We start from the raw sequence: 267039 nt of genomic DNA, 5'->3' as shown, positions 1-267039 counted from the left end.
CAAACCTTAAAAGCTGAAATGGGTGATAGAAAGCTTTCTGTAGGTTCTACTTTGTTAGAATATGTAGATGACTTGCTTCTCTGCTCCCTTTCTCAAACCTCTTCACAGGTGACAGCATCCACCTGTTAAAACTTTTGGCTCTAAAGGGACATAAAGTCTCCAAAGAAAAATTGAAGTTTGCTCAAATGCAGCTTCAATACTTAGGGCATCTGATCTGGGACCAAGGATTACATTTGGATTCAGATGAAACCCCTCACGACTGCTTAATGCAGATAGATCAGCATTTGACCCTGTGGCAATTTATAGGAAGCTCTCTAACCGATGCAGATTTTTTGTGGTTTACTGACGTTTTTTTTTTTTTTTTTTTTAATTTATGTATTTATTTGAGAGAGAGAGAGAGCACACAAATGGGGGGTGGGACAGAGGGAGAGGGAGATAAATCCTCAAGCAGACTCCCCACTGAGCACGGAGCCCGACTTGGGGCTCGATCTCATGACCCTGAGGTCATGATCTGAGCTGAAATCAAGAATCGGACACCCAACCAACTGAGCCACCTGGGTGCCCCTACTGATGGTACAAAAATGGTAATTATTGTCCTGGATGCTACTGCATGTCTTTTGAAGTCATTGAGACAGCACCTTAACCGTTAGCTACTTCAGCCTAACAGGCCGAGTTATATGCCCTTACCTAAGCTCGTACCTTAGCCAAGTGTAAAACCACAAACATTTATACTGATAGGCAGTATGCCTTTGGGGTAGCTCATGACTTTGGAATATTATGGAAACAACAAGATATCCTTACCTCCAATGGGGACAAAATTTAAAATGGCTCCTATGTTCAAAATTTATGAGATGCCATACTTTTGCCAGTGGCTCTGGCTATTATTAAGATTCCTGGGCATTCAAGACTTGACTCGCTGCAGGCCAAAGGGACCCACCTTCCTGATACTTCTGCCAAAAAAAAAAACCAAAAAACAAACTGCTCTCAAGGAAACCAGTAGTTAAACCTCTCGTCATGTTCCAAATGGATGTTCTCCCAGAAGATAACGTGGGAAAATTGAACAGAGACACCCAACAACTGGCCCCATAAAATGAAAGACAATATTGGAAGTCTAATAATTGTCGGTTTAATAAAAAGAGAGAACTCTGGTTATCTGGTTTTAGCCTGGTTTAGACCCGTAACAACCTGGCCCTACCAGAAATTCTAAAACTCCCACTACTTACCACCGTATATGCCATAAAGCATTGGTCTACTGACAAAATGTAAGTGTTCATGAACCAGCATGGGTGGGGAAGTAATAATAGGCTGCAAAATCGCTGAACTTGCTTGTCCCGCTTGTCCCGCTTGTCCAAACTATAATCCAGAGAAACCTGTTTACACAGATGGATTTTCCTATAGCTGCCCCATCTCATGAATATACATATATTTTAGTCATGGCTTGTCTATTTTCTCATTGGACCAAAACTTTCTGTAGATAGGCCAAGGCTTCTTCTGTGGTTAAAATTCCATTAGAAAAGATTATCTTCACCTGGGGACCCCTCTTGAGTGAGTGGGGAGCCTACTTTACCAGTCAGGTGCTTCAACAAGTCTGTGTCGTCTGGCTGACTTTACAACATTTTCATTGTGCACATCATCCTCAATCTTCAGGGTTAGTTGAACGCACTAATGGCAGCATCAGGACTTAAAATGGCAAAATTTTGTAGAGATCTGCCAAGGCCCTTGGCCGAAAACATTGCCCTCAGTGCTTCTGAATCTCAGATCTACCCCCTTTGGAACTTCTAGACTGTCAAGCTTTGAGATAGTCACAGGACATTCAATGCACTTGGCCTCTGCCTCCTTTGATCCATAGTTGATAAAAGGAGATCTACTTAATACTGTAAAGGCCTAATTGCTTCGATCAGAAATAACCATGCTTCGGTAGGGCAGTCTCCTCGTATCGCACTCCTGGGAGACAGAGACCCCACGCGTCACACTTTGCACCCTGGAGATATTTTCTATTGCAAAAGACACCTCCAGGGTGCCTGGGTGGCTCAGTTGTTAAGCATCTGCCTTCGGCTCAGGTCATGATCCCGGGGTCCTGGGATCGAGTCCCATGTCATCAGGCTCCCTGATCAGCAAGGAGCCTGCTTCTCCCTCTCCCTCTGCCTGCAGTCCCCCTACTTGTGTTCCCTCTCTCGCTGTGTCTCTCTCTGTCAAATAAATAAATAAAATCTTAAAAAAAAAAGACACCTCCAGAAAGACTCCTTTCAATCTCGCTGGAAAGGCCCTTTTCAAGGACTATAAACCAACCCGTGGGCAGCCAAGCTCCAGGAAAGAGGCTCCTGGCCTCATGTGACCCATCTAAAGCCAGCACCAAAACCAGACTGGACTTGCACACCCATCTGGTGACCTCAAAGATTTCCTGGACTTGAAGCAGGTGACATGCGACAAGACAACTTTCCCAAGATGTCTGGCTGAGGCCTGTCTAAATTTCTCTCACTCTTTGCTTCTTTGATCCCTTTTATGAAAAGAAAATGACCTTGTCTGTACTTCCCAAACCCTTGCAAAAGGGAGGGAAACCCTTATTTGGATTATGGCCTTTTGAAATCAGCATCATCTGGATCCTGTACGCTTTTTGGAGGGATTAGAAGGTTCAGAACTCACAAAAACCTTTCCTTCATCTGAACTCTGAACTGACTTTGGATTCTTATCCACATTCATGGTTTCTGAATTTGCAACCCGAGAGGCGGTATTCTTGCTAACACATTTGGTTCTAAGCAGTTCTTTCAAGGTGACAATACTGTTTTAGAACATCTTTGAAGTTTTGCTGTTTTGCAAAAAGTTCCTCAGCTGTTGCTTCGTGTTTATAACTGCACTGTGTCTTCCCAAATGCAGCTGATTCATTCTCTCAGCGTGCTCCTGCAGTAGTCACTATTCTGCTTCACGGCCCCTCTCAGTGGGGACTTCCAGGAGGCGTGTGTGTCTCTGGATTTGTCCCCATAAGGAGAATTTTCCTCCCAGAAGTCAGACTACATGCCAGGAAATATTTCAGTTGGTTCCTTTAGACCTAGGGTCCTGGTTTAGACCATCATTCAATTTGGAATTGTCAGGTGATTTCTTTTGTCTTGTATAATTATTTTAAGTTTTGCATTTTGTTACCTGTCAAACTTTTATTTTATTTATTTATTTATAATATTTTATTTATTTGACAGAGAAAGAGAGAGAGAGCACAAGCAGGGGGAGCTGCAGGCAGAGGGAGAGGGAGAAGCAGACTCCCCACTGAGCAGGGAGCCGATACAGGGCTTGAACCCAGGACCCTGGGATCATGACCCGAGCCAAAGGCAGACGCTTAACCTCCTGAGCCACCCAGGCATGGCTCCTGTCAAACTTTTATAAAAATGGGGGCGCCTGGGTGGCTCAGGAGGTTAAGCATCTGCCTTTGGCTCAGGTCATGATGCCAGGGTCCTGGGATTGAGCCCTGCATCAGGCTCCATGCTCCACGAGAAGCCTGCTTCTCTCTCTCCCACTCCCCCTGCTTGTGTTCCCTCTCTCGCTGTCTCTCTGTCAAATAAATAAAAATTAAAAAAAAAAAATCTTAAAAAAAAAAAAACTTTTATAAAAATGTTGTACCCAGTAAGGAGATGATCTCCAGTGCTTACCATCTTGATAAATATGGACTACAAATGGGAAGTACCTGAGAGTGCTCCCTCCTAACCTTCTTTGTCACTCAAACGTGGCCTTAAGTGATTTCTAACTGCCATGCACTCGCCCGCCCATGTGGGCCATGACAACCAGGAAAGTCCTGGGACTGAGGGACAAAGCCAGTAAATATGGAAAACCCTCTCTTGATAGTGATGTTTTCAAGGAAATTCATATTTCCCCCTTTTGATCAAGATCTTTCTTTTGAGAATTAATGAAAGGGAACCTCATTTAATGGGGCGCCTGAGTTGCTCAGTTGGTTGAGCATCTGACTCTTGATTTCAGCTCAGGTCATGATCTCAGGGTCCTGGGATTGAGTCCCGCGTTGGGCTCTGCTGAGTGTGCAGCCTGTTTGAGATTCTCTGTCTCTCCCTCTGCCCCTTCCCCCACTCCCTCACTGTTTCTCTCTCTTGCTCTCTCTCAAATAAATAAATAATCTTTAAGCAAATAAAATAAAATAAAATGGAGTCAGGAGGCCAGAAGGGGGAGCTCTCACACCCTACCACTTGTCATCAATTACAGATCCAACAGGAAGAGAGGTGCCTTAAGATAACTACTTAAGATACTACTTGACTGCCCCAGGAGGAGTAAGGAAGGCTTTCCTCCACCCTAGCAACAGCCCAGCCAATGAGAAACTAGTATACTTCAAACTCCCAAGTTACACCAATGGGTCTTTTGTTTACAACAGGCCTGCCAACTTCACTCTTTCCTCCAAGAAAGAGCATTTGTCTCCTTTGTTCTCCGGACTTGCCTATGTCTTAGCTGTAGCTTGCTTGTCCCGAATAGCAATTCTCTGCTATTCCTGTAGAGACCCATTTTGGTGTTAAAAAACTGACAGTTTTTAAGTTTAACAGAATCATTAATATTATTCACATAGCCATAGATTTATGATTAATGTAATTATTTAAAGTTTCACAAATCTGGTGACTGATTCAAGATTAGGAAGTGTTTTCTATGCATTTCTTATATTAAAAACAAGTTTTAATGCAAATACATTTTCTTATTTTTTATTCCGTGGATGTCAGGAGCTTTTAAGAACAGAAAATACAACATATAGCAAAATGCAATCTGATTTGGGATTGTAAATTTTATACTAGTGACTACCTAGCAAAGCATTTTGTTGAAAAGAAACCCAATTTTTTTTTCTTAAGAGGGGAGCTTACATATTTTTTATTATATTTTATTTCTAAAGGGAGGTTTATTTCTGTTTTTTTTTTTGCTTATGTATTTATCATCTATACCAGACAACCCCCAACATTAAAGACTGAGCCAAAACAAGCCAAAGATAGATAGATAGATAGATATAGATATAGATAGATAGATATATAAATACAAAGGAACACCCAGAAAACAAGAAACAGCTCTTGGAAATTTAAAATACAATGGTCAAAATAAATTTAGTAGGAGGGATGGAGCATAAACTCACGAAAATCTCTCGGAAAGGAGAACAAAAAGAGAGATGGAAAATAAGAAGGTCAAATATACTGAAGAAGTTTCAGTGGGAGAGACAAGAGAAAATTGAGAGGATATTATCTATAAACGAACACAGTAATTTTCAGCCCTGAGGCCATAAATTACCAGTTTGAAAGGACCCACAGTGTATCAGAAAGAAGAATGAAAATAAACCTACACCAAGGTACTTAATCTTGGATTGTCAAAATGTCAAGAATAAAGAGATGATATTACCAGTGTGTGCAGCTGAGGAATAAAGTCACATACGAAGATCAGTAATGAGAAGGGGATGAGGTTTCTCACCAGCACCACTGGGAACTCGAAGACAGGAATCATACCTCCAAATTAAGGGTACCTTAATGACTTCCAATATCAAATTCTGTTTCCAGCCAAACTCTTCATCTTGGGAGGACAGACCAAAAGGCATTTTCACAGGCATGCATGACTTCAAAATGATTTATCTTTCACGCTCCATTTTCCTAGGAAGCTACTGGAGCGGGAGCTCCCCACCAAAATGAGGGAGTGAACGGAGAGAGAGAGAAAGATGGGGGATGTAAGGGACCCAGGAGAGAGGGGACAGGAATCTCTGGGCTAAGGGTGCAGGAAGGCCTGGATGAGGGCTCTGAGCTCTCCCAGGCCCAGATAAGAGCGGGAGGCTGAGGGCTGGGGGACCGATGTCTCAGAGGAAAAACAAAAATGGCCCATTACCTGGATCACACACAGAGAGAGGGGTTTTGGAGAAAAATTAGTGATAGGTACGTAGAGAACAGAACCCACAAAACAAGGCAGTTCTTAATGTGGGAGTGGGGCAGAGGTGAGGAAACTGTACAGGGAAGGAAATATTATCTGGTGTCTCCCTGGGAACAGCATGTACCTCGTCATGATGCAAATACTGAACATTGTGTTTTAAATATGGCCGCACGGCTTACCGTGAGGTGGGAGAGGGGGTTGTATGTATGTGTGTGTGGGGGGGGGCATGTGCAAGAGAGACCAATCCTTATCTCTCATGGTGGAAGTCTGTAAAGAATGCCTAACATGATGGTGACAAATCGTCTCATCAATATGGAGGTAAATTTTAAAAAAACAGCTCAAGGAAATAAAGGTGGTTGCCCCTGGGGTTGGGGCTCAGAGGAGGACGGGAGCCTTGAAGTACTATTTCCCTTTGAAAAACATGCACCCTGGATTATGATGCTAAGCACAAAAATGACAGGTCCCCAAAACGCTGCCTGCCGTCATGAGACACTGCTCCCCACCAGGCCCTCTGCCCTGGGAAGCCGGCTCACTGTTCATCTAAGGAAGGGCTCAGAGCCCCCAAAGCCCACCAGGGTTACCTAAAGCAGCAGCTTGGAAGACAGGAAGGCAGCCAACAGCGCCCCAGCGGGTCAAGCTCTGCCCTTCTCCCCCCACCTTCCTTCCAGGCTGCTGGCCTCCCGCCACGACTCCATGCTTTACTAAATCAAAGCTGCAAACCCTAAATCTCCTGCCCCACCCCCACACCAGATCCAGCCAAACTGACTTTGCAGGAGGATTTAAGCTGGAGGAACCTACAGAGGAGGAAAACAGCCCCCCCCACCCCCCCAGCCCCCCATCGAGCCACAAAGCATCTTCAATGGCTCTTGTCCTCCCGAGAGAGCAGAAGGGCTGGGCTGCCCGGGGAGACCCGCAGGCGGGAAACTTGTTACAGATGTGAGCCCCAGAGTCAGAGGGGGCACTGGAGACCTGCACATGTCAGGACTTTGGGGGTGCTTGTGTGTTGCCTGGAAACCAGAGGCCAAATAGGAAACAGGAAGCCCCAGGGGAGAGTCTGAAATATTTCAGCCTCATTTCCAGAGAGGAAGGCTCCTTGCCAAGGCCTGAGAGCTGCTCTGGTCCTTATTTCTCCTCAACCTCAGATCATCCGAGCCCTCTCACCCCCTTGCAGCGCACCCCACCTCTCTCTCACCTCTTGGGGTAGAGTCGCTTCTTAAAGGGTGTTGGAGTCCATGTATACACACACACACACACACACACGCACGCACACAGAGCTGCAAAGCCATTTTCTGGCTCGGATTCCTGATGAAGCTGACAGTTTAACAGAAATACCATCTCACACCTCCCCATTTCCTGCAGCTGCGGCGGCCCCCGGCACCGGGCACTGACTTACTGCTTCCATGTGAATGACCCGGGGTCAGGCTGGGTCTGTCTGCGCCTGTCCTACAATCTGTAGCTGGAGCCGAGGATGACCACGCCGGGACAGTTCCTGGGACGTGAGCCCAGAGCTCGAAACCCGAGTGGCTCCCAGCTTCACACCCCGGCCGTGTCCTTCTCTGCTGCGGACACAGGCCTGGCCAAAGGGGTCCCCTTCACGGGGCCCTGCTGGGGCCTCTGTCACTGAGAACTTTGTCCCTGGGAACCCATGTGCCACCCCCTCCCAACTTCTCACCTGAAGACCCCCCCCCGGAGGGGGGCTCCATGTCTGTGAGCTCACCTCCCTCCACAGCCCGAATCTCTTTGACTGCAATTCCCATTTGGCACTAGCATCTGTGAACTTAAAAGTTTGGGGCATGTGTGTGCTGTGAATTTCAGGATCAGACCGACCTTGCTTTCCACCAGGGCAACCTAGATTTCGGGGAACCTAGCCTCTCTGAGCCTTGGTTTCTTCATCTATAAAAACATGGACGATCCTCTCTTTTCAGTGGTGGGTGAGGATTCGGGGGTCCAAAATATCTGGGTCTTGAATGGGCATTTCTCCAGAGGAGATGTACACACGGTCAATAAGCAATGAAAGCTGCTCCACATCGTTAGTCATGAGGGCAATGCACATTAAAACCTTGGCAAGATGGCAGTCCACACCCACTAGGATGGCTACAGTAAGAACAGAAAAATGAAAAAATAACCAGTGTTGGTGAGCCTGGGGAGAAACCGGAGCCCTCATGCATTGCTGGGGGGAACATGAAACAGTGCGGCTGCTATGAGAGACAGGTGAGCAGTTTCTCAAAAGGTTAAACAGGGGGGCACCTGGGTGGCTCAGGTCATGATCCCGGAGTCCTGGGATCGAATCCTGCATCAGGTTCCCTGCTCCGCGGGGAGCCTGCTTCTCCCTCTCTCACTCCTCCTGCTTGTGCTCTCTCCTGCTCTCTCTCTCAAATAAATAAAATCTTAATAAAAAAAAAAAGGTTAGACATAGAATTACCATATGACCCAGCAGTTCCACTTCTGGATCTATACCCCCAAAGAATCAAAACCAGATATGCAAACAAAGACTTGTACATGAATGCTCACAGCAGCACTCCTCACAATAGCCAGAGGGTAGAAACAACCCGACTGTCCATCAGCTGGTGTGTCCATACAGGGGACTCAGCCGTGAGAGGGGAGGAGGTTCTGATGCCTGCTACAGTGGGACGGACCCACGGTGAGCGAAAGCAGCTGGAAACAAAAGGTCATATAGTTTGTGTGCTTCCATTTATGTGAAATACCCGGAGTGGGTAAATCTACAGATACCAGGCAGATTCGTGGTTGCTAGGGGCTGCTTGCTGTGTACGGGGTTTCCTTTTGGGGTGATGAAAAGGTTTTCAAGCTAGGGGTGTTGGTTGCTCAACATTGCGAATGCACGAGATGCCACTGTACTGTACACTTTAAATTAGCTGATTTTATGTTCTATGAATCTTACAATTAAAAAATGTCTACATCCTTCCTGCAGGCCTGTGTTCGATGATGGCTGGAGATCTTTGGTTCTCAGACTGGGCTGCCTGTAGGAGTCACCAGCCAATACTGAGGCCTGGGGCCCCGCACCCAGAGATTCTGATTTCATTGGCACGAGCAGTGGCCCGAAGGTCGAGATTTGTGGAAGCTCCCCCAAGTGATCCCAGCAGTCCAGGACCTTCCCTCGCATTTCCACCTGGCCGGCCACCTCCTCCTTCCGGCTCTCAGGCTTGCTGAGGGCCCCAGGGCAGCTAGATAGGATTGTCTTTGGCTCACCTTGGTTGTGCTTCATTATAACTGGTGTCAGCAGGGGCTGACTTGTACTTGAGCGTATGAATGTGGAAGAGAGTGAAAAGCCAGATATATATATGTGAACGTGTGAGGAAATCTACCGTATACTCGGGAGTGGGGAGACTGAGTGGTGCCTAGCGCACTCATGGTGGTTCAGGGCTCCCAGAGGCGCCCAAACCAGGAGCTTCCAGGCTCTCAGATGACTCAGACCCAGACCTGGCACAGCATCATTTCTACCACAGGCTCTTGGTTAAAAACAGCTACAGCCCCAGCCTGGATTCAAGGGGAGGAGCACTACAGCAGGCTGTGAAGGCTGGGAGGTATGGGTTGTTGGGGGCCATTTTGGGCCATACCAAGCATTTCCAGAACTGGGGTTAATTACCTCCTCCATTGTCCTCTACTCATGTCTCTGGCTACCCAGTCTGCCTCTCCTTGTGGGTTCCCCATCTTGAGGAGCGGCACAACCATCCAGGCCCCTAACACTGAACCCAGACACTTCCCTGACATTTTCCTCTTCTTTCCCTGCCCCTCCCCCCCACTCTGTCACCATGAAGTCCTGCGTGTTCCACATCCTAAATACCTCCACTCTTCCCCAACCCCCCGTCATAGCCTTCCTCTAGGCCACCGCTGTCTCACACATGGGCTACCGTGAGCACCCCTCCAACTGACTAGTCTCCTGGACTAGCCCTCTCCCGCGGCACCCCGCACACCCTCACTTCCTCCCAGAGTGAGCAAGCCACAAAGTGGGGGCCTGTCCTCCCTGTCTGAAGCCTTCCCCACTCCCTGAGTCTTCCCAGGGCATGGCTCCTGCGTGGGGAGCGTGGGGGCACACCAGTCGCTTTCCCCGACCACCCGATCCCAAGTGGCTCCCAGGTGCTCTCCATGAAGGGGCTCAGTTTTATTTCCTCCACAGCACTTCTTCTTACTCACTATTTTCTTATTTTTTGGTCGCCTCTGCCATGATTTCCTCTTCTTGTTTCTGCTCCCTGTTCTGTATTTCTCACACTTAAGAGTTCTTTACGTTCTCTCTCCTTAGGTTGAACTGTATGGAATTATTACTGATACTTGACTTTTTTAAGATCTAAAAAAAAAAAAAGGCAATTTCGTAGGGTCCGACCCAATAGATCATGATCTCCTTGTAAGCAAGTGGCTTTGTGTCTTGGTGTCCTTGGCACCTGGTACGGGATTTTAACTAGTCGGTCACATGTATGTACATTAGCTTTAGGAAAGAATTTCAGAAAGTCCGGAGGAAGGGCAGGTGTGACTCCAGAGGCATGAAAAAGAAATATGCAAGAGGGACAGGAGGCTCTGGACAAGAAAGTTCTGAGAGCGTAACCAGGGATAACCTCAGTGAAGAAGGGGACGTGTCGAAATAAACAGAAACAGGTGCTCCTTAAAAAGCACTTAACGTAAAGAAACACCCATCAGTTCTGGCGTGAGGGGCAGAGAGACAAGGACAAACTCAAGAACGTTTCCTGAGTAGTGTCAGGAAAGCTAAAGCTTTGCAAAAAACAAGTTTGTTTTTTTTTTAAAGATGTTATTTATTTATTTGACACAGAGAGAGAGAGTGAGCATGAGCAGGGGGGAGGAGCAGAGGGAGAGGGAGAAGCAGGCTCCCCGCCAAGCAGGGAGCCCAATGCGGGACTCGATCCCAGGACCTTGGGATCATGACCTGAGCCGAAGGCAGATGCTTAACCAACTGAGCCACCCAGGCGCCCAAAACAAGTGTTTAATTTTTTGTTCATCATTACTGTTGTTGTTTGTATATTTGATACAGCGACCTAAAACCACACAAACTCATAATTTGACAATTCTGGAGGTCAGAAGTCTGACACCGGTCTCACTGGACTAAAATGGAGGTGTCACAGGTCTGCATTCCCTTCTGGAAGCTCTAGGGGAGAATCGGTTTCCTTGTCCTCACCGTGGCTTCTGGAGGTGGCCCGCATTCCTTGCCTAGTGGCGCCTTCTTCCATCTCCAAGGCCAGGGATGTTCAGCCCTGTCTGCCTCACACTGCCGTCTCTCTGCTTCTCCCTTTCCTGCCTCCCTGTGATGACCTCGGGCCCCCCAGGATAATCTCCCTATTTTAAGAGCCGCTGACTAACAGCCTTAATTCCACCTGCAACCTTACATTCCTTAACCCCCCTCTATTGTCTTAGCCATGGAGCATAACATTCACAGATTCTGAGGTTGAGGGTGTGGACATCTTTGGGGACCATTCTGTTTTATGGGAAGTTTGGGAGTTTTGGGGGGGAAGAGGGTTAATACGAAAGATGGATAAGAAAGGGGCAGAGCCCCAGTGTGGGGCAGGTGGTAGGGGGTAGTGGCTGTCAGAGCCCGTGCAGATGCTGCCTGCCCCCCAAAGGGAGCACGAGCAGTGTTAAGAGGGCACTGCGATCCCACACGGGAGTGAGATAGTGGAGCAGATGAGAATCTTGGCTCACGAATTCAAATGTGCAAGAAAGGCCACATTTAGCTAATTTCTTCAAATTGACTTCAACCTGACTCCAAGTTTCCATCCTGCCAGTTTGGCAGGGAACACAAATTATTACCAAAGCTTCTCTTTACCCCAGAATACAGAGGCCGCCCCTCTGAACGGTTACTCCTCCTCCTCATCACACCACTCTGTGCCTGGCACTGTTCTGAGTACTTACACGTATGAACTCATTACAATCCCGAGACGAGTACTCCTAATATCCCTACTTGACGTGTGAAGAAACGGAGACCCAGAGAGGTTCAGTACCTCGCCGGAGGCCACGCAGCCCCAGGCCATTATGGCTGTGTCGGCATCCTCCCTGTCCTTCCAGGCAGTGACTCCTTGCAGGTCCTCGCTGTCTCAGTGCCATGTGTGGGGTAACCACTGCTAAGATGGGGCACCCTGGCACCTGTGCCCTCCCCAGGGGCACCGTGCAGCGGCCACCCAGGTCCTACCACATGCTCTGCACTGCCCAGACCTGCTCCCTCCTCTACCCTGATTAATGACTTTTTTTTTTGTCTCAAGGAATCAGTTGCCATTAAAAATATTTATCATCTTCTCTTCAGCCAATACCAGGTATACACAGCCAAGTGAATACTTTTGTTTTGGGCCTCAAAATAGAAGGGGGGGTGGAAATACACACAGATCCAGCTACCTTCACCGATCTGGGGACCAGGACATTTAAAGATGAAAATGCCCCCATTAAGACTTCAAGAAATTATCCCATCACACAAGGAAGGGAATGCCCAGCATCTTTGAGCTAGTTCCTTTACATCCCAGAGCATGGTGAGAACCTGAAAAGAATATCCACGCCCCCTGCTTGGGCCTCTTGGAGGAGTCTCTTGGGAAGGCAGAAGGTGCCAGGAGACTAGCAGATTTTTAAACTGGTTTTTTAAAAATGGAAAAAGAGGTAGATTCCAAAACCGACAGATCCGAATGTTGGCAAAAGCGCCTGAAAAGATTATTAAACACATAGTTTGTAAGCCATTAGCAGAGGAAATGGTCTTGTTTCCTTTAATAATGGGGTTCTCCAGACTGGAGGACCACTGGGATGTCATGCTCTGGGTTGAAACATGAACCTTAACAAAGACTCCCATTGAGACCTCTCAAGGCCAGGATGAAGAACTGCCATCTGGATGATAACCTGGTGAGATGGTGTTATGGACTGAATGCTCGCGTCCCTCCCAAATTCACATGTTGAAGCCCTAACCCCCAAGGTCATGGCATTTGAAGGTGGAGACTTTGGGACATACTTAGGCTCCGATGAGGTCCTGAGAATGGGGCCCTCGTGATGGGGTTAGTGCCCTTGTAAGAAAAGGAAGAGACATCCAAGCTCTCTTTCTCCCGCGTGAGGACACAGCAAGAAGGCGGCCAGCCGGGAGCACGGCTCTCGCCAGAACCCAACCATGCCAGCACCCTGGCCTCGCACATGCAGTCTCTAGAACTGCAAGACGATAAATGTCTGTTGGTTTAGCCCCCCAGTCTGTGCTATTCAATTATGGAAGCCTGAGCAGACGAGCACAGATGGGTTTGTAGCTGGCTCAACGAAAGTTCTTAAAAAGTGTTTCTTAATGAAATTCTATCAAGGTGGGGGGTGGCAGGCATGAGGGCAGACCTAAATTGGCCTATACAGGGTGCGTCTTCCCTGGGCCTATGCCATTCAACATCTTCATCATTTGCACAGTGACAGATAAAGCAGTTAACGCAAGTGAAGCCTGCCCCGCCGAGCTGGGGGTGGGGGGACGGATAGCTTACAGGTCAGACAACCAAACCTCAGGACAGAGCCTGGCTTCTAGGAGGAACTCGATGTGCAGACCCCTCACCCTCCCTTTGTGTCCTGCTCTTGTGTCTTGTGTCTCTGAACTCTTTCTTCTGCCTACAATGGCCTTCTGCCTTCGTCTAGTCAAGAAACGTGCAATCATTTTGATAAGGAAAGTCTGTGTCCTAAATGGCCGACCGAGTCAGCGAGAGAGTCCCAGTCCTTGCCCCGGGGCTCTTCCGGGTTCTTCTCCCTGCTCTGCTTCCCGTGCGCACCAATCCAGGTTCTTTTCCCTACCCCGCTTCACACGTGCCCAAAGTGCCAAGTATGCGGAAGTAGAAGTGTATAAATGGCCCCCTTTGTTTGTGCTCAGGGCTCAGATCTTTGGAGACCACTCTCCTCTGAGCCCGCGGCATTAAATAAACCTCTTGTCCTCCAAGATCTCTGAGTGCTGCTTGGTTCTTTCATCGGGTGATCTAGTCCAGGTTCCATAACAATTTCTTTAGATTTCATTCCCATGTCATCTTGGTGAAGTCTTCATGGACGAGTGTTCCTGGGAAGTTGAGCCTGAGTCTGTGCCCTTTCTTTGCTTTGTATTTTGTGCTTTAACATATATGTCTTTCTACACATGGTCTCTCCTACTATCTCCTAGGCTCCTGAAGGGCCATGACTGCCTTGCTCATTTCTGTATCAGCACCTAGCATAATGCCTTGCATGTAGTAGGTACTTGATAAACATTTGCAGAGGGAAGGAGGGAGGGATGGAAGGAGGGGAGAAGGAAGAGAAGGAGAGAGGAATCAAGTTGACTGTTGCTCTTCTCTTGCCATAGGAAGGTGTTTTGATGATCTATCGCTGCACCCCAAACCACTCCCACACTTAGTGTCTTAAAACAGTAACTATTTTATTTGCCCCTGATTCTGTGGGTCAGGAATCCAGGTAGGGCTCTGCTGGGGGCGGGGGGGGGGGGGGCTCTTCTCCTCCATGCATGCTGGCAGAAGCCATCCACTTGGCTGTATTTGACAGGCGGCTTGGAAGGTCAAGAAAACTTCATTCATACATCTGGCATTCCCACACTCCACTGTGCAGCCTCTCTCCCTCCATGAGGCTTGAACTTGCTCAGAGAATGGTGGCCACAGACTAGTTGGACTTCTGACATGGCACCAGATTTTCAAGAGGGGGAGTTCCAAACGGCGAAGACTCACAGAAGCTGTGGATCTTGGGAGGCCCAGCCTCAGAAATTATGCAGTCTCATTTCTGCCACATTTTAGTGGTTAAAACAGGTCACAGGGCCAGGCCAGATTCATAGGGAGGCCTCAACAGTAGTGGCAGAAAGGGGTGCGCTGTGCTCCCAGCAGCCATGTGATATAGTCAAACAATCATACGCTTGGTGTGGGGACCTGGGTTCAGATTTTACCTCTGTCGTACGTAGGTCTCATGTGACTTAGCCTCTCTGGGCTGGTTCCTCTATCTGTAAAATGGCTCAGAGGATAATGGAGGGTTAGGGTGGGTTTCAAATGAGCTCACGCGTTTGAAAGTGCTCCACACAGCTTCACAGACCCAGGTGTGACCAGCGGCAGAGCCAGAAGTGACACCCAGGCCAGGTGGCCGCCCACAGCCCTTCCCAGCGGCCCGCACAGCCCTGGGGCAGACTCAGTGACCACACATTTCCCGAGGGCCAGTGAACACTGGCCACCCGTCTGCTTAGGAACCCTGTCTCATCCTAAATAAGACGCAGGTCATACTACTGCCATTGTGTGACTAAGTAGTTAGGTCCTGTGCGTCTGTTGCTCAGGGGAGAGGGTAGGGCTGCCAGGGAGGATGTTTGCAGGGGTTTGGGGAGGGGGCAGAGGTGGTGCCTAATTTAAATCCATGTGGGAAATAAGAGCAAGAGGATATCCTTTTTTTAACAACGCTTTAAACTAACAATGCTCTCTGCCCTGAACTTCCCCACCCTTGCACGTGAGAAGCGCAGAAGAAACTCTGACCCCACTTGCCCAGGACTGTGAGCCCAGTTTGAAGAGACCAACAGGGCTGAGGAAGTGTCCGTCTTGTCAGGAGGTAACAAGCAGATGTGTCCCGGAGCAGCAGGTCATATGCATTCTTGTCATGGAGGGCGGCTGAGCTGCCATTTCTCTCCGGATTGGTCTCCCAGCTTCCCCATGGTCTACCCTCCAAAGAGCGGCTCTGTATCCTGTTAAATCACGGTTTCTTCACTTGCCAGTTTCCTTCTTTTTTTAAAAAATGTTTTAAATTCCAGTATAATTAACATACAGTGTTATATTAGTTTCAGGTGTCCAAGATAGTGATTCAACAATTCTATAGATGAATGGATGAAGATGTGGTATAATATATATATTGGAATATTACTCAACCACAGGAATGAGATCATACCATTTGCAACAACATGGATGGATCTAGAGCGTATCATGCTAAGTGAAATAAGTCGGAGAAAGACAAATACCATATGATTTCACTCACATGTGGAATTTAAGAAACACAACTGAACAAAGGAAAAAAAGGAGACCAAACACCACTCTTAACTACCCTGTTAAATTTTTAGTCTGACCTCTCCAGCGGTTCCTCACCCCAATGCCCTCCCCTTGCTCACCGCTCACCCCATCCTGGCCCCACGGCCTTCTGCTCTCCCTGAAACACGCCAGGCTCTGAGCTCTGCATGGGCTGTTCCCTCCATCTAGAACACTCTTCCTCCAGATGTCAGGGTGGCTCGCCCCCTCACCTCCTTCAAGTCTTCGCTCAAAGTTCACCTTCCTAATGAGGCCCACCCCGACCATCCTATTTAAAATGCAGCCCTTAGCTTACTATGCTGCTTGTCCTTCTCCCTTCACTAAGCTCCCCGGGGGCAGGCGTTTGGTCTATTTTGTTAACTGCTAGATCTCCAGCCTCCAGGGTAGTTGCTGGACCACAGGTCGCCTTAGCAGTCTCTGCAGCCACTTCCGGTCTGCTCTTTCTGCCCCTTCCGGTTCTGGCCCTTGTGCCATGCGTGCGACTACACTCCCCCAGCCCCTGGGATGGCCTTGTCGTTTGTTTGGGCTCTGAAAGGTGAGTAAAAGGAACGTGTGCTCCTCCCAGAAGGGACCTTTAAGAGCTGGTATGGGACTGGTTGCAATTCCTGGGTCATCCTGGTGCAGGGATCGGCGGTGCCTCCCCAGGCGCTGGTGGTGGCTTTGTTTGCCCTTGTCCCTTGGTCGGAACCAGGCTCAGCTGAGCCCCTGCAGCCTGAGGTGACAGTAGCCCTGTCCTGAGTCACTAGGATATTGGGGAGATTTGTTACTGCAGACGGATACAGTAGGCCCTCCCTAAATACCGATTAAATTAATGAAATGTCAATGAATCTCTTTGTCGTCTCCTTTAAAGTCCTGAATTTAAAAACCCCACTTGATACATATCACATATAATGATAGTTGTAATTTTTTTGAGTGCCAAGCACCTAGAAGTTTGCGAGGCTCAGATCTCAGCATTTCACACGTACTTAACTCATTTTAAATGGGAGGCAAGGGCTATGGTTATTCCCACTTGTCAGAGGAAAACGCAGGACAGAGAGGTGGAGGCCAGACCCGCTGGTCTCTGCTGGACTTTTAGTCACACTGTGGAGCTCGCCCACATTCACTGTGGATGAACCCAGGCAACCAGCCCCCAGGCCGCGGTCAGAGTGTGTGAGCTGCTAATGGGAAGACGTGCAATCAGCATTTCCTTACATACATGCAGTCTCTGGACACGGAGCAAGGCAGGAATGTGTGCTCCAAAACGGGGGGGGGGGCAAGAGGGGGGTGGCAAAGAGCTTGCTAACCTGCTGAGCTGGGTGATGGGTCACCTGGATGATTCTATGTCTGGTTAACATCTCAGGATGTTTTAAGTGGTTTGGCTGCCAGTAAAATTCTCCAATTGTGCTTTTCAGAGGAAAAACACCCAATCATCCAAAAAAAAATCCAAACCCTATCCCTGCCCTTTAATTTTTAAATATATATGTATTTTCCGGGAAAATTCAATCCATATGTTTCTCAACCTTTAATACGCTGAAACGTTTCCTAGGGAGTATTTGACTTGCAAAAACCTCAGACTTCCCCCACCTTCCTCTCCTTCTCTCCTGCAACCCCAACACTTTAGAAACAGGAATTCACATTCCAGCAAAAGCGAACCTGGGGGGAAACCGTAAGCCTATACTCTGAGAAGGCCTAATGGCTCTGGGCCACTGAGATGCCCACAGGGCCCTCCCCCCAGGGCTGTCACCTCCGAGCCTCACACTGAGTCACACTGGCTGTGCTCAGCCGCTCCATGTGTGTCCTGCTCCCTGAGCACTAGTTTGGAAACAGTGGAGGCAGCTTCGGGGAGCTCAGAGTCTCTTTACACCCTTGGAGTCGGGACAACCAGACAGTACAAAGGCTTTCGTGAAACCAGACAGGGATCCAGATTTCTGTGGGGGAGCCTGGAGCCTGGGCCATGAGAGTCTCAGGATAGCTCTACCCATTCCTAACGAACCCGTTAGGGACAGGCCGTGGGGAGGGAGCACGTACAGTGCAGCGGGCCTGAAATGCAGGCTCTACGGGGACGTCAGGCCAAGCGCCATGTGGTGCAAGTGATAATAATTATTAATGCCTGACCTTCGTGTAACACTTCATAGTTTCAAAAATTCTGTCAGCAGTCTGATCTAGCCAGTTTTTTGGAGCCAAAACACTTGGATTCTGATTCTTGGTCCTAGCTGTGCAACCCTGGGTAAATCACCTAACCTCTCTGAGCCTCGATTTACATTATTCGTGAAATGAAGCCAAGAACAACTCCCACCTCCCAGGCTAGTTGGGAAGCTGTGAGAAAATGGCAGTGAACCCACTTTTAAGTTGTGAAGCTCTAACAGAGCTGGCTGTCGTGAGTGGATACCTCATCTCGCTTGGTGCTCAGGTCTCGATGCTCAAGAGCCTGCCCTGCCCCGAGGATGACACACACATTTGCAGTTTTCTATATATTTTTTTTGTACAAAAGAAAGCAGATGTTGTCACTCTGGCTTACCTTCCCATCTTGGGTGCTCTGCATGGCCAACAGCACGTGCGGGTCCCAGGATCCTGGAGGCTGGGGAGCGCTTCTCGGACGGACCACGGAGCCTCCTAGGGGAGAACTCGTCCTCAGGGAAGGAAGGGTCGGGGGCAGGCCTTGGGGTGGCTGTCTGAAGGAGAGGAGTGGCTTCAAGTACCTCTGGGGAGCTCTAGCAGGAAGGTCAATAGACATAAGGGGTGGAGGGATTCCGCTAAGTGCCGTCAGGGGCCCACACGACGAGGTAGCATGCAGGGGTGCTCAGCGGCGAATCCAGGGGCCCAGGGGCCCTTCTTGGGCTCTGGGGAGCACTGGGCAGTGGAAACCTTTCCAGGGGCTGGGAGGAAGGCACGGCAGAGTGGGGCGGGCGCTGCAGGGCTGTCTTGCACGCACTGAGACAGAACTATGGCCCCTTGAAGCAGGGGTCCCACGATGGCAGGTGGCGGTAGAGAGAGCAACACTGTTTGTCTGATGCTATTTGACTCAACTGAGACTCCTGTGCATGAGAAGTGGAGGCCAACAGGAGAAGGCCCGAGCTCCTTCGTGGGCCCCTGCCTGTCCCTCAGGCTGCACCACCCTCATCCCGCCGTGGACAGCCCCCCGCCTCTGCTGGGTCCGCTCCTCTGCCTGCATTGTCTCCTCCCGCGCCTTTCTGCCCGGCGATCACCTACACCACTTCATCCTTCTCATCCGGGTCCAGCAGAACGTTGGATAAATGTTGGTGGAAAACATGTATGAAGAAATGGAGAAGTGAGGGCCCACCCAGGACCCCTTCCTCCCCCCCAGTATTCAAACCAAGTCCCAAACCCGTCTCCAGCGTCAGCTGCATTGGGTTCCCCTGCCCTGGTCTGTCCCGGGGGTCTGTAGGTGCTGCCCGGGGCGGGGGGGTGAGGGCCACAGGCACACGGCCCCACAAAGCCCGTGTCCAGCCAGCACACTCACCTTGCCCGGGGTGGGGAGGGCGCAGGCACCCAATGTGCATCTCTGTAGCCAGGGCCGTGGGCCCATCACTGGGGCCTCAGCTTTGCAAGCTGCGCCGGGCATTGCTGGCCTCTGGGCCTCCAGACTCTCTCTTCAGGCACCTGTCTGAGCACGAATGAAATGCAAGCCTCCTGTGGAGCCGCCTCCAGGTGAGGTGTGTTTCTGCTGCACATTAGGATCACACTGAGCATGCCACCATCCAGGCTTCACGCCACGGCAACGCTGGGGTGGGACCCAAGCATCTGTCCCCTTTAAAATGCCCTAGGTGATTCCAGGGTACAGCCAGGTTTGAAAGAAGGTGATGTAGGGAGCTTTAAAGAAATCCCTGTGCCCTAGCCTCATCCCAAACCAATGAAAATAGGCTCTCTGGGTGCCTGGGCATCCTTTGGTCTGTGTGGTTTTGTTAGGTCTCCAGGTGATCCTAATTTGCATCAGGGGTGAGGTCTGAACAAGCTCAAAGTCCCCATCTTGCCCATGAGGCACCTGCAGCCAGAGGAGTCAAATTACCTCCATGAGGACTTGTCATACACGGTGGGAGCAGGATATGAATCCAGCTCCAGGGTCCTGAACCCCAGGCCAGTGCTCATCCTGTCACGGGGAGACTCCCTCCAGCCAGGCATGTCACAACTCAAGGGTTTGGGTTGGCTGATTTTGTCAAGAGAGATTGTGAGATCCCGCTTGACTTTGATCAGAGAACTTGCATGGGGCAACCGCTCCCCTCCCCTGACTTTTAGCAAACCCAAAGGGCAAAGTCCTTCAGGGAGACATCGCCCAGTTTCTGAGAACAGGTGTAGAGTGTCTTGGTACTGAGGTTGATGGGGATGGTGAAGGTTAAACATAAACTCGCCGGGGGTAAAAATCTGGAAGAAAGAACCACACCCAGTGGGGTGTTTGGGGCCGCACACACCCCACACTCTCTGGGAAGCTGTCTGGGGTCTCTGTGCTCCCGGCCCTGATTCCCAGTGCTCTTTCTGTCCCTCCCAGCATGCGGTTCGGTGGGAGCATCAGGGGTTTGGAGACAGACTGCTCTGCTTCCCCTCCAGCTCCACCAATACGTGTTGGAAACCAACATTTGTTGAGCGCCTGCCATGAGCTGGAATGGTACCTTCTCATCCTTGGCCTCTTCGTACTCAGGTGGGGATCATTAATGCCCATTTCGCAGATGAGAAAACTAAGCCTCAGGGAGGTTAATCACTCACTCCACGTCACCTGGGTAGGAAGCAATGGCACTGGGGTCCAAACTCAGGTTGCAAAGTCCCTGCTTACTCACCTGGAGCACCATGCCTCCCAGCACGGGCCTCACCCTGTTCACTGCAGTCAGCTGAGAGCTCTTCTTCACCTGGCAAGGTCCTCCTCGTCTTTGGAGACCTCAGTGACTTGCTTCCTGCCCTAATAACCCACACCATAGCCTGGTCGGTCTGTCTCCTGCATGGTACCTCTTGACCCCTGCGGACCCGGCCCATGGGAGGAGCCCAGAGGCGTGCTGGGGGGTCTCTGTGGCCACCAGGGTCCTGGAACTCTCCAGCCCCGCGAGGAGACAGCCCACCTGTTGGGGCAGCAGAGCCCTGGCTGCTCTCCATCCCACCCATGGCCTCACCTCCTAGAGACTCCTCTTCAGCTCAGGAGGCGCCCCCCCCCCATCCCAAGAGCCTTCTTTCAGCTCCAAATACACCCACACCGGCCACCACCGCCATGACATGGACGTACTCAGCCTGGGACAGTGGGCTGGCACTTTAATTTTATATGACATTTTTATTATTAACATAACCTTACAATAACATTAAAGGAATTTAAAGAGAAAACCGTGCAATGTATAATCTTAACGACTCCTCTTCCACAGTTGTTTTCTTTCGAGCTACTTTCTAATCTTTAGTCGGAGACATGCACATTTTTTCAAACTTCGTTCTAATCGCAGCACTTTTAAACAATTTTGTGCTCTGCTTATTTTACTTCGAACCAGCTTATAAACATGTTTTCGTAGGCTCACCCTCACGCGGACCCGATCTAGCTTCTGCGGAGTCTTCTGTCGCCCAGCGTGAGCCGTGGTCAAATCGCTCCCCGAGAGCCGAAAATGACGGTTCGTTTTGCACGTACCCGCGGGATGGACGCCTCTGTCCACACGCTCCCCTCGGTGGGGCAGGGAGCCGGGACTGCTGTGTGGGGCCGTGGGGTGAGGCGGCGGGCAGACCCTCTGTCGCCTGGGCTGTGTCTGCCCCAGCCAGGCTCCCGAGGCCGGGCTGCGGCCACCGCCCCGCGCACCCCCGGCAACTTCTGCGCTGTCTCAGGCTCGGGGACCCGCGGCGCTCTCCCTGCTTACGGTTTTGCAAGACCTGACCCACGTCGGAAGGCGAGTGACTAGAGCGGCTGGAGGCAGAACAGTGCGCGGTCCACAGGGTGGGAGGGGGCGCGGAGGGAGAGTGCACCTCGCAGTCGTGCCGCTGGGGTCCCCGCCTGAGTGCCGCGAGCCCCGACACTACGGCTTCATGCCAGTGAGCTTCCCGCATCGTCCCACACGCTGCGGTAGGTGTCTGACGGAGGCGGCCCGGGGCCGGAAGGACCCACCTGTCTCTAGGAGCGGGTAGGTGCTGATCACGGGCTCGAGTCCCAGCGTGGCGGCTTCCCATCACTCCCAAGCCCTAGCGAGTCAGGAAGTCTCAACACAGCAAAAGTTGTCATTTCCAACGACCTCAGGAAGCAGCTGGAACTTTGGAGCCACACCCCACTGGGCAGGAAGAGGGGCTGGGGTGTTGGGGCGGTGGGGGGGTGACAATGAGGTGACAGGCAGAAGCTCCCGGGAGAGCTGAAGAAGGCAAAGGTCTAAGTCCTGCAAATACCCGAGAGGAAGTTCCTATCCCTCTCCATTGTGGTTGTCATTTTTAAGGTACGCGCTGTGCCTCCATCTGTGTGAGAAGCTTCTGGAAGGCAGGGTCTGGGTTACACTCTACTTTGACCTTGAGAATTGATGAGTCCCCACCACGGTGGGGCCAGCCTCCTGAGCTTGGCTGGGAAGGATGGGTGTGATCCCAGTTGGTATAAAGACATGGGAAGGGCAAGCCAGGCTGGGAGATGGGAATGGGCAGGGAGTGTGTGGGGTGAGTGGGGGACCAGTGAGGAAACAGCACTCACTAGGTTGGGTCTGTGTTGGGAAAAGAAATCAGGTTGGAAGCAGGGCCCCTGCACAAGCCGTTAGCCTGGAGAGAGCTCTGACTTTCTCTGGCTCAGAGTGGAGAACAGTGATGAGGGCGAGGGGGTTGATTACATTTGGCACCTTCTTGTAATCAGTCGAGGGGAAAAACATAACCCAACACTAGATTAGGTAAACAACCGAGATCCACGCTGCCAAGCCCAGACCCTGAGTGAAAACAGGCTATCTAGTGCCTGTCTCAATTCAAACAACACTCTCTGATGAGTGCAGTCCTGCAGATGGTCCCAGGAAAGAGCGGCGGTGACTCTGAGGGTGAGGCCTAGCCATGGCCTTGGCCAACGGCTGAGTTCTGGGGGCCGGTGACGCTCAGGCCAGACCCGCTGCACACCACCAACAGGATGGCTCCCTGGAGGGTGGGAGAGGATCCTTTCTCTGCAACGCCCCCTCTGTTCCTCACCTCTGTGGTTCCTCCAGAGGCTCCAGACCTACCAGGAAAACCGGGGGAGGCAGAGACCATCTTCTGGAATGGCCGGGGCTTGCTCCAAAAGCCTCTACACCTCGACTCTGGGGCTCCACCACCTTCACCTTGTTCTCTAGGGTTGGCAATGGGGGAGGTGGTCAGCCCCTTCTCTGGGTCCCAGCCTCTTGGGTTGTTCGCTAATTTTGGTTGGAACTCCGGTGTTAAGTAAAAACATCAGGGATCCCTGGCAAGGACTCAGACTTAGAAAAACAGAAGAGTCTCCAAGTCTTCCCAAGCAGTGTAAGCAAACAACAGCCCAAGCTGTTGACGGCCCCTGGAGAATACCCCTTGGCAACAGCCAGCTCCACACCACCTGCCTTTAACTGGGGAGCTTTTCTCTGCCTGTGGTTCAGGTTAGAAATTCTGACCCATATGTCCAACTGACTCTTGGATATTTCCATCTGAATGGAAACACCTCAAACTCAACAGGTCAAAGCCAAAGTCTCCCCCCACCCTTGACAGCCCTATATGTCCACTTCGTTCTCTCTGTCTCTCTCTCACTCAGCGGTGGGTTCCACCATCCTCCCAGAGACCAGAACCAGGCATGTGGGACACACCCTTGGCTCTTCTATCCAGACAGCAGGCAGTCCCCAGCTCCCCATCTTCCTTCCCATTTCTGCTGCTTCCTTGGTTTAAGGGTCTCATTCTGAACTGTCACAACCGACTCTTTGATGATCATCCTACCTCTGTCCTGTCCGTTCTCAAAATCTTCCTTGACCCAGCTACCAGGGGAATCCACCCAAAATATGAAGCCGATCGAGTGCCCTGCCCCCACTCCCTTGAAATGTAATGAAAACCATTCATTGCAGGGCAGCATCCTTCTAAGGGCGAGGTGGTAGTCCAGTCTCTGTGAGTGGGGATATAGATCTCCATCCAGCTTCCTTCCCCTTGCAGCAAGGAGTGGGGAGAACAGGTGAGAATGGCTGAATTTGTGACTTACTGTTCAGGGCAGCACAGAGAAAGACTTAGTGGTCACTGAAGGTTCATGTTGTAAAAAAAGTAGGTGAAAGGGTCGCCTGGGTAGCTCAGTCGTTAAGCGTCTGCCTTTGGCTCAGGTCATGATCCCAGGGTCCTGGGATCGAGCCCCACATCGGGCTCCCTGCTCCACGGGAAGCCTGCTTCTCCCTCTCCCACTCCCCCTGCTTGTGTTCCCTCTCTCGCTGTGTCACTCTCTGTCAAATAAATAAATAAAATCTTTAAAAAAAAAAAAAGTAGGTGAAAGCTACAAGGCACATTGTGTTAAGTTGGAAAGACGGCTATGAACACCTTATCTTAAAAATAAATATTTTTCAGTGTCTGTTACCACCAAGGCAGCACCCTTGCCCCCGTCCCTCACCTCCCCCGACCCCCATGCTCACGTGCACCCCAAGCTCCCAGACTGTGGTCTCTAATATCATTCTCCACTAACAGGAATGAGGATTCCATAGAGGACAGCTGATTCCATGTCTTTAAGAGGCAGGGAAAAAATCAGGATGGGGTCTGGAATGTCTTGTTGTTGCCAGAAAGCAAGAATGCTTTCAAGAATGTCAAGGGCAGTGCTGCGAGGACCAAGAAGCCAAACCAAGGGGTTCCTGAACCCAGCCTTGACCATTAGGGCATTAATTAGAACAAGTTGAGCCAGAGAAGGAATGTGGATTCATTATAATACTAAAAAAAAAACCTTTAAAGTGTACAGAGAAGTGGTTGGAGATCACAAAGAGGGTGAATATAATGGGCTATGTTAATTTGTATTGACTTTAGTAAGTGGGGCATTTCATAGAAACAGGTCTTTTGTTTCTTCTCTTAATTATAAATCTGTTTATAAAAGATAGATGTGTGCTTGTTTCTAACTGTGAAAGGAAGAAAGAATAAATGCAGGGAACTCTGAGGCAACCAATTTTTTTTTTTTTTTTTTTGGAAGAAGTGGGTACTGTCCCAGGACAGGGCTTCTCAATCCTGAGGTCACGCAGGACAACTGAGCAAAGCAAGGTCCCCCTGTGTTCATAGTGGGCCCAGGGGGGAACAGAACTGCAGAGATTTGGCGCCTCCTTCCTTAGGGGATGAAAGTTCGAGATGGCCCCTCTAGGTGAAAATACACCATTCAGCAAGGAGACGCACATTTTTAATAACGCTAACAGACCAGGGCAATATACCATGACATAAGGCTGGCCAAGCAAGATGCCGATTCATCTCATTTCAGGGGGAAAATGTAATGCTGCAAAACCGAAAACCTTCCTGAAAGGTGTGGACTTGACAAGTCTTAGTGAAGTAACAAAATTTGATTATACAAGGGAAGCTCTCCATATTTGACCTCTTCTCATCAGACTTTGCAGCCCAGGCTCACAGCCTGACCCAGAATCGATTCTTCAACCACTCAGATTTTCACAGACTCCAGTGGTTTGGGATGGTTCTCTTCCTTTTGGTCTGGTAAGATTGTTAAAATCCCTAGGAAGGTAAAAATAGTATTTGGTAAAATCACCGAAATCCTAGGAAGGTGTCAAAATTGGCACCCCAAGAAGGTGTGGAATTTAGGATGAGAAACAGAGTGAAATCCACATTATTAGCACTTTTATAACGGGTTTTGATAATAAAGGTATTAAGCCACTTTGGAATTGCGATGTTTTGTATATTTAATACATTTAGAGCTTTTAAAAGGGTCTGCTGTATTAAATTTGTAAATTTAATTAAATGCTTGGAGGTGTTTCTTTAAGCTGGCAATCAATGTTAAATGTTTGTGAAAATCCAATGTGCTAAATGCATGAATTTTTAAAAAAAAGATTTTATTTTTTTAGAACAGCTTTAGGTTTATAACAAAACTGAGCAGAAAGTGGAGAGTTCCCATATACTCGCCTGCCCCCAATGACACACAGCCTCCCAACACTCCCAACATTCCCCAGAAGAGTGGAACATTTATTACAATCAGTGAACCTACACTGACACATCATCAACCAAAGTCCACAGCTGACAGTAGGGTTCACCCTTGGTGGTGTATAGTCTATGGGTCTTGACAAATGTATACTGACATGTGTCCACCATTATAGTGTCCTACAGAATAGTTTCACTGTCCTAAACGTCCTCTGTGCTCTGTCTACTCATCCTTTCCTTCCCACTAGTCCCTGGCAACCTCTGATCTTTTTACTGCCTCTCCAGTTTTGCCTTTTCCAGGCTGTCCTATACTTAGAGTCATATAGTATGTAGCCTTTACAGCTTGGCTTCTTTCACTCTGTAACATGTGCTTACGTTTCCTGCATGTCTTCATGGCTTGCTAGCTCATTTTTCCCCCTTTAGGGCTGAATAATATTCCATGGTCTAGGTGTGCCACGGTTTGTTCATCTATTCACTTACAAAAGGACATTGCGCGGGGTGCCTGGGTGGCTCAGTCGTTAAGCATCTGCCTTCGGCTCAGGTCGTGATCCTGGGGTCCTGGGATCGAGCCCCGCATGGGGCTCCCTGCTCCGCGGGAAGCCTGCTTCTCCCTCTCCCACTCCCCCTGCTTGTGTTCCCTCTCTCGCTGTGTCTCTCTCTGTCAAATAAATAAATAAAATCTTTAAAAAAAAAAAGGGACATTGCGTTTGCTTGCAGGTTTTGCAAATTATGAATAAAGCTGCTATAAATATCTGTGTATTGGTTTTTGTGTGGACAGAAGTTTTCAACTCCATTGGGTAAAATGCCAAGGAGCACAATTGCTGGATGGTATGAGAGTGTGTTCAATTTTGTAAGAAACTGCCATCTACCTTCCAAAGTGGTGATACCGTTTTGCATGCCCACCCAATCCCCCCAGCAATGCCCCCCAGCGATGAATGAAAGTTCCTGTGGCTCCACATCCTGACCAGCATTTGTTGCTATTACTGTTTGGGGGGTTGGCCATTCTAAGAGGTGGGTAGTGATATCTCATTGTTGCTTACAATGAATTTGATGAGGAAATGAAAAAGCCACAATGAGATATCACCTCACACCAGTTGCATAAAAAAACACAAGAAATAACAAGTGTTGGTGACAGTGTGGAGAAAAGGGAGCCCTTGTGCTCTGTGGGAATGTAAATTGGTGCAGCCACTGTGGGAAACAGTATGGAGGTTACTCAAAAAACTGAAAACAGAAGTACCATACAATCTAGTAATTCCACTTTGGGGTATTTACCCGAAGAAAACAAAACCACTAATTGGAAAAGATATATACACCCTCATGTTCATTGCTCCATTATTTACAGTAGCCAAGATATGGAAGCCAAAGTGCCCATCGATAGATGAATGGATAAAGAAGAGGTGGTGTATATACACAATGGAATATTACTCAGCCATAAAAAGGAATAAAATTTTGCCATTCACAACAATATGAATGGACCTAGAGGGTGTTATACTAAGTGAAATAAGCCAGACAAAGACAAATACCACATGAGCTCATATGTGGAAAAAAACACAGCAAACACACAATAATAACAAAAAAGGGAGAGAAACAAGACTCATAAATATAGAGAACAAACTGGTGGTTGCCAAGGTTGGGGAGAATGGGTGAAGGGGATTAAGAAGTAAATTTCCAGTAGTAAAATAAACAAGTCATGGGGATGAAAAGTACAGCATAGGGAATATAGTCAATAATATTGTAATACACTTACCGTGGTGAGCATTTCCAAATGTATAAAACTGTCGAATCACTGTGTTGTATGCCTGAAACTGATTTAATATTATAGGTTAACTACACTTCAATTAAAAATTTTTTAAAATGGGCATCAAACCATGTGTAAATAGTAGTCAACATTCCTCTCCATTGCCCAGAGGCTCTCCAGACTTGATGAGCCATCAGTGTTCTGAATATGCACCAGAAAGCGTGCCTGAGTGAAGCAGGTGAGGAAGGGCCGAGTTATTCCTGGTTGTAGATAGAAGACTTAGGGAGGAGGAGTGTCAAGGGCAAAGGGAGTTAGTCAAGGATGGAGAGAGGGGGACAAAGAAATATGGTGGGAGAACAAAACTCAGGACGGTGGAAATGACTAAGAAAAATTTTAAGAATGGGCAACTTAGTATTTTTTTTGGCAGATTTAGTGTTGTTGTAATGGGCTCAGTTTCCACAAGTGGGCTGCCCTGCGTGAGTGTGGGGTGTTTTGTGTGGAACTCCAGGAGTAGTGACCGAGCTCCATACCTGTGTCCCTGAGGGGTAGAGAAGGACCAGCTATGGGCAGGGGGAGGTGAGGACACCCACAGCCTGTGGCAGAAACCTGCAGGCTAACTAACTAATGGTGGTCCCTCCCCCCAGGGACATAGGGAAGGGGGAGGGGACTCTATGTGACCCGGGAGGCCGAAGTGTGTTGGAACCGGCCTTTATCAGCTCACAAGCTGATTGTTCCATTTTCAGGAATTTTTGCGAGTTGATTATTAAACTCTCAGTAGATAGAAATCTGCCCGGAGGCATTTACGTCCCGGAAGTTGGCACAAACATTACAAATCAGCAACTTCCCCAACTCCGCTCACAGCTACTGGTTAAACGGTGACGGGCGCACCACGGAAGGCGAGGTCATTTGTGATCAGGCTCCTGGCCTCTCTCCAGGCTCAGCTCCTGTCACATCCTGCTTTTCACACACCAGAAATGCCCGAGGCCTCACAACTCCTGCCTCCTGGCTTTCAGCAAATGCTGTCCCCCTTCCCCTGACCGCGCTCCATTTTTCAAGATTCAGCTCTCGTGTCACCTCCTGGGGAAAGGCTCCCCTCCAGGGCTGCTGTGTGAGTCCACAAGGAAGAAGTGTCTTGACCCTGTGGGGTCCGCCCTCCCATCCCATCCCCTCCAGCTCAAGGCCCTTGAGATGGGCCTGTGGACTCGTCCACATTTCTGAGTCAGGAGAGCCTGTGTGGGGCCAGAACCTCTCCGAACTTCTTCTACAGACTGATCTCCCAGGGTAGGTTAGTCGTGAAGGACAGTCACTGCGGGACCAAGTGGAAGATGAGGCCATCTTTGAATTTAGAGGAAAATTCTCCAGGGCGTCTTGGAGGAAGTGAGCTGAGGGACAGCAAGAGCAGGGCCTGCTGACGATGACAGGGGATGACAGACGAGGCCCCCTGACAAGTGCTGAGGCCTCGTCTGTCATGCTCTCCAGAGGGCAGCAGCGGCCTGGTCCCACCCATCCCGCGGTACCCTGGGCCCCAGGCCTCTGGGACGGCTCCAAGGCGTCGGCGCACCAGGCCCAGGCCTTGGCCGCCTGCTGACCGTGTTGCTTCCAGCCAGAGTCACTTTCCGACCCCGTGGACTTGTCAGCAGGGCTGGAAATGGTGACTTGAATGAAAAATGTAAGCTGCAGGGGAATTTGTCGGGGCTGTAGAGAGAAGAGCTACTCTTGGGGCCTTTACAAGGGTCTCTCTTCTCCGAAACGATCCTGCCTCAAGGGTGCTCAGAACTCACTCCTGCCCTCAAGCTCCAGCGATTCTCGTTGGGGGAAAAGGTGGTAGAAGATGAACAGGAAAATGGAGAGGTGCCAGCTGAACCGGCCTCAGGAACTGCAGGGAGTGGGGCCTCACTGGATGCCCCCTGCACGGCTTTGCCTCCCCTCTGGTCAGGGAGACGGGGGTCCTGGAGGATAGCAGCCGTGAGGGGGAGGGGCAGGCAGAGAACCTTCCCTGACGCTCTTTCCTACTCTCTCAGGGCAGTGCCCCAGCAGAACCACTATTTACTTCAGAATTTTAAACGTCGCCTAGAAATTTTATTGACATTTTTGGTAAGATACACAAGCCAGTCTTCCTGGTGGTGGTAGGACACCGTCTCCATCCCAGCGGGAGATGGCTTAGAATGAAGTAGAAGGCTGGGAGCCAGGACCGGCAAGTCACCCCACGCCGGGGACCGCCAGGAGTCCCGCCCAGGTGCCGCCCCCGCCTGGGCCTCCGGGTTGGGATGTACGCTCAAGCTGCCTCACCTCCCTGCACTTGGCGTTTCCTCAGAGTGGCCAAGGTGGCTTTTCCTGGAAAGCCAGGAGCCTGTTTTTCCTGAACCTCTGGTGCCCACGCAGGCCTGCCCTCGAGGATATCACCGCTGCGCCGGGGCCGGGGTGCGTGCGTGTGTGTGAGTGTGTGTGTGTGTGTGTGTGTGTGAGACTTGGTAGCTTGCAGAAACCCTGTTGCTCAAAAGAACCCATGTCTGAGGCGGGTGTGCCTGCCGGAGAGAGCTGGGAATGTGGAATTTCTCAGCAGGTTGGCTCTGAGGGCTGGAAGCAACCCCATGGTTTGGTAGGATCCTGTGGAGGCCTCGTCATTCTTGTCATTCCGGCCTGAGCAACTCAAGCCTCATATGTCTCCTTGTGCCTTCCTTCCCTCATCTACGGATCACTAGAATAGGTGCTAAAATAGGTCACAGTCCCGCCGCCGCCTCCTGAACAAGCCATGGCCCCAAGGCAAATGACGGAATTCCCTTTATGACTGGTGGACCCGGTGCCTCCCTCCATGCTCCTGTGGCCCCTGACCGGCAAACAGCCACTGGGCACTGGCTGTGGGCCAGTGACCGTGCCAAGCCTTGTTGAGCCACCGTCTCATGTAACGTGTCCGCCATCTTGGGACGAAGCGGAGTTCTCTCATTATCCCCATTTCCCAGGTGAGAAAAGCCAGGCTCCGAAAGTTATGGTAGAGCCAGGATTCAAACTCCCGCATTCGGATTCGGGGGTGCAATACTGCTTTGCAAATTCAGGCGGAGTCTAAAGTTCAAGTCCAGCTTGGACTAGTCTCTGGACAACACACAAAGCTTACAGCGTCCGTCTCCTTTTGAGAAAGCAGGAAAATGCCATCCCTAGAACATTGCTGTCAACTCATTATCTAAAGGTTAAATTCAGTGTAAAGTGTACCAGCTACTGACAAAAACACTGAACTTCTGCCTTGTTTTCTCTCTACGCCCTGTTTTCCCACTGCCACTTCCCTGGTAAGTATTACGTCGCATCGCCCGAAATTGATGTTATTATAGGTAAAACCAGTAAAATATCAGCACTTTCATGTGGTGCAAGCTAGCAGTAGACACTGCAACTTGAAGAGCCTTCACGTGTCTACGGCTCCGTCTCCCTCCAACCCCGCATCAATGCCTCTTGTCCGAACTGTGCCCTCACTTCAGGGTTCAGCTGAAATAATGCCACCTCCACCAAGAAGTCTTTGCTGAATTCCCATCTGGAAATCATCTTTCCTAAACGCCCATGGCACCTTACTTGCATCCCTTGTCACAATTTTCCCGGCATGGTGGCTGTCTACAGGTGTACATGCTTTTTTTCTGATGAAGGTACCATGTCTAATTTGTCCCCATCTGACTGGCTCTTTAGCATAATATCCGGCACTTTGTAGGCGCTTTTTCATAGTTTATGGAAGTCGGTTATATGCCTTCCTGCTCCTTGCGGGGACAGTGTCTGTCCCAGGGCCCCGCACTACAGCCTGTAGGAGCATCTGATTTGGGAGCAGGGGGGAGGCAGTACCTGCCCCTCGAGCCCCCACCCACCCACAACGGAGGAGGGATACACCCCTCCTTTCTCCCAACCTTGCCCAGGGGATAAACTAGAATGCAGACCACGCAGGTGATACTTTTGGGGACAATTTTGGGGCACACAGTCCAACCCCAAACACCTATGAAAGTACTTTGAAAAATCATAAAGAGCTGTATAAATGTAAGGGCTTAATATTATCTATTCCTTCCTTAATTCATTTATCGACAGCCTGGGAACTGTTAGGCAAGGTGAGTGGTGCTGGGGCACAAACTGAGAGGTCTGCATCAGTCAGACAGCGGTGGGGGAGACAGACAGACAGTCAGACAGAAAGAATAACCAGTGCAACCAGGCAAACAGGAGTGTGAAAGAGACTGGGGGTTGAGGAGCCCGTAAAGCGGGGGCTCCTTGGAGAAGGAGGTCCCCACGGAATCTTGCGTAGCAGGAATTTACCACCGCGGAAAGGTTAGGATGGGGAGGCGAGGGCTTTCCAGACAAGAAAGCAGCACCACAAGGGCTCTGAGTCAGGAACTCAGGTGTCCATGGTCAGTGGGAAGGGCGCAGGTGAGGGCTGGGAAGGTGGGCAGGTCAGGGCAGGGAGGGGCCTGTGAGCCACACCAGGACCTGGGACTGTGCTCTGGAAGGAGGAGGTCGCTGAAGTTGTGAGCAGGTGAGGGACAGGAGCAGGTGTGGGTGTCGGGTAGATGGCTGTGTCTGAAGTGAGCATCACAGCCTCCAGGGCAGGGGTGGGGGCGGGGGGAGCCTGCTGAGCAGCCAGCTCCATCAGTATGGAAGCAAGATAACGGGAGGCTCAAAGGAAGGTGGCAGAGGAAGGGAGCCTGTGTGGATGGAAGCAGAGAAATTGAAGCAGTGTGAAGGAAGCTGAGTGTAGAGACTTAGTAAGTCACTGGATGAATGGAGTTAGGGAGGGCAGGACGCCTGGATGGTCACTGGCTAAGGGCAGCAGGTGAGGACCCGGTGCCATTTTCAGAAATGGGGACGCAGGAGGAAATCCAGGCAGGGGAAAAGAAGGGGAGTTCTGCTGTGTGTATCCCGAGTTTCTTTCCTTTCAAGCAGGGAAATCGCTTTTCCCTCCTTTACACCAATTTGTTTCATTGACATTTGTTTTGTTGCCAAAAAAAAAAAAAAAAAAAAAATCAGGACACACAGAAAGGTATCGAAGTGAATAAAGATTCCTCTTAATTCTGCTACTCAGAGATAGTCAACATATGGGTGAATGTTCTTCCAAATCTCTTTCCTGTGATATATAATTTCAAAAACCATAATTGGGAGTAGAGTATAATACTGTTTTTAAGACTTTAGATGCTTAGCTGTACCCCAGATCTGTCCAGTTGGAATCTCCGAGGGCGGGAGGCCAGGCATCGGTGTTGTTTAAAGCTTCCAGAGGATTCTGGTGCGAAGCCAGTGTGAGAACCAGCACCCCAGAGGCAAATTAGTACAAGATAGCACAGCGAAAGCCGCCCCCCGCCAAGTCCGTGCTGTTCCTGAAGGCTCCAGAGAGAATCTGGAAATCTACGTAGCATCAGTGACCGCAAGGCACTTTAGCCTTCTACCCAAGAGAGTCAGACCAAATCATGATTCAAAGCACCGAGGAAAAGCCAGTATTTTCAGGTACTATGCTCAACCCCCCTGGGTGCTTCCCTCTGGCCGATGGATGATGGGGAGCCACTTCGGTGATGGCATTAACACCTTAACATCTCCAGACGCGGGCTCTATAGCTAGTCATTAGTGCCGAGGATGCTGCTACCCACAGAGCGAGGGTGACGTCGGGTCCTAGCAAGAAAAGGGATTATGAACTCCGGGAGCAGGCATTCACCATCTTAGAAAAGAAGGTGAAGAGGGAAAAGAGAGCCTCCGATTCACATAAGAGCGTTGAGTCCAAGAATTGTAAATATGTATAGGCTGCCAAACCTCACTCTAAATATATTCCAATGATCTCATGTTTTCATATGCAGCTCAATAAAAAGAGGCATTTTTATTCATCTTGGATGACAGCGTCTTGAGCTTTTATGAGAGCGTCGTAGAAGTATTAGTTTAAGCAAGCGCTGCAGTCAGTATTTCGACCATTGAAAGTCACCACCACGGGCACAGTAAAGGCACCGAGGGACAGTTATTTATCTTCGTGCAAGCTGGGCCCTCAAATGTATTCCCAGAGAGCGGCGGCGAGCCCCCCACCCCATGGGGAAGCGTCCCCAATCAAAGATCCTCTGAGGAGAGCCAAGAGAGGCTTTGGAGGCCTCAGTGCATATTTGGAGGTGATTAACATTTCGGTTTGGCCTCTTCATCTGCATGGACTTCATCTGTTACTCGTTTTCTCTTTGGCCAAAGAGACCACATCCAATGTCCCAAAGGAGAAGGCTGGAAACTTTTCCGAAAGCCCTTTTAGGTGAAGCCCACTGAGAGGGCAATTGGAGCTTTACTCCTTTTATGGCCATATTGCACAAGAGACAGAGACAGAGAGACAGAGAGAGAGAGAGAGCGCGCGAGCTCATCTCTGTCCCGCCTGACATGCGCGGAGCCTGTGGTTCTCCGCCCTCACGGAGCTGAGCGGTCAGTCTCCAAGCCGGGGACGCTGTCAGTGCCCCCCGGGGTGACGGACCTCCAGCGGCTCTCGACCCGCCCACCCCTCGAGCGAACCCTCACCCTCCTCTGGAGTCTGCGCTCCTGGCCTTTCTGGGCATAAATCAAGCAGCAGGGTAGAGCTCGGAAACATGACGAATCCCTTGGCTGGCTCCGGCTCGAGAAGACAAGGGGGGAGCAGAGGGGACCTTGGCTGGAAGGGCAGCCAGAATCTAGCGTTCCTGGAGCTGGCCCCAGCTGCTGAGATGGGAGCTGCCAGGGGAGTCCTCCCTGGGGGCAGCCCCCGGGCGCCAAGCTCGAGGGGGAGGGAGCTTCGGTGTCTGCGGAGAACACTGTGCACTGCGGGGCGCTGTCCTGGGCACGTGGGGGCAGGGGCTCGGGGGCGCGGCCTCAGCCGGGTCGGCCCCTGCGGCAGCCCCACGTCTGAAGGCTGTGGTTTGCCCGTGGTGTGGGCACGTGTGTGCAAGCACGTGTGCTCACGTCGGGGCCGGTGAGGTGAGAGAGCCCCTGCTGAGGGTGCAGGGGAGGGGCGTCTCCAGCCCTCAGCGTGGGGGTGGCTCAATGCTGCAAGTGTTGCTGTCTCCCCTTCTCTGGTGCCTGGTTTCATAGGGTTAACCAGCTCCCCATGTCTCTGGTCCCCACCGGACATTCTGCGTAGGTGGCGACCCTGCGGCTCTGTCCTCCCCTCCCTCACCGCAGGGACCGCCCAGTAGGAAAAGCTGGGGGTCCTGGGTATCACCCTCCTGCCTTGTCCATCTGCTGGGCCCCGATGCTGGTCACAGGACCCACTGCAAGCAGCCCCTGAGGGACCAGGTTCCTCCGTCATGTATGACAGGGTTGGGGCCTCAGAGCCCTTCCATCTAGAGGTTCTTTTTGTTTTGTTTTGTTCTTGAGAGTCCTGGAGAGATGAATCCAACCGCCACTAGACCAGAGAGTCTAGGCACTTGCATTCAGCCCAGAGGATGCTTCCTTTGAGAAGAGCCTGGGGACGGCTTCGGCCTCAGCTGCAACAGGCTCTGAGCAAACACGCATCAGAAGGGCTGCCTTCCTAAAACCATTCATCACGTTAAAATAGTCACTCCTCTCTCCAAACCTCCTCAACACTCAAAAGCACTTTTTTGTTGCAGTGTTCGGTTTTTTTTTTTAAAGGGGAGGAGCGCTGTGAGACCCTCACGGCAAGAAGACAGACCATTACCATAACCTCTGCTCCCCAAAGCCCTCTCCCGACGGCACTGGGAATCCTCTGCTCTGGCCGGCAGAGCAATTCGCTTCCTCCGGGCAATCACTTCCGTCCAGGGCTTTCCTGTCACCAAAGCCACACGAACGCGAATACATTTTTCATTAGGAGAAAATAAAACTCACAAGTGACATCAACTGAAAAATGTTCTTTGAGAGCAAGTTATTTCCATTTAAAGCTAAGCACATGACAGCTGGTGACTTTTAATGGAAAGTAAAATTTGCTGGGCTGACTTACTATCAAACCACTCGAGAATTTGTGTTTTTAATTTTCCTTTTTGGAGAAAGGCAACGCTTTGGAGTCCAGAAGAGCAGATGAGGAATGGAAAGGTCTGGTCTGGTCTCTAATTATGGCCTTAAAAGACCCTGGACAATCCTCAGCAAAATCATGTTCCAAAACCTAGGCACATTAATTTCCTTTACCCTTTACTTGAAGCTCATTTAATAAGCTGGTTAGAAGACAAACCTCTCTGTTCCACTGTTCATTGGCTCCATACCAATAGTTGCATGAGCACTGAAAACTCTTCACCGTTTCCCCACTTCATAGACAATGCCTGGTACAAAGGGACCGGTGGGTGTCTGTATGGATTATATGTTTGTGTCCTTCCCAAATTCACATTTTGAAACCCTAACTCCCAATGTGATGGTAGTTGGAGGAACCCCCTTTGGGAGGTAACTCGATTTAGATGAGGTCATGAAGGTGGGGCCCCTTAGTGGGATTAGTGCCTTTAAAAAAATAAGATTTATTTATTTTAAAGGGTGGGGAGGGGCAGAGGGAGAGAATCTCAAGCAGACTCCTTGCTAAGTGGGGAGCCTGATGCAGGGCCCGATCTCACAACCCTGAGATCATGACCTGAACCGAAACCAAGAGTCCAACGCTTAACTGACCGAGCCATCCAGGCGCCCTTTTTAAGAAGAGGCAGAGAGACCAGAGCTCTTTCTTGTGGGCACACGGCAAGAATACAGCTGCCTGTGCGGCAGGAATAGAGTTCTCACCAGGAACAGAATTTGCTAGCACCTCCATCTTGGACTTCCCAGCCTTTAGAACTGTGAGAAGTAAATGTCTGTTAAGTCACTCAGTCTACGGTACTTTGTTCCAGCAGCCCAAGCAGACTAAGACAGTATTCTGGTAAGTGAGGAGGTGCTCTGTTACCATGAACTCTAGGGGATGTACTATCCAAACACTTGAGCTGCATTAGACGTGGAAGGAAAACCCTGTGATATCAGACCTCTGTTTCAGGCCAATATGAATTCAGTTCCTCCTTCCCTCCAGAATCCTCTAGCACTTTTAGAATCCGTAACACATCGGTTGTCTGTGTGGGCAGTAGAGAGAATCTCCAGAATCTGGAGACACGATCAGAAGGTGTCAGCTGTTGAAGGGAGAAACTAACAGAATCTTCACAATATCATCTGCAGACGAAACCTGCCCTAAAGGAAGTTTTGCACATGCGCTGCTGAGGATTTCACGGTTTGCTACATTAAGATTAGATTAACCCAACATTTATTGGAAGCTTACATTACGTAAAGTAATGACCAAGTAGGTTGCGATAGTTGATTTGAGGAGAATTAAAAGAGTAGGTATGAAACATCCCATATAGAGCCTGGAAAAAGAGAGCTGACGAGTAAGAATGTAGTTAGTGTTTATCCAGGGGTATCAAGGGAATGGTAGAGAAGGCATTCCAGACTCTACCACAGTCCGCAGTCTGAGCCCCACACCCTTCACCACCTTTTCCCTGATTCCTGCTTCACAAGCAATTATTGTGTAGCTTGCTGCTCTGTTGTTTGGTGCATCATGTTGAGGACTGTTAGGTCTTCTTGGAGGCTGACCCCTTTATCAATACGGTATGCCTTTCTTTATCCTTGATAGCTTTCTTTGCTTTGAAGTCTTTTCTGTCTGAAATCGATGTAACTCTTCCTGCTTTCTTCTGATTAATATTAGCATGGTATATTTTTCTCCATCCATTTATTTTTAATCTATATGTGTCGTTATATTTAAAGTGGGTTTCTTGTAGGCAATGTATAGTTGGGTCTTTTTTTTTTTTTTTTTTTAATCTACTCTGGTGATCTCTCTTTTAGTGTCTTGATGCATTTAGGCCATTGACATTCAAAGTAATTTTGGATCTAGGTTGGATTAACGTCAGCCATAGTTGTTACTGCTTTTTAGTATGTTGCCCTTGTTTGGTCCTATTTTTGTCTTCCACTCTCTTTTGCATTTTATATAATTCCATTTTCTCTCCTTTCTTAGCATATCAATAATACTTTTTTTTTCACTTTTTTTCTGGTGGTTGCCCTAGTGTTTGCAAAATACATTTACAACGAATACAAGTTTACTTTCAAATAACACTATACAACTTCACAGGTCGTGAACAAAATGATCCTAATTTATAGGAGCAAAATGATCCAAATTCTTCCCTTCTGTCCCTGTATCACTGCTGCTGCTCATCTCACTTATATACAAGCATATGTAAGTGTATATATACACAGATACATACATAAGCTAATACGCTGTTGCTATTATTATTTTGAACAAACTGTTATCTGCTAGATTAAGAATAAGAAAAATAAAGTTTTAATTTTACCTTCACTTATCCTTTCTTCAATGCTGTTCCTTTCTCTATGTAGATCTGAGTTTCTGATCTATTTTTCTTCTCTCTAAACAATTCCTTTTAACTTTTCTTTCGAGGCAGGTGTATTGGCAACAAATTCTCTCAATTTTTGTTTGTTTGAGAACACTTTTCTCTCTTGTTCACTTTTGAACAATAATTTCTCAGGATACAGAATTCTAGGTTGGTGGTTTTGATCTTTCAACACTTTTCTCTTCTTGCTTGCATGGTTTCTATGGAGAAGCCAGATGTGATTCTTACTTTTGCTCCTCTTATAGGTAAGGTGTATTTTTCCTCTGGTTCCTCTCAGGATTGCTTCTTTTTGATTTTCAGTAATTCGAAAATGTTGTTTAGGCATAGATTCTTATTGTTGTGTTTGTTTTTGCATTTATCTTGCTTGGTGTCCTCCGAGCTTCCTGGATCTGTGGTTTGGTGTCTAGCATTAATTTGGGCAAAATTCTCAGTCATTATTGTTTCAAATATTTCTTCTGGTCCATTTTTTCTTTTTTCTCCTTCTGGTACTCCTGTTACAAGTATGTTACACTTTTTGCAGTTGTCCCACAAAAGTTGGATGTTCTGGTTTTTGTTTTTGTTTTTGTTTTTTTTTTGGTCTCTGTTGTCTTTGCTCTTCAGTTTTGGAGGTTTTTACTGAGATATCCTCAAGCTCCAAGATTCTCTCCTCAGCTGTGTCCAGGATCCTGCTAAGCCCATCAAAGGCATTCTTCCTGTCTGTTACAGTGTTTTTCATCTCTACCATTTCTTTTTGGTTCTTTCTTTAGGATTTCCATCTCTCTGCTTACATTGCCCATCTGTTCTTACACACTGTCTACTTTATCCGTTGGATCCCTTAGCATATTAATCACAGTTGCTTTAAATTCCAACGTCCCTGCCGTATCTGGTTCTAATGCTTGCTCTGTCTCTTCAAATTGTATTCACTGACTTCTGTGTGTCTTGCAGTTTTTTTCTGGAAAGCTGAACCCAACACACTGGGTAAGAGAAATTTCTCCAAATAGTCCTTTAGTGTTGAGGCGGTGAGGTCTCAGGGGAGGGAAGGCATTCTACAGTCCTATGACTAGGTCTCAGCCTTTTAGTGAGCCTATGCCTCTGGCCCGTGAACTACACAAGTGTTTTGAATTTTCTTTTTCCTTTCCCCTCAGCTGGGGCAAGACAGCGAGAATCGGCCGTAGTGGGGTATTACCCTCCTCCCAAGTCAGTTGGGCCCTGGTAACACCCCAGCAGGCCACGCTCTGGTTAACTGGTTTTCCCTGAGGGCAGGCCTTAAAAAAAAAGAGTGCTCGGTCATATTTCAAAATGGTTCCTTTTCCTCTCCCCATGCTGGCAGCATGAGGGGGCATTTTCCTCCAAGTATTTACTGTGGGAAACTGATGCAGGTAAATTTCTTCGCAGCAGGGCGCCCCTTTCCTCTCCCCTGTGATGAGGTTCCTCCTGGGGTTCTTACCTCTCAGTTGTCCACCCTGAGCCTCCAGCAGATCATCAATTACAGTTCAGGTTTTCCTACCTGGTGCTCTTTCCACTCTTTCCGGGCTGGTTGCCTGCATCTGTCTGGTGAGCCCTGACTCCCTGTATCCACCTGTCTCTCCTGTCTTGAGGGCAGTGCTGTGTCCTAGGTCCTCCTTCTTCTCTTACAGATCCTAAAGGAATTGTTGCTTTTTCAGGTTCTTCAATTTTATTTATCGTTAGGATTGAAGTGATTTCCAAGCCCCTTGCATGCTGAACTAGAAATAAAAAAACAATTTTAAAAATGTTAATTCTGTTTTTCCGGTACACAGCAGACAGGGGTGCTCTGGAGAAGCAATTGGAAAGGTATGTCCTCCATTGTAAGTTGGTTCAACTGGCATTCTGGTTTCTCTATCAGTCCGCTGTGAGTTTGGTTGCCAGGATTTCACCTCTCGGGGACTGGTCAGTCTTGGGGGGACCCATTACATGAGGTTTCTGAAATCTGAAAGCGAAGAGCCAGATCTAGACCCAGCCCTGCCCCAGGACACAGATGCCCTTTGAGGCTCGGCTTGAGCAGGCAGCCGGCCATGGAATATCATAACCTGGCAACTCCACACCCGCAGCTGTCCTGGTTCTCACTTGCTGGTAAGTTACTTTGTACATATTTTGTCTTATGTAACTCCTTCCTCTCCACTTCTTCCTTATAGTGCCACGTTTTCTGTAGCAGGGGCAGGGTCCCTCCTCCTCCAACGTTTATGAAATGTATGGTATCGGGGTGCCTGGGTGGCTCAGTTGGTTAAGCGACTGCCTTTGGCTCAGGTCATGATCCCAGGGTCTGGGATGGAGCCCCACACCGGGCTCTCTGCTCCGTGGGGAGCCTGCTTCTCCCTCTCCTGCTCCCCCTGCTTGTGTTCCCTCTCTCTGTCAAATAAATAAATAAAATCTTTAAAAAAAAAAAAGAAATGTATGGTATCTCCACCATAGGGATACTTGATATATTGACTAGCTTTTTCAGCAAAGACATCTGAAAAGGCAAGTGCAAATATATCCTCTTGGAATCCAACTATAAACAGCATAATTAAAACAAGCTAACACGTTCTGTTGTTGGATCTTCCGTGTGTTTGAATCAACTCTCATGCCACTCTCCTCTCGAGTGATGAGCAAGAAATCCCTTTTACCGCACCTTTCCTTCCATATTTTGTCCTATGGCTTTTGTTTTCGTTCAACCTACCATTTACTTGTCATGAACTACGATGCTATCTGGGGCTGATTAGAGCTTGCAGGGTTTACATTCATTCCCAATTATACAGTTATAGGTCATTCTTACAGCAAATCACCATTATGAAGCTACAAACCTCTTACGACTCCTGCAACAAAAAGTTGCTGAACTTGGATCATAGAAATAGCATTACTGGGCTTACAGTGAGGCCCGAGGACAACTTGGGGGAAGGAGCACCTGCAGGAAGGAAGGGGCTTGAGCCAGATCTACGAGAGGCAGGAGTTCGGTTGAAACAGTGGCTAGATGTGTGAGTTTGGCAAGACCTTTCAACCAATACTCTATTTTCTCCCTTATAACAATGCGGATCACAACTCCAATCTCATAGGACTGATGTGAGGATTGCATAACGTAACATCTGTCAAATGCACAGCACGTCCGGACATACGGAGATGGATAAATGTTAGTTTCTTTGCTCTTCCTGCACATAGGGCATTGGAGAATAGGATGAGTCAAGTCTTACGTGAAAGGTCCGTCTAGTGTTGCTGGGACTTGACCTCTTTGCTTGGGGTCCAAAAGCATCCTGGATTCCCACCCAAGGATCTGTCGCAGCTTGGCTCCAGGGCATCAGAGTATAAACACAAAGGGGAAACCAAGTCTGTCTGTACAACAATAGTGTAAAATAAGGAACTATGAAGTCATGCTTCGCTGTCAGAACGGAACGGTTCTGCCCCTTGTGTGAGACGGTTGCCTCAGTCCAGCTTATCTTACCGGAAGCCCTAGAAAAGGATCATACTTTAAATCTGCTTGATGGCACCTGCCGCTGCCTGCCCGTGTCTCACATTTCCCAGAGAAAGGGTGACACGGCCACTTTCCACAGCAGACTAGTCCTCAAACAGCATGCTCGTCACTCAGGAGGCATTCGTTTCTGCTGACCAAGGGAGCAGAGCCGTCCTACCGGTGGCCCCCATCTGCTCACTGTTCACTAGCGCCAGGCCCTGTGCTTTGCATTTTCCATGCATTCTCTGATTCAGCCGCGCAATAACCTCAGGAACGAGGAACTATTTCGTGCTGGTTTTAAGGCTTGGGAGGTTAAGCACAGTCGACAGAAGGAGTCAAGTGAGGTGGGCATTTGAACAGGGAGGCTACTGGGAGCGGAGGTCCCATGTCGGCCCTAGAAAGGGCATCGTGTGGTCCTCGAGGTGCAGCGTCGCCTGCCGACAGCTCAGGGAGTCATCATTACCAGCTGTACCACTCGGCAGAGTGCAGGGCTCCTGGGGGCATGGGACAGGGGGGCACGCTTCCTTCAAAATGGTTCGCAGTCTTTTTTCCCCCTGTGCTCCCACTTGGGGACAGACCCTCTTTGTCCCTCTCTCGGAGCGTAACTGCTTCCTGCCTGTTCTCCCAGCACCACCGTCCAACTCCTCGTGCCGGCAGTTAAAGCTCTAACTTGGCAGTGTGAACTCTTCCCAGCCTCAGCTGGGTACTTCAGTTCTTGCTTTCACTTCTCTGCCCTAACTCCTGCCCACAGGTAGATCTTGCCCCTTCCTCGCACCCTCCCCTGACTTCCCCTGTCACAGGGCAGGGCCCTCCTCTGCACAAGCAGAGTTACCCCGGTCTCGTATGCACATGTGGCATTTAAGCAATTCAGGATCATTCGTGCTAACTTCTCGGTTTTGCATCTGTAGGGAGGCTGCAAAACTCCAGGGACCCACAGTGCAAGGCCCACGGCGAGGCTCAGGCCCTGCACAGCCACTGGGGAAGAAGAAAAGTTACAGCTGCGTGTTGACACCATACGAATTTCTTCAGAAATGTTATTAGCAAGGATAATTAAAACAGGAAGCTGCTGGGTTCTTCTTTCTTTGAGCCCCGTCGTAAATCACAACATTATCTGCCGAGTGTCTGTGCTGCTAGCAGGGCTGAGAACCAGACCCATCAGAGTCTGAATCCTGGCTCCACAAATCCCTTAGCCTCTGACCTCTGTTGTGATTTGGGCAGAATTAGCCCTGCCTTCCCGGGTTATGAGGAATAAATGAGGTCTCGCGTCTAAGATTATACCCGAGACATCAATGATTATACGACGAATCCCACTGTGCAGTGTTTGTGGACTACATTGGGGACTTTGCCTGGTGACTGCAGGGGTGCGGCGAGGCCACGCAGGGCAGCACCCCAGGAGGCCGACAGGGAGATAGCTGCTGGGGAGGGGTTGGGTGCGCAGTGCAGGGACTGGGTGACGGGGCGGTCGCTGCCCCCAGACGGGGAAGTGTCCCTTCTTCCCAGTGACCTCCCGTGTCTGACCTCAGCTGCGGGCCTCGTGTAGGTGGTGGCTCACCGGGCACGTGGTCATTCCCGGCTCCTTCTTCTCAGCGCTCGGGGTCCCACCCTGACTGTGAGGAAGCCCGGTCACAGGCAGCCTCCCATGCCCCCTGAACCCGGCACATAGTGCGCCCTTAGCACCTACTGCTTTTTGTTGGCCATTCCCAAGTACACCCTTTCCAAGAATAAAAGAAAGACTTCTTCCTAGACCGACTCGCGAACCAACAAACGGATAATTAAGATGTCGCAAGAAAGTCGTCGGTAAAGGTTCAAGAAGCTGCTTTTCTTAAAGCTCTGCACAGAGGTGCTGCAGTTTACACTGTTTTGACAGCAAGTACGGAGCTCGGGGCAGATGGAAGAACAAGGACAAAAGAGAAGGCAGTGGAAGCAAGCCTTTGGCTTTGTTTAGCCACTGTTTACCGGCTACCATAGTAGCACGCCTCGCCCCGGGGTGGTGTGACAGAGGCCGCCTCAGCCCGTAGGGGGCAGGGAAATATTTGAGAGTAAAAGCCTAATTATTTTAAGGCACATCAAAACAAAGGCAATGAGGGAAACAATCTGGCTTTAGCAGTTTGTGAGGATTCGGCATCTCGGAAGAAGCTGGTGCTTTCGCTGAGCAAGGGAGAAGGGGACCCAGAGGCAGCAGGGGGCTGCCCAGGGACACAAACGCTCCCGTTGGGGCAGGCCGGCCGCGGACCGGGCCAGGGCTCGGGGGGCTTCCCAGGGCACCCAGCCCCGCTTTGGGGTTCATGTCCTCACAGCCTGCGGAGGTTGCACTTCCTCCCCACTTGAGTGAAAAACCCCACAAGGAATAGGTGTTTCTCTCCCTTGTTTTGAGATCGTGAATACCACCTGGTTGCACTTCTAAAAATGTAATAGATGGGGAACACAAGCAGAAATCGTGAGACGGTTCTCTAGTATTTTTTCCAGCAGGCGTAAAAGTCTTAGAGGTGGCCTGCCTTTCCCCGTTTTCTTCTTCGTTTTTCCTCCTCTTCCTATCCCTTCTCTTCTCTCCCTTTCCTCCTTGATTGCCTTTTTCTTTCACTTCCTTTTTTTCTCTTCAAAAAAAAGATTATTACTACACAGGAGTCTCAAAGTGAGGCTCTTGTAGGCTTGGATCAATCTAGCAGCACAAGGAAATCATTAAGGACTGAGGTTCTTTCCATCTTCCCTTCTCTTTGAGGACAGCTTTGCTTTCTGGCCAGCTTCCCTCCTGGTCCTAAAGTGGGAGCCTAGTTCCAGGGATCACGTTACAACACCTAGATCGGTAAAGAAAATGCAGAAAATTGGTCACGGGACTATAGGAAGCGATGGGGTCTGCAGCGGTCTGGAGTGAATGGCCCTGCCGAAGGCATTCAAATACAAAAGAATTTTTTTCCCGTTGCTTCAGACTATTTTGTTGTAGTCAGAGGGCAAAAAGGGGATCATGGATGTTCTGCAATAATTCCTTTGAGAGTAAATACACTGTTGCGAGCGGCTGCACGTCACCGATCCACTCCTACAGAAATCAGCCCCAAGCAGCAGAGGACCTGACCTTCCTGAGATCAGATGCAGGTGAAGGTTGCCTCAGCTTCACCCCACGGCTCCCCAGGGGCTGGGGGTAGGGCTGCGGCTCAGTCACGAGCTCTGCCTCCCGGGCAAAATCCCAAGCTTCCACAGAGTGGGGGCCACTTCTTCTCCCTTGGCTCCCCCATCACAGGCTGCCGGTCATGCTCCGGATGGGGCCCCATCACACTCACAGATGGAGCTGTGAACTCACAGTTTAGGATGGACACTCCAAGGCTCCCTTCTAACCCAATTTCTAAGTCCCAGTGGTTCCCGAAGTGTGGACTGTGCGACCCAGCGTCAGCACCACCTGGGACCCTGTTAGAAATGCGCATTGCTAGGCCTTACCCTACACCTGCTGATGCAGAAACTTGGGGGGGCGGGACCCAGAAATCTGTCTTAACAAGTCCTCCGGGGGGATTCTGGTGCCCTCTAAAGCTTGAAAGCTACTGTTCTAAATAAGTCTCTGGAATGTTTAGAGACCAACAACCACAATATTGGTTTTCAAGCCTGGCTAACCCATTCGTGTCATCTGGGGAGCTTTAAAAAAATTATTAATGCATGGATCCTATCCTACCTCCCCCCCATCCCCATTCTTATATACTAATTGGTCTGGTGTGCAGCCTGGGCTTTGGGATTTTTAAAAGTTCCCTGGATGGTTCTAAATTGTAGCCGAGGTTGAGAACTGATCTAAATATGAAGGGAAACAATTATACTATAAATGATTACATAGAAATCCAAAAGTGAGATACTTACACTGAAATAAAATGAAAAAAAAAAAAACAAAACCAAAACGAAACACCAAACCTAACAGACAGGTTAAACTGTAAAAATAGAAGTATAAGGGAGGAGAGATGATTTGGGTTACACACTGTTGGGAGATACTCCACTCTAGGATTTATTTATTGAGAGAGACACACAGAGCATGAGCGCACCTGCAAGCAGAGGGGGTAGGTAGAGGGAGAGAATCCCAAGCAGGCTTCACACCCGGCCTGGAGCCCGACGTGGGGCTCGATCTCACAACCCTGAGATCATGACTTGAGCCAAAACCAAGAGTCAAACGCTTAACTGACCGAGCCATCCAGGTTCCCCATCCACGCCTAGGATTTAAATGAGGCTGGAAAGCTCATTATCTCCTTTGGCAACAAGTATGTATTAATGGTTTTTAAATACTGTGGGTTAGTGTTACTTGAAAAGTCCCTTTCATGGCTTCAAAACACACAGCTCACTATGTTATGAAACACTCAACATTTGATATGTTCCCTTAACTGTCCTTTTCCCTCTTCCGTGAGTTCAGATAGACAGAGCAGATAAAATAAGCTTAAACTGGAACAGAGAGCCTCAAGTCCCCTTCAGGAACAGGAAAGGTCCCTACGAAAGTCCCTTTAATGCAGAAGGCCCTCCTGCCCCCAGTCAGCTCAGAGAACAAAGGGCATCCATGGACTATTTTAACCAATATGAAAATAGAAAATAAGCCTGTTCTTAAAGAAGGAAAACCATGAAACTAGAAACGAGTATTCCTGTAAGAGGGGAATCAGTTTTAATTTAGTAAAACTAAGGAATCGCTACAATTGCTGTAACTCAAGTGCAGTAAATTACCTTGATTTGCAAAGAGCCCTAGAACTTCATTAGCTGTATTATAGCAAGTTAGGCTAGAATCAAAGGTCTCCATGCAAACTGCGCCAGGCCACACCCTGAACTGTTTCTTAGGTCATCTATCCCCAACATCCAGTGAGATACGACCACACTCAAAATATAGTCACTTAAAATAGACGTTCTAATCCTGTATTTGTGTGGTTAAGATTTGTTAATGATTTATGTTATATAAGATCATGAAACATGGCTGCTCCAGGACTTACTGGCTGGCGGAGGTTCATCTAAGGATTCACAGTGAGTCTCCAGGTTTTTCTGCCACAACTAAAGGCACAGGGTTCTGTTTTTATTTTAAAATCTCAGAAGAGTTTCTGGAAATAAAAACAGCAGCTTGCTTGTCTTTCTTCTACAATAGCTTAATATATAGATGCTAATAGTTTCTGAACCTAAACGGGACAAAAACCCTGACAATTAGGCAGTAACACGGCAGATTCAGTGACTGGGCCGTGGGCAGATGAACCCACTTCAAGTTCAAGCTGTAGTGTGTACCAGGTGCCTGCCTCAGATTCTGACTTAACCCATCTGGGGTGGTATTCACAAGTCATGGTTTTAATTTAAATTAAATTTTGTCACTGTAAATAAGCGCTGAGGTGGGTACAATACTGGTCTTAGTAATCAACAATAATCAACGGGGTTCTTTTATGGGTGGCTTTTCTTCATGTTTTTCTCTACTTGCCAGTTTGTCTGTGATGAATACACCTGGCTTATTTATTGGGTTTCAGGTTTACAAGAAGATACTTCTCAGTTCACTATGACTTAACTAAGCAAAGACCCCTCTCTTGTTCTATTTAAAACGTCCCCTTCCTCCCTAATCCCACTCCTTGCACCTGACTCGAGGAGCAGAGCGGCAGGTTACAGACTGTGTGACAGGGACACCAACTCCCAACACTGCCCGTGCTGCCTACGGGCCAGGTAGCCCTGCTCCAGGGGCCTGAGGTGCACCAGTGAAGCTTAGCCTCACAACTCTATGAGTGGGTTCTGCTATTGCGTCCATTTTACACGTGAAGAACTTAAGAAGGTTGAGTCGCTTGCTCAAGGTCATGCAGAGTTGGATTGCTCTATATAAACACAAGTTCCCTAATATTGTCCAGAAGATGGCTGGCATGGTTCCACCAGCTTATACTCTTACCCACATGCCTGACCATTCTGATTTTTCCTGGCCTCACCGTAACTGGCATTATCTGCCTATTTTTCACCAGTTTGACAGATATAACGTGACACCTCCCTGGTGATTTACTTTGCATTTCTCTATTAGTGAGGTTGAACATCTTTTCATAGGTTAGCCACATGGGCTTCCTTCTATAAACTATTCATATCCTTTAGCACATTTTTCTACCAAATACATTTTCTTACCGACTCACAAAAATTCCTTGCATGTTCTTGATATGAATCCTTTGTTTTATAAGCTCCAAATATTTTCTCCCAATCTGTCACCTTATTTACAGCTAATATGACAACAGGATCATACTGGACAAACCATTAGAACAAGATAAGGGAGTTCAATAAGGTAATGGATATAAGTCTTAAAAATGAATGCAGAGCTATTTTGTAAGGCGAATAAATGTTTAAAAACTGTTAATTCTCAAATTAATTCTATAAATTCAAAGCAATTTCAGTAAGAATACCAACAGTGTTTTCACTGATCTTGACATACTGATCCTAGAATTCATAGAGAAGACGAGTTAGGACAGCTAAGGCAAATTTGGAGAACAATATGGCATAGGCACACCTTGGAGATACTGTGGGTTTGATTCCAGACCCCCGCAATAAACAGAGTCAAATGACTTTTTTGGTTTCCCAGTGCATATAGAAATTGTCTACGATATTGTAACATATTAAGTGTGCAACAGCATTATGTCTAAAAAACCAATGTACATATCTTAATTAAAAAATACTTCATGGCTAAAAAATGCTAACCATCATCTGAGCTTTCAGTGAGTTTTTTTTTTTTTTTTTTGCTGGTGGAGATTTTTGCCTCAATGTTGATGGCTGATGACTGATCACGGTGGTGGTTTGCTGAAGGCTGGGGCGACTCTGGCAATTTTTAAGATAGGACAATGAAGTTTGCCACATCAATGGACTCTTTCAATTACTCGGTAGCACGCAATGCTGTTTGGTAGTGTTTTATCCATAGAACTTCTTTCAAAATTAGAGTCAATCCTCTCAAACCTTGCCATTGCTTTGTCAATTAAGTTTATGTCATATTCTAAATTCTTTGTAGTCATTTCAATAATCATCATGGCATCTTCACCAGAAGTAGATCCCATCTCAAGAAACCACTTTCTTCACTTCTAGTTCTTTTGGTATTTCCACCAGCTCAGCAGTCACTTCCTCCCCTGAAATCCTGAACCCTTCAAAGGCATCCATGAGGGTCAGAATCAACTTCTTCCAAACTCCTATTCATGTTGCTATTTGGACTTCTTCCCACGAACCCTGAGTATTCTCAATGACTTCTAGAATGGTGAATCTTTTCCAGAAGGTTTTCAATTTACTTTGCCCAGATCCATCTGAAGAACCACTATGTGTTCTGCTATAGCCTTACGAAATGGATTTTTTTCATTTTTTAAAAAGATTTTATGTTTAAGTAATCTCTAGGCCCAGTGTGGGGCTCGAACTCACAACCCTGGGATCAAGAGTCAGAACCAGCCAGGTGCCCCACAAAATGTATTTCTTAAAAAATAAGACTTAGAAGCCAAAATTACTCCTTGATCCACCGACTACAGAATGAGTGTGGTGTCAGCAGGCATGAAAGCAACATGAATCTTGTTGTCCACCTCCATCAGAGCTCTTGGGTGAGCAGGTGCATTGTCAGTGAGCAGTATCTATCTATATATATATTTTTCTGAGCAGTAGGTCTCAACAGTGGGCTTAAAATATTCAGTAAACAGAGGTGCTGTCATCCAGGTTTTGTCCCATTTCTAGAGCATTAGGGTTTTCGGAATGGGAAATGAGCACTGGCTCCAACTTAGTCACCAGCTGCGTGAGCCCTTGGCCAGAGAGCCAGCCTTCCTCAGAAGTCAGGCATTGACTCCTCTAGCTATTGAAGTCCCAGATGACATCCTCTTCCAATATAAGGCTGTCTTACCTACATTGTGTCTTAGCTCGATCTTCTGGATAACTTGCTGCCTCACCTTGCACTTTTGTGTTATGGAGACAGCTTCTTTCCTTAAACCTCATAAATGAACCTCTGCTAGCTTCCAACTTTTCTTCTGAGGCTTCCCCACCTCTCTGTCTTCATAGAATTGAAGAGAGTTAGGGCCTTGCTCCTCAACAGGCTTTGGTTTAAGGGAATGCTGTGATTGTTTTGTCTTCTTTTCTCCATCTCAGCCATAAGGCTGTTCTGCTTTTTTATCATTTGTGCGTTCACTGAAGTAGCATTTTTAATTTTGAGAACTTCCCTTTCGCATTCACAACTTGGCCAACTGTTTGGTGAAACAGGCCTACCTTTTAGCCTATCTTGGCTTTTTGACTAAGCTCATTTCTAGCTTTTAATTTAAAGTGAGAGACTTACAACTCTTCCCTTCACTTGAACAGAGAGAGGCCACTGTAGGGTTATTAACTGGCTTAATTTCAATATTTGTGTCTCAGGGACAGGGAGGCCCAAGGAGAGGGAGAGATGGAGGAATGGCCAGTTGGTGGAGCGTTCAGAACACACACACATTTGCTGAACTGTCTGTCATCTTATATATGGGCGCAGCTTGTGGCGCCCTCTAACATTACAGTAATAGCAAAGATCACTGATCACGTATCACTACAACAAACATAGTAATAATGAAAAAATCTGAAATACTGAATTACCAAAATGTGACACACACACAAAGTGAGCAAGTACTGTTGCAAAAATGGCGCCGACGGACGTGTGCGAAGCAGGGTTGCCACAAACCTTTGGTTTGTAAAAAATACGGTACCTTTGAAGTGCAAATATGCTTGTCCTGGCTCAAAGACAAACTACTAATGAAAGAGAAAAGGGAACCCAGAAACTGAGCATGCACCTATGGAAAGCTCCCGCCAGACAAAGGTGGTGCTGTGTGAAGTAAAGACAGGTTGACCCCATCGGAGAATTGTCACTCTCTTTTGGTTCCAATATAGGGACACTGAAAATTTTCAAAGGCCGTTAGAGAGGTGAGAAAACTGTTCAAAACCAGTTCTTAGAGGCAAGCTCATGTGGAATTCTTAGGGCATAACCAACACCTCAGCCAACGACTTATAGGAGCAGACTCAACACAGCTATTTCTGTACTTCTTACAATTTAATGTCATGTCTTAGAATCTACGAAATACAGTACATATTAGCAAAGAAGGCCTCTTTGGGGACTGCTCTTATCACACCATATACTTGGGAGTGGGGAGATGAAGTTGGAAATATTGGGCCCATGACCCCTATTCCTCCAGACACCATCAGTCACCATGCCAGAGCACATCCTCGATCCAGGACAGGGAAGAGCAACTGAAGTGTACCCAGAAAGAAGCTTCCTGTGCCAACAAAAACCTTGTCCACTAGTTTAGAATGAGAAAAAGATCAAGTTAGAGCACTTATTTAAAAGTTAATGATAAAAACGTAAATATGGCAACAAATCATCCCCACGCAATCTGTATTGTTAAGTAATTTATTTCAATAGAAATATTTCAGAAAACTGTACTTAAATTCATTTTAAGTTAGCTTATGCAAACACACTGAAGATCTCACACTCACATTTGCATATTACACAGAAATAATAAGTGAGAGAGGAACCAAGCTGCACATCACTCTGGGAGGTCATAGTGCAATTGAGTGCTTCATCACTAGAGTACCTCAAGTCAACTGGGATAAAGAAGAAGAAAAATGGCTTGTGTTTTCCTGTATATTATCATCATTGGGTATTTACCCCCACAGATGTTTATCTCCTTTAGATTACCTTGTGAACGAGTTCCCCACCCCCTCCCCACACATACACACTTCAGTGGGCTGTAAAACAGTAAATTTGTCAGTGATTAAGATATAGAAACTCTTGAGTCTGGTGACATAATAAATCAGCTACTGTGTCAGACCTGATAAGTCAATAGTTATTGGACTATATTTGTGAATAGTCCTAATAGGTGATGTTATCTTTAGGGGAAACTGAATACTTGTTACCTCATATCTAAAAAGCGCAGGTAATACTTATGAAATTTTCAGCTGGTCTATTAAAAAAAAAAGTTCAATCCTTTCAAAGCACTCTATGCATTCCATTCCTTTAATTCCATCACCATTTTGCAGGCCAAATGACTAGAAGCAATATTTAAATTCTGCTAATAACCCTCAAGGATCAGTCAACCCTTCATTTGGCTTTAAAGACTACGTCTACTTCCCTATTCTGGAACATACTGGCCCTTAAAAAATGTGAAAATAGCATCTTGACTCAGTTGAACAATAGTTTCAGATCTTGCAAGGGTCTCAGAGAAGCAAAATGTTTCCAAGTTTTGTTTTGACTAAGAAAGCTAGTGTAGTCTCTTAGCTTCCCTCAAAATTTATATATTGGAGTTGTTTTCACTTTCCTTCCATAATATTTCCAAGGAAACAGTATCTGGCAGGTTAAGTGACTGCCTCTTTGTTCTGAGTCTTACTTAAATATAAGAATGAACCAATCTAAATCTCATTTTTGGTCAAGTCTCATTACAAGATTTCAGCAGCTTTGATAAGACCCCAACAAATCTTTCTGGCTGTAATGTATTCTTTTAGGGATTTTCTGAAAGGCCTTATAATTAAATCGATGCTCAAAACAACAACATCAACAACACAACATAAAAACAAACGCAGCTGGATGGACGCTCTTCAAAACTGTTCTTAAAAATGCTCATCTAAAGGTTGATTTGGGTGGGTTTATTTTTAATCCCCTACCCCGGCAGGAGAGGAGCAGGGAGGGAGCTTGTCTGAAAAGACTCATGACCTGGGAGGGCTGTAACAATGACCTGGAGGCTATCTGTACAGACTCTGCTCTCTTACACTCGCTGGGACAAAGAGTAAGAAAGACTAAGCTGGTGGAGAGAAGGATAGCACACACTCCTGACATAAGAGAAGTAAGAGGGCAAATGATTATCATCATACTCAATGCCCTAAAATTGGTCTTCAAATTGTTAAGGCACTGACCAAATTTTCCCCACACTACAACTTGAGATACTGGTGTAATGAAATTCCTTTCAATAACTGTAAGAGTCTGCACGCACAGATCTTTCATCAGAATCCTCTAAATGGAAAAAAAAAATAATCACTTTAGTTACAAGCCATTTTTAGGGGAGCAAGACCAAAAAGGACTTACTTAGATCATTTTGAAAAGGCTGACTTCACGTGAAAATAATGCTCATCAATGTGATTAAGTAACAGTGTATCTCAAAGCTTAGAAAAAAACAGAATACCACTCTGGCTGTAAAATCATAAATTTACTATGTTTGAAAAAAGTAGTACAAAAGGAGAGAGAAAATGAAAGCAAGCCCTAGAAGGTCACCGAAAAGACCAGGCAAACCTCACCACGTGCTCTGTACTGTCTGCTTGTGCAACAACAGCACCACGGTTCCACTGGGGCCCCGGGCGAGCTCATCTTCACTTTCAAAAAGGGATCCAAGGATTTCAAAAGCCTCTGAAGCAGAGGATTTCTTTTATTAAAGATTATCTCTTGGAAGCAACACTGCTCCCCCTTGTTGGCAGAAGAAGGTAATATGGTGGTTTAAAGACTGGGTGGAAAATTCAGAATGTGCCTCAGAAAACAAGAAAGAAATCAACAGTGGATATATTCTTTTGAAAAGTTAATGGATGAAGTCTACTATTATTATGGATTTCCAATGAATGCCTTATAGTTTTGTTTTCAGTTGGAAAGGTGTATAGCTTACGGGTTTAAGCTCAGAAGACTTCTGAGCTCATGTGGCCAGGTATATTCTAGTAATCCCAAGGCCCCCAGGTTCAGCTAATCCGTGGAGCACGTACACCACAGACTGCGACCATTTGCCCCTCTGTAACCACAGTGCTCCTTGGGCTCTTCTGGAAGGCATTTCTAGAAGAGGAATAAAGCCACTTATAAAAACCTGGGGGCAATGAATCCCCTAACTCTTGACATATGCCATTTTCTACACAGAAAAACAAATTGTCCTTGAAGCACATACCCCGGGAGAAAAAAAAAATAATCAAATTGTTTGGATCCCTTTTTGTAATGTTTATACAAATAATATTTACATAGTGAAGAAAACGCTATAGAAAGGTGTGTTTGATCAGTTCTCTTTCAATTCTTATAGTCTGGAGATTACAGTAAAAACAGTACCTTTGACAAAAATAAAGCAAAGGCCAAACACAGAGGGGGCATGAAACCAAAACTAGTGCTCTGAAGGTCATTATTATGCAGTTCTTTTTATAGGTGTATTTTAAAAACTGATGTTACTTCTGTATGAAAAATAAGCATCCAGGTTCAAATAAACTGAAATAAATGAGATGTGTCTCAAACTGTATTTTGGCTAGTATTATATACTACTACACCAGGCCGTATAAATGCCAATATTTATGCTTCTCATAAACTAGCTTAAATTTAAATTATAATGGCATTGCTAATGAGTTGTTCTTGGCTAGGAGAGAAACAAATGAGCTTAATATTGATAGAAATTTCAAGCTTTTGAGTCACTCATTTACTAATTTATTAAGCATAAGCTTAATAAGAGGAAAAAATTTCATCTTCCTACTAATAAACTACCTAAATATTTAATATATTTTGGTGACCTATTTTCTTTGCTTGAATTATTACATCATTTGGTGAATTATAGATCAAATATTCACCTATGCTATTTCAATTCACTTCTCTCACTGGTTTCCATTTGTTTCAAATGCTAAAATCATCTTCAAAAGCAACATCTAATCTTTTGAATAGACAGATTTGAAGAGAGAACAATGTCTACTTCTACTGTACAGTTGTGTTAAGAGTTTCGCTCAGTCAGAGGCCACAATTCTATATAGGGACTATTCACCAAATTTGAACACTATTCTTTCCCTGTGCATGTATCCCGTAATGTTAGAGCTGAAGTATCAAACACATCTTCCAGTTTAGCTCTCTCTTTGGCAAAACTGATGTCAGGCTCTGACTTCCAGTTGCAAATCTCCTCAAATATGGTACAATGTATCTACTTTAGCTTATTTATGACAAACAAAACAATAATAAAAAATCCACAGGGTTCTCATCCACAGAATTTTTTAAAAAGCACATACACTGTTAAAAACACTTATTTCTGAAGAGAAATACACAAATTAAGGAATTTTAAAAAATGTAAAACAAAAGAAAGATGTGCAAGGTCTATACAGTAATACTGCTGGCGACGCAGGTGGTGTCTATGTACCCAACGTGGGTTAAGCTTGGGAGATCATTAATTGAAAAATCACTCAGCACAGGCAGCATTTGGCCCTCTCCAGCCCATGTCACTTTCCACAAAACCAGAAATAATGGTATTTCTAACTGTGCTATATGAGAAAAATACCTGAACTCTGAACATCCTTTCCAAAAGCTCTTCTATTTTCCTTTGGATAGACTTTTAGCTAATGATTCTGTGAGCAATATTTTCTATTTAAGTTTCAAGGCTTCAAGATGATTAAAAAAAAAGTATGAAATTCTCTAAGAATGCAAATGTAAGAAATTTATGTGAGGCCCAAAGTATTACAAGTTTATTGGAAGAGATCAGTCAAAAAGGGTTTCTTCCTCTGGGCCACTGCTAAAATATAGGATGCCCCATGAGTTTCTAACATCTAACACAGCCTTTGTTCAAGTGCCATTTTTTGTTAAAACTCTAAGGCAGCTCACCTTTAAACCTTTTTTTTTTTTTTCCTTCTTGCAATTCAGCATTTATTCTGGAAATTAAACGCACTGTTGCATGGAAGAGCTCTCCCAAAACAGCTTGGTCTACCACTGACAGAATATGGTTTCATGGCCAGGACCTACAGTACATTTTCAGAAAAGTGTTTTGTAATAAAGGAAAGTTACGTAAGAAGGGAAGTTTTGATACTTAAGATTCCGAGAATCTCAATCTTTCACCCTTTTCCCTTTTAAAATTATTTTCTGTGACTTATAATAAAATACATACACACATACATATGCGGAAGCTCTTTTAAACAAATGTAATCCTGACTCTCATACTTAACAAAAATAACAAAAATGAATAATAAAAAAAATAACTGGCATTGTGTACATGAAACACTGTAAGAGAAAATATCCTGATGAAATATCAGTATATCATCTTGACGACAAAAGTCACCAGAGACTGGTAGAAGGGATAATTCAATTCACTTGAAAAAAAATGTAATTACTGTAAAATCTCAGAAAAGTTTAGGTTGGGATTTTGGTTCTTTCCTAAGCAGATCTGTGGTCCAACAATGAATTCATATAGAAGGCTAAATTTTAAACCCAGTTAAAAACAACCATGCTTTCTGGAGCCCACTTGAAAAGTGTCTGGAATAGGAGCGCTCAGCCTTCATGCCTCCCGCAGAAAATGATGCTCCCCCCCCAGAACTCAATTTCCCAAGTTTAGTGTTTAAGAAAAATCTCCCCTCATTCGAAACAACCCCCGCCCCCAATCCCAAACGAACCCCAACAACTCACATCATGAACATGTCTAATCCCGAAACTCTTGCCGTGGGAGAGCTGGGGAGGCTGCAGATGACCGGGAGCGGAGAAGCCCCCCGGGGCAGGTGGAGCATCTTCACACCTCCTTTCTACACCAGCCCCTCACATAACTCATAAGAAAGATGTTTTCCTTTTTAAAGTGTGTCTAAAAAAAGGAGATTCCCCCCTCCAAAATTAGTACAAAGTTAAAAGAAACGCAAATAGGCTACGATCTATTCCAAGCACAGCACCGCCAGAAGATGCACACACACTATTTGGTGCTTCATGTTGGTTTTCCTTTCGTTCGTTTAAGGCAGTGGTTTCCGCAGGTCAGTTCAGAGAAAAGCAGCGCGGTCCATGGCAGTTTGTTTAGTGACTCCAATGTGTTCTCTGGGAATATCTCACTTCATTCCCTGAAATTAGTGCTTTTTTTGGTTCAGAACTCCAAAGTCTTGAGACGCAGCCTCTGGGCTCCTCCTGGCCCAGAACTGGCTCATAGCTGGCGCTCGCGTCACCTCCTCACTCTCACTTAGGGGTGATAGTTCACCTCGCTTCTTTCTTAGGCTTCTACTCAAAAGTCATCAAGTTTGTAGGAACCTTAAAAATATAAGCAGTACAAAACTGATAGTATTTAAAAGTTGCTTTTCAAAGTACTATTTCTTATCTTTCTTCATCATTTTAAGCCCAGATACTTTTTAAAGAAGTAATTTGACAGAAGGTACTGCAATCATTTATGAATAATGAATAAAATATGCTAGAACATTTTTGAGAAAATCACAGTTAATACTCTCTTTCCAGAAAACTGAAATTGGAATGGGAGAAAGGGCGGAGACGGTATCTTTCTTGTCCAACACAGGGTGCTCAGCAGATGTCCGCTGAGTGAGCAAATGAACAAGAAAAGAAGTGTGTCTCTAGTTAGGGTGACACTCTGACAAACATACTTATCGTCTATTTTCTCAGTCTCTGTTTTACCAGGAATTCCTACATGCACATTTTTAAATCCAGCATGGATAATTTTATAATGAACATTACTAAGAATTTCTTTGTGAAATCATCATGAAAGTAAGTATGAAAGAATAAAACTCATCGTTAGATAAATTCTGATCTGACACTTGGGTGACTGAAAAATCAACAGGTTATATAACAGTTTGAGGCTTATAGACTGGTTCGAGTTTAATTTGATTCCTTATAGAAATCAACAATAAGACATGAAGTCCACATTGTAGTGAGGAGAAATTCCACAAGAATTCTTTGAAATATAAGTATATTTTGTTTTTGAAAATCAGCTGATGAGTCCTCTAGACAAGGACTAAAGAGGGTTTCACTATGTTAAAAAAAAACTCTTAACCCTTACTGTTTTCTGAAGTTGTGCTGGGAGAGATATTCTCACTTCAGTGGTCATTTCTCTGTCCTTTAAAACAGCTTAACAGCTATCACTTTAGTAATCTTTTTCTGAAAACCTAGAATATTCAAGAAAAAGGGGAGGGGGAGTCTCTTACACGTGTCACCCTCTGAATGAAAAGATCTTTAATAATACAATCATAATTGAATCATAAATCAAATACAATACAAATGCTCAAGTGCTTAAAGTATAAATTCTCAGGTCTGGTTATAAGAAACCCATGTTTAAATAAAGTATAAGTTCATTTCCTCCTAAGTTCCTTGAATATGATTTAAGGTATTATACTTGAGTGAATCAGAGGCTTCTACCAAAAATTTTCACATTTCACAGCTTCTATTTATATATTTGCTACTACTCTGATTCTCCCAGTATGGAAAGAAACAAACAAATAAACCCACTTATACACATTTGGTTGACTTGTTCACCTTTATGTTGGTATGTATACACTGTCTAGATTAATCTTGAAATCTGAGATTAAAAAAAAAAAATGACAATACTTTAAGCACACTTAAAGAATGTAAGTTGAGTTGCACATAAGCTTAGTCTATTCACTCTGTCCCAGGCCCTAACTTGACAAAGGCAAGAAAGTAGTCTGTTCAATGGCGTTTCATGCCCTTAGTGGAGGGTGCTAAAAATGATACCAAATACTGCTATCAGTCTTTCATATATATATTTGAAATAAAAATTCTAAGAGAACAAAGCCTATTCTAACAATATTTAAAAAGAATGGACCCAAAGATAAAGACATTTGCTTGTTTGACCCTGTGTAGGTCATTTAGCATTTCTGAGACTAGTTTCTTCCTTTATCAAAAAAGGGGTAAAACTCTGGTCCTGACAGCACAGGGTGAAAAATACTTTTAGTAAGTGATATAAACTTATATGGTGTATTGTATTATTCACAATTAGCTACGGATAACACTTAACTGTACACTTCTGAATTTCAGTACCTGAAATCAATGGTCTTCAAATATATTCAACTAAAAACTGGCCTACAAAAAGTCTACACATATTTCCATAACTGCAGTTACGTTTATTTTACGTCTGTTCTACCAATCCGTGGCTCAACTTTAGATCTGCAACAGGGTTTGGGGAAAACAATACCATGGCTTCATTTCTCCTCTGCAGCTGAAAGCCTTTGAATTAGACCATCTTTGTTTCAGTGAAATAAAAACAAACAGATCCAAATGGCTTTGGGTTTTGCTGCAACCACAGGCACCTACTCAGGTTATTAACAGAATAAAGATGAATCAGAATAATGTTTATTAAAGTGCCATCTAAGTTTTACACCCCTGGAGCTCTATTTCTTTGCCTCTCACTGTTTTCTACCGACATGGGCAACATTTGCCTCTTTTGAACACCTTAAGCTCCTTCCAGCTTCAGGACCTTTGAACTTGCTGTGCCCTCCAGCAGACCTTAATCTTCACATGGCTGTTCCTTCTTGTCACTCACGTCAATGTCTTTGGGGAGATCTCTGCTGCCCACTCTTATTTATTTAAAGTTGTGTCTACTCTCATCACTCTGTATCACATAATTCTATTTTGTTTTCCATATATATATGTATGTATATATAGTTCTGTATATAGTTTTCAGCATTTGAAATTTTATTTGTTCATTATTTTATTGACTATCTCCTCACTAAAATGTGGACTTCATACTTGCCGACCGCTGTAAGAAAAAGAATAAAAACAGTATCATTTTCCTTCTTCATTCATAAAATTAGTCTGTTTACTTCCCTTGGAACTCTTTTAAATACGGTCCCAAGCGACGGACCATCCTGAGGACCGAGAGACACTGCTCACCTGCTGCTTGTTGCTTTGGCAAGCTGCGCTCAAATGCTTGAACCACAGCATCGCGTTCATTCTGTTGCCAGCTTGAAACTTGTATGAGTTTCCTAAAGTTATTAAAAACAAGGGGAAAATGATAAAATTTTAAGGACTCTGACATATAATAATTCAGTCATATATCAAAGAGCAAAATGAAACATGACTAGAATTCTCAGTTTCAGAATTCTCGGTCTCTAGCACCTGATTTTCTAATACAAATAAAAAGAAGAGTTCTCAATGCTATGCTCACATGCTATCATTTATTCAGAAAGTCACCGTTTTGCTGCTTATGAATTGGAAGAGTATTCTTGTCTCCTTAAATATTCTTTAGAGGAAAGTATACCTAAATAAAAGAATCGTTTGGCTCCCCTAGATTTGTATGTGGGACTGAGAGTACAGAATATGTTAATATTAAGTTTTTACAGGCAAAATGCTTTAACACGTTTAACATTTAAACATTAGGTATGTAATATGATTAAGGATCAATATCAACCATGCTTTTAGGTGTTAGTTACGTTTGCTGAAATTATCACAGATTTCTGGGTCTACTGAGGGATTTCTGGGAAAATCTAAAGAGTCACTGATTCCTCTTTTAGAAAATTAGAAATTCATCCGTGTTGTGTATATTTACAACTTATGTTGACTAATTCAAGATTGACACATAATAGATAAATCTTATATGGTTGTATGTATTAAGGTGATAAACTGAAAAAACAAAGGATTCATGTACTGAAGGCTGCCCTAAGTTGAGCTTTATTCCCTTTTTTCATTGACCTAAGTTTTTATTTCCCAATTTGTATCGAATTCTACTCTCTCCTTTATAACTGCATTCAACGGCCCAAGAGTCTGACCTTTCTTTAGGCATGACAGAGCTTTCCTTTGAGACTGGAACACTCAGAGAACTTTTTTACTTTCAGAAGCAACAGTTTCTTCACCAATGTTTCATGTTAAATAATACTGTTTTACTTGCTGAACTCAGATGTGGACATTAGAGCAATCTGAATCGAAGGCGTATCTACAATTAAGCTGGCCATAGCTGCCATTTATCTACTTTCTCCTCCCCCTCCAAAAGACCATTAGTACAAATGTTACAAAAACCTTGGTTACTTGGAAAGAGTCCCATCAAGCTACACTAGGGAAACTGAAAGAAAATAAAGAATTTGTTAACTAAGCCCAATGAAAATGATCTCCTTAAAATGTAATTTTATGAATAATGCCTTTGGGATTTGGGGTTGGGACAGGGACTCTGAATTCAGAATGCTGAGCAGGGAGTTCTTACTCTGTAAGTCAGTCTAGTTCATCTCAAAATGAGACATTTTCCTACTATTATTTTTTTTCCGTATCCAATATATTTGCTTAAGTTTTCACTTAAAATGCTATAATATCCTAAAAGTGGAATATCTGTTGCTATAAAATACATTCTGAATAGAGGTGAAAATATAACTGTACAGTCAATAAACAGAATTTCGGTGGTGAGTTGCTGCAGTGGCAGATTCTGGGCAAAGAGGAAAGAATTTCCCGTCTGGCTCCCTCTGAGGTGCTTATCAACAGCTAGCAGCTGTTATGCAGGAAGAGCAGCAATCACGTCAGGCTGCGTTCCGATGGCCACCTGCGGCCTCCACTAGAGATGCACAGGGTCTGATTCTACACGGCCCACCCTCCAACTTCTCTGATCCACTTAAAAAACTCCACTGGTCAAGAGTCAATCATTTCCTTCATAAGTCTCTCTCAATATTGTAAGCAAAGTATTCATTATGAATTATACTTATTTGGAAAGCAATAGGAGTTAAATAACATATTAACCTCATTAAAAATAATGGACTAAAAATCATTTAGAGGAAAACCTCTGCCACATTCAGAACTTAAGCATTAACAATTTATTTGAGGGTATAGACGAAGGGGTACTACGTATATAGCAGATGTCTGAGGCTTTAAAGTAACTGATTCTCCAGTTCCCTCCTTCCCTCCCTCTCTGCCTGGTTCTTAGCTCCTTAAGGATTACCTGGGCTTTTAATTTCAAGCTTATGCCCATGCAGCAAAGAAAATATGCTTATAACAGATATTGATACCAGAAATATTGATATCATTACTCTACATTATGAGACAGAATTATTTCCCAAGAGACAAAACTACAAAAACATGTTCCTGGTCAAGTATTCTAGTTAAACTATGTGTGGACCAACTGAACATTATGTACTCGCAATACCTTAAACCCTAGATATGCTAATGATTCACCTTTCTCAGAGTCAGTCAGCAAGAAGAGATCTGGGTGTTCTGGGTCATCAGCCATCATCACCATCCATCCTACCACAGATACGTTCTTATTTGATGTTGATTTGAACTGAGAGATAAAAAGATCATTAATGGAAACACAAAATTTATGGCTCATCCTAAGCAAAAATTAAGGATAAGCATATTTTCAGTTTCTCCCGTGAGAGATAATATTTGTGACTTCATGTTGGTTGAGTCTGCTCACAGCCTTTTACTTACTACTAAATTCCATTTAGGCATGCCCTCTTTAGACAGTCTCCTACTCTTCAGATCCTTCCTAGCTTCAACTCTTCATCAAAACCTGTCCAAGTCTTAATTCCCAAAAAAGCATGATCTGTCGTTGGATCTGATAAATTCATCTCTGTGGGTTTTTTCTGTTCCTTACTACGCTGCCCCGAACCCCTCCCTTATTAGGAAACACACCTACATTTTAATAGAGGTGTTATCTTTTTTTACCCAGCTTTATTGAGATATAATTAACATATAACACAGCGTAAGTTTAAAGTATACAATGTAATAGGGGTATTACCTGAAACCTGATGATTTACTAAACCAGCAGTGCTATTTTTTTTTTTTTTTTCAGTAGGCTCCATGCCCAGCATGGAGCCCAACACGGGGCTTGAACTCATGACCCTGAGATCATGAGTGAGCTGAGATCAAGAGCTGGATGCTCAACCGACTGAGTCACCCTGGTGACCCAGACAATTCTTAATAATATATTCTTACTTGTATTTCTCAAAAAAAGGTATTCTTAGTATGCTTGTTACTTTTCTATTCTTTTTTTTTTTTAAGTTAAACTTGAAATAAATGCAATGAAAAAAAGGGCTGTTAGAAAAGAACAGAAAATTAGGTTAATTTCATTCATGACCATAAATGGAAAAATATTAAATAAAATACTGGTGTATAAAAAAGCTGATAGGGGTGTCTGGGTAGTGCAGTTGGTCGAGTGTCTGACTCTTGGTTTCTGCTCAGGTCGTGGTCTCATGGTCGTGAGACAGAGCCCCACGTTGGGCTCCACGCTCAGCATGGAGTCTGCCCGAGATTCTCTCTCTCCCTCTACCCCTCCTGCTCATGCTCTCTCGCTCTCTAAAATAAATAAATCTTAAAAAAAAAAAAGTTGATATGTGATGACCAATCTGGATTTATCCGAGGAATGTGAGGTTGGTTTAATGTTAGAAATCAACCAGTGCAACTAAATTGGGCTTATTTCAAGAAAGCAAGATTAGTTCAATCAAGTTCAAAAATTATTTTTTTAACTTTAGAAAAATTATTAAACTAAATCACCATATTAACAGATTAAGAAAGAAAAAAATACATTCAACTCAGTTTACCCAACAAGCTTTTGCTAAAATATAACGTATATTTGTGACAGACTAGGAATAGAAGGGAACTTCCTAATTCAATAAAGAGTAACCACCAAGCAAACAAAACCTACACAAAAACCAAACCAAAATAACGCAGGAAAGATGACAAAAAAAAAAAAAAAGCCCAAAATCAAAACCCTGCCACACACACTCAAGGGTAAAATGCTAAAAACATTTCAAAATCAGTATCAAGACAAGGATGCCTATCATTGCTACTTCCATTCAACACAGAATTTGAAGAACTAGTCAGCTATTTTAATAGGGTAACAAAAAGGAAATAAAAGGTATAAGAGTAAGGAAGAAATAAAACTGCCATTACTCATGGACAAAGAAAATCCACTCACATCTACCAAATTAATAAGAATGATGAGCAAAGGCACTTGGAAAAGATCAGTATGAAAATCAACTGTAATTCTATCCACGAGAACTGTAAGTCATTTATAAGAGGGGTATCTAGCAATACATGCGACAAAAGATATACAGAAGTAGAACCGATAAAAGGCATCCAAGACATAAAACAATGAAGAAATACCATGAGATGAAGAAAAAGGTTTGATTTGTAAAGATGTCAATTCTCTCTAAATTGATTTATATAGATTCAGTGTCATTTCAATAAAAATTTCAGTAGGATTTTACGGAACTTGAGAAGCTGATTCTAAAATTTATATACGAGAGCGAAGGAGCAGAAATAGGCAATACACTCCTGGGAACAGTTAGTCAGGACCTGCCCTAATACACATCAAGACTCATAGAGCTACAGTAATTGAGACCATGGGCTACAGGACAGGGACAAACAGACAGGGTAATGAAAGTCAAGAGAGCCATCTGGGCGTAGAGATGCAAATTCGTATGACAAGAGTGGACTCTGCAGACTGATGAAGGAAGAATGAACTGTTCAATAAATGATGCCAGGAAAATTGGTTATCCACGCAGAAAAATCAAGAAAACAAATGCCTGACCTTTCTCTATGCATTTACACCAAAGACTTTTTTGATGCTGTTGGTTTTCATATACAGCTGACCCTTGAACAACATGGGTTTTAACTATGCAGGTCTACTTAAAATGCAGATTTTTTTGAATACATTACAGTGTCTTTTTTTTCTTATGCTTTTCTTAACATTTTTTCTAGCTTACTTTATTGTAATAATATATCATACTCTACATATACAAAATGTGTCAACCAACTGTTTATGTTACTGGTAAAGCTTTTGATCAGTAGTAGGCTATTGGTAGTTAAGTTTTTGGGGAGTTCAAAGTTATACACAGATTTTCAACTGCACAGGTGTGGGAGGGAGGTGGCATAGGTACCTCTAACCTAGTTGTTCAAGGGTTCACTGTACTAATGGGGGCGTATTTGTACTCTTATAGTTTTCACTTATCAGTACTTCCTTATTGATAAGTATTTTGAGTCTTTATAGATTTCTATTATAAACACTACAGGAATATTCTTCTACAGGAATTTTTGTGCACTTGTTCAAGGACTTCCACAGGACAGATTCTCAGACAAGGAATCACTGGTAATTATTAGGTTAAATACGGACTAGGACTGCCCACCACAAAAACAATACCAATTTAAATTTCTGCAAATCATGGATAATAGTCTATGTTTCCCTAATGCTCTACTAACAATCTTCAAAATTTTTGCCTAATAGCAAAAAAGGGCATCTTCTTTAACCTGCATTTTTGATACCTAATAAGGTTGATCATCTTTTCATGTTTACTAGCCAATTATATTTCATCTTCTATTTATCTCCTCTTTCCCTTTTTCTAATGTCCTGTTTTATTCTGAGCTGTGGAGAGTTGTTAGTTTTGGTACAGATTTCTTTTCAGGCACAGTCTTGGTCTTTAAAAATTTAACTAATTGAATAGTATTTATTCACTCTTTACCATACAGCGATGGGTTCAAACATACCTGCAGAATTTTTTTTTACAATGAGTAAACTTCCAATAAAAACCATTTTTACAGTGAATGTTTTCATTTTAAAACATCCAAAAAGGGGCTCCTGGGTGGCTCAGTCGGTTAAGTGTCTGCTTTTGGCTCAGGTCAGGATTGAGCCCCATGTCTGGCTCCCTGCTCAGCGGGGGGTCTGCTTCTCCCTCTCTCGCTGCCCCTCCCCACCTTCACCCCGCTTGTGTTCTCCCTCTCAAATAAATAAATAAAATCTTAAAAAAGTCCAAAAATATAGACATAATAGGAGTCCCCCTTCGCTCTCCCCAGTTATTCTACCCTGCCAAGCCTATTCTGTTCCTCACAGGCAAAAAAAATGTATGGAGAGTAATAAAACTTATAGGTTTGTAGGCTTCCAGATTTCTTCCTTCTGCATTTATAGACCTATATGAACAGGTATATTTTCATTAGTAATTTTTTTTCCCTCCAGCTTTCAATTTTGAAAGGTTGAAACTACAAAGTTGAAAGAATGCCACAGTGGTTACCCACGAATCTACATTTTATGCATTTGCTTGATCTTTTTGAACTGCAGACATCATAAAACTGAGTCCTAAATATTTCAGCATGTATAGCCTAAGAATATATTTCTATATAACCACAATATAAGTATCTAAGAAATTTAACAGACACATTTTTTATAAAACCCGTATTAAATTTTTTTCAATTGTCCCAATTATGACCTTTGTAGTTAAAAAAAAAAAAAAAAGAAATTACCTCCAGGATTCAACTGAAGTACACATATTGCATTTACCTCTCAGATTCTTCAGTCTCTTTTAATCTATAACAGTCCTCCTGTCCACCCCCACCCCCCACCCCGCCCCATCTACCAAATTTTGGTCTTAAGAATCCAAGCCAGTTGTCTTGTAGAACGTCCCACAATCTGGATTTGATTGTTTCTTCATGATTAGAGAGTCAGGTTAAACTTTTGGCAAGAACACTACATAGGTGGTGCTCTGTTTAGAGAACACATTTTAATCCTTTATCTGTTGCTTATATATAGCCATTATTTTCTTCTAATAATATAATTTTGTTTGAAAATGATTTAAAAAAGTTTTCCCTTCACTGCTTTTAGTTCTGTGCCACATCTCAAAACTGATTCTATAATATTAACACAAGCCTGCCTCTCTACCCTCTATGTTGTTCTTGTAATTCCTTCTTTAACCCGAACAGTTTTAATTTAAGAAGATTAGGAATATAGTTCATTACCTTGGCACTCAATTTGATTTCCTTACAACCCAGTATGCTCTAGTTTCATCTGGCTTCTTTCTAACTAAAGTTTAGGAAAAAATAAAAAACATTTAATTTTGAATCTACTTCTTTATAATCGTCAACTAAGTGAAATTGAGCCAAGCATCTCAAAGTGGCTATGTGAAAAGTTAACTGTATCTGAAGACAAAGGATTTAATTCAGCTATAGCAATCTTTTTTCCTCCCTTTGAGGATAGCAGTATTAATCAGAGGCAATTACTCTGCAAAATGTTTGGGTGGAACTAGTCTGTATAACTCTGTTGGGTGTGTGAGTATTAGTCACTTTGACCAGAATACAAAAAACAGTCCTTTACCTCAATGTGAGGACTTTATCTAAACAATTGTAAAATAATAGTGGGCAAAAAAGCCAGAACTTCAGGGGCGCCTGAGGGCTCAGCTGGTTAAGTGTCTGACTCTTCATTTCAGCTCAGATCATGATTTCAGGGTCGTGGGATTGAGCCCCAGGTCGGGCCCTGATTCTCCCTCTTCCTCTGCCCCTCCCCCGCCCTTAAAAAAAAAAAAAAAGCCAGAATTTGAGAATTTATATGATTCCATTCAGGTACGGTTCAAAAATGAAGCAATGTGTTGGGCGCCTGGGTGGCTCAGTCGTTAAGCGTCTGCCTTCGGCTCAGGTCATGATCCCAGGGTCCTGGGATCGAGTCCCATATCGGGCTCCCTGCTCCGCGGGAAGCCTGCTTCTCCCTCTCCTACTCCCCCTGCTTGTGTTCCTGCTCTCACTATGTTTCTCTCTGTCAAATAAATAAATAAAATCTTTAAAAAAGAAAAAAAAAATGAAGCAATGTGTTGTTTAAGGAAACATATATGGTAAACTAAATTAGAGAAGAGCAAGGCAATAATTAATGTGAAATTCAGGACAATGACAGGTGTAGGTACGGCAAGGAACGAAGGTTGATACTATTTTATGGCACTTATAACATTCATTTAAACCAACAACATACTCTTCTTAAGAATAAAGAAGAGCTTCTCTGAATTATGCAATGTCACTGGATAATTTATACATAGTAAAAGGACTCAATTTTTTTAGTGGATTACCTTTCCTTGGTATGGTAAACCACTTAATTTCACGGCAAAATACATGACTTAGAAATAAAATTCTTCTCAAGGGGATTTTATTAATGCAACATGGAAAATTTCTTCTTTCAAAGACTGTATCACTAGCATATAAAAACAAAACAGCATGCAAAAGAGATTTATAGAAGATTCTACATTTGGAGAAAAGTGCATTGAGAGGCTTCTTCTAAGTAATATGCAACACAAGAAAGTGGACTAGAGTAAGCATAGTAACTATTATTCCTCTTCACTGTTGAGAAAAACCACTCCTGAGATTGAGGTGGCAAAGAACTTTAGATGATGGTCCCAATTTTTCACATTTTACAGATTATGAACTGAGACTCCAAAGCAGTAATTTCCAACTACTTTCTGAACAAGAAACCCAGGCTTGGGAAGGTTTTGATGCCAAAATAGAGTGGGAATAAGCATTTTTGAGCTTTGATGGAAAAATAGCATTCAAAAAAAGAAACTCTAAATATGGAAGTTATTCCAAGACCTTCCCTGGAATGGTCTTACTAAATAAAAATAATTCTACCACAACACTCACACAAGGAATAGATGTTAAGAACTTCTGGAATAGAATATGGAAATGATCCAAATTGCTGCATTCCATCAGGACTACTTTCTTTACAACCATGAAGAGGCACTGAAACTCTGCTAGCAGTTCAGAGGAGGAATACTTACATGCTTTCTTTCTGTAGCTTTTAGAGATTTGGCAGCATAGTAAAAAAGCTGTGTCCCACACAGAGCTGCCCAATACTTTGTCCACGATGCCACCTGGAAAGACAAACACAGGAACATACTACCACCGGCTTCTCAGTTTCTTTACTTTCTTAGTGCCGATGACCTTTAGCTCCACTCCAGCCACCTTAGTCTAATCTTAGAGTTGAATCACTGCTGAAATCTTTATCTCCCACATTCCTGTCACTTCCACTGAATATGCTCTACTACTACTTTCATTCAGATAACTATTGGTTTTATCAAAACCCATACCCCTTTTTAACATTATCTAGCCTTGCCGCTGCCTCCCCATCCTGTATCCTTCCTCTCCCTTCTTCATATTTAGCCAATACCACATGGTCCAGCACTATGGCCATTCCCTTCCAAATCCTTCAATCTCACTGTCCCTCTCTCCTGATAGAACCCTAGCCCTATTTAAATCTAACCATCTGATTACTTGGCACATTATAATAACCAAATATTGCTGGAGAAATCACACATTTGTGCCAACTGATAAAATTAGAACCAACAATCTCATTTAGAAATCAATAGCACTTCATTTTTACCCCATGAAGTCATTATCCTCTTTCTCTCTGGAGACAACCATTTCATTCCTTTTCAAAAACCCTAGTACTCCATCCCCTTATGATAGCACTGCACACTCCCCAGAGAGAAACAGGTGAAATCTGGTGAGGACTTCCTCATCTTCCCAGACCAATTCCATCTAACTATCTGTAGACCCACCTACTTGGCCTTTCTTCCTGCTGCAAGAGAAGAGTTAATGCTGCTTTTATCAAAGGAGAAACTACCCTCCTTTTTGCTCTAGATTCCTACTATCTCTCACTCCCTCAAGAAATCTGCTTTTGTCATTTACTCCTCTCTCCACTGTCTTGATTTTTCTCCCTCTCCCATCATTACATAAATGAGGCTTCACAGCACTCTCATCTTTGAAAATCCCTCCACCGCCCCGTCCTCTGCCCCATCAGAGAGCATCCAATTTTTCTGCTCCTGTTCACAGCATAACTTCTTGCAAGGTGTCTCTAATCCTTGACTCTACTTCTCTCTTGCCCATTTTCTCAACTTACTTTCAGTTAGGCTGCTGATGTAAAGGTCACTGATCACTGACATATCCCAAAGCCTCTCTTCTTACCACAGTCAACCTCTTAGCAATATCCGACACGGCTGGCCACTCCTTCCTTCTTGAAATACTTTAACCGCTGCGCTTCTCTGGTAACAGTTCCTTCATTTTCCTCTATGCTTCTCATAGCAGACCTTGATGTGCTACATAGTTCTATCCTCGGCCCTCTTTTCTTCCCCAGCTATACTTTCTTCACAGATAATGTCTCACCTGGTCCCATACTTCAAATACCATCTGTATACAAACGACACCCACATCTCCATCTCTGGCCACCACCTCTCTGCTGAACTTCTGACCTGTACTTTTTAGAGCTAAACTGACATCTCCACTTCTATGCCTAAAACGCACATTAAAGTGAAATTAGCTAAGACTTACCGGCCCTTTCTTGAAAAAACTTTCCCTATTTCAGTAAACATTCCCAACATTCATCCAGCTCAGCCCCCAACCCAGGTACCACCTTCACGTCACGCACTCTCAACAACCGCACCTAATACATCACCAAGCAACCCTACCCGTTCTCTCTGACTTCACCTCCTCCACCGGCTGCACCTCAGCTCCACAGGCCTTCTCGCTGCCTGAACTCAGATCCTCACACGGCTAGCTCACCTGCCTCGTTCGGACGGCAGCTCAGATGCCTCGCCATGCTGACACCTCTCCTCATCCTCTCACCTGCCATGCCATTACCTTATTTCAAGGGCTTACTTTCTATTTGTCTCGTGGGAATGTCATTTGCACAAGGCAGGCACTGTGCCTCACCTTGTTTGCTGCTCTGTTTTCAGCATCTGGCACACAAGAGTGTCATAATGCCTCAACTGACACGCGACTCCTAGTTTTTACGAGCTGGCCTCGTGTGGCTTCTCAACTGTGGCTTACTGGAACGTAAGCGGCAAAATCAGACTGCTCAGCTGTAAACCATTTTTACATTTTAAGAAGCTCTCATATCTTCAAAAGTGTTAAGTTTGGATACACACTGAAGTTTTTATTCCAAACTAGATAAATTATACTATTATTTGAGAAAAGAAAAAAACAAAGTCTTCTTTCTTTAGCAGTCAAACTGCTTGCTGGGGAACAAGAAACTTCTATGTTACATACAAAAGGCTTTGTGCTACTAAACTTCTACCACTTAAAAAAATGTAACAATGGTTTGGAGGACATTGAATATCTGGGTTTTATTTCACCAAGGAAAACAAAACTTCATTACAGAGATTTAAATAAACAACTTAGGACTGACAAAACAAAATTGGTTGCATTCCACTTTTTAGGGTTATTACTCTCAATTCTTCATTTTTCCTAAACTTATTACTAGAATATTTCATAATGGCATATACTTTCAAGGTTCTCCGAGAAATGGTTTTGTGTAAGAACTACATTAGGGGACAGAGAGGAGTACAGGAGCACCTTGATGGACACACCCTCAATGTACGATCTAACTGAAGTCTAAATTAAGAAATACGGTGAGGCAAATGTGCATTTTCAATTATTTCAAGTGTACCATACATCTGGTTTTATTTCATTGTTTTCATATTTTTTAGGGTCCTATATGTTTGCTTATTTTTAGAGGTGTGTTAAAATATAATACAATAATATCTTACTGTAGGCTTTTTGCCTTCTTTTAACAAAGTTTTTCTCCTGAGAACACCTTGAATAGTAACAGCTCCTGGATATAAATGTACTGCCAAATCTTCTGATTCTGCAGAACTATAATAATGGAATGAAGAAAAGAACATGTAAGACCTTTCATGTATAGCAGTTACAAAGCAGGTACTTAAATGAAATGTAATTACTCTTAGTTTTAAAACTTTGTTCATGTATTTAGCATTAGAAGACACTGACAATTATAAAGGCTTACTCAGCTGAAATTTATAAGCTGTCATAGAAGTTTAATCAGGAAGTTATTAAAGTCAACAGATGGTTAAAAAACACACACTTTATTACATACTTGAACAAGTATAATTTAGAAAGAATAGAGTAATTCACTTTAGTGAAGATTAAATTAAGGATTTAAGACTTTTCCTTCTTTTTAACATGCCACATTTGCATCACTGCTGTAAACTTTTTTCCCCTTAAGATACTTTAAGTCCTGGTAGGAAAGGTGAGGATTCTTTTTGTTAAAAAGTATTTAAGCATACAAAACTCAAAATAAAAAGAGCAGAAGCTCAAAAAAAGGAACAAAAGAAAAAGAAAACCCATGCTTAATTTAATTCTAAAATAGGTGAGGGAAGTAATATAGGCAATAACAACATATTTAAAAAACTAGTGTACTGCAATAAATTTTAATAACATTTAAAAATATGCTATCAATGCATAAGTGTTTGATTATAACCTAACAGCTCTCCAAGGAAGGAAGAACTCCCAAACTCAAGATTTCCTTTTCATGTATCTTAAGAAAACCACCACAAGATAACCAAACATTTAAATATCTTTCCCCAACTGACTTAAGGTCCTATATTTAAAACAACAATAACTTCTATGAGTCAATTAAAACATACACACTAATAAAATTATCTGCCATTCTTTGGGGATCTGACATGATCTGCAGAATTCCTACAACAGGGAAGAAAACTGAAGTTTGCCAGTTTATCCCTTTATGATTATTTAGGTGTCTTCAAAGTGACTTAAAAACCTAGAGACCACTAGAAATTTCATGCTATTGCTATTTATATTCAGGGTATACACAAAGAGATTAGACACCAAATTGACAAAAAGTTTACTTCAGAAATTGGCTACTGTATGTGTTGTATTATGAAGTGGCTGATTACCCATTACCAGTAACCTCCAGCCCCACATCAATCTAACATTCTCATTTCCTTCCGCAGCTAGTATGGTGCAGAAAGAAACCTGGTTTAACTAATAAACCACTGAACAAAAATGAGTTTAAAAGCACAAACATTATTTACTGAGACTTGTCTACATTCAGGTCCTGCAGTTTATATGAAAAATTCTTAATGAAGATAAATTGAATGGAGCCTTACTAGCAAAGTAAATGCTGTGACAGCAGCCTTTGAATAATGCTTATCCAAGAACCAGCAGCATTACAGAGGCCTGTGCAGTTCTAAGGCCACCAAGTTGGAATTATTCTGCAATTAGCTCAGTGGATCAGAAAGAGAAGTTCAAATTTATCTCTAGATTAAATCTTGGCAAGAAAGCTTTTGTGGGCATTTTTTTAGTTTTTAAACCAATTAGTTGAGAAAGAACAGAGATACTGTGAGATCACACCCATTTAGCCAATCACCAACACCAGAGGGGAGTTCTGTGACCCCTGAATGCAGGGGGATTGTACCTGCTGGCCTTCACGTGGCTTCGATGGCCATTTCGTGCCACTCGTGTCACCGGGCCGAGAGAATGGTATAATCTGTTCCTGTTGGATTCCATTATAAATTGTATATATTACATATGCTTTTATTCACACAATCATCAATACCTAGAACAATGTAATAATTTCTTCCTGTAATACAGCTTTCTAAATCCTACAAAAGGACAGTATGTGGTTGCTCCTCTTTCTTTTAAGCATGCAGCACAGATTTAAAAAAAGATGTTTTCTTCTACTACTGACTCTAGAAATACAGGTGTTAGGATATACCATACATTTTAGATACATTTGCTCTCACAAATCTGCTAAAATAATTAGTTATTTATAACCAGTACTATCAAAACCTGGATAATACTTCAAAAATCCTTTTGTTTCTATTCCAGTTCTTGGATTCCAGTTTAAAAATGATATCTGGATTTATATAAATAACTCATTTTTATTATATGTCCCTATGAAGACACCTAAAAGCAATGTGGGCTGTAAACTTAAAATTAATGTGGCCTAAACACCTATATCTTCCTCTCTATCCTTTTCGTTAAATCCAAGAAAACCAGTAAAAGAGAGAAGCTGAGTAACAAAAGCATTATTTTATTTCCACAACAACTGAAATAAATGATAAAGCCAATGAACGATAAAAATGGTCTGAGATACTATTTATCCAAAATGGCACGTAATACTTAACAAAGGAAATAAACACACACACAAAGAAACACCAACACTTCTTTGCCTGGGAAAAGCCAAAGGTAGCACTGTTGATAAATGTTATTTAAAGCAAAAAAGCATTATTTTAGCAACTTAAGCAGCAACATATTTGATGTCTCTGTAGAAAATAAGGACAGAGGGTGATATGTTTAACATTCAGAGAACTATTTTCAAATTCACTATCTACAAGCAGTACTTTAAAAATCCTAGTTCTTTATTTACTTTTTATTATTCCATGTCTGAATCTTGCTGGGAAGCATTAATTTGCTCTCAAAATGTTCCCAGAGCCACAGATTTAAACTTGGCACAAGTACAGATTTTTTTTAGCTGCAAATGTCTGCAAAGCAAAACATTTGTCGTAAAAGAAATCTATCGTTTTGAGATGTGAAGGTAACACCATTAAATACTGTCTTCAAACGTAACCTGCTGGGATGAGGACAGATTACTGAACACAACACCATTCTGGTTATTCACTTTATAACGCATGCAAACTGAGAAACGATTTTTTTCATCCATGTTTTTTATCTAAAGATTACAATACACTCTATAATCAACATATGATGCTCTTCCTGGAAGGAAAGATCTGAAATCACTTGTACGGACAGCATGCCAGAGGCAACTTGTGTTTTTCTCATTTCAGGCAAACCCTAATAAAGAGAGTGAATATAAAAGTTGGAAGAGAAATGGTATGCAAAAACAAGTTGTTAAGGCCCCCCAAAAACAAAGAATAAGACTTGGGAACTCTGATAACTAGAGTAGAAAGGCTCAAGAGTACTTTGAAATGCTCGGTTTACAAATAAAATCTTAATCACATAACAGAGAGAAATCTTCATGAAGTTTCATTAAGAACAAGAATATTCCAATTAAACAGCATGAAATTAACCAATTCCAATATCATTTACAGATAGTTAATAAAACTGTTTTCTACTAAAAAAGTGATTGATACAGAGTTAGGTAACTATTTTCATTTCCATCAATTTTAATATGGCACTCAAAATTCAATCTAAATGACACTCTGCTGCTTAGAAATTTAGGTTGCTCAGTTTATATACAAAAGGGAGCAATTATTTTGGCAAGAGTCAAGCATCCTGTAAATATGAAAATGGAAGAACTGAAATGGTCGAAGACAATATAAAAGTCCTAATGGATATTTAAGTAAATAAATTATTTGTACTGTTTGGCTACATTTTTAAGAAGATCTTACATTCGAAGATCAATATAGCATGATACCTGCTGTAGGCAGATGACAACTTTTAAAACTTAAAGTAATAAAGAAAGGAGAAGGGAGCATGACTTACAGTATTTCAGTTGACTATGACTGGTTATTATGATTTTAAATTTATAATTTTAAAGGTATTAAAATTCAAATATGTGTCAAGTCACCAAATAAACATGTATTTATTAGCTAAGACTTAAATATCAACTGCTAATTTCTGCCACCAGTTGGAAGCTTATAAATAGTGCCTTAGAGACATGTAACAAATATTACCTGTTAAAATGCATATGATCCTATCTTTTAAGGAAGACAAACTAAACTTGAAGCAGTTCAAATGAACGATTCTTCTTACCTTTCAAAAGCAGGCCATGAGGTCTCTTCACTTAGTTCAGAACCATCACTGCTACCTAAAATCAAAAGTTATTCTATTTTTAAAACATCAGAATTACAGTTTAAATTTCATATTTTAAAAGTAAATTCTTTAGGGCGCCTGGGTGGCTCAGTTGGTTAAGCGACTGCCTTCGGCTCAGGTCATGATCCTGGAGTCCCAGGATCGAGTCCCACATCGGGCTCCCTGCTCAGCGGGGAGTCTGCTTCTCCCTCTGGCCCTCCCCCTCTCATGTGCTCTCTCTCTCTCAAATAAATAAATAAAATCTTTAAAAAAAAAATAAAATAAAATAAAAGTAAATTCTTTAATTGTACTTATAAAATGACAGTCATGTTATCTGTGGGTGAACATCCACATATTAATTCTTCATTCTAGTATTAATGCTGCTAGGCTCATTCGCAGTAATGTTGGAATCTGGTTGACAAGACTATCTAAAATAACAAAATAGCATAAGACATTTTTGTAGAGCTACTTATAGCTCAGATTCATTATGTTAATAAACAATTTTCTACCATCAGAGAATGTACCATAAGCACAAAATTTTTCAAAATTTCAAAATTTTGTCAAAATTTAAGACCAATATAATTGTGAAATTCTTAGAGGTTCATGCTATACTTTCCCTTTTGTATTCCTTTTAAAACCTTTTACTACCCTAAGGATAAAAAGCTTAATGAAATTTAATTTTTGCCTTCAGAGGCAACATAGAACAGGATGGAATCCCTAAATTAAAAAAAAAAAAAATGGTGCTGTAACAATCTAAAAACTTTCTCTTTATAGCCAGAATAGCAGTTAAAATAAAAAGTTTTACATTAGCTAAAGAAAAAACTGAGGGGAATAAATTTGGAAAGTCCAAAACAGCTTACACTGATTTAAAAGTTTAAAGATAATTCTGGCTCTCAACAAAACTGATGATTAATCTGTCCCTTATATATCAAGTTGAATTGTCTATCAGACCTTTCATATCAGTGTTCCATAAGAGACACAAACTCCAATGCTAAAAGGTACGCATTGTATGTGATGGATTAAACCTTGTTTATGTATTTAGAGTGGTACTAGTTATATATATACTATCCTTGGAAAAACTGAGTAACAGTAACAGAAAAAATTTTCTTTGTTGTGTGGTTCAGATGAGAAACGGGAACTATTCTGTTGGTAGTGGTAGGGTCTTATAGATTCTCTTTTGATTTGTAGCATTATGTGGTAAAGACTGAAAATCAATCATAATTAGTATGACTTATTTGTAGAAAATAAAAGTTTTTCTACAAGCATGAAACTCAGAGTGGGTATGCTTCTCTTAGCTAGGCAAGACTTATCTAATAAGAGTTTGTACCACATTAGAAAATGTTAGAGGCCACCATCCCAAGCACCGGTTAATTTCTCTGTAGTACCTTCTCAAAATCTCCATGGTATAGACTGATAGTGTATATTAAAGTTACAGCTAAGGAAAAAACCCTTTTGTGATTATAAACTGTGTGTGTGTGTGTGTGTGTGTGTGTGTGTGTGTGTGTGTAACATCTACCACTTATGGTTATAAATATACTTTCCTTCCAGAATATATAGCTTTAAAACAATAAACCATGCAAGGTAATGTCTATGTCTAATGTTTTAATTTATAAACAAGGATTTAACATTACCCACTTAACAGCCTTAAAATAAAAAATAAATACAAAGGCAAAAATTAGTCTCTTCCTTTTTTTAAAAAGATTTTTTATTCGTAAGTTATCTCTACACCCAATGTGGGGCTTGAACTCGCAACCCCAAGATCAAGAGTTGCATACTCTACCAACTAAGTCAGCCAGGTGTCCCTAAAATAGTTTTTCCTGTTCTAAAAGAAAGGCCTCCATATTGAGACACTAACTGTAACTGAATGAAATAACGAGATAAATAACTATCTTGTGATATCCAAAAGAACATCAGTGGAAAGTAAAAGCCACAAATAAAGAATTATCATTATAAAATTCATGATGGGGAAAAATCAAATATTATATATATTTAATTGAGAGCTGTAATTTAAAAAATTATTATTTTTTGGTTTAAGTGGCATGCCAGATTCCATAGTGTAACAAATTTACTAATTTAATGGGAAGAAAGTTCTTTTTCTCTTTTGCAAAATTACTCTGCGTATTGTTTTCAAGTTGAGGGTGATATTTGCATAATGACAGCTTATAGCATTAATGAAGAGGTATTTGAGGGGCCAACTTGTCTTCTATTTTGTGAATTTTGTCATCATATAATCATTTGCACTTTGGAATTAAAAAACTGCTGAATGGTGCTGGAAAGCTCTAAATCAATTTTGTTTACAGGGTTTGGAACTCTCAAGGGTTAAGGAAGTCAATTTGTTTAAGAAAATGAACTCCTTGAATTTCTTTCTATTGACTATGCATCAATATTGAGATGATCCTATTAATAATAACAGGCTTAGCCCCTGAGCAACCTGGCACTTAACCAGAGAGGAAGATATTTTCTTCCTTTATTCCTTTTTAAAAATAAGAAGGTTTTTCTAATAATCAAAAGAAATAATGCTCATTTAAAATATTCAGAAAATAAAGAAGTTTAGGAAGTAATAACATTTCCTCACAACCTCACATCCCTTTCCAGTATGGTTGCAATTTTCTGGTCCCCTTCATCTCTATTCCCTGGCCTCTCATTCTCCAATCTACTCCAATCAGGGCTCTGACTCCACTATTCTACGAAGCAATTCTTATCAAGGTCACAATGACTTCTATCTTGCCAAATGCACTGGTCAATTCCCATTCTCTTCTTTTCTTTTTCTTGCATTTGATAGTGATACATTAAATACTTCCCTCTTCCTGGAGATACTTCCTCTACTGGGCTTTTGTGAGACCACACCCTGATTTTTATTGCTATTTCACTGATCCCTCCTTCATATTTCCTTTGATGGCTCATCTTCTTTAAAAAAAAATACCAGGGGCACCTAGGTGGTGCAGTAGGTTAAGCATCCAACTCTTGGTTTCAGGTCAGGTTGTGATCTCATGGTCATGAGATCGAGCCCTGTGTCAGGCTCTGCGCTCAGCACGGAGTTTGCTTGAGATTCTCTCTCCTCCCTCTGCCCCTCCTGCTCATGTTCTCTCTCTCTAAAATAAATCAATCTTAAAAAAATAAATAAATAAAAATAATTAAACAGAGCTCTAAATGTTAGCATGTCTTATTTCTTTACATTCTCTTCCTTGGTGACCTCAACCAGTCCCATGGCTTGAAATACTATGCTACATATGCAAACTCCTATGCTTAGTATCTACGGACCTAACCTGACCCCACTGAGCTCAAGTGTCATGTATTTAGTTACCTATCGGACAACTCCATGTGGACCAAACATGTCCAAAACAGAATTCCTAACTCCTCAAACCCAGTCATCCTTCACAAATACCTCACCACCTACAAATGCTTGCTCTTCTGGTCTTTTCTATCATGGCAATAGTACCATCATCCAGAAACTGGGAGTATACCCACTCTACCCCTTTTCTCATTCCTACAACCAAACTGCATGATGTAACCAATTCAAACAGTCCACCTTCTTTTCCCATCATTCCTCAAATGCCTCCCCTTTTGGAGTCAAAAACATTAAGCAGCTTTTAAAACATCATGATTTATTAACTTTAGTAGGTACTAGTAAGATGATCCTATATCTGATTGCTACTTTGCTTTTACCAAATTTTCTCTATGTATATTAGGGTTAATGACTTTTTTCCAGCTGAGTTTTAAATCTCATTTTCATAAATTGAATCCTCTCAGAGAAGTATTTCTCACCTATTGATATTCCACTAGAAAGAGTAGAACTTTCAGCTTGGCCTCGAGATGGTGCATGGGGCTCCATGACGCTGTCATCTAATAGATGCCTTGGCCCTGCATTTGGGAACGTTGCACTCTTAAACTCGGCTGTGTTCATTTTATGAATGAAACTGGAAACAAAGAGAAATATTTTTCATATCTTTTACTATTGTTTTTAATTCAAGATATAAAAGATACTCTTAAAGATGCAAGATACAGAACATTTACCTGCTATCCTAAACTGACTTCTGAATTCTCATACTAATAAAACACACAGATTTTACCATAAAAGCCTCAAATTAACAGTTTAGGGAAAGTATTTTAGGAAACCAGACCAGGCCAGAGATAATATTTTAATTTCATCTTGAGTCTCAGGTCCATTAAAAAACTGTTTCACATTTACTTTTGGAAAATAGCTATTTTAAAAATCATGGCAAAGGTGAACTATGGGCCCCATTTTGAGTAAACGATCTTGCAAAGGTAATGATGTTAAACAAAAAAATCAGCTTCCTTTTCATTATATTTAGGAATAAAAGGAGTAATTTTTTTTTTCCCCAAAAGATTTTATTTGACAGAGAGAGCGAGCACAAGTAGGCAGAGCGGCAGGCAGACGGAGAGGGAGAAGGAGACTCCCGGATGAGCAGGGAGCCTGACAAGGGACTCAATCCCAGCACCCTGGGATCATGACCTGAGCTGAAGGCAGATGCTTAATGACTGAGCCACCCAGGCGCCCTAAAAGGAGTAATTTTTATAGACCTTTATTTATGGTGACTTATTTTGATTAAGACAAGCAATGACTGTTTTGCTGTAAAAGTTGTAATTTAAAAGGAAAATGGGATATTGCTTTCCTGACTTTATGATGATACTCTGTAATATAGTTCATTTATCTCCCCCAAAGGTAAGCAGTGGGAGAAGCTTATTTCCAAATTAAGGTAAAGGAAAAACTAAATGCTTCCAGGCAAACAAAATATTTTACTGAATCAGGAAAAAAACTACTGTTATACAAAGAAAACTACGTTTAACCAATAAAATATATAGAAAATAAATCCAACTGGAAACAACTTAAAAATCTGAAAGATAAAATGAAAAATGCTGACTTATAGCCCAAGCTATGGCACTTCCTGTGTCCATGTGGAATCAAGTTCCGAGGGGACGGCGGTGTCTGTGGTAGCAGGGCTCCTTCAGCTGCCACGCTTTTTCTTCCACTTTGTGGAGATGCTCCTACTTCAGGACCTAGCAGTTAAATGCAAAAAAGAGAGAGAGAAATTTTCATATTGTTTCAAAAGATTGTTTTCTTTTTAATCCCTTGATAAAAAATAGAAAACATGGTTTAAATTTTAAGATAATAATATTGTTAATTCTATTTAACTGACCGAACATTAAAATAGAAGAGATGGGCTCAGGATATCACTTCGCAGATAAAGCCTGGACTAATCGCTCAGAGGAGTCCCAGTTCAGTGCTCATTTAATTTTTTTTTAAATTTTTTAAAAAAGATTTTATTTATTCATTTGAGAGAACGAGTGTGTGCACAAGCAGGGGGAGTGGCAGAGGGAGAGGGAGAAGCAGACTCCCCATTGAGCAGGGAGCCCAACATGGGGCTCGATCCCAGGACCCTGGGATCATGACCTGAGCTGAAGGTAGATGCTTAACCAACTGAGCCACCCAGGCATCCCAGTGCTCATTTAATTTTACACATTGCTTCTCTCTCTTAGTTTCAGCTTCTTCTTGGAGAAAGAGCATGTAGGGCAGGTCAAGCATTCAAATTGAAATTTCAATCTATATTGACACTGTTCAGACTTATGGGAGTTAAAAAACCAGAACTTGAAAAGTACACAGATTTGCAAAATAGCACTTTAACAATGAAAACAAAAGCAAATTTAAGAGATTCAGACTGCCATGTTTTCCACTGCTTATAATACTCTTCCCCTAGATATCATCATGGCTTGTTCCCTTGCTTCCTCCACGTCTTATTGGATGGGCCTCCAAATACTTACAGGGTATGTGATATTATGAAGCTTAGTGCCAAAGTCTGATTTTGAAATTTTAAAAAAGGTACTTATTAATAATTTCTTAAATAATGAACAATTCTCTCCAATTTTATGTTTTTAATTATGTGTGGTATGCATATATTACCCCCATTATAATGTAACAGGTAAATTATGGGACTGTGACTATTTTTTATTATTTTCAGTACTTGGCCCAGTATTAGAGTGAAATTTCTAAAATGTTACTAAAACTGATTTCTATATTCAAATCAGTAAAATTTTCCACTCAGACCACAGAAATTTTAATGTAATCAATCTTCATTGACCAGGACAGTGTATTCTTTTTTTTTTTTTTTTTAAAGATTTTATTTATTTGAGAGAGAGAGAGAGATCACAAGCAGGGGTGGGGGTGGGGGGGGGTAGAAGGAGAAGCAACGCACCACTAAGCAGGGAGCCCAATGTGGGACTCTATCCCAAGACCCTGGGAACATGACCTGAACCGAAGGCAGACATTTAACTGACTGAGCCACCCAGGTGCCCCAGGACAGTGTATTCTTAATAAAAAAAAGAACAGATATTCATAAACATTTATCTATTCTTCGTTTGTTGTATCTATTTTCCTTAATTAGTTTGTACATTACTGCATACTCCAAGTAACAACTTCTTAATTAAAAAACAAATGAAAAAACCCAAAGAAGTGATATATTTTAATACCAAAAATAAATTTTTACATGCATTATAAAATGTGCTAAGTATTTATTTACTTTGGAGCATATTCTTTCTTTTTAGGTTGTCTGATTTATTATTCAGTAGTCAGAAAAAACTATGCACTAACCTACTAAATCTTCTCTCGAAGCAGCAGAGCGTGGTGTGCTTGTCCCTGGTTCTATCTTTAACGAGAGCCTGAATTTTAAAAAGAAACAAAACATATAAAATGATTAATATTTGACAATATTAAAATTATGTATTTCCTCAGGAAAAAATTAAGCATTTTAATAAAATAATGTTATATATATTTTTTCAAGAACAATCTTTAATAATAGTAAATCTCATCTCTTTCATACAAAGCATATCTTACAGTTATTCTAGGAAATATCAGGGAGGGAAAAAACGTTAAAAAGTTATATTTAAAAACAGAAAAATCTCCCTAAACTACCCTAATGTTGTCAAATGGTTCAACACATTTAAAGATATTTGATGGAGGACTAAAAAGTGATTTAACTTGAGGTTATATTGATACCTGACAAATTCAGGAATTTTCACATACATTACTAAATGTATTACACAAATTAGTTCTAGAATCTTTACTGGATGGATAAATGGCTTCTGTAGCACTGAAAATTTCCAAAACATCCCCCAAAACAACAAATTCAACTTCTTAAAAGATCCTGAATAATAAAAAAGTTGTTTGCAAAATTCCTGGTAAATCCCTGTCCTAAGCCTAAGTTTATTAACTGGTACTTAAGTTCCATTTAGGATAATATATCCACTTTTGAGTTCCACAGCAAAGAGAGATTATGACTCCTATCAGTGGAAACTATTTCAGGAAATATGATAGTAAAGCAGTTGTAGAAAATACTTTGGTATAGTCCACAAAGCCTATTATTACTAAGTATTTGTCTAAATATTAGTACTTTTTAAGAAAGCATTCTACCAACTGGAGTTTTTTAATGAAATTGCACAATACAAGTGATACTCATCATGATAAATCTATTATAGGTTCTCAACGTATTTCCTTGATAACCTCATAGGGGATTATATACGATTATATTCCAATTATTTGGCAGTGTAAAATGCAGTACTGAACGGATATATGATGAACTAGAACTCTGCTCTTTTTCTTTCCACAGAGCAGTTTACTTTAGTACTTTGGGCTACAGACCATACTGAATTCATTCATTTGATAAAGAGTTACTGAATACCTGTGTTGTGTTGGGCACTGTGCTCTTTGTACTGTATTCTTTGCATTGGAATAGAACAGAGACTAAGGCAGACATGGTATCCCTGCCCTTCTGAGGCTTACAGTTTAGTATGTGGAAGACACAGAAGTAAACAAAATAACTACAATTTCCTAATGCAGAACTGCAATAGAAAGGAACAGAAAGGAAGCTCTGGGTGAATCACACTGCTGTCAGTGGTATAAAAAGCAGAAGCATCTTAAAGCACAGCAGTGAAGTCAGAGGTCGGTTGCCTATGTCATCATCAAAAGACCATTCAGTAACAGTGATGCTGGTTCAATGAGAAAAAGATTATGTTCAGTATTAAAATGAAGGACCTGTGAAAGATTTTCATCCTGATTAAAAAACACGCATTCATTTGTAGTTTCTATACTGGTTGCCTATATAGATGAAGCTGCCAAAAAAACAGAGACCTTGGGATAAACAGTGTCATTTTTATTTAAATCTCTCTCATCATAAAAACCATTTTTTCTAATCATTTTAATAGCTTTTATCTTAAAATGATGATTCTCAGCACACTGAATTAATAGGTTCATGCAACACAACTGCATTTTTAAAAACTGTCTTCTTCAGTCTCCCATCTGATGTCCCAACACCACCAAATGACTTATGTTCCCCCAAGCAAAAACACTGCTTCCCACCCTAATCCTTTGATCATTCCATCCCCTGGAACACTTTTCCTCACCCTCTATGCGGAGATATCTCCTTGACTCACCTGTTAAGATTAATAAGCTCAGGTGACACTGTCTCCTGAAGCCATTCATGTTTCTTTTTTCCTCATTTTTCCCACTTAAAGCTGAGTTAGGTCTCCCCCCAGATCTACGTTCCTACAGCATCCTGGGCATATCTCATATATCACAGTAATGTTTGAACTGCTTTGTCATCATCTGTTTTGTGGCTGTGTTTTGTATGAGACTGAGCTTCTTAAGGGCAAGAACAAGATTTTGTTTTTGTAATCCTGGCACCTAGCACAATAACTCACCTATGGCAAAAGCTTAGTAAGTATTTGTTAAAATGAATATAATGGGAAGGCTATTCTGGTTCTAGCTACTCATGAAAACAAAAATCAGTACAACAGCATCAGCTTTCCTGCAAAAATGAAGGTATCTTACATCGGTTTACAGACAGTTAAAACGACTTAATGGTTTAATTGGCTACTATATCCTTTTAGCAAAGTAAAAATTAGCTCAAATAAACACTTTTACTTTCACCACAGTCAATAAAAATTTACCATCCTCTATAACTGTGCAACAATTTCTTAGGCTTCACTTCTATTGAATAGTTTAATTTCTTTTAAATCCAACAAGTTTGAGCCAGATATAGAAATTTTTAACTACTCAATCATATTTTAAGTTTTAAGATAATCTTCTGTATCTCACTGGACAAAACATGAGAGTTTTGTGCTATGTCAGTGATTAGAGCTTAGATGTAAGAAATAGTGGTAAATATAAGATACAGACCATCAAACTCAAGAAGCTCATAACCTAGGGCAACAACAGATTTATGAAAAAACTGCAGCCTTAAAAAGCTCATACATTTTCAAATGAACTACTATGTAACAACCTTTTATAAAATAAAAACTGATATAGAAATATAAAGTGGCAATATTATGGTATGGGGAAAAAGATGGAAATAAAGGTGTTTTTTTTTATTTTTAAAAAGATTTTTATTTATCTATTAGAAAGAGAGAGAGAGTGCACACAAGCAGGGGGAGCAGAGGTAGAGGGAGAAGCAGACTCCCCCCTGAGCAGGGAGCCCGATGTGGGACCCAATCCCAGGACCCTGGGATCATGACCTAAGCTGAAGGCAGATGCCTAATGAGCCACCTAGGTGCCCCAATAAAGGTGTTTTTAAACATTAATAAAATTTTAGATACATTTAATATATATTATCTAGAGCTTCAATCTTTGAAGAAAAGTTATTTCTAGTTATTTTCCAGAATTTCTAGCCTTTTACTCGTACTTACTTTATTCTTCAAAAACTGTTGAAACTTAAATGGAACAAGAAAGTTGATGATCACTAGCATACAAGAAAAATTTTATATACTGTATTAATAATGAAAAATAACCTAGTCTCTCACTTTAAGTTTTTTTTAAAGCTTTATTTTTTTAAGATTTTATTTATTTATTTGACAGAGAGAGAGAGAACACAAGCAGGGGGAGAGGCAGAGGGAGAGAAAGAAGCAGGCTTCCCGTTTAGCAGGGAGCCCGATGTGGAACTCGATCCCAGGACCCTGGGATCATGACCAGAGCCAAAGGCAGATGCTCAACCAACTGAGCCACCCAGGCGCCCCTCACTTTGAAAAGTTCTTAACGTTAAGTATGTGTATGTTCCTTTTATTAGAAAAAAATATTCGTGAAAGACACAAAGTTAAATTTGAAAGCTTGGGAATAACTGGCATAATAAAGCTAAGCAAAAATTTTTTTATTGGAAATTAACAAATGAAGTCACAAGAAGCATCAGAAGCCTCAAGAGAAATAAGAGCTTTATCCTCCCATCTTTTGAAAAAAACAAACAAAAAAACCAGAAACAAAACAAAAACAAAAAACAAAAAACACCCCTGCAGTTAAGATGTACAGTATACCACTGAAAATAAAAAGGGTAAAAACTTAAAAGTCCTTCCCACCTTGGGCAGAATTGTGGATGTTAAGGAGAAGGAAATGGGCAGCTGTATTTTAAAAGTGATTTAAATTTTTTTTTTAATTTAAAGTGATTTTTAAAATCTTTAATAAAGGACTTGCTATAATAGAGAAAAGGGTAAGTGTGGTGCTGGACATGTCTCTACCCTAGAGGTAAGAAGGTTCAATATTCTCTCAATCCACAAAACCAATTAAAAACAAATTCAAAGATGTGTCAAAATTACCATTACAAAAGGAGTAATTTCCTATTTGTAGACAGTTTCATTAATTTTTCAATTATAAATTTCCATAAAGATTCAATGTTTGAATATAAAGAAAGGAAGACATTTATACTAGATCTAACATCAGCTCTCAACAACTTGAGAAAAGTGAAATATTTTTAAACAAAAGAACAGATGAGGTATTTGTATATTGTCTCAATCATATCAAGTGATTAAAAAGAAATACATAAAAAAATAAAAAGAAATACAAATACTTTAACCACTGTAAACATATACCTGGATTAGGCATTTGCATGATACGATGTAAAATTCAAATGTTTAAACACATGGGGACAAAAGGGTAGAAGACAGGACAGTTAAACAAACCACTTTTGAAGATCCAACCTACTTGTAATTATCATCTTCCACAAACTTCTGTAGTTCTTCTATATACTGAACAGAGTTCAGATATTTTTGGACATGAGGCAACATGGGGATATCTAGGCAAAATGTGATAAATAATTATCTGACACAGTATATCTTTAACCAGAATTTTAAAGCATGGCACCAAAATTTAAATTAACTCTAGAAGGACACTATTGAGGTAGATTTTATTTAACGTAAAACTGATGGTAATTTAAAAAATTACAGTTGCATGTTGTTTGTATAGATTAAAAAAAAAAAACACCACCACCAAACATACTCTGGTTTCTCTTCAGATTATTTAAAAAAAAAAAAAAATCAAACAGCTCCATTTACAAAATCCCACATATCTGATAAACTTCGTCTCTGCCCACCCCCCCCCCCCACTTTTAGGAAGTTTTTAAGGTTTTCTTAAAAGTACACACGCACATAAAATAGCTTTAAGACAAATCTATTTTTAAAAAATATTTTATTTATTTATTTGACCCAGAGAGAGAGACAGCGAGAGAGGGAACACAAGCAGGGGCAGAGGGAGAGGGAGAAGCAGGCTTCCCGCAGAGCAGGGAGCCCTATGTGGGGCTCGATCCCAGCACCCTGGTATCGTAACCTGAGCCGAAGGCAGACGCTTAACGACTGAGCCACCCAGGCGCCCCAAGACAAATCTATTTTAAATAAATTGGATAATGTAAACTCACTGTTTAAAAGTATATACCAATAAGGGTATCTTTATTCCCTTTCAAACTGAAAGCATTCAAACATTATAAAACATTAAAAAAAAAATGCAACCCCTTTGCTCATCATCTGGGCTTGTGTAAGCACTTTCTATATATGTGTTTCCATAAAATACCCCTTGAACAAAAAATTGTTTATTTATTCAATAATGAACCGAAGAAAGCTAGTCAGTTGTTACAAGGATCACAGGTCTTAGCTCCTTCCCTAACTGAATAATATAAGAACTATTTACATAACCGATCAGGGATATCAAGTGAGATGGAAGATAACAGAAAATAATTTTATAAATTATGTTAGCAAAGTGGCTACAAAAAGAGCAAAAGATAAAACTTAAAATTTTAAATATGACATACTTTAATTCCTTAAAAGCAAGATCTCAAACAGGAGGCTAAATATTAAACAATCATATTTTCCTTTATATTAGGATGATGTTCCCTGCTGTGTGAAAAATGGCTATCAATTCAGGTAAATGAATAAAGAGAATCACAGTGTAATGGTGTAGGATTACTCCCCAGAAACGTACCATAGTCACAGGACTGCTGTAAATCAGAAATTATTCGAAGGATGTTATTCATCAAATTTGATCTTTGCTCATTTTCTAGAATGCTGCCAGTTGATGGGTATGCTGAATCAATGTATGTTAAATCTGACAAATAGATACCTGAAACAAAATGAGATAAATGAGTGTTTTCTTACTTGTAGTTTGAAAGAGTATGATAAAATGAAGAAGAAAAAAAGCTAATTTATAGCTGTATTTTAATATATGCTGTATTTAGGATTTATTGTTATATAATACACCACAGCCTTGTTAAATCATAATCACTGAGGCCTAGAATTCCATGGATCTGGGCTCAGACATGTAAATAATGTTTTTGTAAATGTTCTCTTATGATTCCATTTTGTTTTTATTTATTTATATTTTAAAGTTTATTTATTTATGATCTCTACACCCAACGTGGGGGCTCGAACTCACAACCCCGAGATCAAGAGTCACGTGCTCTACCGACTGATCCAACCAGGCACCTCTGATTAGCTTTAGGACAGTTCACATGGCATTAGATATGAAGTGTTTGTATACTGTCTTGTTTTGAAGATTGACAGGTAAATTTCTGAAACCGTGTATGTGACTACAAATTGAAGTTAACTATTCCCCCCGCCTCGACCCCACTGCCCCATTTCTCTGTACCAACAAAAATAACATAACCTCCAAAATAACTTGGTACTACCAGTTCTAGATATGCAAGGCCACACATGTGAAGTGTATAAGACAACTAACTACAGTTAAAGAGAAAAATATACTTTCTTACTTTTTACCTCATTACCCCACATTCATGAACTCTCAAAAAAAAACAAAACACAACTGATGTACCACATACACTGCCTTCCGCAAAAGCCCTATGTTTTTTTTTCTCATGCCATTTCTTTCATCTTGACTGTTTCTGAGACTCATCTGTCCATCTCAATTATATTTTATATCCAGGTCAGTGTCAACTGTTCTTTAGTTTTCTCATAGATTCCAAGAGAGGAATTTAGAAACTGTCTAGTCTAACCCCCTCTTTTTATAGGTGAAGAATCTGAGGTCCACAGATATTAAAGGATAATGCTATGTGAACTGTTAGTAATAGAGCTGGAGCTCAGAGTATACACCTGTGCCCTCGTTTCTCTACTACATGCTGTTATAAATTCATACAGTATCTATAATACCATTCACTTGGTAATTTTTATGACTTTATAATGTTTAAACTCTCGTATTTATATCTTTTTTTTTTTTTTTTTAAAGATTTTATTTATTTATTTGACAGAGAGACACAGCGAGAGAGGGAACACAAGCAGGGGGAGTGGGAGAGGGAGAAGCAGGCTTCCCGCCGAGCAGGGAGCCCGATGCGGGGCTTGATCCCAGGACCTGGAATCATGACCTGAGCCGAAGGCAGACGCTTAACGACTGAGCCACCCAGGCGCCCCTCGTATTTATATCTTATCTGTTCATGACTATAAACTCATTTAAGGTAGTTGCTCTATTTTGCACTCTAAGAAAATGAAAATCTGTGCAGTATTTTGACAATAGGTGCTTAAAACAACCTAAAAATCCTTTTACTCATCTTATTCATTCCTTTTCCATTCAGGAAATCTTAACGGTATTCTCTAAACCATCTATCATAAATACTTCCTTTTCTTTAAAGACTCTCAACTTCTTTTTTTTAATGACTTCAAATGAACCTTTAGCTTAGCTGCTTTTCCTTCAATCTCAGAGTAGGAAGAATCCCTTTCTCCTCTCCAAATACACACTGTGACTTTGAATGTAATCCCAACAGCCTCCTTTAGAGCCCCTGCTGTTACCCCCACTGTCACTCACCCGCCAGGGGCTCCCCTCCTGGAGCCAATGCAAACATTTACACCTCTTCTGAAGAAAACAAAATCAAGGTAACCCTCTGTTCAAATCTGAATCCCTCCTCCAGAGAGGACCCCTGCCCCTCTCTCTATAACAAACACCTTGATATTGTATGGTGACTAACATAATAAAATAAAATTAAATTAAAAAACCCAAACACCTTGAAAGAGAAACAAGACGAGTCCACTTAACTTATTTTATCCTTCATCTCTTTTTAATGAGATATGACACATATAAAAGTTTACATGTGTCAGGAAAAATTACGATAGACTGAAATAGGCAAAAAAAAATTACCAGGTGTCCTGTCTTCTGGACTTTTTGAGCTATTTGACAACTCAGTAAGTTTTTGAAAACTAGTAATAATACAAATTCCTGTCCATAAAAATGCCAATGCCTTATGTCCAGTAAAATCTAATAATGCTCTATGGAAGGTGACCAGTGTTGCAACTCTGTGTGAATTCATTTTAGCATTCTTTAGTGCCTATCTGGTATGTGTGGTACTTTGAATTCTCTCCTGAAATGGTTGCAGTATCTTCCTGACTCCCTTATAAATTTAATGATTTAAATAAAACCGTGACATGTATTCATTTTGTATTTGTGTAAGAATCATGATTTTACCATTTAAAAAAGTATACTCTAACCCATGTAATATTGGCTGTTATCAAACAATATAATAAATACTGGTGAATGACCAGGTAAGTTAAGAAGTACATCACTAGTACTGTTTGTCCCCTGTATCATCTCCCTGCCTCCCATCCAGAGGTAACTAACCATTATTCCAAAACTTAAGATTATTCCTTTTTTTTTCCAAGACATATGTACAATATATTTACTTTTGCTTATTTTTGAGCTTTAAAAAAATCACATTTTATACATGTGTGATTAAATTCAATGATAACATCAGTAAACATAGGTACACAATAAGTAATTTATAGGTGTTTGTTAAATTTTTAAAAATATGGCCTTCTGTGATTGCTGTGTCTCACCATTTTGTTTCCAGGAGTTATTTGTATTGTTAAATCAGCTGTAATTCCTTATATTGAGAATAACTTAACATGTAACTGTATCACAATTTACTTACTCATTTGACAGACTTTTAAGTTACTTCTTCCCTCCCTCCATGTTGCTATTGACATTCTTACAAATTATCTCCTGGGATACATATAAAAGAATTTCCCTAGGAGATATATATATATATATGGCATTTATATGGTATATTAATGTTCAACTTTACATTGTTTTTTAAAGCTTTATCAACTCACACTGCCACTGATAGCATATAAGTTTCTCCTGATCCACACTTGTGCTACACTTGATATTATCAGTCTTCTTGACTTTTGCCAATCTTGAGGTATAAAATAATATTGTGTTTTAAGTTTCATTTCCTTGACTGGTAATGAGGTTATGCATTTATATTTCTATGAAATGTCTTTTATCCATTTTTTCCTCTGAGTTGTCTCTTTCTTATTGATTTCTAAGTTCTTAATATATTGCAGAAACCCATTCACTTGGCAGTTAAATTTTATCCACTTTTCAACTCACTATATAGTCTGAAATTTGGGGCGCCTGAGTGCCTCAGTCGGTTGAGCGCCTGCCTTCAGCTCAGTTCATGATCCCAGGGTCCTGAGATCGAGTCCCACATCAGGCGATAAATTATCCCTCTGCCTCTGCCCCTCCCCCTGCTTGTGCACTCTCTCTCTCAAATAGATGAATAAAATCTTTAAAAAAAATATATAGTCTGAAATCTGCATCTTGCTGCTGAAACTTATTCTAGCAAAGGTATGAGGGACCTGTTCATTATTAAATCTTATTTATTTTTTAAAGATTTTATTTATTTATTCAACAGAGAGAGAGAATGAGCAGGGAGAGTGGCAGAGAGAGAGGGAAAAGCAAACTCTCCACTAAGCAGGGAGCCTGATGTGGGGCTCTATCCCAGTACCCTGGGATCATGACCTGAGCCAAAGGCAGGTGCTTAACCGACTGAGCCACCCAGGCACCCCGTCCCAATGTCTTAATGACTGAGCCACCCAGGCGTCCCATTATTAAATCTTTGAACATCTCTCTTGGTCTCCTCCTGCTGCTTATTAGTGTCTCAGCAGTATTTTTTATCATTCCCTTTGTTCCTTGGGGCTTTACTAGCTCTATTGGCTTGAACCTTCCTACCTTCCCACACCCCCTCCATTCTCCTTTTTCCTCATGTTCCCTAGAAGTTGGTGTTCTCCATGATTCTACCATTAATCTCACTCTGCATGTACTTTTTCTGGATTATCTTATTTCTGTAGCCTCAACCATCACCTAATTGCCGATGACTTTCCAAGTCTCTCTTTAGAACTGAAATCTTAACTTTAATTTTCAATTTAACATGCCAAACTGATCATTATCAGTCTCAAAACACCTTACATCCCAACTTCTTACCTTGGTTAGTGATATTACTAATTGTTAAAATTAGAAAGTTCAAAACCACTCAAGTAAAAAAGCTTAGGAGAAACCTACTATCTTGTATTTTCCCCCCAGATTAAGCTATTAGTGAATACAAGTGAATACAAGAGTGAATACAAGAGGATCAAGTAATACTAAATGATCAAGTAATGTATTACATAACATATACCAGAGGCCAAAAGCTGGCATTCCATCTGTCCCAATGTTTTTTTTTTTTAAGATTTTATTTATTCATTTGACACAGAGAGAGAACGAGAGAGACAGAGAAGAAGCATAAGCAGGGGTAAAAGCAGGCAAAGGGAGAAGCAGGCTTCCTGCTGAGCAGGGAGCCCTATGTGGGGCTCGATCCCAGGACCCTGGGATCATGACCTGAGCCGAAGGCAGCCGCTTAACCGACTGAGCCACCCAGGCGCCCCTGTCCCAATGTTTTTAAAACCAGGAAATATCATAGGAAATATCTAAGTGACTTTCTCTTCCTAAAAAATGGGGAGATCTGGCAACAATGAAGTACAGCTGAGAAGGGTGCAGATCCCACTGTATTAACCTTAAGGATGCCAGTTTGTCCTAACTCTCATTTTCCTTTGTTATCTTACTTCAGGTTTATTTCACTTACTTACATTACCTCCCTCATTCTTGTGAGCATTTGTCGTTGTAGCCCTTGAGTTTGCAACCCCTGGTATACTTACATATATCACAGAATTTAAAAAAATGATTCTGTGAAAGAGGTTGAAACTGGGCTGACTTTAAATAAAGAATGTCGATCGACAAAGGGACAATGGTAGAATCTATCAGAAAGAAAAAACAGCTCAAGCTAAGGCAACAAGGAGGGGAAAGCACAACGTGAATGAGAAGCTCCCCACATTTCACCTAGAAGCAGCAATCAGTAATTACAGAACCCAAGGAGAGACAGTGGCACAATGCTTTGGAATTAGATTCAAACCCTAGTTCTACTACTTAGTAGTGAAGTATCAAATCAGTTAAGATGCCCCAATTTTTGTTTCATTAGCTATTGAGTTACTTAATCAACATTTCTGGGTTTAATGAAATATAATAGCACAGTTAGTACTGAACAGTTACTAATTCTCTCTCTAGACTTTTCTAAATCCACATAGCCAGTGGGGAGTCAGAACTCTCTTTTTTCAGGCCAGGGTTATGTTTGCTTTTAAATCTCAAAACATCAACTACTAAGAATAACCTTATTCAGACAAGAGGGGTCGTGTTTTTAGAATAGGAGGAAGTGACATTATATAACATCAGAATTTTTTAAAGTATTACATTTCTGAATTTTATATATAGATTTCCATTTATTTTTAGTAATTATATATATGAACAGTTTTATCTTAGACATTACAGAGTAAGATATATCACAACATCAAGTTTCATCTGTTTAAAACCTTCTGAAATGGCAACTTAGTAAAATGTTTAAAAATTCTTCTACACTGGGACGCCTGGGGGGCTCAGTTGGTTAAGCGGCTGCCTTCGGCCTGGGTCATGGTCCCAGGGCCCTGGGATCGAGTCCCGCATCGGGCTCCTCGCTCAGCAGGAAGCCTGCTTCTGCCTCTCTCTCCCTCTGCTTGTGCTCTGTCAAATAAATAAAATCTTTTTTAAAAAAATAAATAAAAATAAAAAAATAAAAATTCTTCTACACTATAAAGAGTATTACATTATTTAGGTGGCTGCCTCCTGACAAAGTCTAACTCTTGTTCTTTGTAACAAAAAAAAACTTATCAGCCTGTTACTATTTCTGAGAAATTGAGTACTATTTTTTTCAGTATTCAAGTTAAAAGATCTCTGGCCAGCAGACTAAAATGTTTGTTTTATAATTGCCCGCTGAACTATGATAGTTTGTTTCCAGATGGTGCCCTTCCTTCAACCTGCACACAGTCTCTCCTTGTTCAGAGCTATTCAGCCTCCTGCTGATCCCACTACCCCCACCCCTATTTAAGGCTACGGAGAGGAAATCCTAAGGAGGAGATTTTCCCCCCTAGTCTCCAGCAATTTTTTGGTGACGTAATATGTGGGCTGAACTTGAGTTTACCGAGAAAGAGGGAATCACTATTCAAGGGTGCTGTATATACAATCTGGGTCAGCTGCAGCTGGTTACTGCACTTCTCCATGTGGCAGTCAGAGCAAAACCACAATGCTTTCTCTGCCGGATTAAAGACAGCCCACAGACCAGAACTTCCACTATACTACTTAAAATTACATAGGTGGCTTGTCAAGTTCAATTGATTAGTGTTGTAAGAAGAAAAAGAAGGTCCTTATTACTGCTTGGATTTGACGGTCCAAAACAAAAATGCAATTGCCATTAAAGTCACAGATGAACAAACTTCTACACTGATTTTTAAAAGCAAGAATAAGAGCAGCAAGTTTCTGGGTCTGCTTTATCAACAGATGCATAAAGGTATTTTAATATTTCTTTTATTTTTCTTTAAAATTCTGTGTATGTTCAAAATTTTACATTTGTAGGAATTTCAAAATCTTTTATTAAACAAAGAATTTTAAAATATACTACAATTTATTTTAGTTGAAAAAGTTTTTTTTTTTTGCACCTCTGTGAAAAACTGATCATTATGTATTTTGTGATGATTAATGCATGATTTGAGGTTCAATTTAGTAATATTTGGTATATATGCTTATACATTGGTACATACATGTTAGGTTTCAGAAAATAAGTGCTTTAGTGACCCTAGAAATTTTAACAAGTAACAGATTAAATGTGTAAGGTTTATAACGCAGTGATTAAAAACAAAGGGATACAAACAAAAGAGCTGTAAACATGAGTTTCTCTCCACACAATTCCAGTGTGTGTGTTGGCAGGTCACGTATACTGTTCGAGATCTTAAAGTACAGCTACAAAACACAGCTAAAAAAGATATAAAATTAACTGAATGGCTTTGCAACAATTCCTCAATTATAGTATAACCAAATGTTAGGCAGAAATTTTTGTAAAGATTTAAGCTATATCTGTGGTATTTCTTGCAAAAACTCAAGATTTTAAATAACTTTCCAGGTTTACATGTAAGTTATTTAACTTGGGTAACAGAAATTAAAACTGCTATACCTAGAATTACTTAAGAAAGCAAAGTTATTGATACATTAAAAAAAAAACCCTAAAACTTTACAGATTAGGGCTAAGGAAAAAAATAAAATGTGACAGAAATATTATGTAAGCAGTCAGCAGTAAAGTAGAAAATAAGAACCCAGGAGATACAATTACTTAAATACATGATTAAAAGACCAAAAATATATATTTTTAGACAGACATAATTTTGGTAATCATACAAGAGGTTTCTTTCACTGCTCTACTTTAACTGTATTATGAAAACTTTTAAAAATAAAATTACTAGTTAAACACCAAAGACACTTAAGTGTTTTATGATTTGGGGATCCTCTGTTCTTTTAAAAACTAAAGACACTGAATGGTAAGAATCTTCAACAAGCAAATAATCGTAGGGCTCAGATTTCTTCAACTTTACATTCATGTCTTTTCCTTAAAGATTCAAACTCTAAATCCTGGGAGGATCTCTGTTAAACATATTTTAAAGAAACTGATAAAATGTCCAAGCAATTCTACCATTTCTCTCTTTTCCGCTGCTGCTTGCTGTGAAAAGTGCAGGACCTCGTTAAACCTCGGTTCTTACTGAAGCCTTAGGCAAGCCCTGAATCTGAAACCCCAAACACACAGATAACTCCTATCCCTTTCTTCAGAGGGGGTGAGACTGTTCTCAAGTCTTTTCCCAGAGCATAATTACAATCTAGAAGTATCTAAGGCATCTTCAATGCTTCATAAATTTAGGGTCATTGCCTCATGCTGTTTTCAGTGCACGACATAGCCAGTTAAATGTCTCTATGCATTTACCATCGGAAAGGAAGTAACTCCTGATTTTTATTTCTTCTCTCTACTAGCTGGCAGTGTTAGCAACTATGAAGAGAAATAGTACCAATAAAATTAACCCAAAGCACGGACAACTTTTTTTCTTTTTTCCTTTTTTTTTCTAAAAACAACCAAGCAAAGGCACAGATTTAAACTTAAGTATACTGTAACTAATTTATAACATTCTCTTGGGACCTAGGAAAGTTTTAACATATACAGGAAGGTTTTATGAGGTAACACAGATTTATAGATCTTACACTTTTAAAACAGAACGTGGTGGGAAAATATTAAATAAGAGAATGTTTTCAGAGAATGTAACAGTAAATGTATTTTTAAAACCAGTTCTTACTCATGACGTAGCTAGTCTACTACTTCAGAAATGTGGCTCCTTATTCTTCTTTAGGTGACAACGAAGTCATTACTTTTATAAGGTCAAAGGAATTATATTAAGAACAAACGTTTAGTTGCCTCCTTTGAATATTTAGGTCAGATTCTCTTATGGTACACAATGATTTATCTTACGATTTAATCGTATAGGAGCCCACAAACAGCCAAGGCAGAACACACCAAAGTGAAGCTATTGCTATTTTAATTTCACATCTCTGTTCTTTCATGACAAACACTGATGTAAAGTCACAATAACAGTCTTGGATTATATGTTCTTAGTTGTCCTATACAAATCTGTGTCTGGTAGGAATACAAGCTATTCCAATCAGAATATTGTTCATGAAATCCTACTTGTTTTGAAGTTTCATGACAGCTGCTGAATTTCCCTTGTTTTGGTAACTTATCTCATAGATTTATATAATTTTATGATCTAAGAATTTCCATTCTATTATTAAAGTGAAATGAGTGAATCTGAGGACTAGTAAGCTCACTAGGTAGGGGAAATACTGTACATTTTACCGTCCCAGTTTTAAAAATAAACCATACCTAAATCCCATGAATCTGCAAATATAACAAGAAATCTTTTATTGGTAACTCTAGTACAATAAGTGCTTTTCTTACAAAATAGATGACCTTAAGGTCTAAATTTTCTCTTGACATCAGAGACAAAATATAAAAACAAAAAACTAAAAGTACTCATCCAAGTGTGCTTTTGTTTATCAGTAAGGAACAGAAGGCCTCTGATATAAATATGGAATACTATTGTGCTCATTCCTCCTATCTTGATTATGTTAGTAAGAGAAAAATAATTTTCCATACCCCATCAACTCTTTGCTTTATTTTCATTATCACTCCACTTTGAAAACACCATTGATTTGAAAACACCAAAGGAGACATGGTTTTAAAAAGTAGCAGTCATCTTTATGACTTGTTAAAGAGTCCATATTTCATGGATCATAAGAACCTTTATTTTTTGGGAGGGTTCCTAATCACAAGTTAGATATGTAGCTATCAACTTATACAATACATACAGGGGGAAAGGAATGACAGCAGAAAAGTTTGGGACTGAAAAATGATGGAAGCAGAGCCTAACAAAAACGATTCACAAATACCTTTTCAAAAATAAGTAATGGGTCCGTGTAAAGACCTACAAACCAGGAAGACTGAAAAACAAGCAGCACAAAGTTAGGGCTCCTCCATAGTTACAGCATGACCAGGATAAAAAAATCACAGGTCTGGAAAAGTTAGGAGTAGAAGAATTGAATCCAATCTCAGTGCTAATTTTGGCTTCTCTGGGGCTTTATTTCTTTGTAAAAAGAGTGTTTTATTTCACAGTGTTGTTGTGAATGCAAATAGTTAACATGCATTAAGCACTACATTCATGTAAGGGATTGTTATGCTATTAGTGATAGAAAATAGGACAGAATATGTTGCCATATGCTGTAGTGGTTAATGAAAAAGAAAAACATCAACTCTGGAGTCTTTTGCCTAGGTTCAAATTCTGGCTCCACCTCTCAGAAGCTGTGTGACTCTCTGGGTAAGGTACTTAATTTCTGGATGCCAGGCCTTCACTGAAAATGAGGACTGTAGTAATCTACCTCAAAGGGCTGTAGTTACAAGCAATTGACTTAATACATGCAAAGGGGCTTAAAACAAGGCCAAGCACCCATTAAGTATGAACTACTGTTATTACTACACAGCTATTATTAGTTGTAGGCATAAACAACTTGGAACCCATCTTCTCAAACCAAAAAAACAAGAACTTGGGTGGAGAGTGGGACAGAAGAGTTCTTAGTGTATCCACTGCCATCCTTCAAAAACAGCAGAACAGGCATGCAGTTTATCAGAGGGGGAAGGTGGGCCACGTGCTCCAGCAGCCTGCTTGTGCAGCTGAGCGAGCGGCACGTCTTACCCGTTTTCTACTGCTACTACTCCTGAGGGAGGTAACTTGTGAGAAAGGAAGCAGCTTTGGTTCTTAGAGCGAGTACTGGTGTCTCTACAGAAATTGTACAGTGAGGGACAGGGGTCTCTCTGTCACAGCAAAAAAACACTCCAAGCGCACATGCCAGCAAGACGTACCACTGCTGTCCACGCTGACTGAGGAGCCAGGGAACCTGAATTCCTGACCTGGTTCTAATCCTGCCGACTTGCGTGGCCCTGGCTTTCAACAGGCACCTGGGTGCAAAGAGGTTCTCTAAGGCACCTTCCAACTCTAACAATCATATTTAATTACAGAGAGTTTCTTTCCTTGGTAATGGTTACAGAAAACTATTGAAATTGTACTACAATACAGTTCGGTAGAATCTCTGTTAGAAGAATGAAACTGCTAAAAAAAAATGAGTGAACCTACTAAATCATACATAAGCTTAGAGCATTTACATGATTATGGTTTAGAAAACACAATTACCCACAAAAATGACTGTAAACATTCTCTCATTCTTAAACTTGTCACTAATCCCAAAAGGACACACTACAAAAACAAAAAATATGATGCCAAAACTTTCTGGTTTGAGATCTAAGAATGTGTCTTTAATTTGATAGATAAAAAAGATATTTATTATAGAGGGCCAATTTAATTAAAAACAGATAATATAAATATAAAATAATAGCTAATAAAGTCACCTCCTATTAACTTTAATACTAGTTAGGGAAGAGGGGCGCCTGGGTGGCTCAGTTGGTTAAGCGTCTGCCTTCGGCTCAGGTCATGAGCCCAGGGTCCTGGGATCGAGTCCCACATCGGGCTCCTTGCTCAGCGGGGAGCCTGCTTCTCCCTCTGCCTGCCTCCCCCTGTTTGTGCTTTCTCTCTTTCTCACTCTTTCTCTCAAATAAATAAATAAAATCTTAAAAATATAAATAGAATATTTAATACTAGTTAGGGAAGAATGTTTTAATCAATGCTTTACAAACACTGTGTATCATTTTCAGAGTCTTAAGACAGTGAGTAAACTTTTCAAGGGTAAGAAAAGTGTCTTATTAGGGTCTCAAAGCACCCAAGAACACTAACCCTTTGCCTTTGCACACAGTGGGCACTGAGCTGAGGAACAAAAAGCATTACAATGAGGTGGTAGTTGGAGAGCTATTCTCTGAAACCTGAATTTTAAACAAATGCAAAGGCATCATGGTGTTGAATTTAACAAATCAGTAATGTTAATTCTGGCCCAATTTAGTAACACCAATAGATAACCAATTCTCCCCCTCCCTTTTTTTAATATATTATTAACTTTAAAAGTAGGTTAAAATTAATTCTTTTTACTTTTTCCCTTCATCAGTTTATTTTTTTACTTAAGAAAAGACATGCACTTGAATGTAGTTTTCCAGTAATACATTTTAAAATTCTAAGAGGAAATAGTATATTTAACAATTTTCGATAAATTAGAAAGTGCAGGCAATGTAATCTGCATGGCTGAGAATTCTGTTGGAGCACATTGGTTTTATTAGTTTTTGTTTATTTTTTAATGGAGCACCTCAAATATAAATAATTATTCCTAACACCAATATAATACAACTAGCTAATAACAATATCATCTTGACTGCAAGATGACACATCCTGGGTTTTGCTCATGTTTATTATTCTACTTTTTAAAATTTATTTGCTTATTTATTTATGTTTTCATTGGTTTGTTTTCCAAAAGACTTCATACAACCTCATTTCAAAATGAAGGCTTTTATCTGGATCCTAAGTGTGCTATTCTTCCTACTAATGGGCACTGGACACTGCAGAGGCAGCCAGTTCAAAATAAAAAAAATAACCCAGAGGAGATACCCTCGTGCCACAGACGGTAAAGAGGAAGTAAAGAAATGTGCATACACATTCCTGGTACCTGAACAAAAAATTACAGGGCCGATTTGTGTCAATACCAAAGGGCAAGATGCAAGTACCATTAAAGACATGATCACCAGGATGGACCTTGAAAACCTGAAGGACGTGCTCTCCAGGCAGAAGCGGGAGATAGACGTCCTGCAGTTGGTGGTGGATGTAGATGGAAACATTGTCAATGAGGTAAAGCTGCTGAGAAAAGAAAGCCGTAACATGAACTCGCGTGTTACTCAACTCTATATGCAACTACTACATGAGATTATCCGTAAGAGGGATAATTCACTTGAACTTTCCCAGCTGGAAAACAAAATCCTCAATGTCACTACAGAAATGTTGAAGATGGCAACAAGGTACAGGGAACTAGAGGTAAAATATGCTTCCTTGACTGATCTCGTCAATAACCAGTCTGTGATGATCACTTCACTGGAAGAACAGTGCTTGAAGATATTTTCCCGACAAGACCCCCATGTGGCTCCCCCTCTCGTCCAGGTAGTGCCGCAGCACATTCCTAACAGTCATCAGTACACTCCCGGACTGCTGGGAGGGAACGAGATACAGAGGGACCCAGGTTATCCCAGAGACTTAATGCCACCACCTGATCTGGGAACTTCTCCCACCAAAAGTCCCTTCAAGATACCACCAGTAACTTTCATCAATGAAGGTAAGTTACCTCTTACTGTTAAAAATGGAAGTATGAGGTTAATATGTTTTATGGTTTATGAAACAATGCACATAATAAGCCCTTATTCTTCATCCTGGTGATGTGATTATACATGGACATTTTTGTTTTCTATTAATCAAGAATTGAACTTAAATACACCTCTCAGCTCTGAGTCTAAGAGTTCCTAAAAACAGTGTATTCTGTGAGGAAAGTACTGCCTTCCAACCAAATTCTTACAATCTAAGTTACCAGCATTAAGACAGGAATGAGTCCACAATCCACTTCTAACCTCTACAACCATCCTATCCGCCTCCAGCTAGGTCCTCTTGCTGCTCAACAATCCTTTTGTTTACCTCTTGCTGCTCTTCTCATTCTCCTCCTTTCAAAGGAACATTTAAAATTTTGCTTTCACTCTCCTTAAGCCTATAATTATACTTCCTCCTTACCTCCACTCTCAGAAATGCACCATCTACTGTTGTACTGAGATGTCTCCTCAGGTCCGAGGTTCCTTGTTCTTTCTTATCTTGAAAACATCTGCACGACACCCATGGCTTCTTGCCCTCAGTCTTGAAGAGGAAAAGGTATCCCTTCTATTTTCCAAGGCTAAACAAACTACAATTTGTATCATATACCCAGTTTTCACTACGGTATCAAAAAACCCTAGAATTGATCTTAATATCCGTTGCTCTATTTCTTAATTCTTTCCTTCCTTCCTCCCTTCTTTCCTTCCTTATTGATCACTGATCTAAGTGCCCAGAATACAAAGATGAATAATCCACCATTGTTTGTTTGGTAAGCTCACTGCTAACTTTCTAAATATTTTAATTTTATTTTACCCCTGCATCCATTTTCTCATAAGGCATTCTCCTGAATTCTTTACAGGTTGATTTGTTTCCTCAGAGTGGAAAGAAAAGCCCAAATGCCCAAAATTAAAAAATAAATCACAGTTCATTCACTTATTGAAAAGGCAGCACATAAAACTGCACAGAGACTATGGAATAATTTTAAACAAGAAACAGAACAAAGACTGGAAATGCATATAGCATAAAATATCTCTCTGCAGCAATGGACACCACTGACCATTCACATCTCTCTTCTTGGGCCTCCACATCATAATATTCCGACTCTTCCCACTTCTCCAGGTCCTTCATTTACATCTTCTTCCTCTTCTACAGCTTAAAAAGTTTTCCTCAAGATTCTCTATTTTACAGGTCTCACACACCTTCAAGGCTCCAAGTATCACCACTGCTCAAATGCCTCCTGCCTGGAGCTCTCCCTCCTGATTCTAACCAATGCTGAATGTTCGCATCTGGATGTTCTACCATCACTTCACACGGCGCTGCTTCCTCCCCTGAAATGCCTTCTTCCAGCTTATCTGTCAACCTGGCAGATTTCAAGGCTTAAGTAAAATATTATCTTAAATGTTACACATTCCTAGATTCAAACAAACAGATCTCGATGGCTCTTTCCCCAAACTGCTACCTATGCCTTGAACACATTTTCTATAACACATTACACCAGGGTTGTTTGCATGTCTTTCTCCTGCTAGACTGTACGCTTCTGGAAGAAAGTGAACTGTGTTTTCATTTTTCTATCTCAAACATCTAGCCAGAATCAAGCTTTGGCACATTGTGCTCAGCGTATTTTAAGCACTACAATAGATATTTGAGGAATGAGTGAATGAATAACTAAAGCCTAAAATAATCTCTTTCCCAATCTAGCATTTTCCTTTTAGAAATAATTATTATAGAGGTAATACATATTTATTGAAGAAAATCTAGAAAATACTAACAAGCTTTTTAAAAAACTTCACTGAGGGGCACCGGGGTGGCTCAGTCGGTTAAGTGGCTGCCTTCAGCTCAGGTCACGATCCCAGGGTCCTGGGATCGAGTTCCGCATTGGGCTCCCTACTCGGGCGGGGAACCTGCTTCTCCCTCTCCCTCTGCCTCTGCCTGCCTCTCTGCCTACTTGTGCTCTCTATCTCTCTTTTAAATAAATAAAAATCTTAAAAAAAAAAAAAAAAAAGCTTCACTGAATATCCAAATAGAAATAAACAAAAGTTAACATTTCAGTAATAACCTTCAAGTCTTTCTTTTTTTCCATTCTTGTTAACATGATAATCACTTTTCTTGCAATTTTAAAAGATAACTTTGTTCTTTTTCTTTCTCTGTGATTATATCCTTAGGATAAACCTCCATTAGTAAGACTGATGGGTCATCTGATTTTGATTTCTCTATTGTGATTTATGCTGCTCCCTATTTCTGAATTTGCTTGGCTCATCTCTGTTACTTCCCTCCTGCCCCCCACACGTAGTCAGCTAAGTTCTATCCATGTTGCTTTTCTGTCTTTCACGGACTTGTCCCTCATTTCTTTCCTTTTTTTTTTTTTTAAATTTTATTTGAGAGAGAGAGAGAGAGAGAGAGGGAGAGACAGCACACACAGGGGGAGGGGCAGAGAGAGAGGGAGAAGCAGGCTCCCTACTGAGCAGGGAGCCTGATGCAGGACTCAATCCCAGGACCCTGGGATCATGGCCTGAGCCGAAGGCAGATGCTTAACCGACTGAGCCACCCAGGTGCCCCTTGTCCCTCATTTCTATTCAGAGCCAGAACTCTAACTTAGATCCAAGTTATCTATGGCAGCAGCTGGAGGATAGAGACTTCTGGATTATTATAGCTCTGTAACCTTGGGGGGGGGGGCTGCTCTGTACCTCAGTTTCCTCATCTGTAAAAAAGAGGATAATAATTGTACTTACCTTACAGAATTTGACACTTGAGGAGTGCTTAGAACAGTGTCTGGCACTCAAAATGTTAACTCTTATTAGGAATGGTATAATAGCTTGTTGACTAGTCTAACTCCATTTTCTCTCTCCATCAAAATATATTCTATATTGCCAACAGATCTATCTTCTTAAACTACTACTCTGATCACATCACACTTCTGCTCAGCGGTTCCCCATTACACATAGGAAATGTGAATTTTGCTTAGCCTGGGTAAGAACAATACCTCCTCAAATGAAACCTACTTCTTTAACTTTCCTTCTATTAATTTCCTTCACAAATACGATCTGCTTCAATAAAATCAATCAACTCATTGTCTTTGAAATATTTATCATGCTTTCTGCCTATCAATTATAAGGCTCAGATAAAATAAAATAAAATAAAATAAAATAAAATAAAAGTAGCAATTCCTCCTTGGAGCCCTTGTTGACTTCCTCAGGCTTAAAGTAATTGCTCCTCTCCATGAATTTCTTTTCTCTGGGACATAAAATATATACAACATTCCTTATATTCCCTGTTGAATTATCAGTTATCTTTACATGTACTTACAGCACTCAAATACACATCTAAGAGTATTATGGTTTAGAAAACCATAATATAACCAACTATAATGTAAGCTTCTTCCTGGTGGATGGATATTGTATCTCATTTGCAGATGCTAAATAAATGTTGGTTAACTTATTACATTTTTATAGAGCTTCCTAAAGTTTTCATTCCACAGACCTTCATGAAAGTACTTTAATACATTCTACTGTACTGGATTAATTCAATTTATACTGTTCTAACTCTCAGTAACAACAGGCTAAAATACCATTATGTTAGGTAAATGATGATCACTATTAACATCCTCACACCCTTTGATTTTCAAAGGAAAGATGTATACACAATGATCCACTGGGTATAGAAAGAAAAAATATGTATTTTTATTGATCTTTTAAAAAGTATGTGTTTTGTGTAAGCTTTTAATGTATACAACTTCTCAGCAAAGTAGTTTATTCATATAACATAAATAAACAACTGAAGTGTGTGGAATTTTTTTTTAACTGATGGAATGTACAATTATGTAGGTATGGAGATGACCACCATGGAGTATTTTCTGTGGGTGCTGAATCTTAAGCGGATGGTATCATCAGTTCTCGAAGAAATTATTATTCACACACTCATACACTGATACATTAAAAAATGCTTATACAAAATGAGCTATATCAGTTCCTAGATTTTATTATACATTGAGCTGTAGTGCAGGAATAATCCTGTATTTCAGAATTAAATCCCATGCTAGGGATTTAGCATATAAAAGTCCCATTAAACAGACTTTTGTTTTAATAAAACAATGGTGTTTATATTCCCATTAACCAATCCTTAATGTAAAAATTAAGGGCAGACATAACTTCTGTTATTCACTATTTATTTGTTGTTATAAGTAAACATTAACTTTTCACTTATTTTATTCTATAAATATTGGTCTTTGATATTCAAGGACATAATTAGCTACATTATAAGAATGGTCATTAGAACACTAGCGAACATAAAAGGGAAAGTGCACAGAATTAAGAAAACCTGTTTCCTTTGTTATTAACCTTGGAGAAGCGACTTTGCCTGTCTGGATCTGTTCTCTCATGTGTATAATGAGTGCTGGTTGGACTGGACAATTCTAACATCATGTCCTAGTTCTAATATTCTATGATTCCTATCAAATATAAATTACTATAAGTAATAATTAAACTTGCCCTTTCTTTTCTTTATATATAATGTGTGAAAATCTGTGTTTATATTATTATCAGACTGGAAAATATGTCTGAGCTGTTTGGGTACTTGCACAAAAGGGGCAAAGATGGATGGTCCTGCTGTGCTTACAGATGCTCTGGCACCAAGAAGTCTGTATTACTGTACGTGTGGGGACGTGGTCTAGAAGTCTAACGTCTCTAAATGTATTTAGCCAGTCAGAAAAAGTCAAATACTGTATGATTCCACTAATATGAGGTATCTAGAGAAGCCAAATTCATAGAGATAGAAAGCTGAATGGCCGCTGGTGACGGTTTCAGTTCTGCAAGATGAAAGGAGTTCTGGAGATTGGTTGTACAATAAAGAGAAGGTACTAATGCCACTGAACTGTACATTTAAAAATGATAAAGTTGGTAAACTTTGTTATATATATCTTACCATCATTTTTCTAAAAGGGTGTTTTAATGACAATTTTATATTTTCTTTTAAAATGGTTATAAGAAAAATGCACCTCAAAAAAACTTATTATGAACTTAAAGCAAATAAAGCAATACTTTTGTTAGATTAAAAATAATTACCTCCAGAAACGTTACCCTCCCTTCTAGCTTAAAAACAAAATGGGAATGTAACTACACGCCTGGCAAATTGCCATCAATAAAATTCTTAACTGTTATTCAGTGGCTGCATTTTGGGTTAGTGTTTTATAAAAAAAAACCAAAACATTACTTTTTTACAAATGGTATATTTATGAAAATAAGTTTATTCCTTATAGGTGGATGGACTTGAGAAAGTTCCTTCACAGTGTGTTAGGGCATAGATCTGAGTATCAGGAAATTTGGATTTTGGCAAGACTTTTTTGTTGCCTCTTTTGTAAGAAAGATTGCTGTAGTGAATAAATGAGGTGACGCACATAAACATGCTTTGTGTATGGTCTGACCACCAATTATTCCATTTCTCTGTGCCCTTCCCTATATGTGCCTTGCTATGCCATGTATGGGGACATAAATTGTAACCTTAAAAAGTTAAACCTGAAAAGCAGTCATTAGAAACTTAATATGCTTTTCAGTGGATAAGCTAATTTTCAAGTATTTATAAGGCTTCTTATTGGTAAATTTTAAAGACACAACTGGTTTCGGTGGAATACTTATATTAACACTTAAAAAAGAAAAACTAAAGACTGCTTAGATAAAAACGGGCTGTTGGAATAGGACTCTTGTTACAGTTATGGGAAACTATTGATAAACTCTTGTAATTAAAAATTAAAGCTTGGGATGCAAACTGCATTTGAAACTTATAGATTAATAAACATAGTAATCCATATTATTAGAAGAATCTATTATTGCTTCAGAAAGTATTTGCCTCAAACTTCCCATTCTGAAATGTTGTCAAATATATTTATCTTATACCCAGCTCACAACCCAATTAAAAAGTTTACCTCTCAGAAAGATTTTACTTGCTGACCAATTATTTGAAAGCTCTAAACTGATTATCTTTTTTGTCCTGTTTCTCCTGTCACAAAAAGCACAGGATGGACAAAGTAAGAAAATAAATGACTTTAAAAAGGGAGGGTTTTACCTTTTAACTTAAGCAATTAAACAGTTGCTTTACAGAAAAAAGACAGGTATGTTAAAGATGGTTCTGAGTAAAGGTATAAAGTATGAAAGAAATTTTGTTAACCCACTGTTCTGGTCAAAATATAGGTTCTTAATGAAAAATACATGTTGGGAAATAATGTGGCATGACTGGTCAATATTTTTCTTTCTATGAATCAGATCTATTAACTGGAGTTTGTTAGTCCTATACCTATACAAACTTAAATCATCAAATAAACTGAGGAAGAGAGACACTGGGCCTTCAAATTCAATGTACAGAATTCCAGTTTCCTGCATTGAAAAGAGTCTAATTGCGTGTCAACAAAGATGAAGACTATTTCAAGATTACTCAATGCAAGAAAAAGGTTAATAAAATTCCTATTTTAAAAGAAAAGTACTTCCAGTCTATACCCTATGTGCACCATTATGAACAAATTTCTGATACATGTCAATTAATTTATTCCTAATAATATGCAAACCTGCAAGTTAAATTTGACCTCTCAAAAACAAAGGTGTTACTTTTCTACTAGTCATTTAAGAATTCCTATTAGGCAATGATTTTTATAGTAGAGAAAAGTAGTAAAACATTTAATATAAGAATGTCTTATAATCTAACTCTGAAGCAGAAAGTAAATAACATATTCAAGTAATAATGAAAAAATATTTCTGCCAAGATCAACAATACACACTGGCTAAGACAGGTTAATGGTTTATTTATAAAAATAAATACAAATACTACATTCTAATATTTATTATCTTTACTGAGGAGGAAAAAGTAGCTAAAAGCACTACTAATTTTATACACATGTTCCGGAAAAGGATTTCAACTAAATATTCCTAAGCCTTTTGATCAACTAAGTCTAACAGGCATCCAAACTGCAAATATGAAGCCCACCACAAACAAGTGGGTTGAAAATTAAAGATCATTTTAAATTTGCCTAAAATGAAGTCTTATCAAACGAAAGCAGGATTTAGAAAGCCCAGCACTTTCCAATTTGCTTAAATATCCAAGGGCCTTTAAATAGCAGAAAACAAATGCTACTTTACAAATTCTTTGTTAACATTCAAAACCTTGATGTTTCTAAACATTTTACAGCAATTCAAATAACCTAATGAAAGTCCAACTGCTGAACATATACTTAAATATAAAATGTAAATTGTCAAAACTATAGTCGAATGAGTGCAGAGCAAACATTTACAAGGGTGACATTCATAAAATAAACAATACAAAGGTGACATTTATAGAATAAGCAAATTTATGAAATGAGAGAAATATTTATGTGGATTCCAACCAGTCTACTTCACGTGTGCATTAACTACAATAGAGTTTAAAATAAGAGCAATGTGCCTCAGATACCCTTGACTATTCTGGAAGTGACAACTTAGAAAAAGTCTGGCTACACTGAAGAAAATCAGCTTGAACTCTACAGCCAACCTCAAGGGCTCCAAGTACCGCCCTTAGCCATTTACATTTCAGATGTACTAGACTTGTAGCTCCTCTGTAACATCAAGCTCTCTTCTGATTCCCTCCCTCAGCTCAGGTGACTCGTGTGTGGCCGTGATCAGACTCCTGACCCCCACTAGCCTAACTCCTCTTCAATCTTCAAGATTCAGCTTACATATAGGTAGACTTTGATCTCTTTTCTGCCAATCTGGGTTAGCTATTTCTGGCCCGTGTTCCCATGTGCCCTGCAGAACTCCATCAAAATACCTGTCATATTGTCATGCAATTCTCTTTACTTGCCACTTCCCCCACTTCCTACTTGACTCTATGGTTGTTTCTTTACCCCTTGAGCCTAAAATTTTCTAGCCTATAGTAGATGCAGAAAAGACACATCTGGAAAAAATAATGTACAACTGAGGAAATTCTGGGAACCACGGTGGCTACCAGGAATCATTTAGTTCAACAAATATTTGAGTGTCTAAGTGGGCCTCACCTGTGTGGATAGACAACCAAAAGATACAGTGTTTGCCAGGAGGAGTTGTATGAGTAAACAAATGACTACATTACCATGCATCACACAAAGTAATCTAAGAATGGACCTGGAAATTAGACTTCACTTTTCCTTCTATTTCACTCCCACGCATAAAATTAAAATTCTATAAATTTCATCCTATCTGAACTACAACCTTTCTATCCTTCTCTGAATTGAATACACTGTACGTTTCTGAAATGTTTAGTAGCTCATAATGGGATTGGTAAAAAAGAAGAGTATCAGTAAAACAAAGAGGTCATACTGGTTCATTTGGAGTTTTTCCAAGCTACATTAATGTTTTGTGCCACAAAGGTCAACAGCCAAATACAAAGTATTTAACAGCTAACATCAGCTGTTATTTTTGGTGCAAGATTTTACAGAACATGAAGGTTTTCAGGAATACGCTATTTTCTACAATAGAAATGACTGTACATTCATCTTTGATTAGCCATATTAAATTTATTAAATAAGCATATATTTACTAAAGGAGCTACTGCTGTGTGTCAGGGACAGCAACAAAGGAGAAAAGAAGGCAACTAAGTTACTGATGATGACTACTCTGCCAAGTACTGTGTTAAAGGTTCTGAATACTTTGTAATTTAGATTCAGTAACTGATAAGGTAGATTAATAAAAAATAATTCACGTTGAATTTTAATGGAATGTGATCTAATTTATGGCCAGTCTGATAAGCTCAAAATGTTATTTTTATATTTATCACAGCTTATTTATAAGCTTTCACAGACTAACCAATATCCTCATGAATACAGAACTATAAATTCTCAACAAAATTTTAGCAAATCTAGCAATACTTAAGAACAATAATACACTATGACCAAGTCAAGGTTATCCCAGGAATACAAGGTTGGTTTAACATCAAAAAATAATCAACAGAATTTACCTATTAACAAACAAAAAAAGAAAACCCTATTAGTTCAGTAGATAAATAAAAAGCTTTTGACAAAATCCAAAGCCCATCATGATAAAAACTCTTAGAAAACTAGAAACAGAAGGGACAAGAATTTTTAAAGTAGTTATTTTAGCTTAAAGGATACGTTCATAACGAACCCAAGACTGGAAACTGCAGAAGAGAAATAAAAACTATTAAAAAAGAATCAAACTGAGGGGCGCCTGGGTGGCTCAGTCAGTTAAGCACCCGACTTGATTTCAGCTCAGGTCTCAATTTCAGGGTTGTGAATTCAAGCCCTGTGTTGGGCTCCATGCTGGGCATGGAGTCTACTTAAAAAAAAAAAAAAAATCAAATTGAAACTCTAGAACTAAAAAATTCAATACCTAAAATAAATGTGACCCAAGAAAGACAGCATTAAGTCTTTACAGTTTCTCAAATTTTTTACTATTGTGTAGTGTTTAGTCATTGTATTATAATTTTAAAAAGTCTGAAACAGAGAAATATCAACAAAACATTAAAATGTGGGCTAGAGAAATAGATCATCTTTTGATTTTGTGTGTGGTTTTCAATTTCCTTGTATTTAAAATATGAAGGCAAGTTAATTAATTCATTTACTTAAAAACTGATTGATAGAAAAAAATGAAATCTTGCCATTTGCAATGATGTAGATGGAACTAGAGGGTATTATGCTAAGCAAAATTAGTCAATCAGAGAAAGACAATTATCTTATGATTTCACTGATATGCAGAATTTAAAAAACAAGGCAAAGGAACAAAGGGGAAAAGAGGAAAAAATGAAACAAGACAAAACCAGAGAGGGAGACAGACCATGAGAGACTAGTAATCTTAGGAAGCAGACTGAGGGTTGCTGGAGGGGAGGCGGGTGGGGGGGATGGGATGGCTGGGTGATGGACACTGGGGTGTTGTGTAAGACTGATGAATCACAGACCTGTACCCCGGAAACAATGCATTATATGATGTTAATTAATTAAATTTAAATTAAAAAAAAATGACTGATAGCCCGCTAACAGTTAAAACACTGATAATGTGAAGTCAGAAGAAAAACAAAAGTAGTCTCCATCCTCAAGGAGCAACCTAGAGGGAAGAGTTCAGTCTCTAAGACCCCCTTCTAATGATGTAATTGTGTAACTATTTATTTAGTGAGATGAATCCTTCCCCAATTACCCCAAAAGGGATCCTGTATATATATTGGCACAGTATAGATAACACATTTCTCAAAATTTCAACAATCCTATTATCAATATAGTGAGATTTTTCTTGAATGAGCTTTACTTGACTAAACTCTATTTTCACATAATTTCTAAAAGTTGCACATGTCAAAATTTAAATATTTCTAGCAAAATATAAAATTTGACAACTGGAATTTCTACACTTTTTTTGTTGTTGTTCTAAAAGATCTGCAGGATAATTCTTATTTCTGAATCACTTAATACTTTCACATGCTTACAAAAAACTAAAGGATCAAAACACTGAAGAATGGTGCAACTAAAGAATGTTCAGTAAAACTTACAAGCAATCTTTCTTTAGATCCAAAAAATGTGGAAATCACAAGTTCAAGAGTCAGATCCTCTACAAAAGATTTCATAAAATGTTTTATCATTTTAAAAGATATGAAGAACTTACTCGTGTATTAAAAAATAGGGAGGGAATCCATAAAACTATGAAACAACGTAAGAGCAAATGTAGCCAGCAGCTCAGAGCATGGACCCTGGGATTAGAAAGAAATGGATTTAAGTCTAGGGTTTATTACCTTCTAAGATAAAGGACCTTAGACTAGTTAACTGTTTCATCTATAGAACATCTGTAAACTATCACAGGGTCATTGTGTAGACTAAATAAGAAAATTACTGTTAGTCATATAAATTGATACAACTCTTTAGAAAGGCATTTTGCCAACATTCCTGAAGTGTATTCTTATGGACTGCTGAATGGGGGAAAAAGCTAACAGATTCTATAAGTTTGGGGAACTCTGGTTTATTTCAGGGCTTCTTAATCTTTCATACGTGCATGTACACTGTGGGTTTCCAAAAGGGTAATATAATACTTAGCAATAATAAAACTTATTTGACCATGGTAGACCGTTTTCACTAAGTACCTCAAGGGACTAGTGTGTTCCACTGAAATCAAATTTTGGAAACTGTAAACTGGGCACTATGAAGAGCTATAAAAGTGTTCACGCCCTCTTGATCCAGTAGATCAATCCCACAGCATTTTTATAAGTTAATTATTTGAAAACCTGAAGCCAATAAGACGACACTTTGCATACTTTTATAATAGTAAAAATCAGATGAAACCTCAATATCCAATGACAAAGGAATAAACAGTGATGTATCAATGTTAAAAATTTAGATTACAGCTACTAAAAGCGCCAGAATGAAGACTGTAGTTCCATGGAAATTTCTGTTAAAAGACAGAATCCAATTTTCTATGCATGTCAGAATTATGACAACATAAAAATCTATGTATATGGACAAAAACTCACAAGAACAGTGGAAAATGAAACAAGTTAATTTTCCATATAGTAGGACTGGGGTAATCCTTTTATTTAGTTTCTTTAACTTTTATGGTGTGGTGTATGTAATAGATAAAAAGTGATATCTGTAAAGAAAGATACAAAGGTAAGACTTTTGATTAAAAACTATTTTAATATGGCCCTGTTCCTATTAAGTTTCCTGGTAATCAATGATATTTTAATTATAGGACCATTCAAAGACTGTCAGCATGCAAAAGAAGCTGGACATTCAGTCAGTGGGATTTATATGATTAAACCTGAAAACAGCAATGGACCAATACAGTTATGGTGTGAAAACAGTTTGGATCCTGGGGGTTGGACTGTTATTCAGAAAAGAACAGATGGCTCTGTCAACTTCTTCAGAAATTGGGAAAATTATAAGGTAAATCAGTGATTGAGACCTCAGAGGTGGAACATACAGCTCTTTCAGAGTAGCCATTCCGTGCAATAAGTAACACAGTTTAAAAATAACTACCCATATATTTTTCATTATCTACCTTTGTCAAAAGGTAATTCTCATCTCCAGTTTTAAGGTCAAAATTAAAAGGTAAAAGGGAAACCGAAGATATCCTTTAAACTGCCCCTTTTCAGTCTGGATGATTTTTACATATATTTAATTCTTAGCAAAGACTACTGCTGATTCCATTTTCTAAAAAGACAGCTGCTTTTTTCTTTATGACCATGTTTGTACCCATCAGCAACTGTATTTAAGCAATAATATGAACTACAGAACTTCAAAAAATGACCCTTTCTCTAGGACTGATTCCCTCTGATAATCATCCCCCGTGTTTTAAACTGCTAACACCAGACGCTGGTGCTTCTGGGAGGTAACGTACACCTGGACTGTCATACAGAGCCATGCTGTAGTAATGTTGGAAAAGTAAGCAACTAGTTTTTGTTAATAATTTTGATGTTTACATGCTAATTTTATGAGTGGTATACACCCTCCAGTTTAAGGATGGCAGATGGGGGAGATTGTATTTTCTAGACGGTCAATTCTTCATTCAAAATTGTGTAAGTCACGTGATTACTCACTTTTAGGTGACATTTTACTGGCAGTTAAAAATGAGACATTAATACATCCATGTCAAAAGTTATATAAATTTCTAAACAAATAACTAGGGGGAAAATAGTCCTACAACACAACCTTCTTGAAAACACAGTGTTAAGATCAGGTTTACCAAGCCTTACATTGTGCTGCATACCTGCCATGGTGAATGCTTACTGAAATAGGAGAGTTCATTGATTGTTTTAAAAACAGTCTGCAATTTTTCCAAGGTGGAACTCTGAAGATTACTGTTATATCTTCTCATATTTAATTATAACAGAGCTAAAGAAGACAATTTGTTTTAACAACAGAATACTATCATTTTTATTGAGTGATCATAATAATGTTAGCTACCCTTTTTGTCTGACTATTGGGGTGAGGGGACAGTTACATAAATACTTTCAGAAAAAAAAAATTTGGCTCTTTGTGTATGAGAGAGATCAGGAATCCTTTTCAGGGATTTAGGTAGTTCCTAGTTAATGTTTTTAGTAGCTAGGAATAATTTTCATTCTCTTTTGCCTTTTTCTTATCCATAAAGTTTGAAGCTAGCTGTGCAAATAAACACAGACAAACTAAGAGAAAGCAAAACAAAATAAAGTGACTATGTGGGGCTTATAAAGATCAGGTGACCCATTAAAAGGGAAGTTCACATTACCACTTAAATGGTGAACGGTTATGTTATCAACGATTTAAAACTTATCTGTAAAAAAGTTTACTATCTCTACACTTATTTATGCCCTCATGCTGTTTGTTTATTAACAGAAAGGGTTTGGAAACATTGATGGAGAATATTGGCTTGGACTGGAAAATATCTATATGCTTAGCAATCAAGATAATTATAAGTTGTTGATTGAATTAGAAGACTGGAGTGACAAAAAAGTCTACGCAGAATACAGCAGCTTTCGCCTGGAACCTGAAAGTGAATTCTTTAGACTGCGTCTGGGAACTTACCAGGGAAATGCAGGGGACTCCATGATGTGGCATAATGGTAAACAGTTCACCACACTGGACAGAGATAAAGATATGTATGCAGGTGAGTAAGAAAAAACTGATGTGCATTCTTTGTAGAACCACTAACTGCTATGCATTACAGAGAACCTTGCTATTAAAGGATATGCTACTAAAAATCTTTCCATAAAGGTAATTTTGGACTCAGTCATAGGTTACATAAGCTGCTGAAAGGTCAGTATCTCTTCTATAAGGCAATCCCAAAGTGTGAATGAACTCTGTGAAAAGCAAAGTTCTATCATTCTAACCTGGGGGTGGGGAACAAAGCAAAAACTCATTCACCTGGCAAGAAAACTCTCTAATGCCTAAAATTCATAACAACTACTAACTAAACACCTACCATGTGCTAGGCACTGCTGTAGGTGCTAAGTATACAGCAACGAAAAAAGTTCCTGCCCTTCTAGAGCTTACTCTCTAGGAGACAAAATGATTTGTCAGGTGGTGACAAGTACTCTAATAAAAATAAAACCAGTGAGGGAAAAATGAGTGATGAGCAGCTGGGGGTTAGATGGGTGCTATTTTATACAGAGTGGCTGAGAAAGGTTACTTTGAGAAGGTAACATTTGAATAAAGACCTGAAGGGAGTGAAGGAGGCCAGCCATTTGGGGACATGGCTTTGAAAAAGGCATTTCTTAGTATCCACATGAGAAGGAACAGTAGGACTGCAACATATGGTAGGAAGAACAAAAAAGCTTTATTCAGAGGGGAAATTAATATCCTCTTTAAAATCAGTTAGGCAATCCAGATATAATAACTCTTAACATTGGGGTGCCCGGGTGGCTCAGTCAGTTAAGCATCTGCCTTCGGCTCAGGTCATGATCCCGGGGTCCTGGGATTGAGCTCCATGTAGGGACCCTGCTTGCTTCCCCCTCTGCACCTCCTCCCCTCCTGCTCGTGTGCATGCAGTCTCTAATAAATAAAATCTAAAAAAAAAAAAACCCAACATTAATTTTCATATACTTCTACCTTTTTTTAAAAAAAGATTTTATTTATTTGTCAGAGAGAGAGAAAGCACAAGCAGGGAAAGCAGCAGGCAGAGGGGGAGGAGAAGCAGGCTTCTCACTGAGCAAGGGGCCGGATGCAGGACTCCATCCCAGGACCCTGGGATCAAGATCTGAGCCAAAGGTAGATGCTTAACCAACTGAGCCACCTAGAAGCCCTACTTTCGACTTTTTAACCCAGGTTTGTGGCCCTGATAAAGAGATATCCCTCCTGAAAACAGATCTATTTTTCTGTTCAGCTGTATCTTGGCCAGGAGCACATAGGTCTCTACGTTAACCTATCTTATAATGGCAAAAGAGGAAAAAAGGAAGAGATATAACCGAAGTATTCACCATATTTACAGAAACACATTTGACCACCTGAGTGCTATTCTATTTTATATTATTTTGTGCTATTTTAAGAATTCAATTTTCCCAAATTTACTGTTAGCAACTCTGTATCTTTCCTTCCCAATCTCTCCAATCTCTCCCTCTTTCTCACAAATGCCATTTGTGTTTTATTTACCCTGCTACCCAGAAAACTGAATCACTTAATTAAAAAAAGCATGTAGTAAACAAGCAAAGGGCAAGATAAAGGCAATTCAAGTGATATTTCAAGTAGTTGACACTTCAGGAACAGTAACAGAATGAATGAAGAAACAAATCCACAAAGATAAAGGTAACTGAAACCAGTAAGAAAAACTCAAATTAAACCGTTCCAAAGGTAGCATAAGTTTTTGATGGTTTGCAGAGTACCACACTTAGAAAAATCCTTTACTTTGATATCTCTATTTTTTTCCTCAAAGGGAACTGTGCCCACTTTCATAAAGGAGGATGGTGGTACAACGCCTGCGCACATTCTAACCTGAATGGAGTATGGTACCGAGGAGGCCATTACAGAAGCAAGTACCAAGATGGAATCTTTTGGGCTGAGTATCGAGGCGGGTCATACTCCTTGAGAGCAGTTCAGATGATGATCAAGCCTATTGACTGAGAGAGAGACAGTCTCCAACTTAAATGACATAGAACTCTGTATTTTTCAGTTCCTAAAAATGTAAATGTTACATATATATTGTTTTGCACAACTCATTGCTACAAATAGAGTTTTTAAAACGAATGTTACCATAACTGTAAAAGGGGATTTATAAATGTAGTTTCATCTTCCTTAATATACTGCAGAAGGTTATTTGTACCCACAACCCTAGTTATTTTAAAAACTATATTGATTAAATACAGGCAAAGTTTGTTTTATAAAATGTAAATATTTGCCACAATGTATAACAAATCTTAGCTTTATTTTAAATCAAAACTGAATACATGTTCAAGAACAACTTATTTAAAAACTTTGAGATTGCTCTAACTTCCAACAGAAAAATAATTTTAAGATTTCAAGCCAAGTAACACATTTTATTTATAAAAATATAGACAGGAAATTAGAGAAAACTCTAGTTTTGCCAACAGAAAATATATTTTGCATTGAATAAAAGTTATTTCAAATTGAATTTGTGCCTTTCACATGAAATGATTAGATCTGAATTCTTTATAACATATTTTATGCCGATTTCCCAAAAGAATTAAGTGACCCACAGGACCCACGGTATTAAAATACGTATTTTTAAAACAAAAATAATGTATGCAATATTTAAATAGTCAATTTACAAAAATAGAAATATACAAATGATTTTTTCAATATCATCTTCATATGATTTGCTGAACATCAAAATTTCCTGAAATGCATGTTTAGTTGTATCAGCAAAATACTGTTATTACAAAAATTTAGTAAGCCAAAGATTTTCAGATCTGAATTATAACTAAGTTTATTTATTAATTCTCTGCTCACCCTACCCCCAAATCTGCTATTCAAAAGTCAGAAAGCTTGGAGAGCTTTATAAGCATTACCACATACTGACGGTTGGGACTAATACAATTTCAAGGAACTGAGATTCAATAGCTTCAGAGCAGAATCCACAGGGGTTTGGCTGGTCCAATTTGCTTATTCCATCTTATGGTGTGTGTGTCATTTACTCACCTTTGGATCTAACAACTTTATTACCAACCTTCTGCAATAATTTCCTTCCAGAAACATGTTCATTGGTTACAGATGGCCTTCCCTTAATTCATTCACGAACTAAAATTTTAGAGAGATCTCACGACTTTTGCTTCAAGCAAAAAGAAAAACCCAATCAGAACTGAAGATGACCATTTGAACAACTCATGCCTACCAACATAACCAATGTTTTTCCTGTCACATGTTAAAATTAAAATTCTGGTGAAAGAAGGAAAGAGAACATCAAAACCTTATAGTATTATTATTCTTTTTTTTTACTTACGGTCATCTTCAAATGGTTTTGAAGTCCCTCCTACCAACCCCAGGACAACAACAACAAAAAATCTGGTGTAAGATTTCTGGGATGGGGCACCCAGGTGAGTCAGCTGGTTAAGCATCTGCCTTTGGCTCAAGTCATGATCCCAGGGTCCTGGCATTGAGTCCCCCATTGGGCTCCCTGCTCAGCCCGGAGCCTGCTTCTCCCTCTCTCTCTGCCCCTCTCCTCTGCTCATGCTCTCCCCCTCTCTCAAATAAACAAATCTTAAAAATCTTATTAAAAAAATAGATTTCTGGGACAAATTAGGCATCTAGTTGTTATATCAAATCTTACCGGAATAAAATTTTCCTAGGGCATTCCATTTATTGACAGAACTACAGCATTTCACTTAAACATCCAAAACCCTAACAAAGGCAAGTCTTACAGAATTTTCACAGAAAAGGAATATTATATTATTAAAACTAGAATGATGTGAAAGTCCACATACAAACTAGAAAACTGGGCTGAATGCTAAACTGTCCTGGCCACTGGGCCCACTCTGTTCTCCTTTACAGACACGATATAGCTCTGTTCTGGAGTTCCTAGAGAGCAGGGAATAAGCAGCAGAATTATATGACGGCTAAGGGTAAGTTCTAAAGTCAGTACTGCTTGGGTCTGTGGCCTAACTCTACCAATTTACTAGCTGCGTTACCTGGGGTGGTCTTTATACTCTGTTTTCTTACCTATAAAATGAGGATACAAACAGTACCTAGCTCACGTGGTTACTATGAAAATCAAATGAAAATTTATGTAAATAAATACATGTGGTAGAACATTTAGAATAATAATCCTTGACGTAAGTAAGGACTCTGTAGACTCTGGCTATCAGATTATTACTATTCATCTCTGTACTTTCTGCCACACTTGCCGTGGCGCCTTGCATAGAGTAGGTGATCAACAAATGTGTTAACAAGAAATACTACCCAAGTTTTCAGACATAAAATTACTTTGATCTATGATCTTCATTTGCAAACCCAACAGCCCTAAGAAACCAGATCGTAAGACAAAATAAAGAAAAATTAAGGTGAGGATATTCATGGTAGGAATTTCAGCCAAATGAGGATCTTCTGAGAGATTAAATAGGTCACTTGTGGACACAGGTTACCTAGGAATAAAGACATGGTTGCCCTACCTTCAGTAAGACTGAACTGTAACCTTGGAGCTGGGTTACAAAAGGATTCAGTTATTTTTAATAAATGAAATGAAACTTATCCCAAGAATGATTTAGACTCTATTCTGTACTCAGTGGGAGATACCATCTATGTCTAGGCAACTTGGCATCTCTGACATAGACTTTAAAAACTTAAGATTTTGAATAATGCCAGTATTAGACAATGCCTTGAAATTCAGTAGGTATCTACAAATAAACTTATCCTCAGGCTCCAAGCCTGGTAGAGTATAACAAGCAAATTTTCAGTCTAGTGCTCACTTGACTCTATGAGTCATGATATGAGAATGCTAATTCTTCTAGTGTTGTATTTCTTAGGACTCCTACTGGTAATAATATAATAAGTGTATAAAAACTTCTGAAATTATGAAAATGTTCAAAATTACTTATAAACCTGTACTAATATGATTTTTATATACTTAATAGTAAGTTAAAGATTATACCCTAACAAAATTATAGTCTTTTTAGTGTCTATGAAAGATAACCAAGTTAGAAAAGAATGATTCCACTTACAATGCCCAAGTCCCCTCCCCCTCCTTCCCTAAAGCCATCTAAAAACAAGTTCACTTTTTAATTTTATCAGTGGGAGGGCGCCTGGGTGGCTCAGTTGGTTGGGCGACTGCCTTCGGCTCAGGTCATGATCTTGGAGTCCCGGGATCGAGTCCCGCATCGGGCTCCCTGCTCGGCAGGGAGTCTGCTTCTCCCTCTGACCCTCCCTCCTCTCATGCTCTATCTCATTCTCTCTCTCAAATGAATAAATAAAATCTTTAAAAAATAAAAAAAATAATAATAATTTTATCAGTGGGAGTAATAGTTATTAAGTTGTAATTCTATAGATAATTATAGGAAAGACTTGACAAATGAACTCAAAATTTTAATTTCAATACAGATACCCAAAATATTAATATCATTCCCTAATGCTTTCTTTGAACTATAAATGAAATAGTTATAATGCATATCTTTATAGCAAGTCAATTTAACCTCCCTTGTCTCAGTTTCTTCACTATTAAAATATGAATAATAATAGTATCACTTACCTTATAAAATTGTTAAGAATTAGATAATTTATGTAAAACAGAGTTGGGCATACAGGATTAAGTGCTGAATAAATGTCAGTTACTAAGATTTTTATTATTCTTTTCCTGTTAAGGTTTGCTCAAAAAATTACAAAATGTTTTTACTGAAACATCAACAAGCAGAAATGCCACTGGCAAAGCTGCTGGAATGGGGCGGGGGGGGGGAGGGGAGTCCGACTCTGTTTATGATTAAAATGCAGATCCGTCTAGCTGCTACACATTATTTTTACGGTAAAAGCTCTTAAATAAAGACTATGAACAGGGTAAAGAAATTAATGCAACCCTAGCCCCAGCCTTTTTATATCACAAGTCCTCAAGTGATCTACAGTAAACCAGAAAATTACCATTAAAGAATGTTCGAGGAATTTTAGATATATAAAAAAGAATGAGGGCAAAAAGGATATAAGTGAGGTAACGGAAAATGCAGATGTAATTTTGGCTAAAGAAAAAGCTAGGGCTAGCTGCCATTTGGTCAGAGCTCATTCTCGGGATTCAAAAGAAAGTGACTGAACATGCTTTATTGCTGTTTTAGAATACAATATATAATCTAGTGAGAAGAAGAAGGTAAAGTACTCCATGGTGTATATTATCTACAAATCAAACCAAAGAAAGGAAAAGGGAATAAAAGTCTTGAAATATCAAAAGCCAGTGATATTTTTGGACCATTAGACATTTTTGAGACCCAGTGTCGGAACCTTTTATATGTTTAAGCAAGTAAAACTCTACCAAAGGAGAATAGGAAAACTCATTAATTTCCACAGAGCTGCAGACAGCTTTGGATTTTGTCAAAATTACCTGAATAAAAATGTGGATAAAAACCTAGTATTTTTGAAAAGTATTTGTACACAGGTTAGTAGAAATTTCTAAAACTAAAGTAAAATAGGGACGCCTGGATGGCTCAGTCGGTTAAGTGTCTGCCTTAGGCTCAGGTCATGATTCTAGGGTCCTGGGATTGAGTCCCGCATCAGGATCCCTGCTCAGTGGGGAGCCTGCTTCTCCCTCTCCCTCTGGTGCTCCCCCTGCTTGTGCACACGTGCGCTTTCTCTCTTTCTCTCTGTCAAATAAATAAATAAATAAAATCTTTAGAAAATAAAAAAATAAAGTAAAATAGAGAACTGTATCCTACTAAGAGATCAAGATAGGTTAAAACTACTGAAAAATAAAAGAGGATCAGATGAAATCAGAAGATCATTGTTAGTTTAGGCATGCTTTCTTTAAACATTTCATTAGGTGTGATGAGGACACCACTAACAAGGCCTGGCAATGAAATGTACTACTTCCACGACATAGGAGAGAGAAGAGATTATTCACAAGGTAATGATGTCAATCTGAGCCTCTGGTATTAAAGAGATGTTAACTCCCATAAGGGCAGGGACAAAGTCCGTTTTGTGGCACCAACCATACTGCTGACCAGATACTTGTTGGCCAGCTCATATACCAAAAGAAAACTGGGGTGGGTAGGAAGCTGATGTATACTAAACTGCCTCATTAATAAATCTATTGTATTTAAAACAATAAAGTTACTGGAGCAATGAGAAGAGCCAGAAAGGGATCATTAATTAATTCAACCAATAAATAGTAAGTGCCTACTTTTGTTCTAGATGCTAAGGATAAAGCCTTGAACCAAGAGATAAGAGCTTATACTCTGCCAAGGGAGAGAAAGATGAATGAAACATCATAGTGAAAATAAAATAGTGCTTTTCAGAATCAAGAATGGAGGGGACACGATATTACAGAAGATTATAAGGACAGCTTTTCTTTTCTCAAAAAAAAAAAAAAAGGCCAATTATGAATATCTAACAAATCAAAAATTAAAGTGTGTGTGTGGGGGGGAGGGAGTCTCTTACAAGAGTGAGAGGAGTCACACCTAGACACATCAAAACAATGTACGCATGTACTACAGAAAGGCAGGAGATTTTACAGAAACTTCTTTGCTTCTACTTGATCAAAAGCAATAAAAAGAACTACAACAATTATTTATTTCTGTTGTTTTTAAAATATGCTTTCTTTCCCAGAAAACATCCTAAGCTTGTTAAGCTACTGCTTTTTCCCCAAACTACATGAATAAAGTAGAAATGAGGCTAGGATATGCACACAAAAGAATATTTATTTTTCATACAACTAAATTTTTATTTTTGCACAACATTCTATTTTTCTCTCTCCAGCAAAGCAAAACTTCCCACACCAAATTCTTCAATAAGCCCCTTAAGATTTTTCTCCAATGACAAGAACAAATGAGTGCTGTTAATAATTTTCAGATTTAAAGCAACAATTCTCATATAAAACAATTTTTTCCTTGAGATTTGCCAAACTATTCCTCTCCAGAAATACTGCATCCTTATTCTAAGAATTTTTCACTATATTGTCCAGGCTGACTAATTTTTACCTTGAATGCAAACCAACAGAAGAGACAATTTTTCAAGGGACGATGAGTTGAAAGCCAAGAAAACATTTTTACTTCTTATAATTTAATCCACATTGAATTGTAGATAAATTTGGCAGTATCAAACTAAGAGTTTTGTCAGCATATAAACTGCCACCTCCTTTTTAAAGCTTCTCTAAGAATGGCTGGTTTTGGTCATAATGCTTAGAAGCAAAAACACCCTAAGTTTGGATTCCATCTCTCATGTTAACAAACAGATGATTTGCCTTCACCTTTTCACTGTGTACTAGAGATTCTTTCTGTTGATACACTCTTTCCATAAGAACCTTTGCACCATAAGGGATAAAAGGTGGCATTATGCAAATTTTGTATACTGAGGAGAGATAGTTAAATAGAAGCTACCAGTATGCATAACGAGTACCATCTTTCTGACATCTTCAGGGCAAGTTCTGTCCTATCCAACAGCATCTTGTAAATGTTGACATTTGTGGCAACTGCACTAGTTTCCTAAGAGTGGGAAAGGATTCCGAAAACAAGACAACTTAAATATAAAAACCACAGTCCTCATCAATTTTAAATTAGAATAAAATATGAAAAAAGCAAATATTAACATGACATAAACTGTTGTTTAGTCTTCATTCTTTAAAACACTTCAGTATTAAAGATCAGGAATGAAAAAACAAACCAGCTGCGTAAGATATTAAATCAAGCAGTCAAAAAGTTGTATAAATTGAATATGCTTCACATTTTCTTAGAAAAAGCATGTATATTTTGGAAGATGGAATGCATTTAATCTCAAGGTTTGCTGTACAACAAAACTGTCACTACATTAAAAGGATTATTTTCATGATGGAAACAAACGGAGTCATAATAACTTATCTAACAAACGTTAAGTTTTCCTTTCTCCAGTCTACCAAAAGTATATATTGCCAAATGTTCCACAATTATCTCACAATCTCAGATGCTTATTTACAAACTAGCACCGGGATGAACTATTACATGAAGACTACCAACATTAAAATTATGTAGATGCTAAAAAGTATGTTCTATTTTAACTTCAGTTCTTTGCCATTTTTTCCCCTTTCGGTTTCTAATTCTTGGATAACTCTCAGAAACACGAATCTCATTTCATTAGGCGACATGAAAATTAGAGGATAATCCCAGTAAAAAACTTAGGTTTTCAGTGTGGTGGAATGGCATAGATAATGCTACACCATGCTCACTGGAAGACTAAGTGAGGAGATTATGATAGGTTTAGAGGAAGGAGGAAGGATGACGAAGTTACTTCTAAACACGCTGAATTAGAGTTACCTACAGACATCTCATCCAATTGGTATTTGATATCTAAAATGTTACTAGGCACTGGGAATTGCTAGACAGCTGGATGTACCGGAACTGGTAGGCTAGATCTGGGATTGAACTGGGTGAATTATGGAAGAAGTCTGAATGAGACCACTCCAGAGAGTACAGCATAAGTAAAAGCAGTGCACTGAGACTTTCAGAAGAATAGATGTAAAAAAAAAATGCAGAGAAACAGGACTCAATAAAACAAAAGCCAGAAAGTAAAGGTAAACCAAGAGAATGGTGCTACTCCTGGAAAATTTCAAGAAACAAGTAACTACCATAAACCTCACAAAATTAATATGAGGTTTCAGAAATACCTACCAGACTTTTTTTTTTTTTTAAGATTTTCTTTCTTTATTTGACAGAGGGAGACACAGCGAGAGAGGGAACACAAGAGAGGGAGTGGGAGAGGGAGAAGCAGGCTTCCCACTGAGCAGGGAGCCCGATGTGGGGCTCAATCCCAGGACCCTGGGATCATGACTTGAGCCGAAGGCAGATTCTTAACGACTGAGCCACCCAGGCACCCTCCTATCAAACATTTCAACTAGGACATCAATGGTGACCTTATTGGGAACATTTCTATGACTGAAGAGGGAGACAACCACATGCTGAGCAAAAGAAAACAGCAAGAAAAGGAGAAAGGAATAGGGTACTTTTTTATTAGCTTAGGTAAATAGTGAGAAGGAAGAGTCTGGGGCATGAGAACATATAAAATGAAAGTGAACTGAAGAGAGAAGTAGTCAACCATTGGAGACCAAACTGAAGATACAGGAAAGATAATGGTTCTAATATTTTCTCCAAATCAACTTCTGCACCTCAGTATTTGCCTCATTTGCTTTAACTAACAGGAATATCACTGTGTTTGTTTCAGGTACCAAGGCTGGGAGAAAATAGGTATACTCCCTAATAGACAACAACCTTTCCAGATTCCACTAAATTCCAATCATGCTGGTGGTTTCCTCCCCTTCTCTCTGTTTCTTCTCTACATACATGACAGGGCAAATATGTATGCACACGCACAGACAACTTCAAATCCTGTACTGAAGTCTCTGCTGTGGAAAAATGTAAAGCAGACTCCTGAACTAGACATCATGGCACCAAGATTTATATTCATTTGCTCATTTTCAACAAAAAAGAACCTTTATCTCCTTTTCTAAAAGATGCATAATTGTGGAATTTGAGAAAAACATTTCCGTGAGAAACAAATACGATCACAGAATCAGTCAATTTTGGAAAGAGAATTTAACAGAGACAACTGGAAAGACTTCAGAATGCAGATCGGTCAGTAACTTGGTCTTAGGACTATTAAGTCAAGCCTTCCACCTTCTGGACCTTAATTTTCTAAATTATAAAATAAGTGAATAGAAGAAATCACCATGGTTCCATCCAGCCTAAAGAAGAACATGATTCTGGTCCTTTGTGTGCTATTTCCAGGTAAGGAGAACCAAGGCTCAAAGAAAACAATTCAATGACTTGAAAAGTTAATACAGAAGAGCCATTCTGGAATTGAGGGTTGCTGATTCTCAGTCTAATGTTCTTTAAGTTATAAAAAGTTTATGTTCTTACAGAGTATGAAGATATTGATGATTTTTTAAAAATCCTCTATTCTTCCTCACCCCCAATGACATTTTCAAGAATGGGCATAGCCAAGGCCATGGTGAAAAGTTGAGCACATGCAGAAAGTTTCTCCTAACATCTAGCTTACAGCCTCTCTGATCAGAGTCATGTGTACTATGGCCCTATACTGTTTATCAAAGAAACGACACAGTATTCTGCTTTGTAGTGGCCATTATCCATGCTGTGCTTGGGATAGTCTGCCTTCAACCAGAATGCACAACATTCCCTATTTTCACTGGAATCCTATGATGTTCTACTTCTAGTGAGTTCTTCTCTGAAAAACTAAGGCTGATGCTCTAATGCAGCTGAATGAAAGTATTCTCAATTGCCTCTGTCTCTACTTTGTCTTCTAGTCACTGGTATCATAAAGACCTCAAAGACAACACTGAGACATTTAAACAAGTAACAGATTTCTCAATTACATACAAAAATAGTTACTGTGAAATCCAGTGTGAGTAATTACATGAAGACCATGGAGATAGAGGACAAAAAGGGTTATTAGAAACAACTCTATCATTTGATTACTCTCTGCACAGGATCAAATCAATTTATCTTAATATATGCTAGGCATATATCATATAGAGTACTTTCTGTATTTAAACTTACATGCACATTTTAAAATGGGCCATATGAGACTTCATTCAAACACCTAACAAAGCATTATTCCTTTTTTGTTGAAAATAAACTTATACTGTATTTGGTTAAACACTTCTTAGAATTTATAAGCACTGTAAAATATATAATAAGGAGATAAAGTCTTAGTGAAATGATATATAAAGTACACATTTGGTTGTCTCAGCACTTAGCTAAATTTTCACAGCTGAATAACTTACACCACCCACGAAAACAATACCAACATTCATTGAGACTACTTTTCATAACTCACCCTAAGAGATCTGCCAACTATATAAAATAATAGGAACTCATGATATTGAAAATAAATTCAATAAATCTTTCGATCAATTTCTTTAGTTAATGTTAAATGTTTTTGCAGCATTAAACTTCATTGCACACTATTTCACTCTTTAAAAGCATTACTAAAAGAGCTAAAACGTATTATTTTTCCACTGTCCATCTTTAAGAAAAAATGATAGCCTATGAAAAACCTTAAGGGCAAAAGGCTAATTTAATATGAAAATACATTCCAGGTAACAAGGTAACATATTTCTTTACTCAATTTTTTAAACTTAACAGTCTTGCAGTAATTTCGTTAAAGGATATACACACTTTTAAAATATCTTGGATTTTATGTAAATTACTGATTAATCAAGACAGAACAACTGGGCATAATGAACACACAGTGACATTACTCACCTAAATAGGGAATGCAAGGCGTCATCTTTAAGCTACTTATATAGTCTCTTAGTCTTTTGTAATTATCTTCTTTACTCATTACATATTCTAATTTTTCAAAGGTAGTTTTGTCTTTTCGACTTAGTAACTAAAAAACAAACAGAAAAGTCTAAGTTATTCCAAAATTCCATTTTATTACAGCAAAGACTTGAAGCTATATTTACTACAAATTTAAATTTCAAAGTTATACCTTCTTCAGTTATACTTCACTAGTGTATAAATAAAACAAAATCAGACATGTCTATTAAAATAATAACCCCAGGGGTGCCTGGGTGGCACAGTCAGTTAAGCGACCAACTCTTGGTTTTAGCTCAGGTCATGATCTCAGCACCATGATCGAGCCCTGCATCGGGCTCTGTGCTCAGCACAGAGTCTGCTTGAGATTTTCTCTTTCTATCCCTCTGCCCCTCCCACTCGTGCTGTCTGTAAAAATAAATAAATCCACATTTTATAAAATATAATATCCTTTGTTGTACATAAAATCATTAACTAAGGAGTAAATAATAATACATTATTTCTCATCTTCACTATTTTATTTTTAAATTTTTTAAAAGATTTATTAATTTGTCAGAGAGAGAAAGAGAGAGCACAAGCAGGGGGAGCAGTAGAAAGAGGGAGAAGCAGACTCCCCGCTGAGCAGGGAGCCCGACGCGGGACTCGATCCCGGGACTCCAGGATCATGACCTGAGCCGAAGGCAGTCGCTTAACCAACTGAGCCACCCAGGCGCCCTCATCTTCACTATTTTAAATGGTTGAACAATTTTTGTTGATCATTTTCCTAACTTAAAATAATCACATATTCATATCCAGCTCAAACGTCCAAATATTTTAATACACTGTCCCCTGCCTCCTCAAAGATAAAGATCATTCTTGCATAATCATTAAGAGATAAATACTGAATTTTGTGGTTTCAGTAACAATTTTTCTTGGCTAGTCCTAACAATAACCATAAAACTGTGATTCACATTTTTGGATTTTTAACAAGACATTTTTTCTTTGATCCTGTTCATCAGTGCTATATCACATACAGTTGAACAATCAACAGAAATTGTTTTAGGAAGATTAAGGGGTAGATTTGCAGTGACTGTCCTTTGAGGAAAATGAAGACAATCAAGGGGAATAAAAGAAAAGTAAGGTCAATTACCCAAAATGGTATTAACTACGTGTTATTTCTTGTGTTATTGATTTCAGCCATTCTGACAGGTGTGATACCTCATTGTGGTTTTGATGTGCATTTCCCCAGTGATCAGTGATGTTGAGCAACTTTTCATGTTGGCTGTCTGCACGTCTTCTTTGGAAAAAGGTCTATTCAGGTCCTCTGCCCATTTTTAAATTGGATTTTTTTTGCTGTTGAGTTGTATAAGTTCTTTATATATTTTGGATATTAATCCCTTCTCAGAACTATCATTTATAAATATATTCTTCCATTCAATAGGCTTTTTATTTTGTTGATGGTTTCCTTTGCTGTACAGAAACCTTTTATTTTGGTATAGTCCAAAAAGCTTAATTTTGTGTTTGTTTCCTTTGCCAAGGAGACATATCTAGAAAAATGTTCCTACAGCTGATGCAAAAGAAATTACTGCCTATATTTTCTTTTAGGAATTTTATGGTTTCAGGTCTCACATTTAATCCATTTTGAGTTTATTTTTGTGTATGGTATAAGAAAGCGGTACAATTTCATTCTTTTACATGCAGCTGTCCAGTTTTCCCAACAACATTTGTTGAAGAGAGTGTCTTTTTCCCATTGTATATTCTTGCCTCCTCTGTCTTAGATTAATTGGCTATACAAGCATAGGTTTATTTCTGGACCTTATTCTGTTCCATTGATCTATGTGCCTATTTTTGTGCCAGTAACATATGTTTTGATTACTACAGCTTTGTAGTATATCTTGAAATCTGGGATTGTGATGCCTCCAGCTTTGTTGTTCTTTTTTCAAGAATGCTTTGACTATTTGGGGTCTTTTATGGTTCCATACAAATTTTAGGATTATTTGTTCTAGTTCTGGTAAAAATGCTATTGGTATTTTGTGTTGGCAAGGATGTGGAGAAGAAGGAGTCCTCATGCACTGTTGGTGGGAATGGAAATTGGTGCAGCCACTGTGACATGGTATGAAAGTTCCTCAAAAAATTAAAAATCGAATTACTATATGATCCAGTAATTCCACTACTGGGCATTTAACCAACGAAAATGAAAAAACTAATTTGAAAAGATATATGCACTCCTTAAACATGTTTATTGCAGCATTATTTACAGTAGCTGAGTATGGAAACAACCCTGACAGATGAATGGGTAAAGAAGATGTGGTATATATAGCTATACAATGGCATATTACTCAGTCATAAAAAAGAATGAGATCTTGACATCTGCAATAGCATGGATGGACCTAGAGTGTATAATGCTAAGTGAAATAAGTCAAATAAAAGAAAGACAAGTATCATATGATTTCACTCATGTGTGGAATTTAAGAAACAAATGAACAAAGAAAAAAAGAGACCAAAACAAACAAACAAAAATCCTAAAAAAAACAAAACCAGACTCTTAAATATAGAGAACAAACTGGTGGTTGCTAGGGGAGATGGGGGGGAATGGATGAAATAGAGGGAATTAAGAGAACATTTATCTTGATGAGCACTGAGAAATGTAAAGAATTGTTGAATCACTATATTGTACATCTGAAACTAATATAACACTGTATGTTAATTATACTTGAATTAAAAAAGGATATTTAAAAATATTAATTAAAAAATTCAGAAAATATGTTTTTAAGTATTTCAAAGACTCTGGAAAAACGTATTTTTTTCTTTAAACATATAGTTACTATTTCATTATGATGTAACAAACTTCACTTCATGTCATAAAATGTCATTTTTTTAACACACAAAATACACCCACCTATAATATGCTCATCTAATTCTATGAGGTTAACAGAAAATCTGAAGATTAATTTAGAGATGAGGAGACAGAGATTCAAAGTTGATCACAGGATTAGCAAGAAGCAGAACATACTAATACTCTCTCAGTTATCCACCCACAAAGGCACAGGTCCCTGTTTTTCAGTGTCTCAGTTTGGTTCTGGAGATAAGGAATATTCTGATGCCAAATCCACTACTCTTTATATATAGTATTACAAGGAGTACAACTGGGATTCATGTTGGAATTTATTTTTTCATGGGCTCCAAGATGCAGATTATTTTCAGATAATCTTTATCAGAAAAATGTCTGATCAGTATTCCTCCCTCTTTAAAACAAAAGATTTTAAGAAGTCTTTTGTTTTAATATTTTAGGTAGTCCATGGTCTAAAACAGCAGTTGCATAATCTTTTGCTTGGCCCAGCTTCAACATACTTATTAGCATTTTCAAGATCAGGTACAAATCTCTGCTGCTACCTGTAAGTCCAACTATCCCTTTCTCTCCCACCTAACAGAGTATTTGGATGTGGAAAATACAGTGATGTGACATAGCAGGGGTAACAATAAACCTGTTCTTTTTTTCTTAATCCTTCAAAAACTTTGGTTCAATATCAGGAGAAACACAACTGATTTTACCACATCTGAAACACAAAACTGTAGTAAAGAACTACATGGTCTAATATGTATAAAAAGGGGCGCCTGGGTGGCTCAGTTGGTTAAGCGTCTGCCTTTGGCTCAGGTCATGATCTCAGGGTCCTGGGATCGAGCCCTGCGTCGGGCTCCCAGCTCGGTGGGGAGTCTGCTTCTCCCTCTCCCTCAGCCCCTGCCCCCTGCTTGTGCCTCTCTCTTGTGCTCTCTTTCTCTTTCTCAAATAAATAAAATCTTAAAAAAATACTATGTATAAAAATAACTTACATTTTGGAATTTTCACAATAATCAATAACCAGATTAAAAGGATTCAGTCTGGTGTGGGATAGCAGAGACTTGTTTCAGGAAGACTATTTACAGGAAGAGTATGGACAAAATAATTAATTAGATGTTAAAATAAGGTGTTTCCAATGATAGCTCAGAAACTCATCCAAAGCCCATGTACCAAAGCTATTATCTAAGAAGTCCTGATTTTCTTTTTCTCCTTTTCAAATCTTTTTCTGATGTTCCTAATGTTATCCCTATGATGTTACTTCACTATACTCTTCCCTCCAAAAAAGGGGAAAACAAAGTGGTTCACAAAGTTCCAACTCTCCATGTTTTAGGCACCACACTCTTCCTCTGGCTAAGAGCATGACAACCAGGGGCAAAGCTCTTCACATGTTCACTGGTGCATGAATGTGGGAACTCCAAATGTTCCTGGCCAGATCTCTACACCATGTTACCATAACAATCTACTTTGGGAAAATTTGAATGAATCCCTGTTCATGTCAGTCACCATATGAAATACAAGATTCCCAGATCACCCCTCATCACCTTGATTTGTATCCTCATAAATATGTACAAATGTGTTCATTTGCATAAATAAGTTATTTATCTTGAACCTTGGATGCAGATTAATTATAATCTTTTGTTCATGACACTCAATTATCATTAGTCCCTGATATGGCTTTCTTGTTAAATTGATTTATTCTTAAATTTTGTGACAAATACACATGCATTAATTTTCCTACCTAAGAACCATACACCAATAATACATCTACATATGCGCTCCTTTCATATCCAATTCCCTTGACTTTCTTTTTTTTAAAGATTTTATTTTTTGAGAGAGAGAGAGCACAAGCGGGGGTGGGGGGGAAGCCGGATGTGGGGCTCAATCCCACGACCCAGAGATCACAACCTGAGCCAAAGGCAAATGCTTAACTAACTGAGCCACCAGGCACCCCACCCTCCTTGACTCTCTTTAAGTGTCCAGTAATCTCCCTCCCAAATTTTGTGTTTATCATTCTCTTAAATTTTCATTTTTGACTAAAGAATATCATACTATTTTTATTTTTTTATTTTTTTAAAGATTTTATTTATTTATTTGACAGAGAGAGACAGCGAGAGAGGGAACACAAGCAGGGGGAGTGGGAGAGGGAGAAGCAGGCTCCCCACTGAGCAGGGAGCCCGATGCGGGGCTCGATCCCAGGACCCTGAGATCATGACCTGAACCGAAGGCAGACACTTAACGACTGAGCCACCCAGGTGCCCCTATCATACTATTTTTAATCTTTGGCTTTATTCATTCAATGTTCTGACACTGAAGTTTTTTTTTTTTTAATTTTATTTATTTATTTGACAGAGAAAGAGACAGCGAGAGAGGCAACATAATAAGCAGGGGGAGTGGGAGAGGGAGAAGCAGGCTTCCCGCCGAGCAGGGAGCCCGATGCAGGGCTCGATCCCAGGACCCTGTGATCATGACCTGAGCCGAAGGCAGACACTTAATGACTGAGCCACCCAGGCGCCCCTGAAGTTTCATCCATAATGTTGTGTGTGGCTGTAGTTCACTCATTTTCACTGCTTCCCTATACATGTCTTCTTCTCTGAAGTACTATCATAATGCCTACTTTTCTATTTTTCTTATTTTTTCTTTTTTCTTTGTAAAATACGTATGTATGTATATATGTGTATATATATGTATATTCTAGATGTAAATTCTTGATCAGTTACAACTGCTTCACATTATCTTCCCCCATCATTCTGGGGTTTCTTTTCAATTTTCTTTAAAATATCTTTTGATGGGGGCACCTGAGTGGCTCAGTCGGTTAAGCGTCTGCCTTCGGCTCAGGTCATGATCCCAGGGTCCTGGGATCGAGCCCCACATCGGGCTCCCTGCTCTGTGGGAAGCCTGCTTCTCCCTCTCCCGCTTCCCCGCTTGTGTTCCCTCTCTCTCTGTCTCTCTGTCAAATGAATAAATAAAATCTTTAATAAATAAATAAATAAAAGCCTTTAAAAAAAAAAATAAATAAAATATCTTTTGATGAACAGAAATTCTTACTTTAATGTGGTAAAATTTTTTCATCTTTTCTTTCATTGTTTGAGGTTTTTGTATCTTATCTGAAATACCCTTACAGATTCCAAGTTGGAATCTATTCATACCAAGCCAGAGAGATATTAAGCTATTTTTCTCTTATAAAAGCTTCCCAATTTTTCATTTCACATAAGTCTTTAATTCATCTAACAATGACTTCTGAGGCTTCATTTTTTCCCCAAACTGATAACTTATTTCCCAGCTCCAATTAATAAACAGCCCGTCATTTCTCCACTGATTTACAATGCCACACTGTCATGTATCAGAGTTCTATAAAATCAATTATCTAGTTTTGGGTTCTTTATTCTGTTCCACTGTCTACATGGGCATGTCTACACCTGCACTAACTGTACATTACCTAAATAATACAATACATCTTGATATCTGTTAGGGCAAGTGTCCAAGTCTCCAACCCCATTTTCTTCTTCAGAAATAACTTGGGCTATCCTGACCCTTTACATTTCCATGTAAATTTTATAAGCAATCTTGTCCCAGACTGGGACTTTGATTCAAGGTGCATATCATCTCTACATACATTTGGGGAGAACTGGCATCTTTAAACTTTCCTATCCATGACTAAGGGATATTGTTCCATCTATTTAGTTCTTCTTTAATGACTTCCTGTAAAGTTTTATAGTTCTCTGCATGTAAGTCTTGCATATACTTAAGGGTTGGTATTACAAATACACGGCAAAGAAAAAGAGAACCCAGCCCTTAGCCTTGAAAAAAAAAAAAAAAAAAACACCTGTAAGGAAGAAGCTAATCAGTTAAATCACCTGTCATGGTCCTACTCTGGACCACTCACTCTGGGGATGGGCAATGTTTCATGGACTATACTTGGTCGGGTTTAAACCAAAGGCAAATTAAAGTATTCTGAGACCACTATTTGGGAAAAAAAAAAAAGGTCTTGCTTGTATTATTCCATTTATTATTTGCTATTATATTTCTTTTATTGATATTGTAAATGGTGTCAAGTGATATTTTCAAATTGCTTCAAATACAATTGATTTTGTGTATTGTTTGTATATTCAGTCACCTTAATAGACCCTGTTTTTTTTAATTGTGGTAAAATATACATAACATTCACCATTTAACCATTTTCAAGTGTACACTTTATTCAAACAACCATCACCACCAACCATGCATGGATAGAACTCTTTTCATTTTCCCAAACTGAAACTCCACACCCACTGTACAATAACTCCTATTCTCCCCTCCTTTTGGCCCCTAGCAACCATCTTCTATTTTCTGTCTCTATGAATTTGACTACTCTTGGTACCTCATATAAACAGAAACATACAGTATCTGTCCTTTTATGTCTGGCTAATTTCACCTAGTATAACGTCTTCAAGATTCATCCATGGTGTAACATGTCAGAATTTCATTCCTTTTTAATGCTAAATAATATTCCACTCGATGTGTATACATTTTGTATATCCATTCATAGACCGTTTACACCTTTCCAACTGTACCTTCTGGGTCTCATGGCCCATCCTCTGCATAAGCCCCATCCTTAACCTTTTCTTTAAGCCTTCTCTTTCTTTTTTTGTAACATGAGCCTAGATTTGAGTTGGGTGCAATCCTGGCTCCTTGCTCTTCACAATTCTTTCCTCTCTACCATCCTCCAGCTTCTACTAAGTTCAAGCACTAGATCAATGCTGTCTGATTGAATTTTGTGTGATGAAAATGATCTATGTCTGTGCTGCCCAATACAATGTCCACTAGCCACACATGACTACTGAGTACTGGCAACATGGCTAGTATGAGTGAGGAACTAAATTTTAAGTTTAATTTGAATGATTTAAATTTAATACCCACATGTGGCTAGTGGTTACCATACTGGACAAGAGAGCACTAGATTATATCACTTATGTTTCTGTCATTAACAGAGCTACTAGTCATTTTTCCCATTGTATCTTAAAGGTGTTGGTAGTTGGAGAAAGAGTCCAAAAACCAACATTATTTTCCTATCTTGGTGACTGTTATCTTCACATAGATGATACTCTTACTACCCTGGTATCTCAGTTCCTTGACTTCTCTTCCATTCAATGATCTTACCTTTTACCACTCTCAGCCTCTACTACTCCCTTGGTTATCCTGAATCCAGTAAGTACTGACTGCACCAGAATTTCCAATCCAGTTACCAACACTACTTTTTCACTCTTCCTTCTCTCTCTCTTACTTGGGTTAAATTCCTTACCTATCACTAAAACAACTTGTACATTTACCCACTTTATCTCTTGTGCTATCCTTGACCCCTCTATGGTACAAACAAGCCTTAAAAAATTCCAACACTGATTAAATACAATTTTCATCATTACTCCAGGCTTATGCTGAGCACCTGCACCTGGTTAGAGAATACATGACTTCAATGACTGGTTTCACCTTAAATTCATGACCAAAAATCTCAATCATAAGGCCTACCATACCAAACCTACCCTGTTTCCCTAGTTAATTCATTCTCACACTCTTCTAAGATGACTTTCATCTGTTCTTCTTTCTTCAAACCTCTAACACCTCTCCCCCATCACTTTCAAATAATGACTCTGCTTTATGTAAGTCTTAAGAAACAAACATCAGAAGAATTTCTACAGAATCTCACCACCACATCTACCAACTTACCTGCATCTGTAACCAAATGCATCCCCTTCTCTACTGTTAACATGGATAAACTGTTCCTGCTCCACTATAGTACTGGATCAATTCCCTCCTGCCTGATCAAGGGTATTGCTAGAGTAACTTCTTGCTCTACCATTTTTCTTTCTATTAGGTCTTTGCACCAGCATACAAACATACTGTCCTGGCTCTCATTTCCAAAAACAAAACAAAATGCCACAAATCTTTTGTCTTACATTCCCCTCTAGCTGCCAGATTTCTCTGCAGCACCTCAACCTCGCCCTTTACGACAAAATTCCTCAAATGCATTCTCTATACTTGCTGTCCCATTTTTTTCTCCACATTCTCTCAAATCCAATCAGTTTTCACTCCACCACTATACTGAAACCACTCTTGGCAAGGTTGCCAATCCTCTCCAACTGCCATATCCAATGGCCATCTCAAAGTTCTCACCTTATTCAACTTCTTAGCAGCATCTGACACAGGTGATCACTCTTTCTTGAAACATTTTCATTACCTGACTGTGGAAAACTCCCACTGTGATATTTCCTCTGTTGATCCCTTATTTTTCCAATCTCTAAATCTTGGAGGCTTCCAGGGCTCTTCATCTGTACTTACGACTCAGGTGATCCTATCCAATCTCATGTTTTAAATACTATGTTTATGCTGATGATAAAAAAAAAAAAAATACATCTCTAGCTCCAACTCCTCCCTTACTCCAACTCCTCCCTTAAACTTGTACACCTAACTCTGACCTTACAGTTGCACATGGGTATTTATCAGCCAACTCAAACTTGGTATGTGTAAAAGAGAACCTCCCTGCCCCACCACCAACACACTCCTTCCCTATAGTATCCCCAGAATATCAGTAAATAGCATCTCCCTTATCTGATTTGAGGTGACCTCTCTGGACTCATCTCCTACCATCAACTACTCCATAGCTTATTCCACTCTGTCAATACTGACCACCCTGCTATTCTTTGAAGGTTACCAGGGCCTTTGTATTGGCTATCACCTCTACTTGAAATTCTCTTCTCCCAGATCTCCACACAAGTGCTTCTCTCAGTTCTTCCAGCTCTCTACCCAACTGTCACTTAACAGAGATTCTCTTACCATATACAGTTAATAATATGGGTTTGAACTAGGCAGGTCCACTTACACGTGAAGTTTTTATAGCACAGTACTGTAAATGCATAGTCTCTTCCTTATGACTTTCTTAATAACATTTTCTTTTCTCTATCTTACTTTATTGTAAGAATATAGTATATGATATACATAACATACAAAATACATGTTAATCAACTTTATGTTATTGGTAAGACTTCCAAGTCAGCAGTTGGCTATTAGTAGTTAAGTTTGGAGGGAGTCAAGTTTTATGTGGATTTTTGACTGTGCAGGGGGGTTGGCATCCCTAATCTCTGTGTTGTTTAAGGGTTGATTGTACTATATAAAATACTACCCTGTTTTCTCTTCTATCCCCTTTAATCTGCTTTATTTTTCTTCAGAGCATTCATCACTATTTATGATATATCATTTATTTATTTACAGCTTATCTTTTCCCAGTAGAATGTTAGCTGCATAAGAATGGGACTTTGTATCATTTACTGCTGTATGCCAAGCAGTTAGTGCCTGGCACAGTATAGACTATTTTAAATTTAATATAAACACTAAAGATTTTGGGGCACCTGGGTGGCTCAGTCGTTAAGCGTCTGCCTTCGGCTCAGGTCATGATCCCAGGGTCCTGGGATCGAGCCCCACATCGGGCTCCCTGCTCAGCGGGAAGCCTGCTTCTCCCTCTCCCACTCTCCCTGCTTGTGTTCCTGCTCTCGCTGTGTCTCTCTGTCAAATAAATAAATAAAATCTTTAAAAAAAAAAATAAATAAAATAAACACTAAAGATTTTATTCAGATTAATAATGAAACTGTTACTAAATAAAAAATTCTTTTCCATGCAAATACATGAGGGAGACAACAAAAATATCTTCAAAGAAAATAAAAATTAACTTGAGGAAAATGTATCTCATTTCTGAACCACAATATAAATCAGAGTATAATTCTTTTCCCTAAAACTTCAAAGATGGAATTCATTACTGTATATTTATAATCATTTCCATTCACCAGTGAAATTCAAATTCTAAGAAAAGAGAGAAAGGCCATCTTATTAAAAGGAATTTTTTTAAAGTAAGGAAACCCTTCACCCAGGTGCTTCTAAAATGCAAATAAAATATAAAGAGGATCATAAGCTCTTCCATATTAATGTCTTTCTTCTAATACAGAAAATCACCCTGGTTTTCATGAGAAACATCTGTCTCTTCAGATACGATGAAAAGTAAAAGCAATACTAGGCTAATTAAAAACAGTTATACTTTAGCCAGGAAAAAAAGAAGCTTTTAAAAGTTAGTCATCTCTTTATCACAGGATCCCAAGAATATAGTAATCCTTTGTATAAAATGTATTAAAATCATTCCTCCTTAACACCAAAGAATACTATTAAATAAGAACAGATTTAATCGGATATGAAATTTTACTTATATAAAATCTAAATGAAAAATACCTAGAAAGCTTGAGGCCAGTACCACGTCACTCAAATATGGAAGTACATAGATTTGCAGAAGTCAAAATTCACACCCTGACTGACCTTGTCAAAGTGATAGAACCAAATACAATTAACATATATCAGAATGTGCAGCAACACTGCATAATCCCATGTCAACTACCCAATTTTTCATTATTCCTGAGGGGAAAAAAATCTAAGTTTACTGACTAAAAGATAATGAAAATCTAAATAAGTAAATATTCTGAAAGTTGCAATTTAGATGTTCTCCTTGAACTTTGCAAAAGCTTAATCTTTACAAGATTAAATGCAAAAAAACTGCATTAAATGCAAAAATAAAAATTACACTTCCCCATCAGTAAACATGAAATGCTATGTTGTCAAAGATGCTTACACAGATTCTACAAAAATGATTTCCTAAATGGCAAAACCCAAGTACCAAGCTATAATTTACCCCAAAATTACCTGGCAAGTCTAGTGTAACACTTGAGAGAGGAAAAAGCAGGTTTCAAAAAAAAAATAGAGTATAAACTAATTTAAAGGTCCTTATCTATTATAATATTAACCTTACTAAGAACTACAAAAGAAATAAATACATCTTTACTTCCAACAGGAAGTCTAACCCTTTCACTAACTAGGAAGATGACTTACCGCCCATGTTTTAGTCAACCTGAAGATTGGGGCACTCTGTAAGCCAGAAACCACTGCCATAAGTGCATGAAGGTTATTCAGCTCATACAGTTTCTGAAGATTTAAGAAAAAGGGGGAGGAGAGATAAAAAATAATGAGAATAAATATAAGAAAACTTTCGATTAACAAGTAAAATCTAGGCAATTGGTAGTGTTCTAGTACTTCTCACCCTCATCAGCAAGATTCGTCTTTAGTGTACCCATTATGTTTACAATAAGTTGATTTTAGCCCACAACAGAACTTCCACATTCTAACCTGGCATTGACCCCAAGCTCTGGGAACAAATCTACCTCTAGTTCAGGAATATATTAAGAAAACCAAAGTTATGGCTCAGTATCAAGTTTACCCAATATGATCATGCACCCCATTTTCTAGTAAGGAGTCTCCTTCCTTATACTGAAATACCAACCCCCTGCCTTATGATCCCAGTTTTAAGAAAGGGTCTGTGCCCAGGATCCTGATCTGGTTTTCTACTCAGTACCCTCATAATTCCAGGGTTAGGGTTCAAACTTGCTTTCCACAGTCCTTAATTCCCTTCTTCCTCCCACCCAAATCCTCTGATTCTCTGTTCTTCACTCATGCCACTCACTTCCCAATACTAGACCTTGCTTTTTACAGTCTCCTTGCAAGACTCCTACCTAACATTAGGCTCCATCAGTTTGCCAAGAGATCTACTTGATATTTATTTATTTATGTATTTATTGCTAATTTCCCAGATTTCCTCATAATACCAGATGCTTACATCTTAATGGTCCTATCTGAAAATCATTTAGAATGGTCCTTGCCCACCACCAAGAGACTCCAAGGCAAAAATGCCTGTTTTGAACATTAGAGCTAAGGAAAGAGGAGGGTTTCTGTTTCTCTGGAGAACTCTGACCAATATATCACCTTAGCTCAGGTCTCAAAGAATTCCCATAAAGTTTCAAGAAATATGAACTCAACAGACTCAATTTAAAAAAATGGAAAATGAAAAAACATAAGGAACCAAGAATTTACAAATGGAGAACAATATCAGTTATTGGCCTCAAATAAAATGAAGATTAAATATGAAGATATTATCTAGAATGCAACATAAAAGAGTTTTTAAAAAATGTGAAACAAAGGTTAAGAGACATGAAACATAGAGAAAAAAGGCCAACATTTATCTAGCTGGAGTTGCAGAAGAAGACGAAAAAAAGTAATGGTAGAAACAGTATCTGAGACATGATGGCTGATTATTTTCCTAGATTACTGAGAAGACATTAATTCCTAGGGTCAGGAAGCTCAAGGAATCCCAAGCAGAGTAAAAAACAAAAAACAAACACACAAAACTCTAAGTCTGGAATAGCATTTTTTTTTTCCTAAAGATTTTCTTTTTTTTGAGAGAGAGAGCAGGAGCAAGGGGGAGAGGGAGAAGCAGGCTTCCTGCTGAGCAGGGAGCCTGACGTGGGGCTTGATCCCAGGACCCTGAGATCACGACCTGAACTGAAGGCAGACGCTTAACCGACTGAGCCACCCAGGCACCACTGGAATAGCATTTTATAAGAACAAGGTGACATAAAGAGACTTCCAGGTTAAATAAAATAAAGATCACTTTAACAAAGGATTTTTAAAAATGGTGTCAGACCTCAACATCACTAATCATTAGGGAAATGCAAATCAAGGCCACAATGAGAGATCCTCTCATTTGGTCAGATTGGCTACTATCAAAAAAAAAAAAAAACACACCAAAAAAACCCCAAAATAACAAGCATTGGCAAGTATGTGGGGAAAACACTGCTCACACACTGCTGGTGGGACTATAAATTGATGCAGTCACTATGGAAAGCACTGTGGAGGTTCTTCAAAAATTTAAAAATAGAACTACCATATGATCCAGCAATTCTATTTTGGGTATTTATCCAAAGAAGATGAAAACACCAATTCAAAGAGATATATGCACCCCTATGTTCATTGCAGCATTATTTACAATAGCCATTATTTACAACGGAAGCAACCCAGTGCCCACTGATAAACAGACAAAGAAGATGTGGTATCTATGATACAATGCAGTCTTAGCCATAAAAAAAGAATGAAATCTTGCCATTTGTGATAACCTTGTTGGACATAGAAGGTATTATGCTAAGTGAAATAAATCAGAGAAAGACAAATACGGTATGATTTCACGTATATGTGGAATCTAAAAAACAAAACAAATGAACAAACAAAACAAACAGATTTATAGAAAATAAACTGTTGGTTATCAGAGGGAAGGGTTTGGGGGAGTGGATGAGACAGGCAAAGGCAATTAAGAGGTACAAACTTCCAGTTCTAAAGTAAGTAAGTCATGGAAATGTGACGTAAAAAATATTATAATAATTTTGTATGGTAACTAGACTTATCGAGATAATTTCATAATGTATAAAAACACTGAATCACTATGATGTACACCCGAAACTAGCAGGATACTGTATGTCAATTATACCTCAATTAAAAAATGGTGCCAGAATTATTATTCATATGAAAAATATGAATAGTAATCCATAATCCATACATACATAAAAATTTATTCCACATGGATTAAATACTCAAGTACAAAAATCAAAGCTATAAAACTTTCTTAAATTAGGTATGTTTAAATAAGACAAAATTAAAGATCAATAAGTTTGACTACTAAAGTTAAGAATAACTATATCAAAACATAACATGAAAAGTGGTAAGGCAAGTCAAAAATAGAATGATGCATATGAAAACATGTAAAAGAGAACTAGCATCTAGAGTTAAATAAAAAACTCTTACAAAAATCAATAAAAGACCAACACCATAATAGAAAATTGTTCAAAGATCCTGAACAGACATTTCAGGAGAGAAAACCTAAATGGCCAACACAGAAAAAAAAGTTCATTCTCATCACATTCAATGAAAGTTATCTAATTGTCATTTCTTTAAAGGTAATTTAACTGTTCTCTCTATATTTTAGTGCTTCAACCCCCACATGAGCACCTAGAGACTCCTACAAAGCAGTAGTGTTTATAACAACAAAAATTTCAAAACTATCCAAGCTAGAGTATATTGAAGAATTTGTGGTATATGCAAACAACAGAGCACTCTAAACAGAGATATACCCCGAAACCATTCAGTAACAGTGCTGAGTAAAAAAAACCCAAGTTTTAAAAATATAAAAGTAATTAGGAAATGATTTAAACAAAATTGAAAAACATACAGTATATGATTCAGAAACACACACACATATATAAAACTATATAAGAAAAGCAAACAAAATTCTGGGCAATGGTTCCTTTTGTAGTGGGAGGGTAGGGGATCGCATATGAGGAGACCTATGGGAATTCAAAGAGGGCAGTGGGTACATGGATATCCACTTTATCATCCTTTTGATACCTTAAATCTACTTTATAAATTTTTTGTGTGTCTCTGTGATCAGTATTATGTATCAAACTTGATTTAGACTATGGTACCCAGTTATTTAATCAAACATTAATCTAGGTGTTGCTGTGGAGCCATTTTGTAGATATGGTTTACATCTATAATCAGTTGATTTTAATTAAAAGAGATTACACTTGATAATATGGTAGGCTGCATCTAATCAGCTAAAATGGCTTAAGAGACAAAAACTGAGAGAAGGGGGGCACCTGGGTGGCTCAGTTGGTTAAGCGACTGCCTTCAGCTCAGGTCATGATCCCAGAGTCCCGTGATCGAGTCCCACACTGGGCTCCCTGCTCAGCGGGGAGTCTGCTTCTCCCTCTGACCCTCCCCCCTCTCATGCTCTCTCTCAAATAAATAAATACAAATCTTTAAAAAAAAAAACAAAACAAAACAACAAAAAAAACTGAGAGAAGAAATTCTGCCTCAAGACTGCACCTCCAATTCCAGCCTGAGTTTCTAGATTGTCCACCTGCCCTACAATCAATTTCACACTAGCCAGCCCCTTCCCCCAACTACTGGACCCAATTCCTTAATTTTTCTTTATATATTTTATATATATGTGTATTTATCCTCTCACTCTAGAGAACCCTAACTCATACAATCTACTAAAAGAAGAAAAAGACCTGCCTGTTTTATACAGACTGAATACAGAAGGCAGAGAGGCAGAATAGAGGGATTTTTAAGAGACGGTACACAACAAAAAAGGTTATGAACTTAGGGCTTGGGACGAAAGCAACCACTGTCAAAAATAACTTAGAGTCTGAACTGGAATTAAATGATTACTTGATGAGGAGGGTAACAGCAAGCCTGAAAGGCAGAATTTGGTTTCTTTTTTCTTTTTTTAAGATTATTTATTTATTTGACAGAGAGACACAGCGAGAGAGGGAACACAAGCAGGGGGAGTAGGAGAGGGAGAAGCAGGCTTCCCGCTGAGCAGGGAGCCCAATGCGGGGCTCGATCCCAGGACCCTGGGATCATGACCTGAGCCAAAGGCAGACGCTTAACAACTGAGCCACCCAGGCGCCCCTAGAATTTGGTGGTTTTGAATGGAATGTGCAAAGCACAAAAATACCAGGAAAAAATAAAACAAATTCAGACTTTATGGAGAAAAGACATGAATTTGTTAGCAAAACCCAGTATTTATCGAACATATCACAGAGAACGTTTTAAAAGTTTTATGACACTGCCACAAAATATCATATTTACAAAGCTAGCTCTGCCACCTAGTGCCACAGAATGCTAGAATACAATTGTTCCCAGGTGCTCAAGGAAAATATGTTACAACTCACAGCAACCACAATTTTACAATAATTACAGTAATTTAAAACTGTAAAAAAGGTATTCTTATTTTAATCCACTTTCATTCGGATGTGAGGTAAGTTATGTATTTATTACAAGAATAATGAAGAATGTGGCTACAATTATACCACCTTTTAGTGAACTTAACGTAAATTTGGAGTTATGAGTTTTAATAAATTATTGGTATCCTCCTGTGAAATGCCCTGTTCACCCCCTCCTCTCTCAATTCTGACCATCCTTGAAATCCATGTTCCTTTTCTCTTGCTGCATTTATTATCCGTGCCATACAACAACTACTCAATTAACATATTTTGTTAATATCCTCTTTATATTATTCTCTTACAAATAAAGTCTTCTCATTCTCCACATGGTTGGCAGTGATGTATTTCAAAAGCAAATAACTGATATGTATTTTCCTACTTAATCCTGTAAGGCTTTCCCAATTACGTGTACAAGAGTCCAATATTTTGTAACTGTCATACTTCACCATAATCTGATATATTTCAAAAGCAAATAACTGGTATGTATTTTCCTACTTAATCCCGTAAGGCTTTCCCAATTACGTGCACAAGAGTCCAATATTTTGTAACTGTCATACTTCACCATAATCTGATCTCTGCCTACTTATCCAGTCAAATAAATAATATAATCCAGCTACTCTGAGAGAGGGAGGAAAGATATAAAAGGGAGGAAGATAGGAGAATAAAGAAAAGGCAAAGAAAACAGGCACCCAATTGAAAAAATTGACATACTAATCAATAGGCCTTATTTTCCAGGGTCAATAAATAGTAAATAAGGTGTCACAGGCAAACATTGACTCACAAACAGTGCTGAATGGTTGGGACTCTCAAAAAATAAAAACAAAAGTTTTCTTACCTTAGCAGTTTTAATATAGTGGCTCAAAACTTCTGCTCTGATTTTTAATGTCTGAGCATGAAGAATTTCTCTAACAACCCAAAAGCTTACCTGCAAATAAAAACGATAAATAGTTGAATGGCAAGATTCTTCACTCACTAGGATCCAATTAATGACAGGAACTACTTGATGAACTACCTATAGCTGGTTAATAAACCATACTTTCTCTTTCCCAGCACACCCCCCAATTGGATATATACCCAATCTTTGGATGTTGCATAAACTTCATATATGTACGATATGTATATGCACAGAGACAGATATAGATATGTATGTGTGTACATACACAAAAACATCACTATGATTTTTGATTTGTAAAAGCAAACAGAAGTTTTGAAGGAAAAGAGCTAACAGAAGAATGCAATAAAACCAGAGTGATACAACAAGAACACTATACCAATACGTGTGATTTTGCTGTATTCTGAAACACCGTGGCAGATTAGATATGCTTTAAGAGCAGACATTATAAAATATGCTACTTATAGCATGCTTTTCCTGTGGCTGTGTAATCTCACATTGCCATTTATTTACACTAAGCATAATTGTAAGTGTGAAGAATCCCAAGTGTTTCTTGGTATGAATAAAATGAAATATCATAAAGAAATATGTAAGTTATTCTAAAATTAAACTAAGATTGTATTTTAAAAATCATGTAATGCATTCTCTAATTCATAAACCATATTCACAATTTCTTTCAAAACATTAAAAATCATTCATCAGAAGGCAGACTAGATCTATCACACTACTAAAATGCTCTATCTACTCTGATGAAAGTAGTTTGCTTACCATATGATATAATGTAACATATTTTTAATTCATTTACTATGAAAAGAAAATCAAAGCACTATCAGTTGGCTTAAACTTCTAAATCTAAAAACAGTGTATTAGTTAAGAAATGACAGTGCAAAAAATAGCGCCCTGCCTCACATTTCGTCTCCCTGTTTTAGTGAGAAATATTTCATCAATAAAATGCCAAAATGTACATATTTTGTATATATTTTACAAAGATATATATGTAAATATAAAATGTATATATTTTACAAAACCATCTTCCTATCTGTTACTATATCTGGGCTACTAATGGCAATTATTATCCCTGATTCTGATAAAGTTTACTTCTAAAATATATCAAAAGCTATACTTTAGATATTTGATCAACAATCATAGCCAATATTACCCATGAACTCAATCTAAACTGCATAATCGCTGACTTTATTAAATTTAATGTGAGACAAATTTTAAGACAAATACCATCAAGATTTTAAAACATGGCCCCAAAGTTCTTGTCATTCTTTTCATTGAAAGTCATCTGGACAGGTTTGTTACTGCTTTGATAAACAGAAGATGAACGAAATTGATGCTAACTTCCAGGACAAGGTCATAAAAGAGCACGCAGCCCCTGCCTTGATTGCTGGAACATTCTGTCTGAGATTCCTGAACTACCACGTAAGAAGTCCAACCACCATGCTGGAAAGGCTAAGTGTAGGTGCTCCCCAGTTGACAGTCCTAGCTAAAGCCAACCACACCTGAGAATACTGATCCAGAATGACCGACACTAAGATACACTTCAATAAAATTACTGGGGAAAAAAATCTGTCGGCCATAGAGACAAAAAGATACAGTAATTTTTAAGGAAAATAAAATGTAATTATCATCAGACTTTTCAACAGCAACACTGTCAGGAAAAAAAATGGATTAATATAATATCAAGGAAGGAAAATCTTATACAGAGGAGAGGAAAATTTGTCAGCATTCAAGAATTCAGGCATTACTGTTTTAATGAGCCCTTCCTGAGTACTGTAACAGAGAACGAGCTTCAGGCAACCAAAATGCCTAGAGAAACACCAACATAAGGATGGTACTTTAATGAGGGTTAGAAAGAGAGTACATTATATAATGCCGATATGCTCAGACAATATATAGTGCAATTATAAAAAAGAGAACATCTGCAAAACATCTGTTTATAACATTATTGGTATTAGTATTATTATTCTGAGTCTGTTTTTTGTTATGTAGGATAAAGCAAATGAGTATATGACAGGGTATTGTATCATGTCCTATGTCCCTTGAAAACCAGAATTCTGGGTGTGGAAGAAAGAACATATGGATGTAATACAGAAGAGTTGGAAGTAAAACTCTGGTCCTGAATTCGAATTAGAAGTATCAATATGAACTCATGAGATGCTTTATCTTTAAATAGTTGTATGTGTATGTGCATAACACACAGATATCCTAGCTATCTCTGCTGAACAAGGCAAAGAAATTGTCATTCTGATAGCAATGAGCATTCCTAGCATTCAGGTCCACTTCCCCCCATAAGAAACCAGGACTTATTAAAGAAATGTTGATTCCAGGTGGGGGACAGGTAATGGACCAAATGAACCCGAAACATCTTTGTATACCAGGTGGCAAGGGAACTATTCAAGACTACTAGGGTTGTGACAAAGGACATGAATGCCAACTTGCATAGACTTCCACTGGCCAAAGATGGAACAATATTCGTCTCAATAAAGATAATAACCACAATGGGTTGAAACACATCATATGCAGCTAAATTTATGAGTTCATAATGGTATTAAAAAATAAAAAACTACTTGGTCACTATTAGAGGAACACCAATTCATTATCTTCAAAATTATTAAATAAAGAGAAGGATCAAACATTCATCCTTCCTTGCTTATAGGAAATGAACCTCTGGGCAAGCAAATACCAGATGAGGGAAAATGTCTCTTTATAAAAGCATTTCAAGGGGCGCCTGGGTGGTTCAGTCAGTCAATCATCTGCCTTCGGCTCAGGTCATGGTCCCAGGGTCCTGGGATCGAGCCGCACATCAAGCCCGCATAGGGCTCCCTGATCAGCGAGCGGTCTGCTTCTCCCTCTCCCTCTGTCCACCCCCCCCCAACGCTCGTACCTGCTCTCTCAAATAAATAAAATCTTAAAAAAAAAATAATAATGGTGCAGATAGGTTTCTTGTAATAGACTCTAACTTCTTTTATAATCTGCTATTTCAAATCTCCTATGACCCTACTAGCAGAAATCAATAGAGTAATGGAGTAACTCAGTAAGATTATAGGATCAATTGTAATCTGGAATAAGGATAAAAGCTTTTGGTACAATGTGGCATGTTTGACTCTGACAACTTTTTGGCTTATTTAAGAATAATATGCTGGAATAAGGATAAAAGCTTTTGGTACAATGTGGCATATCTGACTCTGACAACTTATTGGCTTATTTAAGAATAATATGCTTAAAATCTAAAGTCAAATTTGTGAATATTATAACAATGTTTTTGTATGGTAAAAAAATTTTACTGTGATGAAAAATTCTGACCAACTCAGAAAAATTTTGAATATATAACTATATAACTTGAATATAAAATTCAGTGAAAGACATGCTTGCCCTATATCCCTATTTTAATGGTTTAATCTTATTTTTAAAAAACTTTCATCTACTTCATTTTGGGGAATACAGTGAACCAAATAACCTGAGAAACTGTTTATATAAAAACCTAGAAATGTTGGGTTAAAGACAACAAACTCTTTTTTAAAAAAACATGTGGCTAACTTGAAAGAAAGGATTTCCCCTAGAGGCAGGCGGAAAAAAAAAAAAGGAGGAGGAAACAAAGGCAAAGCAGTGGTTAAAAGAAAGGGCACTGCAGCTGCCCATGGAGGATTTTCTCTCAGTGATGTAGGGGCTCAGGATTTAATACTCCTCCCAAGATATATACAAGTCGCCCATCTCTCTTCTACCACCACTATGTCTATCTAAGGGATTGTCAAAGTGCTATAATCTTGGTGAAAATGGAGGCTAAAACAATTCACTTACTGGCAGGGGAAGACAAATACAGGAGATGGAGAAAAATAAGTTTTTCATAAGAATTTGTAACGAGCCCTTAAGTGGATTTCGAGTTTAAATTTTCACTATAGCAAAGTATGGATGTTCCTAACCAAAACTTATGAAAAACTGAACTAAGTCATTATAGCCCTTGGTACCAGCAAAAGCAAACAAAAGCATTTCAGAAGAGATATACCCTCAATCCAGGCAGCAGCAGAAGTCCCACAGATAAAGCACACATAAAGCTTAAATGAATATGAGCTCTCAATCTAAAATTATAAAATGCTTAAGAAAACAAACCATTTTGTGTAAGGATCAGCAGACATAACACAGAATTAGAACTCCAAGGTCTTCGGATAATAACACAGAAATTATAAAATAAAATGTTGAAAATGATTTAAGAAATATTAAAAATGACACTAGTGTAAAAGCACACAGATTTGAAACAGATGTGACCCATCTATAAGAGAATTAGTGAACTGAAATATAGATCTGAAGAAACCATGCAGAATGGAGCATAAGGAAATAGATATAAAATATGAAAGGTTAACATACAAGTAGAAAAGAGTATCAAGCCCCAACAAATTTCCAAAAGAAATTACAGAAGGAAAAAAATAGAGATCATGCAGAGAGACAACGTTTGAAGAGATAGTGGCTTAAAATATTCCAACATTGATGTGAAAAGTTAAACTACTTCTTAATGAAAATACATTAAGGAACTGAATTTCAGAAACTAAATTATCAAGATTTTATAAGCAACTCACATGATTAAATCTTCTTGTGAAGGCAACGGCATTTGGTGCAGAACTATATTTTTCTTTTTTATTCCATCCACAACTTGAAAGCTCCTGAAAAAAATGAGTAAAAATAAATTTGATGAAATAGCCCAGTCTTCTTGTTATAGTAAGGGTTTTAAAACATAAAAGACAATTGTGTCCTTTCCTAGAGCCATTTTACTTAACACGAACATATCTAATACTATAACCATTTAGTTAAATCACAAAAACAAATTCTACTAGCAGAATATAAGAGGGAAAATTACTTGTCTCTGAGAATATAGATAACTAGACTTATATTCTACAAGGAGATTGGTGGATTCTTTTTTGAAGAGATTTGAATCCCAAGAGGAAGGACCCACAGATAATGAAAGTCGAGCTTTCTACAATGTATAGTAAAGCCTAGTAGTTGTCAAGCCCCATTCAGTTACTCAGAGCTTCCGATTAGCTTTCCAATACCTCACTCTTTGAGCTGACAGCCAACCACCCCAGATATGTGATGAAACTTCTAATAAAAGAGTTCTTGATACCCCGCAAGGTCTGTCAATAGAATTCAAAGGGCTTAATAAACTTGGATGTCAAAAATTTAAATTTTTATTTTATACTAACCTCTGATACGACATTCCTTTTAATTATAAATGTAGAGTACAGATTACAGAAGAGTTAGCAATACATGTGACTTTGTCACTGATAAAAAATTTTCATATCACATTACAGTTGGTACAGATAGCCCAAAAACATCATTATACTCATCACTAGTTTGAAATTATGAGCTCATCATCTCTGGATCTTAATGTGTTAATAAAGAAGCACATATATATTGCTATGTGACAGTTACAAAAATATGTTGAGAAGTGTATTTTAACAGAATTGATTTCCTTTGATTTTAAAGGGGCTCAGCTCCATAGGCTTTGTTCAGGTGCCAAAGGGGTCCAAGGTTCAAAACAGGTTAAGAACCCTGCTGTAATGCAATAACCACCACCAGAAAGAGACAGAATCTATCTGAGGAAATTGAGTTAGGGTAAGAAGCAAACAAACAAACAACTGAGAAAAGAAAAACTCATACAATTATTACTCTCAGATAGATGAGGATATTGCTCCCATTAGGCAAAAACAGGAGGATATGTTTAGAGAACAAAACAGAGCTTTTGGAAAGGAAAACACAGTAAGAGAGATTTAAAAAACCAACATAAGAGTTGTGAGATAAAGGTGATAAAATCTTTTAAAAAATAAACTCAAAATAGGAGTCAAAATATTATGTTAATTGGAGTCCATTAGACTTAATGTCTGCATAATAACAAGAATTTTAAGGGAGTACTGAGAAAAATAACTTACCAAAAAATTTTTTTTAAATGCCCTTAGAACTTTAAGGACAAGAAAAGACCTGCCTTGTGCCTTTTATAATGGAGTAAATTAAAAAACCCCTCAAAACCAAGGCCCAGCATCAGAAAGTTTAGAGCATTAGAGACTAAGAGATTATAAACCTGTAAGATTCAGGGGCGCCTGGGTGGCTCAGTCGTTAAGCGTCTGCCTTTGGCTCAGGTCTGATATCCCAAGGTCCTGGGATCGAGCCCTACATCGGGCTCCCTGCTCCATGGGAAGCCTGCTTCTCCCTCTCCCACTCCCCCTGCTTGTGTTCCCTCTCTCACTGTGACTCTCTCTGTCAAATAAATAAAATCTTAAAAAAAAAAAAAAAAATCTGTAAGATTCAAAAACAAAAACAGATCTCAGGCAGAAAAAAGGGATCAAAGGCATCGATACCTCAAGAGTAACACACTGAAAGTCAAAGACAACTGAAATAATGTCTTCAAAATCCTAGAATTCTGTGTCCAACAAATATATGAATTAAGTATGAAAATATATTGCAGAGATTTTCAGACATGAAAGTCTCAGAGAATTTGTCCTCTATGCACCTATTCTCAGAGAGCCAGCAGAATATGTGGTTCCTCAAAACAAACTAGCAAATTAAGAAAAAGGAAGACATGTGATCCAGGAAACTGAGTAACCAACATAGAAAGAAAATACTATGAATACCCAGATCAACAGTAAAGGGACATCCTGGGACACAACTGTGAGAAGAGCTTAAGAACAATAGTTCAGATATTAACTAGCAAGAGGACAGAAATTCCAAGAGGGGTGCCTCTCAAAGATGAAGCAATATCTAAGAGTCTGAACACACACACTGATAAGGCATTCACTATATTTACCACTAGCAGAAACATTAGTGACCAGTACAGAGAAACTTTAAGTAAGTTATTAGCTCAAGGAAAACAAAATTTAAGTAAGTAATCATGGCTCGATTGTAAAGCATGGTTGAGCCATGATTACTTATTCATGTTAAAATTACGACATAACTACATGCGAAAAAGAGGCGAAGTGAATCGTGTAAATGTCAGGGGAAGAGAATATAAGAGTAAAATCATCTTCTACAGTACAGAGTCAATAAATCATATCTAAAATTTTTAAAATTATAAACGATAGGCATTTAGATGCATTATTTGAAAACTGGACTTAAATTCCTCCAAAGAGGAATAGCTAAGACACTGGATGGGCGTGGGGCTCAAGGGCAGGGCTGGTAGAAATACGTGACTTCTTTAATGGGATGTATTCCTATCTTCCATAAAATTTAAAAATATAAACAGAAAGAAACGGACTAAGGGGAAAAAGGAGGAAACAGTTATTATGATGATACAATACTCCAAAAACACAGGTACTGTTCCCTTGACTGGGGTGATGTCAGTGAATACTGAAAAAAGTGGTAGATTCACGGTATTTTGGAGGCAGGCAGGACTTGGTCAAAAACTGGATCCACACAGTGTAAGCTAAGAATGAGGTATCCAGAGGTACTCAGATTCCCTCTTCTGGCCTGAGTAATTGAGATGGAGAATACCGAGGGAGGAAACAGCAATTACTGCTTCAACATGGTGGATAAGCACTAAATGCTCTGAAGATATCAATTACTAACTTTTTTAAAACCAAAAGCTAGATTACAACCTTCAGATTTGAAATTACTGAAGGAAAGTATAAAACAACAGAAGCAATGCCACAGTGACTGAGCCTACGTGTTCGTTTCACATTACCTCCCTGTATAGACAGAAAATAGTGATAGACATTACGTGAATGTAAAAATGACATAACTATATTAAAAACATCCAACTGCTAGAAAATATTTTTGTTCTAAAAATATAAATACTATTAATATATATTAATATAACTATATAAAGATGGCATATTTTAGGACAAATTCCTAGGATTAAGTCTATAAATATTGAAATCGTTTTTAACCAATTAATATTATTTCCAAATTTATACTAATGCCATGATCAAAGTGTCTGTGTCAAACTGATATTATACTTATCAAACTACTCAATGTAGCCATTTGATGGAGTTCAAACTCAATAATGAACTTTACACATAAAGTGAATTTCACTTTCCTGTTAGAAGGCTACACTCTAATGAATATCCTTGCACCTTTTCTGACATTTCTGATCATTTCCTAAAAATACAGTCTTAGAAGTAAAATCACTAGGTCAAGAGGATGAACCTTTTCAAGGCTTTGATACCTGTCAAATTGCCCTCCTGAAATACAGGGTCATTTATACTACTACTACCGAGTGTCACTTTCCTAAAAGTCTTACTGAATCTGGGTGTATTTATTCCCTTTCCATATATCATTGCTTTAATTTCCCCAACTGTAAGAGTAATTATGTTTGTTAAAAGGAGAGAATAGGGAGGGTGGGGCCATGAATCAACTATAAACCCACCACGGAGAGAAAATCTATGAAAACACACCTTCCCAATCTTCTTTATGTGCATATGGGGGCCTGGTTTTTCTTGTTCAAAGTAGCCGATACTTTTACTTTCCTCTTTGTGTGATTTAATCTTCTGGTTTTATGCTTAAAAAGGCCTTCTCAGCCTGAGAACCGTTGTCTTAACAGTAGCAGTAAAAGTAAGAGTTAACACTAACACAGATTACTGTGTGCCAGGCACTAGTCTAAGTGCTTTATACATATCAACTCCTTTGAACCTATCTTCATCATTATTATAAATTAGGATAAACGAAGAACCCAGAAAAAAGTATCAGTGAATTACGGCTTTATTTTTTTTACACTAAAAACTTCCAAATGCTTTTCTGACTCCTCAAATAAAAAAATGATAAAAATGGATAAAAATTTGAATAAAAAATTCATCCAATTCTTAGAACATTTCAACATCATTAACTTAATGAAAAAATGCTTTGTCCCTTTAACAAAACTCTCTTGGAAGCTGACAGAAAGGAGGTGGGGATGAATGAATCTATGGTCACATTAGTTGGGAGCAAATGGATGAAAATTCCACTGGAGCCCTCCATTTTAAAGAAATTTGTAACTGGAAAATGTGAAGACACAAGCAGGTTCTTTAAAACCTCTTAAGACAGTAGCTTCTGCTTCAGAAAACATTTCCCCTTTGAGACCATGCCATATTACTAGCCCATCTAATACAACAATAAACTACAATGATAGAGAGCAGATTAGTGGTTCTAGGAGTTAAGGATGGTGGGGAGTGGGTAGGAGTGGGACTGGTTGACTACAGAGGGCTAACACAAGGGGAGAGATCTCTGTGGTATTGCAATAGTTCTGTATCTTGACTGAGGTGATGGTTAGACAAAACTACACACAGAAAAAAATGTTACACAACTATACAGATACGTGTTGTACAAATGTCCTTCCCTGGTTTGGCTACTGTACCATACTTATGTAGATGTAGCTTCTAGGGGAAACTGGGTGAAGGGTAAGTGGGACCTCTCCGCAATATTTTTGCAACTTCCTATGAATCTATAATTATCCCTGTACTATTTTTTGCAAGTTCCAGTGAATCTGTAATTACCTCAAAATAAAAAGTTAAACAACAACAATAAAAATCCATTTAATGAATTATGGAGCTGAAATTGCATTGGGACTCCAGGAACTCACGCACTAGTTTCTTCTTATACTCTGACATGCATTTATATTAGCTAGCCTTAAGAGGAATTTTGCCCTGCCCCACCTCCACCTCTCCACAGCCACTGAACTTCTCCATGAGGAGAAAAAAAAAAAATTGCTTTTCCCCTTGTCTCTGTCTCTTTTTGTCTCAGACTCCAGGATCTTCCTCCAGGAAACACTATAAACGATCTGAGAAATAAATTCTCCCACCAATGGTACCTTTTTTTTTTTTTAAAGATTTTATTTATTTATTTGACAGAGAGATAGACAGCATAAGCAGGGGGAGCAGCAGGCAGAGAGAGAGGGAGAAGCAGACTTCCCGCTAAGCAAGGAACCCGATGTGGGGCTCGATCCCAGGACCCTGGGATCATGACCAGAGCCCAAGGCAGTTGCTTAACCAACTGAGCCACCCAGGTGCCCCCCACCAGTGGTATCTTGCATTTGACAGCATATCAGCCTAGTCAAGGGTTATTCTATACTAAAACATCTCCCATGAACACCCAAAAGTAAGCTTCGTGATCAAAGGGTGTTTTTTTAAGAGTCTGATTTAAGAATAGGATGGATTTAAGTACACTATGTAAGTAAGCCTCTATTTTAGCAAAGGCTAAACTACAACAGCCTTGATACCTCTTAAATCTTGTTCAAATGGATTTACAATTTTAAAATCAGGCAGTAAAAAGAAATCTAACAGCAACTCACAGATATAAAGGCAATTTTTAAATGGTCATTGAAAGTATATCTGAAAGAATATTCATGGGCTCATTCTGAGCCATGAAACTGTCGAGCCCGATTTTCCACTGAGTTTATTTTGGAAGCACGTGGGGAGCAAACACCACAACTGATGACCACCTACCCTATGAAAGAATTACTGAATTTCACAGGAGCCACGGCTTCTCTTATGTCTCTTGTAGGTTTGTTCTGTAAAGTCAAATTCTTGCTCTAAATTTCATCTTGTAGGTTCCAACACTCTTAAAAGGACTGCTCTAAGGGTGATGTTGTAGGGATACCTAAAGATAGAAGAAGAGAAAAGGCCAATATAGACCAGCATGTAGACAGAGACTGAGAGAAGAAAAGATAAAGTGATGGAATCTAAAGACTGCAGGGGGGTGGGGGGGAGGGGTAGTGCTCACAAGAAGACAATTTTTTTTTTTAATTGAAGTATAGTTGACACACAGAAGAAGATAATTATTGCTAAGGTACTCTTATGCTCAAAAAATGCTAAGCTTTAAAGGGATATGGTATGTCCATTAGCATTCAGCCTATATGGCTATTTAGAAAGAAGTCTCAGCCACAGATGATGTGCTCATTATGATTCTTGTATTTTTAATCAACAGAATGAAGTTCTGAAACTATAAAACTTCAATGTGTTATGTTAAATCAAAAATATCACTTCTCTTTTCTAATGTACTCACATCCCCTGTTCCCCCGCACCCTCCTCCCGACACATTGAAGCTGCCCCCAGAATGAGAGCAGAGATAGATGCAGGGGCTGTCTTCTGCCGAGAGACACCTACTCTCTAACCAACAACGTTCCTCTTTACTTCTCTGGTTTTATTCTAAGCCTAACCTTGCTACATAGGAAGTTCATGGTGATGAGCAGCAATAATATAACATACAAAACAGTTTGCACCTTGCTTCTAACAGAAAATTCCAAGTCTTTCATGTCTTCTTTGCTTTCTTCAAACCTCTCACCATATTCATGAATTGTTTACATTTTAATTCTAATGCAAATGATAATTTTCATTAAAACAAACATAGAATTATGGTATTCCTGATTTTGGAACTTTGGAAGTTGCCAAGATTCTAGTCTCTGCATACACAAAAATGTTACAGAAAGGTCTTCAACATATTGTCAAAAATATCTCATTTTTAAGTTTTTCAGAAATGTTTTAGTAAGAGTCAGAATTACCTATTATGTGCTCTTCCTCATTTCACCAGCACTCTTCCTCAATCTCTAGTGTGTCCCAGTTACACAGGAGGGCCTTATCTGTCCTTTGTATATAATGTCTGCTTATTGACTTAATTATGGCTTAATGACCTGACCTACTAAAACTTAAAATAAGGTGTGAAACTTTCTTCTTTGAACGTAATACGTGTCAGGGGCCTTCAGTCAGAGCCAGACACTTAGGAACACTTGAGAACCTCGTAAGAGGCAAAAGTTACCCAGTGTAATGAGTACAGTACAGATTTCAAGCACAGTTCACCCTTTAAGAATTCTCAAAAGCACTGAAGAATTGAGATTAGAAAGAAAATCTGATTGCAAGCAAACTCTGTCATAACACATCCTGTGCTGAGTAACAGAACACTCATTCCGAAGAGAGACCCCACTGATGTAATAAACATGGCAATGTCATCAGAAGAAATATAAGCTTTATAGAACATGAGAGAATTCATAATAGACAAAACCCAAAAAACCCATGAATGTAATACACCTTCAGAACACAGTCACTGCTTCCTCCATATGAAAGAACTCACACTGGAGGGAAGCCCTATAAATGTGTAAGAGGTTTCTAAAAGAAAAAACCTTCAAGATCAAAAGAGAAATCACACCAAGAGAATCTGTATGTATAAGAAATACGGAAAAACCTTAACAAGAGCTGAGCTTCAACTAAGTACCAGAAAATTCACACTAGAAATTAATCAATGTACAGAATCCTTAATCTGCCCTCACTAAGCATTAAATAATTCATACTAGGGAAAAAACCTGAAAATGTTCTTAATTGTGGGTGGGGAAAAAAACCAAAACCCCTGTTTCCAAAGAAAGAATGCTAAGATACAGTCAAATTCTTGGACTAGTAACAGACTTTTGCAGAAATGATTCCAAACATGATAAACGATGGGAGATGACGTGCCTGTAGGCTATATAGTCTAAAGCTTTGGAATGGCCACTTAGCAAACTCAAATACTGAACGGGTATTATTCTAGGCACTAGAGATACATCAGTGCACAAAGCAGACAACGGTTTCTGCCCCTGTAGAATTTATGTTCTAGTGAGAGGATAATACCCCCCAATCTATAAGAGCTTGCCTCGTGACCACCACTCAACCCTAGCACCTCCTTCAGACTCCTGCAGTTTTGATCAAAATTCTATTTATTACTGACTGAGAACTACCCTTAACTGCAGCTCTTACTCTGAAGTCACTAATAAAAATAATCCTACTTCCCGGCATTTCTGGAAGACCTCGAAGGTATTTTAAAGACCCAGTAGTCCAAAATCCTTTACTTCATAGATTCGGTAATTTTTTAAAAAGGCCAAGATATGAAATAGATTCCATTAATGGCACAATCTATAAATGGCAAAGCTGAAAAAACTACAAGTCTTCTGGCTCCCTACTTTTATGTTTTGCCACTACAAATTCTCTTGGGATTCAAAGGGCTTTAAAATAAATTTTAAAATAAGTGAAATTAAGTAATTAAAAATTTTTGAGCACCCATTCAGAGCTGTGAATGTTAGACACTGATTAAAAAAGAAAAAAGTAAGAGGCAGCAAAATACATGGCAATTTGTGCCCAAAACTGGTTTAAACAAAGGGAAAAAAAAAAAGAGATAAGCAGGTCCATGGAAATAAGAATTGTAAGGACACATTAACAGTGGTTGAATATAAATGATAAAACTGCTAACCCTTTTCCTTCTTTGTGGTCACTCTCATGACCATTTTGGCAACTGTATCACTAAGAGATGCCTGCCTACTGAAAGGAGGGAGGAACAGTGAAAAGCCAGGTTTTGTGTGAGAGGGATCACCATCCACAGAAGCGTCCCAATTTGGCCCTGCTGCTTGGGTCAGTGGGGACGTGAAGATTCTCAGGATTTCTGTAGCACCAGCTATGGGAACGTCAGGCCAAAGCGTTCAGATGGAGAGGGATCCATCGGTACCGAGACGACTGGGTGTGCTGAGACCTGTCTCAGGCCGAACAATCGTGCACAGACTTAAGGAGTGCTCACATTTCTAGAGCTAGTGAGCTGCAGCCTTATAAAAACACGGTACTCTTAATAAATGTTGTTCAGAGTTGACAGACATGGGGAAGGAGAGAAAAGTTATTCAGGAAGTAAAATCAATTGGAGAACAGGGGAAATAGGATGGAGAGAGAAGGGGAAAGAATGTCTCCTAGGGTTCTGAACGGTAATAATAATGGACAGGTGGTGTACATCACACAGACAGGGAACCTTTAAAAATAAAACTGGAGCAAACCTTTTTTCTATGTAGTTATATTCCTACTAAATACTTTTTTATATCACTGATGAACTTCCCTGTAACGTTAAATTCTTTTCATTGGTAAGCATGATTTCCATTCTTCTGACCATAAAACAAAAAAAACCCTAAGAAACGAAGTACCAAAATCTGTTCTTTTTTCTTCTTTCAATCCGAGGTAACCTCAAAGTGTGTGACGGGGTTGGAGAAAAACCAGACTTAGCATTTGTTTGATTCAGATCTGCTCTTAAAGAAGTGACTTTATTTAGCCAGTATTCTATTGATGACTGACAGTCGCTATACCATAAAAATTTTTGTGCCACTTCCAGGATAAGGGAGATGGTTTCTACAGTGAAATAAAAGGCTTGGAATTTTTCCTTTTCCCCCTGAGCAACTCTGAGGTGCACTGTGTGACAGACATTGTAGGTAAGCGACCTGACCCTGAGAAAACGGCTGCACTTCGCAAGGTGCCCCTTTCTTCCTACAAGTTAAGAACAAGTTTAGGTAGAACCAGTTTGGTTAAATTCTACTTAACACAAAAGACTTGGGAATACAGAATTCCGCAAACTGGTAGGAATTACAGGGTCTACTTAGGGAACTGAATTAATGAGAGATATATATTTTAGTAAGTTCCAGGTGACTCAGAAATTGCCTCTGTTACAGAAAATTGAGTGAGACCTGGGTGGTGTAATCACCAACCTACACTAAATCACTAAACCACATGGCTGGATTCAGAATCTGTATTCTTCAAAGTTCAAATTTCATACAGATTTCATTTTAGAAAACTTGAATTAGCACCTGAAATAAAGTTACATATGGATATATACAGGTAATAGTTTTGATTAATACTTTTCGTGAACAACTAAAGCGCTTTTAAAATTTCATAAAGTATATATACACTTTTTAAAAAAGTTTTACATAAAGTTATAGAGAGAGACTTGAACGTTGACATAATGGGCAAAAACATCAAGATAAATTTATTAGATTCAGGGATAACCACTCTCTTTTCATAATATCTGAGGTTAAATTTTGATTTAACAAAAGAATTCATTCTTTAGTGAAGCTAATAACTACATAATTAGGGAAACACCATTTATGCTAATAAATAAGACTAATACACTAGACTGACATCATGGCTTAATCTTTTGTCAATAGCAAGAGTTTTGACATGATAAACAATATCTGCACAAACATTTCAGAAAACTGGCGGTCTTTAATAAACTCAGATATTCATGCTTCACAACTCAGTTATTAATGCACTAGAGTGCCCATATTACCATCGGTGCTGGTTAGCAATGCTGAACATAAAAAGCAAACTAAAGACGACTAAAAAAACAGGATACCATTTACATAAAAAATTTAAAACCTGCAATAGCACATATTGCTAAGGGATACATATACTTAAAGAAATATAGCTCAATGCACAGGAATGACATAGATCAATATGGGATAGTGGCCACCTTGGTGGGAGGAGGGAAGAGGGCAAACATGGGAGAAAACGCAGTGGCTTCAACAGTACTGACTAGGTGGGTCCACAGGGGTTTTCATCTTATTAGTCTTTATGCCTTGTTGTAGGTCTTGAATACTTCATAATAAATTAGAAAACATTTTTCTGCCAGATGACAAAATTCTGTTTATACTGCCAGATTTCATGTAATCTTGATGAATATATGACACTAACACATAACAAGAACATTTTTGTGCTATATCACATCTTCCAGCAGAGTTACTGCTTTAATTTTTGAAAACATCCTCTCACTGAACAAATACTTACTGAACACTGTATTCATTTTCTCATTCTAACTACTGGACCCCACTACATGCCAGACAGATAAAATAAAAGAAGCAAAATTACTGGTCTCTGCCCTCATGTAGTTTAAAACCTAGTGGAAGCAGCAATTAATCAAATAGTACATGATTAACAACACTTTACACCTCATCACTCCTTCCGTCTTAAAAATACTTCCTTCACTTGGCTCATCAAATTCCATACTAATAACCTGACTTTCCTCCTAAATCACTCGCTGTTGCTTCTTCATCTCTTTTGCTAGTTCCACCTAAACACTAACTAGGACCCTTCTCCTGTCTATATTCACTTTCTTGGTAACCTCACCCACACTTGTGAAATACCTCTAGAGTGACCTCTCTCAAACTACATTTGAAGCCTGGACAAATAATACAGTTACGAATTACCTAATTCGGCATTCTAAGGAACATGTAAACCCAAACATGTCCAAAGAGCCAAACTCCTGCTCTTTCCTCCACATCTATTGCTCTGGTCTTTCTCCACAAGGCAGCATTGCACATAATATTCTAAACGAATGGCAGCCCCAGGAGTTGTGAACACAATAATAATAATTTTCCATCTCAGAGAGTATCAACTACATGCTTCTGGGGTCAGGCCAAATCTCTGGCATCATCCTAGACTCCTGTTGCACGCAGTGTCTAACAACTACTCACCATCTCTTCCACTCCCATCCTGACCCAAGCCACGCTGTATCTCACACTTAGTTCAGTCCTTGGTACCACCCCCACCCCCAGGTTAGCAGTCAGAAGTGACTTAAAAAGCTACTTAAAATCTGTCAGAAACTGCCACTCCTCTCCTTGAAACCCTCCAAGAACCTACCATCTTTTTCAGACTAATGATCTGCAAGGCTCTAGATGACATCTAGCCCTCACTCTACCTCCCTCCCTCCCTCACTATAGCTCACTGGCCTTTGCCCTAGCTGTTCTCTGCCTGGAACACTCTTCCCCCAAATACCCATGATTTGTTCTCTCACTTCCTTCAGGTCTTCACTCAGATGGCCCCTTCCCAGGGAAGGCTTCCTGAAGCCAACCCATCTGCAATCGAAACTCCCGCTGCCCTCACTCTCTGTTCTCTTCTGGCTGCTTTATGGTTTTCATGACACACTACCTAGCTCATCTCACTCAAATATAAGATCCACCAGGGCAGGAATTTGAGTCTGTTCACTGCTGTACCTCCAGTAACTAAACCAGTGTCTGGCATTCAATAAACACTCCGCAAATACTTGCTGAATCACAAAACATCAATGTAAACTTGCAACTGACAAGTCCAGTGAAGAAGCAGAGAATGCTAGGAGAACCTGCAGGAAGACAAGAAAAGCTTGCCTGAGAAAGCAAACTTGATCTGAGAACTGAAGGATGAATAGGAGTTAATTACAATGTGCACAGGCTCAGCGGTGACAGGGACTACAAGTCCAGTGTAGCTAGACGAGAAACTATGAGGAGATCTGTAGATCACATTAGGATAGTTTGTCTTTATCCTCTGAGCAACAGAAAGCCACTGAAGTGTTTTAAGAAGAGGGATCATATGAGCAGATTTAAATGTTTGAAAACATTACCATGGGTGTTGGACAGAGAGAAGTTTAGAAGGGTCAGTGGATACAGGTAGATCAGTAAGAGGGCACGCAGTTGAGATAAAATGGTATTTTGGATTGGTGTGTTGGGAGTAGAGAGAGAAGGGATAGATAAGATACTTAGGATATTTAAAAAAATCAATGAGATTGGTATTAAGTTAGATAAGGGAGTGGGGCCATAGGAATTTTAAGGTTTGCTTCCAAATTTCACAAAGTAGTGTTAGATGTCCCAGGAAAATAAAAAATTCCCACATTGATTTGAATTCTATGGCATTATCTAGAACTTCAATGTCCAGAGCTCCTAGTCACACATGGCTATTGAGCACTTATAATGTGGCTACTTCAAATAAAGATGTGTCATAACTGTACGATACACACTGAATTTCAAAGTCTTAGTAGAGAAAAAAAGAATATAGACTACTTCAATAATTTTATACTGATTAAAAGTTGAAGTGGTAATATTTCAGATGTTGTAGGTTAAATAAGATTTTAAAATTAATTTCATCTGCTTCATTTTTACTTCATAATGTGGCTACTAAGAAATGCAAAGTTACATTAAGTGGCTCTACAGTGTATTTCCATTGGACAGCACTAATCTCATAGGAAATAGCAATATGGTCATTGTCATTTATTCAAAAGGAAAAAAATATATCAAAGGATAAGATGGCTGAATTTCAGGGCAAAGAAAGTATAATTTTTGTAAAGAATTTAGTTTGTTTTGTTCAGGGATGTGAGGAAATTAAAATTTCAGTTTTTGTCATTTTTTTAAAGATTTTATTTATTTGAGAGAGAGAGAGAGAGAGCGCACACGCATATGCGTGTGACAAGCAGGGGGGACGGGCAGAGGGAGAGGGAGCCCGATGCCATTTTCTTTTTCTGCTTTATGTGTAGAATACATTATTTCTCCTATCCCTAATCTAATGGTTCTACCAAGAGAATCCTCATGGTATGGAGTAAATGTTAGGAAAAGACAGAATTGTGGAAATGAAGGGACTCAAGAGATCATTTAGGCCCACCCCTTCATTTTGTAGGTGACAAACTTGAGATATTAAGACATTAAGTAACTTAGAAAAAAAAAAAAAGACATTAAGTAAATTACTTGAAAGTTACAAGACTAATACTGTCTTTATCACCTAAGACACAGATGTTTTCTCTAACTCCTTACAATAATTACAGCGTTCAGGGCCACTGCATACTTGTATATACAACAAATATACTATTATTTTGTTCCCAAAAGAACTAAAAAAATTATCTATCTTATGGCACTGAATATTGGTATTATCAATAGAAATATTTCCTTTTAAAGATTTTATTTTAGAGAGTGCATGCACTCATGTGTGCAACTGGGCAGAGGGGCAGAGGAAGAGGGAGAGGGAGGGAGAGAATCTGAAGCAGACTCTGCGCTGAAAGCGGAGCCCAAGGTGGGGCTCGATCTCATGACCCTGAGATCATGACCTGAACTGAAACCAAGAGTTGGATGCTTGACCAACTGGGCCATCCAGGCGCCCCATCACTTACTTAGTTTTGGGGTACAAAATCATACTTATATTCTTACTTGATAAGAGTGGAAAAAGTATTAGTTTTTAGAGTCTGAAACCCAATTCCCATACTTAGCTGTGCAGCAAAGACAACTGTCATTCTGTTTTCTCATCAGTAAAATAGACACTACCACACTTGGGTTCACACACACACAGCATAATAAATGGCTTCCAGTAGGTAGATGCATAATAAGTAAAAAATGCCTTCCATGATCCTCCCTCTTCTCTCCAAAATGTTAACACACTGTCATATTATAAAGTCATAAATAAAGATACAAGGGAACAAACTGCTGGAGTTGTGAAACCCAGTTTCTTATTCCCAGTGTCCTTCGAAAAAGCTTCAAAGCCTTGAGTAAATCATTCAACCTAAGTCTGTTCACCCCTCAGAAGAGTGATGAAGCCTAATTAACCAAAATGACTGAAACAGTCCTACCTATGACTCAGTGATTTTTATCTATGACTGCCACATGAGTTTCTGAGGACAGTCACATCAAAAGCTTTAAACATTTAAACATTAATATGAATTTGACATTTCTAAAACTTAATTTGGCATACTGTTAATGACCACTCTGTATATTTAAAAGGAAAGTTCTTAAAACTACTCACATCTGGTTGAATGGCTTTAAATACTGGAACATCCATTAGTGTTATCTGACCCTGAAATAAAAGGTAAAAAATGAGAATTTCTCCTTGGGAATTCTATGACATGACATATACTCCAAATTAAAATTATATTCCATACTAAAATATACTGAATACTCAAATTTTTACTAGAAAAAGTAACAATTTTACAATGGATTACAGAAAATGAAAATTTGCCCTTATACCATTATTAAATATGATTATTTCAAATTATCTCATGCCGATTCGTACCTTTTTATGAGATAAATGAGGTAAAGTTAGAAAATAAAACAAAAATTATTTTAAAAATTTGGACACAGTCATACATTAAATCAAAATCAAAACCAAAAATTAGATCTACTGGTTCATGGAGCAGTATTATGGTGATTATTTCCCCAAACAGTAATATAAAATCTGATGTTAATATAAAAGTTTTCTTCCCCATTTATAGTGACACTTATACTAGTGGTAACTCATATCTAAGGACTGCACATGGATTGGCCCCACAGCTCAGGGTTGAGGGCACTGGTCTTGTAGGGACTGCACATAGCTGTGGACCTACCCCAGTCTCACTCAAGGCTATAGCTGTAAAACAAGACCCAATAATATACCAAAGAATAATATGTTATAGCTGAACCGTTTATTCCGGGAATGCAAGAGTGGTTCAACTGTTAACACGTTAAAGGAGAAAGAGAACTTAAATGAACATTTATGTCAGTTAAGAAAGAAAAGTTTTTCTAGGTATCTTTCATGATATAGCAATAATGCCCTCAAATTTCTTTTTTCTGTTTTTTAATTTACAAAAATGTAAAAATATTTCTTACATAGGTTAATAAAGCACAGTTGGTTGGCTTGGAGAGATGATATAGGTAGGAGGCAAAAGCAATTACCGTAAAGGTAAGTACTCATACTTTTTTCCCCCTAATGTGGTGTTTTTTGTTTGTTTTGAGTAGAGCTGACACACGATGTTACATTCCTTTCACGTGGTAAGTACCTACTTCTTATTCGCCAAATTGAAGGTGTAAGGAAGGAAGCTGCTCTATACCGCTCCCCAGCTCTTCCTCCCCTCCCCATTTCACCCCTCTGCTTGCGTCACTGCTGTGCTGCTACTCTCTCCATCAATTCCCGCACCCAGTTGTTTTTAACCACCTCCTCCTGCTGCGCCTTGGCTCAACAGCACCAACGTGTAAGTTATGTGCAGAAACTGGAGAAAGGGGAGGTGGGAAGCTTACCGCATATTCTTCTGGTGTAACCTTAAGAACATCAAAGACCACAGCATCAAAGCTTTTCTTCAGTTCAGAACCTTTGTCACTTAATGATTCGGAACTGCTACTTTTCTGTTAAATAGAAAATGCAGCCATTTTATTTTTTTATTTTTATTTTTTTTTAAAAATTTTATTTATTTATTTGAGACAGAGAGAATGAGAGAGAGAGAGCACATGAGAGGGGGGAGGGTCAGAGGGAGAAGCAGGCTCCCCGCCGAGCATGGAGCCCGATGCGGGACTCGATCCAGGGACTCCAGGATCATGACCTGAGCCGAAGGCAGTCGCTTAACCAACTGAGCCACCCAGGCGCCCGAAAATGCAGCCATTTTAATACTGTCTCACAGTTGATGCCCTAGAAACTCAACTGGCATTAAACATTGAGGAAAGTGAAAACAGTGGGTCAACAAACACTGCAGAAAAATGGGGGACAAGATGCTGCTTAGCTGAAGAAGCACTAGATAAAGGGTCAGGCAAGTGAAAATCTAACCTAGCTTCTAGGTTCTTGAGTCATTTTCTTGTCTCAGTTTCCTCATCCTGACATTCTACCATTTCTTATAGAAATTAAAGATTTTAACAAGTTTGATGATTCTCAAATGAGGTAAAGGGAAGTTAGGGAGAAGAATACTGTTATTTATAATTTATAAACTAATGTTTTTAAAGAAAAAGACAAACGGTTTTCATAACTTAAACCGTAAGAAAATATTCAGAACTTCATTAAATAATCCAATATTTGTTAAGTGATGTCCATCTGTGATAGTACAACTGATACTATTCTTCCTATTATATTACAAACTTCAGGGTTTTTTGCTTTAAGGTCGCTATTTCAAGTTCGAATTTGCTGTTACTGCATGTAGAACAAAAGGTGGCTTTTGGCTCTGAAAATCTTATTTCTGTTCTATTTCTGTATCTGCACCATAAGATAAAAATGTATTCTGCCTCAGTTGGCTAAAATCAGAGCATCATCACTGTAAGAACACTTAGATCATGCTCTATTAAATAGAGGCAGGAGATTAAGGTTAATGGCACAAAAAATTAACCCAAGTTTCAGTTACCAATGTATAATGTATATGTCAGCCTACCAGCTGTGATGTATCAGTTTTGAGCACTTGTCATTATGCCTCATTTTTATGTTTTCTTTCACTTTCGCAGCTAAATATCAAAATCATTTCAAAGGAAAGGATCTGTCATTAATTTGGGAAATTTCATTATTATATTTCAAATATTTCTTCTGCCCCTTTCTCTTCTCCTTCTGGTAGTTCCATTACATGTATGCTACACTTTCTATCATTGTCCCAGTCCTTGGATATGCTATTCCTTTTTTTTTTTTTTCATTGTATTTTCTCTCTGCATTTCAGTTTGGGATGTTTCTATTGACATATCTTCAAGCTCATGAATTCTTTTGTCGGCTATTGCCCACCAGTCTACTGGTGAGCCGATCATTCATTTTTGTCACAATGTTTTTGATTTCTAGTATTTTCTTTTGATTCTTGGCATTTCAATATTCCTGCTTACATCACCCATCTGTTCTTACAAGTTGTCCATTCTTTCCATTATAGCCCTTAGCATTATTAATCATGAGTCTGATTATTCCAAAATCTTTGCCATATCTGACTCTGGCTTTGTCTATTACCTGCTTTGTCTCTCCAGACTGTATTTTTCTTACCTTTTAGCAGGCCTTGTAATTTGCTGAAAACCAGACATAATGTATTGGGTAATAGGAACTGAGGTAAATAGGCCTTTAGTGTAAGGATATGCTTCTAAATAAATAAGAGTCATGCTGTGTTTACTGTTTGTTGTACTTGAGGTGTCTTGAGTCTTCAATTTCCTCTAGTGTCCTTCTTTGGGTTTCTTTAGAAACTCCTTCTTAGAATCTGTGCCTTGCTGTTCTTTCAGCTATACCCCTTCATTATTATACAGAGGCCCTGTTGATGTGGTGGTAAAGTATGCAGGGAGAAAGTCCTAGTCAGGTCTTTTAGTGGCCTGTGCCCTTGGGCTGTGACCTCAAATACTTCTCAGTACCCCACTGCCAATACCTTAGAAAGTGAGAAAGAAAGGCTGAAGGAAGCTGGAGTTGGGTACTTCTTGTCCACCAAGTAGGTTAGGCTCTGGTAAAGTAGTCTCCCTTGAGGTCAGGGGGAGAACAGACTGCACTGGGCACATTTCAAAATGGTTATTTTCCCCTCCCCCTGCTAGAAGCAGGAAGAGATTTTTCTCTGATCTTCACTGTGAGAACCTGGTAGAGCTTCTAGAGGTAAAACACAAAAGTGGGGGTTGGGGGAACCTAAGAGTGGGCTCCCAAGAGTCCACACATAGTCTCCAGCAATTTCTCAACTATAGCTTAAGTTTTGCTACCCATTTCTGGCTTCAGTGATTTCTGCTCGTGGTAAACTAATTCTTTACTTGTCTCTCTCTCCAGTTTTTGGGTCATCACTGTCAGTTTGCTCTGTGACATCAATTTTCTGATAGAGCTAAGAAGAGTTACTGATTTTCAGTTTTTCAGTTTTTTTCATGTTATGAAGGCAGGAGTGATGAATTCCAACCTCTTTATATATCTGAGCAGAAACCAAAGTCCCGTAATCAGATTTTATACATAGTATTTTATTTCATGTGTTATTCTCTGTAATTATGACTAGCTTATGTCAACGATATTATTTTATATCCCAAGACTAATTTAGAAATTTATTCATGATGTTAAACATTCAAACAGACATCAGTTACTGACCAAATAACTAAATACATTCTATCAAGTAAAGATATTAATTTTAAATATAACTTTCTCCAAGTTTTTAACTCATTCAAGGCAAATTAGCAAATCATAATGGCAATTTTATTACTTATCAAAACAAGTAATCACTTTCCTTTTTTCCTTCTTACAAGTCATTAGGAGAGGCTTAAGGAATTATGAGCAAGATGCTTCTATCCGCTTCCCCAATACCAATAAATAAGTTGGTACTGATAAGCTACACAGTACTTAAGCATAATGTCCACTAAGGGAATAGTAGTAATTCTTTATTCGAGACTAAAACCCACTGACACTTCTAAATATCTGAAAAAAAAAATTCACTGCAGCTCTTCTGATCTCAGGAGCTTCTAGTACAGGTTAAATATTAAGGTACTAAGACAGGGAAGTCAATCACCCAGATCAAGTATTTTGTCCAATTTGTAAGCTTATCAGATTTATGGGACATTTGCATTTTGGTATGTTAATAGATCCGTATTTTAAGAGAAGGTGAAAAATATGTATTTTTAATTTTACTTTCTTGCCACAGTGTAGAACAATTTAAAAGATAGCCTTTTTCCACTTACCAAATACTAAATTACACTACTCTGAGGCCTGATGTTAGTTCATTCACTTTCTTAGGAGAGTCAACAGATTTTTTTACACAAGTAAAATGATCTATTTTATTTAACAAGTAATTATACACTGTTTCCTGTAATACTAAACCAAATGTCTCAGGATATATAGTTATAAATATCATACATACACACACACACACACACACACACATATATATACATACACGCACACACACACATACATTTAACATATCCAAAAAATATGGTTATAAAAATACCAAGTAAACATAAACATAATATAAACATATATATAAACATGTAATATAATCGTTGTCTCAAGGAGAAAGATAAGCGATGTATAAATTTATGGAAAAAATTATTCTAAAAGTGGGGTTTTTTTTAAATGATAGTTTCAAAATACAAAAGCTATCTGTTTAGGGGATCAGGAAAAGACTCTGCTGAAAGTATAGCATTTGAAATAGGTTTGAAAGACAGCCAAAAATGTCTTTTTTTGTGCAGAGAGGGAGGGGTACACTGGAGTGGGAAGAGAAATGCCATGTGGAAAAACTGATACAGACAAAACTGTAACAGAAGTAGGAGAAAACAACGGTTTATACAAACATCAGCAAGATACAGTACTCTTTCATTAGAATGCAATTTCAAGTCAATAATTAGTGGGAGTTAAATCTATTAAAAAGAAAATGTAAAGTCACTTTGACGAGAAAGTCTTGAATAAAAGGTTTAGGGCCATTGGTATTTCATTAGTAGGCAATGGAGAACCATGGACAATTTGGGGATACAATAAAGCTTAAGAGCTGTATTTTAAGAATATTAAAATTGAATTACAGTCCAACGGACCAAAGCCAGCAGAGAATAGAAGTACAAGATCAAACTAAAGGCCTGCTGCAATAATGTAAACAAGAAATAATGACCAAACTCTGATGGTGCTGGTAGAAATAAGGAGAAAAGGACCGGATCCTAGCGATGAGGTTTGCTGGACGGGCTCTCAGACGTCTACCGACCGACGGTCTCCCTCTCCTGGCACTCACAACCTGTGTGATTCCCTCCACTTGGGTGTGGGCAGGATTGTGACCTGTTTCTAACCAACAGAACATGGCAAAGAGAATGGGCTGTCACTTCCATGATGACATTACAGAAGACTGTAACTTCTGTTCTGCTAGTGCACTCTCCCTGCTGAGATTAGAAAAATGACTATGGTGCACAAAGGGGAAATCTAGAGATTAAGCTCAGATGGCGAGGGAAACAGTGCTGAGATAGACAGCGATGGGAAATGGTGATGCTACTAACAGAAGTCAGAGAAAGGGGTTGCGCTATTTTCTTTACAGGTTGCACAGCAGAATAATAATGAGTAACTTGATTTTGTTCATATTATACATAAAATGTCTGGTCCATCAGAAATGCTTAATAAAAATGTATGAGGGAAGCTAGAGATAGAAATACAGAAATCATCAGCATAAGAAGAATCATCAAAACCACAGACTTAGACTATTTTTATTGATAGCAAGGCCTAAGTAACTGGCTGGAGTTGAAGTTATTAACGAACTTTGAGGCCAAGGAGGTAAAAGGTCATAGACATTACTCTCATCCTCTATAGTAAGAGAAAAATAAAGGAGAAATATAGGAGCTAGATGTAAAGTTATTAAGGAAAGCAGGCAAGTACCCTGGATTTAAAGACAAAGCAAAAAAGAAAAAACATGAAGCACAAATAAGAGCACAGCACACAACTTGGGAGAGATGGGCACCTAGCTTGGTCTTCACCTCCATCTTTACACTCTAAGCCACATCCCTTCCAACATTTCAGCGTAATGATTTTTGACTCTTTCAACAGGCCTGGAATCAAGGGATCTAGATGGTGTCAAAATTATGTGATTCTAAATAAAAGATTCTTTTATTCTCACTTCTACTACTGTCCTCAAGGTTCATGCAATATAAAAATACCCTAGAAAGACATTCTATGTACCCTTTAAAACTAAACTCAAGAAAAACTCTTAAGTAATCATTATTTGTCAAGTATCTTAAGTGGATAAGGATTGTTTCTAAGATGTAGAATAAACATGTGAATGGCACAATTAAAAGCTTTTTTTAAACTAAAAGATTTGTAGCTCTTCTTCTCAAGTTCTGATTTAAATCTGTGACCAACCATAATGTTTGAAAAATTAGAATGTCAGATTAAGAGACTCTACAGCTAACCTTACCTCGGAAGCAGGAGCAGCAATATTAACACTGCTTGCCTGCCCGTTCATTAGGTCCATGCTTCCCACAACATCAGTCCTTGACGCTGTTAACAGCAACAGAAGACTGACGGCTTCACGTCCAAGGCCACAAATACATTATTAGTCCTGTAAAAAATACACAGAAAATTTTAAATCTATGTCTTATGGAAAGTTTAAAAAACAATTCCATGCCTATCACCATGCCAAGAAATAAAAAACTACTGAACTGTATTTTTTATTTCAGCTAAGTGACTAAATCCAGCTGGAGGACGATCTTGTACGCTCTTTTCAAATAGTCAGAAACACCAAATGGGCTCAAAACATGTTACTGCTCAAAACATGTTAGTGCTATGTTCATCAGTAAAGCGTTAAGTATAATTTTTCACTTATTGTAAGAAAAATTCAAAAACATTTTTTTAGTTTTAAGTAAATAGTGTAAAACAACATGTGGCAAAGTAATACATGGCATAACTCAAGAAATCTTGTAGAGATCTATAAAGCAACAATACTGAGTAAGTTTACCATTGCTGATAAACTGGTTTACAAAGATACCACAAATAATTGAAAATAAAATATTATGGAATATGTCATACAGAGACCATAGTATGTTCATTTGTACAGGGTTAAAGTTTATTGAATATCTTCAATCATTATGTCACTGATCTTCACAACTGCCAATAAGACTAAATTGAGGAGGACATTTTTTATACTCACATAACACAAGGAAACAGAGCCTCTGCCGGTAAATGAAGAGCCAAGAATAAAACTGAAGCCATCCGAAATTCTAGTCAAATATTATTTCCACAACAACACATTTCTTTCCACTATACTGTAAGTAAGAATATTTACTTATGTTTTCCATCCCGCTCCACAAATAACTTGTTGTATGCGCTATGTTGTAACTTCACCCTTCTAGGATGGAATTTCTTCCTCTCTGTAAAATGACAGCAGCAAAGGGACTCAGGGCCCCTTTCCAACTTTTAATTTCAATAAGCCTTGTGCATAAGAGAAATGGTAAGTTATACCAGCTTTAAAAACTGAGTCTGAAATAGCAATAGTAATTCTCTTGATGCTAAGTTTCCTCTCTCTGGAGAAGCAATACAGACATTGATTTAGAAGCAGACTCTAGAACAAGACTGCCTAAGTTTGAAACCAGCAAACAGTTAACTTTTCTGGGCTCAGTGTCCTTACCTATTTTAAAGGTAAGAGTAAGTACTTACCTCACAGAATTGTGGTGAGGAGAAATGAATACATACAAAGCCCATAAAACAGTGCTGACACATGGTAAGGGTGCAATTACAATGATGCAGATTTTGTCTACTTAATTAATCCACACAAAGCTTAAATTCCATTGAGTCTTTGAATTAAAGATGACAAAAACCTTAGTACACATCTGGCAAAATACATGTTGGTGGGTGTCTCGAAAATCCTAATTGCAAATACAGTGAATGAAAACGCCAAAAATGTTTCCTGAATGTAGCAAAACATGTTGCTGGTTTTCAAATGCTTAAAAATTATTACTAATGATAGCAACCTTTAGTCACATCTTAAATTAATCTTCATTTCGTCAGATATACTCTAAGTACCTGCTAAGAGCAAAACATGGTGATATACTCTTTTTTTAACGAGAAAGATATTAGAAATAATGGGTTTTTAAAACCATTTAGAACCCATTTAGAAAATCAATGCAAAAGTGAACAGAGCACTGAAATACTTTAATTTCCTCTAATCTACAGCATTTCATTTTATAAGCTTCATTATCCTTATGACACTATTAAGGATCAACCTATATTTACATTGCTATATAAAATGAGCTTGATAATCCAAATTCCCTCTGAAGTCAACACTCAGCAATGACATGTTTTCAAATAATTTCATTTCATTCCAGTCTATGCATAGTGATTGATTTAGATATGAATCCATAGGTCAAGAGTGCCCCCTAGTGTTAAGAAAATGATTTTAATTAAATTGTTAAAGGAAATGTATTCTTAATCTACTCTTCAAAAACATGTTTGTTTTTTTTTTGTTTTTGTTTTTTTTACTATTATTTACTGAAAATGAGATAACACAGACCAGGAATAAGAATTACACATTTTTAGGGGCGTGTGGGTGGCTCAGTTGGTTAAGCGACCGCCTTCCGCTCAGGTCATGATCCTAGAGTCCCGGGATCAAGTCCCACATTGGGCTCCCTGCTCAGCAGGGAGTCTGCTTCTCCCTCTGACCCTCCCCCCTCTCATGCTCTCTCTCTCTCATTCTCTCTCTCAAATAAATAAATAAATAAATAAATAAAATCTTTTAAAAAGAAGAATTACACATTTTTAAACTGTAAGACATTACACATTTTAAACTATTAAGTAAAGAATAAAGTTTTCTCTGCCTAGTTTTAATTAAAATGCCAAATATTCCATAAATATTAAGATTATATTGAAATCCATTACATGTAAAAAAAAAAAAACACAATTACAGCAAAGCATACCTTAAAGAAAATCATATTCAAAACTATTTATAAATGTACTACATGTCAATAGTATTTAATACTGCTGAAGAACAACAAAACTTCATATGATACCATAAAAACACTAAGTCCTTAGAGACAAAAATGGGTTTATTTTTTTAGTATGTATTTCAGGACCTTCCTGTGCTTTGCACACAGGAAAGTTCAAATTAAACAAGACAAATACACGCTTTTCCTAGTGTTATGAATGGCACAATCATTCACAATTACCAATATCACAACAGCTCTTTTCTTAATTAAATTCATTATTTCCTACTTATTCTCTTCTAAAACTTCTAAAGATAGTTAATCTCTTTTGGTTTTAAACCCCAAACAAGCATATTACTTCTTTCCAAGCAATTATAATCCAAAAACAAGGATATTGCTTCTTTCCAAGCAATATAATCCCCAAACAGGAAATCTGAAACGTGTAGATTTAGTTCCTTGCTTGAGGTCACTGAACTAGATTATTAAACTGCAGGTATATTCAGTCTCCTAAACACCTCACCTTCTCAGTGAGAGTCACACCAGAAACCAGTACTTTTTAACCAAATGAACAAAGGATTAAAGTGTCAACTTCTCAATCTCATTTCACAGTAGCAGTTACATATTCTTTTCTAAAATAAGTTAGCTATCATCATTAGGAATATTATGCTAAAGAAATTTAATAGTTTTATAAAACATACTCTAAAAGAGTTAAGCAACCACAAGGTAAATGGTAGTGAAATGCAATTAATTAGAGCAATTTCTTTGGAAACATTCAGACAATACAGAATTGACATGCTCATACACTTTGGCTTAAAATCTCAGTCCTAGAAATTCATCTTATGAAAACTCTGGAGAAAGAGAAAAAACTATATAGATACAGCTATTCAATCAAGCACTAGTTACAATAGTGAGAACCATTTTAATGCCCTTATATACAACCACATTAAGAAATTCAAATGGACAACTATAAGAAAGATGAAAATAGAAGCGACAGGTTCAACAACAGAAACTACACTTTCTTATTAATAATGTTCTTGTAACTTTCATGAGAAAAAATAGGGTAAAATTAAAACATCGTAATTGCAGTTCAATATTTAAAACTTATTACAGAGCTTGCTCTCCTTTAATATTTATTTTTAAAGAAGTATTACAGACATATTTTACATGACACTCATGAAAGGCACAAAGATTTAAACAGCCTGGGGACGCCTGGGTGGCTCAGTCGGTTAAGCAGCTGCCTTCAGCTCAGGTCATGATCCTGGAGTCCTGGGCCCCAGCCCTGCATCAGGCTCCCTGCTCAGCGGGGAGTCCGCTGCTCCCTCTCCCTCTGCCCCCCCCCCCCCGCCCTTAATGCTTTCACACTTGCTCTCTCTCTCCAAAAAAAAAAAAAAAAACAGCCTGTGTATCATAGCATTAAGGCAAGCTCACTTGCAGCATTTGTGACAGCTAAACTTCCACTGCCTTCTTTATTTTTTTTAATCTAAGAAAATTAGAACTCAGTCCCAATTCCCCAGTACTTTGTTTCAATAATTAAAGCCATCAAAATGCTCTGGAGTAACAAAGAAAAAAGATTTTGTTTTTGACATAACTGATATTGAGCTATTCTAGCAAAAGTTTATTAAAAACATGGTTGCCTCTTAAAACCATTTCTAGTGTAACAGTAAGCAAGATTATCTTTACTATTTACCACCCTTCAAAGTTCAAGTTATTACAAAAGAAATTAAAAAGAAAAAGGTTCTGATGTACACCCAGGGTTATATGAGTCCCCCAATGCCTCCTGGAGAGAGATCATCAGCCTCCCGCCTCTGTGCTTCCACTGCTCTTTTGTCAAAATTCTAATGCCAACTTTTTGCACTGATTTATTTATGTATTTCTCCCTAATGCGTTAAGAGTTCATTGATATTAAAGACCCATATTTAAAACAAAACATGACAAAAAAGCCATTATTTTTTATCTTTTCATTCAGGCACATGAACACAATACTTGATCTCAATTACCTACTTAGTAAGTATCTGTTAAAAGAGTGAATGACACAGGACAACATTATATAAATGCCCAATTAAAGTATAGGGTGAATGGCAATCAAATAATCAATACATACAATACTACACACATTTAAAAGAATATGATGAGTTTTTCTGCTTCCAGCAATACGGCTGATAAATAATATAAAAATCTTGGGTGCCTGGGTGGCTCAGTGGGTTAAGTGTCTGCCTTTGGCTCAGGTCTTGGTCTCAGGGTCCTGGGATCTTCCGCTCAGGTCAGGATCTCAGAGCCCCACCTTGGGGCTCCCTGTTCACAGGGAGTCTGCTTCTCCCTTTCCCTCTGCCCCTCCCCCCCTGCTTGTGAGCTCTCGCTCTCGCTCTCTCTCAAATAAATAAATAAAATCTTTTACAAAAAAAATTTAGGAATTGTAGGTTCAATTTTGATACCAGTTGGCTAGAACAGGCAACGAAGAGATGAAAACAGAATTGAGACACACACTCTCCTCCCCACCCCACCCTTACCTAGAATAAGGCCAGACAGATTGATGGTCTACCCCATCAATGTAGGAGGGGAGGGGAGGGGAGGGGAGGAAAGAAAGGAGGAAGGAAGGAAAGGAAGGAAGGGAAAGAAAGAGAGAAAGAAAGAAAGAAAGAAAGGGAAAGAAAGAAAGGGAAAGAAAGAAAAAATGAATACATACTGGTATAAGATAAGGAAACTTACCTGTCTTGGCCTGAACATTAAGGCTAAAGGAGAGTGACCACAAATTTGTCTACAAAATGAAAACCTGTAATCCTAGACATACTCCAGCAGATACAGAATGTGAATTTATACTATCAGCATGGTTCAAGACCCTTAAGACAAGAAATCCACAAAAATGTGTTCACAAGCCAGAGACTCCTGGAACCCAAGGCAGATGGAGGGAACAAAAAGGCAACATGGGATTCCCACAAATAAATCCCCACTAGGAAGCTCAAAATAAAAATTTACCAACTCTATAACAACACACTATAACTAAAGCAGGAAATGCAACAATTATTAGGATTACCTTTTGAGAACTTTAGATGAACACCTATCTGATAAAGGCTATAAAACAGGAAAGATTAAAATAAAAAACTGAAAACATAATGAGCTGTTATGAAGAATGCAAGATGGGGACGCCTGAGTGGCTCAGCTGGTTAAGCACCTGCCTTTGGCTCAGGTCATGATCCCAGGGTCCTGGGATCAAATCCCTGCATCAGGCTCCTTGCTCAGCAGAGCCTGCTTCTCCCTCTACCTGCCACTCCCCCTGCTTGTGCTCTTTCTCTCTCTCCCTCTCTCTCTGGCAAATAAATAAAATCTTAAAAAAAAAAAAAAAAATGCAAGACAAACAATTGTTAGAAAACCAAAAAAAAGTATTTTTTAAAAAAAGAAAAATTTAGTCACTGGAGAATTAAGCATCAGATTAAACACAACTGAAGAGAATTTGTGAAGTAGAAGAGAGAAAGGAAATTATGCAAAAATTCTGTACAAAGAGTTGTTGATACAATGTGTAGAGATCAAGAGAAATGGAAAACAGAATAAGATCTAACACAGTCTAAGAGAAGTTCTAGAGGAAGAGAGATAAAGAAAGGCAATATTTAAAGAGATAAAGGCTGGGAAGTTCCCAGAACATGTGAAAGACATAACTCTTCATATTCAGGAATCACAAGCCTTGAACAGGAAAAATTAAAAAAGTCATAGTCTATATACATCACTTTAAATTGGAGAATATCTGTTTTAAAAGCAAGTGGAATAAGGCACTTTACTTACATAGGAACAAAATTATATGGAAAGCTTCTCAACAAAAATAATGCACACAGAAGAAAAGAAAATATCTTCAAAGTGCTAAAAGAAAATAACTGTCAACCTAGAATTCCATACCCAGCTAAATTCTCATTCAAGAGTAGGCAAAGACACTTTTAGACAAAGAATTTACCACAAAATTAGTCCATATGGCAAGCAATTAAAAATGTAATACATGAAAAACTAATTTGTCTCAAAGTAGAAATAATTATCTTAATCATGAGTATTTAAATCACAAAGTATTTAAAAGTTCAAAACTAATTTCTATAGCTACTTTTAAAAATGATTATCTACTTTTATGCATATAAAGGAGAAGTATTTCTCCTTTTACAGCATATACTATCATTTGTTTTATACTGGAATACACAAATCGGTACAATAATCACAAACAAAACATAACATCCAGGACTGCTTATTACCTCACAGGCCTGCTCTGAGTACTTTTCATTAAAAATTCACTCAATCATCGAAACAACCCTATTATACCCCATTTTTAGAGATGAGAGGATAGGTAATTTGCCCAAGCTTACACTGTAGGGACAGACAGCTGGAAGGAGGAAAAAAGGGAGGACAGATGGAGAGAAAAACAAGACAGAAAAGAGAGATGAACTGATAAATTGATAGAAAAAAAAAACAGGACAGAGAAGGAGGGTGTGGAAGAGAGAAAGGAAAGGTGGAGGGGAGAAGGAAGAGGGAAACAAAATGAGGGAAGGAGGGAAACAGATAAGGGAAACTAAAAGGTTGGTCCTAACTCTGAGCAAGTTCATTATGGCTAGAGGGGGGAAAGAGCAGGAAATGAAATAATCAGAATACTACTATCTGTTATACTTCTATTCAGCTTCAAGAGTCACATGATTTCTACAGGATGAAATGATGTTTAAGTTTATAAAGAAAGAAAAGTTGAAGGGGCGGAAGAAAGGAGAAGTAAGAACACCATAAACGAGGGCACAAATTTAAAAGTGAAGATGGCCCAGAGAGGAGGTACAGTGTGGAGTGTTGGCCTGCTGGCTTAGCAGAACCTTTGTGCTGAACTCTGGAAAGGTTCGAAGAAGTGACAGGACCAGACTGTGGAGGGTCTCAACTATCAAATGGGGGAATTTTGATTGGAAGGGACAGACACTAGGAATCATGAAAGGTTTCTAAGTAGGGAACTGAGCTTAGAAAACTAAAACCACTTTATTTCAAGGTTGTATATGCCAGAGGTATGCCACTGGGTCTTAGGGAAGGTGAGTAGTAAACAACACTCTTTCACCTTTTGCCAAAAACAGCAAAGTATCTAAAGTGGGTGTGCAGGCCCCTTTCCTATCCAAGCTTCTCCAATCTCTGCTCTCCAGGACCCTCTTCTAGTCTTCTGTTGTACAAAGTCTCCCATGGTCACATGGTATCCCCTTCACATCAGTCACCTTCATCTTACCATCTTACCAGCACCAGAATTCCTGGTGCTGTGGAAATGGCAATCTCAGTTAGATATTAACAAAAAATTAATGGAATTCATGTCAATTCATGAACAACGCCCCCTATAACTCCCCTCCCCCCACTCCAGACCAAGGAGCAAAGAAAGCAGGTCAGTGGTAAAATCATGAGATAGGGAATACTAATTCTTGGACTTTAACCAGGTGTATTATGCTGGGTTATTTAATCTCTGAATTTTATTTTTTTCATTTATAAATAAGGGATGACAAAATATACCCCAGAGAGATTTTCTAAGAATTAAAAGAAATCATAGGAAAAACTCCATGCATGTAGAAATAGTACAGTATAATGGAAAGAACAAAGACTTTGGAGTCAGAAAGCCCTGGGTTCAAATTCTGGTCTAGGCACTATCAGCCGGCTGTAAGGAACTTTGCTAATATTTAAGCAGAGGCTCCAAGTCCACCTATCAGTGATGTGGCTTAAAAAAGAAAAAAATGGAGAGGAGGAGGCACACCTTTAAGAGCCATTCTTCTACTTGTAAATTCCAGAAGCATGTGAAAATTACAATATAAATCAATGGATTAGAAAGAGTAAAGTGTTCCTCTAAATGAAGCATTTTAAAAGACGTAAGGACACTGGAAAAGAAATTTACTAAATGATTAAAAACATTTTTACTTAAAAAATATTCATTTCTTAGAAAGAAGTTCTAAATGTGTAAACACGTTAACTAATAATATCTCTCAGCACAAAAAAATACACAAATATGTTGCCAATACTAGGCCACTGAATTTAACGATGAGGGGTCTCTTAAGAGACTAATTTGTAAGTGTAGATTAAATGTAAATGTTCTAAATTATTTTATAAATTTATTCAAAAGCACACAACTTGAAATTATTCCATCTATCCCCAGTATTATAGAATAAGTAGTAAAAAAAATTCTAAGCTACAATTCATTCTTAATCAAAGGGTAGCAAGCATTTTTTTAAATGACAGTAATTCATATGGATAAGAAGAACACACCAAACTGTTAAGAAAAAAAGACAAATTCTGGAGAAACTTCAATCACTGTAAGCCAACCACAATGACAGGTTTAGCAATTTCACACCACCCACATTGCAAAAGAAAAAAAAATTGATAATGTCTAAATTAATCCACACATTTAGATGTCTCATGTCAAAAGAACTAAATTAATTGTTTCCCAGCAAGACTACGTGCTAGATTACTTAAATTTGATAAGTGAACACCTTTATATTTTTTCCAGGTATATATTTTATTTCTAAATATTTTGGGTACATACTCAAGATGTGCATGAGAATCTGAAGAAAGATTATTTTCTTTTCTTTTTTTTTTTTTTTTTTAAAGATTTTATTTATTTATTTGACAGAGAGAGACACAGCAAGAGAGGGAACACAAGCAGGGGGAGTGGGAGAGGGAGAAGCAGGCTTCCCGCGGAGCAGGGAGCCCGATGCGGGGCTCGATCCCAGGACCCTGGGATCATGACCTGAGCCGAAGGCAGACGCTTAACGACTGAGCCACCCAGGTGCCCCTGAAGAAAGATTATTTTCAAAACAAACTAAACTTAGATCTTAAATTAAAAGGAAAAAGATAAGGATAGCAGAAAATTGTTTCACCTATCACAATGCCACTTTACTACCCTACCTGAAGTAGAGTGCATACATTAATAATGGGCAATGAAAAGTAACTGACCCATGTAAAATGTACCCCACCATCTATATAATAGCAGCTATTATTTCCCAAAAATGTAAAGAAAGGCTTAAAAATAATGAAGCTACTTTGAAGAATACACTAGGATTAAAATGGTTTTACCTTAAGTCAATAAAGAGACTCTACACATAAGCCTTTCAGATGTGATTCTGTTGCATTTGTACTGAAGTGCAGAAGTAATGGAATGATCCATTTACTAACTGGCCCGTATCTACGCAGAAAGCTTCTATTTCCATGTATCTAACTGGCCCAAAACTAAATACTTGATGAGAGATTTTCAAATGACTGAACATTAAAAGGGGAAGTCTTAAGTAATGCCTTTAAAGGTTCTGCTCTATCTCCAGCAGAGAAGTTCACTTAAGATGATTTGCCAAGTGATTCTAATACATAAGAGCTCTGAGATCTCCCACCCAACCTGTCCCAAAATATAAACATAGGTAAACTAGAATTCAGATAACAGAAAGAAAGTTGCAGGCAAGAAGTTAAACTGTGCTCCAAATGTTTCTGTTTTGTATCTTTTTGGTTTGGGTGGGTGTGTGTACATTTTGCCAGATGCTCTGCTCAGAAGACTAGCCCATAAAAGTCCGTTTAACTCATAATACCACATATTTGAAATAAAACAAAAAACCCAACATACTATACAATATTAACAATTAAAGCATGAAAACAATTCAACTGAATCAGAAAGAGCTTTACATATTTGGCAAAAGTTTGCCACTACAGGCCCAGAAATGGTCAGAGAGGAACTGAGAGTGCGGTAGCATCAAACTGTGGAACAGATAGCACAGTCAGTCAAGGACTCCATGGTCGGAGTGAAAACTTCACGTGAGCTAACAGTACAGCACTGCTTCCCTTAAGCTGTAAGAAAAAAGAAAGAGCCTAGAAAGAGGAGAAATTAAATAGCCTGGACACCTAAGAGATTCTTCTACCTGAAATGTAAGGCTAAGCTGAACATCACAGAATGATCCATAGGCAAAGGATTATACACAGTGCAACACCATGCAGTCACTAAAATATCACAAAAGAAAACTCACTGACACATGGGAAAATATTAACAGCATACTGCTAAATGAGTAAAGCAATTTACCAAACAGTATTTAAAGTATAATCCTTCTGGCTGTTGTTGTCATTATTTTAGTGTAGATCAGAGATTACATCAACAGGCACTACAATGTAGCTATCTCCAGGTTTCCAAGTCAATTTTTCCCTAACTTTGGCTTATCTGTATATTTTAAAATTTCTACAGAGACATTATTTTCATTACAAAAGAGTAAAAAACAAAACAGTGTCTTCCTACAGATTGCTTATCAGTTACAAGAGGAAAATAAGTAGCTACACTGTGTGAAGAAACAGGACAACACCTTGAGTGTGTGGATCAGAATTACCATCGCCACGGAGGAACAGAATGACATCATGTGGCTCTGTCATGATATTCTGGGAAGGCCCAGCACTTATGAGTAGTTGAGCCGGGGATGCATAACCTGAATCTAATCTCGAGGAAATGGACAAAAATAAACTGAGGAACATTCTATGAATTCATTCTTTTAAAAATCTCAGTGTTTCATGAAGCACAAAGAAAGGATGAGGAACCATTAAAAACTAAAGGAAACTCAAGAGACATGACAACTAAAGAGCCTGTACTGGAAGGCAGTAAATACTCTAAAATATCCGAACAAGTCACAAAATTGGAATATTTAAACTATAAAGTACTGTACCAGTTTCCCAAATTTGATAACTGTGGTTACATAAAAGAATAATTTTGTTCTTAAGAAATACAACTGAAATATTTAGAAGTAAAGGGGTATGAGGTATGCAAACTAATTTCAAATATTTCGGGAAAACAGTATGTATATGTATATGAGAGAAATGAGTAAATGATAAAGCAAATGGGGAAAAATGTGAAAAAAAAAACTGGTGACTTTGTGACTTTTACCTACATTTATAACTGACAGTTTGAAATTATTTCAAAATAGAAGGTGGGGGGAACCCTACTGTAATTGGCAAAATTTCATAGAAACTTAAGCTACACATCCAATAAAAAGTACAACTCTTCCCACCAACAGATGGCGTTAGTTGTCACTTTTGATTTCAGAGCCAAAATGGTCTCATAAACAGCCTTTTAAAATTAAGCTACATATATCCACAAATATTTTTGTCTCGTGTTATTAATACAAAGAATAATACAGATGAATATTATTTAAGAGGAAGAAAGTACTTTGGAGATCCCAACTTAGGGTACATTTCAAATCCTCAGGTCTTCCCTTATTTTACTCCCAGGGCAGGCCCTACCCCCACGCTTCAAAAATCATGGCTGTGGTAATTTACTATCAAGTGATAGAAACTGTTGTATTCTTCAAATGTGCAAGAAGGAAAGAAGGGGAGGGAAGAAAAATCAAAGTAAAGACAAAGAAAAGGAAGAGTGGGGAAAAAAGCAAGTCTGCTTACTCATGGTTTTATTCCAATTCCCTGATTTTACAGAAGACAACAATCTCATGGGAGGTTCTATGACCTGGCCAAGCTCACATAAAATCAGTTAATCACAGAGGTAGGTCTTAAATGCAAGTCTTCTGTTTGCTAATCCTCAGCACTTTCTACAATAGCAAATTACCCGCCCCCTAACCAACCCCTAATTGAATGTCTAAATACTGTGAAAACCTGGGGGTGGCAGAGGGCGAAACATCTAATTTCTCTCCATCTTCACTTCTAAAAGAAGTTCATTAGGTGAGCAAGAAAACACAGGAAATAGGATGTACAAAGGCTAGGAATGGTGAAATCCTTTGTCACTGGCATTTAGGGAACTGCCAATCGTTAAGCACAGTATAATTAAAAGGGCAAAATGTAAAAGAGATGAGAACCTTCAGGAACTGAGTCTGGAGAAGTAGGTATAAAGGGCAATGTTTGTGACAGCAAAAAGAAAAGCCTGGACTTTATCCTGTAGGCAATAAAAAGGCAGAGTCCTTATAAATGGACTACTAATTTATATGATCTGAGAAGTTTCATTCAGAAGGAAAGATTTACATTGCACACACACAGAGACCATATTAGTCATTCCTACTGAATTCAGAAGTCTCAGCAAACAGATACCGATGTGATGACTTCAAGTACAACAGAACCTCGATGTTTATGAGGAATTTGTGCCAGAACATCTTGAAAAAGCCCCAAATTTGAAACTACTACTATGGCATATAACACATTTAAGTATAACTAATTTTTTTTTACTCCTACAAGCCTTTTAATGAATCTAAAAATAGTGAAATAATTTATACTTATTACACTGCCATACAAATTGCAAAGTAGACTGATTTACACCATTAATTTAAGCCACCACAGAATCTTACATTTTACTCTATCCAAAATTCCTCTTCCTAGACCTATTGCTTTTTGCTTCCCTTTGGTCACCAGCACTAGGAGTTGGCTTGGGCAGCATAAACAGTACTGGCAACAAAAGTTACCAAACAAAAAAGTAGAGCATAACCAATGCCATAGAGACGTGCCTACTTGCTTGAAACCATTTAAAAGCATAAAGGTGAACAAAAATCAAAATGGCTGCAGTCATGCTTCAGCATGGAGGCTCAATTTTAAACTAAGTAATCTTTTTCCTCTCTTTGGAAAACTTCCCCTCCTCCCTTCTTAGCCTTTTGTTTCCCGGAACCCAGTACTACCCTGAAAACATGAACAACTAGGCCGGCAGCATGTACACAGCTCCTGTCAAAACCGGCTAGATCCTGTATTTCCCTATAAACCCCCCCAGCCCCTTCCTCCAGGTGGGCTTGCAGTTTTGAAGGCCTTAGCCTGCTGCAACCTCCTTTGCCCGGCAAAGCAATAAAGCTATGGTTCCTCTTTATCCCAAACTCTGCCTTCGTATTATATTTTGGCTCTGAAGCACAGAGGTCGGTTTTCGACAACAGTGTGATGGACTAGTAACACATCTGTGCTCAGCAAAATTACAAATCATCGTATGTCATACACTCGTCAAGTCATTCACAGAATAGCGAAAAACAGAAGTGTTAATGTGTGAAAGACAGAGATCCATTCTATCAGTCACCAGCCAAAAAAGCATCACGTACTCTAATAGTAAAAATCCCACTGGCCTTTTAAAAAGTAGCAATGCCTATAACAACATAAATATTTGCATGGCGACTTGTATCTTACACAAACACCTTAAAATAACTTCAGAAGGATTTTAAGAAATCTTGTTTTAGGGGTACCTAGGTGGCTCAGTCATTAAGCGTCTGCCTTTGGCTCAGGTCATGATCCCAGGACCCTGGGATCAAGCCCCACATCGGGCTCCTTGCTCAGCAGGAAGCCTGCTTCTCCCTCCCGACTCCCCCTGCTTGTGTTCCTGCTCTCACTCTCTGTCAAATAAATAAATAAAATATTAAAAAAAAAAAGAAATCTTGTTTAAATTTACAATATAGTTTTCCATTAGGACAGTTTATTCAGAACTGACCGAGTGGGTCTCTGAAAATGTTTACTCCTGCATATGTTCCTGGGCCACCTACTGACCAGAAGAAGAGAATTTCCTGTATAAATACTGAGGTGCTGTAGATATTGGAACACTGCTCTTCATTTAACAGCCCAAGATAAATATATATTCAACTTAGGAAACTGAGGCTCAGAGAGGTTAAGAAGAGAGTTAGTTATCTCTTAAGAGCAAAGAAATCTTCCCTAGAAGTTTTCCTCCTCTCATTCTCCTCCCCATCCCAACACCAAAAAAGGAAGGCTTCCCTACAAATATCCCTGGCTACAATTCCTTCATACTTATTTATGCCTGACAAAGAGGAAATGTCAGGAAAGTCTTCACTAAAAATCTGATATTTGAAATGAGTCTTAACAAGTAGAAACTGGGCAGATGGAGGGGAAGTAGTCAGGACATTCCTGGCAAGAGAAAATAATACTTGCAAAGACAGAGGAATGGGAGAAACTGGCATGAAAGGACAATATTGGTTAATTCTTTACAGAAAAAAACACACGCACGTGTGTGTGTGAGTGAGAGAGAGAGAGAGAAACAGAGACAGAGAGCAAGGAGGGGGGAGAAGGGAGGGAGAGGGAAGGAGAGAACACGGACAGTTGCAAAGACAGACTGAAGACAGATCATGAAGCATGTACAACAGCATGAGAAGAAACATGCACTTTACTCTCTAAATGAGAATTTCTTAACTAGGAGACCATGAATTAAATCCCAGGGCCATGAACTGTACAACTTCCCCAAAGTATGAAAATTATGTAATGAACACTCACAAAAATTAATTTTCCTGGATCCACAGCTATCAAATGATTTTCAAAGGGACTCAGGAATAAAAAGTGGTTAAGAACCACTATTCTGGGTGACTGGGAGTTACACCGTATAATTACAGGCAGGGATGTGTGCCATAACACTTTTATTTTAGAAAAGAAACTGGCAACATGCGTGGAGGCTGGTGGATTAGAGAGAACCTTAGAAGCAGAGACAGCAATAAGGAGGTTATTGCCCTACTTCAGCCAGGAGATTATAAATACATTTTTAAAACCTAATTCCACAGACTTTTCAAAAGTCAACTTGCTAGAATTTGTTGAACATCTGCGTATGGGGTGTGAGCGAGAAAAGATATAAGCATGCCTTATCATTCTACTTCTCCTTTATAGCTCATGTCATTCACTCATTCCACACCATCATCTGTAAAGGCCATTCAGTGCATGAGAACAGCTCACGTGAAAGGGCACCACTTTCTTCCATTTGCAACCAGCTACCACTGGGAACTAACTGGACAACACCAAATGTCCCGAAGAAGAAATGCTCATGGTCTAGAACAGGGGCCGGCAAACTACGGACCACAAGCTAAATTGAGCCCTATTTCTGTAAATTAAAACTGTGTTATTAGAACACAGCCACGCTCATTCATTTACGTATTGTTTATGGTTACTTTCACCCTCCCAAAGGCAGGCCTGAATAGATGTAACAGAGACTGCATGGCCTGCAAAAAAAGCCTAAAGTATTTATGATCTGGGCCTTTATAGATAAAGTTTGCAGATCCCTGACCTAGAACAAAACCTGGGACAGATTCTACTTCAGAAAGCACTCCTTTAGTACAACAGATGGGGTAAGCAGAGGAAGGCTGTATGCAGACCAAATTCAACCACGTCACATCAGTCTTCTGAGGCAGCCACAGACACATATGTAGTACCAGCAAGTTACTCCTGAACAAATCGAATATACAAACATCCAAGAATGACTCTATTGGAAAAATGACACTCCACGCAAGCAACATATTATATTAAGAGCCAAGTTCTCAACCTAATCCAAATCCTTGTCCTTAGCCCTCTTTCTTCCACTCAAATCTGCCTTCTCCCTCCCCTGGGTTCTTTTTTAAGATGGAAAAAGAAGAAAATACTAAGATCCAAGTATCATGATGTAAAACTGCTAAAGTGTCTGATCTGAGAACAAGGGTCTTGGTCCATTTGTGGAACATGAGCAAAAAGGTGGCCAGATAGGCATTTTAAATTAATGACTCTTAAATCTAAATTTTATATTTCAAATAGCCACGAATCATTTGAAAAACAAAGTCCATTGATTAAAATTAGGCTCTACTGATAGCATCTAATAGGCTTGGTTGGGAAATTATATATGCATGGTAGTGGTGATGTTTTAACATTTTTTTCAAATGATATGAAAACAAATACTGCAATATATCCAAATAGATTAACTCCAGGTAGCTTTGGGGGCACCTGAGTGGCGCAGTCAGTTAAAGGACTCTTAGTTTTGGCTCAGATCTGATCTCAGGGTTGTGAGATCGAGCCCTGGGTTGTGAGATAGAGCCCTGGATCGGGCTCCACCCTCAGCGCAGAGTCCGCTTGAGATTCTCTCTCCCTCTCCTTCTGCCCTTCCTGCTTGTGCTCTCGCTCTCTCTCATATAAATAAATCCTTAAAAAATAATATTTCAAAAATAAGAGAGTCTCATAAATACATCATCCACACATTCCCAAAAGTATAAGACACTACTTTCTCCAAAGACTTTTGTTTAGCAACTTGTTTTGCCAGTAATATGTTCAACACAGGAATGTGTAATAACACAGGATTCAAATAATAAGTGGCTACAATGACTTTAGAAACTCTAAATCAGGGTTTCTCAACCCTAGCACTATTTCTTTCAAGATTTATTTATTTGAGAGAGCAAGAGAGCAAGAGAGCAAGAGAGAGAGAGAGAGAAAGAGAGAGAAGGAGAGTGCTCACAGAGGGAGAGGGAGAAGCAGACTCCCTGCTGAGCAGGGAGCCTGACGACATGGGGCTCGATCCCAGGACCCATGGGATCATGACCTGAGCAGAAGGCAGACGCATAACCAACTGAGCCACCCAGGCGCCCCAATCCTAGCACTACTGACATCTGAGACCAGATAATTCTCTGCTGAAGGGGACCGTGCTGTGCATTGTAGGCTGTTTGGTAGCATCTGTGGCCTCTATCCACCAAATGCCATTAACAGTTTTGACAATCAAATGTCTCCAGATTCTGCAAAATGTCCCCTGCGGGGCAAATCACCCCAGGTGAGAATCACTACTTCAAATGAGTTAAATTTCTTGATGATTTCTAAGAAAAAGATTTCAGTCGACTTCTCCTGCTTTGTGTATATTACAAATAATTACGTGAAAGATACAGCAGTGACGCATGTTCTATAAGCAGTTTTTAGTAAACCTTCTATCAATTCATATCTATATTAGGCTCTTTATCACATCACTTTTTAATTTAAAAACAGCTTTACTTATACATAGGTGGCATGCAATAAACTGCACACGTTCAAAGTATACAGTAAACACCCATGGAAAAAATCTCTACAATCAAGATAGTGAACATACCCAGTTGCTCCCAAGGTGCCTGGTTTCATTCAGGGTAATTATTTTGAGATTCATCTGTGCTCTTGTGTGTATCAACAGCCCATGCCTTTTTATTGCTAAGTAGAATGGATATATCACAATTTGTTTATCCATTCATCTACTGATGAGCATCTGGATTTTAGCAGTTATTACAAATAAAGCTGCTGTGAATATTAGTATGCCAGTCTTTTCAGTAAGTATCTAGGTATAGAACAGTTGGTAGGTCTATATTTAACATTTTAAGAAACAATCAAACTATTTCCTAAAGTGGTTGTACTATTTACAGTCCCAATAGCAAAGTATAGGGTTCGAGTTCTTTCACACACTTGCCAACACTTGGTAATTAGCCTTTTTGGTAATTCTAATAGGTATGTATTGGTAGCTCATTGTGATTCTTACACTTCTCTAATGACTAATATGTTTAATATAGGTTATATATAAATATTTGAGAGTTCTTTACATATTCTAGATATAAATCTTTAGATACTTGATTTGCAAATATTTTCTCCCACTCTACAGCTTGTCTTTTCATTCTCTTAATATTTTTTGAAAAGCACACATTTTTAATTTGATAAAGTTCATCAATGTGTTGTTTTATGAATTGTGCTTTTTGTATTACATTTAAAAATATTTGCCTAACTCAAGATCACAAAGATTTTCTCCCATTTTTGTCTAAAAGTTTTATAATTTTAGGTTTTTACATTCAGGTTTATGATTCATTTTGAGTTAATTTTTGCAGGCAAGATACAGATTGAAGACCATGTGCTTGTATATGGATATCCAATTGTGCCAACATCATCTGTCAGATGGACTACCCTTTCTTCACTGAATTGCCTTTGTGCTTGGTTAAAATTCAGTTGTCTATATATGCACTGGCTTATTTCTGGATTCTTCTATCCCACTGATCTCTGTCTTTACATCAGTACTATTCTGTTTTGATTACTTTAGTGAATTGGGATATCGGGTAGTATTAACTCTCCAACTTTGTTGTTCTTCAGTTTTTTCTGCTATTCTAGGTCCTTTTCATTTCTATATGAATTTTATAATTGGCTTGTCAATTTCTACAAAAATGCCTGCTAAGATTTTGGAATGGGATTGCACTGAGTCAACAGATCAATTTGGGGAGAGCTGTCATCTTACCAACAATGAGTCTTTCAACCCATGAACAAGGACTACCTCCCCAGTTATCTAAGTGCTCTTCAATTTTGTTCAGCAATGCTGTGTAGTTTTCAGTATTTCATACGTGTTGAATGCTGTGTAGTTTTCAGTATTTCATAGTGTTGCTACTGCCAACGGTACTGATTTTATTCAATTTCAATTTCTGACTGTTTGCTCTAGCTTAAGAAGTGCAATTGATATTTATATATTGATCCTATATCCTGCAACTTTACTAAACTCACTTGTTAGTTTGTGGATTCCAACAATTTTCTACAATCCTGTCATCTGCAGAAAACGACACTTTTACTCCCTTATTTCCATTCTAGAAGGCTTTTTTTTTTCTTGCTTGACTACACTGCCTGGAACCTCCAGTACACTGTGGAACAGAAGTAGTGAGAGTAGACAATCTTGCCTTGTGTTAGGTCTTAAGGAGAAAGCATTTGGTCTTCAACTATTAAAATTACATTATCTGCAGTTTTTTCAGCGATGTCCTTTATGGGGTTGAAGAAGTTCCTTTCTAATCCTAATTTGCTCAGAGTTACTATCTGGAATGGAGGTAGGATTATCAAACGCTTTTTTCTTTCTGCATTTATTGAACCACACAGCTTTTTTTTAGTTGGTTAACAGAATGAATTACATTGATTGCTTTTTAAATGCTAAACTAACCTTGCATTCCTGGAATAAACCCTATTTGGTCATGATTTTTTGTTGTTTTAAAAATGGTTACATTCGATTTGCTATAATTTGTTTAGAATATGTGCATGTATGCTCATGTGGGATATTTCTGTGTAGTTTCTTTTCTCCTAATGTCTTTTAGTTTGAATATAAAGGTAATGCTAGCCTCATAAAGTAACTGAAGAAGTATTCCTTTCTTCGCAATCTTCTGAAAGTGCTTGTTTATAGCTGGTATAGTTTATTCCTTAAATATTTAGAATTCACTTGTGAAGCCATCTGGGCCTAGTTTTTTTTGGTGGGAATATTTTAGCAGAATTGATTTCTTGAATAGAGACAAGACCACTCAGGTTATCTATTCCTTCTATTTTTTTTTTTTTAAGATTTTATTTATTTGAGAGAGAGAGCAAAAGAGCAAGTGAGAGAATACAAGCAGGGGGAGCTGCAGAGAGAGAGGGAGAGTGGGAGAAGGAGAAGCAGACTCTGCACTGAGCCGGGAGCCCAACACGGGGCTCAATCCCAGGACCCTGAGATCATGACTTGAGCCAAAGATGCTCAACCTCTCAAGTGACTGAGCCACCCAGGTGCCCCATCTATTCCCTCGAGTGAAGTTTAGCAGTATGTGTCTTTTAAAGAATTTGTCGATTTCATCTCTGTTGTAAAATTTATAAGCATAATGTTGTTTATAATATTCCCTTTTATTGTCTAGAATCTGTAGTGCTGTCACTTCTGTCATTCCTGATACTAGCCAGTCTGGTTAAAGCTTTATTCATTGTATGGAACTTCCCAAAGAAACAGTTTTTGGTTTCACTGATTTTTGTCTATTGTTCTTCTGTTTTCTATACATTTTCCCATACTGATCTTTACACCATTTCTTTTCAATTACTCTGGTTTAATCTGTCTGTTTTCTAATTTCTTAAGGTGGAAGTGGGGGTAATTAATTTGAAGTCTTTTTTCTTTTCTAACATAGGCATTCAGTGCTGAAAATTCCCTCTTAGGTACTACTTTAGTGGCACCTCATAATTTCTGGTATGTTGCATTTTCATTTAGTACAAAATACTTTTTAATTTCCCTTTGATCTATTCTTTGACACACAGGTTATTTAGAATTATATTATTTAGTTTACAAGTATTCGTAAATTTTCCACAGTTTTCTAATAATTTCTAATTTAATTCCACTGTGATTACAAAACATAGGTTCTCAATCCTTTTAAATTATTGAGACTTGTTTTATGGCCCAAAATATGGTCCATCACGGAAAATGTACTTAAGAAGAACTGAGAAGAATACTTGGCTGTTGTTAGCTGGAATATTCCATAAACGTTAATTAGGTCAAATTGGTTGACACTATTGTTCAAGTCCTCTATATCTTTGTGATTTTCAATATTCAGAGAAGGGTACTAAAATCTCCAACTAAAATTGAGAATTTGACTATTTCTCTTTGGGGTTATATCAATTTTTAATGTATTTTTGAAATTCGCTTATTAGAAGCAAAAAAATGTTTAGAACTGTTATGTCCTCTAAATTAACCAACTTTTTTATCATTATATAATGATATCCTTTATCCTTGGAAATATTCTTTGCTCTGAATGAAGTCTACTTTGTCTAATATTAATATAGCCACTCTTTCTTTTGACTATAGTAAGTATGGTATATCTTTTTCCAGTCTTTACTTTTAACCTATTTGCACTTTTAAAGTGTTTCTTATAGGCATATATAGTTAGGTCTTGCTTTTTTAGCTAATCTGACAATCTCTGCCTTTTAACTGGTATTTTCCAGACCATTTATATTTGATGTGATTATGGATATGGTTAGGTTTAAGTCTATTATCTTGTTATTTGTTTCTATTTATTCCATGTGCTTTTTCCCCTTTTAATGCCTTCTTTCGAGTTAAGGAACTATATTTTCTGATTCCATTTTATCTCCTTTGTTGTATTAACCTATAACTTTTTAAAAAATAGGATTGCTTTAGGATTTATAGTATACATCCTTTAACTTACCATGGTCTACCTTCAAGTGATAGTATACCACTTCAACTGCAGTATAAAAATCTTATAACAGTATACTACCTAGTACTGTATCTTGCCCACCTAAGTCTCTGTACCTGAAAAAATAGGAGAGAAGCATTAGAAAAGTATAAATGAAATAGTGGTAAGAAACTGAGACCTTCTCCTTGGTTTCATTTAAAAAGGTAAATAAGAAATGAAAAGGAGGGACACCTGGGTGGCTCAGTCAGTTAAGCGTCTGCCTTTGGCTCAGGTCATGATCCCAGCAAGTCCCACATCAGGCTCCTTGCTCAGCAGAGAGCCTGCTTCTCCCTCTGCCTGCCACTCCCCCTGCTTGTACTCTCTCTTGATCTTTCTCTCTGACAAATAAATAAATGAAATCTTTATTTTTTGAAAGATTTTATTTATTTGAGTGAGAAAGAGTGAGAGAGAGAGAAAGCACAAGAGGGGGGAGGGTCAGAGGGAGAAGCAGACTCCCCGCTGAGCAAGGAGCCCAAAGTGGGAATCGATCCTGGGACTCCAGGATCATGCCCTGAGCCGAAGGCATAACTGACTGAGCCACCCAGACGCCCAATAAATAAAATCTCAGAAAGGAAGGAAGGAAGAGGAAATACGTGTTTAAAAATTAAAACTCTACAACTATACCACCTATGTTCAAATCCTAGCTCTGCCACTTACATATTGTATATAACTTCAGGCAAGATGGCTAGCCTTCTATTTCTACCTCTTTAAAATAAACAACAGGACGTACACTTCACCAGGTTATCATGATGATCCAATGAGTTAATAAAGGTAAAATGCTTAGAACAGCACCAAGCCTCTATTAAGTCCTTAATAAATAAATACCAAGTCCTATTATTCAAATTACATAAGACAGTATTTTTTTTAATGCTCCACAGACTACCTAAAATACTATTTCTTACCCAGCCTGCACCCTGGGTTGTCCTACTCTAAGTGAATGTGCAAGCAAATTAACTTCTTAGATTCTTTAAGCTATAAGAAATTCAAGTTACCCAAGTAGTATTTTTTATATATATATATATATATATATATACACACACACACATATATATACACATATGACATGTATGTGATACATGTATATATGACATCATACAGATGTGCTATTTATTGAACATTTGTTATATGCTTAGCATTGTTCTAAAAGTTCTGTGTCATCTCATTTAATCTTCATATCATATAAAGAAAGCTATTATTTATGATGCTCATGTTATAGATGAGAACTAAGACATGAGAAGTTAAACAACCTGCCCAAGATCACAAGTTAGTAAAGAATACAGCCAGAATTCTACCACCAAACGTCTGCCACCAAAGCCTACTGTACTCTTTCCTAGGAAAAAACTGGATGTGGTCTCAAGAAGGGGAGGAACCAAAGAAGTACTAGAATAATGGAAGAAGAGTATCCACAGAGCCAGAAATCAGAATAGTCAATCTCTTGCTCTGGGCTTGTCTCTCTTTCAGACCTCATGATTTCTCACTTGAAATTTTGTGCTTCTCCCAGCACAGATGCCTAATTCTTTTCTCATCCCACCTTATAATACTGTCCCACCTTATCAAATGTAACTATTTCCCACCCCAATGCAAATAAACCCTTCAATCCGAACCATGCCAAAAAGACTAATTCTTGTTGTTGTATCTTTAGTCATGCTGGTTTCCTAATACTTACATACTTTTTTTTTTTAAAGATTTTATTTATTTATTTGACAGAGAGACAGCAAGAGAGGGAACATAAGCAGGGGGAGTGGGAGACGGAGAAGCAGGCTTCCCGCTGAGCAGGGAGCCTGATGCGGGGCTCGATCCCAGGACCCTGGGATCATGACCTGAGCTGAAGGCAGTCGCTTAACCGACTGAGCCACCCAGTCACCCTTATACTCTTTATACCTTAATGAAAAAAAATTTTTTTTTTTAAGAGAGGGAGAGAGAGAGAAAAAGAGAGGAGGAAGAGGAGAGGAAGAGAATCTGAAGTAGGCTCCATATCCAGCACAGAGCCCAACGCAGGGCTTGATCCCACAACTCTGAGAGATCATGACCTGAGCTGAAATCAAGAGTTGGATGCCCAACCAACTGAGCTACCCAGGTGCCCGATGAAACACATTCATTAAAGAACACTCTGGCCCTCCCTTCACTAAGCCTCCTCTCCTGTCAACGGCTCTTCAATCTGACACATAACTACATATGGTCTTAGGCTATTTTCTTTTTTTTGGTCTTATGCTATTTACTGTGATTTCACATATAAGGTTTCATCTTTCACCAAGAAGATATAAATGAGTGCAAGGCCTAAGATTTTAAACATCTATGATAATACAGTACTGTGCTTACATAAAACAGTCAAAAGTACTGTTGATAAAAAGAAGCAAGTCAAAAGTGGAATTTCTTATCTGTAAGATATCCTCAAAACATTTCTTTTAGTAGACTTCCCTTGTCTCCCCAGCTTTTAAGAGACAGGATCTAAATCACATAGTTACAAAAACTGCATCCACAAATCAAAACTGAACAGTAGCAGAGGTTATCCTAGTGACAACTTACAGAATAAAAGCTATGTTGATCAAACTTACATACTAATTCCCCACCTATAAAATCCTAAAATCTATGAAAATCTATAAAGATTTCAGCACATTCATAGAAGAGAAGCTTAAGAGCAGCAACTGAAAACATACAGATTTGTCATGTAAGTTAATTCTAGAAGGAGAGAAATGTTCTAGTCAAATCCTGGGAATCTAAATCAGGATTGGAAGAGGTCTAACAAATAATTTACTTCAGTAATCCTAGAGATCTAGAGTAACCCCAGATACGAGAGAATCTAGGCTGTGATTACACTCCCATCTTCAAGGTCCTTAAAGAGGAAGAGTGGGGCACCTGGGTGGCTCAGTCGTTAAGCATCTGCCTTCGGCTCAGGTAATAATCCCAGGGTCCTGGGGTCAAGTCCCACACTGGGCTCCCTGCTCTGCGGGAAGCCTGCTTCTCCCTCTCCCACTCCCCCTGCTTGTGTTCCTGCTCTCGCTATGTCTCTGTCAAATAAATAAATAAAATCTTTAAAAAAAAAAAAAAGAGGAAGAGTGAAGAACTAACTCAGCTAAGTACTTTGCTTATGCTCTTTCATTTAATCCTTACAATGATCCTGAGAAGATACTCTTATGCCCATTTATAAATAGGGAAGCTGCGTGTAAAGAAATTAAGTAACTTGCCTAGATTCATATAAATTTTAAGCACAGAATTAAAGCCATTGTCTATGTTGCAAAAAATTTATTTTAAATCTAACTTATAAAATTATTTGACTGATTCCAAGAACACTCAGATTCATTATTAGAATTTTAAGGCAACATGAAATCATAGTTTTGACATTCACATTCCTTTCAATGAAAATTAAACTGTAAGATACACATTTAATAGAAAATGCAAATGATAATTTTTAGACTAGACCCAACCCAAATCCACAGGCATATTAATGTTTCTCAAGCAAACACATTTAAGTATATTATTCCTTGTTCAAAAAATCATTAGTGGCATCAACTTTATGACAGTTGGCTATCTAATTGGATAAAAAGATAAGAACAAGCTCTTACATTAAAATAAACTGGATGAATTAAAGATGAAAAACATCTAATCCATAAAACTACTACAAGTAAACATACGCGATTTAAAAAAAAAAAATCTTGGCATAGGAAAGTCTTTCTAGGACTAACGGGAAACAAACAACACAGGAGACTGATACAACTGACTGATGAAAATGTAAGACACACACAGTAAACATTATTTCATTAATTCTAAGATGAGTATATTCTCACCTTTTAACATCTCTAAAATCAGGATGTCTCTTAAAATCAAGGGTATCATGGTTTAACTGATAGCATATATTTACTCTTAGTTTAAATAAAATAGTGTATCTTACAAGTGAAGCCATCTTAGATTCAATAAGATACTCTGAATTGACAAAAGATAAAATAGGGGAAAGATCTATAGCAAATGACTTAATATTCTTAACACATAAAAAGCTCTTACAGGTTATTAATGTTAACTAACAGGGTGTTTCCACTGTACTGGTTATGTATCATTTCTTAAGTTAGGGGTTAACTGTACTAGTCTATCTTCTTTTCGTGTATCTGATTTATTTCATTAAATGACTTTAAATCAAGGGCGCCTGGGTGGCTCAGTCTGCTAAGCGTCTGCCTTCAGCTCAGGTCATGATCCCAGGGTCCAGGGATGGATCCCCACATCAGGCTCCCTGCTCAGCGGAGAGCCTGCTTCTCCCTCTCTCTCTGCTGCTCCCTCTGTTTGTGCTCTCTCTCTCCCTCTTTCTGTCAAATTGGAAAAAAAAAAAAAAGGCTTTAAATCAAAAGACTTATGCTTTTAAAAGAACATAAGAAAATGGGTAGAAGATATGAAAAGGAAACTGGAGAATGTAGCACAAATATCCAAAAACATGAAAATAAAAATTCTACTGAAAATGTTTAAAACTGCAAATTAAAACAGGAAGCATTTATTACATATATATGCTTATATATGTATATGCTAATATATATGCTTTTAAATCTTATCACCAAATCAGTGATAGCATACAGAAACACTTATATATCATGGGCAAGAATGCAAATATACTTAACTGCCAAACAAGCAACCCTTCTTTTAGGAATTCATATAAAGGAAATGATCAGAAAAATACAGGAAGACTTATTTAAAAAAGATATTAACTGTCACTGTTTGCAACATATAAAAGTTAGAAACAACCTATATGTCCATCAAGAGATTGCCTAAATAAACTATTATACATCCACACAATGTGATAGTATCCAACCATTAAATATAATGGTACAGAGAAAATGTCTTTGAAAGCCATTAAGTATTCCTGGAAGTATACAAAGACAATTTTTTCCCCTTGTTTTAATTTTTAAATTTTTTCTATTTATTTTTAATTGAAGTGTAATTGACAAATACACAAAAGCTTCTTATATGAGCACCAGATTAAAAAAATCTTTTCTGGTTTGATTTTATTTTTTTATTGAGTTTTAAAATACTGAAATGTACACTTATGTAAGGTATACTGTTCAACAAATTTTTACTATGTAGCCACCCATGTAACTACCAATCATATGAACATATGGACTTAAGACTTTTCTAGTACTCTTGAAGTCTTGCTCCTCTAGTCCCAATCCCTAAACTCTACCCAGACTTTATCAACACAGGTGAGTTTGACCTTTTCCTGAACTTCAAAATAAAAGAATCATACAGTATATACTCTGTGTCTGCCTTCTTTTGCTCAACATTTTGTTTAATACTTACCCATACTTCCTAGGAAGAGCAGTAGTTCCTTCTTGTTCACTGATGTGTAGTATTCCAATGTAAAGCATAGTACATATTATTTGTGCATTTTGTTGTGGAGGGACATTTGGACTGTGTCTCATTGGGAGTTATGAAAAAAAGCTGCTATGTTTTGTCAGATTTCCTAACTTACTTTATTTGCACTGTCTCCTAATTTAGTTTTAGACATTTCTATTAATAAAATAAAAAGGAGGAAGCCTGGGTGGATCAGTCAGTTAAGCATCTACCTTCGGCTCAGGTCATGATCCCAGGGTCCTGGGATCAAGTCCCGCATAGGGCTCCCTGCTCAGCAGGGAGTTTGCTTCTCCCTCTACCCCTCCCCACCTGCTTGTGATCTTTCTCTCAAATAAATAAAATCAAAAGGATCAGACAACCCAGAAAAATGGAAAAAAAAAAATGTGGTATCTCACCACATATAGAACTACCATTTTCATTTTAAGATTTATGTTTTACATACCTGAGATTATGTACATATGCTGTTTTTTCTCTAAATCAATCCCTTTTCCTTTCAGTTATTTTTTTCCCTTTTTTCTCTCCCTCTCCTCCTTACCTTAACCCAACTAGTAAGAAACCTTTATATCTAGCGTGCAACATTTTTCCACCCTTACCAGATCACCTAGATCACTTACACACAAGCGCACACATACATTAGGTTTTTGTTGTTTTATAAAAATGAGATACTTTTTGGGGCGCCTGGGTGGCTCAGTCGTTAAGCGTCTGCCTTCGGCTCAGGTCATGATCCCAGGGTTCTGGGATCGAGTCCCACATCGGGCTCCCTGCTCTGCAGGAAGCCTGCTTCTCCCTCTCCCACTCCCCCTGCTTGTGTTTCCTCTCTCGCTGTGTCTCTCTCTGTCAAATAAATACATAAAATCTTTAAAAAAAAAAAAATGAGATACTTTTTTAAAAGATTTTATGTATTTATTTGACAGAGAGAGAGAGAGAGAGCAAGAGCAGGAACACAAGCAGGCGGAGTGGGAGAGGGAGAAGCAGGCTTCCCGCCGAGCAGGGAGCCCAATGCGGGGCTCGATCCCAGGATCCTGGGATCATGACCTGAGCCGAAGGCAGCTGCTTAATGACTGAGCCACCCAGGCGCCCCAAAAATGAGATACTTTATATATTCCTCTGCATCCTGCTTTTCTCAAATATGATGGCATGTCCTCACATCACTGATTATTTTTGCCATGCCTTATTTAACAGCTTTATTAAGATATAACTCACATACCATACAATTCACCAATTTCAAGTGTGTAATTCAGGAGATTAAGAGTACAGTCATCATGATGAGCATGGACTAATGTACAGAATTGCTGAATCACTATACTGTACACCCAAAACTAATATGACACTGTATGTTAACAATACTGGAATTAAAACTTTAAAAAATAAAGTGTAAAATTTAATGGTATGTACAACCATCACCACTCAATTTTAGAACATTTTCATCACCTCAGAAAGAGACTCTGTGTCCTTTAGCTCCCACCACTGCCCTCCCCACCAGCCCTAAGCAACCACTAATCTACGGTCTCTACAGATTTCTCCCTTCTGGACATTTCATATGAATGGAGTCATATTACATGTGGCATTTTCTGAGTGCTGCTTTCACCTAGCGTAATATTTTCAAGGTTCACTGATGTTGCAGCATGTATCAGTACCTACTCCTTTTAACCACTGAATACTAATCCACTGCATGGACACATCACATCCTGTTTATTCATTTGTTGGTTTATAGACATTTGGGTTATTTCTACTTCTTGCCTATAATGAATAATGCTGCTTTAAACATTCACGTACATTTTTTTCAGGGACATGTTTTCACTTCTCTTGGGTATATCCCTAGGAGAGAAATTGCTGGTCATATGATAATTCTATGTTAAATAATATGAAGAACTGTCATACTGTCATCCAAAGTAGCTATATCAATTTACATTCCTATCAGTGTACGAAGGTTCCAATTTGTTAACATCCTCGCCTATATTTGTTATTATCTAACTTTTTTTTTAAAGATTTTATTTATTTATTTGTCAAAGAGAGAGAGCGAATACAAGCAGGGGGAGTGGCAGGGGAGGGAGAAGCAGACTCCCCGCTAAGCAGAGAGCCCGAAGTGGGGCTTGATCCCAGAACCCTGGGATATGACCTGAGCCAAAGGCAGACGCTTAACTGACTGAGCCACCCAGGCTCCCCTCTTATTATGTAACTTTTTGATTCTAGTCATTCCAGTGGTGTGAAGTGGTATCTCATTGTGGTTTTTGTTTCATTTCCCTGATAGCTAACAATATCAAGCATCTTTTCATGTACTTATTGCATTTCTTCTTTCAAAAAATGTCAATTCAGATCCTCTATCTTTAAGATTTGAGAGAGAGAGAGAGAGAGAGAGCGCACACACAAGCAGGAGGGGTAGAAGGAGAGGGAGAACGAATCTCAAACAGACTCCATGCCGAGTGTGGAGCCCAACACAGGGCTTGATCTCAGGACACCAAGATCAGGACCTGAGCCGACACCAAGAGTTGGACGCTTAACCGACTGTGCCACCCAGGTACCCCCAGATCCTCTATTTTAAAATTAGGTTATTTGTCTTTTTATTAATGAGTATATTCTGAATACAAGTCTTTTATCAGATATATGATTTGTAGATATCTTCTCCCATTCTGTGGGTTGTCTTTCTACTTTCTTGATGGTGTCCTTTGAAGCAAAAGTTTAAAATTTTGATGAACTCCAATTTACCTTATTTTTGTTTTTTTTGCTCCTGCTTTTGGTATCATATCTAGGAATGCTTTACCTATCCCAAGGTCATGAAAATCTACCCCTATATTTTCTTAAAAAAAAAAAAAGTCTTCTGATGTGCATATATATTGATTTCTAGTGAGTCTAAAACAAGAAGTGAAATCACTGGATCACAGAGCATACATGTGTATAACATTCGCAGATGATACTAAAGAATTTTCAAAAGTGATTTTACCAATTTTCAAACCCACCTGATAGACAGTCTGAGTTCCAAATGCTCTAAATTCTTGTCAACACCTAGTAGTTTCAGACTTTTTCCATTAACACCATTCAGGTGGGTATACAGTGGTATCACATATTTTAATCTGTAGTTCTCTAAAAATTATGTGTGAGTACCTTTTCACCTTAGCCATCTGAACAACTCACTTTATAAATGCCTGTTCCAGTGTTCTGCTCAGGAACCCATTTGTTTCAAAAATGGGTTCCTGGTATTTTTATTGTTTTGTTTTGACACATATTTTTTATATACTCTAGATACAAGTCCTCTGTCAGGTCTAAGTAATGCAGACACTTTTACCAGGGTGTCAACTTGCCTATTTGCTCTCTTAATAGTATTCTTTGATGAACAGAAGTTCTTATTTAATGAAGAACAATTTATCTGTCTTATCTGGTTAGCACTTACTATGTCCCATGTAAAAAAAAAATCTTTGCCTACCAAAGGGTCACATAGGTATTTTTCCATGTTTTCTCTAGAAACTTTATTTTTCACCTTTCATAGTACATCTATAGCCCCTTCAAGAAGCACATAATCTCTGTTACAAAACTATTTCAGGGAATAGAAAAGGAAAGCTCCATAACTCATTTTATGAAGTCAGCATAACTTCGAAGCCAAAATACATACATAGAAATCTCTGATAAATTTACTGATAAATGTGGATTTTAAAAAACTCTAAGACAATGGCAAACCAAGTTCAGCAGTGTGTGTGTGGAGAGATAAATGCAACATAGCTAAGTAGGACTGGACCCAATAATGCAAACAGGAGATAATCTAATAATGTAATACATCTAATACATCCTTTTAGCAGATTAATGGAGAAAATATACATGATCATCTCTACCAACACAGAAAAAAAACACTTCATAAAATTCAATACTTATTTATGACAGTAAAAGAAAAAAATTCTTGCAAAACCAAGACTACAAGGCATTTCTTAATCTTTTACAGTTATCCACCAAATATTTATAGTAAGGTAGAGGAAATAGGAGAGGTTGGTAAACAGTACAAACTTTAAATTATAAAATGAGTAAGATCTGAGGATCTAATGTATAACACGGTAATGACAACTGATAACAGTGTACTGTATAATTGAAATTTGCTAAGAACGTAGAACTTAAATGTTCTCACCAAAAAAAAAAAAAAAAAAGAAAAAAAAAGTAAATGTGAGGTGATGGGTGTGTTAATTAACTGAATGGGGAAATTCTTTCACAAAACATCACATTATAAATGTTCCTTACTTGTTGTTTTTGTGTGTATATTTTAATTGTATTATATGTTAGTTGGTTAAAATATAAATGTATATGAAGGCAAACTTTTTATCTTTTTGTTTATGGCTGTATCCCCAGCACCAAGAATTATTCCTGCACATTAAAAAAAAAAAAGTCATGGAGCATTTTCTTTCTTTCTTTCTTTTTTTTAAAGATTTTACTTATTTGAGAGAAAGTGAGAGACAGAGTGTGAGCAGGGGGAGAGACACAGGTAGAAGCGGACTCCCCGCTGAGCAGGGAGCCCGAGGCAGGCTCGATCCCAGGACCCTGGGGTCATGACCCCAGAGAAAGGCAGACGCTTAACCAACTGAGCCACCCAGGTGCCCCATTGTGGAGCATTTTCTAAGATTTATTTATTTACTTGAGAGAGAGAGAGAGAATCTGAAGCAGACTCCTTGCTAAGCACGGAGCCCCACGACCCTGAGATCATGACCTGAGCCGAAACCAAGAGTCGGAGGCTCAACCAACTGTGCCAGCCAAGCGCCCTGCTCCAAGACGTTTTTTTTTTTAAGATTTTATTTATTTATTTGACAGCGAGCGGGGGAGAGAGAGTGAGAGCACAAGCAGGGGGGAGCAGCAGAGAGAGAGGGAGAAGCAGATTCCCCCTGAGCAGGCTTGATCCCAGGACCTGAGGTGAAGGCAGCAGCTTAACCCACTGAGCCACCCAGGAGCCCCCAAGACTTTTTTTAAATGAATAGATAAATGAATGATTCTTTTTTTTTTTTTTTTTAAAGATTTTTATTCATTTATTTGAAAGAGAGAGAGAACAAGTAGGCAGAGAGGCAGGCAGAGGGAGAGGGAGAAGCAGGCTTCCTGCTGAGCAGGGAGCCCGATGCGGGGCTCGATCCCAGGACCCCGGGATCATGACCTGAGCCGAAGGCAGCGGCTTAACCGACTGAGCCACCCAGGCGCTCCGATAAATGAATGATTCTTAAATCAAAATTTGCACTTGGGGAAAAAATGATAGTATTTTCTTTTGGCATTTCTCTAGATATAAGCATTATACAGGCTAAGTTTGTATGCATTAAAATATATATACATATATGTACATATTACATATGAAAATATTTCTGATGAGATTAATAAAATAACCCTGTCTAAATTTAAAAAAAAAAACCTATAGTAAGATAATCATACTTAATGATGAGATCTTAGAGGTATTCCTATCAAAAGTCAGGAACATGACATTCAAGTGAGCCCTTCATGCTGCTGCCCGGCAATCACACTGTACTTCCCCATTCTGTTCTGTTCTCTTTTCCACTCTTTGATAGAGGACTACATCATGTATTTTTCCCTCTTCTCAAACCCCTGATACACACTCCTATTTTTCCTTATTCTCAACCACTGACCTTGCTTCCCATACACTAAAGCAAACAGAAAACCTTAGGTGAAAATTTGCCCAAACCACCACCATCATGTCTGTGTCTATATACAGCTACCCTTGAACAACACAAGGTTGACTGCACGGGTCCACTTACATGTGGATTTTTTTTCAATAAACACAGTACAGTACCGTAAATGTATTTTCTCTTCCTTATCATTTTCTTAGTAACATTTTCTTTTGTGTAGCTTACTTTATTGTAAGAAGGCATATATAATTCAAAGCAATATACAAAATATGTGTTAACTGGCTGTTTATATTTATCAGTAAGGCTTCCTGTCAACAGTAGGCTATTAAGTTAAGTTTTGGAGAAGTCAAAGGTCTTATATGAATTTTTGACGGCACAGAAGTTGGCGCCCCTAATCCCTGTGTTGTTCAAGGGTTGTTCAAGGGTTCACGGGTCAACTGTATTCCATCTTCTCTCCTGTTTCTATAGATAAACTCTCCCTACTCCTATTAAAACAAAGGCTAATCCTTCCACCTGTGCACACAGATCAGGAGTCAGCAAACCATGCCAATGCTATCTATGGCTGCTTTCAGGCTATAGAAGTAAAGCTGAGTATTAGTAACAGAGACTGTTTTGCCCACAAAGCCTAAAATACTTACTATGTAGCCCTTTGAAGAAAACTTTGCTGACCCCTGTAGATCATCTCTCCTCTCATCTAATATGGGCAGAGCTGGTTGCAAGGGCCCATTAAGTTCCATGCACAAGAAATAAAGTAAGATCCACACAAGACACATACAACATCAGGGACATATCAGATATACTCATGATCCCCCCTCCCCCAAAAAAAAGGATCTTAATAGGGAGAGGTCACCTATAAAGGATGAAGACTGAATGGCAAAAGACTCTGGAACAACTACTTGAAACTAGAAATTAGAGTGCAATCCCTTAAATCTTGAGGGAACATTATTCTACCTTAGAATGCTATATCCAGACCAGCCAAATTATTAACCCGGTATTAGCATGGAAGCAATCTTCAGTAATACGAACATCTCAAAAATTTCACCTCCTCATACATTCTCTCTCTTGAAAGTTACAGAGGGATGCATTTCACCAAAACAGAGGTATAAATGGAGAAAGAGGAAGGCATGGATCCGGAGACCACAGGCTCTGACACAGGCAGAAGACAAAGAGAACTCTCAGAATCCTGAAGGCAAATCACAGGCTAAACCTGGGTGGCAGAAGTGGAGAGCCACAGTGTAGATTTGAGCAAAAGCACAGAAACACCTAGGGTTTTTCCCAATTTTTAAAAAACCGAACAATCAATTATCTGATGTGCTTAAACATACCGGGACAGCTTCTAGAAAAAAAAAAAAAAGAGAGCGAGTGAGCAAGAGAGACACAAATGGGAACCTAAGCAAAAATTTAAAAAGAAGAAAAAATTTTAACTACAAGAAATATAATCATAGTACACTGCAAAGTTCAATGGTGAACATATTACAAGGTCATAATAATGTGAAAAATGAATACTGATTTAACCAAAAGCATGATCTACTGGGAGATAAAAGGAGAGAATGTTCAAGGTGGCCTAAGAATCCTAAAGCACAGACTCATCCTCCACAGTAGCAAGCCAGAAGATAATATCTAAAATTGGAAAACAAATAGTATTTCAAAATATGGGAGTAAACACCAGAAAAAACAGCTGAAAGTATCAAAAATGGTTGCTCTGAGAGCAGAACATAAGAGGAAAAATTATACCAAGATGAGGCAGGGGATGGTGTTTTTCATTATAAGTCCTATAGTACAATTTTCTTAACTGCACAGTTGTACAATTAACACAATTAATGTGTTTTTTTTAAAACAAAACAAAAATCATGGTTTTTGTGTCATTTAAGATCAATTAATTCACTCACCCCACAAATATTACCTAGGTATTATTGACTATGTGCTAGGTACTTTTCTAGGTGCTAGGAATACAACAGTGAAGAAAACTAAGTTCTTGCCCTCATGAAGCTTATATCCAGAGGGAAGAAAATAATAAACAAGTTAATGTATGCTATAATGTCAGCTAAATTAATGTTGTGAAGAAAAATAAAGGTAAGAGTAGAGTGTGGTAAGGATGCTATTTAGGTAGGGTTTTCAGAAAAGGGCTCTTTCCAAGAATCAGCAAAAAGGAAATCAACCTAAAAATGAAAATGTATTTTGAGAAAAAGTCATGAAAGTATGATTACAGGAGGTATCAATTAAGTTCAAGGTGAGAGCTTCATTTTAAGCCTCTCATACTCCAAAGCAACGTATCATTCAAGAGCCTGTACCACCAGTTCTCAGTAGTGGCACATAAATAGCTAGGCACCCTCAACCTAAGTCACAGAAACACTGCTACTTATACTCTTCCTATATCCATAGCTAGCAATTACTTATTAAAGTTATTGCATAAATTTATACTCAAACTTTTTTCTTTCCATAGAATATGAAGATGTTTATATTTTAACTATGTAGTTAAAAGTCTTCCCAAATCAGAAGCTCAACACATTAATCAAGAAAGATTCCAGATTAATTCCAAGTTACCAAAATTTATCACATCCGATCTTCATTCTCTCACTAAGGTTGAACGCTAAACCACTGGGAATAAGATGCATTTAAAGAAACAATTTACAGAGTAATGCAAAACATTCATTTTCCTCTCCAAGGAACCTCACTCAGGCTGAGGTAGAGTTTCAACCTCTTTTGAATTATCTTTTCACTGAAAATTAAGTAAAAAAAATGTAGTATTAAGACTGATGGGATAATTTTATTTCAAATATGGTTGTTACACAATAAAACCTCATATTCAAAAAATAAGGCTGATTTTAATACATCTTATTCTCAAAACATTTATACCATTAAAAGTACATCAAAACTATCTGTGTCTTTTTTATATAGCAAAAAAAGTAATAATGACAGAAGAAAGGCAGGCAGGAACAATCCCCCCCAAGAGGAAACCACCCTTAAAAGGATTTTATAAGGAGCCCACCACCCTCGCCCACTGATAGGTAATGACAAACACCTGATTGGATGACAAGCGCATGGAGGGTTAGATTGAAACAGTCCAACAACCCCATAAAAGCCCCTAATCGAGGGGCGCCTGGGTGGCTCAGTAGGTTAAGCATCTGCCTTTGGCTCAGGTCATGATCCCAGGGGGATGGAGTTCCCCGTCGAATCCCGCATCGGGCTCCCTGCTTGAGCGGAGTCTGCTTCTCCCTCTACCCCTCCCCCCTGTTCGTGATCTCTCTCTCACGCTCAAAAAACAAAAAACCCCTAGATCTAAAAGCCAAATCAGCAACCCTCTTGGGTCCCCTCCCTCTTCCGGAGCTTTGTAGTATCGCTCAATAAACTCTGCTGCCCACCACCCTTCCTCTGGTCTACCTCTTCATTCTTCCAAGTGGCATGACCAAGAACTGCGGGCACCAAGAGAAGAAATCCTGTAACAGTGATACTTTTAGATATTAAATAGATTTTAAAGTTTAACTCACAAAAAGAAAGTAAATTAAACTAACTATATTTCAATTAAGAGTAGGGTTTAAAGTTTAAAAATTTCTGGAAAAGAGCAGTCACTACTGTACACTTAACTGTAGCACGACATGTTGATGCTTTCCCCACCAAGCCCTACACTCCCAAGATGGAGCACTGCAGTATAGTAACAGCTACAACTCGGCTTTGGGTTGACTGCTCACTAGCGTTGTGCTTCAACATCTAAAATAGAGATAATAATGCCTATAAAGTTGGCAGTCCTGGGGGCGCCTGGGTGGCTCAGTCAGTTAAGCATCCAACTCTTGATTTTGGCTGGGGTCATGATCGCCGGGTCCTGGGACTGAACCCCAGGAGGGCTCCACTTGGCAGAAGTCTGCCTGGGATTCTCTCTCCTCCCTCTCCCCCTGCCCCTCCCCCCCTTAAATTTATTTAAGATAAATAAATCTTAAAAAACAAAACAAAACAGAATTAGCAGTCCTGTCAATAAGAAGTACCCATATATTTAAATATCCGTAATACATATTAAAAAGCTTTGTGATCTGCAAAGAACTACACCAATAGTCATATTTTAAACAAAAAGGGAAACTATCACTTTCAAATGTTTCTGATTTTAGCAATAATGCCTATCAGATTCTATGGAAGAACAGTGGGACACTGGTCCACTCACACACACACAGCCAGAAAAAGAAAAGATTTTTTTAAAAGATTTTATTATTTATTTATCAGAGAGAGCACAAGCAAGGGGAGTGGCAGGCAGAGTTCTCGGAGAAGCAGATTCTCTGCCCAGGAAGCTCAAGGCGGGACTTCATCCCAGGACCCTGGGATCATGACCTGAGCTGAAGGCAGATGCTCAACCGACTAAGCCACCCAGGCGTCCCAAGAAAAGGCATATATTTTAAAAATCTAGACTTAAAAAAAAAAATTAGACTCCCTTATAAACAAGTAAGTGCAGAGAGAGAATATTTTTAGCAAGTATTTAACCATACAAACCAAAAGACTAAAGTTGTTTAACCGCATGTAAACTGTGCATCATCTGACTTCAGGTAGAATGTTTATTTTTGGTTATAGTTGGGAACCAGATACCCAATGTATATAAACACCAGCATATTTTTTAAACAACTGTCTTAATGCCTTTGTTCACTCAGTAATAATTCCCACTATACTTAGAAGGAAAAACACAAACAATATCCTTAACCAAAACTCATCAGAGGAATTTTTACTTCTTAAACTTTTAAACTAACATTGAACAAACAGCATTATCTGACGAGTAGCAGACTATTTGCCCACTTAGTCTTTAAACTCCACCGGAGCACAGACCTGTGTTTTTCTGTTGTATCCCCAATACCGAGGCACCTAAGTGGCATCAAATATATACTCAATAAATATGTGTGGAATGAACGAATGAGGGAGTGAGTGAACTAAAGCTTAAGGGTTTTAAGTTGCAACAGAACATTTTCACTTATACATCCATCACTCAGTACAAACAACCACAGTCTCAATTGTAGTGACATAATAAACTGAAAAAGACACATACTAGGTATTTGAAAACACAACTCTTATTACTGGTGTGTAATACACAAAGTAAATGATTCACAAAGCCAGTTTTTAAGTTGTATTTTTTCTCAAGAAATTTTGGTGTGTTCTTTCTGACATGAAAATATACACATATATCAGAAAAGCATGCTGCAATCTTGATAAACCAAACACTATCTTTAAAGTTCTGTTGCAATATGGAATAATTTAGGCAAAGTGAACAGTTATTTCCAGAGTCCCACACAGAATATTTTGAAAAGTCAAACCCTTAACTAAAGGTGAAATAAAATGGAAAAAAAAGGTAGATCTTACTATTTAAAAATTTTTATACTGAATTTTAAAAAGGGGAAAATGTCAAGTTTAGACTAAATTAATTACACTGAAATTATTTATGCAAGAAGGCATCTAACATCCTTACATTTAATCTTTAAGCTAATAAGACAAGTTATTTTCCAAAATTTTTAAGCTAGATGATAAACTTTATACTCACAAAGCTTGAATTAGAGAAGTTATTTTTATTAAAATAATACTGTTTGGATAAGTTCCTTCATAATTCTAAAGTCTACAGTAAGATATTCAGCAGTAACAGTACAGTAATATATTTATGATTCTACCCAACTTGCACAAGCATAATTATCTGGGTGGAACAGGCTTTATGGCTAGCAAGCTATGATCTGTGAGTGCAGTAATATACGTGCATGGGTCGAAAAGTTTCCCAAGATTCTGATGGTCATCTTCAAAGAAACTTAAACAAGAGTCGATCTGACAATGAATACAAAAATACAACAAAATCAATTCATAAACACCGGTACGAAAACAAGGCTCTCTGTAACAACTACAGCGTTGGGGGGGGGGGGAATCCAGGGAACATAAAAGATAAAACACAATTAATTGCTGCCTGTGTTCCCCACTTTACGGTCTTAAACACCGGGTATTAGACACTCCTCTTTAGCGCTCTCCTAAACAGAAATTTGGTGTTTCAACTGCCCCTCCCCCACAGTTAACATCAGTGCCCTTTCTTCCTCCTCCCTTACCCCTCCCAGTTCAAACAAATTAACATTTGTACTAAGGTACCTCCTATCAGCTCGCAGCTTCTTCCCAAACACGCCCACGTACACTGAAACTGGCCTGCGTCTGCACAACACACAGCTACAGGAAAAGAGCTCCGAGGGGGGCAGGTGGGAGGATAATTTAGCTCCGCACCGGTTTACGGCTATTTTCCAAATATTAGCTCCTCACACTTGGCTCGGGTTTCTGCCAAATCACCTCCAAAGCACAGTGTTTATGAGCCTACCTCATCCGATTCTGCAATGGAATTCCGGATATTTGCAGACAGATATCCCGGCTTTGCAAGTGTTTGATCAGATCCGTCCGGAATCTCTCTTTTTCTCAGTACGCCCGGTCCTAGCCGTACAGCAACCAGACCTCGGGCCGCGCCCCCGGCCCCGCACCCCGCCGCGTGCCCGGCCCGAGGCCAGCTCAGGACCAGCCTCTCCCTGTCCCGGGCTGGCGGGAGACCCGAGCTGCGGGCCGCTCCGCAACAGGTCACCCTGACCGCGGGCGCGGGTTCGCGGGCGGCCGGCTCTGCTGCCGGCTTCTGGGGCGCAGCGCCAGGGCCAGGGGAGGGGGTGTGGCCCGGCTCCGCGGTCCCCGCGCCGTGGTCCGGACTCCCGCTCACCTGAAGGGAGGCTGAGGCGCAGCCGGGCGCCAGGGCAGCACGGGCCGAGGCCGGGGGCTTCCGCCACCCAGGAGGGAGAGCGAGGCGGCCTCAGGGGGCCGCCGCGCCCCCGGCCTCGGCACACAGACCGGGAGCGGGGACCGCACGGCCGCCTCCAGCCTCCGAGAGCGAGCCGCCGAGGGAGACGCGGCCCCGGGCCCCCAGCGCCCTCCTCCCTCAGCCCGAGCCCCGCAGCTCCCTCTCCGTGCCGAGGGCGAGCAGCCCCGGGGCCCGCGGCCAGGAGCTCCACACCGCAGCCCCGGAGCCGCCGCCATTCCCCGCGCCGCCGCCGCTGCGGCTCCGCGCCGCCCGAGGGGCGCAGCGCACCCACCTTCCCTCCCCCGCACCGCCCGCCGAGGCTCGGCACCGGGCCCACGGCCAGAGCACCGACCTGTGCAGCTGCGGCCGTCGCCTCGAAGGATGGAAAGACGACGCCGGCTTCAGGCTTCGTCAGCGCTGCCGCCGCCGCCTAGGCTAGCGCCCGGCGACCCGAGCAGTCGGCGTCTCTCATTCAGCGCCCGCCACCACCGCCGCCGCCGCCGCCGCCGCCGCCGCCGCTCGGGGGAGGGGAGTGAGCTGGATCCACCCCGTCCGCGCTGGGGGGTGGGGGAGGAGAGCGGACCTGGCGGGCGCGCGCAGGGAGGGCGGGGCGGAGCCGCGTGAGCGCGCGCACCAAGCGAGCGCGCTTGCGCGTGCCCCCAGCGCCGCGACCGGCGGGGTCTTCGCCGCGCGCGCCGCGCCAGCCGTTCTTCTGCCCCACAAGCTCAACTGCCGCGGGGGACCCGTGTCCGTGGCGCGCGCCGCTTGCCGCAGCCCCTCGGCCCCGCGCTCGCGGGAGGGAGGGGCCGCTGCCCGCCCAACGGAGGGGCGGGGAAGGGTTGGAGGGCCGACAGGTGGGGCACCCGCGGCAGCCGGCCACCTCCTCGCGGCACGGGGTACACCGCGGTGAAATCCACCCTGGTGTCTGTCGCTGTCATCTTTAAGGGCGGGGAACAAAGTCTGGAAACACTTGACTCCCAGATGAAATATTCTGCCCGCGCCAGCGGTGGTTTTAGTTAAAATTAGTCGCGGCGGGCAAGTGAGAGGGCTCCAAATGTGAAGAGCCACCCCACTGCCATAGGACCATAAATTATGGTGATCAATACTCTCATAAAGATTCGGGAAGTGTTAGAAGTAGGCCTTTGTAAGTGTTATGCAGGGGACTGCCCTTGGCTTAATAAGCAAATGACAGAAATTTGGCATCCCGGGGTCTCAGATTGATGAGTTCCAGGTGAAAAGTATTTTCACGTCAATGCATGAACAAGATTCTGAATTATCAAATATTTTGTGTGAATGAAAAAGGAATAGATTCGGTATAAATGGTGGAAGAGTGTTGTTTCGGAGGGTGCACTGTATGGGGTGGCCTACTTAAAATTAGCACCATTTGATGCAGTGACTATAAATGGAAGGTTTTAAGTGAGCCACCTTTATATACGCCGTCATTAGACCATTTGGAAATGATTATTTGATGATCTGCAGCTCTTCTTTAGGCAACGTGCAGCAGGCTGTGGAAGGAATACTGCGTACTAGCATTGGGTATAAAACATGAAAGGACCAAAATTGTTCCCATTTGGTTTCTTTCCTCCCTTTAATAACCACTAAGCAGAAATGATTAATCTTGTATATTGAAGAATGCTAATTATTTCCTTCTTTGATCGCCTGGTATCCTAGCCCTTTACTCTTAGGGAAGCTAGAATGTCTTCAACCCCTTCCCTCAAACAGGGTTATTTCTTTAAAGCCTTCCCTCCCCCTCTCCACACCCAAAGGTGAGTTGGCAAACAAAAACAGGGATAGACAAAGTTTATGGTTTTTCAATTTTATTGCATTTTGCTTTCAAAGAAAGTCTTGAAAGGAATCATAAAAAAATCACTGGGAGAAGTAGAGAAACCAAAAGAAGGAAAAAAAACAACTTTCAAATGAGAATAGACTTAGAAAAAAGAAAACAGAGTATTGGTTAAAAGGGGGGAAGTGTATTATGTATACAGGAAGTTTTCCCATAGATGCTAATTGCTTCAAGTCCCAAAGAAACAACAGGCAAACAGAATTAGCACTTGGAGGAAAACCCCTGCTAGTTACCAAGTTAGGTAAATGTTTATTCTTTTTTAAGTGTTAATAAGAGATTAAGGAAAAGGTGGTTGGCTGTGTGCCAACAATAATACATACAACAATTACATATACACACACATATATATATCCCATTTTAAGAAATAAATATTTAGAAATAAAACTGAGGAACAACAGGGAATTCTAGTATTAATGTCTTGCAATTACTTTAAACTTGAATTAGGGTTTCATAAAAACAAACGAGGCTGTGTTCCTACATCTACCAATAATTTTCACAGTTTACCGTAAGAGCAGTGAAGTTTTCATTTGGATTTTGAAGAGAAAAAAGCATGTGACTCATGAAGGTAGGCCAGGGATATTCTGAATTCTTATACATACTGAATTTCTGAGTTTGGAATAATTACTCAAAATCTATTTCTCGTGTTGATAACCTCCAAAATAATAGTTTTATTAACCTTTAGAGTTGTGTTGAGTTCAAACTTCTGAAATTGGTGAGATTAAGAATTTACGAATAAAAATACAGAAAAAAAGTTTATTCTCAACATCTTTTTTTTTTTTTTGTCATAGCTTGGGAATTATTTTAGAAAGCCAGTGTCCCTTCCCATTTATTGATATGCAAATGGAACAATGGCTTTTTATACTTAAACAGGACCACCAGCAAATTTTCTTTACCAGAGCATCTTTTATCACAGTTAAATTCTGTAAGTTGCTTTATGTATTCCATTTGCTTTTGCCAGGAGACAAGAAATATGCAAAGTCTTAGTATAACAAAAAGTACGAATGTATAAAAGAGAAATGCCATTATATAAAATAGAAATCAATGAGAATTCAATATGCTTAAAATTGTTTCACAGGAATCACCATTATGTAACAGTTTTGTTACTATCCATTAAAATTATTTCCAAGGGGTAAGCGAAAGAACTCATTTAGATACAGAACAAGCAGTTTCGGACCACAGCAAGAACCAAATCAACAAACAACTCCTCTCATTACTGCTGTCAAAATCAAACTGGCATAGTTAGAAACCTTATTATTTCAATAACACCTAATTCTATTACAACCAACAGAATTTCTGCAATCACATAGACCTCTATTATTTCTCTAACCATTAATCTTTTTTCAAATATATATATATATATATTGGCCGGACATTTTGAAAAAATTTATCAGTTACGTTTGCAATGTTCTGATTTAAAATCTAGGCAAAATAGCAGACCCAAAATTCACTCTGAGGGAAAGGATATATAGGAGGACTTTGAAGAGGTAGACACACATTCTCCAGAAATCTGACACCAAGGTACGAGGAGAGCCTGCCACCATTCCCAATCAAGTGAGACATGCCACAGATACCAAGAACAAAGATAATCAACAGTCCATTCAAATATGAGTACCAACTGTCAAGAGGCATAAGGCCTAATTTAAGATTGAGCTGTTTCTCACATGGGCAACTCTATGCAGGGAATGGGTCAGCAGGGAAGTATTTACTTAATGATGACTAATGTTTCCCCGGAACAAGTCTTGGGGACCAGCTAATACATAAATAAATGTTTGCATGAACTAATAATATTCAATATTAACTTTAAAGCTGATTTCAGTAATGCCTCATTTATCTGACAGGACAAAGAAGGGGCAGTGAGGGATTGAACAAAATTAGATATTCTAGATAACAGAGGTTTTTATCTTAAAGCACTAGAAACAATTGAATTTAAACCACGTGTATTGATTTTTTTCCTGAAATATCACCAGTTTCTCTGCCTTAAACTAATAAAACATAGTATAGTTTAACCTATTCCTAATGACCCAGAGGTATTTTATAATCAAAAGCGATAATACCGAGATGTGTGTGGGAGCTTAGAAGTACTTGGTATCCTTCACCCTACAATAAATAATCGTGGCCTACTATGTTCCTGAATTCCTTTGAGTCTAATTGATCTGGATGGTGCTCATTATTGACCTTCCTGATGGTTCTACAGCACTGCCTGCATACGTATATTAACACACCTCCCATTGTCTTATCACGTTAGCCTAGGAAGCCAAACAATGAATATTTTTAATGTATGTATAAAATAAGAGGAAAGAACCTCAGAATATACTAAAACTACTCCAATATGTGGGGGACATTTACTTAATAGAAAGGCCATTTGCCTACTTTCATGTTTTCCTCAATATTTTGGATATTTGGGTTTACCAGATAAGTGAATCATTATTGCATTCTACTTTCTTTCTATAAATTTTAGGCATTGTTCTCCATACTGAGGATCTTTGTTGATAATATTCGTCACAGTAGTTTCCTTATATAGCCTGCATTCAAAATAAGGTTAGAATTAAAAGCCCCAGGAATTCATAAATCCATATCAGTAATAAATGGATAAAATGAGTGGAGAAGAGGAGGGTACTCTTGTTTATAGTGGAATATTGAATGCCAACAGGTAAGTGTGGAGGGAGTGCTGGAGTTGGACAATCACCATTTTGCAACTATTGTGGCAAAGATTGGGTAACACAAAAACCATCAATGGATGTTAAATGTAAGGAGACATTTTGATGAGAAACAGGATATTTGCATCATCTTACAGTTCTTCCTATAGACTTCGTATTACTTGCAAGGAGGAAAAACACTAATTATACGCTAGAGAAATTGGACAAAATCTTGACCAGGTAATCGAAATTAACATCATGAATGAGGGACAGATGCACATTGTTTGCCTTGAGATGTGATTCCAGAGGACACAGCACCTAATGAGGAAATGAGGAAGTTGAATGAGGAATCTGATAAAGAAATATCAGATTCCAAATGAAGAATATTCTAGATCTTGTTTTGTTTTTTAATGGGGGGTGGTGGCTGTATTCTTCAAAGATGTCGGTGCTACGAAAGACAAAGACTATGAACATATTCCAGCTAAAGAACCATGACAACTAAATGCAATATGAAATATTAGACTGGAACCTTTACTGGAGGGGAAAATAATTCTGTAAAGCACATTATTGGGTTAATTGGAAAACAGATGGTAGATTGATTAGATAAAAGTATCAATGTTAAGATCACTGAAGTGGGTAACTGTACTATGGTTGTGTCTCTAAATGCTGTGGTATTTAGAAGTAAAGGACTAGGAGGTATGCATGGTTGAGAAATATATATATAGAGAGAGAGAAGAGAAAACATAATAAAACAAGCAAAGCATTAACAATAGGTGATGTCAAGGTTAGGTGTTCCCTGAAAACGTCTATAAATTTAAAATTATTTCCAAATAAAAAGCTTTTTTTTTAATTTCAAAAAAGCAGCAGTAAAAGCAACCCATAGAGTCTAACATTATAATTATTTTAAATGACCACCTTACTGCCAAATCCCACGGGCTTTATGACGCCTTCCCTGAAACTGTCTCATTTCATGGGTTCAAATTATAGAAACAATGCATTTTATAATTGAAGAGTCATCTAACTTTTTATTTTATGAGTGAGGAAATTGAATCTCAGAGATTCAAGATTTACCTGAAATCCCTTAACCAGTTAGTGGGATGGCACAATCTTGATTCTACTTCCTTCTATAGCTGCTAACCTGCTACTCCGGAGTTTCAATCATTTTCCCTCATTCGCCTTTCTCACTCTGAGTTTCCTATGGGCCTATATTCTCTCCTATCTATGATCATACAAGGGGACTTAGTCTTTCCGTTTCAGCTACCACTGCTCCCCTGGGAATTCTTGCCAGACTTCTGTCTGATTGCCTCCATGACATCTATATGAGGATATTCTATCACCCATTCAACCTCTACATGTTTAAAACTAAAATAGCCACAGAAGAACAAATTAAAATGGCTAGTAAAACCTATGAAAATAAGTCCGTCCTTACTGATAAAGAAAGACACATTAAAACAGGATATGTTTTGCCTCCAAGACTGGAGGCAAATTCAGTTTTAGCCAAGATGTAGGCAATAGGATCTCTCATACACTGATGGTGGGAGTATAAATGAACGTATCTCTTCACTGAACAATTTGCCAAAAGCAAGGAAAGAATTATATGTACATACCCTTTGACCCAGCAATTTTACACATAGATACTTGTCCTACAAAAATGTTGTGACGATGTTCAAAGAAATATAAGGACTGCTCATTAAATATTGTCTGTAATAGCAAAAGTTGCAATACTAAATGTCCCTCCATATGGGAGTGGGTAAATGCAATTATATTTGCTTACAGTGAAAAGATAGCTCTTTGTGAACCAATATGGAAAAAACCCAAATAAGTTGGTGAGACCTAGGTACACTAGTGTTCCATTTCCTCTTCTTGGTTGGTACATACATAGAAATCAGCCTGGAAGGCTATGCAAACAAACCAGCACAGTGGTTACCCCAAGAGAATGGAACGGGGGGTAGAAAAGGGGACTCTCATTTTTCTACTTTATATAGTTCCATGGTTTGCTATTGCTGTTTTTTATTAGAAGTATGTATACCTTTATAAAAGCAACAACAACAAAGGTGTTGCTTTCTCTTTAACTTGAAATATTTTAATTCCTTAATCAGCATTTCCGCCAACACCACTCTTATCATTCCTTTTCTCTCCCAGGCTTTAGAATCACCATTGACTCTTCTTCTCTGTCCTTTATTATTTATCCATTTAGTTCTGTTCCTTATAATTTTTTGCAGGTTTTTTTTTTTGCAAATATCAGACCAAATTATGTACTTAAAAATTACTCGTACCTGAACTCTTAGATTTAGCTACTCTCCACACCTTTTTTCTTTTTTTACACACCTATTCCTACACCATTTTCATTGTGTCACACATCTTCCCCATCCCACTCAAAAATCCCCAAGTTGTTCCTTGTGATTTACCAAGGTGACATCCAGGGACTTTCATACCTCAGTTTACCCTACTAATCCAACTCATCACCACTCCACACACTAGCCAGGCCATCCTTTGATTTATTCATTCAATAAACAAACACGTATTTCTCCTAAGCACCAATTATGGACCTACTCCTATCATTCCAGTCCAGCACACCTTTTCCCTGCCCTCTCATCTGTCCATTCTAAAATTCTTTAGGGCCTGACTTCAGACCGGCCTCTGCTCCATCCATGAGGATATGCCTCTTTTACAACCATTTCACACTGACATCTCCCTTCTCTAAACCCCTACTCAGATTATCATTGGTATCACTCTCTCACTTTGAAAGTTTATTATATCCTGACTTATGCTTTTACCAGTATGTGCATTTCTTATATTCTCCAATCGATTGAAGCTCCTGGAGAACATAATGCAATCCTTCTCTTCTCTCATTCTCACTCTCTTGCTCTCTCTCTCTCCCTGGATTCATGTTTATTGAGCATTTACAGTAGACAAACAACACATTAAATGCTTAGCCTATGTCATTTTATTCTGTCTCACAACAACCCTGAAAGGTATATATTTTAAATTTTCAAAATGGGGCTTAGAGAAGTTCAACAGCTTGCCCAGTGTCATGCTGCCAGGCAATGACAAAGTTGGGAATTAAATCCAAGCAGTCTGACTCAGTCTCCAGGCTGTACTGTCTCCCCATAAAACTGTGCTTCTTATATATTCTTGTCAATTGACAGCACAATAGCACGTCCATTAATGAAGCATAGAAAATACTTGTTAAATATAATATACTTTATGCTAACAATGAACAATTTGACATGTGATACCCCATACATATTTAATTTTTTTAAAGATTTTATTTATTTTATTTTATTTATTTATTTATTTTTTAAAGATTTTATTTATTTGACAGAGAGAGACACAGCGAGAGAGGGAACACAAGCAGGGGGAGTGGGAGAGGAAGAAGCAGGCTTCCCGCCGAGCAGGGAGCCCGATGCGGGGCTCGATCCCAGGACCCTGGGATCATGACCCGAGCCGAAGGCAGACGCTTAACGACTGAGCCACCCAGGCGCCCCAAGATTTTATTTATTTTAGCTGAGTAGGGTGGGCAGAGGGAGAAGGAGAGAGACAATCTCAAGCCGACTCTGTCTGCACTGAGCACGGAGCCCGACTCGGGGCTTAATCTTACCACCCTGAGATGGTGACCTGAGCTGAAATCAAGAGTCACCCACTTAACGGACTGAGCCCCCATACATTACTATTCTTAATTTAAGAATAGTTTTCTAGAGGCACCTGGGTGGCTCAGTCCGTTAAGCAATTGACTCTTGATTTCGGCTCAGGTCATGATCTCAGGGTGGTGAGACTGAGCCCCACCTTGGGCTGCTGGCTGGGCGTGGAGTCGGCTTGAGATTCTCTCTCTCCCTCTGCCCCTCCCATCCCCTGCTTGAATGCTCTCTCTCTCTTAAAAAAAAAAAAGAGCAGCACCTGGGTGGCTCAGTCAGTTAAGCATCTGCCTTTGGCTTAGGTCATGATCCTGGGGTCCTGGGATTGAGCCCCATCTCGGGCTCTCTGCTCAGCAGGGAGCCTTCTTCTTCCTCTCCCTCTGCCTGCTGCTCCCCCTGCTTGTGCCCTCTCTCTGTGTCAAATAAATAAATAAAATCTTTAGGAAAAAAAAAAAAAGAATAGTCTTCTCTGGAATTTAGTTTGGTTATAGAAGCTTGTTCAAGAGTCCCAGAGTAAAACTGCTTTCAAAGACCTAAACACTTTTAGAATAATGGGAAAAGTTAAATGGAAAAAAATGGCATTAGATCCAATTCCTCATTTTGTCCACCCAAGTGTATTAAAAAATATATTGCAGGAGATAATTTTCTACCGTAGTAGTGCAATAATAAAATTGGTTGTCACATTACAGATGGGAAAAGCTTACTGCATAACCACTGAGTCCATTTCCCTGGAGAGATGCAATTCTATCTCTGGTTTCACATTCCAGAAAGAAATATTCTTATTCCTCCTGGAAATTAGTAACATAAGCATTTTAAAGTACTTCAGTTAGATCAACCAATACATCTTATGTGCTTTTTACTGTATTTAATTGAGATTTCATTTAGCAAGACAGACTTTCTTCATTATGACTTAATCCTGCATACACAAATTTGAAACTCACTGTTGAATACTGGCAATTATATCTGCCTTTAAAAGTCATCGTATCTAGGGCGCCTGGGTGGCTCAGTTGGTTAAGCGACTGCCTTCGGCTCAGGTCATGACCCCGGAGTCCCGGGATAGAGTCCCGCATCGGGCTCCCTGCTCGACAGGGAGTCTGCTTCTCCCTCTGACCCTCCTCCCTCTCATGCTCTCTGTCTCTCATTCTCTCTCTCTCAAATAAATAAATAAAATCTTAAAAAAAAAAAAAGTCATCGTATCTATAACACAGTAGTTATTATTCAAGAGTATTTCACTGGAGAAAGTATAGTGGTGGCAAAATTAGTTACAGATTGACTTTCAGACTGTGACTCCAGTTAGAAAACATGACTTCAAAAATAAAAACAGCCTGATATGTTAATTTTCAAAAAAAATTATTTTAAATTTACTGATATAAACATTACCAGCACACACCCTGAAACTAAAATAAAACCACTTTAAAACAGATGGGCTTTGGGTTGAGTTATATCTAAACATAAATATTGCTTATGTTTACTTACTTATGTTTCAGTATTTTTCTTTCCTGTCAACATTATTAATTTTGAAATATTAACCGCAAGAGGGGCAGGGCTTCTGATAGATTAAAAACATATTTAATGACTACCTTCTAAACATGGTGAATGGAATATATATGTTTATATCTGCTACCTCCCTAAACTGCCCTAAAATGCCAATAAAGAATGACAAGAATGGGAGAGGAGAGGATAACAAATTTTTGGAAGATAGGGAAAAAAAAAAAAGGATAAATAGATTTAACTAAGCAGAGAAAGGTGAAATTAACTGTTGAGGGGGAAGGCAGAAAGAAGTCAGCTGATTTGCACATCAGAACTCTGGAAAGTTGAGGAATTAGAGACAACAACAGGGACTGAGAAAAGTGAGGATGAAAAATGCCTTTCATAATGGAATTGGAGGCCTCCTGGGTGGCTCAGTCAGTTAAGCATCTGCCTTTGGCTCAGGTCATGATCTCAGGGTCTTTGGAATCGAGCCCTGTGTGGGCTCCCCGCTCAGTGGGGAGTCTGCTTCTCCCTCTCCTTCTGCCCCTCCCCCTGCTTGTGTGCCTGCTCTCTTTCACATAAATAAAAAATTTTAAAAATGGAATTGGAGAAAAGTCTGCATAAGGATCAGTTGGCAGTCCCTATCCCACCTCAAGCTGCCACTCCTCCGTGCCACCCCAGAGGGAGAATGGACTTCTGTTCGGTAGAGAATTAAACCAGAGAGACTGAGGAGAGGTATCTGACTTTTATTTACTTATTTATTTTTAAAAGATTTTATTTATTTATTTGACAGAGAGAGACACACAGTGAGAGAGGGAACATAAGCAGGGGGAGTTGGAGAGAGAGAAGCAGGCTTCCCATGGAGCAGGGAGCCCGATGCGGGGCTCAATCCCAGGACTCTGAGATCATGATCTGAGCCAAAGGTAGACGCTTAACAACTGAGCCACCCAGGCGCCCCAGGTATCTGACTTTTAAGTAGGAACAATCATTCAAGGACCACCACACATTTTAGGCAAGTCTCTTAACATGAAAGGTGGAAGCAAGGGGAAACTTTTAAAAAGTTGAAGCAATATCTATAGTAAGATACAATATTGCATTTGTTAAATAAGAGTAGGATACCATGGGGCACTCGGGTGGCTCAGTCGGTTGAGCGTCTGCCTTTGGCTCAGGTCATGATCCCAGGGTCCTGAATTGAGCCCCATGTCGGGCTCCTTGCTCAGCTGGGAGCCTGCTTCTCCCTCTTCCTTGTGCTCTCTCTTGCTATCTCTGTCTCTCTCAAATAAATAAATAAAATATTTTAAAAAAAGAGACTAGGATACCATAAAAAAGTTACAATCAAAGAACAAAGAAAAGGGTCGTACAAATTAAAAATGTAACAGCCAGTATAAAGATGTCAGCAGGAGGTTGGAAGACAAAATTGAGAAAATTCCCCAGCAAGTAAAAGACTCTAGACCTAACCATATCATAAAGTGTGGGCAAACCAGAGCTATTATAAATTGTTGATTGGTAGGAAGCTGGTAAAATTTGTACAGAGTGCAGTTGGGCAATTTTTTTCAAAATTAAAAATATATATTCCCTTTATTTTTTTTTAAAGCTGTATTTTTTAAAGATTTTATTTATTTATTTGAGAGAGAGAGTGAGTGAGAGACAGCACGAGCAGGCAGAGGGAGAGGGAGAAACAGACTCCCCACCGAGCAGGGAGCCCAACTCGGGGCTCGATCCCAGGACCCTGGGATCATGATCTGAGCCAAGGCAGACACTTAACTGACTGAGCCACCCAGGCGCCCCTATATATTCCCTTTAATCCAGAAATTCCATTTCTAGGAATTTCATCCTACAGATAAACTTATGTATATAAAGACATGTATATGCAAGGATAATAATAGAGGCTGGAAATATACGAAATGTCATCAGCTGGAAACTGATCCAAAAAATTACATTACATCCATCCATTAGAATACTGCACAGCCGATGTACCCATATGGAATGACTTCTAAAGTATACTGAAAAAAGCAAGATGTGGAGCTATGTGCTTATATACAGAGAGCACATTTCCAGTACGATACACCAGAACTGGTAATGGTGATTCCCCCCAGTAAGGGGAACTGGTGGCTAGAGGTCCTGGCAAAAGAGAGACTAACTTTCCACTGTTTGCCTTTTTGGGTCTTTTAATTAAAAAAAAAAAATTTTTTTTTAAATTTATTTTGAGAGAGAGAGAGAGAGCAGGAGGGCAGTTCAGAGGGAGAGGAAGAGAGTTTCAAGTAGACTCCACAGTGAGCACGGAGCCTGTGGTGGGGCTCGATCTCATGACCCTGAGATCACGACCTGAGCCAAAACCCAGAGTCTGATGCTCAAGTGACTGTGCCACCCAGGCCCCCTATGTCTTTTACATTTTATATCTACTTTTTAAAAATTATTTTTAACCTACTGAGTTCATGCCTCCATTTATCATTATTTAAAAAGTCTTAATTTCCAATCAAAATAAATTTTGTAATTCTCCTCTGAATCATTCCTGAATCCATTAGTATTTTTTTGTTGTTGTTGAAATGCCCCAAATTAGACCCTGTACTATAATAAACAATGCTCTTGAATATAATATTCTAATGCCTATATACACTCCACTGTCTTTGGTTTTTAATTATAGGACAATACTGATGGCATATGATATATTTTCATATTTATAGTGTGTGTACCTCTTTACCCATACTTCTTTTTTTTTTTTTTTTAAGATTTTATTTATTTATTTGACACAGAGAGAGCACAAGAAGAGGGTAGCGGCAGGCAGAGGGAGCAGGAGAAGCAGGCTCCCCGTGGAGCAGGGAGCCCGATGCAGGGCTCGATCCCAGGACCCTGCGATCATGATCTGAGCTGAAGCCAGACGCTTAACTGACGAAGCCACCCAGGCGCTCCTGTTCTCTGTATTTAAGAGTCTGGTTGTCTGCCTTGTCCGTTTCTTAAACTACTGGGAGTTGTTCTCTACTTCTTATTCCCAACCATTGCCTACCTAAAATATGAACTATGATATGTAGACTATTTTCAAGCCTCCTTACTAACAACCAATCTTTTATTTATTAATACTTCCCAATGTTTATCTTAGTATAAGTAATATTATACTGGTGAGCTGGGAGTTAGTCATCATTGTCCCAGTAAACCACAATCAACAACTCAAACCTCATTCCTATATCCAGTTTCTTTCACTTTAAAAATAAGATGGTAATATTCACCCTATCTTCTTCATATCATTATTCTGAAGATTAAATAACATTACCGAAAAAAAAAAAGAAAAGAAAAGAAAAAAAGCTTTGAAAAGTGCTTTTAAATGCCAGCTATGATAAGTAATATTATTTGTTATGTGTTAAAATGTTAATTTCTGAGCACTTCTCCCCATCACTGAAGTTGATTTAAATGTTTGGTACCAGCTTGAAGTTGGAAGGCCTGCACAGTTGGAGTATCTCCATTTTCTTTCCCTTGTTTCCAAATTACTGCCCAGGGTCATCAGATCAATGCTTAGGTTAGACTGTGTGTACCTTCTTCCAAATTTGTGCCTTGACACTGTCTTTCAGATGTCTTCCAATACCCTGCCTCACTACCGCCTGGTGGCCTTGCCCTCCCCATGTCCAGGTCAGGCTCCTAGAAACCAGACTGAGCCTATCTTGCCTGGGCAGGGAATTCACAAATTTACCCAGGCAGCATTTAACCAACACACCTATTCTTTCCAGAGTTATGTATGTGATAAGCCCATGTTAGGTTCTAAACGCACATTATAAAAGCTCACTCTCCTATTACATTTCTGCAATGTCAAGGAGTCAGCCACCTGGCAGGATCCAAAAAATTAATCATCTTCCCACCTCTATCTTTCTTCAGAAAGGACAAAGCTCCACCCTATTCTTATAAACACTTTCTAACGTTTTTTTCCTTTGATATTTATTTCAATTTGTTGTTATTTGTATACATCTATTTCTCATTAGGCAGGCTATCAGTGTGATTTTCTCAGGCTTCATATAACTCCCTAGGGACAGCCAAATGGGTACTTAGGTTTCAAATCAAATATGAATCCTATTCAATTAACCATATAAAATTTGTTATATAATCAGCAAACAGAAGTCAAACCTAAAAATAGTATTCAAGATCTAGGACAAGAGGTAGAGACAAAAAGTCAGAAAGAAGCCAAAATCTTCAGGTAAAGAAATAATTCAACTACCAGGATAGTAGTATTTGTTTTCTACAGAAAGCCTTCCAACAAAACCCATCCTGGTGGGATTGATAAGAAACTTAAGTTTCCTCCCCGAATGTTATCAGGAACAAATTAAAAATGTAGCCAATGTAAAAAAGAACTATAAACTTGAAAATTTTAACATGTTCAAAAAATCTCTGTTCATAAAAAAGAAATGTGTTACGGGAGGAAAAAAATGCAAAAAGAGGAGTGTAGAAAGTAATTGTCAGGACAAAAAAGTGCTCATGTAGTTAAAAAAGAAATATTCTTAGAGTGGAAAATGTCCATCCCTCTAACTCACACCAGGCAATCTCTTGATCTATAATTTATTCCCAAAATGAATCTTTCTACCAGGAGTGGTGATGGGTGGAGGTGGACAGAGAAGAATGAGAGGCCGTGTAGATGATCAGCTCTGCAGTCCAGCTAGGGAATTTAGAAACTTCTCATTCTGGTTCATCTCTTGCCCACTGAGTAGGGTCTCCTTATCCTCTATATCCTGACTCAGTCTCTCATCTTGCAAAGCCCAGGGAGGACTAGTCCCAAAACCTATTATACCCCGCGAGGCCCTTCTAAAAAGAACAAGAGCTCCCTCATGTTCATTACATTTGGCATCTGAACTCCATGGTGCACCAGATTCACCCAATTTTTTTTTTATGTACTGAACAGAACTTCTGGAGACCATTGCGTTACCAACTAGCAATGCCTTTTCTATGGCACTTCCTACCTTGTATTTTGTTAATATCTAACTTCTTATAACAAGACTTTAAGCCCCTTGAGGATAAGATCTGCAAATGTGTAGTCCTTCCTTACCACTATCCCAGTGTTTTGCCTGGAGAAAGTTATCATTAAGTATATAATGAATCAAGATTAACAATGATGATAACAGACAAGTCACTTTTCCAAAGCGCTTGAATTAAAATGTTTGTGGTGGTAAGCCAGGAACTCCTTCAAAATTCAGGTCTTCGCTCACTTTCTCTTTTACTCCCTTTCTTATTGACGTAATGTTTATTAGTGATACAATGGTGTATACCTTGCCTACAGGAGATGTTTTTATGTTGTACCTTTTCCTAAGACATATTATAAGCAGCTGCTTTCTCTTCCCAGAGAGTTTCTAAGTTTCTTAAAAGTGGGGACTGTACTTTGAATCTCAAGAGCCATTCATACACCATTCTGCACACAGTGTTGATCAATATTGACCAAGTGCTTTCCACGGACCAGGTGCTTTCTAAGCATTTCATATGCATTTAATCAGTTACCCTCATGGCAGCCTATGGGGCAGGTATTAAACACAAGTAGCCAGCTCAGGGTCATGCAGCTGGGAAGTGGCGACACCAGGATCTGATCGAAGACAGTCCTGCTCCAGGCACATGGTCTTAACCACTCTACTTGACTGCCTCCTAGGCTGAAAGCGTTACAGTGGCTTCCTGAACAACCAGTTTAATCTAAAATGTTTATTAAAGGCATGATTTTTGGTAAACAATGGTTTGTAATATAGTCAGGTAGCAAGATGATTCTCCTACATTTATCGTATCCTTTATATTACTAACCCATCTCTTTTACTGTTATCATGGGATTTTGTGTTTCATGGAAATCTCACACTACCACCCAGTTGTCCATGACACCACAACCTTTCTACGGTATGGTTATTTCTGACACTAGCGTACCTCTCAGAATACCAAACCCAAAGTCCCTAGCTGCCTTGCATAGGATAGCAACATCAGACTTACCTGAAGGTGAGTCTCAACTCTGCTCCTTACCAACTATGGGACCTCAGGCAAGTCATTGAAATTCTCTCAGCTTCAGCTCTTTAACAGAAAAACAGGGATAATAAAATCTCCATAAGAGAGCTACCATGAAGTTCAGAGGTGATGTAGGCAAACTGACTAGATAGCATCCGGCACATAATAGATGCTCAATTAATATAGTTGTTATTATTCTCTTAGCAATTCACATAATTATTGTTGCATAAGAAAATCAACATAGAGCTATTCTTAAGGATCTGTCCTCTCGCCAAGCCTATTGGTGCTGTTATTTTCTTGTGTTAAAACCGATCAGACTATAAATCTCATTGATGCTTATGCTCCATTAATCAGTAAAAGGAGAGAGTTCTCTTCGTATGGAGCCACATATCATTGCCTTAGCTTCTTATCCCACCAGAGAGTTTACTGGGAGGTGGCTCACGTTTCACCTCTCGTGGTTAATCCCACAGCTGTCAAGTAGAGGAGAGTACAATGACATCATTGATCTTGGGATATTTCTTTCAAAATAGAATAAATAAAAATATCCCTATCGTTCTTTTAATGCAAAGTTGTTTATAACTGTATCTCATAGGTGCCAAATCCCTAGAAATTCAGGGCAGATTGTAAAAACTGATCTTTATCAATGAGGAATTCTTATGATCCAGGCTGTGGCAGCAACTAAAAGGGAAAAGAAAACAAGTGATGTTGACTATGGTCTAGTCTAAAATCAGGCAGTGTAGCATTGTAGAATCTTGGATTTGGAGGAGACAGGAAGATCTCCGCATTTTCCTCCCCTCTTCCACCTCCTTCCACCTCCTTCCACCTGATATTTGCATTCTCCTACAAAGAACGACAGGTGGTCATCCAACCTCTGCCAGAAATGTGGAGACCTGGAGACTTGGGCTCTTCTTCCGAGCTGTGTCACTAATCCAGACAACTCAACCCCCCACAAGCTCCAGTTCCTTCCATTGTGAAACAGGGGCTCTCTAGCTGACCTGCCCAGCGGCAACTCCCCCCACCCTGCCCCCACCCGTGAAACCGGCAGCCCCCAACTTACAAATGGATCCCGTTCCAAAAGATCACTGAAGCCTGTTACTTGGAACTCAGAAAATATTTCCTGTTGAAACATTATAAATGACGGTTGGGATCTCAGGTTTGTGCACAGCACGCTATTTCATTCATACTCTAGTTAAATTATGACACTAGTCCAAGAGTAAGAGGGAGGAAAAGGAATGTCTTCCCCCTTTTCTGGACACAGGTCAACACTAGACAAGGCTTTGAAAAGTGTGCTATTTACTTTGGCACACTCTCACTTCCTTTCCTTTTCTTCCCTTCCATTTTCTAATATCGTTTATTCTAGGGGCCTGGACACTCCCACTGTCGCATCTCATACAGCGTACTTCACTCTGCAAAGTCCGTCCTTAGTGTTCTTTATTCTCTCCATTCCCCACTTCCCAACTCCTCCCCCCACCCCCATCCCCAGCTGTTGCTCATCTGGTCACCAAGCCCCCACCTTCTGCTCCCTCAGTGAAACATCCTCAGCTAGACTAGGGAGAGAGGAGGAGATCTGATTTAAATGAGGTGAGAACAGCTAAGCACAGGGAGAGCTGACGCTTACAAAGTGTTTTCCTGTGTGCCTGGCACTGTTCCCTGAACACATCAACTCTTTAGGTCCTCAGCAATCCTGGAAGGGAGGCGCTATTATTATTTGCATTCCATAAATGAGAAAACCAGGGCACAGAGAGGTTAAATAATTTGCCCAAGGTCAGTATGCTATCCCCATTGATGGAGCTGGGCTTTGAATCCAGGCAGTCTAATACTGAAGACCGTGCTTGCATGCTACCCTTCCCAGGGGGGATGGTATCTAAATATGGAATGCTTCTTAACCCGAATGAATCTCTACATTTCGAACAGCATAACAGGCAAGTGGAAATATTCAAGCAATGTTGGAGAACATATTATGGGACAGGCAGCCATCAAGCCAGGGTGGCAAACGCCCAAGTAGGTGGTGAAAATGAATGAAATGATTCACAGTGATGGTTTAGAATGTATTCTTTCATTACAAGCACAACCTGTAGGAATGTTCTTCTCAGCCACAGAGAAAAAGGCTCACTCCTGTGTTTCCTGGTTCTCCTGTTCTACCTTTCTCTTCCTAATGTTGGTATAGAGAGAGACACAAGAAATAGTTGACATTTCTCATAACATACTTCTAAGAAAGATGGCAGTGTCCTTGTGGTGATAAATGGCTATCAGCCCTGGTCCATGGTGTGTGAGGCCCTTCCTATGGCCCCTGGAGGGCACAGGTTTCTCGTGGACAGGCAGCCCTTCTCAGCCCCAGGTGATGTGTAATCTGCAGGGAGGCAGATAGTTTGACTCCAGAGTCTAGGCTCTCAACTGCTTTGTTATACTGCCTGGGTTCAAGTGACACTTGGACCACATTTTTAATGTGCTTTATTGTAATATATTCATTTTCATGGTGACTGGTTGCATCTGTGAATAAATTAGAAAGATGTCTGCACTTACCAGTACTCCTTCAGTTGCAAGTGCCATAAACCAAATGCAAATTATCTTTCTTTAAAAAGATGTACTTATTTTATTTTATTTTTATTTTTTTTAAAGATTTTATTTATTTATTTGACAGAGAGAGACACAGCGAGAGAGGGAACACAAGCTGGGGGTGTGGGAGAGGGGGAAGCAGGCTTCCCGCAGAGCAGGGAGCCCGACTTGGGGCTCGATCCCAGGACCCTGGGATCATGACCTGAGCCAAAGGCAGACGCTTAACGACTGAGCCACCCAGGCGCCCCAAGATGTACTTATTTTAGAGAGAGAGAGAGTGAGTGAGCAGGGGAGGGGAAGAGAGAGAGGGAGAGAGAGAATCTCAAGCAGACTCTTCACTGAGCATGGAGTCCGATGCAGGGCTCCATCTCACGAGCCAAAATCAAGAGTCAGGGACGCTTAACTAAGTCAGCCAGGCGCCCCCAACTCAAATTACGTGTGGGGATGTGAGGACCCAATGTCAAACCTGAACTAAATCTACAGGCCTGAGCAATACAATCAGGCCTCCTCTTCTTGTCTCCCAGAACTTCTATTGGTGTGTGGACCTCATCTGCTTCTACAAATGAGAAGAGAGCATTCCAAATGAACATTTTTCCAGCTCCACACATCTAGCTCTGGTTGAAAAAGTCCTTCCTAGGGAAGGACTTTGATTGGATCATCTTAGGTTGTGTGTCCTGAACCAATCACTGTACCTGGGGAGTTGGATTACTTTGATTAGCCAGGGCTAGTTTACTTACTTGTCACCGTGATAGGGGAAAGTGCGTGACTGAGCCCCACCAAGCTCTAATAAAGTGCAAAGGGACAGTTCTCCAAATAAAGAGTGGCTCCAGGCAATCAAAAACTATAGCTGCCTGCTATAATGTTCAACGTTGTGTCTAGTTTGAAAATAAGGGAAATTAACAAGGCAAAAAATAGCTTACATTGGATAAATCAAAAATTCAGAACTAGCTGTAGTGTATGTTCACTTAGTAAATGTCTTCATGAATATAATGTCTAAATAAAAAGTGAAAAATTCAGTCAATCCTCTAGATGTTTCTAAATATTTAATTATTTTGGTGTTTTATGAAAAATATGGATAATTGACCATCTCCTTTATTTTTTAATCTGCATGTTTTATGTTTTATCTGGATTTTCTTTATCTGGATGCCATATAAACCCAGTTGAATGGCATTTAGAATCTAGAACACGTAACCTTGTTTTTTTGGACATGATTAAAAACAATTAGATTTTAATAAGTGATTTAGTGTCTTACCATAGCATGTTTCCTCTCAACAAGTTAGAGCTACACCAGAGAATAAATATGGATAAAAATAGAGAAATTGCATTGCCATTACATTTCTATAATTGAGTTGAAAAAAGAACTAAAAGCTAGATGTACTCTATTTAAAAGTTAGAAAATCAGGGGCGCCTGGGTGGCTCAGTCGTTAAGCGTCCGCCTTCAGCTCAGGTCATGATCCCAGGGTCTTGGGATCAAGCCCCACATCGGGCTCCCTGCTCCACGGGAAGCCTGCTTCTCCCTCTCCCACTCCCCCTGCTTGTGTTCCCTCTCTCGCTGTGTCTCTCTCTGTCAAATAAATAAATAAAATCTTTAAAAAAAATTTAGAAAATCATTTAAGTCTCTGTATATTTTTATTATCCTTTCCCAATATATTCAGTTGGTAATTTGTGCAAAGCAATACAAAGCTGTCAAGGGAATTTTCAAAGTTTATGCCTTGCCTATCTCTCTGTCGGCATATTTCCTATCAGGACAGTGTGTTAAGTCCCCAAATTCCCAGATGTAATATGGTGTGTGGAAGTAAAATGAGTATTTGATTTTGTGTTGTTAAGACAGATTTATTTCCTTACTTGCTATTTCCCTACCACGAGGTACGCCCTGGTGCTAAACACTGTATACCCATAACTCACTGACTCCCTACAACCACTTTGTGAGAAAGAGACCATTTACAGGTGAGGAAACCGGGGTCTTCGTTTAATCCTCAAAATAATCGTCTGAGGTAAATATCATTTTAATCCTCTTACTTCTGACAAGGAAATTGAGGCATAGAGAGGTTTTGAAAATTATCCAAGTTCACAGAGCTAATTAGGGGTAAAACTGGGATTTGGACCCAGGCAGTCTAGCTCTTGTGCTTATGTTCTTGGTCACTATCCTATACCTCCTCCAATTGCTGAATGGTTAGTATATTATCAAGTATACAACCTATGACTGATGATAGTTAACGCTTAACCATAAAAGATGCGTTAAACCTCATTCTAGGCTACTCTTGGTCAAATTCTTCTCTATAGATCTAAAGTTCCCATGACACTTTTCCTATATTTCTCTCTCTTTGGAAAAAAAGTGGAAATAACTAATTGTAACTCTCATGTATTATTTTCAAGTAAAATACACCAAGATCTGTATGCACATTTCTCAAAAAGATAAGTTTCACAATACTGCAATAATAGAACATGGAATGCTCACATGTTCTTAGAAAAAAATCTCTATCCCACCTTGTGCCAATGTCCTATTTAATGTTACAAGAACAGAGAAGGACTTGTCCATTAGGTGGGTCATTTGGCATCAGTTGATGAATGAACTCCAAATGAAAGAGTTATGACTGGACCTCTCCACAGCCAATCATTTTTGCCCCAAGAAGAAAGGTCCTCACTCATTCTCCCTTTGAAGCAGATACCTGTGTGTGAGCAAAACTTTCCATCTGCATGAATCCCCTTCCAAAAAGTAGATGTGCGGCATCCAGTTCTAGTTTACATACATGAAAAAGAGAGAGGGTATGGGGGAGGGAGAAATTCTCATAGGTGGAAGCTAACACCATGGCCACATTGTAGAATTTGTTTAAACCTCCATGTGACTGTTTGCACTACCTGGAATGACAACTGGTTTCAGGGAAGCCTCCTTAATGATTAATCAAACACCATGAGTCTTTCTGCCTTTTTGTGTCTTACACATAGTTCTGTTAAGGGTAAAGCTCGAAGTTAGAAACAGTATTGATCTCATACTGGGAAATGGTCTAACCTCAAAACATTTAAAGCAGTATGTAGGTAAATAATTCTTGATCGTTTTAAGTGAAGCTGTAATATTTTAAAGTATAACATTTTATTTTATTATTATTATTTTTTAAAGATTTTATTTATTTATTTGTCAGATAGAGACACAGTGAGAGAAGGAACACAAGCAGGGGGAGTGGGAGAGGGAGTAGCAGGCTTCCCGCAGAGCAGGGAGCCCGATGTGGGGCTCGATCCCAGGACCCTGGGATCATGACCTGAGCCGAAGGCAGACACTTAACGACTGAGCCACTCAGGCGCCCCCTGAACACATTCTTTTTAAGATCAGGACAAGACCAGGGGTGCCTCTATCACTTCTATTTATACTCTATTATACATCTATCTATACACCTATCTATACAGTATTATACATCGTATAGGAGATCCTGATGGGAACAGTAAGATAAAAAAAAAAGAAGAAGAAGAGAATTAAATTATAAAGATTAGAGGGGCACCTGGCTGACTTAGTAGGTGGAGCATGTGACTCTTGATCTTGGGGTTGTGAGTTGAGCCCCATGTTGGGTGTAGAGATTGCTTAAATAAACAAACTTTAAAAAATTATAAAGATTAGAAAGTAACTGGTAAATATTGGAATCTACAGATAAAATTAGTAATTAATTAGTTAATAAGAGTGCTTAACAAGGCTAATGGGTAAAAATGGTATTGCCTGTATGCCAGGAATAGTTAGAAAATGTAAAATTTTGGGGCACCTGGGTGGCTCAGTAGGTTAAGCAGCTGACTCTTGATTTTGGCTCAGGTCATGATCTCAGGGTCATGGGATCAAGCCCTGTGTTGGGCTCCACACTCAGCGGGGAGTCTGCTTGAGATTCTCTCTTGCTCTCCCTCAGCCCCTCCCCCCACTTGTATGCACTCTCTCCCTAAAATAAATAAATAAATCTTTTTAAAAATGTGAATTTTTAAAATAATTTTATTTATTTTTTAAAGATTTTATTTATTCATTTGAGAGAGAGAGAATGAGAGAGGGAGAGAGCACAAGCAGGGGGAGTGGTAGAGGGAGAGGGAGAAACGGAAGTAGCCTCCCCACTGAGCAGGCAGCCCAACACGGGGCTTGATCCCAGGACCCTGAGATCATGACCTGAGCCGAAGGCAGATGCTTAACTGACTGAGCCACCCAGGCGTCCCCCAAAATGTGAAATTTTTAAAGTTCCCTTTTACAATAGCATAACAAATAAAGCTTATAGAAATATGCAACAAAAGAAATGCATGACAAATATGAAACATTATTTTTAAGTTTGTGGAAGTCATTAAAGATGACCTATATAAATGGAAAAATACACCGCTTTAGGTTCTGGAAGTCTCAATTTCATAAGCATGTGAGTTCTACCCAGATTGTTCTGTAAGTTCAATGCAATTTCAATCAATATTATAATATAGTTCTTCTTTTCTTTTTTGCAGTTTGATAAGCTGATTTAAAAATACATATGGGAGGGGTGTCTGGCTGGCTCAGTTAGTGGAGAATGCAACTCTTGATCTCAGGGCCGTGAGTTTGAGCCCCATGTTGGGCATGGAGCCTACTTAAAATAAACAGATAATAAAAACCTACAAAAAAAAATGCATATAGGAAAGAAGAGGCCAAGGACAGCTTGAAGAAAAGCAAGGTTGGGAGCGAGTTGGGGGGTAATTGCCTTACAAGATATTGAGATTTACTATAAAGCTGTAGTAATTGTGTGGTATTAGTTCAGGAATAGCCAAAGTGACCAATAAAACAGAATAAAGAACCTATAAACAGACTCACACAGATGTGAAAAGATGAATTAGGTCCACACTGTCAGCACAGGTCAAGGGGAAAGGATGAGTAAGTGGTGCTGGGACAATGGTTTACCCATGGGGAAATGATTAATTTGGACCTTTATCTTATTCCATATCCCCCAAATCAGTTCCAGGTGGATTGAATACATAAAAGTACAAGGTAAAACTATAAAACTTAAAAAAAAAATAATGCAGGATAATATCTTCACCATCTCAGGGTAGGAAAGGATTTCTTGAACAAGATTTAGAAAACATAAAGCCCAAAGAAAAAGATTAATATAATCAACTGCATTTAAAAAAAATAAATAACACCACCAAACTGGTCAGTAAAGACAAGCCATGAAGTTGGAGAAGATATTTGCAAAAATATAACTGGCAGATAATTTATAACCAGATATAAAATAACTCCTAAAAAGCAAGTAAGAAACATACCACTCAATAGAAGAATGAGGAAAACATGTCCTAACATTTACTTCACTGAAGAAACTTATGAGAAGATGCTCCATCTCTTTAGTAAGCAGGACAATGCAGATTAAGATCACGATGGACAGCACTGTATCACCAGTTTGGCTAAAACTAAAAAATCTGATGGTAACAAGTGTGGTAAGTATATTGGGCACAGGAAGAAACTTACATACCACTGATAAGCATATAAATTGGTACAATCATTTTTGAAAACTATTAGTATTATCTAATCAAAGATGAAGAGGCACATAGCCCCTGCGCTAGCAATTCTACTGCTGGATAAATTCCTTAGAGAAACTTAGACCTGTGTGCCAGGAGACTTGCACAAGTCACAGAGCCGAAGAGCAAGTCACAGAGGAACACCTACTTTATGATTTCATTTATATAAGGATCAAACAGATGCAAAACCAAATAATACAAAGTGTTTAAGGATAACAAACATACGTGATAAAACTATAAAGGAAAGCAAAGGAATGCTATTTACAAAATTCAAGATAGTCCTTAACTCTGAGGGGGAAAGGAAGGAGATTAATTTGTGTTCTTGAAGTTTGAGTACTTGACCTATATCTATATAGCTATGTATTATATTATTATATTATATTATATATTATTTTCAATCTACTCAATATTTAGTAAATACTCTGTCAAGTTTCAAAAATCCTCACATTGAATCAGGATGACCTCAGGGAGGAATGATTGGAATGCCATTGTCACCAACAAAGCCTACACTAACCAACTGGAGTAGAGTTTGCAAAAAGAAGGCCTTTGGAAAGATCTGCTTAGCTTCTCTAGGAACCTGGAGAGCAAGAATTTGTTAGCTTGTCAAATCCAACCCCCTGCACAGGCATTCAGACATGTACACCTTCTTCTACACTCTCCTCTCCCACACTTGATCCCCATAGTACTTTCACTCCTCCCTGGATACCATATTTAATTCACATTCATTTGTATTCTCAATATGTTTCACTTCTCCCCCATCTGAGCAGATTGGCAGGCCCTTTCATACTTCCTTGTCCTGGGGATTCTTATCAGACAAAAAATCTAGCCGATAGTATGATGGCAAAGGCTCCTCCTGGGTTGGGTAACAATCTCAAGTCCCTTGAAGAGAATATGTGAGATGTCCTGGAGAAAAAGGGAGAGGGCAAAGTGGACCAGGAAAGGGGAGCCAGGGGACCCTCACACTGCTTAGCAGCAGTCCCCGGGGAAGTATCAGCAGGGTCTGGCTGCACGTTGTATCTACAGGGGCAGAACCTCAGCACCAGCGTCCCAGCCTCACAGAGATTTCTGGACTTGAGGACCAGGTGTGGGAAAACAGAATGCCGCCAGCCTTTAAGTGACAGCAGGCTGGGTCCATAAGACTGGCAGCGGTGACTTGGATGGGCAAGAGCTGAGAGACACTTTGCCATTTTCCAGGTACCCAGAAAGCCTCTCTACATCTGGATAGTTCTGGTAAGAAAAGGACCTGCCTTGAAATTTCCAGCCAACCTGGAGTGTGGAGACTCAGGGTTGCAATTAAGTTGTTGTAGAGAAAATAACTTGATACTTGTTGCATTTCTGTGTGGACTGAGATTCACACTTCCTCTGTAAAGATCTTATCTACTCCCTATAAAAACTGCAACAATGTACCATGTTACTGGTTTCCACGACTGCTTGTCCGCTTCAACCAGAATACAGGCTTGTTGATGGCAAAGATTGTTAGCTCATCTCTGCATTCCTAGATCCTAATATGTAGTTACGCAGATGGCAGTTGCTCAATCAGGAGCAGATCCAAGTTTTGTGGGGCCTGAAACTCTTTCTTTAAGAAAAAGAAGACAACAGCTAAGCGAGATAAGTCAATCAGAGAAAGATAATTATCATATGATCTCACTGATATGTGGAATTTAAAAAACAAGGCAGAGGATCATAGGGGAAGAGAGGAAAAAATGAAACGAGATGAAACCAGAGAGGGAGACAAACCATAAGAGACTCTTTATCTGAGGAAACAAACTGCAGGTTGCTGGAGGAAAGGGGGATGGGGGGATGAGTAACTGGGTGATGAACACTGGGGAGGGTATGTGTTGTAATGAGCACTGGGTATTATATAAGACTGATGAATCACAGAACTGTACCCCTGAAACCAATAATACATTATATGTTAATTAATTGAATTTAAATTAAAAAATGTTTAAGAAGAAAAAGAAGACAACAGCATACATTAAAAAAAAAGGTACAAAAGCAAATTTTTATTTTGAATGAGAAAATAAAATCACCACAAGTACATTTTTAAATGAAAAATTTTATTTCATTTTTTTAGGGTTCCCTTGTGGTAAATTTTTCAATTTTTTTTTATTTTTTGAAGATTTTATTTATCCACTTATTTGAAAGAGGGAGAGCGCGCACAAGCATGAGTGGGGGAGGGGCAGATGGAGAGGGGGAGGGACAAGCAGAATGCTGAGGGAGGGAGTGGAGAGCCTGAGGCATGGCTGGATCCCAGGACCCTGAGATCATGACCCCAGTGGAAGTCGAAAACTCAACCAACTGAGCCATTCAGGTACCCCCCATCATGGTGAATTTTTAAGAGATGACAAATACCACTCACAAAATCCAGAAAGAAACAACATGCTATCTTTATTAATTGCCTAAAATACTTCTATAGGGGGCGCCTGGGTGGCTCAGTCCATTAAGCGTCAGCCTTCAGCTCACGTCATGATCCCGGGGTCCTGGGATCCAGCTGCATGTGGGGTTCCCCGCTCAGCGGGGAGTCCGCTTCTCCCTCTCTCTCTGCCCCCTCCCACTCGTTTTCTCTCTCTCTCTGAAATAAATAAAATCTTTATTAAAAAAATACTTCTATAATGCTATTTTTACTGCACTTTAAAATCTGGAAAATCGCTATGTGACAATAATTTTGTATTATCATTTCATATAGGGAGAATAGAAGGATAATTCAATCTTCTAGCTTGTTTGATTAAAACATTTTTTTTAATATTAACAATAGGGATGTGTAAAATACTCAATTTTCAGGGTGCCTGGGTGTCTTGGTTAAGCATCTAACTCTTGATTTCGGCTCAGGTCATGATGTCAGGGTCGTAAGATTGAGCCCCCTGTTGGGCTCAGTGCAGATCCTACTTGAGATTCTCTTCCCTCTCCCTCTGCCCCTCCCCCTCTGCACGCTCACACTTTCTCTCTCTCAAAAAAACCCACAAAAAACAAAAAACAAAACTTAAAAAAACCCGTCCACTTTCCATGCAGATGTATTTAGAGTTTATAACACTACCTTACAAATACATGGATTCCAATAGGTTCTATTTTGCCCCATTTCTGTCAAGAAAAAAAAAAGTATGACGTTTATAACTGTATGTACTGCATAATTCTGTCTATTGCAGATGAGGAAAACTTTCATTTTGAATAGGAATTAGTGATAACTAAATTTTCTACTTACAATTTCACATGCGTGAAGACTGGAAGAATTTTCCGTGGAACAGATTCTGATTGCATGTTTGAAACCTCCTTTCTCTTCCACTCTCCATATACTTTTGATGCAAGAGGCCATGTTCCTATTGTAACGTGACTCCTGGCTTGTCACCTTCACGTCTCATTGCTGGGCAAGTCGGCTCACTGGGCTGTTGAAGCGTTCCCAGATATTATTCCGACGTTATTCCTAAAAAAGCCCGTGACAGCTCCAAAGCCACTCTCCCCAAGAAGCGTGCCTGAGAAGTAGGACTGCAAAGAGATGGAACTCTAAATTGCTTGCATTTAAAATACCTACTTTGGCAAATTTTACAAAAACATATGAATGTGTCGGGTGGGTCTTGAGAGGGGCCCTTGCAAGTGAGGGGCGGTGAAATGTCAGCTTTCATAGTCCTAGTAAATTTGCTGATGGGCTTGATAAAGCTTTGCTGAATGAATAAATGAACCCAATGTGAGACTCTGGCATTTCTGGAATCTCTCTTGCAGAGTAGGAATCGTCCATTTCATTCAGGGCCCGCGTACGCTATCTTTCACTCACTCCCTGCTGCTCAAATCTTCTGATGAAAAGTGTTTCCCCAGGCACCTTGACTCGGGATGTGGGGGCGGGGTGTTGCCTACACAGCAGACCTGAGTGTCCTGGTTCTGGAGAAAGTACATTTCCCATTACGGATCGATGTATTCTCTATCTGGTTAGAATATCAGTGTCTTGGGAGTTTGATTTGTGTAGCTGGGTCCTGAGAAACTGACACCTCAGAGGGCCCTGACAAAACTGAGTTTTATAACACAGAAGGGTGACAGCCCCATGTACCACCACTTGCAAAGCTTTGTCACAAGCAGCCAAGTTGGCCTTTCCCAGAGAGATGCGTCTCCATCACTCACATCTCAAAGCCGCCGCTCTGATGACTAATGATGCAAAATAACATTCATATTGGGTGAGAATTATTAACTGGCTGTATATTGACTAGATACATACACGCACGGTTTAAAAAGAGGGGATTACCCTTTTACCACTACCTTTCTATACTTAAAAAAATTAATGCTGTTTTCATAATAACTTTAAATGATTTTTTAAAAATGCATGCCAGTATGTGGGATTAGGAAAGAACTTTCTGGCATCCGTGAGACAAGCAGCTCTAAAACCCTCCAGCACAAAGGTAGCAAAGAGCAGAATCCCCTTAGCAGTTGGATTAGAAACACAGGGACACATCACTGGCTTAAGACCATGCTTGGATTCTTCACTCCCTCAAGTTCCAGGTGCTTTGGGGGGAAGAGAAAAGGACTGGGATGGCATTCACCATTTAACAACTGACTCCATTCTTTTTTCTTTTTCTTTTTCTTTTTTTTTAAGATTTTTATTTATTTGACAGAGAGAGAGAGAGACCTCAAGCAGGGGGATCGGCAGGCAGAGGGAGAGGGAGAAGCAGGCTCCCGCTGAGCAGGGAGTCTGATGCAGGGCTTGATCCCAGGAGCCTGGGATCATGACCTGAGCTGAAGGCAGATGCTTAACAGACTGAGCCACCCAGGCGCCCCTAACTGACTCCATTCTTACAGAAATTATGGGGTTGGAAGCAAAGAGACCATTTTATCCAGTCCCCCCATGGTACAGATGGGAAACTAAGGACCAAGGGTAGCTTATTTCTACAAAGTCACACAGCTAGTGATCGATGTGGGGACTCTGGAATGGCCTTAGGATATTATTTTTAGACCTAAGAAATTCAGAAATGAGGGTCACAGAGGCTGTAAAGGAAGGTATATAGTGAGCCAGCCGCTGTCCCAGATTGTTGGCTGAAGGAGAGTCAGATCCCCACCGCCTCGGCCAAATTAACAGCTGGTAACAGTTGGAGGCAACTGTCAGTTCTTAGAATTGTGAGCTCACAAAAATCTTGCAATTCATGATATTAGGGAACGGTTGCTCCTCCTGGTCCCATCCATCATTCATCAGAAGGTGCCTGGGACCACCAGCTGTCACATGCCAACTTCTTCCTAGCTAGAGCTAGAAACCATGGTTGGAAAGGGGATAAAACCAGTATCAACCAACTGCAAGTTGGTATTTGAAAGCAAGTCCACAGGGGAGGTTGACCTTGTCTACTTTAAGAAGAAATAGGAAACAAAGAGAGGAAAGCATCGCAAAACAAGATAAAAAGTCTCAAATACGTATCTCCAGGGAAAAGATATGACAGGAAAGAAAAGGATAAATCTCTGGGAGGATAAATAAAGAACTGATAATTGCCTCCTGGGAGGGGAACAAGCTGTCGGGGCGGGGGGGGGGGGGGGTTTAGGCATAGGAGAAACTTCGCACCATATAACCTTCTGCACATTTAGGCTTTGGAATTGTGTGAATTTTTAATTTATTGTTTCTTAAAGTTAGATTTTTGACAATAAAGTAACAAGGGAAACTTCTTCAAAATTATAGCAGTTTTAATACAATCTCTGTGAAACAAGGATCTGATTAGTGGAAGATAGTCCAGCCCTGCCCAGGACCTACTGGGGAGAGCCAGCCCATGCGGCCCCGGGTGAGCTGCCCAAAGCTTGGTTAGGAGCAGCACATTTTAACACGAGCCCGGTGCACATTCCTCCTTCATGTCTAATATTTCTTGCTGTAACTACTAAACATCTCCCAGAAACTAAATATTTCCTTTTTTGGAGAAGGATCAAGTATAGGCCGAATCCTATTCTAACAGCTATTATCAGGCTGTCGAATTCAATATAACAGAGTTCCTGTCCTGGCTGGCAGTCCACGAGAGCATAGTTTTGCTCATATTTGTTTGGATATATGGAGGCAACAGTAAAGACTTTATACACACACCTATGTAGATATACTATTTTTTGTTAAAAATACATATATATGTATATGTACACATATATACACTTTTGAAGAAAAAGATTTCAGAGACACAGCTATTATAAGGAGTCAGATCTATAGAGGAGGGGGTTAAATAGGATATGAAATAATCAATGTAGCAGGCTAGATATAGCAATAGAAATGGGTATGCAGTGGCGCCTGGGTGGCTCAGTCGGTTAAGCGGCTGCCTTCGGCTCAGGTCATGATCCCAGGGTCCTGGGATCGAGCCCCGCGTCGGGCTCCCTGCTCAGTGGGGAGTCTGCTTCTCCCTCTCCCTCTGCCCTACCTGCGCTCCCACCCCCCACTCATGTTCTCTCTCACTCTGTTCTCTATTTCTCTCAAATAAATAAAAAAAATCTTAAAAAAATAATAAAATAAAGCATGGATTCTGGAGCCAGGCAACCTACAAATCCAGCTTTACCACCTAATTCATGATGCAACTTTTAGCAAGTTATTCACCCCTTTTGTGGCTCAGTGTTACCATTCATAAGATAGAGCTACTAATAACAAAAATCTCAAAGATTTGTTATAAAGATTAAATTAGTTAATAGATAAGATGTCTGGAATAGTGATTGGCCACATGATAAGCACCACATGTAAGTATTAGCTATTGTCATCCTGCAAAGAAAAATTTGGCAATGTGATCCCATGCCACAATTCTTCTGGCCCCTAGATAGGTATAATCACTCATAGGATGATGTTTGACCAAGGATGCAAGGATATACTTGATCAGGGTCTCATCATAGCCTTTGTGAAAGACAATCTACTTCTCTTAATTCCAGCAGTTGTCTTGATGACTTGATTTCCAGGTATCTGTCCATAGGAACGGGGGTGTGGTATCTGAATGAGATGCAGGTCACCTGTATCTTGCCAAAAAGGATAGTCTACATTTAGAAATTAATGCACTGGCATTCTGGTTTACAAGTTCATCTCATGTGAGTATTTCACTGAGTGTGCATTTCGGGCATATATTCTGAAGGTCTAGTTTGTGGACCCTCCCAACTGAGGTTCAGAAACTTGACCTTTGTGAACTACCAAAAAAATGTCATCTCAGGGGCCTCTTGGGGACCAGTAGGCTACCTTCCTCCCCAGGGAGACCCCCTGACGCTGCCACCTCATTGCAGGAAGTGATCATTCAACATGGTTGCAAAACACTGTGGTCACTCTGCGTGGTAAAATGCAATTTTTTTACACCATATTTATGTATAGTAATTGCATTTGAAAATCTACAGTTTGTTAAATATATGTGACAAAATTGCACTAGGAAATAAGGTGGTGGGGCACCTGGGTGGCTCAGTCGGTTAAACGTCTGCCTTCGGCTCAGATCATGATCCTGGGGTCCTGGGAGCCAGCCCCACGTTGGACTGTTGGATTCCCTGCTCCACAGGGAGTCTACTCGTCCCTCTCCCTCTGCCGCTCCCCCCGCCCTCATGCTCTCCCATGCATGTGGCTGCTCTCTCTTGCTCGAAAATAAAATCTTAGGAAAAAAAAAGAAAGAAAAGAAACAAGGTGGTGATTCTGTTTTGAAACCTGAAGCAGAAGCAGAAGGGATTGAGACTTTCTGTAGGAAAGGAATGAGTAGAAAGTATATTCTTTTTGCTGTTGTTTTGACTTTTTATTTGTATTCCGCGTATAAGTGATACCAAGCCCTACTTGTTTTTCTCTGGCTTATTTCACTTAGCATAATGCCCTCAGGTCTATTCATGTTATTGCAAATGGCAGGATTTCCTCCTTAGAAAGCATATTCTGTGTTTTTTTTGTTTTGTTTTGTTTTTTGTTAAGACTTTGTCAGAGAGAGAGAGCGCACAAGCAGGGGGAGTGGCAGAGGCAGAGGGAGAAGCAGGCTCCCTGCTGAGCAGGGAGCCCAATGCAGGACTCGATCCCAGGACCCTGGGATCATGACCTGAGCCGAAGGCAGATGCTTAACTGACTGAGCCACCCAGGTGCGCCTAGAAAGCATATTCTGAAACACATTTCTCCCTTTTCACCTACAGGGTCTTGGGTGTTTAGGTTTATGTTACATTTTGGTAAATGGTTTGGGAAGACAGGTGAGAGTCATTGGTGAGAGTCAGTGGAATTGGAATGCTCGAAATCCTAATGCAGCCTTGGGTTCAGACAAAATAATCCAGGTTCCCGAGAGGCCCTCTGTGACCTGCACTGGTCAGTGTCCATCCAGAATGGTGGGTTTTTTTCCTAGGAACCTGGCAAGAGGGTTCATGGGAAAACTGGAGTTTGTCCCAAGGAAGGCAAGCCTAGGAAAGAGCCATCTCACATATATCAGTCAGGAGACTTTATTATTTCTTTATTTTTATTTTTTTAAAGATTTATTTATTTATTTATTTGACAGAGAGAGACACAGCGAGAGAGGGAGCACAAGCAGGGGGAGTGGGAGAGGGAGAAGCAGGCTTCCCGCCGAGCAGGGAGCCTGATGCAGGGCTCAATCCCAGGTCCCTGAGATCATGACCTGAGCCGAAGGCAGGCGCTTAATGACTGAGCCACCCAGGTGCCCCTCAGTCGGGAGATTTTAGTTGCAATTTATCGCTCATCTCTTCAAACAGGATTCCTGCTTTAGGTGGGGCATGGATTAGCTAACTGTAAGTAACAAGTGCTCCATGTTTAAGGTAGAGTGATTTAAAGGAGTTTTGGGGGGGTACTTATAAAAGAGTGGTAAGAATTCAAGCATTCAAAAGGAAATGTTGTTTGTTGATGGAACCAAAGAACTGTGAAGCCCCCTTTCCTTAAAACCAGAGCAATGATGGCAGCTGGAGTGAGTAATGAGGTAAAGAGGAAAAGTGGAATTTAGATGAGTGGAGGTTAAGGTCAGTCCAGTCAAAGAGCACATTGACCCAGACCACAGATGTGGAAGTGAGCTGGACATACAGGGAAGACAACAGCATTCACAGGGATGCTCAAGGTTCCTCTGACCTCTAAAAGGGCTGGTTTGATTGAACATTAGTTGGGTCTTCCATTTACACACCAATAATTAAAATATATCCCTCATCTGTTCTGGTCTATAGAAGAAAGAACAGAAAAACACTGCTAACCTTCTTAAATTATTTCATAGATAGATCGGTTCCTCATCTATTAATGAAATGTAAGTATCATTCAACTAATATTTCAAGTGTGATCAGACTCATTAGTTAACAAATAAAATACACTAAATTTGCTCTTTCATAGAATAAAAGAGTAGTCAAAATGAGATTTTGTGTTGTCCCAGTCTAATAATATATTGACTCCTAAAAATAATAATAAATACCATTTCTTGAGCGTTTACTCTATTCCACATACTGCTTAGCACTCAGCGCACATCTTATTTATGAAAATTCCACAGCAACCCTGTGAAGTTGTTAGTATTATCTCCATTTCACAGATGAAAAATGGGATCATGAAAGGTTAAGTAACTTACTCAAAATCATACAGCTAATAAATAATAGAACCAGAATTGGGACCTAGGTTTTTTTTTTTTTAAGATTTTATTTATTTTTAAATCGGAGGGGTAGACGAACCATGAGAGATGATGGACTCTGAAAAACAAACTGAGGGTTCTAGAGGGGAGGGGGGTGGGAGGATGGGTTAGCCTGGTGATGGGTATTGAGGAGGGCACGTTCTGCATGGAGTACTGGGTGTTATGCACAAACAATGAATCATGGAACACTATATCTAAAACTAATGATGTAATGTATGGGGATTAACATAACAATAAAAAAATTAAAAAAAAAGATTTTATTTATTTTTTTATTTGAGAGAGAGAGAGAGCAAGCGGGGGGACAGAGAGAGACAAAGAAGACTCTGCACTGAATGCGGAGCCTGATGCGGGGCTCCATCTCATGACCCTGAGGTCATGACCTGAACCAAAATCATGAAGCTCAACTGACTGAGCCACCCAGGCATCCTGGGACCTAGTTCTATCTGACTAAATCAATCCCCTTTCCACACAGCCCTGCCTTTATGTATATAGACATGTTTATATGTGTGTGTGTAGAGAGAAAGCATGTTCATGTACGTGGTTAAATATCACGGATGTGTACAGAGCAATCTTGAAATAAAAATTTTAATTCTCTTTATATATTTGTTACTCATAGAAACAAATCTACTCAGGGGAAAAGATTTTTGCAAAGAAGTAAACATGCCTATCAGATTTTCAGAGAAGCCTTTAAGTTCTTTGGTGCTTAGATATGTGGCCTGCAAAACAGCCCGATTTTTTTCCCCTTTTGTTGTGGGTTTGTTTTTGAATGAGTTGTATAGCAATGACACATTTGATTGTTATTTCTTAGGCTTGTTTTGAAATGTGTATTGAAGCCTTGTGAACTTTGCAGTTCCTATGGTCAACACATTTTTTCTTAATGACTGCTAAATGATGTGTTTTTTCCAAAACTCGTATGGGAGTATGACCTCTTTTAACCCACAGGTCTTAATTTTCAAAAAATTTCCTCTATTTTTACACTAAGCTAGATACTCATTTTCCTAGTTTCCCTTCCAACTTAGCAAATCTTCATGTGCTCAGTGTCTACACTAAGGCATGTGAGGGATTCAGCAGGAGGGCACAGTGCGTTGGGAATTTTTTCAATGCTCAGCACTTCAGAGGGGCCAACCTTCATCATCCTAAGCCCACCCCCTTCCCCATGCCTACCCTCATTGTCCTCTTATGGCACTGTGTCCATTTCTTCTCACAACTGAGGATTGTTTCATTTATCTACCTGTTTACTGAGTGTTGTGCCCATGGGCTATAAGTTGGGAGAGCACGGAGAGCTCTCTGTCTTCCTCACTGCTGCATCCCCAGCACCTTAGCACACTGCCCGGCAAAGGCGCCTCTGAATAAACGTTTGGTGACTGACTGAACGCAGAGCTGGCTATCTCCAGATCCTGCAGTGCCTACCACATGATGCGTGCTCCGTGAATCTTTTCTCATAAGGAGTGAATGTGGCCTGAAGTGGTTAAGGGAAAAAGCAGGGTTTGATCTGATCCCGTAGTGGGGCAGTCAATGTTTTGTCTGTCCAGAACAGATATTTGCTGGGGGAATGCTCCTTCCAACCACGTGGGGCTACTAATCGTGAAGCGCTTCAGAGGAAAGTAACATGGCCCGCACTGACTCAGGCACTGTTGGCCATTCCTCTGAGCACACTGAGCACACTGTCCCTGGGTAGGCACGAGGTGCCAACCACGTCAATCAATGTTTTTACCAATATTTTTTAAACCCGAGCTGGAGAAAGATATCCCTTTTTCTATTAGTCAGCTGCAAGGATTTGCACCCAAGGCAGCTATGTCTTCGCCCACAGTGGAAGCTGGTCTGAGAGATGACACCGATAGGCAGAGATGCAAAGGCAGAGGAAGGCAAGAGAGCCCTGATGGCCAGGGTCCAGCTGACATCCTTTCTGAGGCTTAACTGCTCAACTCCAGATCTGTGAGCCGATGCAGTGTTCTCTCATAAATAACCCCCGCTAAACAACAACATGCTTGAGCAGCTAGGTTGAGTCCGAGAATTCCAACATATACAAATTTGAGTAGGTAGACAGGGGTGGGGAGGTGCTTCTGGACAAAAGGGCAGAGGTTAGCTTAAATATGATTTTTTACGGAAGTTCATAACTAAACACTTGCATGATAAATACTTATGATCTTCAGTCAAGGCACGCTACTGCTCTCTCCTATGATCCTCATTTACACAGTTAGCTTTAGCCATAAAAATAGGAAACGAAACATGATAACATGAGGAAATACTTCAGATATAAAGTTAAATGGAGATAGGTAGATATGAATAAATATGTAGCAAGAGTATAACTACAAAGCACAATGATGCAGTGAAGTCACAGAAACTTTAGAATCACTCTTTGATTTGAAGTCAGATTCAGTTTCCTAGAAGCCAGACATTGGGCACATTGCTTCACACTTTGAGACTTTGGTTTTCTCATCCATAAACCAGGGAAAATATCTCTCAGGGTTGGGGATAGATCAAACGAAAAAAAAAAAGTATGTAAAATTCTTAACATAGTGCCTGACATTTAATAAATGTTACTCCGTTTTTCTTTATGTTAAAAATCACAAAACTCACTATATTAAATATTTTAAACCAGGAGAAGAAACACATCTAGGTGTTACTAGTACTTGTGCTTGGATTCACTGATTTATTCAACAAATATTTATTAAATGCTGACAATGGACAGGGACTAAAGATACAACATTGAGCCGAATGGAAGCTTGTGTTTGTGGAACTCAGATTCCTCTGGAGGGATATAGACAATACATAAATAAATTAATTAAATAGATCACACGTCCCAAAATGCTATATACTGAGTGCCCTGTGTTTGTGTGTGAAGGTGAAGGTACAACAATTTGCAGCAAATTTTTTATGTGATGTCTTGAAAGGCCTCACTGAGAATGTGATATTTGAGCAAAGACTTAAGGGTGAAGGAGGACAATAGGACTATGGATGATTTTCCTTTTTTTCCTCATAATCTGTTTTTCTGATTTTTAAAAGAGTGTTTGGAAACTGATTTTTAAACAAAGAAATTTAAATGGAAACTAAGTTGGAATCTTGCTTAAAGCACTTATTATAACTAATGTATGTATGGTATTTTAGCTTTAGAAAATGTGTTTCCTTATCACTTATTCTCAAAACACCATAACACTGCTAGAAGGCAAGCAATATTTTTATCCCTTTTTTTCCAAATTGAAAATGAACTCCTATAAGATCATACAATTAATATGTTAGAATGAATTCTTGAAATTCAGATTTTTATGCTCCAATCCCACATTCTCTGATAAATTTACATTTCTTACAGCCCACATGCACAGGATCATCCAACGTCTCCTAAAATTTACCTATTCATCTATACTTTCAGAAGCACTGGTCAATAACTTCTAACAATAGCTATTTATTGTGATCCCTGGGGTAGGAACTGCAACAAAATAATAGTCCCTACACATAAGGAAGTATATGCACATTCTTAAGTGGGCTTGTCTTATTGAATAAACCATATAGCAATGACCTATGTGTGTTATTTAGTATGATGCTTTTTTATTTTCATTTATTTATTTTTTGCTGTTGAAGATTTTATTTATTTATTTGAGAGAGAGAGAGAGTGTGTGTGGGGGGGGTGGGGGCAGGGAAGGGAGGGAGAGAGAATCTTGAGCAGACTCCTCACTGAGCAGGGAGCCTGAAGCTCAATCTCATGATCCTGAGACCATGACCTGAGCCAAAACCAAGAGTCAGAGGCTTAACCGACTGAGCCACCCAGGCGCCCCTAGTATGATGCTTTTAAAAATGTTACCCTTATTCTAAATGTTCTTTACTAAATTGTTTTGCCTGGAATGAAAATTGTCAATGATATACTGCTAACATTGATCAAGGTTATTACGTTCTGGAATAATTTACATAATGTCATTGTGCTCAGTGACACTTTTTACCAAGAATGGAAGTTGGAAAAGTTGCCTTGAGCTTGTTAGGAGTGAGGGGGTGAGTTGAATATTCCATTCTTCTAAGTGCCTGATCCCATCAGTAGGTCTCATCCTGACTTCCTTTTGCAAACTTTCTCCCCACTTCCAAAACAGTTTTAGCTCAAACCCGGCATTTGTATTGCAACTCAGAAACAAAACATACAATTAAACTAAATACAGTAGTGACATTCTAACTAGAATTTATAGTTACAATAAAATATAGTTATCAAAAATATTGGCTTAGAGTTTGATATAATTAACTGTACAGCCTTTCAACAAAAGCACACATTTTCTATTTGTTAGAATCCCGAAAAACGTGCCTGAGTCTTAGAAGCAGTATTGCAGTATTGCAATAAAGTAAGAGTGGCTTCTTGTACCTATAATTCAAAAAGGAACAGAAAAAGAAAATGAGTGGAGAGAGAAAACTGCTTACCTGAGAACCAAATCATTTACCTCAAGAAGAGCTCAGTGATTTTCTTTTCTTTCTTTTTTTTTTTTAAGATTTTATTTATTTATTTGACACAGAGAGAGAGAGAGAGAGCATAAGCAGGGGGAGTGGGAGAGGGAGAAGCAGGCTTCCCGCGGAGCAGGGAGCCCGATGCGGGGCTTGATCCCAGGACCCTGGGATCATGACCTGAGCTGGAGGCAGACGCTTAACTGACTGAGCCACCCAGGCATCCTGAGTTCAGTGATTTTCTAATCTATGTAGATAGACATATATATGACTATAACTCAAATGAGATAAAATGTGTAAAAACACTTAAAATAGTACAAAGTAGGTGTCCGATATCTGTTAGTGGCATGGTCATTTGAATCTACATTTGCACGGGAGGCAGAAGATTTGCGAATGATGGCAGACATCACTGCTGCCTTTTCTGAATCCCATTTGCTATTATTTCCTCAATTTCCACTAGCTCATTGACTTCGGTGTGAAATTTAATGGAATCGTTTTTAAATTGAGCACCCAACATATTTCTAGCAGCATATTTTTGAAGCCTTGTATTAATCAACAGCCCTTTCAAGTCTCTCTTTTCCTTCCAAACATCAGAGAAGAGTCAATGTTGGGGCAGCGGCTTTTCCAAGTCAGGATCTCTTGGTAAAGGGCATCGTGTATTGAAATTTGTGTCATAGTCATGACTTGTATGAAAGGGTTCAGCTATTTAAAAAGCAAACTAGATAGTTTGAAGGGCAAAGAAAAACAGCTTTGATCCATAACTGATTTTACCAGGGGCCGTTTGCATGTTCTGCTTTGTGGAGCCTGTATGTTTATCTGCAGAGCATAAAGCATTTTGTGAACACTAGTACAGGGAATTCCCCAGTGCAGATGATTAATGTGGCTCCAGCTTCCCCTGTTCCTTCTATCTCACAGAACATCCCTGAGCTGTACTTCTCCATCCTGTGCTTTTTAGATTTCATCGCTGGCCAACATGGACTCTTCCCCGCTGGGGGAGGGGGGTCGGAGAACAGAAGACAATGCAATGCTATCCAAGGAGGGCACTATCTTAACTTCCCTCTTGCCACAGCACCTAGGTACTCAGCACCTAGTATACCTGGTGACCAGGAATACTGGCAGAAAAATGCACGTTAATATTTTTTCCTGCCTTTCCCTGTGAGAAGTGTAAAAGGCAATCGCTGGTGGGAACGAGAGTGAGGGCGCCGGGAGGGAGGATGCGTGGCAGGAAACTTGATAAACTGAAAGGAGCTGTTATTCTTTCTCTCTCCCAGCCCCTCAGAAGAACTAAACACTTAAAACCTGAGTCAAGGGGCTTTGAAACTGACTGATCCTCCATTGGTTCTTGAGATGAGGACCTGGTCTGGGCTGCTTCCTTAGTGGAGTGGATCTACTGAAATTATTCCAAATACAGCAGCAATCCAGCATTATCCATGACTTTTTTTTTTTTTACCTTTTTTGAGTGACAAAATACATATAATATGACACTGTTTTAGCCATTTTTAGGTGTACAAATCAGTGGCATTAATTACACTAATTATATTTACGAACAGATTCATTCATTCATTCATTCAATAAATCTTAATTCCACCCTGTGGGGCCGGCAGCACCGTCAGTGAATACCAACAACAACAAAAAAAGATCCTCGGCCTTACGGGGATTTCTTCATTCTAGCACAGAGAGGCAGAAAACATAATAAATAAAGAGACTCCGTGGCATGTTTAGACCATGATAAACGCTGTGGTTAGATTCAAGGTCACAGTGCTCCCAGCATCCGAAGGCTTCTGTGTCCTTCAAATAGCTCAGAGACCTTTGTTCATCTACCTCTTTCCCCAAAGCTCTGCCTCCCATGATTGCTAGTGACTTTGGAGAGTTCACTGGTTGCCTGATTGGGTAATTAATAAAGAAGTTTTGCTCATTGGAACTAATCATTAACGAAATCTACAACAAACTCTAATGGCAGGCAGGGCAGTCGATAAAGAAGGGTAAAGATCTCTGCTACACAGAAAGTGTGTCTTTCCCAACACAAGAGTCTTCACGTTGAGGATGAGTGCCAAAATACAGAATTCAAACAGAAAGACATGCTCTCTTCACCAGTAACGTGATGATTTTTTAAAAGGAAGGAGTCATCCAGAAATATTTGCATTTAAAAAATTATTTCTCTTCAAAAACCTAAAGTGGCCAAGGAGGGAGGGAGTGAGAAATAAAGTGGCTTATTGTGCTCTGCCTGACAATAGAAAGGCGATCCCAAAATGCTTGCTTTTGTCAAGTGCAAAGATGCCATCTGATCTTTCCTATAAAATGTTTAGCTTCTGCTCAGGCTCTTCCAGGTTTCAAGGAGCACTTCTATACTTTAATATTTTAAGTGTATATGGGGAGGAAAGTAGTGGGTACATGATTGTGAAACTGGACCACACTTTGACCACGACCAGAATTAACGAACCAGTGCAGGGCAAACATGCCTCCCGCCGCCATATGCCCAAAGCGTGCAACATTACTAACAGAGTATTCCAGCCAGAAACATGTAACCTGGGAAAAAGTCAAGCAAAATCAAACTGAGACACATTCTAGGACGTAACTGGACTGATTTCTTTAAAAACAGCAACGATGAAGAAAGGCTGAGGAACAGTTGCCGATCAAAGGAGACTAAGGAGGAGAGGCCCGAGTGGTTTCCTGGGACTCGGGGACTGTCAGTGCTGAAACCAGAAAGTCAGGCGAGCAGGAATGAAAAGCGGTCACCCTCATAAGGAGACACGATCACTAAATGCAATAGGTGAAATGCGTGATCCTGGACTGGATCCTGGCCCAGAGGGGGAAACAATATAAAAGACATTATTGGGGCAATGCACAGAATTTGAACATGGGCTTTTAAAAAAAATCATCGTAAAATATACATACGACATGTACCGTTTTAACCATTTGTAGGTGCACAGTTCAGTGGCATTAGGTACACACACAGTGTTGTACAACCATCATCACCATCCATTTCCAGAACATTTTCGTCTTTTCAAACAGAATTTCTGTGTCCAATAAACAATAGCTCCCAATAGCTCCCGCCAGCCTCTGGTAACCACTGTTCTACTTCCTGTCTCTGTGCTTTTGACTCCTTAACAGACCTCATGTACGTAGAGTCACAGAGTATTTGTCCTTTTTTTTTAAGATTATTTTTTAAAGTTTATTTGAGAGAGAGAGAGAGAGCACGAGCAGGGGGAGGAGCAGCAGAGGGAGAGGGAGCAGCAGACTCCCTGCGGAGCAGGGAGCCTGATGGCGGGGCTCGATCCCAGGACCCCGGGATCATGACCTGAGCCAAAAGCAGACGCTTAACTGACTGAGCCACCCAGGCATCCCCAGGATTTGTCCTTTTGTGACTGGCTTTTTTTATTTAACATGCCCTCAAGGTCCATCCGTGTTATAGCATAAATCTGAATCGTATTCCTTTCTAAGGCTGAATAATGTTCCGTTGTAGGCATACACCACAGTTTGTTCATCCATTTGTCTACTCATGGACATTTGTGTTGTTTCTACCTTTTGGCTGTTGTGAATACGCTGCTATAAGCATTGGTATAGACATAGGCATGGACTTTAGATTGAACTAAAGTATTACATCAATGTAAAATTTCCTGAATTTGATACCCGTAATGCGGTTATGCAGGAAAATACCCTTGTCCTAAGGCAATGCACACTGAAATATTAAGAGGCAAAGGGGTATGATATATGCATCCTACTCTCAATTGTTGCCAAAAAACTAGAGACAAAGGAAATGTGGCAAAATGTTCCAAATGGATGGATCTGGGTAAAGAGGATGTGAGTTCTCTATATCATTTTTGCAACTTTTCTGCAAGGTAAGAATTTTAAAAACACATGGGAAAGTAAGGAAGAGAGAAATTTCATTTCTGACAACCCAACTTCATGGAGAAAGAGGAATCTATGAAGAGCCGGCCCTCACAGAGCCTGAACTGTAACAAGGGGAGTGGAAGTTAGGGCAGGATTCCTCAAGGCTTCCTTGAGTATCTTGTCCCTATGAGCACAAGTTGGCCCCATGCCCCTTGCCCGTGCTCTGCTCTTAAGGTTTCTCTACTACTCTCTGCTTCTTCAACTGCTCCTGCGCCTACCAACGAATTTCTCCATCCTATCCTCTCTTCCTCTTGTCTTCAGCTTGCTCAGAGCCTCTGTTTCGTCAGGCCTGCGGCTTCCTCTTCTCTGGGCGTGTCCGGCTACTGCGGCGTCTTCCTCTCGGGCCCAGGCAGCAGTGGCTGGGGTCAAGCGGTACGGAGCATGGCAGTCTTTGTGTAGAAAGAGCCGCATTCATGTCACGGAAGCTCAGTGCTTGGGTAGTCCAGGCCCGCTTAAAGGACTATGCCTGGGGGGCACCTGGGGGGCTCAGTCGGTTAAGTGTCTGACTCTTGGTTTTTAGCTCAGGTCGGGATCTCAGGGTCCTGAGATCAAGCCCCCTGGCAGGCTCAGTGCTGGGCATGGAGCCTGCTTAAGTTTTTCTCTTTCCCTTTCCCTCTGCACGCACGTGCATGCGCTCTCTGGGATGGGGGGAGACTATGCCTAGAATACTTGGTGCTGTTTAGGGACTTGGTACTGGGGGTGCAGTGGGGAGAAAAAAGCAAACCATCCAATCTCACCCCAGGCATTATGATTCATGCTTGATTCCTCTTGGAAATGTGCCAAAAAATAGAAACTATGTATAAAAGTCCCAGGGACTTGGAGAAGACAAGATGTCATTGTAGTCTTGGAGCATATTGATTATCAGAAAGCCTTCCTCCCTGTCTCCTGCCATTCCTCCTTCCCACAAAAATTCATTATGTGAAAGGCACTATAATGGATGCTATGGGGAATCTAAATTAACATGTGGTCCCTGCCACAAGAAGCTTACAGTCCAGAGCAATGCAAAACTAACGTTTGTAATCTGTTGGTATGCCTCTGACCTGCATTTAAAAAAGAAAAGGAATAAAAAGGAAAACTATTAGAGTCCATCACACTTAGTAATGGTAACTATTGTTTAGTGAATTTTTATGTGTGTGTACATGTACACAGGACAGTGATATAAAATGTATTTCTCCTGTGGGTTATAGAAAAACCATCTGCAAGCCACTGATACAGTAGAACTTAAACCTACAGCTTTGGTGATAACCCATGTGCTGATTCGTATCTCCAGCCTTGAACTTGTTCCTGAGCTCTGAACAGGGCTCCAACTGCCAGTCGTGCATCTCAAACCCAACATATCCAAAATTGCCCATATCATTTTCCTCCCCCAAATGTGCCCTTTCCCTACCATTGTCTGTTGGTTAAGGACATTGACATCTACTTGGTAAGTCAAGCTCGAAGTCTAGGAGTTCTTTACAGTGTCTCCTACTCTACTCCTTCTTCAGATCCAGTTGGCCAGTCGGCCTCCTCCTCTCCACCCTCACTGGCGCTCCTTGGTTAGGCCCTGTGTGTTTTCATACCCGGCTTCATTCCATACCTTCCTAACTAGTCTCCCTGTCTCCGGTCCTGTTTCCTGACTCTTCCCCAAGTCTGTGTATCACATTGCTGCCTAAATTATCTTCCCAAGGGGCACCTGGGTGGCTCAGTCATTAAGCATCTGCCTTCGGCTCAGATCATGATCCCAGGGTCCTGGGATCGAGTCCCGCATCGGGCTCCCTGCTCAGGGGGGAGCCTGCTTCTCCCTCTGCCTTTGCTGCTCCCCCTGCTTGTACTCTCTCTCACGCTCTCTCTCTCTCTCAAAGAAAAAAATCATTTTTAAAAAAATAAATTCTCTTCCCAAAATGCCTCTATGGTACTTTTGTTCCTGGTTGAAAATGCATCGATAGTTCCCCGCTGCTTTCAAATTAATACCCAACCATGAGAGCTGGAATCTTTTACTCCTGACTTTTACTCTTGCCTCAAATTACTTTCTTTGTTTCTTCGCCTGTGCCTAAATCCTACCCCTCTTTATGGACATGGCTCTGGTGTTTCCTGGTCTGACTTTCCTTTCTGACTGCCTTCCAAGGCTTCCCTATCATCCTGGGCAGGCCAATGTCCCAGCACTGATCAAACCTCATGGCCATTGCGGCTCGGTTGTCTTGATTACGAGCTAGCTGACAGCAAGGACTGTTTCATTCATCTCTGCGGAACAATCAACGAGCGCATAGCCTGACATGCTCAGCACTGACCACACTTGCGTTGAAAGAATGGATGAAGATGAAATCTCTTAACTGGTCTACTCTTTGATTTTAATGAGAGTACATTGATAATATTAAATAACTCTTGCAAATGCTGCAGTTTTCTTTCTTTCTTTTTTAAAAAGATTTTACTTTATTCATTTGAGAGAGAGAGAGCACAAGAGGGGCAGGGGCAGAGGGAGAAGCAGACTCCCTGCTGAGCAGGGAGCTTGATGCGGGACTCCATCCCAGGACTCCGGGATCATGACCCGAGCCGAAGGCAGTCGCCTAACCAACTGAGCCACCCAGACGCCTGCAGATGCTGCAGTTTTCAAAGGTCATTAGAAATAGAGGGTAGCCGATTGGCCAGCTGTGCTTTGTCTAAATCTGATTCGCTCACTCCCTTTTCTGTCGCCCCTTTTCTCTGGTTCCAACACCACGAGAATAAGAGAACATTGCCATCTGCTTGTGGGAACATCCAGGAATTCTCCCACCAACAAATCCCCGTTTTTTAACAAAAAGGAAAAGAAAAGGCTAGAAAAAGAAGGCAGGAAGGCAATGTGGATCGTGTTTATTTTACTTTGGACCCTTTTTGTTGTTCTTATTGTTCATCTTTATTGCTGTTCAGGCCTTAGGGAGGTAGCCCAGATCTGCTGTTGCTTACTTTGGATGTGAACTTGCTTGGAAGCAGGGGGCCTGGCCCAGAGTGACTTTGAGGAAACTTCCAGTCCAGAATCTATAATAAAAGAACCACAGTCACCCTATGAATTGCCCTCATAGAACTATCTTAATTTTCTCCCTGTCCTGGGCACTGTCGACATTGTGGCAAAGAAGATATGGCCCCTATCTGGAGGAGGAAGGGAAAATTTTTCTTTGTTCCCGTGTATACTCTGGTTTTGCTTGACATAAGTGAGATCTAGCCCTTTCTAAATTATTCATCAATTTTGTTTCAAAGGGTTACACCTCTTTGTGACTAGGTAGAGCTATTCTTAATGCAAAAGATTGGAGCCCAGTAATGGGAGCTCCAAGAGTCAATATATTCCTTATCTGAAATTAACATACTGTGGAGGCAAAATGTTCTTTAAGGTTTACTTTTTAAATATGCAACATGGTGTGATATTACCACCTTCACATGTGAGGATTCACTGAGCTATGATACGTGAAGTACCCACCAAAGGGGTGGGTACCCAGTGATCTAAGACCCACTGGATGCAATTCACCCTCATAAGGCATCAGGAGACACAGGGGACACTGAGGCTGAACCAGGAAGAGGGTGGCAGCAGCTCAGTGTCCCTACCACCCCATGGTGATGCTGTGACCTATGACACGGTAGGGGCACAGTGGAGGGATTTTGTTTTCAAGTGCAATAAATGGCCTAGTTACAGGCTTGCAGATAAAGGGATTGCTGAAGCATTCTTCAAACTGTTGCTTTGGTGATACATAATGCACCCTTCTCATCTTTCTTTCTTTCTTTTTTTTTTTTTTCAGAGAGCACACATGCATGAGTCGGGGGAGGGGGGCAGAAGGAGAGGGAAAGAGAGAATCTCAAGCAGACTCCACACCTAGTGCGGGGCCCGACGTGGGGCTTCATCCCACGACCCTGAGATCATGACCTGAGCCAAAATCAAGAGCCTGATGCCCAACTGACTGAGCCACCCAGGTGCCCCTGTGCCTTTCTCATCTTTAAGAGGAGGTAGAAGTTAGGGAACTGTAACAGGTCTTACTATCTAATTAGTCACTTGATCTTCATAGAAAAATAGAAAAACTGAGTCCTTTGGTTTTGCTGTACTTACCTAGGTCTTTTCCAGCTTTTTCTCACAGGAAATCAAGTCTCCACCACTGTTAAAGGAAACAACATCTGGAATAAATATGAGTTCTCAAGAGGTCAGCGTGTGCATCGTTAGTGCAAGGCTGCAGAGTTTTACTTTAAATCACAACCAACAATGTTCTTAAGGCAGCTAGAGCAAAATTAGGAAGGGATTCACTGGCAATTCCGCTGTGGTCATTTTTCATTTATTAAAACCCTGACATGTTCCCAACAATATCTCCAATGTTTTGTTAGAAAGCCTCTCATTCCCATGCTGTCACACAAGATCCGATACTTCCTGGATCCTACAGCAAGAATGAATTACTCCCTGACCACTGAGTGACGTAAGGTCCTCCTGGCTGGACCCATTTTCAGATTCTGCCATGACCTCAGAGTTTCTGAGACATATCCCAAGAGCAAAGGGTCTTCTTCCTGGGATTTTTACTTAAGCAATGGGGGAAAGCTGGTTGGAGAACCCTTTATTTTTTCCTGGGGCTCTGCCTGAGTATTGTCCTGGTGGCAGAACTTTCCTTGATTCTCTGTTTCAAGCACTACATGATGCCACATTCATCACTGACAGCTGGCCAGCCCCTTGGAAGAAGTCATGTCACCACCAAGTAACTTCTCTATGTGACGCATTTAGCATTTGCTCCGGTCTGACCCTCTCTTACGCATTCAACTGCCATCTCTGTGTGCATCTGTCATTTGCTCTCTGCCTCTGTCAGGCATGAGGGTACTGTGGCCATGTCTGGGCTTTGCTTGTGCTAGTTCCCCACCTGCTAACCCCTATCTTCTTTGTTCACCTATACAATTTCTTCTAGCCCCTCAAAACCCAAATAGAATCTGTTTTTCCAGCATCCTAATATTCATTATGCTTCTGGTTCCCAAAACTCTGTTATTATTCATTGTTGATATTCATTCAACATCCATTCACTTATTTTTGCAATAAATATTGACGAAGAACTCAGGATACTGTGGTGAATTAGATAAGTCTTTGCCCTCTTAGAGCTTTTGTTCTAGTGTGGGAGACAGACATTCAGCAAGTAAATAAGTAAGTAGCATAGTTTCAGATTGAGACAAATGCTATGAGAAAAAATAAGGCAGGGTAAGGGCTAGAGCATGGCCATGTGAGCGGAGGCTGTTTCCCATACAGTGATCAGGGAAGACCTGTTTGGGGAGGAGACATTTGATATTTGATGAGAGACTTGAATTATGAGAAGAAATCAGCCATGAGTCGACCCAAGAGTGGAGTGCTCCTGGTAAAGGGAAGGGGAAGCGAAGTTTTAAAAGGCATGTTCTAGAACAGTAAGAAGGCTAATGTGAGGCAGAACGTAGAAGGAGATGAGGATGGAGAGAATGCAGAGGTAAGAAACTGTAGGGTTTTGAGGGAAAGAAGAATCAAGGCAGAACGTAGAAGGAGATGAGGATGGAGAGAATGCAGAGGTAAGAAACTGTAGGGTTTTGAGGGAAAGAAGAATCAAGAATTTCAAAGAAGAATCAAGTAAGAAACTAGGGTTTTGAGGGAAAGAAGAATCAAGGGTGACCTCTTAGTGCTAAGTCTAGTACCTAGGAAAGCTTGGGGGAGGAAGTGAATGCAGATTTGTGTGGGTAGGGGAGCTGCTGGATTTGGAATGAGAGTTCATTTTTAGACATATTAAGTTTAGGATCCTTCTAGGTATGCAAGTATAGATGTTGAGTAGATAGTTTGGTATATACAAGTCTAAAACCCAATGAGAGTTCAGGTTAGAGATACAAAAAGCCAAGTGCCTAGGCAAGATCATCTGGGAAGAGAGCGTCCATTAGAAGAGGCCAGAGCCCTGGGGCCCACCAGCATTTAGAGATCACGAAGGAGAAGCCAGAAAGGAGAGTCTGAACTTGTGGCCATTGAGATTTTCCATATACCCAAACATCCGTGGTACTGTGTGGTGCACGAATAGCTTCATGGGCGCCAGACTTGTCATGATAATCAAGAGGGCGAACTTCTTGTGACTGTTCCTGTCTCTCCACAAGAGCAAGGGTAAAGGTCCAACATGTTTTGTTCATGCCTTCAGTCTTGGCACAGCCCTTGTTTACCATGTACTTCTTACTGTTCCCAACTCTCTCACAGAGCAGAGTGAACACTGCCAGGCTATTGGGGAAAACGTAGCTACTTCCTTTCTCAAGGACTGAATCTGTGGGTTAGTTAAGAATTCTCAGACTTCTTTTACTGGCAGTAAACTGATGCACGGAGAGATTAATTTATGTGCAGCCCAAACTGAGTCAACAGCTAGCCTCAGGCCACACTGCAGCATTCAGGGAAGTGTGGGCTGAGGAGTGCCAGTGTTGCGGCCACCTGGAGTGTTGGTTTTTTAAAATATTGCTAACATCTATGGCTTGTCTACTAAGCGCTTCGCAGGTGGTAACTCTTAACCCTCACAATGACTCCGCGCAATAGGCAATATTGTTCCCATTTTACAGATGGGGAAACTGAGGCATGAGAGCGTTCCAGAGGTAAGTAAACCTGCAGATTAGTCTGGGTCCTGAATCCATGCTCTTAACCACAACGCTACACAGCCTGCTGAAGCGGAATCTCCGGGAATGGGACGTTAAGACTAGTCTGTATTTAGGAAAGTCTCTGGGACATTTTTATATGTATGAAAGTTTGAGAATCAAAGTTTCATGGGATCTCAAGTTTGTTCTTTGAAGTTCATGGATATCTTAACATTTGCTCTACTAAATCAGTTATTTTTAACATCTCTAAGAATCTATGTTTAAGTTAATTTATTAGAGTCTCCTAGACCACTCTGAGTAATATTTTGTTAAACATAGCTAACAGCCTACCGCATAGTTTATCATTCCCAGTGAGGTAAAGTACATAATTGCACATCGAATCAGCTTTCGTTGTCTAACATGTTGACAATAATTACTTAACAATTTAAAGTCTCATGCCACAGATGTGGATGCAGCCTACTCAACAAGAAAAATGTGTCTTTTGACTACATGCGAAAAAGTGAAACTGGACCACTTTCCCACACCAGACACGAAAATAAACTCAAAATGGATTAAAGACCAAAATGTGAGACTTGAAATCAAAACGCCTGAAAGAAAACATAGGTAGTAATCTCTTCGACATCGCCCTTGGCAATGTATTTATGGATATGTTTCCTCAGACAAGGGAAACAAAAGCAAAAATAAACTGTCAGGACTACCCCAGAATAAAAAGCTTTTGCATAGCTAAGGAAACCATCAACAAAATGATAAGGCAGTCTACTGATTGGGAGAAGTTATTTGCAAATGATATATTCGATAAGGGGTTAATATCCAAAATATATAAAGAACCTATACAACTCAAAACCAAAAAACAATCTGATTAAAAACTGGGCAGAGGACCCGAATATACATCTTTCTAAAGAAGACATACAGATGTTCATACAGATGTCCATGAGGACCAACAGAAACAGGAAAAGATGCTCAACATCACTCTAATCATGAGGGAAATGCCAATCAAAATCACAATGAGATATCACATCACACCAGTCAGAATGCCTAGTATTGGCAAGGATATGGAAAAAAAGAGAACCCTGGCACACTGTTGGTGGGAATGTAAATGGGTGCAACCACTGTGAAAAATGGTATGGAGTTTCCTGAAAAAATTAAAAATAGAAATACCATATAATCCAGTAATTTCCCTACTGGGCATTTACCTAAAGAAAACAAAAACACTAATTTGAAAAGATATATGCACCCTTATGTTTACTGCAGCATTATTTACAATAGCCAAGCTATGTAAGCAGCCCAAGTCCATGGATAGATGAATGGAGAAAGATGTGGTATGTGTATACAATGGAATATTACTTGGGCATAAAAAAGAATGAGATCTTGCCATTTGGGACAATATGGATAGACCTAGTTAGGCTAAGTGAAATAAATCAGAGAAAGACAAATACCATATGTGTGGAAATACTTATGTGTGGAATCTAGAGAACAAAACAAATGAAGAAACACACAAAAACCAGACTTTTAAATACAGAGAACAGGGGCGCCTGGGTAGCTCAGTTGGTTAAGCACCCACCTTTGGCTCAGGTCATAATCCCAGGGTCCTGGGATCAAGCCCCATATTGGGCTCCTTACTCAGTGGGGAGTCTGCTTCTCCCTCTCCTTCTGCCCCTCCCCCTGCTCACACACACTTTCTCTCTCAAATAAATAAGTAAAATCTTAAAAATAAATAAATACAGAGAACAAACTGGTAGTTGCTAGAGGGGATGTGAGCAGGGGGAAGGGCAAAATAGATAAAGGGGAATAAGAGATACAAACTTCCAGTTATAAAATAAATAAGTCATGATGATGAGACGTACAATACAGTCAATAATATTGGGACAATAATCCAATAATATTGTAATAATGTTGAAAGATGAAAGATGTGTGGCGACAGATGGTGACGCCACTTAGAATGGTGAGTGTTGAGTAATGTCAAATCAACAAGTTGTATATGGAACTAAGAAAATTCTGTTAATGATCCTTCAATTAAAAAAAGAAGAGTGTGTCTTTCCCCCCATGTTTATAATTTGGCACCTGTGTCTGCTCAGACCCATTAACAACGGGTTAATCAATCACATGGCCAGCAGAACAGCATGAACGACTCCACCTGTGGCTGAGGGTGGTGGTAATGTGGCACGTCCCAGCTCTGCACTCCCCAGGGTTGAAAAGACAAAGTCTTGTGAGATTTGGGCTGGCCCAGAGCCCTCAGAGAAGCCAATCAACAGAGTGTTCTTGGGGTGCCTGGGTGGCTCAGTCGTTAAGCATCTGCCTTCGGCTCAGGTCCTGATCCTGGAGTTCCGGGATCGAGTCCCGCCTCAGGCTCCCTGCTCAGCGAGGAGCCTACTTCTCCCTCTGCCCCTCCTCCCTCTCATGCTCTTTCTCGGTCTCATTCTTTCTCTCTCAAATAAATAAATAAAATCTTAAAACAACAACAACAACAGAGTGTTCTCTGACAACCTTCATGGACGGTCTCAAGAGCTTCTGGGGGTGAAAGGCAAATAGAGTCTAAATGTATTTAAAAAAAGGAAATGAATCCAGTTCTCAGGTGAAAAGAAGAAACATGTTAAATACACACGGCCTTGAGATGCCTGGGGATAACATTTAGTCAACTCATTTCTGTTGACAAGGAATGATGTTTTACTGCCACGGATCTCCACCCAGACTGACCCTGGAGTTGGCATCATGTGAACAGTGAGACTGGTTTCACCTGTTCGCAACTGTTCAACTATGAGTCATCAGTTGAGACTCTGCTTAAGCCGATTTCCCTGGCAGTTTATCATATGCACACTTTTTTATCCCACAATAGAAGTCAACAAGGCTGTTCACCTGTTGTATATTGTCAAAGGGGAAAAAAAAATAAAACAAATCGGAATTGAAATGAGGTCATTATATTAGGGAGAACTGAAATCTGAGTCTTTTATCCAAAAAGAAAGAAAGAAGAAAAATATAGTGGGAAGGAGGATGGGGAAGAGAGAGGTTAGTGGTGGAGGGTGGGATGAACTTCTAAGGTTTATGTCTTGGGTACAGGGTTGACAGATTTAGGGAAAAAAAAGAGGAAAATATAAGATGCTAAAATAAATTTGAATTTCAAATAAATAATGAATAATATTTTAGTATAAGGCTACCCCATGTGATATCTGAGACATACGAGTACTAAAAAATTATTTGCTGTGTATCTGAAATTCAAATTTAGCTGAGTGCCCTGTATTTTATCTGGCAACCCTACTTGAGTAGTATCTTTTAATCTGAGTTTGAAAAAGATCCTTTTAGAAAACAGATGTCTTCAGGAAACTGGGTCATGGATTCAACAGCATAAATACTTGCTAATTATGCTGTTTAGTGTCATGGGATTATATATTTATTTAATATAAATAAACTAGCAATTGTAAGGACTGAAACTTAGTTATTTTGATTTGAAAGACCATCCACTTTGCTTATCTATTTGGCACGAGTAGGACAAAACTAAAACTGGACACCACTGATTCTAAGAATTATGGACAAGAAAACATCCATCCATCATTCATTTACTCATTCTCTGCTTCCTTTTTGTCTGCACAAAGGCTTGCTGGTAGATATGTTTTATTAAGATTAGTTTAGTGATCAAAATCATAACCATATATGAACTCCCTGACCTAGTTTCTTAAATAATTCTGCATGGTAATAATTTAAATGTGAAGAGATGTCACAGACCCAGCCAAAGGCAGAACAAAGCCCAAAAGAAAGGGCCAACTTGCACCCTCCATGCTGCTACGTTTACCGCAATCTGTCCAATTCCAGTTTGCCCAGGATGGCAATCAACTAGCACAGTAAACAAATGCAGAGGTTGAAATGAATATAGATGTAGAGTTGGGTGCTAAGGATATGCAGTGGGAGGAAAGAAGGAAGACTGAGCGTAAAGAACACATAGGTTGTAAGCCAAAGAAGTCCAAATATGGCAGGCTCTGAGGCTGAGAGAGGGTAAGGCAGGGATAGGGGAGAGAGCAGGGAAGGGGGTCTGTCCTGTGCTTGGTGAGCAAAGGCGGGGGGGGGGATGGCAGAGAGATGAGGAGCAAGGGTGACGATGAGAGTCTGTAGACCAGTATTTGAAGGGCTATCAGATAAAAGGAAATTTAGTTTGTCTAGCTCCAGAGAATGAAACGAAGGCCAATACATAGACGTAGCAGGAAAACAGTTTTTACACCACTTAGGCAAGAGCTTTCTAAGCATTAGAGCTGATCGCTGGTGGAACTGTGGAGCAGAGGCGGGCTGGCTGGGGGTCAGGCCTGTCTTGGGTGAGGAGTAGACCAGATGCCCTCCGACGCTCCTTCCTACTTGTGCTGTACGTTTCAACCCAGCAGGGTCTTGTGCCCTGCAGTAATTGCTATATGCTCAGTGCCGAGGATGGTGCTTGACACACAGTAGGGTCTCAGTAAATCTGCAGGTGCTAGGAGAGTGCTTTGTGGAGGAGGTGGTCCTATTTTGGGCCTTGGTCTTGATGTGAAAAGGAAGGGGCGGTTTACTTAAATCAACACACCGTGAGCATCTACATTTGGAAAGGAACAGGCTATAAGGCTCTGTTTTGTGAGAGCTACAAACACGTAATCCGTGTTTCCCCAGCCCACAGCAGCCTGGAGCGAAAAAAGAAAAGAAAAGAATAATCAAAAGCTGTATTTCTCTGGTGCTCCCATTCTCCCTGCCTACAGTATTTTCAGTCCTTTCAAATTTCTCCCCCACTGGTTCTAGGGCCCCCCCGGGGAGGGGGGCTCCTCATGCCTTCTGAACTCAGGGCGATAGGAGGGTGCTCGATTCCACTACTTCTCTGCTCTGGCTTGCCATTTTCTCTCCTGCTCTGCCCTACTGTGGTGATGTGTCTACATTTCTATCCGCTCCAGGGACGCCACGTACAGCCCACCAAGGACAAATAGTGCTGCCTGGGCACTTGCCAGGTATGCCCTGCCCAGCACCGCCCGGGAAATTGCTCCACGAGGTCTGCCTCCGGGGACGACTGTGTCTCGAGTGTCAGGAGGGAACGTGGGCCCTTGAGCCAGGGCAGCTGGCAAACGCTCCTTTACCTTTCTGTGCCTCAGTTTCCCATATGACAGTGCTTCCTCTAGGGGAAGGCTCGGGAAGTGAGGAGAGGCAGCCCTCTGAGCTGTGTGCCCCCGGGAGAGCCGTCAGGACTGGAGCTGTCCCTGGGCTCCGAAGACGTCTAGTTCACTGGCGCGGCACTGTCCCCGTTTTCCTCACGCAGCACCATATGTAGCCTTACAATGAACGTTAGCTCTTGAGATAAACTGAGTGGGTGTCTTTCTTTTCTTTTCTTTCTTTCTTTTTTTTTTTTGGTTAAAGATTTATTTACTTTACAGAGAGAGCGCGTGGGGGGAGGAGCAGAGGGAGAGGCAGAATCTCAAGCAGACTCCCCATTGAACATCAGCCCAAGGCGGGGCTTGATCTCACGACCTTGAGATCATGACCTGAGCTGAAATCAAGAGTCCATCACCCAACCGACTGAGCCACCTAAGCGCCCCAAGCTGAGTGGGTTTCTGAGAATTTGAATATATAATCAGGATGGAATAATTCAGATTTTCATATATGTATATACACACACACACACATATTTAGATTTATTTATTTATTTATTTGAGAGAGAGAGCGAGCCAGAATGAGCAGGAGGGGCAGAGGGAGAGGGAGAAGGAGAGAGAATCCCAAGCAGACTCACACATAGTTTACAAATTTTTTTTCTTGTGATGAGAACTTTTAAGATCTTTTCTCTTAGCAACTTTCAAATATACATTACAGTATTATTAACTATAGTCACATTATATCCCCATGACTTAATTATTTTCTAACTGGAAATTTGTACCTTTTGACGATCTTCACCCATTTCAGCCCACCCTCTCCCACCCACCCCCACCCCTGCCTTTGGCAACCACCAAAATGTTCTATCTACGAGTTCAGTTTTTTTGGTTTGGTTGTTTTGTTTTAGATTCTGCATACAAGTGAGATCATACTGTATTTGTCTTTCTCTGACTTATTTCACTTAGCACAAGGCCCTCAAGGTCCATCCCAAGCAAACAAAAGTCTGACCTTCAGGGAGCCCAGGGTAGGGTATATTTGCAACAGGCAAAGGAAAAGATGCCCCCAAAGGGAGGCATAACAAATTGTCTTCTGGCTGGCGGCTGTGAATAGGTATGCCATAGTGGATTCTTCCGGGGATTTCGTGGTGGTGGTTTTTCCCTTAACGTGGTTACTGCAGTGTGTTGGAGCTCGGGAATCAGAGGCGGTGGCAGATTTAGATACCACTCAGTCAAAGAACGTGGCTCACTTAAAACAGCAGTGGCAAATTGTCACCTAAGATGCCCTGTGCCCAGGCTGGCCTTTGTACTTCCCACCCCAGGGCTCCCTCTGTGCCCTCTGCCCAGGGAAAGGAAGCCGCAATGATACAGGCTGGACCCCGAGTGCTATGGGAGACTGGGGGTACCACAAGCCACAGGCCTCTGATCCCAATGTTGCCTTTCCAGAAATTGGTGAAGGGGGTCACACTGGACATTAGAGCCAATTGGAAGTTCCAGAGTGCAGCCCGAGGTGTGGGCCAGGGGCCGGTGAGGAATGCCTGGAGAGTTTATTTGAAGATGGCAACCTGTGTACCATCCAAAAGGGTCCCGCTGGTGCCCAAAGAGCTGCGGCCAGCCCTGTGCACACCTGGGGGCAAGGAATCGAGTCAAACCAGTTCTAATGGTGTCACTTAAAGCACTTTTGGTGGTGCTTTGCAGTCAATCCTGTAAGATACTTTTATTTTATTTGAGAGAGAGCACGAAGAGAGCACGCTTGTGTGCAGGGGGCAGGGGAGGGAGGAGGGGAAGGGCAGAGGGAGAGAGAGAGAATCTTAAGCAGACTCCACGCTCAGCATGGAGCCTGTCTTGGGGCTCGATCTCATGACCCTGAGACCATGACCTGAGCCAAAATCCAGAGACGCCCCTAAGATACTTTGATTTTTAATTTGTGGCTCTTTTGTAAGGAACTATTTCTTTAATATATAGCATGTTTACTTAAGTAGTCAATCTTTCGCTCAGGATGAATTTAAAGGAGTGACTTTCCCAGAACCTGATAGTGCCTAGGAGTGCCTAGTTGCCAACATGCAGGAATGGGTGGGACATCTGGTCCTGGTGCAGGGAAGTCACTTGTGGGGCAGTCAGAAGGTCCTAGAATTGCTATAAGTGCATAGGGGTCATTTGGGGATAAAAATGCATAGGGGATAAAAATGTTTATAACTTGATCCCAGCATGGAACAATCGGGGCTGTTAAATCCAACCATACATCACTGAGATAGAATGTGTGTGTTCTTCCCCTTCACCTCCCTGAGGGAGCAAATGTAAATCTTAACTGAAGTATAACTTACACTTTCCCTTAGGAAGGAGGGGGAGGCAGGCCTGGGCAGCTTTAATGTAACATTTATAATAGCTGTTTTACATATCGTGGGGGTTAGCATCTTAAAATTGTTTGGCCCTCACACAGAAAACCACCCAAGGGAGATGCTGAAACATGACGGGCGGGGGGGAGGGTGTGCTTATGAATGCGTTACGCATAAATGTTTATGCTTATTTTTCCTTGTTATACATGCTCGTTGTAAATAGTTCTAAGATCATAGAAATATAATCCCATCCTCCATAGACAAGCAGGGTTCACGGCTTAAATATTCTTGAAATTTTAGATATACGATCACAGGGATGATCAAGAGACTACTTTCCCTAAAAGGACAGGGAACATACAAATCCCTGGGAAAACACATTCCCTGTGGGAGGGAAGAGATTAATGCTTGCAACGGGCTGCATTAACCATCCTCAGCGACGAGATGTAAACAGTCAAAGGCAACAGTGAACAGGGGCGTGACTGCTGTGGGTAGTTCGACTTCATCCTCTCCTGCAAACCAGAAGCCAAGAGATTTACCCAGCTCCCTGATGCAAGCGCATCTGTCCCTTCTTTAAATCCGATTTTCTTCCCATCTGTTCCTTTACTCCAGCCTTGGCTGTAAACAAAGTTTATGCACAGCGATGCGTCGTGTTGCCAGGCAGCTCTCCTTGCTCCTCTCAAACAAAGTCAGTTCTGGACTGAGAGCCCGGGGGCCCCATTATCATCCATTTTCCCTCACCATGTAAGTTTTGTGACGGTGTCGAAGGTCATATTAGAAATGGGATTTTCAATTTCATTTGCAACGCGTGGTGTGGCACAGCTATCTGGTTTTGAAAATTCTGTAAGGAAACTTCTAAAGGCGTGGGGATGACGTAGCTCACGGAAAAGGATTTCTGCTCCCCTCCAGAGCAGGGAGGGCATTGTGGGGGGCAGAACTGCCGAGGGGAAACGGACACAGCAGCTCTGGCGGGAGCGAACTCCCTGCCTCCAAGTTACCCTTTGACATGGGGGAGGGGGCGGGTGGCGGCTGGAGGAGTCGGAGGAGTTGGAGGAGTCGAAGATGACTTAAAGATGTGTATCTGTATCTGGGATGTGAGGCTGTGGCTTTGAGAAGAGCCAACTATCTGGCAGCTGTGGGGAGGGATCAGCTGACCTCTGGCCTCCAGCTCTGGTTTTTACAGCTATATAATATTTATAATGCACTCTTCCTGGGAGAAGCTGGGAGCTCTACACATCTTTGAATGGATTCAGTTAATCCTGTTACTGTCCCATGAGTAATCAGAGACGTAGAGAAGAGCAAACAGGAAAAAACAAACAAACAAACAAAAAACCACATTTAAAGCGGTCACTGCCTTGGCAAAGAAAATAACATTCACTCTGCTAAGCAACAGCGGGGAAAGTCAGCCTTGTGATTCTTCGTTACTGATTCTCAGAGTCTAGGCAGCGGCAGAAGTGGGCAGAATTCACCCAGAGAGTGTGAATGCAGATCATGCAAGTCACTATTGATTAAAAGACCCCCCCCCCACCCCATGGCATGGGGGCCCATGGTGAGGGGTCAAGCTTTGGACCAGGGCAGCTGGGGGTCTAGGGACATACAGGGATGATTAGGCAAATATGTAAATACGTTGGGATTTCCTGCAGTCAGACGGGAATTACAAATATTTTCAAGAGGGGAAATGAATCCCAGAATAAACCCTGTTGTGTGAGATTGGAACCGGAGGAGTCAATGTGAAGTCAGAGCTGCAGGTAGGCATGGACATAACTAGAGATATGGGTATGATGTGTGTAGATGTGTGCGCGTGCATATACACACAGAGACACACGTGTACATACACGTGTATACACATGCACACACGTAGATACACACACATACTTCCTACTCCTAGCTGCTGAAAGGGCCGGAAGCAAAGATATCCTAGTAGCCGTGAGCACACCTAGCTTGCAGGGCTTAGCTTCTAAATATTATTCTCCATTTAGAGGAATCAGCATTCCAGGGCGCCTGGGTGGCTCAGTCAGTTAAGCATCTGCCTTTGCTCAGGTCATGATCCTGGGGTGCCAGGATCGAGCCCCATGTCAGGCTCCCTGCTCAGTGGGGAGTCTGTTTCTCCCTTTCCTTCTGCCCCTCCCCACATGTGTTCTCTCTCTCTCTCTACTGGCTCTCACAAATAAATAAATAAAATCTTAAAAAAAAATAAAGGAACCAGGGTTCTTAGAGAAATGGTTGACTCTAGGAATGGGTTGGGAAAATAAAAGATGAGACAGGAACATCTTGTACTACAAAGTACGGAAATGCTAAGAATGATGGGGACATAGCAAAAAGACTTAAGAGTTGCCTTAAATGAGCTCCTACTGGCCGAGTCTGGGATGATTTGAGTATCCCAATAAATGATACTTACTGATTTTAACCCTTTGATTAAAATAGGAATCCATGAGTCTACACTGATAAAAATTAAATGAACAAATGGAGGAGAAAGGAAAAGGCTACCTTACAATAGAAATCTTAAGTTATCTCTTTACAAAATACCTAGGAATGACTCAGTGGAAAAATCCTGTAAGGCCCCACATTTACCAAATATAACAAGAAAACAGTAATGTGAAAAATTGATGGTATTTGCCTCCTGATATGATCAATGAGAAGACCAAGGCATTGCTTCTGAGGTATTCTTGCTACAAATACATAAATCATAAAGAAACATCAAATAAACCCAAACTGCTAGGACATTCCACAAAGTAACTACAGGCTTCAAAAAAACATCAAGGTCGTGAAAGAGAAGGAAAAACAGAGGAATTGTTCCAAGATGAAGGAGATTTTTAAAAAAGATTTTATTTATTTATTTGAGAGAGAGCGGGGGAGAGAGAGTGAGCGAGCACGAGCAGGGGGCCAGAGAGAGAGGGAGAAGCAGGCTCTGCACTGAGCAGGGAGCCCAATGCGGGACTCGATCCCAGGACCCCAGGACCATGACCCGAGCTGAAGGCAGAAGCTTAACCCACTGAGCCACCCAGATGCCCCCAAAATGAAGGAGATTAAAGAGAAATGACATCTGTACAGGACCTGTACAATGTAAACTTGGGACAATGGAGGAAATTTGAATGGGATCTGGGGAATTGTATGGTAATGTCGGATCAGTGTTAGTTTTGTTATCTTGATAGTTGTATAAGAGAACATCCTTGTTTATAGGAAATACATAAATACATATTAATACATATTGGAGGATTAAGGAGTAAGGGAGTATGAAGTTTGCAACTTCTTCTCAAAAAAAAAAAAGTACTACTTTTCCTTTTTATGACTTTCCTATTCATTTCAAATTTCCAAATAAGAAAATACAAGAAACAGAAAAAAATGCCTACAGTGGGTTTCTAGGTACAGACAGCATTGTGAAAACTTGAGGAGGTCAATTCAAAGGGAATAACAGTGATACTTATGGCGCAACCCTCGCCTACTGAGACCCAATCCCTGTCCTCAGGTTGCTCACCAGAGAGTATTCGGGGTGCAGGGAGATATGGGGGGCAGGGAGGGCGAAGAGGATGGAAGTGTAAGAGAAATGGCACAAAGAGTCAAAGTGCTACATAAACTCCAAGGAGCCAGGAGGCTTCCCAGAGGAAGTGCCGGTGAGACCCAAGGTGGGATTGGAGCGGGAGATTGGGGGTCCTGCTTAGCATGTAACCGGAGGATTTAGGCATTTCTGAGAATTCGGACTCTGTTTGCTTTTTGATCACCATGCAGGCTGCTCTGTTTCTTACCTCTGCACTCTTGCTCCCAATGCTCCTCCTCCCTGGAATGTGGGGGTTTTATGAGCTTAGAGGATCCATCGCAACTGTTCTTCAAGACTAAGCTCCTATGCCCTTCTTTGACTTTTTCTGACCCACTTGCTTCCCTCCAGATAGAAGAGCCCTTTTCTCTTTTGTGCTTCTACTGTTTTTAGGTTGTGTATTGCTGCC

At 39.9% G+C, this 267039-nt stretch overlaps 2 protein-coding genes across 5 annotated transcripts; one reads left to right on the top strand and one right to left on the bottom strand.

Moving 5' to 3' along the window:
- Positions 1-50651: 50651 nt before the first annotated feature.
- On the bottom strand, positions 50652-208221 carry RALGPS2 (Ral GEF with PH domain and SH3 binding motif 2). Of its 3 annotated transcripts, XR_013449853.1 has the most exons (21): positions 208054-208221; positions 168849-168992; positions 163303-163407; positions 162056-162106; positions 147374-147457; positions 142737-142826; positions 137121-137213; positions 125351-125477; positions 86493-86630; positions 85224-85314; positions 80853-80920; positions 79129-79264; positions 78011-78162; positions 74207-74261; positions 71907-71984; positions 70219-70324; positions 67453-67545; positions 61103-61208; positions 58844-58935; positions 56997-58709; positions 50652-56239 (listed from the first exon to the last, which is right to left on the bottom strand). XR_013449853.1 is itself a non-coding variant. In XM_036120919.2 (20 exons), the coding sequence occupies exons 2-20, from the start codon at positions 168903-168905 to the stop codon at positions 56210-56212; spliced, it is 1752 nt and encodes a 583-aa protein (XP_035976812.1). In that variant the 5' UTR covers positions 168906-168992; positions 208054-208220; the 3' UTR covers positions 50652-56209. The 3 variants fall into 3 exon arrangements, 2 of the variants coding, with proteins under 2 accessions (XP_035976812.1, XP_035976815.1); XM_036120919.2 differs by lacking the exon at positions 56997-58709 and having other exon boundaries at positions 208054-208220; XM_036120922.2 differs by lacking the exons at positions 56997-58709; positions 71907-71984 and having other exon boundaries at positions 208054-208220.
- ANGPTL1 (angiopoietin like 1) lies at positions 92893-115587 on the top strand. 2 transcript variants are annotated; one of them, XM_036120924.2, is made up of 5 exons: positions 92893-93201; positions 98694-99539; positions 111238-111431; positions 112860-113130; positions 114892-115587. In XM_036120924.2, the coding sequence occupies exons 1-5, from the start codon at positions 93192-93194 to the stop codon at positions 115077-115079; spliced, it is 1509 nt and encodes a 502-aa protein (XP_035976817.1). In that variant the 5' UTR covers positions 92893-93191; the 3' UTR covers positions 115080-115587. The 2 variants fall into 2 exon arrangements, with proteins under 2 accessions (XP_035976817.1, XP_077934153.1); XM_078078027.1 differs by lacking the exon at positions 114892-115587 and adding an exon at positions 114624-114755.
- Positions 208222-267039: the final 58818 nt, after the last annotated feature.

This window comes from Halichoerus grypus, chromosome 7 (genome assembly GCF_964656455.1).
Source record: "Halichoerus grypus chromosome 7, mHalGry1.hap1.1, whole genome shotgun sequence".
Classification (NCBI taxonomy): domain Eukaryota; kingdom Metazoa; phylum Chordata; class Mammalia; order Carnivora; family Phocidae; genus Halichoerus; species Halichoerus grypus.
This window is presented reverse-complemented; position numbering and strand designations above follow the sequence as displayed.

What these genes read in the sequence shown, in the direction of transcription:
- ANGPTL1 (XM_036120924.2), top strand. An exon ending in AGTAACTTTCATCAATGAAG is followed by an intron (nt 99,540 to 111,237) that starts GTAAGTTACCTC and finishes TTTTAATTATAG; the next exon opens with GACCATTCAAAGACTGTCAG. An exon ending in AGATAAAGATATGTATGCAG is followed by an intron (nt 113,131 to 114,891) that starts GTGAGTAAGAAA and finishes TTTTCCTCAAAG; the next exon opens with GGAACTGTGCCCACTTTCAT.
- RALGPS2 (XM_036120919.2), bottom strand. Translation starts at nt 168,905, where the DNA reads ATGGACCTAATGAACGGGCAGGCAAGCAGTGTTAATATTGCTGCTCCT. An exon ending in TTACACCAGAAGAATATGCG is followed by an intron (nt 162,107 to 163,302) that starts GTAAGCTTCCCA and finishes CTTTTATTTCAG; the next exon opens with GGTCAGATAACACTAATGGA. An exon ending in AAGCTACAGAAAGAAAGCAT is followed by an intron (nt 61,209 to 67,452) that starts GTAAGTATTCCT and finishes TTTATCTCTCAG; the next exon opens with TTCAAATCAACATCAAATAA.